The 285385-nt window shown below is 45.9% G+C and overlaps 13 protein-coding genes, 2 long non-coding RNA genes and 1 other non-coding gene across 27 annotated transcripts; 6 read left to right on the top strand and 10 right to left on the bottom strand.

Moving 5' to 3' along the window:
• Positions 1-14184: 14184 nt before the first annotated feature.
• On the bottom strand, positions 14185-23469 carry mey (morpheyus). The gene is made up of 7 exons (XM_002137045.4): positions 23011-23469; positions 18695-19320; positions 17738-17898; positions 17372-17573; positions 16014-17203; positions 15418-15660; positions 14185-15106 (listed from the first exon to the last, which is right to left on the bottom strand). Exons 2-7 carry the CDS (start codon positions 19240-19242, stop codon positions 15012-15014), a joined length of 2439 nt encoding a protein of 812 aa, XP_002137081.2. The 5' UTR covers positions 19243-19320; positions 23011-23469; the 3' UTR covers positions 14185-15011.
• Positions 23470-50552: 27083 nt separating this feature from the next.
• Positions 50553-51807, bottom strand: LOC6896891 (uncharacterized). 2 transcript variants are annotated; one of them, XM_002137044.3, is made up of 3 exons: positions 51760-51807; positions 51625-51690; positions 50553-51570 (listed from the first exon to the last, which is right to left on the bottom strand). In XM_002137044.3, exons 2-3 carry the CDS (start codon positions 51625-51627, stop codon positions 50617-50619), a joined length of 957 nt encoding a protein of 318 aa, XP_002137080.2. In that variant the 5' UTR covers positions 51628-51690; positions 51760-51807; the 3' UTR covers positions 50553-50616. The 2 variants fall into 2 exon arrangements, with proteins under 2 accessions (XP_002137080.2, XP_033239161.1); XM_033383270.1 differs by lacking the exon at positions 51760-51807 and having other exon boundaries at positions 51625-51708.
• A 17423-nt stretch (positions 51808-69230) lies between these two features.
• Positions 69231-70135, bottom strand: LOC4800730 (isochorismatase domain-containing protein 1). The gene is made up of 3 exons (XM_001357913.3): positions 69916-70135; positions 69640-69849; positions 69231-69566 (listed from the first exon to the last, which is right to left on the bottom strand). The coding sequence occupies exons 1-3, from the start codon at positions 70048-70050 to the stop codon at positions 69288-69290; spliced, it is 624 nt and encodes a 207-aa protein (XP_001357950.2). The 5' UTR covers positions 70051-70135; the 3' UTR covers positions 69231-69287.
• A 1046-nt stretch (positions 70136-71181) lies between these two features.
• Positions 71182-74304, top strand: LOC4800729 (methylthioribose-1-phosphate isomerase). Of its 3 annotated transcripts, none has more exons than XM_015183010.2 (6): positions 71182-71312; positions 72209-72381; positions 72922-73157; positions 73224-73450; positions 73518-73681; positions 73750-74079. In XM_015183010.2, the coding sequence occupies exons 2-6, from the start codon at positions 72250-72252 to the stop codon at positions 74077-74079; spliced, it is 1089 nt and encodes a 362-aa protein (XP_015038496.2). In that variant the 5' UTR covers positions 71182-71312; positions 72209-72249. The 3 variants fall into 3 exon arrangements, with proteins under 3 accessions (XP_015038496.2, XP_001357949.2, XP_033241805.1); XM_001357912.4 differs by lacking the exon at positions 71182-71312 and adding an exon at positions 71876-72129; XM_033385914.1 differs by lacking the exon at positions 71182-71312 and having other exon boundaries at positions 72250-72381; positions 73750-74304.
• LOC117185658 (uncharacterized) lies at positions 71235-72741 on the bottom strand. The gene is made up of 2 exons (XR_004471131.1): positions 72602-72741; positions 71235-72533 (listed from the first exon to the last, which is right to left on the bottom strand). It is a non-coding gene; the product is annotated as an uncharacterized lncRNA (long non-coding RNA).
• A 70-nt stretch (positions 74305-74374) lies between the features above and the next one.
• Positions 74375-75621, top strand: Loxl1 (Lysyl oxidase-like 1). The gene is made up of 2 exons (XM_001357911.4): positions 74375-75255; positions 75318-75621. Exons 1-2 carry the CDS (start codon positions 74397-74399, stop codon positions 75554-75556), a joined length of 1098 nt encoding a protein of 365 aa, XP_001357948.3. The 5' UTR covers positions 74375-74396; the 3' UTR covers positions 75557-75621.
• A 317-nt stretch (positions 75622-75938) lies between these two features.
• On the bottom strand, positions 75939-76010 carry TRNAE-CUC (transfer RNA glutamic acid (anticodon CUC)). Its single transcript has one exon. It is a non-coding gene; the product is annotated as a tRNA-Glu (tRNA).
• A 176-nt stretch (positions 76011-76186) lies between these two features.
• Positions 76187-115738, bottom strand: Gprk2 (G protein-coupled receptor kinase 2). The gene is made up of 11 exons (XM_033377301.1): positions 115248-115738; positions 80963-81058; positions 80764-80884; positions 80065-80700; positions 79889-79994; positions 79633-79822; positions 78888-79136; positions 78658-78815; positions 78392-78601; positions 78058-78321; positions 76187-78000 (listed from the first exon to the last, which is right to left on the bottom strand). Exons 1-11 carry the CDS (start codon positions 115297-115299, stop codon positions 77908-77910), a joined length of 2175 nt encoding a protein of 724 aa, XP_033233192.1. The 5' UTR covers positions 115300-115738; the 3' UTR covers positions 76187-77907.
• A 41897-nt stretch (positions 115739-157635) lies between these two features.
• Positions 157636-160350, top strand: PNPase (polyribonucleotide nucleotidyltransferase 1). The gene is made up of 4 exons (XM_001357909.5): positions 157636-157883; positions 157947-158366; positions 158417-159637; positions 159699-160350. The coding sequence occupies exons 1-4, from the start codon at positions 157744-157746 to the stop codon at positions 160225-160227; spliced, it is 2310 nt and encodes a 769-aa protein (XP_001357946.2). The 5' UTR covers positions 157636-157743; the 3' UTR covers positions 160228-160350.
• Positions 160254-166283, bottom strand: Gcn2 (eukaryotic translation initiation factor 2 alpha kinase Gcn2). The gene is made up of 10 exons (XM_001357908.4): positions 165936-166283; positions 165672-165844; positions 165095-165600; positions 164411-165038; positions 163776-164351; positions 163521-163709; positions 162962-163463; positions 161857-162909; positions 160828-161798; positions 160254-160756 (listed from the first exon to the last, which is right to left on the bottom strand). The coding sequence occupies exons 1-10, from the start codon at positions 165990-165992 to the stop codon at positions 160630-160632; spliced, it is 4782 nt and encodes a 1593-aa protein (XP_001357945.3). The 5' UTR covers positions 165993-166283; the 3' UTR covers positions 160254-160629.
• Positions 166284-167166: 883 nt separating this feature from the next.
• On the top strand, positions 167167-187388 carry LOC117184648 (uncharacterized). Its single transcript, XR_004470061.1, has 4 exons — positions 167167-167239; positions 176208-176425; positions 186597-187263; positions 187337-187388. It is a non-coding gene; the product is annotated as an uncharacterized lncRNA (long non-coding RNA).
• LOC4800724 (uncharacterized) lies at positions 167287-169006 on the top strand. The gene has a single exon (XM_001357907.4). It carries the CDS (start codon positions 167431-167433, stop codon positions 168916-168918), a length of 1488 nt encoding a protein of 495 aa, XP_001357944.2. The 5' UTR covers positions 167287-167430; the 3' UTR covers positions 168919-169006.
• Positions 169405-178312, bottom strand: LOC6896888 (Y+L amino acid transporter 2). 3 transcript variants are annotated; one of them, XM_002137042.3, is made up of 10 exons: positions 176267-176391; positions 173126-173454; positions 172430-172676; positions 171632-171705; positions 171433-171578; positions 171160-171374; positions 170863-171092; positions 170548-170800; positions 170390-170451; positions 169405-170186 (listed from the first exon to the last, which is right to left on the bottom strand). In XM_002137042.3, exons 2-10 carry the CDS (start codon positions 173420-173422, stop codon positions 170184-170186), a joined length of 1527 nt encoding a protein of 508 aa, XP_002137078.3. In that variant the 5' UTR covers positions 173423-173454; positions 176267-176391; the 3' UTR covers positions 169405-170183. The 3 variants fall into 3 exon arrangements, with proteins under 3 accessions (XP_002137078.3, XP_015038858.2, XP_015038859.2); XM_015183372.2 differs by lacking the exons at positions 170390-170451; positions 176267-176391 and adding an exon at positions 178168-178312; XM_015183373.2 differs by lacking the exon at positions 170390-170451.
• Positions 187389-187746: 358 nt separating the features above from the next.
• gskt (gasket) lies at positions 187747-189683 on the bottom strand. Its single transcript, XM_001357906.4, has one exon. The coding sequence runs from the start codon at positions 189375-189377 to the stop codon at positions 187857-187859; it is 1521 nt and encodes a 506-aa protein (XP_001357943.2). The 5' UTR covers positions 189378-189683; the 3' UTR covers positions 187747-187856.
• Positions 189684-191190: 1507 nt separating this feature from the next.
• LOC6896886 (band 4.1-like protein 4) lies at positions 191191-251988 on the bottom strand. Of its 6 annotated transcripts, none has more exons than XM_015183367.2 (18): positions 251698-251988; positions 226538-226695; positions 214448-214552; positions 213985-214109; positions 212422-212519; positions 212145-212353; positions 211199-211351; positions 209975-210147; positions 207985-208269; positions 205795-206247; positions 205335-205733; positions 204987-205271; positions 204784-204909; positions 204574-204720; positions 202991-204374; positions 196377-197089; positions 193148-193156; positions 192935-193093 (listed from the first exon to the last, which is right to left on the bottom strand). In XM_015183367.2, exons 2-18 carry the CDS (start codon positions 226619-226621, stop codon positions 193048-193050), a joined length of 4794 nt encoding a protein of 1597 aa, XP_015038853.2. In that variant the 5' UTR covers positions 226622-226695; positions 251698-251988; the 3' UTR covers positions 192935-193047. The 6 variants fall into 6 exon arrangements, with proteins under 6 accessions (XP_002137076.3, XP_015038855.2, XP_015038853.2 ...); XM_015183370.2 differs by having other exon boundaries at positions 192936-193093; positions 204784-204924; XM_002137040.3 differs by lacking the exon at positions 196377-197089 and having other exon boundaries at positions 191191-193093; positions 204784-204924.
• A 7101-nt stretch (positions 251989-259089) lies between these two features.
• pHCl-2 (pH-sensitive chloride channel 2) lies at positions 259090-261716 on the top strand. Of its 2 annotated transcripts, XM_015183011.2 has the most exons (3): positions 259090-259718; positions 260102-261072; positions 261135-261480. In XM_015183011.2, exons 1-3 carry the CDS (start codon positions 259613-259615, stop codon positions 261330-261332), a joined length of 1275 nt encoding a protein of 424 aa, XP_015038497.2. In that variant the 5' UTR covers positions 259090-259612; the 3' UTR covers positions 261333-261480. The 2 variants fall into 2 exon arrangements, with proteins under 2 accessions (XP_015038497.2, XP_001357942.3); XM_001357905.4 differs by having other exon boundaries at positions 259092-259718; positions 260102-261716.
• The last annotated feature ends 23669 nt before the right edge of the window (positions 261717-285385 follow it).

The raw sequence follows: 285385 nt of genomic DNA, 5'->3' as shown, positions 1-285385 counted from the left end.
TGAAGGCGGGGAGTGCTTGGCTCTCGACTAATTGCGGATGTTCTATTCGCATCGATCGCATGAGCGTGATGGGATCGCTGCTGGTAATCACTATCATCGCTGATCACTATCGATCACTCTGTTATACAGATGTAAACATCGGCATAACCACCAACAATATCCACAATCTCTTCTGGTTGATTGATAACCCACTGATCCATAAAACGGCAGTTTCCTCGCTCGTTGCATAACTCCGAATGAAAGACCCAATCAAGATCATTTTCATTTGCATCTCGCAATAGCCATCGCCATCGTCTGCTCTCAGGCTTAAGGCTCGTCCTTTCATAGTCGCCTCTTTTTGATCTCTGCGTAGGCAGGTCCCGCACCCGCTCCATCTCCATCTCCCTCTCCCTCTGCAGCTTCAATTGTAATGACAATCACGTTCCTCCGGCAGAAGCATCTCTCATCCCTCATCCCATCCCAGCGGCAATCATCATCTGCCGCTGAGATCTCAAATCCGGCGAGAGGTTTGTTTGCTAATGTGCGAAGACCGACTCGAGGACCGCGTGGGTCGACTCCGTCCACAGGGAGGAGATGAGGGATCTTCCGTCTTGCAACAAGCAACAAAGTTGCAACAGCAGCAGCAGCAAGTTGCTGATTATCTCATCTTTCGTGATTAGAGCAGCCTCTGCTCTGAAATCAACTTTATGGGGCAGAAGCAGAAGAATACGATCCAGTAGTATCCAGCCGCTCCGCTTTTCCAATTCCAATTGTCCCGCATGACGACGCCGAATTCGAGTCCGCATTGGAGGCGGAAAATGGAAAAGCAATTGAAAAGCCAGAATAGCGGCCAGTGATAAAGCCACAGTCCATTTTCCCGGTGCAAATTATCGAGCTGAATGCGAATGAAATATTCGAGGCATCCTGTTTCGATCAACGACCGATCGACGAAGGAATTCAGGGGATCCATCCCGCGGAGGGGCTTCCAGCGGAGATCCGATCCGTTTTACTGCCGCCTTGATTTATGCAACATTTTCCGCAATAAAAATGCCAACAACTTGAAGAATTATTACATCATCACGTAATAGGCCTTGGACCTGGACGAGGTTGAGGTCCCTGCCTCCCGCCTCCTGCCTCCGTCTTGGACTGGGCGCCACGCCCGCCGCCAAATTGCCCTCCGATGCAGGAGCCCCCTCGCCGCCCTGTACCCTGGCCTCTTGTCCTACCCCAGTACTCCCCGACTCCATTCACTTCGCTCTTTCGCGCTGTCATAAATCAGTCGCCTGCCTCGAGATGCCGCAAGAGGCAGAGGCATTAAATACTCGTACTCTCCTCTCAAATTGCTGGCCACGAACAGATGCCACAACAGCAACAACGCAGCAACGGCCATACGTACAGCAACAACAATGCCTCTGTTAAGTGTCGTGTCATCCTCAAAGATCCATCATAGCCACAGCCACAGCCAGAGCCACAGTCATAGCCATGGCACAGCAGATCTTCAGCAATGAGAAATCTGCCTGGCACGTGTCTATCATGGCAAGTGGCCACGAATTCCGAGAGTGGGAGTGCGGTGGGAGTGGAAGGTGTTAGAGTGTGCGGAGAATATCTCCAGATAGATGTTGTAATAACCCGGCCAAATTAGGGCTGTCTAGGAATCAAGGGGGAGTGCAGGGCGAACAGCGATTACATCATGCCTGTCCAGGCACTTGTATTCCCATCCACCATCCTGCTCCGATCACCTCCTATGGAATGGCCATGCGGAATGGCCCATTGTGCAAAAACACCAAACACGGAAGTCGGAGCGTGTGCACTCCCCAAATGCCCATTTAATATAATTTCTATTATTTTTGCCAACTCCGGCCACTGCCGACTGCCGACTGCCACAAGGTGACAGTTACAATGCAGAAACAATATACAACAACTCCTAATGTCCTCTCCCGGTCCTCTCCAGATCCCACTCCGGCCAGAGCCAGAGCCAGAGCTGGACAACGAAAGAGTTCTGCGCTCTGGTCCGGTCCCGAGTGGGGACATTGCCACCGCGACAGTCATCCCATCCCAACCTGACTCCATCTCCACATCCCACCACAGTCCCATCGTCCCACAGTCGTAATCGTCGCAATGATCATCATAATCGTGATCGTTTTCGGGTTCGGGTTGGGGCTCGCTTTGGCTCGTCCAAGGCTGTCCCGTCCTCGGGGATCCATTTTTGGCATGCGTTCGGCAGCGAACACTTCCTGTGGCTGTGGGAAACACTCGAGAACTTGTTCCTCCATGCGACATGTTCTCCACGATCCCAGTTTCTCCTCCTCCTCCTCCTCCTCCTCCTCCGACTTGTTCCCTGTCCATCCACCCACCCACACAGAGTCCGATTCCTGCACAGAGTCCATAGAAGTTTCGTTCCGTTTCGACCGCGTTTGTAAATATTTTGGGACCCATTCACATAAATCAATTAGCCAAGTGTAACAGTTTCGGTTCGGGATGCCTGGGATGGGTGTATGGGTGGAATATATGGGTTGGGTGGCAGCGATGGTGTGGAGTGGCCACCGTCTTTCGCTCCACTTTGGGCTGCAGTTGCATGCAACAGGCGAAGCGGTCATAAATTTCGAAGCCGATGCCCCTTTTGTGTAGCTGCAAATGGCAGCGAAACTTCAAGATCTACTCCTCCTTCCCCTTTGAGGATGTGGAAATTTGTGCAAATTGATGAGAATATAAGTGGAAATATTGGGAGTGGAGCAGGAGCCACGAGGCAGGAGGTAGACCCAAGATAATTTTCAGAGCCCAGACCCGAACTTGCAGGAGGAAAAGCGGTCAGGCCAACGATCTATTTGCTTTGTCAAGTGCCGCGTTGGGGGAAATTGATGAAAATTGCGCCTATTTACCGGTTCGCACACCCGCAAGATGAGAATCTCGTCCAGGCAGTTTATCAAGTCCGCAGCTCCAGCCCATCTCCAGGAAGAACCCAGAACCCAGAGCGGAGTCCGACTCAAGGTCGCACCCGCCGAGGCCGAGGCAGGTGGAAGATGGAAGATGGAGCAGAGCAGATGGAACCAGAAGGAGCAAGAGAAGCAGCGGCAGAACAGGTGTTGCCTCCATTGACAGTTGCCTTGATTGGTTTGTGTTGCATGTCGCACGCCTCGTGCTGCTGGTTCCCCAAGTACTGCTCCTCCTCCACATCCACATCCACATCCTATCGACGTGTAGATGCAGACCTGCCTGGCACACCCCTTCATTTGTAGAGACATAACCGAAGAAGACAACTGCATTTTGGGCTCCGGCGAAGACGAAGGCAGCCTCGAGTTGGCGACTTGGCAATCTGGTGTGCCAACGCCCAGAGCAAATATTGAGAGAATAGAAAATAGAGGATCTGCCATTTACCATCTCCATAACTTGCAGCGACGCCGTCGCTAATCGCAGACTCTGGGATTGTAAATTAAAAGTGGAAGCATCGGTGGCATGTGGATTGCATCACCGTTGCCCGCTTCGATGTGTCCGGCATTCAGCAGTCGGGAATTTGAGGAATTGACCTGAATATGGAGGCAACAATCGAATGGATGGCACCTATACCCATACGTGCCCATAATTCACATGGTGGATGCTCCTGATCCTCCTGCCGCTTCCAATCCTCCTCTAAGACCAAATCCAGCTCCGACAGAGGCAGAGCAGGAGCAAAAACGCCAGCAATTAGAAGCAGAAGCTGCCGATGGCTGTTGGATGGTGGCTGCCGGTCGGTGATTGAGTTGCAGCTCAGGTGGTTGCTCCACAGCTCCAGAGCTCCTCCGCTCCCCATCGCCCCATCAGTCCATCGCTCCTTTCGCGGCTGTAATTGATGGCGAGACGCGGGCCTTCAGGTGAAGAGTGAAACAGGGAGCGGCGGGTGGGGAGCTGCGACCAACGGCAACGGCTTCAAACAGGAAAATTCATATTACGAAAAAACTGCATCGCTTAAGTGTCATTATTGGGACCAGAATTTCAACAAGTCGCTGCCGTTGTCGTGTCTTCGGATGCAGATGGAGATGAGGATGGGGATGGGGCTCCAAAGGAGAGGCTGAAGATGGAGCTTGCAACTTTCACCGCGCTCAGAATTCCTGTGTGCACTCCGAGCCACCGATCAGCTCCAATCCAAGTCGGTGACGGAGTCAGAGTCAGAGTCGGTGGAAGAACAAGACCCTGAGTCGGAGTCGGAATCAAAGCCAGAGCCAGACATCGGTCAATCTGCCATCCCCTTTTCCATCCCAGTTCCCCTCCCGACCGCATCCCCATCCTCCGAGGTGCGCCAATATCCGCTGGCCACAATCAACACCTCCGCACCGCCCACCGCCCCTCGCAGCACAGCGAGGTGGAGCCATCACTCAACATCAACCTTCGCCGCTCTACTGCCACATCGTTCTGTGGCTTTTCTTATCTGCGGCAACCTCCCCCGCCACTGCCAATGCCCCCACCAACTCCCTGCCCTCCCCCTCCCCTTACCCATTCCCCTACCCATTCCACTTGTTGTTTTTACACCTTGCTCGTTTTTGTGTGCCGGGTCTCGTGTCGAATGGATCCAAACTTGGAGTCGAGTGTAGACCAAGTAAAACTCCGATGCCGATGCCGATTCCGACGGCGACTCTGCGTCCCCGTCCAAGTACGAGGCTACAGCGTTGTCGCCGGCTAAGGGCGTTAACTGGGTTAAACGCTCGTTGACAGTTTTATGCCACAGACCAGACCAAGCCACGCCACACCATGCCACGCCGGGGCAAGACCACATCTAAGACCAAGACGAACACCAAGACGGAGGCGTTGACAGTCAGTCAGTGGCACAGACCAAACGAGACACTTATTAAGAGTGAAAATTCTGATAGAATGGGTTTTTCTTTCTGCATAGAAAGCTGCAATTAGAAAGACCCAAAGGGCCTGGGGAGAAGAAGAGAAGGGCGAAAGGGGGAGAGAACAGAGGACAGAGGAGAGAACCATTGAAAAGTGAAACAAAACAGATCAAATGCGGTGAAATTAGAGGAATGGAAAGGAAAGGTCGTTACCATAACACACTCGAAGCAAGAATCGGATTCTGAATCAGAGTCATCAAGTTCGTCGCTTGAGTCTTTCGTTCCTCTTCTTCCGATTCGGATTCGGGTCATCGAGTGACGGACTGCAGCGCCATCTGGCGCCTTTGATGGCCACTTTCATTATGCGTGCGATGCGTATCGCCAATTAGGGGTCGATGGGTGTCGGAGATTCCTCTCGAATCTGCACTCTCCACTCTTAACTCCTTTGGAGATCGTCTGCAAATGGAGAAACTTCTCCCTGGCAGAGGATGAGAGTGCAGATTGATGACGCACATTTGTATCTTTGCGAGCCATCGCAATCCTTTCCCCGAAATTCTCGCACTGCATTCCGAGTGAAAGTAAACGAATCTGTGGCATGTCGGAGTCCACCAGAAGGAGCGACGGGGAGTGTCGCTCCACTTCTAATGAGCAAACTTGAAATGGAATCGTCGAGTCGGAGTTGCAGTTTTAGAGTGGAAACCGATCAATTTGCAAACAATTGAAGAAAGAGACGAATAAACGGGCTGCAAAAGTGAATTTCTGTCGATTGATTGCCGGAAACATAAACAGCGATCGTTGTTCACCCTCGCGCCCAGCAACAGCTCCTGCTCCTCCTGATCGACCTAGACCATGTCTCCGTCTTCCACTTGGGAATGGGAATGGCACTGGGAATGGAACTGGGACTGACACTGGCACTGGCCCACGCGGCAATCAGCAGAGCAGCAGCTGCTGTTGGGAGAATGTGCGAAAATCGAAAGGAAATCTGCATGTCACTCAATTGGGCGGAGCGTGGAGTGGAGCGACACCACCGGAGAGTGGTTTCCCTCTGTTTGCTCTGCAAACGAACCACCGACCCGCGACCCCCGAGGTTGTGGTCTTCGTCGCCATCACTTTCGTCACTGCTTGGCCCAGTTTTCTCGGCCTCGGATCTAGAATGCAAACAAATATTTGAATATCGAAGTGACAGAAACTAGAGCACAGAACACGGAACACGGCCCCAATCGAACGATTGAAGTGCTGGGCTTGGGGACTTCCTCCTAACGGTCTAGTGTTTGATGTATCTCTAAGCCATCCGGCGTGTGGCACTGGCCTTGATAAGAGGCCAACAAACTCCACACACACACAAACGCCTAACCCGAGAGAGAACTGTAAATTTAAACTCTGTCCAACAACTTTTGGGCAGAGATTATGCCGAATTAATTCCTGGGAATTCGGGAGCGGGTCGGACTTCATAATTTTGGCAGCGATCGCGAAAGCCGATAGCAATTAGAGCAAAACTCTGCCAGCTCCAATTACTCAATCAGAAGAGGAGGAGAAGAGTTCTTGGTACTGTCTTCCGACTGAAATGGAATGGGATGGGATGGCATTTCATGGCCCAATCGATGCCTGGCCATCAGCAGAACTGTGGAGGTTGGGGACTTTTCATTCACACGCCAATTCAAGTCTAGAGCAATGCCAAGGCAAAGCCCGAATCCGAATTGGAATCCGAGCGGATGGCGATTGCAGACTTCCTATTCCTATTTCTATTCCCAAAGCTTTTCCGAAAGACATAATTTATATAATTTCCTTATCAGATTGATTGCCGCTGCTCATTGTTGGAATAAATTGTACGAGTATACTCGTAATTCCCTCAGAGGCGTTAATCGAACGCGGAGGGGCGTCAATTATGGCCACAAAGCGACAAAAGTCCCTCTCCATCCCATGCATCCCATGCATCCATCCCATCGTAAATCGCCAGAGAATCGGAGTCGAATTCGAACCATCATCCACATCATCGCAACTGTCGTAATCGTAATCGAATGCAGTGGAAGTGCAGCTCCAACGGAACTGAACTGCGTGAAAATGGGGGAAAATGAGGGGAAAATGGGGAAAAGTGCGACGAGTGCAGTTCGCTGTGCTTTCGATGATGGCGCGGCAGTATTTAATTGCATTATGTGACGGACAAATTCGAGTCAGACGAGGCTTTCTTTATGTTTGTGGCGCAACTGCTGAAAGATGAAGCGGTTGCATAAATGCTCGTATCAAAGTGGGATACGAGGCTTTGGTGCATGTGTGAGTAAGGGCTATGCGAAGAGCACTCGTGGTACCCATCCCCGCAATCAGTGACCCCATTCCCCATAGCTTGGAGCCCGTCGAAGCTCCCTCTCTGATTCGATTGTTATCGCGCACTTAATTAGGCGTGCGCTGAGGTAATGCTCATCGTGTACAAGTGGAGATACCAGTACCCACCAGTACACGCAGTTCTTCTGGTGCGAGTAGTTACAACTTTGGTCATTAGAAAGCTGCAGGGTTCTAGCCAGCTCTCATCTCTCTCCTCTCCAGCACCGCTTGTGGTTCGTGGCTCCCCTCTTTTGATGGACTCTCTTCTTGAATGATCAATGCACCTGCGGCACCTGGAAATTCCTGTACCCGCTGAGAGACTTCAATTTGGCATTATGGCATTATGCAGTGCGATTTCGTGCCTGGCAGTGGCAGTGGCAATGGCATCAGAAAATCATTTGCCTCGACTGTTATAATTGCATTTTATTACTTCCGACAAGCGGACCGAAGAACCAGAACTGAGGCTCAGTCGTCGTGTCGTGGAGCGGAGCTTCAGGTGCCGGAAAAGCTTTGGCTGTGGAAAGTTCTTTAAGAGCACTGAAGAGTGTGATTTAAGAGCAGGTTTTCAAAGAGAAATAGCAAAACGCTGCTGCGGCTGGCGTTGACTGCGCTGCCTCATTTTTCTCTCCCATTGTCTGTTCTTCTCTATTTTTCTGAGAGAATGCTGACTTCGGTGCTAGTACATTTTTTGCACGGCCTTCGATGCCAAAGATAGATTCGGGGAGCGACTGCGGCGACGAGAAGAGTCGGGCTAAGAACGGTTATAAATTTTCATATCCGCGGAATGCGCGGCTAAACGGAATATTTGCATTAATAAATGCAACTATGTCACGCCCAAGTCGGCAGCGGCACATGTGTCAGCGACTTCCGCCCCAAGTCCGAGTCCCAGTCTGAGTCCGACCTGAAAATGGTTCAAAATGTTTGTATTCTGAAGTCAAACCCGGCAACATGGGCCCCGTCGACATCAATCCGCGCAGAATCAAACAAACAAAACAGCAGGAGGCCAACAGATCAGAACGGACTAAAGCAGAGCAGAGCAGAGCAGATCGCATCGCATCGCATCGGATCTGTCGAGGCCAGGAAGAGGGGAGCAGAGGAGAGGGTTGCGGCATGAGTTTGGAGGCACTCGCTCATCCTGCTCTGTCAACCCACCAAATTGGTCAGCCCCATCTCGTCGGCAGTCATAGTCATACATATGAGGCAATGCCATTCACTTGCCGACATCGGTCTCGTCTTTGGCTTTGGCTTTGCCTGTGGCTCTTGACCAGGGCCAGCAGCACCAGCAGCAGCAGCAGCCAACTGCAAAATCATAATCATGTCAGCAAATTAGACTGACATGCGGCGTACGTGCCCCAACTAAAAGATGAAGAGGATCTGAGGCATAGCTGCGTCCCCATCCCCCATACACATCCCCAGCTCCTGCTTCAGAGAAAGCAAAAATAGATTCGCAATTGCTTTTGCCTCTGCCATGGGATGGGATGGTATGACATGGTATGGCATGGCATGGCATGGCATGGGATGAGCCAACATGGGATGTATTGGTCTGAGGTTGGGATGGGATGGGTGAATGTCTCCAGTACGCCGTGTCATCTTCCAGTTCGACAACGGCCTATGGAACCGTTGAACCGTTGCTATTTCGTGCGACAAAACTCTGAAAATTTCTCACTGCCCGGAAAAGGTTCTGCTTTTTTTTTTGTTATTTGTATTCTTATTCGTTTTTCCAGATTTGTTTGTTTTCTGTTGCTCATCTTCTGGCAGACACATTTCCCAAATGCGCAGAATTCTAAGAGAATTAAGTTTTGCATAGACGGGAAGGGACTTGGGGCCGCACACGCGGAATGACAAAATCTCAGTCAGCGAAAGAAAAGAAAATTTAATTCTCATTCCACGGAGAAAAGTCGGGGAGTTGGGGATGGAGCCTCTTTCCATCCATCCATCTGTCCGTCCGGCTGTCCGTCTGTCCGACTGGAGCTCGCTGTTGACCATTTGGATGCGGCTGGATGGCCAGAAGATTTGGGTCACTTGGCTGGGGTCAGGCAACGGTTATGAAACAATTGCAGACAATTAGCCAACGACCAGAGCCAGAGCTGTGCAGATTATCAACGAGAGTCGTTGACTACGACTCGTCATCATCATCATCATCATCATCATCATCATCATCATCGTCGTCATCGTCATCGTCTCTCGAGCATTTTCACAACAATTTGTCTAACTGATTTTGTAATTTATGCCACCCAGCAGCAGCAGCAGCAGCAGCCGCAGCAACAGCAATCGCAGGAGGACAGGAAAAACTTTCGCTTGGTTGCCGTCGTCGTCGCCGTCGTCGTTGCTGGCTCATAAAACTGCCTTTGAATTGAAAAGCGGCCAATAAAGATTGAACAATTGATGTGCGGCTTGCGACTCTGCGTGGCATTCACCTTGGCAAACAAAGGCCATCTATTACCATTTTCTCGCCCTGCGGTTGCCATTGATATTTCCACCGATCGAATCCAAAACCTCCACTCCAGCAAAACTCTTAACATTCCCCCAGTCTTGGCATTTCAACAACAAACGACGTTATTTGCATCGTTTTTAGATATTTCACTTTCCTTTCTTTCGCCTAGGTCTAGGCCTAAACGAGCTGACAAATTTGTGCTATACGTGCCCGGACCAGCAAAAGGGTTCTCTGAACTCTTCTCCATCTTCGATGCGCGATTACGGCATCTGTAGAGCAGCATCCAGAAGAATTCTCCCCCCAGCTGCAACCTCATCAATATGCTGTGCTGTGCTGCCCGCCATCGGCACCAACCAGATCTTTTGCCTGTGAATGATCTATTGGGGCCGTGTTCATTTACGGCCCGGCCAGACACAGTTGAGTCATGGCTTGAGCTGCATTTTAATGAAGCCTAAAGATCCACAATAAATTATGGGGAAATTCATTTAATTTGTTGTGGCTTCGATGGGAATCGGGTGTGGGGCGAAAGACCTCCCAAAGTTCTTAAATGACCAATTTGTTGCTCTCAATTGTGTTTTGAGGTTTACTGTGGTCTCTTTTTAATGCAATGAAAACTTCATTTTTCATCGAGTTATTTTGATAACTGTTTGGGAATCTCAATGGATACTTTTTGGAGAGGGGAGGGGAGGGAGAAGAAACTAATACTAATTAAAGTGGGAAGGTTCAGTCTTTTGTTTCCTTTTTCACGGGTTTCCTTTGAAGTCTTGTATTGTCTTGTTAAATACTTATTTATTTCAGCACCTTTATAAATCTATCTGATACCTAATACCAGAGAAAAGAACCCTGAGAATCGAACAGTAACACTTATATTTCTTACGAATTTAATTTTAAAGTTTTGTATATAAAGTTTTTTGTATGTAAAACCGAAATTTAATTGATATGTGGGTAGTTTTCATTTTACAATGGCATTTATCAATATAAATGCCAAAATGTACGATCCAAACTCTGGGAATTTCTAAAGGACAGTTTGATGCTTGATTATATTGAAACTATTCCGATTCTTAGGTACGAATATGAACATCAGGAGTCACGATTGTTAGCCTGAGAAAGTTTGTCGCCTAAGTCTATTGTTTCCATTAGCCAAGCTTGCGGTTCAGGCTATCCATTATCTTAATGAAAACATATAGAACTGTCCATGTATCTTTGTACAGTGCAATGAATGCCTTAAGCCTCACTCCCACTCCCAGCGCCACTCCGGGCAAGTTTGTCGCCCAAGTCTTTCGTTTCGGTGCGCACATTCCTTGTGGCTTTTGGGAGAAATCAAGTTTGCTTTGCGAAATCTTTTCTGCACATCGAAGCTCCACGATCCGCGCGTCCTTTTCATTATTTGTAGGTGTCTATTGGGTCAGACAAAATGCATTGGCAATATCACAAAGTAATGAGATATGCTCCCCTGATATATGGCAGGCACTTTGGGCTGACAAAATGAGCAGCCGGGCCATAAATATGCCATCCGACAGCCACATCTGGGCATCTGGGCATCTGGGCACATCTGAGACGCTGAATGCGCCGTTGCCAAGTGATTTTCTCGCACTTATTTCCAAAGCTGTGCGCCGTCGACTTGATAAATTAACACTCTGCACATGCCATTTGTTTATTTGCCTAAATAAATCGCCATCGAACCTGAATTCGAATCTGAATCTAAGCTCCGTCTGAATTTGAATTTGGATCCAAATGCGCACCCGAAGCTCACCGCGCGCGCGGCAGCAATTGAAAATACAAAAAGAAAACTATTTCTTTTTGTTGTTGTTGTTGTTGTTGTTGCTAGAGAAAACTGTATGGAACCTCCCTCTGGCCTCGCGCGCAAACACACAATCAAATGAACATTTGGGTGCTGCTGAAGTTGGAGCCAATTTATGTGGCTAAAACCAGGATCCCGATCCGCCGGGAGTGGGTACTTGTTGTGGTACTGGGACTGGTACTGGGACCTCTGCTGCATCGACTGGAACTTTGTTTATTGCCCCACTAAGGCGACTGACCCACAACATTAAATTGTAATTTGAGTGGGGCAAACGAACATTTTACGGGCAAACTGCGAATTTCGCTTAACCGAAGAGCTCTGAGCTCAGAGCTCTGTTCGTTGCTTGTTTCTTGCTCATGTAAGTCAGTGGAGTCAACAAGAAATCGAGTAATTAGAATTTCCATCTGTGTCTACGACTTTGACTGTGACTGTGACTGAGACTCTTCACGCCCCACAAAGGTATGTCCGAGTGTGTTTTCCTCTCTCAAATGTGTGAGGAAAACGGTATTGCAAGAGGCACGCGACTCATTCTGGTGGTTTCGCTAATGACTCGACCATGTCATTGACCAGGGAGCCAGCAAAGACCCCGGGACCCCGGCAGCAACCCGGCCTCAGGCATGGAAATCGATTTGCCAGCAGCCAGCAGCCAACAGACAATTGCATAATCGTTGATTATAAGCAAGCTGCATAGACACGAGACACGAATTCCAAGTCGAGCTGAAAATCAATTCGATTAGTGCGGAAATCAATCCGAGAAATCCAAGAAATCCAAGAAATGCATTTTCCATGCCAAAGAACCGCAAGGCCACTAACGATCCAGCTACCAGCTCGAACCAGCCTCCATATCGATCTTATTGCGAATTGCGATGAACTGCTTCTCGTTTCGGGTATTGCCTCCGCGTGCGTGATCCCAACAAGTGGCGTTATTTTCTAATTCTTATCAATTATGCCTTCCCCATGCAAAACGAGGGATGGGAATGGGAAGGGGATTCTTGGCTATGGGATTGCAAATGTTTTTGCAGTTGCATTTCCGTCAGGCCATTGTCTGGCCATCTAGCAATTCATAAAAATTATGAAAAGAACCAACAAACGGTGGCAGTGGCAGTGGCAGCATTGGCAGGAAAAAACTGCTACCCACCCAGATTGGTCCCCAAGGGCCGACTGGTGGAGTGGCCTGTTGGCTGTTGGCTTAGACGCCGCCATCTAGCGATGGTCCACCTCATGGTCGTCGTTGTCGCTGTTGACATTGCCGCGGACATTGTCAAGCCGAGCACTTTATTTGCTGCGCGTTTGACATAAACATTTGCCCAGCGGACAACTGAATGGCCAGGGCCTCTGTACGGCTCCTTATAAGAGTGTACGACACGCCGCCACTGGCGGAGCAACCAGAGCCGCAGGCGACGCAGCCGCCGGAGGAGCCACCGCCACCGCCACCGTCTTTGTCATCGAATGTTGGCAATTTTTGAAATACGCATTGCAGAATTTATGTTATGCGTACCACGGTCCCCCGTCCTCCAAACCCGGCATCCAGCAGTGACAAAAATATAGGAAAGACAGACAAAAAAAAACGGCTGCCTCCTTCTGATCGAGGCTGAAGTCCAAGCACGGAAAGTGTCCAAAGACTTTCGCTATGCCAAAGACCAGGAGGAGGTGCGGTACGAGTATTAGAAAAACCAACAAAACAAAACAAAAACAAAAAAAAACAAAATAGCAAAGAAGAGCCTCCTCTGGAGGCCATCTCTGAGGCTTTGTCTAAATTTGGATGGCCATGTCAGTGACAGCATTTGACTTGGCAACTTTTCATGTTCATGTTTGCCCACTCGGCGCAAGGAGTTCAAAGCATCAGATTCCAGATAATGTTAAACATTTCCTTTCAAATTGTTTTTCTGGCTACCATCTGCTGCCATCCGTTGTGGTGGCTATTCTTTGCGACTGCCATCTTTGGGGTGGTTTGATAGAAAATCAGTAATAATTATGACAAAAAAAATTATGGCATGGTAGATGAAGATTGCTTCAAATCTCTCTGGAGAGAGCTGCTGCTGCGTTCCATTACAATGGAATTTCTTCAAAAATTATTCGAATCACTTGCCAGACAGATAGCTTTGATAAAGAGGTCCCATTTTCAGTGGCTGGAGTAGGAGATTCCACAAGGCAATTGCGGGAATTCTTGAAATCTTTCAAGAAATATTTATCACTTGCTAAAAGTACTATTCGACCATCTTAAATACACAATTCTTTTAAAGATAAAGAATACCCTCATACATTCCGAGAGAATTTTCTAAATACAACTTTCCAAGCAATTCCCTCGCCCAGAATCCGTGCCACAAACCTTCCATGCCACCTCCAAAATGTAGGTGAAATCAAGTTAATGAAGTTGTTTACCTGCAATTCGTAGCCTTCTTTTCCTCGCCCAATTAGTTTGTCACTTTTACTGCAGCTACACTTTGGTTTAAGCGGAGTTCAGTTAAGTTCAGTTTAGTTTGCTTTACTTTTGGCTTGGATCAGTTCGGTTTCACTTGGGCAATTTTCCACCTGGTAAGTGTGGCATGGCATTCCCATTCGATTGCGGGCGAGCAGAGGAAGGCTAAACGCTGCTCTTGATTGATTTGTATCAACGTTGATTAGGCCAAAACCAACAATCATGGCCACGGCTTGAGGTTGGCCTTGTTAGGCCAGCAAAACCAAGGCAAAGATGGCAGCCTAGTAGGCTGCAAGTCGGACCTACCGACAGACAGACAGACGGTCAATCAATTGGCATTGACATTGACATTGACGGGCAAATTTTGTTTTCCGTAGGAAAAAACCCAAAGGAAAACAAAAGAAAAGCGAAATGCAAACGAGGAGTACGAGTATCTTTCTAATACGTTTATTTACCTTTTATAGCATCTGAAGTTTTGTCTCTTGTTACATTTTTTTTTCTCTTTCTTATTCTTGTGTGTGTTTTGTGTTTTATGTATTATGTTGGGTTGTGTATCTGTCTGTGTGTGTGTGTTCGTTTAGACCTAGCATATATATGAGCATTAAGTTAAGTTAAGTATTTAAGTATTAGCAGACAGTCAAACCTCTTAAACGAGCAATTGGCCAGTAGGGGGAGTCGTCAGTACGGTGCTCGCTTGAGAGGTTTGAATGGTTCGTTCGCACTACGGACTAAGGAGCTTTTACGAGTCTTAAGCTGATAGTATGTCGACATATTCAGAGTAGTCTTAGCGGTAAGTCTTATAGAGGGGGCTACGGGGACGGGGACGCCTAAATGGTATATGGGCATATAAGTAAGGTATAAATATTAAGCTACAGCTGGAGCTCGGTCCCAGGCCCTTCCCTCGATCCCGTTGCCATTTGTCTAGGTTTCATCTTTCATCTTCACAGAGGAGTCCAGCAGCTCTGTGTTGCTGCCACATTTCGGATGCTGGGGGAAGGGCCTCGCCTGGCTCTTCGTTCGTTCTCGTTCTCTTCGTACATCTACTAACTAGATTATGAGCGGTGCTAAGTTTTGAGCTAAGTAGAATTTCATGCTAGTTCTTCCTTCATTTCATCTTCATCTTCACGTTTGTTGCTGTGGAAAGGCAAATGCTGCAGTCTTGCCTCTTGTCTCTTGTCTCTGCCTTCTATTTGCTGATGTCGGACGTTCTTTCTGGGATTCGATTCGATTGCACACTCACTCCTGGCTCTCCATTTACCGCTTGTGTAACGCGCGCTTCTGCATATTGTCCCAGACAGCGATGACCGTCAGCTGGAGGAGCAGGAACAGTGCCCCGGCAATTATGAAACCTGTACGAGTATACAGACGGGTGTTTGTGTTGGTAATAGAGTTGTAAAAAGAGTTGAAGAAAATTTACGAGCTTATTTAATTAGCTGGGCACTCAGTCGGCACATTGGAGCCGCTGTCTGAAGCTATGGGCTCTCGGGCTCTCGGGCTAGATGGCGCGACGGCACGCGATTAGCGCAAATCAATTCGCCACGCTCGGCGATACCCAGATATTGCCCCAGACCACAGACCCCAGAAACCAGCTCCAGATCGCCACCGTGCTACGCTTTGCCCTGCCCAGAGATCACAGCCCAGAGAGTGAACTGGAACTTACCATAACCATTTATGCAAGTGTCCGATTTGGTGCCCAGTTCCAGTTGCAATTTGGCCAGGCCATCGATGGGCCCTGCGCCGATGCCGTTGCTGTTGCCGCTGCCGCCTGAATCGGCGCCATTGAAGGCGAACTTATCGGTGATTTGTATCGATTGCACCAGCAAAATGTTCTCATCGGTTGCGGCCGGCTGATGACTCACATCACGTTTTTGGCGTTCCGACTTAATGGCCAACTCCAGCTCGACTGTAAAAAGGTAGCAGAGAGGAGAAACGGGGGAAATGGAATGGAAAAGAGCCACAAGAGAGGCAGAAACAAGAAATGAAATATGTTTTCTGGGAGCTGAGCTGTGTGCAACCTGACCAGGGATGGAGTACAACCGCAACTGCAACTGCAACTGCCACAGCAACAGCGGGTGCCATGCCCGCTCTTAGAGTGGTGCTGCATATCTCTGGTGTGCGATTATCCACTTCCCTTTTGAAGAGCCCCATCCCCATCTCCCATGGAAGCTGATGAAAGGTCACTCGGTGGCTGGCGTTGCATGTTGCTGTTGCTGTTGCTGTTGCAGCCATCCCTGGCACAGAGAACCGTTTACTTACCGCCATCGGTGCCATTCAGCACTGAACGCTTGCGCCGACCGTAGGATAGCAGACTCTTGAGTTCTCCGTTCTCATCGTTGTCGCAGATAACCGGTTCGCAGCGCGGTATGCAGGGCGTGACCAGGGCGCGGAACTGCACCAGCTCCGAGGAGGGGAACTTGAAGGCGTCGAACTGTGAGAGCAGCACCTTGCGATTGCTGGCCATCTTCTGCATGGCACTCATTATGTACTGGTCCGTGGGACAGCCGTTGGCATCGATCAGCGTGATTTCGGCACTGTCCGTCCCGTCCATGGCCACCAGTTCCCGCACAAATATCTCGTACGGACTGTTCGCGTCGACGATCTCGAATCGGAGGGCCAGCGGGTCTCCCACCTCGGCGATGCGTTTCATGTCGCTGCCATCACGTGCCGTGATCTTCATGATGACATTCGGGGAATCGACAATGATTTCCTCGCTCAGCGTCGACTCGATCTCGCCGGTTACGCCCAGATCCACATTGTTCACCACCGTCTTATTGGTCAGATCATACTGGCAGGAGACGGCCAGTCCCAGATCGGAGGAGGTGACAATCATGTCATGATGCTGGATGACAATGTCGTTCATATACCGGCCGTAGGCACTCTGGCGGACATTGCACTCTAGGTCGTTGTAACGCATCTTCAGATCGAACTCCAGAGAGTTGTTCACGTTGACGGCACAGGATTTGGGGGCTCCCTTGGCATAGACCTTGCCGTCGAACAGCTTCGAGGTGCGAATCTTGGTGATCATTTCGCCAGAGCGGCAATCGATGGATACATTATAGCAGGCAGACTGCTCGTAAGTGGCCGCCTCTTCAATGCTCAGATAGGGCTCCGAGAGATCCGTCAGGGTGGCGCGACTGTGGTGCGAGAGGCGGCAGACATGCTCCCCGGTCTCGTTGTAGTCGTAGGAGTGGCAGCGGAACGGGGCGGTGAGGCAGAGGTCGCGACAGTCGTCGATGCTCTGCACATTCTGATGCACCGAGTCGACGGTCTTCAGAATGCGACCCGAGATCCGCTTGAACTCACACAGCTTGCTGGGCTCCTCCGCGCAGTTGTTCTCCAGATAGTCGGCGCCATCGTAGGCCGCGATGTTCGCCTCGTCCGACAGCGTAATGCGATCCATGTCCGAGAGCTCGCACAGGCCAGAGTGCGCATAATAGTTGGCCGATCTTCACAAGAGTCACAACCAAGAGGTAAGAGGCAAGCGGCAAGCGGCAAGAGGCAGATGCCGAGTTGGATAGAGTTGGAGAGGGATACAAGAGAGTGGCACAAGAGGGTGGCAGATGAATGAGTTGGGTGGGTACACTGCTCGTTGTAACGGGATTCCCAGCACTTACCGACAGGTGAACTCCGTCTCGCCCAGGCACAGCTCGATGCAGTCGCGCCTCGTGGCCACGCTCTGGCTGGCCTTGGCTCGCTCCGGCAGCCGGTAGCCCTGGACGCGATCAATGCACCAGGCCTTCGAGCAGGGTCGCACTCCGAAGCAGGATTTCTGTGCGTATACGGTGAAAACGGGATACTGGGAGCGCGAAAGTGAACCTGCGGATGGAATGGGATGCCAGATGGGATGTGGGTGTGGAAGATGGTGGAGTTCACATTTATTATAGAACATTTAACATACAAGCTTTGGGCAATAGATCGTGGTGCAGATTATAACCCACTGCTCGGTGTGCTCGCTCGGCTTGGCTTGCTTTGGTACTCACCTGGCAACTGATCGGCGGTGCTGCGGAACATGACACACAGGCCCGTCTCATAATTAACCGAGCTGCAAGATTCATTGGCCTGGCAGGCCTCCAGGCAGTCGGTCAGCATGAGGGTGCCGGGCAGCGTTTCCAATTGCCTCGATGGCGCCGATAGCACGTACCTATAGCCCATTCGAGATCGAATGGATCGGAGTGGAATGGAATGGAATGGAATGGGATGGTATCGGGGATTAGGAGGAAAGTAACGCACATAAATTCATGGATACCCGTTCGGGAGCAACAGGTTTTCTCTTTGGGTCTCTATCTCTCTCTCAAGTGGGTGGGTTGAAGTGTTTTTTAAATAATATTATAAATTGAATCTTCCTCTTGGGTTTGGAGGGGGGATCTCTTTCGAAGAATCCAATTGCCCGATGGTTGAATTATGTATTTAGATCACGAGGCGAACCAAATGGAACCCAATTTTCGAATTGTGCCACATTCTTTAAGCAGTGTTGCCACAAAATATTTCTCTTACTTTAAGATTGGAAAAAGTTTAAATAAATTAAACAAACTACTGCTTTGTCGGATAATTGTTTTTTTCTGTGGGGTTCATTGACCCAAAATGGGTTGCCACATCGGTAAACAATTGAATCGCTGAACTAATTTATTGTTAGCTTCTTAGTTGGAGAACGTTTTAAAGGAAATTGAACTAAATCTTTTTTATTTTTGCTGCCAAGTGGTAACCATGAACTTTTCGATTACTCTGACAACCCTCGTCCGTTTTTTTTACGATGTGTTTACAGGGAACGACACTGCCATCCCATCCTATAAGTCTCGCCTAATTTATGCCCCCTCGTTGGCTGGATCCTACTTTTTTTTTACCTTGGTCTCCGTCTCTGTCTCTGTCTCTGTCTGTTCCCCCTTGGGCAACTAATTGCCCGGAATTAAGATTTATGGCCCTGGCCTGGTGACACTTACCCTGTTATAAGCTCGAAGCCAATCATATCCGGCTCGCAGTCCTCATCGATCAGGCCAGAGCCTGAAGGTGTTGCGGTTGGGGTCTGGTTGGCCAGATCATCGGCTTTGGTCTCCACATTGGCAGGTGATGCCGCTACTGATGCCAATGCCGATGCCGATTCTGATGCTGATGCCGCTGCCGATGCCGATGCGGCTCCAGGTGGCGATGCGACAATCGCTTCCGCTGGTTCGTCGGATTGCAGCGTCAACGGTTTTGGTAGCTCGCTTCCGTTCAATGTTCCAGCTCCCGCTGCAGCTGGGGCTGCGGCTGCGGCTCCCACTGCTGCCGCGGCTGCCAGTGCCCCTGCTGCTGGTATTGGTGTGGCATTGTTGCGCGGAAATGTCTTCAACGGTTTCACCGGCCGCTTGGGCAGCAGCTTGCGTGCTGCCACCGAGCTGTCCACCAGCAGCATTAAGGCAACCAACACCAGGCAACATGTCGTCTTGGTCGTTGTCTTCATCATCATGCTGACTCGTTTCTTTGTCATTGACCGTAGCTGTAGTTGCATTGCTGTTCTTGCCACTGCAGCAAGTTCTCTGCTTCTCTGCTTCTCCTCTTCGCGTTGCTGTTGCTGCTGTTGAAGTTTCTGCAAGTCGGAGGAAACAAAAAAGGTGTTTTGGTAGCTTGGTTTTTAATTAGCATTTCAGTCTGTGCCCCGGCTGCCTCCTAGCCTGGCTTCCCACTCTCATGCTTATCTCATGATTAATTGCGCCAGCAGTTACAGTTAAGCTTTAATAATGGGTTTAATGTTGGCCCAGCAGCAGCCCCACCAGCCACCACTCGTATCTTGCGGCAATTGCAACTGCAACTTGAGCTTATGGTGCTATTGCTACTGTAAGTGCTCGCCTGCAACGCCCACCATCACGAAATGCCGTTGATTAATTGCAATGAAATAGATGCAAAATCAATTTGGTTGATGATCCCCCGATGCCCAGGCAGACATCGGCTTCTGCGGGTCTCTCGCTTTGGACCCTGCCACTGCCACCGCCACTGGCAACTGGCGGCTGCCTGTTGGCTGTGGCACGCACAGGCCCAGGAATTAAAATAATGCCACTTAGCCGAACGCACGCACAGGAAGCCGAAAGATACTGCGAGTATAACCAGCAGCTGAAGATGAGGTGGCTTCATGCCAAGATGAGGCAAAAGTTAAACCCAAAGCTGTAAGCCGAAATGGTCAAGAAGAATTCTGATTGGGGGCCCCCTGATCACAATGCGATCGATACGAACAGAACAGAATGCAGCACTGTTGAAATGCTGGTAGTTGGATCGTTAGTGGCTTTTGCGGTTCTTTCTCTTCGGCGGCATAGAAAATGCATTACGAGTAATATGCGTTAAATCACAGAGCTCCACTCGCACTGGCTCTGCTCACAGTTCTGTTCTGAGTTCTGTTCTGATCTGAGTAGAGCATGGAGCTCTCCCCATGCTCGGATTGATTTCCGCACTAATCGAATTCCACTACAGATCGCGGACTCCCGATTCCCGACTTTCAGCCAGCTGCTGCTCTCGTGAGTGCTCCAGCCCGCTGCAATACCTCATAATCAGCGATTATGCAATTGTCTGGCTGCAAATCAATTTTCATGGTCTCTGGTCAATGACATGGCCAAGGCAATGGAGTGAGTCGCGTGCCTCAGAGTCTACAGAAATTCCTTGAATGGAAAAAACATTCTAATTACTCGGCTCTTCGAGCTCCCAGCTCCGAGCTTCGATCTTCGACTAGCAGCCACAAGTTGAGTCTGCAACTGAAACTGCAACTGTCTTGGCCTTGTTGTTGCGATGTTTTAGTTGTTTTTGTTGCTTGCCCCACTCAAATCACAATTTAATGTTGTGGGTCAGTTGCCTTAGTGGGGCAATAAACTAATCCTAATCCTTGCTGCAGTAGCTGCCCCAGCCAGTGGCCACTCTCAGCCATGGACATGGACATGGACATAAATTTCCATTTGGCAGTCGATGCTGCTCCTGCTGCGGCTCCTACTCTCGGACTCCAACATCGACCACAACTTCGACTTGCCTTGGCTGGCATTTCAATTCGAATTGAATGGAGATTTATATATGCATGCTAGTATCGGGATGTTGGTTCATTTATCAGCCAGAGTCTTGGCGAAGGGGAGGCGGGGGGGCAAGTGTTTAGTAACCCGTTTCCCTCTTCTTTAGCATATTTACAGCCAAATTTGACAGTTTGTTTGGCTTCTCTTTATGGAGTGTTTAGATGTGATGTGGGGGGGAGGGGGGAATGGGAATCGCCGCTTAATGAATGATTCGACTGCCAGAGAGAAATGACTGGTCTGTCTCTAAGAGACTTCACACAGGAGACTTTCAAACGCCGGATCTGGTTCAATATTCGGGCTAATCCCACTCAGCGGAGTAGTCCGTCTGTCAGGGTGCCAATAAAACACTTTTATGACACCAATTCGGCACAGAAACGTGTTATTCCTTAATTAAAATGGTGATCAACGGCTCGGTTCGGTTCGGTTCGGTTCGTTGTGTTTCAGAATGAACAGGCAGAACTCTTCCACTTTCCGCTGTTGGTTGCCGTATGTTGGATGTGGGCTCGCGGAAAAGTGTGCCAGGGAAATGCCAGTCGAATGACATAACTGCCAACCGCAAGCTTATCTCAATTGAAGCGCACCTCAATGTAACTGTAAGCCATGTGTGGAAGCCACAGATGGAGGCAGCAACACCACTCGGGCCACTACCAGCCAAGCAACCAGCCAGCCAAGATATACGTACAACCAGCCTGGCGACTACGACTACCCGACCAGGCTATCTTCATTTCATGGCTGGCAATTTGAAAACTGCACCCGCTGGCCATTGGCAGAAGGCAGAAGGAGTCGACTGGATGGCTGCTGGCTCGTTGATGCCTCGCTGGTTGCATGGAATAGCACACGGCCGCAATGTGGGTCACCTCGGAGTTATTTCTATAGAAATACTTTTTTGTTGGCGGCGAAAAATTTCTCAAAGTTAGCGACAAATCTTCAATTAATGGCCAGTGAAATTTCTCAAATATCAAAAGATCTGGCGTGCTCTGACCGTGGCCTGGCCCACAAACTTGTTTCCATTTGATGCGGTGAATCAAAAGACATCTCAACTGGAAGAATGAGGGAAAAACTCAACCGAAAACTTTTCATTTCATGGCCCCAGACGCAGACCCAGACCCAGACCTAACGGCAAGTTAACCGCACCAATTTGAAAGCCGTTCGAAAACCTAATCTATTCACCCAATCCATAAACAAACTCATGTATAAATACATGAAAAAAGAGAGTAAACACTGGGGGAGAACATGATCTTGTGGCTCACGCTTTGCCCGAACATGCCACCGAAATCAACGAAGAAGAGCAGCTCTAACTGTGAAAGCATTTCATCCAGATCATGAAAAGTCCACATGGATCAGTGCCGCCATACACATAGCCGGCATATTAATGAGCAGCTCTGTGCAGTCAGCTTAGGGTATCGTTTACCCTGGGCCCATGGCGTAACAGGCAAATCAGGCACGTTGAGGCACGTAGACCCGAGATTTGTCAGTCAGAAATGTGACTTCATGGCTCAAACCGCAGTGGTTCGGTTCTTCGATTCTAATGTCAATGGGGAAGTCTTTAAAGAAAAGGCAGCGAAAGTTTTACATGGTTTGACATTCAAGTCTTGAGGTCTGAGCCCCAGCTAATTGCCATTAAATTGTCGCATCGAACCGTTGCCGTTGCCTGACCCAAATCACACTGGCCACCACCAGGATCCCGATCCCAAGTGGGTAAATGAACAGAACAGCAGAAAAAAAAAAAACGCAGAGTTGGAAAAGGAGAAGTTGAAGCTGAAGCTGAAGTTGAGAAGAACCACTCAAAAGACTTGACCAGGCAAAAGTTAATTGCCTGCAGAATTCTGCACATTTGGGAGTTGACGAGTTCTCTCCGTCTTGCACGCTTCCGGCATGGCAAAAATGCCTTCTTCTTCTCGGGGTTTATCTTGGAAACTGGAAACTAATGTGACATCTTTTCAGGCTGTTTGCTGTTTTGCTGTTGAATGTTGGATGTTCGCTGTTGTCGATCCGACGATCCGGCGACCATCTCAGTCGAACAGAACTGACATTCACCCAGAGCTTTCTCTAATGATCCATTGACCATTTTCGTTTAATTGATGGACATCCTGTTTGGCTGACAATTGACACCTTGTCAGGCTTGGCCTCGGCCTCGGTCTCGGCCATTGAATGTCAATTCAATAGAATTTTTCGGCAAAACGCGTCTTTGCAAATATTTTCAACTGTTTTTCAAACACTTTTTGGTTTACCTTTGATTCAAAATATCGAATGCACTTTAATGTTAACCAAAACGTTTCAGTATTTCACTCGAGCTGGCAGGACACGCACGATTTGGTTGATTAATTGTTATTTAATTCCTTTCCTGTGGTACTTTGTTTGATTTAAACTCTTTTTGTTTGTTTGTTCGTTGAACCGAAACTGAAATTGCTCGAAACTTTTGAACCGTCGAACCGCTCGAGCGCTCGCCGTCTGCACTGTCGAAAGTGGAGCGCCTAACTGCCTAGCATATGTTTTGGGTAAACGTTCTTATGTGACTTCGACTTCGAATGCGACTCCGTCTCCAAGTCCGACTCGACTGCGACAGCGAAGCCAGAATTCCAGATGCTGCGGGGAAATGGAGAATCGATTCGAATGGCTCTCACAGTTCGTTAGCTTCTATGACTTCAGCGTTTGAGTTTGCGTTTGCCACTGCGACTGCCAGTTCGAGCACCTTGACACTGAATGCTGGCTGCGAAGGCCGCGGAAAACGTTTTCAAGCTGGGAAGCCACCGTCAGAGCCAAAGCCAGGTCCAAAGCGAGAGCCAATGTCGATGTCGAAGCCGGCGTTGGCGTTGGCGTCGTTCGAAGCAGAAGCAGAAGCGGCATCGGCAGTGGCAGTGGCAGTGGCAGCATCGACTAACTAATGTTGCCTCTGCCACGGCCACGGCCGTGCCTCTGTCTGTGCCTCCGCTGTGCTCTCTTTGGCCAAGTAAACCGGTAAAAGACAGACGGCTAATGCCGATCCTCTCTTAGCCAGCTCTCTTGTGTCGGCCATTCTCTTTGCTGACAACTTTCTTCAGCAGAAGCTTTTCTCGCAGCCAGCTCTTGAAGAGGCCCCAGCCTCAACAGAGGGCCTGGGACTTGGGACTGGCTCTGGGTCTGGGCCCTCTGCGATTCTTGTTCTTGTCGGAAGTAATAAAATGCAATTATAACAGTGGAGGCAAATGATTTTCTAATGCGATTGCCTGACACGCAGCTTCAGCATTGAATTGCACTGAATAATGCCAAATTGAAGTCTCCCAGCAGGTTATGCTCGTGGAAGAGTTAGATGTAAAGGTAGAGGCAAAGGTAGAGTTCATTTGCAGCTGCAGGTGCATTGATCATTCAAGAAGAGAGTCCATCAAAAGAGGGGAGCCACGAACCACAAGCGGTGCTGGAGAGGAGAGAGATGAGAGCTGGCTAGAACCCTGCAGCTTTCTAATGACCAAAGTTGTAACTACTCGCACCAGAAGAACTGCGTGTACTGGGTACTGGTATCTCCACTTGTACACGATGAGCATTACCTCAGCGCACGCCTAATTAAGTGCGCGATAACAATCGAATCAGAGAGGGAGCTTCGACGGGCTCCAAGCTATGGGGAATGGGGTCACTGATTGTGGGGATGGGTACCACGAGTGCTCTTCGTATAGCCCTTACTCACACATGCACCAAAGCGTCGCATCCCACTTTGATACGAGCATTTATGCAACCGCTTCATCTTTCAGCAGTTGCGCCACAAACATAAAGAAAGCCTCGTCTGACTCGAATTTGTCCGTCACATAATGCAATTAAATACTGCCGCGCCATCATCGAAAGCACAGCGAACTGCACTCGTCGCACTTTTCCCCATTTTCCCCTCATTTTCCCCCATTTTCCCCCATTTTCACGCAGTTCAGTTCCGTTGGAGCTGCACTTCCACTGCATTCGATTACGATTACGACAGTTGCGATGATGTGGATGATGGTTCGAATTCGACTCCGATTCTCTGGCGATTTACGATGGGATGGACGCATGGGATGCATGGGATGGAGAGGGACTTTTGTCGCTTTGTGGCCATAATTGACTCCCCTCCGCGTTCGATTAACGCCTCTGAGGGAATTACGAGTATACTCGTACAATTTATTCCAACAATGAGCAGCGGCAATCAATCTGATAAGGAAATTATATAAATTATGTCTTTCGGAAAAGCTTTGGGAATAGAAATAGGAATAGGAAGTCTGCAATCGCCATCCGCTCGGATTCCAATTCGGATTCGGGCTTTGCCTTGGCATTGCTCTAGACTTGAATTGGCGTGTGAATGAAAAGTCCCCAACCTCCACAGTTCTGCTGATGGCCAGGCATCGATTGGGCCATGAAATGCCATCCCATCCCATCCCATTCCATTTTAGTCAGAAGACAGAAAACAGAACCAAGAACTCTTCTCCTCCGCTTCTGATTGAGTAATTGGAGTTGGCAGAGTTTTGCTCTAATTGCTATCGGCTTTCGCGATCGCTGCCAAAATTATGAAGTCCGACCCGCTCCCGAATTCCCAGGAATTAATTCGGCATAATCTCTGACCAAAAGTTGTCGGACAGAGTTTAAATTTACAGTTCTCTCTCTACCGTGCTAGGTGTTTCTGTGTGTGTGGAGTTTGTTGGCCTCTTATCAAGGCCAGTGCCACACGCCGGATGGCTTAGAGATACATCAAACACTAGACCGTTAGGAGGAAGTCCCCAAGCCCAGCACTTCAATCGTTCGATTGGGGCCGTGTTCCGTGTTCTGTGCTCTAGTTTCTGTCACTTCGATATTCAAATATTTGTTTGCATTCTAGATCCGAGGCCGAGAAAACTGGGCCAAGCAGTGACGAAAGTGATGGCGACGAAGACCACAACCTCGGGGGTCGCGGGTCGGTGGTTCGTTTGCAGAGCAAACAGAGGGAAACCACTCTCCGGTGGTGTCGCTCCACTCCACGCTCCGCCCAATTGAGTGACATGCAGATTTCCTTTCGATTTTCGCACATTCTCCCAGCAGCAGCTGCTGCCCTGCTGCTCTGCTGATTGCCGCGTGGGCCAGTGCCAGTCCCAGTTCCAGTTCCATTCCCAGTGCCATTCCCATTCCCAAGTGGAAGACGGAGACATGGTCTAGGTCGATCAGGAGGAGCAGGAGCTGTTGCTGGGCGCGAGGGTGAACAACGATCGCTGTTTATGTTTCCGGCAATCAATCGACAGAAATTCACTTTTGCAGCCCGTTTATTCGTCTCTTTCTTCAATTGTTTGCAAATTGATCAGTTTCCACTCTAGAGCTGCAACTCCGACTCGACGATTCCATTTCAAGTTTGCTCATTAGAAGTGGAGCGACACTCCCCGTCGCTCCTTCTGGTGGACTCCGACATGCCAGAGATTCGTTTACTTTCACTCGGAATGCAGTGCGAGAATTTCGGGGAAAGGATTGCGATGGCTCGCAAAGATACAAATGTGCGTCATCAATCTGCACTCTCATCCTCTGCCAGGGAGAAGTTTCTCCATTTGCAGACGATCTCCAAAGGAGTTAAGAGTGGAGAGTGCAGATTCGAGCGGAATCTCCGACACCCATCGACCCCTAATTGGCGATACGCATCGCACGCATAATGAAAGTGGCCGTCAAAGGCGCCAGATGGCGCTGCAGTCCGTCACTCGATGACCCGAATCGGAAGAAGAAACGAAAGACTCAAGCGACGAACTTGATGACTCTGATTCAGAATCCGATTCTTGCTTCGAGTGTGTTATGGTAACGACCTTTCCTTTCCATTCCTCTAATTTCACCGCATTTGATCTGTTTTGTTTCACTTTTCAATGGTTCTCTCCTCTGTTCTCTCCCCTTTCGCCCTTCTCTTCTTCTCCTCGGGCCCTTTGGGTCTTTCTAATTGCAGCTTTCTATGCAGAAAGAAAAACCCATTCTATCAGAATTTTCACTCTTAATAAGTGTCTCGTTTGGTCTGTGCCACTGACTGACTGTCAACGCCTTCGTCTTGGTGTTCGTCTTGGTCTTAGATGTGGTCTTGCCCCAGCGTGGCATGGTGTGGCGTGGCTTGGTCTGGTCTGTGGCATAAAACTGTCAACGAGCGTTTAACCCAGTTAACGCCCTTAGCCGGCGACAACGTTGTAGCCTCGTACTTGGACGGGGACGCAGAGTCGCCGTCGGAATCGGAATCGGCATCGGAGTTTTACTTGATCTACACTCGACTCCAAGTTTGGATCCATTCGACACGAGACCCGGCACACAAAAACAAGCAAGGTGTAAAAACAACAAGTGGAATGGGTAGGGGAAGGGGAAGGGTAGGGGGAGGGGGAGGGGGTGGGCAGGGTGTTGGTGGGGGCATTGGCAGTGGCGGGGGAGGTTGCCACAGATAAGAAAAGCCACAGAACGATGTGGCAGTAGAGCGGCGAAGGTTGATGTTGAGTGATGGCTCCACCTCGCTGTGCTGCGAGGGGCGGTGGGCGGTGCGGAGGTGTTGATTGTGGCCAGCGGATATTGGCGCACCTCGGTGGATGGGGATGCGGTCGGGAGGGGAACTGGGATGGAAAAGGGGATGGAAGATTGACCGATGTCTGGCTCTGGCTTTGATTCCGACTCCGACTCAGGGTCTTGTTCTTCCACCGACTGTGACTCTGACTCCGTCACCGACTTGGAGTGGAGCTGATCGGTGGCTCGGAGTGCACACAGGAATTCTGAGCACGGTGAAAGTTGCAAGCTCCATCTTCAGTCTCTCCTCTGGAGCCCCAGCCCCATCCTCATCTCCATCTGCATCCGAAGACACGACAACGGCAGCGACTTGTTGAAATTCTGGTCCCAATAATGACACTTAAGCGATGCAGTTTTTTCGTAATATGAATTTTCCTGTTTGAAGCCGTTGCCGTTGGTCGCAGCTCCCCACCCGCCGCTCCCTGTTTCACTCTTCACCTGAAGGCCCGCGTCTCGCCATCAATTACAGCCGCGAAAGGAGCGATGGACTGATGGGGCGATGGGGAGCGGAGGAGCTCTGGAGCTGTGGAGCAACCACCTGAGCTGCAACTCAATCACCGACCGGCAGCCACCATCCAACAGCCATCGGCAGCTTCTGCTTCTAATTGCTGGCGTTTTTGCTCCTGCTCTGCCTCTGTCGGAGCTGGATTTGGTCTTAGAGGAGGATTGGAAGCGGCAGGAGGATCAGGAGCATCCACCATGTGAATTATGGGCACGTATGGGTATAGGTGCCATCCATTCGATTGTTGCCTCCATATTCAGAGGGATTGGAAAGCTCCTCTCCTTCTTCGGGAGCGTGTGCATGGGAGAGTTTTCCGAGTGTCCACCTTCCATGGACCACTGGACAGATCGCTACGCAAATTGATGGTTTCATATTCCCATCGTCAATTCCTGAAATTCCCGACTGCTGAATGCTAAATGCTGAATGCCGGACACATCGAAGCGGGCAACGGTGATGCAATTCACATGCCACCGATGCTTCCACTTTTAATTTACAATCCCAGAGTCTGCGATTAGCGACGACGTCGCAGCAAGGTATGGAGATGGTAAATTTGAGATCTTCTATTTTCTATTCTCTCAATATTTGCTCTGGGCGTTGGCACACCAGATTGCCAAGTCGCCAACTCGAGGCTGCCTTCGTCTTCGCCGGAGCCCAAAATGCAGTTGTCTTCTTCGGTTATGTCTCTACAAATGAAGGGGTGTGCCAGGCAGGTCTGCATCTACACGTCGATAGGATGTGGATGTGGATGTGGAGGAGGAGCAGTACTTGGGGAACCAGCAGCACGAGGCGTGCGACATGCAACACAAACCAATCAAGGCAACTGTCAATGGAGGCAACACCTGTTCTGCCGCTGCTTCTCTTGCTCCTTCTGGTTCCATCTGCTCTACTCCATCTTCCATCTTCCACCTGCCTCGGCCTCGGCGGGTGCGACCTTGAGTCGGACTCCGCTTTGGGTTCTGGGTTCTGGGTTCTTCCTGGAGATGGGCTGGAGCTGCGGACTTGATAAACTGCCTGGACGAGATTCTCATCTTGCGGGTGTGCGAACCGGTAAATAGGCGCAATTTTCATCAATTTCCCCCAACGCGGCACTTGACAAAGCAAATAGATCGTTGGCCTGACCGCTTTTCCTCCTCTAAGTTCGGGTCTGGGCTCTGAAAATTATCTTGGGTCTACCTCCTGCCTCGTGGCTCCTGCTCCACTCCCAATATCTCCACTTATATTCTCATCAATTTGCACAAATTTCCACATCCTCAAAGGGGAAGGAGGAGTAGATCTTGAAGTTTCGCTGCCATTTGCAGCTACACAAAAGGGGCATCGGCTTCGAAATTTATGACCGCTTCGCCTGTTGCATGCAACTGCAGCCCAAAGTGGAGCGAAAGACGGTGGCCACTCCACACCATCTCTGCCACCCAACCCATATATTCCACCCATACACCCATCCCAGGCATCCCGAACCGAAACTGTTACACTTGGCTAATTGATTTATGTGAATGGGTTCCAAAATATTTACAAACGCGGTCGAAACGGAACGAAACTTCTATGGACTCTGTGCAGGAATCGGACTCTGTGTGGGTGGGTGGATGGACAGGGAACAAGTCGGAGGAGGATGAGGAGGAGAAACTGGGATCGTGGAGAACATGTCGCATGGAGGAACAAGTTCCCGAGCGTTTCCCACAGCCACAGGAAGTGTTCGCTGCCGAACGCATGCCAAAAATGGATCCCCGAGGACGGGACAGCCTTGGACGAGCCAAAGCGGGCCCCAACCCGAACCCGAAAACGATCACGATTATGATGATCATTGCGACGATTACAACTCTGGGACGATGGGACTGTGGTGGGATGTGGAGATGGAGTCAGGTTGGGATGGGATGACTGTCGCGGAGGGCTGTCGCGGTGGCAATGTCCCCACTCGGGACCGGGACAGAGCGCAGAACTCTTTCGTTGTCCAGCTCTGGCTCTGGCTCTGGCCGGAGTGGGATCTGGAGAGGACCGGGAGAGGACATTAGGAGTTGTTGTATATTGTTTCTGCATTGTAACTGTCACCTTGTGGCAGTCGGCAGTCGGCAGTGGCCGGAGTTGGCAAAAATAATAGAAATTATATTAAATGGGCATTTGGGGAGTGCACACGCTCCGACTTCCGTGTTTGGTGTTTTTGCACAATGGGCCATTCCGCATGGCCATTCCATAGAGGGTGATCGGAGGAGGATGGTGGATGGGAATACAAGTGCCTGGACAGGCATGATGTAATCGCAGTTCGCCCTGCACTCCCCCTTGTTTCCTGGACAGCCCTAATTTGGCCGGGTTATTACAACATCTATCTGGAGATATTCTCCGCACACTCTAACACCTTCCACTCCCACCGCACTCCCACTCTCGGAATTCGTGGCCACTTGCCACTTGCCATGATGGACACGTGCCAGGCAGATTTCTCATTGCTGAAGATCTGCTGTGCCATGGCTATGACTGTGGCTGTGGCTGTGGCTATGATGGATCTTTGAGGATGACACGACACTTAACAGAGGCATTGTTGTTGCTGTACGTATGGCCGTTGCTGCGTTGTTGCTGTTGTGGCATCTGTTCGTGGCCAGCAATTTGAGAGGAGAGTACGAGTATTTAATGCCTCTGCCTCTTGCGGCATCTCGAGGCAGGCGACTGATTTATGACAGCGCGAAAGAGCGAAGTGAATGGAGTCGGGGAGTACTGGGGTAGGACAAGAGGCCAGGGTACAGGGCGGCGAGGGGGCTCCTGCATCGGAGGGCAATTTGGCGGCGGGCGTGGCGCCCAGTCCAAGACGGAGGCAGGAGGCGGAAGGCAGGGACCAAAGGCCTCAACCTCGTCCAGGTCCAAGGCCTATTACGTGATGATGTAATAATTCTTCAAGTTGTTGGCATTTTTATTGCGGAAAATGTTGCATAAATCAAGGCGGCAGTAAAACGGATCGGATCTCCGCTGGAAGCCCCTCCGCGGGATGGATCCCCTGAATTCCTTCGTCGATCGGTCGTTGATCGAAACAGGATGCCTCGAATATTTCATTCGCATTCAGCGCGATAATTTGCACCGGGAAAATGGACTGTGGCTTTATCACTGGCCGCTATTCTGGCTTTTCAATTGCTTTTCCATTTTCCGCCTCCAATGCGGACTCGAATTCGGCGTCGTCATGCGGAACAATTGGAGTTGGAAAAGCGGAGCGGCTGGATACTACTGGATCGTATTCTTCTGCTTCTGCCCCATAAAGTTGATTTCAGAGCAGAGGCTGCTCTAATCACGAAAGATGAGATAATCAGCAACTTGCTGCTGCTGCTGTTGCAACTTTGTTGCCTGTTGCAAGACGGAAGATCCCTCATCTCCTCCCTGTGGACGGAGTCGACCCACGCGGTCCTCGAGTCGGTCTTCGCACATTAGCAAACAAACCTCTCGCCGGATTTGAGATCTCAGCGGCAGATGATGATTGCCGCTGGGATGGGATGAGAGATGCTTCAGCCGGAGGAACGTGATTGTCATTACAATTGAAGCTGCAGAGGGAGAGGGAGAGGGAGATGGAGCTGAAGCTGGTGCGGGACCTGCCTACGCAGAGATCAAACAGAGGCGACTATGAAAGGACGAGCCTTAAGCCTGAGAGCAGACGATGGCGATGGCGATTGCGAGATGCAAATGAAAATGATCTTGATTGGGTCATTCATCCGGAGTTATGCAACGAGCGAAGAAACTGCCGTTTTATGGATCAGTGGGTTATCAATCAACCAGAAGAGATTGTGGATATTGTTGGTGGTTATGCCGATGTTTACATCTGTATAACAGATCGATGATGATCAGCGATGATAGTGATTACCAGCAGCGATCCCATCATGCGCATGCGATCGATGCGAATAAAACATCCGCAATTAGTCGAGAGCCAAGCACTCCCCGCATTCAGGTGGGAGAACTCTCAAGAACCGACTCAAGAATGGATCATTCTCTTGGTCCCAACTCGTCTCTGCGATCACGCTTCGGGAAGAACTCCTACTCTACTCCGACACCTCGTAAATGGGCCACCGAATGGGACTCCTTCCGACTCGTTCCGAGCGACGCGACGTGATTAAAATGTCAAATTGGCCCTCGGGGGCAGACCGTGTTGGATAACTCACTTTATTTATTATGCCCGATATAATTAAATTAATTTCGGCTCACAGTGAGCCGAGGGCCGACGGCCGAGGGCGTGAATGGGAACCAGTGGAGGCGTGTCACTTGGCCAAAACTGTATCAAAGCGTGAGCCACGATACATCTTCGAGAGCGGGTTTCCCATTTCTCATTTGCCATTTGCCATTTGCCAATCTCCATTTGCATTTCCATTTGTTCGGATTCGAGTCGGATTCGACTCCGCAGACATTGCGTGATCCGGCAACGGATTCCTGGCATTGCTTACACCTTTTTGGGTGTCCACTGTAAGTGGGGGAGTGGAAATTGATAGATAGCGAAGGGCCAGAGGAGGGGGAGGAGAGTCTGGAGAGGAGAAAGAGTCTATAAACAAAGCCACACACAAACCAGAGAGCAAATTATTGGGCAGACCGGGACAGAGACCACAGAGAGATACAAAGTCATGGACGGAGATGGGGATGGGGACAGAGATGGAGATGGAGATGGGGACCAGGCGGAGCAGCTGGGGGAAACTGCTTTTTGATGTTCGGTAATTGGCGGTTTGGCAGCACGCGAGCCGAAAAAATAGAAATAGAAGAGCAATAGGAGGAAGACGACCACTGGGACTGGGACTGGGACTGGGAGTGGAACTGCGAACTGGGAACTGGGAACAGACCCAAGAGGGTCTGTCTGGCACTCTTCCGACTGCTGGCGCTCCATTGAACCCGACTTAAAGCCAAAGCCAGAGCAGAGCCAAGGCCCAAACCCTCCAATGCCGAATGGTAACGAGCCGTCGAATTTCGGGATTTCGGCGTGACGCGCTTTCTGTTTCCAGAGGGGAGCCACCCCTCCCTCCCTTCCTCCCGGGAGATTGGCTAACTAAGTAGAATCTAGTTCTCCAGCTCGGATGTCGCTGTGGTCTTTGTTCCTCTGCCCCGTACCCAGTGCCCCGTGCCCCATTCCATGCCTCATGTGGCTGGCTGTTGTTGCTGTCTTCTCATTTCATAATAATTGGCAGTTTACAAATGTTCTTTCGGTTTTGATTTCGCTTCCATTTCTACTTCTGCCTCAACTTCTGCCTGAAGTTCTATTTGTATTTGTATTACTGTTTCTATTTCCATTCGGGTTTCCCCCCGAAACTGTCGCGGTTTTCCGGAGAGGGACAGAGAGAGGGAGCGTTTTGGGTGGAGGGAGTGGCAGAGTGGCATGCGTCTAGCGGTACTCTGTTCCGTTGAACCTTCGGAAAGAGATCCGACATTTTTGTGGCGAGTCTCAAAGGGAATCCAGAGCAGGCATCCGCCATCCGCAAATAAAGTCGGCTGTTTATAGGCGTGAAAACTAATTAGACAGCCAGAGTCAGTCAGGAGTCAACTTCTCAGAGAGATTACACCATAAATAAAGCCCCATGATCTGTGTGGAGTGGCGGAGTGGGATCCAGGGATGCAGACAGCTCCACAAATGTTCCTTTCTTTATTCACTATTTGGCGGGGTTCTGTGTGTTTCTGGTGGCTAATGAGCAAATGCAAATCACGGCTCTAACCGCTAAGTGTGACTACACCTCCTCCGAATCCCACTCCCACTCCCTCGCCACCCCTCCCCTCCCAGAAATAGGCGGCTGTTAGGGGCGGGGCTATTTGCCCATGCTCCGCCATGGCCATGGCCAGGGCCATTGTCCGCCAGCCGGCAACCGCCAACAGATGCCAGATTAGCATTTAAATTGTAGTTACATTTGGCCAAACGCAAACTGAAACGCAAACGAAAACCAAATGCAAACCAAACCAAACCAACCTCCAGCTCCACATCCAAACATTGGATTATTTTTCATTCTTGTTTTCCTTCTCCTTGGCGCTGCATTTTCCCGCTTTCCCACTCTCTGGAAAAGCGTTTACCAAATGGAATTGTTGTCTTTTGTTTCCTATAGTGGGAGCTGCTCCGCCCCCGAACCCCAAACCCCAAACCTCAAGCCCAACTGATGTTATCAAACCACGGCCCCGGGCAACAGTCTCCCCCTATCCTCTCTTCCCTGTCCCGTGTGTCGGGGATCGGGGAACGGGGAACGGGGATCGGTGCAGGGGTTCGGTCCGAGCCAAGGTAGCAATTTCAATATCAAAATTCTGGCCTGGCCTTTGGTCCGCTGCAGAAACCGCAGAAGTGGAAACGGACAACCGAACGGAGTTATCAACGGTGGCGAGGGCCGCTCAGGTGAGTCGGGCGTCCAGCCCCAACGGTAAACTGCCAACGCCAACGCCTTCTTCGGCATATCTGCTCCACTCCGACTCCGACTCCAACTCCCAGCCCGAGTCCGACTACGAGCCCAAGTCCAAGTCCATTTCCTTTGCTGGATTCTTCTGTCAGCGGACCGCGTTTCAGACATTTTAATTCAAATTAATTAAAATTTTTGGCAGTCAACGGCCGCTGGCTTCCCAATCATTTTGACCCACTTCTGGGCCAAGCCATTGACTTCTGCCCGTGTCCGCAGCTCTGTCCCCTCTCCATCCTCCTCCTCTCCCATTTGACGAGCAGAAAATTCGCTCGAATAACGCCAAGTGATAAATTGTCAAACATTTGGGAAATGACTGCAGAAGTGTGGCATGCCTCGGGAAAGAGGTTTGTCCGCTCTGCAGTCCCACCTCTCCGTTCACCGATCTCCGATCTTTGCTCCAGAGAGAATGAGTGGCTCTAGGAGAAACAGAGACAGAGAGAGAGAGAGAGGGAGATTAATTTGCAGCCGACCAAGTACCGTAAGCGTAGGTGGCTTGATGAGCTCCGCTGGGCAGTCTCTGGAGGTTGGGGACTATCCTCTCCTCGCTCCAGTAGCATTGTCTCAGATCTGACCCTTGTACCATTCGACCTCCCTTCCCCCTACTATATCCACTAATTAATTGCGTGCTTGGACCCACGCCCCAGTAGAAGACTCAGACGAGGGCGGGGCACTCGTCGCAGTCGCCGCACCGCACTGATTGACAGGAAATTATAATGGCGGCATCCAATCATCGCGTTCAAACTGTTTCTCATTTCTTCTGTATTTTTAGCCTTCTGGTTCCCATCGATTAAGAGATCTGCGAATCGCGAATTGCGTAGAAATCTCAGAAGAGGAGGAGGGTTCAATGGCATCCTGCGGTCGGTTTTCCGTTCAGGTGCTCTTGACCCTCCGGAAAACTTAGGGAGCAAAGCCTTGGAGCAATCGAAAGTTTCCTTGTCTCACGTTGATCTCCATCTTAATCCAATCCCATCTGCTCGGTCGGCTGAGTCACTCTCAGACCATCAGAGAGTGGAGGCTTTCCCCCGTCCACGCCAATGTTTGTTGTGCCCAATCATCCGACACTCGAGAGCCGAGAATCCGACTCGAGACATTCAAGAGTGCAAAAAATTCAGGAAAATGCAGGAAAATGGAATCAGGTCCAACTCTCACTGCGGAATGGGAGATGGGAGATGGCGGAGGAGTCTGGCGGACTCCAGATGCCTGCGATAGCACTCGAGACCATGTCGACTAATTGCGGCTATAATATCAAAGTCGACATAACGCCTCGACCCACCATCGCCCGCCACCCACCTCCTCCGCCATCTGCCACTTGCTCTCTTCTCAACGAAGTGGAGGCCGCTGCGGCTGGCAGCCCCAACACAACACGAAACCGAAATATGATGAAAAACACGCAAGTGTCGACCTGGACGATGGTCAAGTGGCTCTTGTGGTCTTGTGGTGCATCCAAACAGAGAGAGAACCGGACTGGAATGGTCTGCACTGTAGATAGAGATGGAGATGGAGCCGGGTGTCAGGATAATTTGCAGGCCGCAGACGCCGACGCCACGCAAATGAAAATGATCCCCGCCTGAAAATGATCGCCGGACATAATGGACTTTCTCGCTTTTGGGGCGAATTTACAGTGCTTGGTGCGATATGTTTGGGAACGAGGAATGAATCCACCGAGAGAGTGGACTAGAGAGGGGAAGGAGACCCCAGGAGAGCGCAGAAGGCAGAACGGAGAACGAGCCACAAACTGGAGAAACAATTATGCAGAATTTGGGTCATCTCCCGGGCATCGCGGGGGAAAATCGTCTCGGTCTCGCCTGGTATCGCTGATGAGTTTTCTCAGCAGAGGAGAAAAGTCATAATAATTGCGCATTCAATTCTGATTCTGAATCCGATTCCGAATTCGGTTTCTGTGTCGTTTGCTCTCGGATCTCGGCTGCTGGGAAATGCTGGAAATGCTGTGAAGTCATTTCATTTTAACGGCTCTTAAGCAAACAAACGAGGCAACACTGCTCCCGAGCTGAACCCATACCCATCCATCCGCCGATCCGCCGATCCGCTGATCCACTGATCCACCGAATTGAACCGCGGAACAAGTGACGAACGTGCCGCTCATCACGATCGCAGGAATCCGCTGCTGACGCTGATGCTGGTGGTGCCTGCAACTCCTCTGCCTCCAATATTACCAATATGGAGCCGTCGTGCCCAACTCCGTCTCCGTAACCGCCAGAGTCAGAGTCAGAGTCACCGTCAGTGGATCACGAAGACGCACCATCATACCATCATACCTTCCTCCTTCCAATCCTTGTCAACTAATTGCTCGATCTCTTATCGACTATGGCTACCTGCTGATTTCATGTTTGGAGAACGGTTTTTAGTTCTGGGTTTCTCCCTGGACATGGACTCTCTTTCTCTCCCTCCCATGGGTCCAACTTGATCGCTGAGCATTGATCATTGATCGCTGATGAGTCCACGTTTTTGTCTCCTGTCAAGGTTAAATCGTTCACTTCTCCTGCACGTGACCAAGCCCATGAATATGGTGTGGAGTGTGGCCTCTGGAGTGCGGAGTGGAGGGAGATCCTCTGCGCCCATCCTCTAATGACACAAATTCCCATAGTGCATATTTGTGGAACCGTTAGGCAGGGCCTGGGAGATGCATATGACAAATGAGCAGCAGAGGAACGATGATTGGGGAGGCTTCAGATGAGGAGCACCACTCAAGAGCACCACTTAATTGCACGCACATCTGCCTGGGATGCATGGGCTGCATGGGATGATCAGGAGGTGGCTGTTGGTGGAGTGGTTGGTGGTTGAGTGGGCAACCAGTTGATTGGCTTAAGCACCGCATTGAGGAGCAGGAAGTGCAGCTGCTCGTGTCGGAGCCATTTACTCCGATCTTGTGTCTAGTGTATGGTGCATGGTGCATGGGTGTTGGCCCACCTAGGCAGATCGGGAAAGAGATGTGGCCCATGGACATTCCTGAGTCGTCCTCTGTCCGCTGCTGCCGTAAATTTGCTTTAACCAAATCGCAAACAAATCGAACCCCGCATTGTTGTTCCTTATAAGCCCAGAGCTGTCTGTCCCCAACGTCCCCAACTTCCCCCTTCCCAACCCCAACCCTATAGATCCTCCCCCCGGTCCCCTCCAGGTCAGTGCGTGAGTCGTGTGCCTCCCACTCTGAAGTTGGACCTGGACATGGCTCTGTTTGTCTCTGTTTCTGTTTCTGTGTTGGCTGCCAATGCGTCGCGCATGTCCGATTTCCTTCCATTGATACTGCCTCCACTGCTCCCCTCCACTCCGATCCGCTCCCCCCCGATCCGCCACTTGGTCTTCGTTAGCGGCTGTTTCACCTACTTTCGGCTGCTGCCATGTCGCGCTCCACTATCCCCGCTCCATCCCTCATCCATCCCGCTCCCAGAGCAGCTCCAGTGCGTAGCTGTGGTCTCCAGTTTCCCGATGCTGTCATCGCCTACATTTTCGATGTCTTTGTGGTGCGGCTGACGTCGCGGTGCTTTCTGGCTTTCTGCTCCCGGAGCTCTGTGGTGCTCTCCGCGGCAACGCCCATTAGAGCCACCGAAACACAGATCGAGACCGAGACAGAGACCGAGGCAGAGACCAAATTCTGCGGCTGCCATTTGGCGGTAATGCGTTTCAATTACAATCCGCGATCCAGATCCCGATCCGCGAACGCGTTCCAAATTTCATTGGTCTGCTCTGATCTTTACGAGATTACGAGGAAATGCCTTTCCTTTGTCCCATTCCCATTCCCATACCCATGCCCCTCTTGCTCCACTCTCCCTCTCCCTCAGGGAAAGTGTTGGAAATTGATCCGCAAAGTAATTGCAGCTGCCTTTGCCTTCGCAGTTCCACAGCAATCCTTTTAAGTAGCTTATTGTCTGGGCCTGTTCCTGGACTGGGACTGGGACTGTGCCTCTGCAGGGGCATGGGCCTCCGGCTGGCCCACATTTGCATTGCAACATGAGAGATCCTCAATTAAAAGGCCAGAAACAAGCTCCAATGTTGCTGCTGCTGCTGCTGCTCCTGATCCCTGGCCATGTTCCACTTGACTTTAATTGGATTCTGTTACTTTTGGGCACATTTCCTAGCTGCAGCCTGGAGCTTGAGGATTGGGGATTGGCAGCGGGTGATGGTGATGGCCGAGGAAGAGAATGCGACACGACACACGATGACAAATGTTGATATTCAAATGGCACCGTTGGGGGCGTTAGGAGCGTTAGGAGCGGGCACTTGTTGGTGATAGAGATGGAGCTGGAACAGGGGCAGGGGCTGGAGCTGGATGTGGACTTGGATGTACGGCTTTTGTCACCCGAGTGGAGGTGGAGGAGAGCGAGGCTGGAGCTGGAGCTGGAGCTGTGTCCCCAGCCAAACGACACCCGCACCAGGCATTCCAATCGATTGTTGGCCATGTTGCGCGGATGCCTCTCTCGGATGGGTGAGAAAAGTAAGCCGTTGGCAAACTCTCCTCCCTCTGCCTCTCCGTCTTTCGCTTCCCCATTTTCTTGCTGCTCCTCTGATCCTCCTCTGATCCTCTCTATTCAACGCAAACAGGCAGCAGATGTTTGAAATGTTTGCGCGACTTTGTCAACGTTCTCCAGCAGCGTCTCCTGTTCTTCTGTTCTTCTGTTTGGTGTCTCCTCCAATTGAATGCATTGCGAAATGTCACCAGCCAGCACCTGTCAGCAGATGTCGGAGGAGGCCTCTGCCTCTGGCTCTTCCTATAGAGAAGCCAAACACTTCTGATACCGTTCGATTCGGTTAGGTGGGATGGAGTGGATTCCAGATTCCAGCGGGAGATCAGTGCCCCAAGAATCTCCTCCAGCAATTAAACCGCTAGAATGCAGATTCCTCTCGGTTTCTGCTCCTCCCCCAACAAATTGGGTTAAGACTGCAGTTTGCATAAAATGAACAGCGTTTAGCATGCAAAAAGGAAAATCAGGGGAAACCCAAACCATGGAAAGTGCATTTCCATATGCATCGCAGGCCTCCCTCCAAATACGATTTCGATTCGCTCCGCTCCAAAGCCAACTCACGATTCCGCTTATCTCGGGGCCAGAGCCTTGAATTCCTAACGAAATGTGTCAATAATTAATTGTATTCAATTAAAACACGTTCCCTCTGCTCTGTTGCCGATCTCCCCATCCTCCAATCCTTCGCTGCACAAGACGATCCTCGGATTAATTAAGATGCAATTGGATCAGAAGACAAGAACTGGGATCCCGATCGGTCCTGGTATTGGTACTGGTATTGGTCTTGGCTTACTCCAGAGTCATGTAATATGCATTTGACGATGTTGACTCTGGTTCGGGCATCGGATATGCATCGATATCCATGGAGTATAGAGTATATCCAAGGAGGAGACGGAGGAGGAGTCTCCCCGTCTGCCGTTGTCCACGTTTTCGGGTAAAAGTGCAGCTAAACATCAATTAGCCCAATTCCCAGGCCGTTGCCACTTTGACTGTTGCCTCTTCTCCTTCTGTGACTTCTGTGTCTGTGTCTGCTCTGCCTCTGTTTCTCTTTCTTCTGGGATTCGGATTCCACTTTGCTTTCATGTGCATGTTGCATGTGGCTCACGTTGCATTTCGGCAACCAGCGGCAGTTGCAGTTGCTGTTGCAGTAGGGAGTTGCTGTTGCAGTGGGGAGCTGCTGCCAGGGCTGCCCTTGCCTGTGATTAGATGCGGCTCCTCTTCACACAAGAGTGAAATTTATTGCAATTTTCATTTCATTTCATTTATTTGCGATGTCTTGGCTTCGTTCTCCATGATGTCCGACCCTCTGGCAGAGGAGAGCCTTTCCCATATCTTTTCATTGTTCCACATCAGCAGTGATTCTCTCTCTCTGGGCTTCAATGGTCAGTCCTCAGTCCCCACTCCTCACTTTCCAGTTCCCAGTTCCCAATGCACTCTGCTTGTCTCACGTGCCATCGAAAGTGCGTCGTGCGGTGGTTTCACTTCTCAGCGGCCTGGAAAGTGATTCTAATCATACGGATTTAATGAAATAATGCCAGCCGAGGAGAATGTAGAATATCCAGAAGAAACCCAGACCCCGACTCCAAGCGAACATTTCACTCATGTCGGGTGTCAAGCGGACGAGGCTTTCAACTAAATCAAAAGTCTTCCATCTGCGATCGACTCGACACACATTTGACTCTGTTGTCTCGTCTTCAAGGTCTCTCCTCCGGCATCGGCATCGGCACTAGCACTGGCATTGGCATCCTTCGATATTCGCATTCCCGTCACGATTTCGGCCACAAAGAAATGCAAGGCAGCGCGACAGGCAGATGAGCGATGGCCAGGCATCACTCGGGATCGGATTGGAATTGGAATCGGACTCGGACTCGGATTCAGATGATGTCGAATGTTTTGACACCCGATTTCGTATTCGTATTCGTATTCCTATTCCTGTTCCTGATGTATAATGCAAAATGTTAAGTTGCAGGCGAATTGCAAATGTTTGACACAGGAAATGAAAGTTCGTCAAATCGGAGGGGAGAGGCGCGGTGTGCAGAATTCACCGTTTGGAAGATGCCGCAGATCTGCTAAAAGTGAAACCTCTAATAGCCCGTAATTGCCTGGCATTCGGAGAAATAGATGTTCGGCCTAATAGGAAACCAAAGAGTCAGCAGCAGGCATCATTAACCCCTCGAGATTCTCATTTGTTATCCTCCAACTTTCAACCCGGGGCATTCAACAGGTTTCCTCGGCTCCAAGCTCTGCCCCAACCCCTGCTCCTCCTGAAACTCCAACTCCAACTCAAACTCCGATTCAATCCAACGCGACTCACGCACAAAGATGACATTCACCTTCCTCGTGATTCGAGATTCGAGAACCGCGATCTATGCAAATAACCATAAATCTGAGCAGCAGAAACGACAACTTGGGGAATTGCTTTGACCCACAATCGAATGGATGAGCAGACGGAGCAGAACTTTTGCTTTTCTTTTCGTGCGAATCAATTATGATTTATGGTATCCAGGGCACTCTGAACCGAGGGGAGCTCATCTGTACCCAAGGTGTATGGGGCACACGCCCCATCACCTAAATTAAGCGAACACCTTTCTATAATTAAATAAACGAAAGGCTTATCGAAAGATTAATGGATGTGTGGTGTGTAGTGGATAGTGTGTGGAGGAGGAATTCAGAATCAGCTGAGCAATCAGCAAACACAAATTTGCTAATCTTGCATCTCCCCAATGAGAACATCGCATCATACAAGCAGAATTAACAACAACATCGCTGGGATGTGGATGTGGGATGGAGACAGAGAGGGAGAATGTCATGAACTTTGAGCCGCAGTTCCTCCTTCGGCGGAGTCTCTGGCATGACCCGATCCCAGCCAGCGTCTCGTATCAGCGCTGACATCGACTAAACAGCCAAGAGAACAACATGGAAACAAACGATGCTGGGATTGGGATTAGTGGGATTGGTGGGATGAGCAGGGATGAACAGGGATGGGGATGCGGACTTGGATGGGGAACAAGAGTTGATCCTGCTGCTCCTGTTAGATGTGGCCATGTCTACACTACTGGCACAATTTCCAGGCCAGACAGAAGACGTCTTCCCGTTCCCGTTCCCGTTCCCGTTGCTTTTTATTGCTGTTTTCTGGCTAGTTCTGTGCCTCTTGCTGTTCCTCTGACTGTTGTCTTCATTGCTGGCTGAGCATTTTGTCAGCGGCATGTTAAGATTTAAATAGACATGCAAAGCCGTGCCACGAGGAATCGGAATCAGCCAGCACTCAGCCAGTACACAGCCGGGTAGAGCCACGGAGCGTGGGTGGATGGAGACTCCTCCTAACCATTTGCAGCGGGAGTAAGATGCACACTTTCGATAAAAATTTCGCCTGAAATTTATGCAACTCGAAGAACAGAACTGAGAACGGACCTAGGAACTGCCTTGGTGCCCAGAAATGGAACAACATCATTTACAGCACGAGCTGAAGCTGGAGCTGAAGCTGGAGCTGGGGCTGTCGTTCCTACCATTCCTGACTTATTTGTGGCTGCCAGACACGAAGCCACACGAAAGTTGTCATAAATGCGATTCTGTAACCCATTTAATGGTTATCTGGGTTAAGGGCAAGTGGGACATCCATTGGTCTTGGAGCGAATCAATTGATTTGTGCTCATATGTAAATCGACATAATCAATTTCTTTTTCAATTTTCCAGCACACAAATCCATAGCTTTTGCTCGCAGACAACATTTTCATTTCGGTTGAATGCGGTTTTGGCATTGGCATTGGCTCTGCCTCTGGCCGGATCATAACTCTGGCTGGCTGGCTCTTGGCCAACCTGCCCAGTGATTTATGCTTTCAGGCAGTATCTTGGCCATATCACATTAACCATTACCAACTCCCACTAAAGCGAGGGGGGACACGGAGCTGGAGCTGGAGCTGGAGCAGGAGCCGGGCAGATGGGCAACAGGAGGCAATGTATCTTCGCTTATGACTGACATCCTTTTCGCTTTTGCCAGCATTGTATTCTCTTATTTTTTGTGCATTTTTTGTATTCAGTTTTGCGGTCAATTGGTCAGGCTCTGGCTCTAGCTCTGGCTCTAGCCTTAGCTCTGGCCATGGCTTTGGCTTTAGCTATGGAACTAAGACACATGTGTGTGGAATCTATAGATTACCGCTAGTTCTTGGGCATTGTTCGATGGGCTCCTCGCCGGCTCCATGCGAACGGCAGATTTCGGTTTTTATTTGTTCATTACTGGGTCCGCAGTCCACGTCGCTTTTAAATGAGTTATTGAGCAAATGGCTCCGAGCTGGTTTACCTACATACGATCCCACATTTCGGGGCTCGTTTGTTTGCCGTCCTCTGTGCGGTGCTGTGCCAGTTACTCGTACTCGTACTCGTACTCGTACTCGTACTCGTAGTTATCCAAGTAAACCCAGTAGGCCCGCTTCCCAGCCCACTGCCCACAGCCCAGGAGTCATCTTGCCGAACGGAGATGATTAAACCGAACTTTTGCATTCGGCTTGTTCCATTCTTGGTAATCGGAAGACTCTCCGTTCTCCGTTCCCGTTCTCCGTTCTGCGTTCTCCGTGTACATATGTGGGTCAATGGCCAAACAATTTGCATTGTGCGCCGACCAAAAACCATTTGTAATTACAAAAGACCGATGATGACAAAAGGTCACACAGTAAATTCTCTCTCTTTATAAGAATCTATTTCTGGCTGCCATTCGATACGCCTTCCAAAGAAAGTTGACCCGAGGAGTGCGAAAGGGGATTATTTGAGGGTATGACAAATCTCCGCTTTTCTAATAGACTTTTGAAAACAAAAGCCCCTTTAATCGTATTAAAAAGAATTCGCAAAGCCTGTGCCACAAATCGTTGTGTGAATTTCTAATTTTCCCATTCACACTCATCAGAAAGCCATTTGCCATTAAATCCATCATTCGATTCGAATCTAGGGTTCAACCACTTTGCCAAAGATTCAGTGGACTGCTCGAGCGGTCTGCGCTTTTGCTTATTCGCTTCAACAAAACTGAAATGATATTGACAGGACAAGAGAGCAATGATATTGACAGGATTAAAAGTCGGACAGGAAAGCGGAGAAAGTTGCCTTACTTTTCATTTGAGTGGGTGGGAAAAGGCCAGGAATGTGTGTGCTCGTAGGAGAAAACCCCATTGAGACACCAGACAGTCACCAGACACATTCCATTAAAATCCATTTAGTTAATCGCATTTGAAGTATTTCGTAAGCCTTCTAATTGAAGTTCGATTGGGCAGAGGGGTCATTACCTGCCTGATGGTTTCTTTGGTAGTGATTTCGTTTGGTTCTGTTTAAGTTTCACTGTACCTGCCAACCGAAATGTTATATATTTGCATTTCGTACACCTAATGAGACTTAATGAGACCCTTAATTGTTGTGATAATTAAACAAAAACAAACAAACTCCGAAAACGATGAAAGGCTAATTTGATAATTTGCCTAATCAGTTCAGAAAATTTCGAGAAATTCAGCCACCACTCTTGGAGCACTCTTGGACCCCTTTGGGACTCTCCATTCATGAACTTAGATAAGAATATATGAATAAATTTAACACGCAGCCCATTCATGTCTACAACCGTTAGGTTTAATGGAAAAGCCACAACTTCTAGAGTGGATTTCTTTATCTCCATTCATCCATCTATCTATCTGGCCGTCTTGGTAGTATGCAAAGTGTGCTACTGTGTAGCTAACTGTCGGACCTGCTAAGGGGAACCCTTCGTCGGGTTGGACCCGATAGATCTTTGTGGATCCAACACACTTTTCTAATTGGAATGACCCTTTCTGGGCGGCCCTTGGCATCAACTTTCTTTCCCAAAACTTTCAATTAAAACTTTCGGTTTTTATTTGTCACTCGCCAGCAAACCAGACCTGGTCCCGTTCTAAGTGACATTAGCCGCTTCTCATGTGTCACACGAGAAATGTCTGGGAAGGGACTGGGTAGGGGACGGTACGCAACGGCGCTCGTTCTGACCTTCAGGCGTACGTCTAATAAAAAAACATGACAATAATAGCCCATAAGCCGATTTTGGTGCTCTTGGCACGCACATATGGCTGTATATTATTTTTGGAGCTCTGTCCCATGGGAACTTGTTACATTTGAGCCTATGAAAGTGAAACGAAATCATTTCTGGTTCCCAAAGAACTTTAGGATTGGTAAGCTTGAGCTCGGATAGGTTATTTATAAAAGAAGCATGATCAAATGATCTCTCTATGTTATAAAAAAAGTTGTGTATCGCCTTTATTAATAATCTTTTGTGAATTGCAAATAATAACGTATAGCCCGCGGTTCGATCTTTAATACTCGTATTTATATGGTTCTTAATGTTGAACAGACTGATGATAAGATGATAAGCTTACATATCTATACATTCATATTTTCAGCTGACAATCTTCTTACAATAATCATCTCCTGCTTTCTGTCAAATGGAAGCTTGTCAACATTTAATCCAATGAAAGAGACAGAAATTTGTAGTTCTAAGAAATCGTTGAAACTCTCAAGATCTACCAAGAATAAGCTCTGTAGAAAATTCTGTTTATAGCACAAGAATCATCTGTGTATTCTCTAAATGAAAGAGTGTCAACTCCTATTAAAGCCAATAAAGGGGATTTGCTTTGAAGTTGATTCACTGCCTCAAAGGTATAAATCAACAGATCAATCAGTCAAATTATCTGCCAGAATAATCTCATAAATAGAGTCACAAATGCTGTTTGCTCACTCAGACTACCTTCAACGCCCACACATCAGCATCGACACCCGGAGTCGCGGGCTTGTCTGCCACTTGTTGCCGCACTCGAACACACAGAACACAGAAAAATGAAGAAAAAAGACAAGGAAAACGTTTTTTACATAATTTTATTGCCACTGATATGGTCTGTTCCCATAATCCGCAGACAGGGAGCACCGACACCGACACCCACACCCATTAGGCGCAATTCAGAGTCGAGTACACGAATTTTGGTTTGGTTTTGCTTGGAAAATATGCAACCTACCAACTGCCGTTAAACGCCCACGGGATTTGTCGGGAGTTGGATAAGACTAGACCTGTGGATGGAGTTGGAGTTGGAGCTGGAGTTGGAGCTGCAGTTGGGTCTATGCTTGAGGAGGGAGTTTTGTCGGAGCTGGGCCGACACAATAAATAATATGTAACAAAGTCAGGACCGCCATGCCGCCACCGCGATGCAGTTGCCTCTGCCGTCTCAACGATGCAACGTTGCAACGTTGCAACGTTGAGTTATGAAGTGGACTTGTGGCGCGTGCGGGAGTGCGGCTCCTAATCCGCGCAGTTCTCGAGATTTACACAGATCTGTGCTCTGTTAATTTCCGCTTTGGCTCTGACTCCGACTCCGGCTCCGGCTCGGGGCACAACGTTTTGCGGATTAATGTGGGTCAGAGCGGTTGGGTCCTGAGATTTATGCCGAGCCGCGGTAATTGCACAGCGGTCTGACATTTATCATCGCCAGGCAACAGTTGATTGCGGCTCAAATCGAACACTTTCTCACACGAAAGTGAAGCGCTGGTGGTGCGGGGCTGGGTTGAGTGGCCCAAGCAGGTCCCACAATTTTCACATGATTCTTTCCAATGCACACAGTGCACATAAATCACTGGCTTTTGTTTGTCTATTTTCATGCATTGATTCGAATCGATTCATTGGGCCCCCGGGCGACTCTCACTTTCAACACAACCCGAACCGAGACGACTCCGAGTCGATTGGATTCGACATAGCTCTCATCGACCCGCAGCATTCCTTTCAACGACTTGGCGTGGTATGGATTATTAATGGTCAAAGGCAATCGATATCGACTACATCGCTTTTGGCTGGATGGATGACCAGTGGTACCGTTACCATCTCCTGGCTAGTGCACCACTCTCCATGGCCACTTCCGCCAACAAACGAAAATCAGCAATCCCGACGCTCCATCCTCTCCTCCGTCGTAGTCGTCGTCGTCGTCGTCGTGGTCGTCGTTGTGAGGCAATTAATTTTGCTAATCGCATGAAGAATTCTATGGCATATAAATGCCAACATTAAGAACACAACGGGGCCACCACCGCCAAAAAGCGCTGCTGGCCTTTAATTATGGAAACGGACAGCAGTTCCACATGACAGCCAGACCCAATGCTCGATACCTTCTTCCACGATCGGAGCCTGGAGAGCAGCATCCGCTGCGATCGGCCCTGTTCGGACCGTTCGAGCGATGACTCTCCGATGTTGTCATAAAAACAAAATGCTCTCTGGAACATGAAAATGTTCTATGGCCACGACCCGAGGCCAAGTGGAACAGGTGCAACCAGTTGGGGTCCTCACTGCCAGTGAAGTACCTCCTGTAGTAGAGTACATGAAGTACTGTTTGTTGTTCTCTCCTGGAACCAGAGTTGGTTATGGATTCAAAATTAATCAGTGGGAGGATTTGTAAGCTGGCTTTATGGGAGAAAAGTCGTAAATCATGTCAGTCCCTGAGATAGTACTCACAGATACGGTAGAAGCAAAGGCCCTGCTAAACCTTAAAATATCGGAATAGAAGAACTCTCGCCAAGCTTACAGATGTGAATAATCAAGAAGTTAATTGGAGAAAACGGCATGGTAGTAAACAGATAATAAAATATCCATCAAAAGTCTAATAAAAAGCATTGAAAGGTTTGGTTTAATGTATCAATTGGATTTCTATCCAGCTCTGAGCAACGATCATCATCATCATCATCATGACGATGATGATGATTTCCTGGATGATTTCTACCCAGGTGTCTAAAAGCACGTTCGCTTCCCAGGAGATGTCTTTGACAAGTCAAGTCTTTCATCTTTCAATTGATTCGAATCAATCGATCCAGTCAGATACGAGTAGATGCACTTCGAGATGGGAGCCTCAATTTTGAGGCTTGGGGAATCGACAATCGGCAAGAAATCAAACAATTTCGCTTTCATTGTACGCAGCTCAATTTGTACAATATAATTTGGGATTTGGGGTCTTTATTAATGCAATTACCGCACGTTAAATAAAAGCCGCGCTGCGGTTACGTGCAACGTGACCAGATCGAGCAAACATTACATCAGCGGGCGCAATTTGGGGAAGCGGTCCCGTCGCAGGCCCGACTGCGCCGGCGACTGCGGCCCCATCATCAAAGAAAGCGACCGCCGGAGGATTAGACATGGCTCAACTACGAGCAGTCTCCCGACCGGGCACACCATGGCACACATTTCGCTTTATTCCACCGCACTTAAGTGTAATAAAATTTGTAATAGAATAAGTGCAGCATTCGTCGGCGGTATCCGAGGTTCGTTCTCCATTTGCCATTTGCCTCCCGATGACTGGGGACTGGGGGACAGGGGACAGGGGTCTGCCGCCCATTCTGATGCCTTACATGGAAATGATTTTCGATTCAGCCAACGGGCACATAGCGAATAGATGATGCCCTCCCTGCCTCCTTCCTTAATCTATTGTAAATCTGGAGCGCCAAGCCGCAGTGAAGATCATTCAGGGGCGCACACAGCAGCCGGATCGGATTAGATCGGGTTTCTCCCCTGGGAAAGCTAATCCTCCATAAGGCCCCCTCCTCTCCCCTCCCCTGCCACAAGGTTTATGGCCACGCACCTGTATCCATTTCGATGAGGTTCAGAGCTCGAATGCAGCTGATAATCGACTTCCGTTAGCCAGATGCTGTTGACCCAGTTGTGGTCAGATATGTGGGTACTCCTCTCTGCCGTCGACTCTGAATTGGACTATGACCGGGATGGACATGGAATCTGTGGGCGGGCCTCGGGCTGTGCATCTTAGTGTTCAGCATTTACCCCGCTTCGATATGACAAAAGTCCGTGAAAATGGCAGAGATCTGGAGCCATATAAGAGCAATGGCAATACAAGTAATATGGAAATTTTCCCCGTTTTCTCCAAGGCAGCAGATTTCCCTAAGCAGCCGAGACACGAAATTCAAATTCAAATGCCAGAAGCCAGAAGCCTGAAATAGGAATACCCTCGTCCTCGTCCTCATCCCCAGTCCCAGTCCCATTCTCAGCCACAGCCTCAACCTCGATCTTTTAGAATCTATGGACATTTAGACACTGGGCGATCTCACCTCACCCAAATACGCGACAGCTCAATCAGTTGGCCATGACTGCGTGCTGTGGCCATGGATGGGGAAGGGGATGGGGATATTTGGATATGGATGTGGATATGGATATGGATGTTGCCATGGATGTGCCTGCTGCTGATTCTGTTGCTGTTGCTTTGGCTGTTCCTGCTGCTGCTGCTGGAGAGGATTTCGGCCAATTTGATTTATGTGCAGGCCGGGGAACTTGTCTCTTCCTCGTTGCATTGCAGTTTCATGTTGGAATTCATGAATAAACATTAAAGCTGCCGAAAATTTGTGCAAGCCATGGCCATAGAACAATAGAACTTGGACTGGCGATGCTCCATTGTGTTTTATGGAACCCTTTTCCACATCGAACGTGAGGTTCAGCTCGAGTACAAATTCTCACAGATACACAGATCCATCCATGGGTGTGCACTGTGCACCCTTCGAACCAAGGTTCAGATCTTGTCACTCTCAGATCGAATTCATTTGCCGCAGTTCGAACTCGATGCCCTGTGATTCCCTCAGGCCAAAAGATTTCGCAGTGCGTGCAACATTTGTGAATTATTTTGTGAAAGCTGTCATCTCCGAGAGAATTCATTGACAAGTGTGAGACTGCCAGAAGACTGCCAGAAGACTGCCAGAGAACTGCCACGCGTGCCCCACTCGCTGGGTCTCTGATTAGTTCAGGTGCTCGCATTGACCCAGAGAACTACATTTCCGTCAGACTGTGGGACTCATATAACACTTTCGGTGTGGGGCATCGAAGGGGCAATTAAGTGGAGGAGTGAAGACTAGGAGTGGGATACCAGCCACTCTGTCTCCCGTTAGTCTCTCACTCAGTCACCCAGTCAGGCAGTCACCCAGTCAGGCAGTCACCCAGCCAGTCAGTCAGTCGGGGAACGGTTAATTTGCCCAAAGAGACGAGACACGAGCAGTTCTCTCGCTGTGATAAATGGCCCTTCGTCATCGTCCAGCTCCAGGTCCAGGTCCAGGTCCAAGTCCCAGGCCCACTTCCTCGTCTTAGTCTGGGACTAATCGTTGCTGTTTAGCCTTAGTTAGACGGCTAAATAGTCTCACACCTCGACACAGGCACAGACATCGGCTCAGACATGGACATGGACGTGGACATGGAGTTCGACAAGGCGTCTGCTAATATTCTGGCCGGCTGCAACTCAATTAGGATGCTGGAAATGATTCATTCTAATCTCGAGTCGAGTATCTGCAGTCATGAAGTCTCCATGAAGTCTCCTCTAGAGATACATTTACCGTTGCCTGGTGCGGCGGCATTCCCCGAGGCGGCTCTTAAGCGCTAAGCTGTTGTGTCTAGAATTTTGCATGGCCATTTCATTATTGATTCGGATCTGACCGGGTCGTAAATGTCTTAATTTAGTGCCAGTTCCCTGTTCCCTTCTACTGACAGTCGCATTCTTCGTCAGACAGCTCTTCGGATACCCTGCGCTGTGTGTCTCTGTAGGGTATTCGAGACGATTCCCATTAATTAAGGAAAGTGAGAGTTGCAACCAGCACATATCTCAGATAACCCATCTCTTTAGGAGCATTTCTGTTTGCTTTGTTTGTTTTGATGGGCCTCTGCGAGTGAATGACTTTAATCGATGGCCAAACCCCAGAGCAACCTGCATGAGCCATCATTAGGCCTGGCCCAGACGCAGTTGGTTAACGCGTTTACAATGAAAGTGAAAAGTAGAGTTAAGTGTGTACAAATCGACGATGCACTTTCATTGCATCTACATACGAGATCAACAAGTCTTTTTACCCTTTTTTTTCCTCGATACAAATAAGGCCCTCCGGCTCCATGACATGAATCTGCAGTCACTAATTAGTGACTCAAAAAGTCTCTTTGTGGAACATTTTATTTGTTTATATAGAAAATATTTGTACTCCTTTCTGGTATTATTGCTAATCCGAGGAGTCGCCTGAGAGCTCATTGCTAGAGGAACAGAAAGAGAAGTCGCTAGAGTCAGAGTATGAGCTGGAGCTGCCGTAGATGAAGCTAGAGCTTGAGATATTGGATTTAGCACTCTTGGCTGGCGATCCTTTGTAAGAGTCCCAGCTGGAGCTAGAGTCTGGGCTGCAGCTGCCAACCGAAGAATTGACGTAATTGTCCTCTGGATCTTCAGAGCGTGGCGTCTCGGGAGAGTCCATGCACGCTAACCCCTGGGTCAGTATGTGTTGAATGGCTGAGTTGCAGAAACCGTTGAAGCTGCGCTGTAATTCTTCGGTGAACTGCTTTTGGTTCGCAAAGTGACCCTGAGACAGTTCCGTTTCCAGAACGTCACACTTCTTGAGGACCAAAAAGAAAGCAAATGGCATGTCCAGTTTCTTGGTGAGGTCGCGAAGCTTGCTCAACCGCGCCCAGCACTGGCTCTGCCATACTTCCGGTTCCGCGGCCCTCTTCTTGGCGACCTTGCGGCACTCCATTTCCAGAGTGGCGCTACGGGGATTCGTGGTGGATCGAATCTCCGGTCCCTTGGGCCGATTTTCCATGATCTCCAAGAAATGATTAGCCGTTTGCATGCCGTTTAGGTACACCGGGTCATCGGGTCCGAAGAATTGGAAACAATTTTCCAACATAATTCGAAAGTCTTTGACAGCCTCTGCATAACTCCGGTAGTACCGATTTTCGATTCTCTTTATAATACTGCCAATATCCATCGGATTCTTGATCATCTCATAGTATTTCGGATTCTGGATGGGCTGCAAAAAGACCGATGCGTACGTTTTGTCCACAATTTTCGCAATCACAAAATTCTTAAACCAATGAAGTTTATTGGTGTGGCGCCCCATTCTGTCTGGTTTCGGCATCACCTCCAGCTCCATCTTTTGGTGCTCTTTTGCAGACTTGTCGCAGTTCTGCGGTGAAATAAAGTGTCATGTGGAGTACATGGGGTTTGCGATTTGACTTACCATAGTTGGGTTCTGGTATCACCTTAGGGCCTATGGGGCGGTAATCTTGTTAAAGCTGTTAACGTCCTGCAGAGAAAGAGTGCACTTTCACCAATTAATTGTTAATCTTTCTTGACAAAAAACTATGCAACTTACCAAGTTGACTTGATTTTAAACAATGAAAAACCTAATTGACAGCAGGCTATATTTCGGATTGTTATTTGACAGGTAACCCAAGCGCCTACTTTGTGATTCTTTTACCCCCGATTTTCACAATCGATTAGACAACTTTTAAATTCATATAAATATATCATTTGCATTTACATTTGTAGATCGATTGTCCACTTCTCTAGACAGTTGTTTAATTGAGTCTTTATTGCGAATTAGTGTGGACCAAGTGGAGAATGTCCGACCAGATCATGGCCAGCAATTAATTTACTCATCAGACCATTTCTGTCGCATTATTGATCAACAAGCGGCTCAGAGCGACTTTGTCTTTTTCATCTCCAATGCTGGTACGAGTAGTTCTGAGAAACTGCAGCTCGAGCTTGCCCCAGAATCCACGGCGGGATTCTCTTGAGATAAAAACTGCCTCAGTGCCGCATAGCTGGGGTAGTCTTAGCATTTTAGGTAATTTGGCAAACAAGAAAGACTCATAACTCTATTACGAACTAATACCATCAACTGTCTGCTCTTTAGATGCATACATATATGTCGTATGTGGATTTTCCCATCATCATCATCATCTGATTCGTTGCTGCCTCTTTTTATAATGAATTTCTCATTTGGTGGGCCTTTCAGCTGTTGGCCGCTTTGATCTGTCATGCTTCGGTTGGGCTCCGGCTCCTTGACTCGCTTGCACCTTAAACTTTCCCTCTCTATGCCCCACTGCAAGTCCTTCTCTCCTACACGCTGCAAAGATCGTTTAGGCATCCATTTTGGCCAACTCACGACTCCAGCTAAAAGGCAATTAATGAAATTTGGGTCCATGGCAGGTGTCGGTGTCTGCCTGCTTCGCCTTTGTGTGAATTGCGTCGCTTTGTGACCCAATAAAAAGCCCATTAGGAGGCCATCCCATCCCAGTCCCAGCCCAAAACCACATCCCATATGTGAGCGGGCGTGCACTTGCAACTGGGACAAAAGGTCTCTTCTCTTTGATCTGCCCCCAAAGCCAAAGCGTCTCGTTTACGTGTTGATTAATTTGTACGACGTTGAGAGCCGAATTCCACGCCCACTTTGGACCTCCTCCAGTCGAATGATCTTCTATGCCACGCCACTCCATTCCACTCCACTCCACCTGGCGTCGACTCGCCGCTCAGGGAGCTCAGGTCTCGCTTAGTTAAGTGGCGGATCAGCTAAATCATTCTTGTGGGGCGGGGTGAAATTACCATGATAAACGAAATCGAATACACAAAGGCCAGAGAATACGTATACCTTTTATTTCTTCTCTACCGCTTTATTGTCTCTTGATTAATGTTTATGTATAGGGCTAAATTTATTCAGGTTTTTCACAGTTAGGCGATGAAAAGTGAAAGGACTATCCAGTAGCCAATGATTATATTGGTGGGTGTTCCCAACAAAAGCCAAGTCAAGAATAGGGAGCTGCTCGCAGCTGTATAGCTTTCCCTATTAACACCCGTATAATCAAAACAAATGGAAAGTGCCACAGACACCAAAGTGACGCACCAACAACCTTGAAACAGGTTGTTGGATTTTTATTTTAGTTTTATTTTAATTACATTTTAACACGCACATAAAAAGAAATACCATACCCCATGGAGAAGTGCGTAGAACATGTACGACTAGAATGCTATAAAAAGAGAAATTCTGAGGCATAAAGCAGAGTTCAATGGACCTTTCTCGACAGCAATTTGCATAAACAACTGACAAGCAGAAGGTCCCAACCCAAAACCCCATAAAAAGAGGGGGCCTTCCAAATTATGATATTTCATCTATCCAAAAGTCTTCTTTCGCCGGCTTTCGTTTTCGAATTAGCGAAATCTTTGGGGTCAGCGACAATCATTGCCAAAAATTGTCACAAATCGACCCGTGGCCGTGGCGTACCACGCGTCTCATCATTTCATTTGCGACGAAACCTTACGCAAATCTCCATCCACATCCATATCCACCACGAACTGACCTTAATGATGGCCGATGATTTTCGGCATGCCCGTGAAATTGCAGCCATAAAACGGCAAATGCTCAACCCCACAGCTCTCAGAGTACTTTGAAAGTAAAAACGAGAAATTAGCTGCTTCTGGCAGAACAACGAAGAGAAGATGCCCTTTCATTTTAGTTTAGAAGGAGAATTATTCTGGGTTGTTCTATGAAGCTCTAGGGAATGAAAAACCCTACCAAAACCCTAAAAGCCAGAGAAGAATTTAAGTTTAATGATGGTACTTGCAGATTTAATTTCTGCGGATATCTTGTGGGGTTTTGAACCTATCAAGTCATCAGTTGAATAATGCTTTCTAGAGTATCATTTAGGAGTGCCTAACTTTACCTATTTTTTCAGATTATCCTCATTTTGAAAGCGTATTCTCAAAACAATTCAAATTCGTGTACAAGGGGCAACTGTTGCTTTTCTATGGCTGTTGTTACTGCTGCTGCCGCTGCTGGCATATCAAACAACTGCGGCCCGTTGACCGATGACAGGACTTCTCCTCTTAACGTGCATTTATTTTCATTTTCGTTTCCAAAGAGCCCCAGCAGCATCGGGAAGAGTGGAAGAGTGCCTGCCCGCGAGAGTGCACCGGGAGTGCACAGCATGTGTGCGAATTGTAAATTACTCGACTGCCAGAGCAAGGCAAACAAACTCGCGAACACACCAACAAATAAACGAGCTGGGAAATTTATTTTATTTATTTCCACTCGTATTTCTATTTCTATTTGCGTTTTCCTTCCTTCATAACCAGATGCCCGCTGAATGCTATGGTATGGCCGATGTCCGATGTATGCATGATATTTATTTATGCATTGCCATGGCCGTGGCCATTGCCATTGCCATTGCCGACTCTGGTCAGGCGCCAGTTTTACAAGAAAATCGAACAGGCCAGAAACAGCCAGAAACAGAAACGGAGAGCGGGCTGTTTGTGACCCACTTGCACTTGGGCCATGGCCATGGCCAAAAACGAAAGACTTTTGCCACAAACTTGCATGTCGCTTTGGTATTTTCTTTTTTGTTTGACCAGCTTCCAGCTCAAGGATGCCACAGCCAAAAACAAAAAACAAAAAACCAACTGACACGGATGCTTAATTAAGAGCTTATTTCGCTAGGTCCGCCGCATGCCGACTGCCAGAGACTGTGGGCCAGAAGTGAACGTCCATTTGTGTATTCATGTGTCCATGTGTCATGTTTCGATGGACATGGCAAACGGTCCCAAAGAGGGCACAGGCCCTGAAAAAAGTGACAAGTGCCTGACAAACGAGGACCGCGACACGTGAGACCCGAAAAAAGGTTAAAAAATGTGCATGCATGAGGGGAAATTCTCAACTTAACTCTTAGACTCAATCTTTGCCAGATTGCGAAGGGGAATACATCATGGTTGACCCTGGAAATTCCGGTGGCATATATTTTAATTCATAGCCTGCCTTTAAAGGGAAGAGAAATCCATCATTCATGCACAATTGTGTCTTAGCAATTTAGAGGAACCAACTCTCTAGATCTGGTGTCATGTCTTCCTACTCATGGGCTTTCGTTAGAGTGTTATCTTCTTTAGATTTAGCTGAAACTTTCAGCCGAAGATTGAGAAGGGAAATACTTCAGCCATGTATGGTTCTTTCTCCCGACTCCTCGACTGTGGGGTAACCACTCACCAGATCTCGATGGTGTCATCTCTTGCCATTCATGGGCTTTCTTTCAAGTGCAATCTGCGGCTCGGACTCTCGGACTTTCTTGTTTCTTTGTACCCCAGGCTTATCAGCATTCCCTCTCACTTTTACTTTGTCCAGTTTTTTCCCCAGTAGCCCGTTTTCTCTGCCCATCATTCGATGACAACAGGTTGTCAAATTCTTTCACAGACAGACCACAGACCCGTTTGATTTGTGTGACAAAAGCTAAACATTCAAATAATTATGCACTTTTACAACCATCTTACCTTTACAGATGGACGCTCTAGCCGCTTTCTAGGGTCTCAGTCACAGGGCCGCCCACGTGCACACGAGTTGGAAATAGTTTCCCAGTTTTTCCGGGTCTATGGGTGTGTGTGTGGCACTTGAGGTTGTCATGTGCCTCTTCCACGGACTGTCGCTTGAGGACAGCTCAATCTAAGCAATTTTCAGAATCAGTTCAACTCTTCTCTTCAGAGGTCTGCGGATCTGTGGATCTGTGGCTGCTTCTTCGGTTTGACCTCGTCCCACCCACACGTCTTGCATTATGTTGCTTTAATTTACGTAAATTGCACTTGCATTGTGCCTCATGCCATTCCCATTCCCATATCCACTCTCGGATCGGATCGGATCCGATCGGATGCCATGCCATCCATTCGCTGCTGCTCGAGTTAAATAATCTGAAAACAAATTTCAGTTCTGTTGCCTAGCTGGGGATTACAAAATTGTTTGTAATGTGCATTTAACCCCGAGCCGAAAAGAAGGTTGTTCCGCCCCCTGGTTCCTGGTGCCTTCTTGCTTACATAAGATTAGTACGAGTACATTGTTTAATATTTCTATAATCTGGGCTGAGCAGCCTACTCCTGCTGCTGTTGGTGAAAGGTGGTAGGGCATAGGTCGGGCAAATATGAGAGAGCACGAGCAATGTTATTCCAATTACATTGCAAAATTAGTGCATCCCCAGTACCCTCCCCCGCCGCCCTCTTTTCTGCTAGGAGGCCATCCATTTTATGTTTTTTGTTGCACTCCCCCAACCAGCAGCAGCAGGGGGCAGCAGCGGGCAGCAGCAGCAGTCATAAACTTGATTCTCATCCAAGTCGTGTGTTACGTCCAAGTTATGTCATTAATTTATTTTTTGCCTTTTTGTCGTGCTCTTGTGGCTGGCCTGCCAGTCTTGTGGCAGTTGCGGTTTGCCCTGACTCTTGTGGCATGCTCTCTCTCTTTCAGTGCGACATATTTGCGGCAGTCCCTGGTGTATGGTGTGGTCCAGTGCATATGGCTAAAATTAATGCCTAATGGCTTGTTAGAGAGGCAACACAGCAACAGCAACAGCAACTACAGCCAGATGAGACCTAGACAAGGTAAAACGATGATTACTGCATGTTCGGTGCGCCAAGTTATTTAGACCAGTGTTCTACTGCTCCTCGGCCAAGATCGGAGGCCTCGGCCGCCACATAATAAGCGGCCGGGTACTTATTGATTTTTACTGTTAGAAGAACGACTTGCTAACATGAAAGTCGTGTGAAACAACAGGCCAGGCCAATAAACAGACATCATAACCACGACAGGCACTCGCTAAGAGCCAATAACTTAGGGTACATGCGAACACAACACATCCCCCCCCACCGCCCCCATTCCTGGGCAGAGGTCGACCCTGCACAGGGCCCTCTATGACGATGATGATGATGATCTCGTAAAAATATGATCAACAAATTTGCATTGCTCGAACACGGGGTCAGTCGACCCTATGCTCTGCTTTGCTCACGGAATGGCCATCTCAATGGGCAATTGAAAGATTGGGATACGAAATGGTTTGTTGTCTTCATTACATCCGGCCCAAGTACCACCAGTTGGTAGGCCTTGCGCCGATCCAAGGTTACTAACCAGAGAAGATCGGTGCTGCCGCAGCGGGCGGTGGCCGGTGGCTCCACTTGGCTCCGGTCTGCTCCTGCTGGGCCGAGGCCGGCCGCCTCCTGCAAGGAGTACTTATGGCTGGGCCATAAAATTGACGGAAGCTGTCTTCGGGGGAACATCGATGTAAGGCGGCCGGTCGGCCCACGGCGATTGGGGCCCATTTCAATTCGCTTTTATACGATGGTAATAAAATTTTACTCTGATAGACGTTCTTCGGCAATTGCAATTACCGAGGAGAAAGAATTGTAAATGAAATGGAAGCAATTGCCATAAATTAATATGCTAATTCCATTGGCCAGTGCCTCATCTCCTCTGCTGCTGCCGCTGCTGCTACTGAAGCTCCTCTTTGAAGTAGCATTCCATCATCGGCATTGGCATCGAACATTCGGAGGCAGCAACTACTGCAACTGTAGCAAGCGATCCAATTAATCGGTATCAAAATCAGGCTTTCCACGAACTGCCAATTATTACACAATGCCAGAGAACCAATGCCAGGCGTCAAGGCTGGTGGCGAAAGCCTCACAGATCGGCTCTATCCGATCTGGTTCTGCGGCGCATCATGGGGCATGCATCATCATCATCGCAGTGCAGTGCACTGCTCTGCTCTGCTATGCTGCTGTCTCTGTGGCCATGTGGTCATGCAAATTGGCGCGGCTGTCAAGTTGATTTGTCATCTTTCAACTTTGACAGGACGTGAGCTGCATGTAATTGCCAATGGCCGACAAGGACAGGCCACAGAAACTACAGGAGCCACTGATCCAAAGCAGCGGCCAGGAAGGGCCCCCAAGACGTTGACAGACGTTGGCAGGCCAAGCAAATTGGCGCAACACGCTCCACAGCTCCAGCTCCGGCTCCACATCTATCCAGCAATTTGCATTTGCTGTTCTTGCTGCAGAGGCATCTCCTGGTCTGCTAGATGTTGCCACGGTGTCCATGTCCGTGTCGGTGTCGGGGCATCCATATCCATATCGATATCCCCGGTCATGGCCATCACATCACATTGTCCTGTACTCGCAATTAACGTTTATTGGCAACTGGAATTCCGATTGTTTTATAATTTTTTGTTGATTTATGAATCGAGCGAGCGAGCGAGCAAGCGCTGCTTTCGCCACTGCGTGTGCTCTCGATCTCATTCTGCCCCAATCGGCTAATTGGTTGTACATGCGACTGGTGTTCGAGAGGAGTGTGTGCCACAAATGTTGTCCGTACAACGCAGCTGTTGAAGATAGTGTATCTTCCTGGCTGGACAAAATAAAGAGTAATCTCCTAACCCAAAAGAAGTCGACTATGGATTGACCTAAAAGTGTGTGCCATCGCACATATATTTCTTTGGTAGCACCTTTGAAGCTACATCCCACAAGTCCTCGATGTCCACTCTCTCTACAGGGTATAGCCATTTGAAACGTGATTAAAGCTGTGCTCTCAACACTCTGTTTTTGGTCTGTTTTTCCGCCACTTAATTGGTACGATATTCGTAACAAAGCAGGCCAACACACAGAACTAGAACTGGGAGAACGTGGTGGGCATTTAAAGCGTCCAACGATAGCACACTAATGACCAGGCCGATATAGGGATTGGGATTGGTATTCGAATAGAAATAGGGATAGGGATGGCGATCCCTGACGCTGCTGCCCACACCCACGCCCAGGCCCAGGCCCAGGCCCAAGCCCAGTTCCAGACCAAGCCTCTCTCCTCGGGCCTACGCAAGGGGCTCCTCCTTGTAGCGGCGGAGGCTGGAACCGAAACTGAAGCATCTAACGAATGTCGCAGACAAGAACAACCGGCAAACATCATCTTGATAATTGCCGAAAACCTCTGTTCTGCTCTGGGCTCTGCTTCTCGATGGTCGGTGGTCGGTGGTCTGGTTACCTCTGGCTGCTGCTTGGGTCTGGGCCTTTCGGTGCGGCTGCTGCTTGGCTACCATGCCACGCCCACTGTTTTCGGTGGAGCCCAAGCCCAACCCGAAGAAGTACATGCATTTTAAGGGCCTTACATGTCGATTTTGGACGATTGTCGAGATTAGTGGATGTTGCCTTTGGGGCAAGGCAAATGGCAAATGGAAAATAGAAATTGGCAACAGAAACAGAAACAGCAACAGCCAAACGGCAGCTGTAAATCTTCGGCTGAGGTCCAGGGTCTGAGTGAGTGTCAGCACATCTCCAGCCACGAATCTTGTTACCATTCACTGCTCCTTCTGCCACGGCAGGGCCTCGGCCATGAAGCTGTTCCAGCGCCCATAATCAGCATCCATGTAGCTGGCACCCAAGTCAATGATCTTCTCAGAAGGTTTTTCCGCCTTTTGAAGGTACGATTTTGTCTTACTTTATAGATTTATACACTAGCTCGAATATTGTTTCACCCATCGAAGCCACGATGTATGTTTTCAGTACCACTAGACTGTCAATTTTTTCGAGACAGTTTTTCAGCTTGTTTAGTGTAGAATTTGTTCCAAGACTCTCTTGACTGGTTCCCTTTTAGTTTTATTGTTCAGTAACCCTTTATGACCGCAGATAGAAGTAGGACTCGCCCATTAAGTACTCGTATATCTCCAAGAGAACATTTACAACCGTCCTACATCACTTAGGCAGCTGTCAAGGCGGACTGGGCTTCACTGTAAATCAGATGTAACAGGAGCTTCGCATCGAAATGGGGACTGGACTTACATTTAGAAATATAGCGAAAAATCTAGGTTTAAATAGAACTTAGAACTTAGAATAGGACAATCGTTTGGGTACTATCTCTATTCCAATCTAGGTATTACCTTCCAGGAAAAAACTCTTACTAATATCAATGTTTGAAGATTAATGAACTCTTTCCCAATCTTCTGTATCTTGGCTCTGCATATTTTACCCATCAAAATGTTTCTTTCTTTCTTGGCTTCTACCCAGACTCTATCCCAAATCGATCAAGGGAGTTTCGCTCTCATCATTGGTTACTTCCACTTCCATCTGGTGGCTTGGCCGATCGAATCGATTTCCATGCAACCGAATGATGAGCCTCTGCCCGTCAAATCCGGCCTAACCCGTTGCCAAATGTGTCAAAGGTGACAGAAGCATCGAGAGGAGCAGCAGCGCACCATCGGCAGCGGCAGCAGAAATCAGAAATCAATCTCAGATGAGCTAACAGTAAACGGAAAGATGGTAAACAGCCCCGGCCAAGCCGACCAGCTTTCATTCAAATCAATTTGTGCAGAGAATCGGCCAGCGTGCAATTTTCAGCCACCAGAGCCAGAGCCAGCGATGTGGCGGGCTGGCGGGTTGGCGGGGCGACGGGGTGGCTGGGTGGCTGGGAGCCTGGTAGGCGGTCAATGCACTTGGCCAAACAGCTGGCCTGGCCAAGACCGAGCCAAGACCAGCAACACCGATCGTCGTACGGTTCGCGCAAATTGTTTTCAGTCTTCGGTTTTCCCACTTGTTGCTGTTTGCCGAGAACAATCAGCAGCCTTGTGGTCAATGCCGCTCTGGGGTGGTGTTAATTTTTCCACAACTAATTCTTGGCATTATCCGCTGTTGCCGCAGAAGTCATAACCCAGGAAGCAATCGCCAATCGCCAATCGGCAGTAGGCAATAGGCAGTAGGCATTCGGCTGGAGAACTCATAATGCATATGCATATCAATATATTCTCATGGACGTGGACAGGGTCTCTCCATTGAGTGTGTGTTTGATTAGATTTGATTAGACGGAAGAGGCGGTTAGGCTCTGCCCCCCTGATCACCGATCGCTGATCACAGAGGTAACTGTACTCATGGGAAATATTACGCGAGTACAAACATGTCATTTAGAGACCGTTTATTGAATGAGAGAGGACCATGATTTGTGCAGTGACAACTGCTATTCAATGGCTGCGAATTGTGGCTGTGGCTGTGGCTGATCCGTGATCACTGATATCATTGACACAAATTGAAGCTTCGACTGCCAGAAAGGAAGCATTTTCCTCAACCAATTTGACAGATTAATGAGCCTCTCCACAAGACAGCACATTTTCCGCACATCAGTGGATCACATCAACTTTAAGCGATCTCAACATGGGGATCAATAGATTAATCAAACAACTAAAATACACCTGCTGCATACTGTATAATTGGCCAGATGCCGAGAGATCGGCACCTCTCGCAGCCGAAAGAAAAGAAAATTTATATAAAATATGAATCAGAGCAATTAAAAAACCAATTTGCCACACGGTCAAGTGCATGAATCCTCTCTGCCTCTGGCATGACTCTAATAAATGGTGCACATGCCAAATTGTAGTTAGATGTTGTTGGTTTTTGCCAGAGCTCTCAGCTGCCGCCATAACAACATTTATAAGCCTCATTATGAAGACCAGAATTTCTTGTCATTGAGAGCCGAGAGCCGAGAGCCCCAACGTTTCTAGACTTTCACCGCGTGCGCTTAGAATGTTCGACAGCCTAGAACTGTCCAAGGCGGGGGGCGGAGCAGACGGGGTACGTACGTACATCTGTATGGATGTACTCGTCCATTTGTCCATTTAAACAGACCCGACAACTGTTGACGGTGATTTTGTTGTAGCCATAATTCGATGTTGATTTTTCGTTGTTATAACTGGGCTAAGACGCGCACGCTCGGCGCAGGCCGGGCTCATTGTGCGGCGGCGGCGGCGGCTTTGAAGTGCTTTGCAGTCAAAGAAAATGGGCAAAAAGCTGAAATCGCAACAAGTGCGTTTTGGCCAAGTTTGTGTCTCGAGTCTTTTGACTCTGTTCGGACGGGGGGGACAACCCTGCTTGGAGTCTAGCTCTGTTCGAGTATTTTTGCATGTGTTTGTTTTGATATTCGACATCAGTTCCTTCACTCGACTTTGGCTTTGGTTTCGGCTGTGGCTGTGGCTTTGGCTTTGGCTTGACCCAGTGACACGGGGAGCCCTAAAGACCGCGACTCGAATGCCGTGGCCTCTCTTCCTCTTCGGGCCAACTGTGAGTGACAGCCATCACACTTGAATACCGAATGGCCCACACACTTGCCGGCCGCATTTTCTCTTTTGTTTTTGGAAACGTTTGGAACGTTTTCATTTTCACGGCCCTCGCCGGTTTCGTTTTCATTTCGCTTTTGGGTTGAAAAGTCAACACAAGTGGCATTGAAAAGTGTTTAGGCCGGCACACTTAACTGAGGAGGCCTGCCTCTTCAGCCGACTTACAGTCTTCCAGTCTTCGGTTCTCACAGTCCCTCAGCCGATAGAGACAGAGAGAATCTGCTCCCGGGGCGCGAGTATGCTTTATTTGTGAGTGACAAATTGCTACTGCAAAGTGAAACTTAATACGGGAGATCGAGAGTTGCATCCCGTCGACTGGAGGCTGCAGTGTGGATGACTCCCACTGGCAGTCGGACGCGGACCTGGACATCGACTGCGGACTGCGGGCTGAAACTAAAACGTCCCTCATTGTGGGTCCAATCTGAAGGTGCAATCTGACGCACGTTGCATGCATTAAGCTATAAATTGCAAATGTTTTATTCTATGCATCCCCCTGGCACCGATGTGGCTTTTTTGGGCGGCTTTCCTGCCCGGCGGCCAGGAAAATTGAATTGTTTGTTGTTGGCTCACGAAGGCCGGCGGGGACACGCCCACATTGCGTTACCCAGTCTCATTAGTGAATATCGTGTTCGGTTATTTGCCCAACGATGAATGCGGCAAGATCTAGCCAGAGATTGCCTTCCAGCAGCAGCAGCAGAGGCAGAGGCAGCATCCCATTCGAAGACGGAGACAGAGACAGAGACGGAGGCGCGCTCGCATCCTCCCCATCCTTGGCTTGGAAAATTAATGTTCGCACATTAAGTTAAATGATTGCGAATATTAGGAAATATTGGCAAAGGAAAATATGTAGAGGGCAGGTGACAGGGGCAGGAGCATGGTGCACGGTGCACGGTGCATGGTGCAGCTGCACCTTCCTACGATGAAGTGGCATAATAAATTAGTCCCTGGCCTTGGTGGCTGTTATGTCATTATGTCTCATTAGCACTTCGATGGGATATTTTTGCCCAGGAAATTAAAATAAAGAGCAACACCCGAGTGGCGTTCGAGAGAAAAGCCCCGCCCCCCAGCCTCCACTCCTGCTCTCCAGGAGTGCACTCCACTCGATTGCCGAAGGAAAACCCGTTTGCAAACACAAAAGAAAATTCAGTTTGAGTGGAAAGCAACGAGTCTGACTTCGAGTGCTTTGTGTTTGAGGTGCTCCATAAGTTATTCAGTTCTGCGGCCGATTGTTGGCAATTCGCTTAGAAATTTAATGAAAGCTTTTGGGCCCCACGAAGAAGAAGATCTCCTGGACCCTGGACCGCCTTCACTTTTGTTTTTTCTGTGTTTTTTTCTGCCACTAAATTGCCGGGGCAGCTGTTGCTGATGTTGCCAATGTTGCAGCTTGTGAAAATCAGCATAAAACCTCCTACATTTCACTTTGATCTGTTGCCCGTTTCGGCTCCGCTCACTGTCAACACATTTCATTTGGCGGCTCGCTGGCAGCCCCGGCAGGCCATTCATTTCTTCGTTCATTCGGTCACTCACTCAGTGAGTCATTCGTGCATTCGTTCATTCGTTCATTCGCTCATTCAGTCAAACCCTAAGCGTGGGCCGCCGTCGTCATTCAAATGGGGTCTGCTGCTGGGAAATTTCACTTTTCATATGCCAACCAATTTCTGTCCACGACCCGCTGAACTTTTTCCTGGCCCCTGGAAATATAAGCCAACCCCTTGCCACCCGCACGAGGAGCGAAGGGGCAAAGGCAGCACAAAGGAAAACTGATATGGGTCATGGCACAGGTACAACATCATTCCATTATTTGAATGTCCGACATGGGCTACCGTTGCCTGAACCCCGTGGAACTGGCGCTGCTGCTGCTCCGGCTGCTGGACGTGGACCTGGCCTCCGGTCCGTAACCTCTTGTTATCCATGCTGATGTCGTAGTCGTCGTCGCCGTCGTCGCTGGTTGTCAATGTTGGCTGTCAGTTTTGTGTTGCCGCCTGACAGGCCTACAAGCCGGGAAAAAACCCGGCTAACTGGACATCACTGAACGGCAGCCAACAGCAGAGCAGAGCACAGCACAGCACAGCACAGCCCCTGGCCCTGGCCCTGGCGAGCATGTGCCTGGCATTCAAAGATGATCTCGGGAACATCACCTACATCGCTCAACGCTCGCTTGTCCACTGGTTTCTGGGATTGTGCCAAATTCAAGCGGCTCCACACTCCATTAATCACGGCCAACCGAATTGGACAATGAATGGGCCGAGAGCTTTTCACAAATCATAACCGCAGAAGTTTTGCCAACCCAAACGCCACTGACACATTTTCGTGGCAACCACGACCGGGCCCGGGTGCCTGCCCCATCGGCACTCGGGTAATTACGAATGGGAAGTGGCTATAAATTAACCTTAATTGAATGCATTTGACAGAAGTTGTGGGAGCATAGACCAGAGGGCCATTGAACTGGAGCAGCAGTAACAGCAGCAGCAGTAGAAGCCTCTAATAAGCCTTATTAGTAGATCCAAACCCTAATCATTGCCATTAGCCCATTTCTGCCGCTTAGCACTTCTGCTGGGGCCGAGCCCTTGCTTTGTTCCGCTTCCCAGAAAGTGAATCTCTTGGACAACGCTTCACTTTCTATTACAAATGCAGCCGGAACACTGCAGCAGAAGAAGCCCCGACCCGGCGGCGTCTTTTGTGGGGCAATGGCAAATTACTTCGATTTAATAACCACAATCGTCCACTCCACAGAGCGGTGGGCAGACCATTTGATCATTTCTCAGTTTTTACTAGGTGTTTATGGGTAGTCGTGACACAACACAATGCTTTGACCGCTCTGACAAATGGTTGCGATGAGGAGGTTGGCCGGCAAAGAGCCTGATTGAACCCCTGACATTTGTGGCAAGTGGAATAATATTGGAATACTGGGCACTGGCACTGGCACTGGCTCTGGGGTTGGGTCAGGGAAAGCCAATCGACTGCAGAAAAGTCAGACAATCAATCAGGTGCATCCATTCCTCCTATTTTATTCACTTTCTTTCTCAATCGCAGGATAAAATTCTCTCTCCCTCTCTCTCTCTCTCCCTCTCTCCTCTGTCTGTTTTGTATGTGGAATTCCCAAATGAAATTCATATAAAATGTATGCTAATTTGGTTAGAAAGTAAATGCACATTGTGCATATCTAATTGCCAGACACCCCACCAATCTCCAGCCCGACTCTGCCTTTGCCTCTGCCTTTTCTGCCGTTTGTGCAGAATGAAAGAAGCTACGATCCGAACAAGTGAAATTGGCCAAATATGGGCAGAGCAACTGCAAAGACTGCATAGACTGCAAGTCAAATGGGAGTCAAGTCACTTTGATATGTCCAACCAGGAGACCCAAAGAAAGAGTAGCGGATTTGGGGGGAGAGCTGCAGCCAGATAAAGCACGCAAATGTGTTGGACTTGGCCGCCTTTGTTGGCCAATTGCCCATATACAAACACTTAACAGTCGAGCATTCGAGTATTCAAGCCGAATATCCAGCATAAATTTGTACAAAAAATCTTTTTTGGGGGGGGACCAAACAGCTTGCAACATTTACGGCAACTTGTCGCCGCCAAAAAAACCCCGAAAAACCAACAAAGCGAAATTGTTTTTATTGTGAGCGCATTTAAGCAAATTAGTTACATATAAGACACTATAAGAGTGGAGTGTTCTGGCGAGGCCCCCTCGGAGAGCGGAGCTCCAAGTGGAGCAGCGAACCTTTCACTGCTTTTGAAACCATTGGGGGTATTGTTCGGGGCTGCGGTATTGTTTGATAAAAGTGAAGATAGCATTCGGATTGAGAGAAAACATTCGAAGACATGGTGTAAACAGCATTCATATCTCCATTTGATCTAGTTTGAGCGATCGGACAAGCTGAAAATAAACAGCAGAGATCTCTATCGGAGACAGGAGACCAGACTTTGGACTCCAGACTCCCAAATCCCAGATCCCCCCCAAGCCCAATCCCATTGTCCCTGGCTGACCATTCAATTCGAGAAGCAGCAGGTGAAACCACTGAGAGAAAATTATAGGCAAATGAGATGAACATTTAACAAGGCAAAGCTCGGAATGGGATCGATTTATGGCATCAAGGATGGCTTTAATGGATTCAAGGGAATCCAGCAGCAGTCCGTGTTCGGAGTTTAATAGTTTTTTGGTTTGTCTAATGTTTGCCCATTAGATTGATTTCTGGCATTGTCCCTAATACGTATACCCCATGTACCATTGGGGTATCGATTCTCTCCATTCACTGCAGCCACTCCAGTCTCTTGTTAGCGAGCGATTATCGCCGGCTGCTAGGCCCACAATCATAAGTCAAGGTCTAATTATTACTTATCCCCCAAGAATCTCACACCCAGAAACACCCCAAAGCCAAAGGCCGCTCCGGAGAAATGCGAGAGCCACCCCGCCCATTCGTACGCGCAGATACAAATGTATCTCATATGCTAATTAGATGTACTCGTAGCCACTTAACAGAGGCAGATATCTACAGATCCCAGGCGGCTAATTGTTGGTCAATGGCCACATGCATTTTGTGGGTTAACAGGTGACGTGGAAACGTCTCACTTGGCCAGAATACAGACTGCCTCTCTACTACCGAATACTGACTACAGAAAGCGGAAAACGGGAAACGGCAAAACAGAATTTCCCTATGACCGCTAGCCCCGACAGCAGCTGGCTGCCACGCCCACCCACTGGAAGGAGAGCAGAGCGGTGGTTGGAAGAACAAACGAATAATTAGCATGAAATGATTGCACTAATTGTTGCATGAGAAAAGGCAACTCGCAGAGGAAGCGTTTCGGAGTCTGCTCGGTGCTCGGCCCCGTTTGCCTCGTGTGGCAGAGCAGCAGAGTAGCAGAGTAGCAGAGTGGCAGAGTGTGGGAACTGCAGGCGATCTTTCATTAGTTGTCTCATTAGATGGGAGCTTGGCCCTCGGGCAAGATTTTGGCTAATTTGGGCAGGCGGCTCCATAAATTATGCAATCTGAGTGTGCCGAATGCAGAGCCAAGAAGCCAGAGCCAAGAGCCATGAGGCAACCTCTTTGAAGCGCCGCCCGGCATTCTCACATTTGTCAACACAGTTGCAACAGAGTTGCAGGCATTTTCATCTATGGAAATGCTGGACAAACCATGTTCTATTAGTCGATCCAGCAAGGGTAGAGTAATGGTAGGAAGGCGGCTTAAACGAGTGCTTTAAAGGGTATAATTCTTTGGGGATTAGCTTCACATGGAATCTGCTTACAAAAGGTGGAACTAGTTCCATAATAGAGTGACAGATCCCTAGTTCTGGGGAATATTTCTTTGACTTCGAATGGGATCTTCCAGCGGTTCTTTTTTCTGCTCGTATTTCCAATCCCAGAGCATTGATTGTCCCCAGGGAACAAACACTTCGACTCGGTTTGTTCCGATTTCTTGGACGAGTATTTGTGTTGGCTGCTCCCTTGTTTGATCTATGAGCGTGTCCACAGTTGCCACTTGCCATGCCGCAAGCACATAAATTCCCTCAGCTGCGGCGGCAGCGCCAATCGTTCATCGATTCACCACAGCCGCAGAAGCAGAGGCAGTGGCTCCAACGGTAGGCACCACCAGATTGAAGATGGAAATGGAAATGGAGCCATAGAGCATCGATCCTCTCTCGTGTTCATTTGCACATCGAGCGGCAATTTCACAGATTTATCATTTTTTTATCGTGCGGTAAAAAAAAACGAAGAAAAACTAAATTTATTAATATGCCAAGTGCGAGGTTGGCTATAAAATAAAACCTGTTCCAAGGCCAGAAATTTATGGGTCTCCCCGAGCAGGATTGTGAGCTTTGGGGTTGAGGCTCACGCCACCTCCGTGGAGTCGATTGGAGTCGAATCGGATTGAGCAGAGCAAAGTGGAGTGGAGTGGAGTTGCCATGGGATAATATACTTTTACGCATGTTGCCGTTAGCCCAATTCACTTTTAGCGCAGATGCGTGGCACGCCCCCAGTCCTTGCCCCTGCCCCTGCCACTTGCCTGTGGCCTGTCCCTGTCTGCTTTTAAGGCTAACGTGGGACTTATGTGGGATTAGACTAAGCGAAGAGGCATGCCTAATTGGCTAGATCTGAGATCTAGCGGAGCCGGAGACCTGGATAAGTTGTTGACTTATCGCGTGCCAAGATGCCATCGCCATCAGTTTCACTAGCGAGTGGTTTAAGACCCAAGAGGAACACCGAACCGAGTCGAGGCTACTCGAACTGCAACTGTGGCTGGAGTGGAGCTCCAGCAACCTAGGAGAGTCTTCTTGGGCAAATAAATTGCCAACAGCCGGAGGCAGAGATCTCTTTGGCATGCAAATGGCGATCAAGATCGCGATGTTTGCCCGGCCTGTTATGAGTCAATCAGACGCCTGCCTACATTGTCACCATCACTTGGTCTTTGAGTGCTGCTGCTGCTGCTGGTGCTGGTGCTGCTCCTGCTCCTGCTACTCCTGCTCCTGCTGGCTGCCTGCAGCGCAGATATGGAGGATGCTGCTGAGATTGGAAGATGGGAAGATGGGCGCTGGCGATTGTCGCGATTGCATCATAAAATTTAACGGCCCCGGCAGCCAATTCCAGGTCCCAGTCCAAGACCAAGACCAAGTCCAAGCCAAGTCAAAGTCATTGCATAAATTGGCAGCAAGGAGTTGCTATCGATGTGGCAGTGTGGCGGCAGTGGCTGCTGATGGGGCTTATAAGGCGCCGCTTAGGCGAAAAAGGGGCAGGCACCAATCCCCAGCTCCAGCTCCAGCTACAGCTACAGCGCCTCCTCCATTCAGCTGTCCATTTGGCCGAGATGTTTATGAGTTGACGAGGACAGGGAGCCGGCCCTACCGGTGGGTCCTTCTCTCATAATTTCCCCCTCCTCCCTCCACAGACCCTCTGCATCAGAGGTACACGCAATATGCATCATTTAATAGGCAAAGAAAACATGAAAAGGAGCCGCTGGGGTCACTTCTTTGGCGGCTTTGTGCGTTGCCAGAGCTGGACATCCGCCGAAACTTTCCTGACCAGCGCCGAGACCTGCTTGAACGCCTGGTGATCCTTGCTGTTTAGCAGATTGAACATCACGCTCTCCGCGCTGGTTATCACGCATCCAATGTCCCTCAGGCGCTCCAGAGCAAGGTCCCGGTCCTGATTGAGACGCGAGGCACAGCAGTCGGCGACCAGCCACACATCCACCTTGTTGTTGATCAGGTCAAAGGCCGTTTGCTCCACACAGATGTGGGTCTAGAGGGGGGAGGGAGGAGCGGATACGTTCGTACGAGAATCTACAAGAAAGAACCTGCAGGAAAGAACCCACCTCCAGGCCAAAGAGAACCACCGTCTGCGGCTTGCCGCTGAAAATGTCAACCATATTCTTCTTGATCGGCTCCACGATCATGCTGAACTTGGTCTTTGGTATGTTGGCGCAGGCATGCTGAATGTCCAGCTCGGAGATGGTCTTGCCCAGCCTCTCGGGATATTGTTCGGTCACCAGGAGGGGCACCTTGAGGATCTTGCCAGCTGCCAACTGCAATGTAAATTCATTAGATTCCGCCCATTATCTTGTCACTTTTGCTGTCTCCTGCTGGCTTACCAATTTCTTGGTGTTTTCTATGAGCGCAATCATCAGCGGTATGGCCGGTTTGAACTTCTCTTGGATATCGCATTGCATAAACAGGGTTTTCTCTGGCTGCAGGCGGTAAAGAGTCGAACCGATCGCTCTCCTCATGCTTGCACAGACTAGTTTTTATTTTTGTGTAAATTTCAATCTCTTACATCATATTTTAACTAAAATAACATTTTCTCCAAAGCATCATATTTCAAATTTTGCGCGCAATCGACGCCACCTAGCGGCAGACCGAGTAGGCTACAACTTTCGCACTGGCGCGCTATGATATTAAATAATCTACCTGAAATGGTATATTTATGGGTATTTTCTTTTGATCGAAATGGACAACTAAAGTTCGGTCACACTGAGCCGCGAACAAGCACACCACATACCCTAGGGAAAAGGATATTATAGAATTGAGAAAATGTTTGTCATCCCAGGCTCCGTAGGTATCGGGATCGAGATAAATGTATACAAGATACTAATAAAACACATGAATATGTCTAAAATATATCAATTTGAGAAAAGGGGTTTATAAATTATGTTTTATCCTCATATAAAATTAACGAAATAGGGTATACATGCGCTCATCATGTCTTAAAATACCAGCAACATTGCGACCCTTTTTTTTATGTTTAAACCTTGTTTGTTTAAACCTTGTTTTAGTCAAAATGCAATAAAAGCAAGAACTAAAAACTAACGCATCTTGTAGAAAATGTATTCATTATTGGCGTAAAATTATGTGGTGAAAACTAAGGGCTTTAGTTAGCCAGAATTATTCAACGCAATCTCTAAATTGAGCAATATGAACGACTATACTCTTTCGTTTGTCTTGACTTTTTTTAGACTAAATCCAACAAAAGCAAGTGTTTAAAATACGCCAGTCAAATAGAAAATATGTTCATTAATTGGATAAAATTATGAGGGCATGGCTAAATGTTCTATCTAGGTAGTAATATTTGAGGGAACATCAAGGTTTCCAATCCTTGACGGAGAACGATTAACCCATAGTAAACTCGGAGTATTTTAATATTCCACCGAAAATAAAGAAAATTGTATCAATTTTAGCGCAGTTCAGGGGAAAGATGGGGGGTGTTTTTTTGCAAGTTAAAAGGGATGGCATGAATCTACCAGAAGAATTTACAATCGTTAATATTTTCCGCCATATATGTACCTCAAGTAGTTGAACTTTTGCCGACAAAAAAATACTAATACTACATACATATGTAATTCATGACGATAACAAACACGTGCAACGTTGTTTTGACCACCACCGGCTGAGGAGAGAGAGAGAGAGACGAGACCACACCGAAAAGCCATAGAATTTATTAATTATTTAAGCAAAAACACCGATGTACTGATACTCAATTGGTGGCCAACAGGTGAGTTTTGCTCCGCAAAAGAGCCAAAAGTGAAGACAATTGCTCTAATTGGATTGTTTCATAACCAAAATTTACCTGAGCGGGCACCTTTTCTTCTCTCTCTCAGTGCCTGCTGGCCTGTGGTGTGTGTGAGGTTACGATTAGCGGCAACCATCTGTTGCATGCGGCAGACAGCTACATGATAAACTGCCGACAGCGTATTGGCCAAATTAACAAGTTTTACACAAGTTCTTGGCACTGGACCAAGGCAAACATCCTGTCATGTCACAAACGCAGAGCAGAGCAGAGCAGCCCAACAAATTGCAGAAGCATTAATTACCGGCCCGAATCATTCGGTGTTGCTTAATAACATTTGCTCTGATGATCTACGCGATTTCGCGCATTTCATTATGAATTGTCATCAAGAAATTTCAGCGTCGACAGAGCCAGAGGCAGCTGCAGCGGAGCTAATTCGATCAAAGCAAAGCCTTTATCAATTGGCAACGCAGCGGCAGCAGCGACGGAAGCAGAGCGACAGCCAGAACAGCGCCAGCGCCAGTAGCAGCCAATATGCCAAGATGAATTAATCGTCGATGGCGCTGCCGCTGCTGTTGCCTCTTCCTCAGTCGTACACGCTCTCTCTTTTGACGCCCCCTGAATGGGGGGCCGTAGGTAGCGCCCGTCGCCTCGCATTCAGTTGCTCACTGATCCGTTTGCCTGGCAGACGTCGCAATTCACGGACGTAGGCGGTCCCGTTCGATTAATAACTGCTCGATTCCCATTAATTCTCGGGCCACTGCTCCATTAGAATATTGTGACGCGCGACGCATCGATAAATGTGGGTTGTCCACAGCCCATAGAACACCCCATCCCAGTCTGCTCGTAATCATCGGCTAATGATCCACTCCCCATTCCAGATACACAAATATATAACATATATAGTACAAAACGAAGCGAGATGAGTCTACAATCGATCAAATACACTCGGGGCAGCCTGGAGATACTGGACCAGCTGCTGCTGCCGGTGCAGTCCAAGTACCTGCCCGTCCGCGGTGTGGAGGACGGCTGGAAGGTCATCAACAAGATGCAGGTGAGTGTGGCATGCACCAAAGAGTGGCACACACATACATTAGGGGGCAACGGTGGCACATGCCATTAAAATTCTTATTGGTACATTTCTTAATCTGTGTCGTGATCGCGTCGTTTGTCGCTTGTCGCTTGTCGGTTGTCTATTGCGCTTGGCTATAAATAACGTAATTGAAATTAAAAATTTTTAAAAACGCTTGCTTGCTTGCCAAAAATAAACCTACTCCCTGCTCCCCACCCGGCCGTGTGGCCACCCGTGGGGCACGGCTGATGGGGGCTGTGGCGGAAGACCTCTTAGTACTGGGCTAATGGCCCGAGTGGCCCCCAAACCCCAAAGTGCTGCTCTTCCAATAACCAAGAGATAGATCACTTATGCAAAGAGCACGCGGACCTCTTATCACGTGAAGCACCCCACATAATACAATGTAAACTGTTTTCTTAATTTTTCGCAACGTCACCACCAGATAAGCAGAGATACGGCTATAACTAATCCCCCACTCGTGCTCTCTCTTCCTCATCTGTCTACCTTTTATTGCTCTTCTAGGTGCGAGGAGCCCCCGCCATTGCCATTGTGGGTTGCCTGTCGCTGGCCGTCGAGATCCATCCGGAGGAGTTCGACAGCAAGAAATCGCTGCGGCAGGAGCTCGAGGGGAAGCTGAACTATTTGGTTTCGGCCCGGCCGACGGCAGTCAACATGAAAATGGCCGCCGACGAACTACTTTCGCTGGCCAATGACCTGACCAAGGATGACAACGTCGACGTGGCGGCCATGAAGCAAAGGTAACAACGTCGCTATGCAAAGCAACCCAAAGCCAGGTGCAGCCAAATATTCCCATGTAATTAAAGATTCCTGAATGCCACCGAGGCGATGCTCAAGAAAGACATTGCCGATAATCGCGCGATCGGTGCCCACGGGGCCAAGGCCATTCTCCAGCTTGTGGCTGCTGCGGCCGGAGCCCCGATGTCCGGTCCAGTGCGTGTTCTTACCCACTGCAACACGGGATCACTGGCCACAGCGGGCTACGGCACGGCTCTGGGCGTTGTACGTCAGCTGAGTGAGCTAGGAAAGTTGGGTGAGTATCTTAGAGCATTCAAATCGCTAACGTGACAACAATTAATCACCGAATCATCCATCCGCAGAGCACGTATACTGCACAGAGACACGGCCGTACAACCAAGGTGCTCGGCTTACCGCCTATGAGCTGGTGCACGAGAAATTCCCCGCCACCCTGGTGCTGGACAGCATGGTGGCGGCCCTGCTGCGAGCCAAGAATGTGGCAGCCGTCGTTGTGGGAGCGGATCGCGTGAGTGCATCACGTACATCGATCAAAATAGATATTTCATCTAAGCGTTTGCACCACACTCTTTGCAGGTAGCGGCTAATGGCGACACGGCCAACAAGATCGGAACCTACCAGATTGCGGTGGTGGCCAAGCATCACGGTGTCCCCTTTTTTGTGGCCGCCCCCCTGACCTCCATCGATTTGCATATACCCAGCGGCGACCACATCATCATCGAGGAACGGCCCGATCGGGAAATGACCCATGTGGGCGAGCATCGGATCGCCGCACCGGGCATCAACTGCTGGAACCCCGCCTTCGATGTGACGCCCGCCTCCCTGATCACGGGCATCATCACGGAACGTGGCGTCTTCCAGCCGGCGCAACTGAAAGAGACGATAACCAAGCTGCTTGAAACATAACAGTCGCACGGAGCACAGAATTTGTTGTTAACGATTGCACTCCATACCCGAAACAGAAAAAACACACACAACACACCCATGCGCTCAGAATAGGCATTTTGCCAGCTGAGTTTTGTTTACAAACGTGTTCCCGCAAAAACGTAGCCCGTGCAATTAGCCGACCAGATGTGGGTCGGCCGCAGGGGCAATACTACGCACAATATACCTCCTACATATGTAGCCCCATTCCCCAGTTGTTGCCAGAGGGGCATTGTTTCGGTTAGCTTTAAAGCCGCTTGAGTGTCTAGCGCCCCTTGCCAGAAGCCACCTGATTAGCCATGGAATCGCAACGCCTGCTCCTATTACTGCCGCTGCTGCTGGTGCTCGGATTGAGCTGCTGTCGAGCCAACAGTCGCCTGAACGTCCAGAACAATCACAGGAACATGATGGTGCGGCTCGCCACCAATAAGGAAACTCGCGGCGGGGTCAGAGTTCTGAGGGAGGGTCGCGTCGAGGTGAGCTTCGACTTTGGCGCCACTTGGGGCACCATTTGCAGCACCAGTTGGAGCATGCGGGAGGCGAATGTCGTGTGCCGGCAGCTGGGACTAGGCTTTGCCTCAAAGGCCACTCAGAACACGGAGCATGGGGACAACAGAAGGTATCCTTGGGCCATGGTGGGCACCCTCTGTCGTGGCACAGAGCGTCGCCTGGCCGAATGCACGCGGGAGTCGCGTTATCCGAACATTTGTGATGCCCGGAATAGGAATATAACCGTCGTGGCATGCGTACGCCACTCGGCGGATCTGGAAATTGGCCTTGCCGACATTGAAAGAACCGCCCGCCTGGAGTCGGTGCCCATGTCGCGACTCACCTGCGCCATGGAGGAGCACTGCTTGTCGGCGGACGCGTACGTCATACGGCAAACGAAGCCGCATGCGGAGAGAATCCTGCTGCGTTTCTCCGTCAAGGCCACCAATGTGGGAAATGCGGACGTGAGTCCGTATGCCAACTACAAGGATTGGGTGTGGCATCAGTGCCACAGGCACTACCACAGCATGAATGTCTTTGCCACATTCGATGTGTACGATCTGAACTACAAGAAGGTGGCCCAGGGGCACAAGGCCTCCTTCTGCCTGATGGACACGGAGTGCAAGCCCGGTTTCTCCAGGAAGTACACTTGTGGCAACACCACTCAGGGTAAGTTCGAATCGTTTGTCGTCATGGAGCAACTTCTTAACCGAAACTTCATCTATTGGTAGGCATCTCTGTGGGCTGTTCAGACACCTACACCGATGTCCTCGACTGTCAGTGGGTGGACGTGACCCGGGTGCCGGTCAATCGGCGGTATATCCTGCGGGTTGCCCTCAATCCTGAGTACAAGCTGGGCGAAATATCCTTCGAGAACAACGGGGCCGAATGCGTTCTTGATTATACGGGCGTCCACGAAACGACGAGGATTTTCAACTGCCGACGTTCGCCATTGTGGTTTAAAATATAGTTTAAGTTGCGTTTAAGATAGTTTTAACAGGTGATGTGGTATGAAATAAAATACAAAATAACATACATCGTTTAGGTTGGGGAATCAATTAAAAACTTTCCTTATAACGAATACCTCATGAGATTCGCTATATTCCATATTCGACTGTACAAATCACATCCCAAAAGATACGGCCAGCCTGAAAGTATGCAATTGTCTGTAACTAAAGGACTAAGGAGGATTCAGCGCAAAAGTATGCTACACTTTTCATACATTTGGCATGAAATATTCTCCGATCAGTGTCTCAATTTTTTAACTAGGCTTTATATAAATCCAACACTAAAAGATATTAAATAAAATGGTTATTGGCAAAAAAAAAGGAAAAAATGAAACCTTTTACAGTTTCCCATACCGGGAATTGAACCCGGGCCTCCCGGGTGAGAGCCGGGTATCCTAACCACTAGACAATATGGGAGATGACAAACCAGACGTCCAGTTTAATTATAAGCTCAGTGGCAGATACAAGAAATGAATTTCTGCGAATATGTCGGCCAATGTACGCCCATGGTATTTTCTGATTTACTGTCAACTCAAGAGCACAAATAGAGTTATTCTTCGCTGAGCAAACTGAATGAAAGAGAAGACAAAAAGTTAGTTAAATACGTTTATTGTTTTTGAATGTTCATCTCTTGACTTGTGTGTTGGTTTGTATTTCCTTTCGCTTAGAGGGTAGATTTATTTATGTGTGTATGTATGCATGTAGTATGTATATCTGGTATTTACGATTTACGATTTACGATGCTCTATAAATATGCCTTTAATTACTATAGATAAATATTTCGGCGCTTGCTCGGTTTGGTTTTCCTTTATTGCTATAGTGCTAAATTGAGTGAGTGAGTTTGGGGGCGGGGCGGGGCGTGGCGTGGCTGGCCTGGCCTGGCTGCTTGCTGCCTGCTGATGGCATTTGTCTGTTCTGTTCTGTTCGGTTCTGTCTGCTTTGAATGCGTTTCATTTCGTTCTGTTGTGCTGGTTTTACTCGTACTCGTAGTTGTTCAATTCTATGTATGCCTTAAATTTGCTAGTTGTGCCTAAAATCAATTGAATTGGAACTAAACGTTGCACTTGGCCGCCATCCCATACGATGAGGCCAACAATTGCAATAATTATAATTAATTCTCAATATTAACATAATAAATTCTCCAATTGGTTATCCTCTTTTCTTTCGTTTCACCTCCTTTGTTTTTGCTAATTACAAAATGCCTACGCTACACGTTTACACAAAACTTAGACACTAGCCGACATCGATATCTCGCAGGAATTAGCATTAGTTAGCGTAATTTGTTGTTAATTTATTGCATGACGACGAAACAAATATCAGTAATAACGTCCTCCCAGGGCGGGGAGGCCTTCGGGCCAACTTAAACTTAGGCAACAGAAAAATAGAGTCCAAGAACAATACATACATATGTTATATGTTATATGTTATATGAAAAGCGTAGCAAAAGTGTGCGGCAATTAAAATTAGGAAAGTCGTATAAATAATTTTAAAATGTACACCTCTCACATACGAGTATGTACACGTGTATGCTTATGCTACGTACTGTATGTGTGTCTATGCATGTATTTGTGTGTGTGTTTGTTAAGTATTTGTTTAAAAATGCATTCAAGTATTTTCGAGTATTCATGTCATTTGCTTAACTGCCCTACAAAATGCTAACTAGAAGAACCTTCTTCTCCTTCTCCTTCTTCCAGTGCGTGTGTCCCCCGTTGAGCACAAACTACTTTACAAATATTACAATCCAAAGTGCTGCCTGCTGCTGCGTATAATAGGGTGATCAATTTTATATATATATATATCTAGGTATAGCATTTGCATTTAAGTAACATTATCTTTTTGGGGGTGCTATGGCAAACCAATCTGCGGCCTGCGGCTTGCGGCTGTCCTGTCCAGCGTGGCTTGTCGTCTGTCCAAGTTTAGTAAAGTGGTACAGGATTCTATGCATACCACATTTTCAATTAAGTAACGCTCTAGTGTGTGAAAGAGTCTTTTTGGAAACATTTATAAAGATACTATACTTATGCGTGTTTGTGTGTGAAATCAGCTTGCAATTTCATTAGAAAATTTGATGTAAAAATACAATTTCAAAAGTGCTTCTTGCGCGTCAACTGAGGAGAGAAACCCATTTTGGTTTTTTGTTTTATTTTTTTTTTAGTTTTTTTTTAGTTTTTTTTTAGGTTGTGCTACGATGTTGTGCTGCTGCTGCTGTTGAATACCTCTATTTCGGGGTAAATTTGCGCATTTTGTGCTATGTGTCGACATCTACTACGATTGGCGTACGCGTAGAGGCTTCCTCAGAGGCCAGTCTATGCTATCAGCTCTCCACCGTCGTGGAGGACACGCTGTGACTAGTGGTTAACAGATGCTCAGGAATGGGTATGGGCTGTGTGCGTGCCGGCTGCTTCTTCTGCAAACAGAAAAACAGCTTAGATTTAGAGGATTTAGTTCTTGGCATTACTCTTACCTTCCGCCGGAAGGGAAAGCACCCGGCCTTGTCCGGTTCGGGCGTGGCATTGATCTGCAAATCTGGCGTCGGGCACTCCTCGGGCCCGAACACGTTCAGCTCGCGAAAACACTCCGTTTCCATCATTTCAGTCTGCCATGAAATGGACACCGAGCCGGTGTTGAATTTCGTATAGAAATTCGTGTCGGACTCGTCGATATTGACGCCCTTCACCGTCGAGAACTGTTCAATATCGAGCACATCTTTGGCGTAAACGGCGTGCGGCTGCAATTTATGGGCAAAATGATTTAGTTTAAACAATGTCGTATGCAAATGACTCGCCCGGCCCACTCACGTCTGGCACGAATGGCGGCTCGAGCATGCCAGCCTCCAGGCGGCGCCAATTCAGCTGCGTGGAGTGGAAGAACGGATGGGCCATCACATCCTGGGAGCCCATCCTCCCGTTGCGGCACCCGAGGCGCTGCTTTATCGATTTAGCTAACAGCTGTTGGCACATGGATTTGGCTTCATCACTAAACTTGCTCGAATACTTTTCGGGATCCTCCTGCAAAGGAAAGGGCTTCGATTAGAGTCCTATGGTACGAGTAGGCCTACTCCTACCTTAACGCGCCTGTCCACCTCCTCACGCTTGACCTTCTCCTTGCGCATACGGAATGGTGCCTGGCCCTCGATCATCTCGTACAGCAGGCAGCCAAAGCTGAACCAATCCGGCGAGAAGGCGTACTTCTCATTGTCAATAACCTCCGGCGCCATGTAGCCTTTAAATCGAAAGAGAGATTTAACAATAAGGCTTTGTTCTGCCCATTTCCATTGCCATCCAAATGACTCACCCACTGTGCCCACGCGTCCCCGCACCATCTCGCCCTCGGGTATCTCGACGGCCAGGCCCAGGTCGGAGATGCGCACATGACCGTGATCGTCGAGCAGTATGTTCTCCGGCTTGCAGTCCCTGTAGACGATGCCCTGCTTGTGCAGATGCTGCAGCCCGCAGGCCACCTCCGCGGCATAGAACCGGGCGCGCTCCAGCTCAAAGCCCGGTTCCCCGCCCATGTTGTAAATGTGGAATTTCAAATCGCCGCCTGCAAAAGGAGAGTAATCATTTGATTGGCATTCCGATGGAAAACAATGAAAGGCCCCTTTCAGGGCTGACAGTCCGGTCCGGTCCGGGCCAAAGCCAAAGTATTATCTTTCGTTCTTTGTGGCAACAGGACACTGGCTTTTGTGTACAAATTCAATTAGGTCCATGGCTTGATGGACGGAATTGAATGACTTCTCTGAGCGGGCATGGCATTGAGCGAGCAGCCTGAATGCAGGAATTTAATTAAAATCGCAAACTCAATCATCGCATGGATGGGATGGGATTACACATGCATTTGTTATCATATTAATGAACGAATGAGCAGAGAAAACGGCAGGAGCCAAGTGGACACTCATTTAATTGGCACTAAAGGACACGGAATACATGGGGCTACACATGGGGACTGGAATGGTTAACAAGATTAACCGATTGAGTGTCCAGTCCAACACTTAATTAGACCCTAACTGCAGTCGACTGCCATTGCCATTTCTACCCACCATTCATGATGGTCAGGACCAGGCAGAGGGCGTCCTTTGTCTCGTACGCATAGGCCAGATTCACCACAAAGGGGGAGTTGATTTTCTGCAGTATCTGCTTCTCGATGAGCACCATCGACTCGCCCTTGCGTTTCTTGATGCGTTTTTTCTCCAGCTTTTTGCACGCATACATTTTCCCTGTGGCCCGCACCTGCAAAAAGGCCGAAGGAACAACGTTAGAGGGTTAGACAGCGGTCAGTCGTTGCTTGTGGCCTACCTGACAGGCGCAGACCTCGCCAAAGCCCCCCTTGCCGAGGACACGATACATGCGAAATGTTTTGTAGGTTATGGGCTGCGCCTCCAGCCACTTCCACTGCAGATATCTGGAAGGGAGAGCGAACGGGAAGGATTAACGTGGCTTACTCGCTAGATGGATGGCTAATCCGCTCTTACCGATGAAAGTACATGGAGTTCTCGAACTCCCGGAAGGGTTCGCCGGCCAGGAACGCCTTCACCGCCTTGACGCACTGGACAAAGATGTCCTTGCCGCCGGAGTTCAGTTTGTTACGCACTTGCGCAATGAGATCATCGTTGAGCACGTCCAGAACCAGTTCGTCCGCAGATCCTCCAATGCCAGAGGCACCACCGCCACCACCTCCGACTCCGACTCCGCCTCCACCAGCGCTGATCGCCTTCTCGGCGGCGGCATCGTCATTACTGTCGCCGCACTCGACGCCCTCGTCGCCGTCGTCGGTGTTGCCACCGGCAGTGGCATGGTCGTCCCCATTATGGTTGCGTGTGTCCAGCTTCTTGTGATTGATGTTGCTGTTGCTGTTGCTGGTGATGTTGTTGCAGTTGTTGGCGGTGGTATTGTTGCAGTGTTCAGTCTCAGCTGTTGTTGTTGTTGTTTCGGTTGGATTGGCATTGCTGCTGTTGAGCAGCAGCTCCTCCCGTGTCTCCGCATCGAGTGCATCGCCACCGCCCAGACCGCCGCCATTGCGCAGCTCCAGCTGCGGCTCAACATCCAGGAAGCGCCGTCCAATGTCATGGCCCATAAATATGCGATTCACAATGTACTCGATTTCGTATCTACAAAATATAGTCAATGGTTAATCCAATCCAAGTCTCTTTATCAATCCATCAATCACTTACTTGACCACCTGCTCGAGAAAAACGATATAGCGAAAGTAGATGGGCCGCTTGTTCTCGCAGAACTGTCGAAAGAGCTCACGACCAATGGGTTGCTGATCTATCACGTAGCCATAGCTTATATCTGTTGGATATACACGGTATTACTATATGCTATTCGGAACCAGGGGATTCCCCCCGGGGGGGATGGGCAAACACTCACCTAATTTGTCTTTCAGGTTGATGCATTGCGATATGTGTGGAAATTGTAATATTTTGCGCCATTTTTTACTCTTTCCCTTGTTGCTGTCGGAACCGCCTAAAAAGATAGATATACGTATCGATTAAGACCTTTGTCGACAATTGGTTTATACGCCCCCCCCCAGCCGCCCAGCCACCCATCCACCCACCAGCAATCAATGGGTACATGAACAATGATTTGAATGCCATTTTCTCTCGTTTCGGTTCGTCTCGTCTGACATGTGAGAGGGAGTGCCAAAGGTGGAACAAGAGCAGACAGAAGAGCAGGGGAATCTATGTACGTACGTGTGCTTTGATTGCTACATGGGATGCCCCACATCTGCTGGTAGTTTCAGCTTCGTTTGCTCTTGCTGGCAATTCTGTTTTATTTGCACTTGCAACGACCCATAAAAACAATATTTCCAATGTGAAATGCATAAAATGCAACAACCAGAGGAAGGGGCTGGCTACATCAAAGATTTCTTTAAAAAGAGTTTTCTCCTCCACTCATTACACTAAATAAATCACTATATCCTCAGTGGAGGGGAGAGGGGGGCTGCCTCGATAATAGTAAGGCCATAAAATCAAACAAGAAAATTAAGTGGATAGCCGGACAGCAGGCAGAGGGGCCATAAATGTCAGAAGCAGTCGAAAATCGCAAGTATAAAATGTTGCCAACAAAGTGGAAAGAAACAATGCCACAACAAAATAGTTGAGAGTCCTGCAGCAATTGTGCCCACATTCATGTGTGTGTTTTCTGCTCGGGAAAGTATGCTACAATCCATTGCTCAAGGAGGAAACACACACCCACACACACACACACACACATAGCAGACAGTCTGCGCCGGATCATGGGGCGTGGCAACACACATGGATATTCGCCTCAGTAATTCCAACAGACAAATATCCACATTCGTAAGGAGTTGAGTAATCCCCACAGAGGTATGTACTCCCCAAGGACCTGGACATGCAACACCCCCACACACCCACACACACACTTGAACTAACTTTTGTGGCATTTGCAGCATAGCAGCAGCATTAGACACACTTATTTATGCTTTGGCAACAGTCTGTTCTCTTGGCCAAAAACTTTTGCTCGCTCTCTGGGGGTAGGGGGTAGGGGGTGGGGGGTGGTTTGGGAGAGCATTTAATTTAGTCTCAGTGCAATTATGCAAAAATAAACTCAAAAACTTTTGAAGGGCCAGCAGCAGCGGCGGCAGCCACCGCCACAATTCAAGCTGTTGGATAAGCCGCCACCTGGAGGTTGAGGATGAGCCATAGAGGACGCTCCTCGACTGCCTCTTCCTTTTCGTTAAATGAAATTACTGGCGAAAAAGTTATAGGGGGGAGAGGGAGCGAGGGGGGGCTAAAAGTTAACTCAAAGCGTAGACTTTTCAGTGGAGGAGGAGAACGGAACGCCACTCAAAACGGGGGCTTAACAAAGTTTGCCCAAGTAACAATTAGCTGACAGACGAAGCACTAAAGTAAATATCATATGTGTGTGCGTGTGCGTGTATGTGCGTGTGTGGCGCCCACATGCCCCAGAATCGGATTATGCGATTATAGTGCAAAGTCTATGATGCATGTGCAGTTTATTAAATACACCAAAATGTCAAAAGGTTTATTTGCATGAAGCGGCAGAATGTTCAGTGGGGGGACCCGAAGAGGCTTTATTGGAATTATTATATGTGCCAAATGGCTCCTAAATAAACCCTTTTTCGTCGGCTCGGCTCGTATTTCGCCGATGTGCTGCTTCGTGCTTTTGCACTCGCCCTCCCTTCGCTCGTTGTTGCTTGCTGCTCGCAATTGCGTGCCCAGAGAAGAGCTTGAGAGAGGAATTCGTTCTCGATCGTAAAAGTCCACACAAGGTGGCGCCGGCAACGCGCTCTCTATTCATTTCTGGTACAACAGCAAACTTCGGTCTTCTCTCTCTCATCAAACCGCTCTCAGCTCTGCTAAGACCCGAGAGCGGACCACCTTGCATAATTTTATCATGGTTCTTGCATTCTGCTCTCAATTGCGCGCTTTCCTATGACGATTGGAAATTCGCCTGGTTACGAATTCGCTCTCAATCTTTTGCACAAAATAACTGTCTGTCGTATAAATTAATCATTGAAAGAGATCTTAAAACTAAAAATAACTTGCCGAAAAAGAACTTCTGGCCAACTTTGAACTTTTTGAGACGAACACATTTCAATTTCTTGAACTCCACAACCAACTCTAATGGCATTTTTGCTTCATAGTCAAGAAAGTTTAGTTTTTTCCAATAATGCTATTATCTGATTGGCCTCGTGCTTCCCCCTTTCGCTCCTAAATGGCCATGAGAAACGGCAAACATTTGGACATCTGGCCTAAATGCCGCTCCGCTCCCCCCTGCTCGGGCAAAAGGCACACAAGCGTCCGAAAAAGTTTTTTGTAAAGTTTTTGCAATTATTAGACGAGGCGTAAAAACAGAAACAACACCACATTTCCAATGAGGAAAACTTGTCCATCGATGGGGAACGAAAAACGCAGATGGAAAGAGCCAGCAGACAGCAGACGGCCAGCGGGCAAAAAGTCAAGAAAACATTTTCCAAAACAAATAAATCGTATTATGTGAGTGGTTTTTATTTTTATTTTTATTATTATTATTATTGGCATGTGTACGTGTGTGTGTGTGTGTGTGTGTGTGTGTGGAGCGGAACGCGTCCAAACAAAAGTAATGGAAAAAAGAAAGGCGGAAATGGCGCAAAGAAAAGTGCTATAAAAACTTATTAATGAAGCCATCGCAAGGCTAATTTGCGGTTGATGGTTTTTCTAATTAAAACCAATCAATAAGAAAAATTGCTTCCACTTCCGCAGTGTCCGACCAGGGGCAAGCCCTACCCCTTTTTGGCCAACAAATGCAATTTGTCAAAGACTGACAACTGCAATGGCGCCCAACGTTCCAACGTTCCAACGTTCCCTGTCTGGCTAATTGAGTGGCTGGGATACACCAGTGGATCCACACCAGGAGACAGATTGCCAGATGCATCCCCCACCCCAACGGCGAAGCAGTTTTATTTACGACTCAACAAGTTGTCACCAGATAATGGGCAACAAAGCAACTCAGCAACACAGCAACACAGCAACTCAGCAACTCAGCAACACAGCAACAGAGCAACAGAAAAAGAAATTACAATTTACATTAAACATTAAACAGTCCCCTGATTTATCGATTCGCATTAAAAGTTTGTTGGGGGCCAAAACTTTTACGGCACACAGTGCTCCTCTCCTCCGCTCCTTTCCATCGTTATGATCAATTTTCCCGCTTGGACGCCATGAAGTATGTGACATAATTTATAAGCGTCAACTTGCTTTCTCCAATCTGCTGTGCTCCACTACTTTCTACTCTCTACTCTCTCTCCCTCTCTCGCTATCTTTTATCATCTCATTCCCGCTTCCAGTGTAATTTGAGGTCATTTTTCAGCATGATGAACACTGGCCGAGGCCCGAGGAGTCGTAGAAGAGCAGCCAGGAGGCGGCCACCAACTGTTAGCCGCAATTATTTATTGTCTGCTCTCTCTCTCTCTTTATTCGAGAAAAAGACGAGAGTCCTGGCCGTGGTTGTGCTCCTGCTCCAAGGTTAAGTGCGTGCTAATAAGCTCACGACCAGGAATCCCCCCTACCCCTTGGCTATCCACCCGAAAGACTTTCAATTTATTGAGGAAATATAATATGCTGCGATTAGGCCTGGCCTGGCCTGGAATTGTACAGCATCACGGGAGGCTCCTCTCGCGGGAGATGATGTTGAAATGGCAGAGGACTCGAAGGTCAACATAATAACGTGAATTAAACTTAAGTTTGGAAATTTTAGTACATTATATTAAATTTCTCATAGTATTAATGTATCATCTCTGCCTCTAGGTTCAAGGATGGGGTTATCCGAGGTAAGAGGGGGACACCAACAAGAGGCCCACGCTTTTTCTGGGGAAAATTCCAGGGGTAAACGGCTAGGGAGTCTTTTCTTCAAAGTAATCGGCTGCAATGTTGCAAAGCTGCAGGTCCCAGAAACACTGACACGCACTTGAGGGTCACATGTGTGCACTTTTGTGGTATTTACACACATTTTTGGGTCAATCCGAGTCTGTAATCCCTGTAATCTGATATTGGTCGCGGGAACCCATTTAATATTTAATCTATCTTAAAGCATTGCACTATGGTCCGAACGACCACTTTTGTTGGCCAAAACCTAATTTTTCAAAGTCAAAACTGAAACCTGGTTTTGATCGCTCTGCATTAGAAAAAGATCGACCATTAAATCTGCGTACCAGAAATTTCCATAGATGGCGCCACATTCGCAAAATCAGCTGTGCAACCCAACTGTTTTTATAGTAAAGCACGTGAAGGGAAAAAGTGGCAAATTAATAACCACTTTAGATATCTCAAAAATTGAAAAACGCCAAGACTTGATTAAATTTTTTTGATGAATCTTAATCTGTCGGGTTCTTACTACATGTTTTGAGTTTTTAACTGTCTCTAGTAGTTCTGATGTCTTCGTAATTGAAGGTTAAAGTGAGGCCTTCAACATGTGCCAACTTGTAATGAAAACTAATTTTTGAAAAGGTGTACAAAGTGAGTCCTACCTAGTCCCACCCTGAAACCTTTTCTGTGTCGTAGATTAATAAATTCTTTTTGAAATGTATATAGTTAGAAATGCCACTTTTTACCACAATTCTTGGAATTTTCATTGATAGAGCATAACCTCAAATTCGAAAATGCAGATTTGTTTGCCGAATGGAATTCAGAGAAGGGTAAAATTATCAATTATTTGAAAACGGATCTTAAGGCGACATATCATATGAAATTAATAAAGCTTTTGAAGATACCAGCAAGAAAATTTGTTACCGTTTGGCAACATACCGGAACAAATGCCGGTAAAATTCAAAGATGTTTGAACGAAAATATGTGGATTGGCCACAAGCCTTTGTTATAATATCTTTATCTTTATGTCCAAATATGCTAACTAAGTTCGTAGGGCTGTACAGGACCCAGTCGGAAAGCCGGCACATAGCTCACTTAACGAGGCGTTAACCTTGCTTCTAGACAAGGATTTCGGCAATAATTTACGGAAACCTTTAAACGATTTTATTTTTATTTAAATCAAAATTTTTTTTAGTTGTGCAACGCCGTTTTCTGAAATAAAATATGCTTAATACTTTTTTTCACTATAACTAAAAATTTAAATATGCATTATTAAAAAAAGGGGCGGTGCCACACCCATTTTTTTTCTTAAATCCATTTCTTATTGATTATATGTATCCAATACAAAAAACTAAATGAAAAAATCTTGTTCCGTTCGGGAGTTATTAATTTTGGCCAACAAAAGTGGTCGTTCGGACCATAGTGCATTGGTTTATTGGCCTTTAAATAATCTGCAAGGCGGCACATCATGATCGTAATCCTGGAGAATGTTGCTCAACATATGTACAAACAAAGCGTTAGAGTTCCTAAGCGATGCTGCTCAACATCAGATCTTGCATTGCCAACATGCTGCGAAGAGTGCCTGCTTCAACTTGACATGACATTGTCCAAGGTCGATGTTCCTGTCGGATATTGTTGCTCAACCTCAGATCTCGCCTCATCAACAATGTGGCTCAGCAACGGACAGAGTGGGAGAGAGCGAGCGAGAGAGACTGTGAGCCGTCCACCCACAATGTTGCCATGGCAGCCCAGCCTCTCTCGCAATGAAAAATCATTCAAAGATTTTAATTTATTTTAAAGTCAGGTTTAATTCTGTCTTGAATCGTACATACATATGTATATAGTATATATACTGACCAGATTTGGTAGCATCAACTCTCATCTGGCTCTTGAACCCCGCACTTAGCATTAACCCCTCATTTGTCAGTGTTTTTTTTTCGCTGTCGGGCGGGCGTCGGTCGTCAATGCGAGTGCAACAATAATAAAACATTTATTAAAAATACAGCGGCAAAAACATTGTTCTCTCCCTCCCTCTCTCTCTCTCTCTGTCTGTCTCTCTCCCACGCTAATGCAAAACAAACAGCAGACACACAGAAATTCATCAGCAACAACAGCGTCAGCGAGGGAGGGGAGAGGGGGGGGGGGGAGTGCTTCGGGGGGCTTCCGAGGAACCCATTTACCTACAGCGAAGCGCACATTAAATTAATTATTACTGTTAAAAAACCGTAAAAATACAAAATAACAATAAAAAGCCGTAAAAGTTACGCCGTTCGGCATTCGAACAAAAAAAAACCCCAACAAAAATATATAACGTTGATTGGCAGTCGACTCATAATACGACAGACGGGAGGGAGACCTCCTCGGGGAATGGTTGAGTGGGTGGTTGGGTGGTCTGCCCAAAAAAAAAAAAGGAAAAGAATAAAGAAACAGGGGATACCCTTGAAGGGATTTTATATAAAAAAAATCAATGGATTTCGATGGAAACAGTAACCATTCGCTTTAAAAATTACCCATAATCGAATTGACACACAACTTTTGAATGGCCATTCACCACGAGCCGTACATGAATTTTAACGATGAAAATCCCAAAAGGATGTTGGAAAAACCCATGACCATAACTGGTTTAATGGATAATCCTGTTTAAAATGATGGAAAGATGCATACAGATCGGAAATAGTTCAATATTATAAAACAACAATTTTTGGTGGAATAAAAACATAAATGATTGATCTTTTCACACTTTGTGTGCCTTTGAAAAAATCAACTTAAACCCATAATCCCCTCATCAGTAAGGAAGGGTATTAAAGCGCAACCAAAAACGAGACGAAGAAGAGGAGGACGAGGACGAGGGGGGAGGAGGGGAAAATAAAAGCAGACCCTGCCACGTGAAGTGCATGTAAATGAATGTTTGATTGCGTGTGGCAACAGCAGCAACAGCACCCGCCACACGCCCACGCCTTCTACGTCTGTAAAGCCTCTTAAATGCGCATATCGTTTACCACCCACCCACTCCCCCTCCTCCCCCTCTTCCCGCAAGGTCACAAGCAAAGGGCAAGGGCAACGCACTGCCCGGGGAGAATGCATTTATCGGCAGTCAACGAGTCGGGCGATTAACCAGCTAATTAAATGGGATATACACACATAATGGGTATTCCAGAGGTAAGACGAAAACGAAATCCAATCCCAGCATCCCGGCATCCCAGAATTAGCAAGAACATTTTCCACTACTACTCGTAGTCGTATATGGAAGGGCAATTAATAAACGGCGGCGGAAAGCCCATTAAATGCAATTTATGATGGCAATATTCGCAGAACGGGATGGCATAGGGATGGATATGGGGAAATGCTCTCAAGACTGGCTGGAAGATGGAAAACCCCGAAAGTATGGCCGCCAGGCAGGCAGGCATAGTGCTTAATTAATTAACTTTTAGCCCCAATATTAGCATTGAGGAAGGCATGCAATAAAACACACACTCAACGAGAGACGAAAGTGAGAGGGAGTGAGGGAGAGAGAGGGAGAGAGAGGGAGAGAGAGAAGAAATGGATAGTAGTGTATAGAGATGCCAGCCATAGAGATGCCTCTTGGAAACTGAAACGTTGGGTTTGGATCATTATTATTAACAGAACGTGCCACACGTTCGCCCTCTATATCTATCTCTCTCTCTCGCTCTCTCCCAGTGTGGCTTAGCCGTTAGAGTGAGTCAAAGAGAGACCTCCAGCTAGCTCCCAACCAGTGGAGATTGGTACTCGATAAACCCTTAGGAAATAATTAATTTTCTTTGTAAAAACTTCCAAAAAATATTCATCAATTCTCTAAATATCTCTTCATTCTGAAAATGAAACACCAAGAATTCTCTGAATAAATAGATTCCCGCTCTTCATTGAAATCAAACTCTGAAATACGAGAATATTCATTGAAATTCAAAACACAAGCAGAACAGAACAGAAAAAAATCTATAAAAATCGCATCATCGCAAAAAACATCCGCATCCATGCCACTCCAGCGGAAAGATACAACGAATGTGTGGCCCTCCCTCTCCCTCCCTCTCTTTCCCCCTGGTTTTTTTTGGCCATCAAACCAATAGTTAAATTAGTCTGTTTTGGGCCATAAAACAGCCGACGGGCGCACTTGCAACCTGCCCCCGTTATAAAGTATTTTATTGCCAGAGAGCATTATTAATTTGTTTTATTTCCCCCAAATGGTGGACCCTTCTTTCGGCACAATTTTCCGCCTGGTTTCCTTTGTCTTTCAGGCTTCATTTGCTCGAAGGACACGCAGAGGAAAATGGCCAACTATAAAGCAAAGGTCGGGGCCCTGTTAATACCGAAATTTAAATGGGAAAAGTCTTGAGAGATTTATTTTTGGGTGGAAAATTAAGCACTGGTCCACTCAAAGGACACTAAAAGGACATCTTTTGTGACTCGTTTATAAGCTGCATTCAAAAATTTCCGACTGTCCGGAAAGTTCAAAGTTCCGTCTCCCGTTTTTTGCATTTTCCTTATTCCGTATTTGTTTTGCTACTTGGCCAATAAATGGGCATTAACCTGGCTAACAAAAACTAACAAAGAAAGAAGCGCGTACCTCCCCCGTTTATATGGGGCACATGTTGTCGTAAAACGCACAATAAACGAAGCGTAAACATCCACGGCAGAGCACGACCTTTCTCAAGTACCACACGGCGTATGCGTTATGGCCCCCCCGGCGACGTCACGACGTCACGGCGCTACCTGTGTGCCCCAGAGACTGGACCGAAGTCTGCCCCGGTGTCTACTCTCTCTCTACTGCCCACAACATGCCAACCCAATCAACGCCAGATCTGGGCTCCATCTCCTGCTCCTTCTGCTGCTCCTTCTGCTGCTCCTTCTGCTGCTCCTTCTGCTGCTCCCACTGCTCCTCCATCTTTAACGACCGCTCACGTTTCGACAGACGTTTGGTCCACGAGCTCTGAGGAATTTCCAGGCGCTTTCTGTGCCTAATGGCCCATACAAAAACTGATAAGCATTTGGCTCTGTTTTCGCTTCCAGCATTCTACGACACATTTCTTTTTCTTAATTAAAGAGGCGTGGCACTGGGCATGCAAAACTGTGCGGGGAGGCCCCTGGGGGGGGGACCGCCACCGGAAAAGCATTGTGCAAATATCAACAACACTGTTTGCCACGCCCACAATAACCACTGTGCTGCCTCTGCGGAGCAGCGGCAGTCGCAGCAGCCACCGAACGAAAAACATTGCGGTTTGGCTTTGTTTTTCAGTGAAGGAGAGAGGCCCATAGGCAGCGGCAGGCAAAGTCAAAGGCAGGGGCAGGGGCAGGGGCAGGAAGAGGGGCAGGGATGGGGGCAGGGGAAGGAACAGGGGTTGGGGCAGGGGCAGGGGCTGGGGCGGAAGCAGCCAAGCGGCAGCGTTTCCAGAATATTTTCAGTGTTCCCCTACTTTTGGCGCAATGCGCCTGCTTTTACATCAAAATATTTCTATACCCTCACAGAGAGAGGGTATCATGATTATCGGGAAGTGTTTGCAACAGAAAATAACCTAAAAGAGAGAGTATTTTTAAAGAGAATCGAGAGACTTGTCCTTCTGAAAGCCAAAGCCAACGATATGCGCGGATTCCAAGCAGAAACTCCTCAACGACCGAGGAGTGCTGCCGTATGACGCGTAACAAGTGTAAATTAATTGAAACTCATTAAAATAATTTAAAAAAATTATAAATTAAGAAAAAAAAAATGATTAAAAATAAATTGAATTTAATTAAAATTAAAAAATTCTAAGAACGCAGCAATTTTCCTCGAAATGATCTAATATTTTTGTTTTCCAGAAAAATTCAAATAAAACCCACCCAAAAATAGTTTAATATAAATTTACATAGCTCTTGGACATTATATTGATATGGGAATACTATAATCTATACCTTTCTTGGTAAATATTATAAGTAAGAAAAATTGTAGGACTTCCAAGGTAATGCTATAAAAAAACCTATGGGTTTCAGTGTTTCTTTACAATAAAAATCAAATCAAAAATATAATGATATTCATACAAATATCAATTTCGCTATATAGAAGTTCCACTGTATCTCCACAGTGTATCCACTGCAAAGATCACTGCCAAATATCTACATATATTCTCCAGCGTTATTCCTATATGAGCTTGTAGAATGGAGATTTTTTTTTGCATGAAGCGGGTGTGTTGCGCCCCTACGTGACGTTTGGTGTAAATAAATGATGACACAACGGGGTGGCAGGCAGGCACCACTCCCTCTGGGGGTCTCTGGAGGGGAGGCAGCATTGTGGAGGTGGGAGGTGGCCTGTGGGTTGCGGTGTTGGGGATTTGAAAATCAAATGAAATTGAAATGTTTTTAAATTCAGACGTAAATATTGCAAAAGCGAAAACACAATGCTGATTCCTTTGGCACTGCACAGGGAAATGCGGAAATGGAAATAGAGACGAAAAACGAAACAGAAATGTTGACTTTGACATGGGTCTCGCGAATATCAACTAAATGACAGCCTCAAAAATGTTCACCATTCCCTTGTATATATAGGAAAAATACCTTTAAACAGGGCTACCCCTCTTCAAATCCCTCCAGGCAGAATCCCGAAGAACATTCACATCTACTTGATGGCGGAATAACCTACCAATCGGCTGTATATTCAAGCCGGAAGGTATTAAATCCATGTATCGTTGGGCTCTTTGAACACCTGGCTTTCGGGGTAGCCTAGTTCTAGAGCAGCGAGCTTCTGAGCGAGTGCGCAAAGCTGAGATCTTGGCGGAACTCTTTAAGGTCTAAGCACACCTATTCTTGGGTTTTTCTCTTTCAATCTCTTGGGTTTTCTCCCGCTCTGAGTCCTCCTAAATGCGTTTAAAAAATATATCTTTTAGTTCATTCAATTGTCTCCCTGGCCTTTGTACGCTTTTTCCCCTTTTTCTCCTTTGTCTGCGTGTCCTTGTGTTTTCCACTCTGCTACTTATCCTTTTTCAAGTGACTTTTCGCCCCACTCCACTGCAAATTTTCCACTTTCAAGAGTGTATTTTACCTCCTTGAATTTTCCACTTTTCTCCTTTTTTTTTTTGTGTGTCATTTCAGTTTAATCAGCAGAACTTGCAATTTTCCGCCACTTTCCACTCCCTCTCTCCCTCTCTATCGCTTTTCTTTTTTAAATAACCAGAAAGTTTTATAATTTATTAAATTAGTATTATGAACGTGCGATGGTTCTTTTCACGCCAAAGCGTTTTTCCTCTTCATTTTCATTTTCATTCCTTTAACCGTTTTTCCTGCCACAGTTTTCACAGTTTTCACAGTTTGCCTCTTGCCCTTATCCTCCCTTTATATATATAATGCAACATTCAAGTGCATTTCTCGTTATAATAATTCGCCTTCATGAGACGAGGACAAGGAGAACTATAAAATAAAATAAAATAAAATAATATAAAAAGAAGGAAAACTCATATCCTACTCGAGAAAATTGTCGCCGCTGCATGTTTGAGTGGGTGCATGGATAGGGTTTCCTTCCTTCCTACGGAATATAGTATATACGAAATTCTCCAAGGAGGAGGAGGCGGTGCCTTGCCACAGCCACTTCTGGGTACTGCCGCTCCTGTCTGACATTGTATTTTGAGAAATATTTCACGCCAGCTCCCAAGGATTTCCACTTAAACCCAGTCGTTTCCACGAATCCCCTTTTGTTGTTGGGGCACTTATAGTTATTGTTTCTAATTATTTAACTGAAACTCCCTTTCGCTCAAAACTTGCCGCCAATTAAACTTATGAATCGAGTGCCGAGAGTGCAACTTTTTCAATTTCCTCCGCAAATAGTTTTCTTTTTTTTTCTTCTTCCTGGAAGGTAAAACCCTGCAGGGCTTCCAACGAGTGGTGCCACGTTTCAATTGACATTTCCCCCACCCAAAAAAAGCAAGCAGAAACCTGCTGAAGAAAAACTCTGCCAAAAGTTTGGGCTTCAATTAAATGGCTAAGGCGACAGGCAGCAAGTTTCATTTTTTTTTTTTTTGGGGCACGATAGGATTGATTGAAAGTTAAGCAAAAGTTAAAGCAGCTGGCAGCAGCGTAACGGGCAAATTGGATAAGCAAACTAAAAATTAAGTACTTTGATAGAAGTCCCAAGGCAGGAAGAGGGAAGGAACAGAGGAAGGACTAAAAGGGGCTGGGGGAAACGGCTAATGGAATTAGGAAGTAGAAAAGTTGTTTTACATTTAAATTAGGGTTAAATATCCTCTACAAATTGGACTGTGAGAAGCCTCTACGAAATGTGGGAATAAAGTTTTTTAAACAAATCTAAAAAATTCAGGAATAAAGTTCTGGAAATCAGAGTTTTTTAAGAGGCCTCTGGTATTTCTCTACGAGTCCCACATTGGTCATAATTTATAATGATTTCCAGCTTTGTAGACGACGGATTCGATTAAATATGTCACGCGTTATGCAGCAGCACCCCTCAGTCGGTTTTGGTGGAAGATTTCCTGGAATCCTTGGACTTTGTGTCGCTTAAGCCATGTATTGAGGGTGTAATCCTTCCATTTCAATAATAAAATATTTTAATAAAATATAGTTGGAATTTTAGACCCAAAATCTGGTTGGAAGCACAACAAATATAAGGAACTTAATCGTTTTGTCTGGAACGATGGAATTGGAATTGAATTGTGGCTTTAGAAAAGGTGTTTTACGTGGGTTTTATTGGGAGAAAACCTGGAAAAAGTAGAAAGATTGAATTTTTCCTTTGGCAGAGCGTTCTCCTGGGGTTTTCTTATAGAAAAAACCCAAAGATAGCTGCTAAAACACCTCGTTTCTCCAAATTGAAGTTTGAATGATTCCGAATTTCGCCTTAAAGCAGAAGATGCTTCCCATTAAGGACCTTAAACAGCTCAAAAGACCTCTCTAGATAGTATTGTACAGCCTGGACAGCCCCAAAAAGTACTCCCAATTTCTGGCAAATCTCTTGCCATCAATCGAAGCCCCGCACCAAAGTGTTTCCCGAATCAAAGCAATCCCCCAGACCCCCATCTCTTGTTGTTTTGCGTTTTGTGGGTCATCGAGAGAGCAACAGCTGCGGCATTTTCTTTGGGCTTTCCTTCCTGTGTTTTTGCTTACACGCTGCTCCTCCTTTTTTTCGATGGCGGAAACGGAAATTATGGCCAACACTCTCGGCTGTCTCTCTGTTTCCTTTTTTAAAGCACTTTCCAAAAGAGTAAAGGACGGGGGGGAGCTGGACGGGGGTGGGGGGCAAGGGTTAATATTGATTTTTGATTAAATTGGGGGGCTTATCTAAGGGAAATTGGCCACGCGGCCAGAACTAATTGCGGCCAAGTGCTGGGCCAAGTTAATAAATCGTAGTTAACCCTTGTTTGTGCCATCGGGCCAATTGGCCGGCAAATTTGATTAACCTTTCGATGGAGGTACACACGCGCGTACAACCACACACGGACATGCCACACACACGAGTGGCATAAAATAATAAAATCATGCAGCCATGGGCACCCCATTCTCCCATTCTCCCCCTCTCCATCTCTCCCTCTCTCGTTCCCAGCTCTAATTAAATGTACCCCCAAAGCGAGGCAGAAATTGGTCGAGCAGCAGAACCACCAGCTTTTCCACCGAAGCATTTTTCAAGCATTCTGAAAATTTTTGCCATTCACACGAAAATCGTTTAAATTTTGTCTGAATTTTTTCGCATTTGAAATCGCCTAAAATTGTTATGGAATACTATAAACGGCCATCCCTTTTTTCGTGTACATGCGAATGGCATTTTGTGCTGTTTGCCATTCACACTATTTTCATCGCTATTCAAATGTAATTCCTGTCAGTTTTTATTGCTTCAAATACGATTCCATCTTTTGTTTAGTATCTTGAAATGTTCCCCAAAAATACCAAAAATTGTTTATAAATATTAATACCTTTTTTTCTCCCACGAAAAAACTCAATTGAATGCATTTCAAGGGCTTTATTTCCTTGAATTACAAATGAAAGAAAATATTTGTTAAAAAATATCATATACCCTCGGTGATTAATGTACCTCATATATTTGTGCCCCCTTGCCATCTTTTGTGGCAAGTTACAAGCTCCAGGATGCTGTAATAATAATCATAAGACAAACAAAAGGAGAAACAAAACAAAAAACTCTGACAAAGGACAGAGCCGCAAGGATGGCAAAAAAAACACTGAGCAAAACAATAAAAATCAATAAAATGTATTTAATTCAACCTTTGACCTCCTCTTCGACTCTCATACGCCGCGTGTGCCGCACAGATGAAACCCATTAGCGCAAGGAGATGATAATTTTATAGAATCCTGCTCTTTTGTGGAGACAACTGTTGTCAAGGACTTTGACCTATTTATAAGCGACACTCAACGAAAGAAGGACTTCGTCAAGGACGAGTAAACACACATCAAAGGCCAAGAGCAGATGGCTTCACAAAACAACAAAAAGGACCCACAAAACCGGAGATCAGCTCTGGCAAAAATTTCAAGCTTTTGTTCCGTGTTGTTCCTTAATTAAATAAAATAAAAAAGCCCGTACCCCGTAGCCTGTAGCCTTTGGAGAGCCTGTGAACCGAGTGAAGGAATTTGTAATGCAAATGCCTCGACACTCTCGAGGGTGCGGCGCCACAAACATTTGAGGCATGCCACAGAGCCAGAGAACTTGGAATTGCAAATTAGATCAAAGACATTGCACGTTCCTCGCCAATGGCCAGGCATTTCTCTCAGTATTAAAATGCAATTTGCTTAGAGCCAAAACACCAGAACAACAAAACAATGCTGCAAAAATAATCAGGCGGCAGGAGGCACCAGGAGGCAGCGGCACCAGAAGGGAATGCCAAAAGTTCTTTGCAAAAAAACAAGCAAAACTTTTCAAAGGCGCGTGTCTCGCATTTCAACTTTTGGTTTTGGCCCAAAGTGTAGTTTGTACATAATTTAAATAATTCTGGCAGGCCCGGTCCGGCCCGGATAGGCCCGGTCCGCTGACAGCAGCACTGCTGGACGTGTTGCTCGTGTCGTGATTCGCAAGAATTGTGCGATTCAATTCGATACAATCACCCCTCCCCAGGCCCCCCAGGCCCCTCCTCCTCCTCCTCTGACGTATGTTGAATTGGTAAATGGTAATTGGTAAAACGGCAGCCAGAACTGTCGCTGACTGGCAGCTGGGAAGCGTTTGCACATTGCACAGCTGTCAAAGTATTTGTCAAAATGTTGCATATTTGAGCGTCGGCAATGAATTTCACAAATGTTTAGCGCCAAGGAGGGTGGCATGGGGGGGGGCCCCAAAGGGGGTTACAGAAGGTCACAGAATACGCATTCAGAGGGGTTGCTCTTGTTTTCTCCACAATCGGAAACATCTGTGGACTATTATTTTATGAACTTATCCATCCCATTCTATTCCAGCTTCTCTAAAAAGAATATTATTGAACGCGTCATGCGGTAGCGCCCCTCTGTTGTTTCGGGTGCTTAAAAGCTTCGGTTTGAAAGATATTCCCCTGAAAATGTGTAGCCATTTGAAAGGTTCATCCCTTCGGTCATTATTGAGTCGACTTATACCTTGTCTTTCCCCAAATGAGCTGCTCTCTACAGTTTCCAGCATATATCCATCTGTTCTGGCAGTAAAATCCCAAACAAGAGCTACTCGATTCGGTTTCTCCTTTCAGATACAGATACAGATATGCTTGTATCCATAAAAGCTCTTCTTCACCCCTCACCCTTTGATACCTCTTTTAATTTAGTATTCCAGAACATCAATGCCTTGGCTCTTTCGTTTTGTATCCCGATTACACTTGATTTTATTGTTCCGCTCTAAACTTTGGCACATTCCCAGATATAACACACACACATACCCACACACACAGCCGTCTGTTCGTGCCAGCATTCTGCTGGCTTCCAAAACTAAAACTAGTTTCCCCATCTAATTGCTATTGGCTTTTATTTTAGTATTTTCTCTCATACTACTATTTTTTTTTTTTTTTGGTTGCACGTGTGTGTGCTGTTGGAAAAGTATTTAGTTGCACAGAAAAATGTTGAACAACGAAATGTTGTGTGAGGCAAATGCACAAAAAGCAAGCACGAAAGCTAGAGACCAGGGTTTCGACCAGACGATACCCAGTAGATTCGAAGATTTCTCTACTTTAAAAACTTATTTCTATGTATAAAAGCGACAATTGATAACATTTTGAGAGAAAGCAACAAATATTTGGTCTAAATTACATGTAAATACTAGATTTTGTTTTAGTATTTTTCTGGTATTTTGTTTCAATTTTTGACTATTTTTAGTTTTGGTATATTCTTATATTTTTGATAGTTTTTTCCAGTATTTTCTGGTATTTTTTCAAAATAGTTTTTGTATTTTTTTCATTTTAGGGTATTATCCTGGTATTTTTCTAGTAAGTTTTTATATAATTCTAGTATATTCTGGTATTTTTAGATTTTGAATTTTTTATTTTTAATATGTTGTGGTACTTTCTGGTATTTTTAATGTTTTTGCAATTTTATGGTTTCTTAATTATTTTTTTTATTTGGTATTTTGTATATGTTTTGGTATTTTTGTACAATGGCAATCGCAGATCAATGTTCACCATGAAAATCGAGGCAGTGTGTATCCCCTAAATCCTACCACTTGCTGGGTAACGCAAAGAAAAAAACTACTTTTGTGGAAAATGATATTGTTGTGGCTGCTACTCCTTTGCTGCTGCAGTGTTGCACACACACACACACACACACTAATATATGGTTGCTGCATTCAGCGTTGTACAACATTTTGTGTGTGTAATATATCGTTTGAGCAAGTGAGTGATTGAGGCGAACGACAGCTGTTGCCAGGGGACCCGGAATACTCTCCAAGTGATTCATTTCTCAAGAGCAATGTGCCACAAAGGGAGTGATGCTCTTATCAAATTGCTTGCGAGGAGAGCCTGAGCCTGTCCCCAAAAAGATTCATTCATTGCAATTATCAAAGTTATTTTATCAGCGGCCAGAGATTTGCAAATTTATTTATATATACTCTTAGTATATAGTATATGCTTTTTTTCTGTAGTATTTATTCTATTTTTGTGACGTTCATTAGTCGGGCGCATGTCTGAAATAGAAGATTGTGTGATAAGGCAACCACTTGGCCGGCAAATTGCTGATAACATGAGAGCCCCGCATTCCTGGGGCTTTTTTTTTTTTTTGGGGCCAAACAATGAACCCGAACAGCCACAATTATTCTCAATCTAAGGCAATTTGGCAAAGAGGCTTTTCATTCATTCAAGAACAACAATTACAGATCCACAGATACATTTTTGTGTATAGAGAAAAGATATATATATATATGTGTGTGTGTATGGGTGTATTATTGGGTGCAAAACAAATCAATTAAGGCTGCACAATTTTCGTTGCGAAATTGTTATAAATTGACACACAGCCAGCCAGCTTGGTCGTATCTCTATCTTTTAGTGGCGTTTGAATTATTTATGAATGAATTTTATTAGTTGCCCTCATTGGCGGCTCATCAGTGTCCGCCGGCTTGACATTAATTGCAGTCGAGTGGAGTGGAGCCAGTCCGTGTCTCTGCCATGAGCAAACAGTCAATTAAATGCTCTATATTTTGCCAAACATTTGATTTCATTTGGGGCCCCAGATACGAGCACTGACACTCGTAGATAAATGTTTGCTTTTGATGGAAAAAACAAACACAGATGCCGCATTCCCACATTAGAGAGCCGCAGCCACAGCCACAGAGACAGAGACAGAGACCTGGTTTGGCAGCTCATTTGACAGCCTTACAACATGATCGATGTTTCGTTTTTTGGTTTTTTTGCGTTGCTTTTTGTCTGCTTTAAATTTGCATTTAGTTTCGAGAGTTACAAGTGCTGCTGTTTGCCTGATTGATGGTTAAAAGTCCTCTAAGCGGGTTTTCGAATGAAAGTTGCAAGTGCAACCCCACTCTCTCTCTCCCTCTCCCTCTCTCTATCTGTATCTGTATCTCCTGCCACACACACACACACACACACTTTCTCCCAGACAGAGACACAAATTAGCATAAGATACATATTTTTCGTCTAGATAAATATCCCATCATCTGAGGGAATAAACTTTTGAGTTGTTTTTTTTTCTCTGACAGAATGCAAATTTGTTTTTCTTGAAACTTCTTCAACGGCAAATATTTATGCTAGAGACCAGAAAAAGACCAGCAGTTCGAATAAACAATCAAATTCAACAGCAAGTCAAGTGGCAGTTAATTAAAAATATAACCAAAATTGAAGATAAATATTTAAGGCTTAAGCGGAGTCTTTCAAAAGTCATTTGTTGTTTATTTGGGAATTTTTTCATCTTTCTAAATTTATTTAATCCTTTTTTTAGCTGAAAATATAAAAGGAAAACCAGCAAAACCCACAGACAAGCCAAAAGTCGAGTGGAAAAATGCATTGAATGAGATTTTCTGGTCGTTTGTAGTATTTTTTAATATTTTTGTTGTTTTTTTTCAAATATTTTCTGTTGGTTTTTTTTTAGTATTTTGTTCTTGTATTTTTTAAATAATTTCTTCTACTAGTACTATGGTATTTCGTTCTGGTATTTTTTCAAATTTTCTTCTACTATCATTATAGTAATTTGTTGTAGTATTTTGTAGTATTTTCTTCTTGTATTATAGCTTTAATGTAATATTATGTTTTATTTTCTGATATTTTGTAGTATTTTTTAAGATTTTCTTCTACTTGTAATATAGTATGTTGTTCTAGTATCTTGTAATATTTTCTTCTAGTATTATAACTTTAATCTAATATTTTACTCTATTATTTTCTGGTGTTTTCTAGTATTTTTTAGATATTTTCTTCTACTAGTATTCAAGTATTTTTTCTAGTATCTTGTAATATTTTCTTCTAGTATTAAAGCTTCACTCTAATATTTTACTCTATTATTTTCTGGTATTTTCTAGAATTTTTAAACATTCTTTTCTATTAGTATTATAGGATTTTTGTAATATTATTTTGTTATAGCTTTAATCTAATATTTTGTTATATTATTTCCTGATATATTCGAGTACGTTCAGGTACACGTTCTAGTATTTTCCTGGCATTTAGAAATTTATTTAATTTCCTCTTATTTTTTTTTTCTAGTATTTATCACGAAAACACCACCAGGTACAGGTAAATAAAAATAAAACCAAAATCTTAAATTAAAATCCAAGGCTTAAGCAGGAGCGGTGCTGAGCCCTTTTTTTCTTTATTTATGGATTTTGTACCCTCTATATAGAATCTCGTATCTTGTTGGCAAGCAAACAGCAGAAGGAAAATGCATTGACAGCCGTAGGAAAATGCAATGACATCAGTGGGGAAAATGTGGGAAAAGCAAGCGGAATGCAAAAGCACAAGCCGACAGACGACAACGCATTCTAAAGCGGCTTATGCTCTTGTCTATAATATGACATAAGAGCCCTCCCCCTTCGAGTGGGTCGTCACTCGAGAGGATATTCCGCATACAATCGCATTGGCATAGCATTAGGCGGGTTGTAAGTAGTAATTATAATTAAATACGCATACTCAATGCAAAAGCTGTCAGGCTGGCAGGCTGTCAGGCTGGCTGTCGATCCCCGGCGTATACGCAATGCCTGCATTGCTCATACGCCGTGCGGCGCACGTGCAGATTCAATATGCATGAAGGGCTGGGCGCAGAGGGCCTGCAATTACCATGTGCCATGCACCACAATTAATCCTTCATTGGTAATTAGTGGCACATTCCGGCGACATTCCGACATTCGACTGCTAATTGGCGCCTTCCATTCATCGGCCATCCGGAAAAAGCATTCTGTGGGGCGTCAAGCGTTGGAAAAATCAAATAACAAGCAGATTTCCATCAAAGACGAGGGGAAAATGGCAAGGACAAGGAGATCTCTGGAGGGACTGCAGCCATATGGCGCCAGGCAGCAGGGATTTACTTGATTGAAGGAAGGGTGGAAGGTCTCAAGTTTGATTGAAGCAATGGCGGAAAGCAAGCAGCGAGTGAAGGACTGCGAATCCTGTTTACAGTAATCACAGCTTACAAGGGATATGCATCGCTCTCTCCTCTCTCTGTCTCTGTCTCGCCTCAAAATGCGCTAAATATCAGCAATCAAAGTGGTCGTGGCGCCTCTAAGCCATCACACACACACACACACACGACTTTATGTATATCTCGTACTCGTATTCTCACTCGTAATTGCTGTATTTATATCCTGATATCCAAAGCCATAAATCCTCCAACTGCACTTTGTTGATGGATGCCATAAAATCTATTATTTGCGACATTCTGCTGTTTGTCTGCTGTTTGCCAGTCATGTGTAATGCCTCGATAAACATGGATGCTGATTAAGGGTTGCTGCATGCCCCAAGATTAGTCCATGATTTAATATTTATTGTCGTGTGGTATTTGCCGCAATCGTCAGAGGCTTCATTCTGTGGTTTGCCGCTGCTCTGACTTCAATGAATAGATTTCACAGCCGTAAGATCCGTGGCCAGGGATTGACTGCTGGAAAAATCATAGATTGATGGCTGGATGACGTCTTTACGCTTTCGGTACCCAAAGATTCGATACTTTTCTGCTCTCCAGCAGTGGAACAATCCTCTCAAAGAGCGTTTTATAGCTATTCTCTTTCCCAGTGTGGCTTAGCAGTTGTTTTTTCTTATAATAATGGACTAAGTCCGATATATATGCATTTTGCTCTACAAATTCATGTTTTTCGCCCTTGGTTCCTTTCACTTATGGGAAATTTAAACACCAATTCAAAGGCTTTCACGTTCATTCGTTAAAAGTGAGTCTTCTGTTCGATTCTATGGATTATTTTGCAGACTTTTCTGCTCTTCCTGCCATCTTTCAGTGAAAAGTCTTCTCTATTCGTTATTCACTGTACTCTTTGCACTGTACTGTACCCAACAAAACGCATCCCACATCGTTTTGTATTTGAGTTTGCTATTTTCATGGGGAGCAGCAGCAGGCCGCATGCCACATGGGACGCCAAGTCAAACAAGCAACAAAATCGAACCAAATAAACAATGAAGCGACGCGTCGGAGCGTCGTTTCTGTTGCAACAGGAATTTAATTGAAATTGCATTTGCAATGCGCTCCGGAGTCTCTTGTCTCCTGTCTCTTATCCAATAAATACAATCAATTTTTAACAGCATTTTTTCAGATTATTTCGATGTCATTGCGGATGACGAATGCGGTGAAAGGACTTGCATTTCTATTGTGCGGCGACAAATGCAATTTAAATGTAGAAAATTGTGAAAATTGTGAAAAATGGTAAATGGTAAATCGAAATTGTGGAAAAAGCCCCATCGATAGACAATAAATTTAGCTGTCGTTGCATTTTATAATTGCTTTCAAGCCTCGAGCGGCGGCGTTTACCTTTGGTTTCGTTGACATTTATTTATTTGCTTTGGGGAATTGTTGCCGTTTGCCGTTGCGTTGCTGCTGTTGCATGTTGCTGTGGCTGCCACTGACAGCATTTCAAGTTTCTAGCACATTTGGCAACCAATGAAGTGTAAAGAGACCTCTGCTGCTGCTGCATTTTAGAAATTAAAGCTGCTGCAACATCAATACAATCCCAATCGGGTTGTTGTATGCTGCTCTCTGATGCCCGATGTCTGTTGCCCGATGTCTGATGTCTGCTTAATGGATAATGGATGTGTGCGCCGCGGAATGCGTTGCCGTTGTGTATGCTGTCAAAAATTGGAATTGAAATTGATATGCGAAACGCGCGCGTGAGAATCGCAGACCTGCCATAAACCTGAAATGCTGTCATTTATATTGCAAAATTGCGCATACGACACGTTTGTCAGCGAGAGAGCCACGCCAACGCCAACGCCAACAGCAACAGCAGCAGAACCGTCAGCACCAGGAGTAGAATTCATTTGAATCTAGTTCTATGCGAGGCACCACTGCCCCCGGCCACGGCCCCATGCCCCATGCCACCTGCCACAGCGCTACAGTGGTTTGAAAGGACTGTGAAACGGATTTTAGATACATCTTTGGCTTGGAAACTTTTTCCACTGACGCACATTCGAATGACGAACAGTCAAATCATTCGCTTTGAATGACACAAACAGGAACCATTCGCTACGAGTTTTTTAGGATATTTTAAGATGAAATCTCAAAGAGATGTCCATCTGCCGGAAAAATAAAAGGTTCATCAAAGACTTGGAAAAAGTACTGTTTGAAATTGGTTTATAGAAATATTTAAATTTAAAATGAATATTGATAGAAGAGAATTAGAAAACACCGCAAAAATACCAGAAAATACTACAAAAACTAGTGTAAAATTAATATAAAATAGCAGAAACTACTACTATATACTAGAATATACAACAAAATATCTGAAAATACTTTAAGAAATACCAAAAAATACTAAAATTACCAGAAAATACTACAGATTCAAGAAATTACTAAAAAAAATACCAGAAAATACCACAAAAATAATAAAAAAGCTGGTGTAAATATACCAAAAAATACTACACAAACTAGTGTTAACAAAAAAAAAACGGAAAATACTGCTACAATTAATATAAAATATAAAAAATACTACAAAATACCACAAAATATTACAAAAATATGAGAGATTCATATAATGCAATGTAAAAAATCTAATAATATATGGAGCGAAGACCGTTTTGCCATCCATCTTTCTCGCCCTTTTTCTCCCAGTGTGAGAAAATTTTCGGGGGAAAACTCATGAACATTGCGTGTAGCAAGAAACATCGCAGTGGAACCACTACAATAAATCTTCTGCCCAGAGAAAGAACCGTGGAAACCCACACCAAGAGTGGGGGCAAAAAGTTAATCAAATTCCAATATTTTACAAGGCAACCCCGCACTCATACAAGCATACATAAATCAGTGTACGTGTGTGTGTGTGTATGTGTGTGTGTGTTGGTGGAAAATCCCTGTAAATTATGTCCGCATTTCAACACTTTAAAACCAGAAGGAAGAAAAAAAAAAGGTAAAAGCTGAAAGAAATAATCGTTAAATAATCGTAAAATTTTTGCAAATAAATATTTATCGATTTCTGCATCACTTTCTCCATCGATGGCCCAGTGTACAGCAGCAGAACCAACCTCGCCCCCCACTCTATTTCTCTCTCCCTCTCTCTTTCTCTGTATAACTCACTTTCCTTTCATCAGCAGAAAATTTTCAGAGCGACACTTACATTTTCATGGCAGTGAGAAGCAGAAGCATAAAATATGCCAAAGTTCCGTTTCTGTCACTCGCCTGTGCTGCTTTTTTTTATGGCAGGGACATAAAAGAGGAGCAAAGGAGGGGATCTTGTACATATATAGGGTATCCTGCCTCGAGCTACTCCCAGGGGAATGTGCTTGCAAACTATGGGCATTCTTTAATGATGTTTCCCCAGATTTGTGGATCATTCACCGATCTGTTTGCCCCTCAACCCTAAGGATAACCAAGCCACTCTGGGAGAGAGCAACACAGATGTTTACGGACACATCTCTCTGACTCCTGAGGGCACTGGAATTTCTATTAAACGGCCAAGTGACAGTGCCTTAAAGCAGAGCCAAACACGCACGCATTGTGCTGCGGGGTCATCAATCATACGACAGAAGGGAGCCCCCCGCGGATTCCCTGCTTAACAAAGACAAATAGGCAAAAGGCTCTCTGGGATGTTTTGACCAGAAGAGCAGCTTATACAGCCAGGGGTCCTGTCTGTCCTGTCTCTCCCGACTGCCACGTTGTATTTGCGTATGCATTGCGCATACGTCGCGTTGCCTTGCCGACAAATTAATCACAATCTCTACCCCTGCCATGGAAATCCTTGGGCTGCTGGAAAACCTCCCATCACTTTGCGACTTTTGATGCTTTTGAATTTATGAGTCTGGCCGGAACGCAGCACTTTCCTTTCTCTCACGAAATTAAACATAATAAAAATTAATTAATGCTGCCAAAAAAAAAAGAAATATAAAACAATTTTGCATTGAATTTGGTGCTCCTTCCACGCGATAAACAATGCACAGAATATATAAAAAATTAATTGTCAAAACAATCAATAAATTTGGTTTATGGCCGACCGGGAGGCAGTCGGCTAATGGCGCTTAAGTCGTTATCCCTCTCTTTCTTCCTTTTTTTCCACTCCATATACCCCTCTCTTTCTTTCTGACCGTCTGTCGATCGACGGCGGCGGCTTTTTTTTGCTTCTTTATTTATACAAATATTTTTGGGCATCGCACAGAACAAATAACAAAAGAAAAGAATAGATTGAAATTTTGTTTATTTTTCTATATATTTTTTTATGTATTGTAATCCCCTCCCGCACTGTCTGGGGGGGAGGTGGGAAGTGGCGTGTGCCGAAATCGCAAAAATTTCTATAGGTACAAAATAATTGCCTGGGCCACGTACAACAGCAAAAAGAAATGTATGAAACGAGCTTTTCGGAACATTGTTTGATTAATGAAAATAACATTTTGTTTTCCAATCAAATATTCAATCGGATGAAGGGGAAAGTAATCCCCAAAAAACGGAAAACAGATTGAAAAATGAAGCACGCGAACGGAAAGATGGAGAAATTGAGAACCGAACAGGTCTAATTGAACTTTAAACCCTACAAAGTGTTGAAGGAGGGCGAGAAAGGGCGAGGATGGGACCTTTTTTGAGTAAATTCGAGAGGCAAGCCACACTGGCAGAGAGAGAAAGAGACTTTTAGCTTTGTTTTCTTTGCATTCTGGCTATAGCAACCTTTTCGTGGCTGTTTGAGACCTATGAAAGCGAACCTTAATCCCTTTTATAAGCTTTATTGAAACTAATAAAACTCCCAAAGTTAAAGAAAACTATCGCCTGGTCCCTTGAGTGCATCTACAGCTTATAATAAGGGCACCTTCAACGCATACGAATCCCATGAATTCAATAGAAATCGGATAGTCCTCAATCACTTTTCTTTGATTTCAACCTGAGCGAAGAATCAGTGATTGAAGAGAGACAGACATGGAGAAAGAGCTGGGCGACAGAGTAAGAGAATCACTTAAACCTATTAAAGCCAGAGTTCCATACAAATCTTCAAGCTGTGCGGCTCTTAAGATCAAGGATCCCAACTGCTTGCACTGCTTCGAAGAGTGCAAAAAGTGGCTCATTGTTATAAACAAGGCAATAAAGTCACGCTTATAAAAATTTGCCAATTTGATTGAAAATTGATTAATTTATTGCATACAATTATTTTTCTTTTAAAATCGCCTTTAAAAAGCTATTAAAACAGCAGTAAACGGAAAAGTTATTGCTCTACCAAAGACTTAAGTCCGCCACTGCACAGGTCGATTCGTAATATTGTTTTCAGTGTATTTTGGTGTGTTTGCTGGGCAGCGATTCACTACGAGATTGTTATCTTTCGTTGCTTCCTTTACGATTTACCGTTGGTTATTGTTCAGTGCCTGCGCTGCAGCCTGTGCATGCTTATTCTTGTCCACAGTCAGTGCCATTGCTTGTGAGAGAGTGCTTTGGAAGAGAGAGACGACCGGCTCAGAGAGGATCAAAAGGGAACAAGAAGAAGAGAGCGCGCGCTGAGCGCTCTGCCTCTTTGCCTTTGCGCCTATGCGTTTGGATTAGAAAGAGAAAGAGCGACATGTCGCAGCGGGCAGTGATTGTCTTTGAGGGATGGTTGGGCTTCGCTCTGAGCATTGGAGAGTAGTTGGACTTTGGCCCGCGGCTTGCTGTTTGGCGGACTGCAGTGGAAACAAAAACTCCCAAAGACGAAGTGCAAAGTCGATAAAACTCTGCTCTCTCTCTCTTCACTACCTCCTTTCCTCACACTTACCGAACTGCCACTGAAGAGGCCATCGATTTTTGGCTCTCTTTTGGTTTTCATTTACAGATATTTGTCGGTATGTATTTGTATTGTGTTTGCATGAAATTTTAAATTATTAATCATACAACTCAGCGGTGGCTAGTGGTCGCCCCCCGTTGCGACAGTGTCCCCGGTCCCCAATCCCCCCCCCCTGTCATCGTGGTCGTCCCTGCGGTCATTAGGGTATGCATTTTTAAGCATGTTTGCGACGACCGCAGAGCGGGGCGTATATCAGGTGGGACCACCCCCCCCCCCCCCCCTCTAGTGCTCTGTGTGTGGTTGGTTCCATCATAAATATTACATTACGCTCCTTGGGGGGGGGTGGAGCCCTAATGCTAGGGGTAGATGGCAGCAGATCGTAAATGAAAGACCCCCCACCTCCCCCACCGTTTGAGATTACCTGATGGGACATTGAGATATGGAAAGAGTGGATTCCCCACTCAATTGGATAACAATCAAAATATCAGCACAAAATATCCATTTCAATCAATTAATGAGCAACAGAGCGATGCAGAACGAACTCCGAGACAAAGACAAATGATACACCGAAAGCACACACACAGAGAGAGCGAGAAATACCCAAGGAATATATTTGTATCTATGTGATTCTTGGATAAAATGTTAATTTGAATATTCCACATATTTCAAACAGGGGGGGGGGGGGGGGACGTTTAGATATTCATTTGCTGACGCAGCAGCAGCGTCACTAAATACAGCATTTCCTTTCATTTTATTCGATTCTATTCCACTTCTCATTCTTCTAGCGAGACCCCAACGTATCGATGTTTATTTCGCTTATGATTATTGCCGCTATGCCTACGTCAGAGACGGGTCTGTGGGCTGTGCGCCTGCTACCGGGTTTTCTCACAATTCCGAAAAGCAATCTCTTTAAAGTTCTGTGGATTCCCCATCATCTTTGAGGCAGAAATGGGGTTTGGACTTTGTGTCCTTTGTAATTAACGACATAATAATAATGAGGGGAAACTCCTTTGTTCATTGCCTAGGGGTTGAAAGGTGAACTTCTATTAGCTTTCAATGGTTTCAATCAGCATCTATGGCCCTGCAAATTGGCCGGGATTATTGAAAGATTTGACAGGTGTCTGATGGGTTCTTTGGAGGAGGGCAAGGGATTAGAGCCACTTAGCAGTCGTCGTATGCTGCGAATGTTGTAGTTCCCCTAAGCGAACGGCTGCAGGGTTGTATTTCTGAAGAAGGTAGATCGGAATGAGTGCCATTTTAGGGGGAAAAGTTATAGAAAGTAAATCTAGAGGAAATGTACTGCAAAACGAATGCCAGTCACTGCATCCATCCTCAAATGGATCTCCCCCTCTATAGAAAGGCATTTGAAGCCCTACAAAATATAGAAACTATCTTTATAGAAAGCGTTTACCCTCTAATAACCCTAGTATCTGGCCCTCTCCCTGAAATATTCCCTCTCTGGAGATATATGTGGCATCTACAGGGTAAAACCTCTGCGTAACTTCTGTAGAGACCCCCGTCCATCTGCATCTCTGGCACAATATTTGTATATTGCTTATGCGCGTCAAAGTGTTAATGAATATTGTTTATGCCCGTCAGCGGAAAGCTGCCAGAGTATCAGAACAGAACAGAACAGAACAGAACAGATCTGAACGGAACTTATTGTCAACACTCGATGGAGAGGAGGAGGAGGTGGAGGAGGAGGTGGAGTAGGAGGTGGTGGAGTAGGAGGAGGTGGAGTAGGAGTGGAGTAGGAGGAGGTGGAGAGGAGTAGGAGGAGGTGGAGGAGTAGGAGTAGGAGGTGGAGCCTTGGAGTGGGAGTGGAAGCTAATGTATGGCTGTGTTTGTGCCCCCAGCTGCTGGCTGCATCGACAATTAAGTGGCAGCAATGGCTTCTACTCCGTGTGGCACTGCAATCTCTCTCTCTCTCTGCGTCTCTCTGCGGGTCTCTTTGCATTTCATGCCAATCAATGCGTCTTCAATTTGCAGAACAACAATCGTTTTGATTGCAATTACCACGCTGTGCCACAACAGAGAGATACTGCTGTACGTGCTCTGTTGCAGCAGTGCTGCAGGAAGCTGCATAGAGCACAAAGGACACACATCACAACCGCTTGGATAACCACAAATGTAATCCTCCTACTCCTCCTACTCCTGCTTCCATTTCTCTCCGAGGAACATTAGCATCCAGGACATCCCATCATCGTTGTGTGTCCAAACGGGGGGGGGGATGGGGCCGGGTGGGGGGCCTCCTAGTTTCACTCCCAATTAGAGCAAACACTCCTTTCGGTCTCTGGTCTCTGGTGTTTGGCCTCTGGCCTCCCCCCCCCCCACCCCCTCCCGTTCCGTTTGCGTGCGATAATTAACAACTAGATTTTTAACTGTTTAGCATACAACCGACAAAACATGGCCGGGGGCCCGATAAACAGAAACCAGAACACAGGAGCCGCAGCTGTGCCACTCGTTGCGTGTTGCACCGACTTGACCGCCGCCGGTGGGTGTCAATGAACCTCTGGGAATGCCACAACAGGCCAGGCCAGCCCAGGCCAGGCCGGGCCAGGCCAGGCCCCAACATGGAACGTCTTTCTACTTGGATTATTCATGGAAATAATGCATCTATTAAAAGAGAGTATCCCTGCCGTCCCCTCCCCACCCCCCGACTTCAAAAGTCACCGCCCAAAAACAAGTTTTATGGCTGCTGCTGGACTGCTGCTGGACGATAAGCTGCCCCCCCGACTGCCCACCGACTGCCGTCTTTAATTGTTCTGTTTTTTATCGGCAGAGTATTCCCGAGCTAAATGCTAAATGCTCTCTATAAATTCCGTCTCTTTATGGCTGATAACCAAAGTGCAAAAGCAACTTTCGACTTCTAGTGGCAGCAAAATTAAATTCTTCGCTTCAAATGTGGCGTCTGCCACTGCCACAGACAGTGCCACAGTCAGTGGCACAGTCAGTGCCACAGCCAGTGCCTGCCTTCTGTGTGATTTCCAGTCCGGATTCCACTTTTATTCTGCCTTCGACTCTGGAGTCTCAGTTCTCATGGCCATTTCCGAGTCGCAGTCACACGGAGTCCCCGCTTCTTGGCGCTGGAGTCAAATGGAGCCCCACTTCTGGTGTAATCAGCATTTGGGGCGGACATTAGCGTGGCATTTAAGCGGATGGAGCTCCTCCTTGGCCACTTTTTAATGCCACCACCGCAATGATGATTAAAGTATATAAAAACGAAGGCAGCAGAAAATAAATAGGAAAAAAGACAGCGGAAAAAAAGAGTAAAGAATAAAAAGTTGTACAAAAAAATAACAGAACAAAAACAGAACTAATAAAAAAATATTTTGAAAAAAAAAGAAAAAAGACAGCGGATAAAACAAAATAGAATAAAAAAAAGAAAGAGGAAAAAAAGTTTTAAAATATATAAAAAGTTATAAAAAATAATCAGAACAAAAATAAAAGCAATAAAAAAAAAATTTGAAGAAAAGGAAGAAAAAAGGCAGCGGAAAAAAGCATAGAATAAAAAAACAGCGGAACAAAGTTTTAAAAAATATTGATAAAAATTAGCAGAACAAAAATATAAATAAATATGAAAAAAATAAAATAAAAAAATATTAAATAAAGAAAATATAAAATAAAAATATTAAATAAAGAATATATAAAACAAAAAAATATAAATAAATTAAAAAAAAAAAAGTTTAATAAATGGAAAAAAGATCAAAACGGAGAGCTAAAAAACATATTTTTCTGCACTTGGGGAAAAAATCTATAAAAAACAGAAAGCAGCAGCAAAATGCATGCCATTAAGGAAAATCCCATAAGGAAAATCTCGTTGGAGAAAATGCATTCAATTAGCCAAAAGCAAAAAAACAAAAAACAACATCGTTAAGGAGCTGTTGTTAAAAGCCAAACATGCACTAGATTCCGGGGTGTGGCTCTGAGAGGAAAGGCCAGGGGCGTGGCTCTGAGAGGAGTCCATACGGGGGGCCAGCAGGGAGCAGGCAGGGGCCATGGCAGAAGCAATCTCAAACGGGCCGGTGGGGGGGCAGGGGCATGATGGCAATCTTCGAGTGCAGCTGCACATCGACATCATCGCATCGACAGACCACAAGTTGGGCCGATAAGCCGGCCCTGTGTGACGCACTGCCGCCTCCATCCTTCCTTCCAAGTGAGTGAGTGAGTGACGTCCGACGACGCTGCCCGACCCCATTTGATCCCCCCACACACATGGGAATGGGAAAGGGAATGGGAATCTATCTACATATACTCGTACTGGGCAGATAGGCCCCGCTGCCACATCGACAACAGGCCATACAATATGTGACAGGCGGAGACACACACACAGCCCTGACAATCAGCCTACTGATAGGAGAACACAAGAGAGAATTGCTTTCTGCAGTGCCATAGAAATCTGACAGACACAGTGACTTCTATAAGCATTCGACCGCATATGAGCATTCCCTTTTTTTGTGGGGGGGCGGATGTGTGGGGCGGGGGCATAAACATATTATTATTAAATGAATGACACATAGATACCCACACACACTCACACATAGGCAGGTAAAACAATGGACAATCTATGAAAGTTGGATATTAAAATGTCTGCTTGTCAGACTCGTATCAGAGGAGCCATCAAATGTCTGGATTTTGAGTGGAAATTAATGTGATATGTCAGTGGGATTTGGGGATTTGAATATTGTGTGCCATATTCCCCTAATATGATGGATGGAGTGGATGATTAACCAGCAAATGGTTCTAGAGAAGATATCGTTCATCGTTGAAACTATTAAATATTTCTTTGCCGATAGGAATTCCTGGAAATATATTCTTTGCTTCATTTGTGATGAACTTCAATGAAAACCTGGACAGAAAACGACAGAATGAAATAATATCCTCATCAAAATTCTTCTACCTTGATAAATTTTTTTTTTTTTATTTTTTAAATCATCGTAATTTGTCTGTGCTATAGAACAGGCACAGTTGCTCTAACAGTAACAGCAAACAACGTAATGTGTATAAGTGATATAATTTTATGATCAAAATTACAAAATAATAACAAAAATTACAAAATAAAACAGTTACAAAAAAACCATTAAAAAATAAAAAAAAACACAATTACAAAATAACAAATACAAAAAAACCATTAAAAAATAATAAGATTAAAAAACAAAAACAATTACAAAATAAGAAAAAGGTTACAAAATTATTATGATAAAAAGCTGATTTTTATGTTAAAAGTCGAGCCTAGAAATGTTTTTGAAAGTTTCTGAAGAGGTTTGTGGTAGAAAATCCACAGAAACAGCCTTAAGAAAATGGTCTTTCTTTATCAATGGACATTTCATGAACTACAAATCCCCAAACTCGCAAATAAATCGAAAAAAACATATTTAAAACTTTCCCGAACCAAATAATTATTTTAATTTTTTTTCAAACTATTTTTTTTTATATTATTTTATTTTTTTTGTTTATTATTTGTAACATTTTTAAATTATTTTTTTATGTATTATATTTTTATATATTATTTTTTTATATATTATTTTTTTATATATTATTTTTATATATATTATTTTTTTATATTTTTTATTTTTTTATCAAAGACAAAACCTTTAACCATTCCCGACCTTGGATTTCTTCTACTTTTCTCTGCTTGGAGCACACATTTTTCTGTTGATTGATTTCTGGTGTACCATTTGTATTGTATACAAAAATATTTAAAACTTTCCCGAACAAAAAAAAAATATTTTAATTTTTTTTAACTATTTTTTTTTATATTATTTTATTTTTTTTGTTTATTATTTGAAACATTTTTAAATTATTTTTTTATATATTATTTTTTTTATGTATTATTTTTTTTATATATTATTTTTATATATATTATTTTTTTATATTTTTTATTTTTTTATCAAAAACAAAACCATTCCCGACCTTCGATTTCTTCTACTTTTCTCTGCTTTGAGCACACATTTTTCTGTTGATTGATTTCTGAAGTACCATAATTTTCCCCAACTAAAGTTCTATTCCTCTTCCAAGGATTGATGTTTCGTCAGCGGCAAATAAGACCCAAATAAATGAGTAACCAAAGAGAATGTAAATATTTCCCCAAAACGATAACAATCATCTCTCTTCTGCTCTCCTCTCTCCTCTCTCCCCTCCCCTGCTCTCCCCTCTTCCGCTCTGTTTGAAATTTGCATTTGCATCCGTCTCATCATCTGGCACTGGGGCGCACAATGGCCATGGAATAAAATTCTGCAATAACTTTTGCCAGTCAAGAAATAAAGGAGAACTTTTCGAGAAGAAAAGCTGGCTAAAAAGGGGGCAAGAAAACAAGAGAAAACCCCCCCCTCGAAAGAGGAAGCAAAAAAGAAGCAGAGAATAGAGAATGGAGGGGGTGTGGGGGGGAAAACTTTATGGCAATGGATTTTCCTTCTTGCTGCCGGCGGCATTTGGTGGCGCGACTTTATTTTATGCGATCTGCCAGCCTCTTTGGCTTCGGCTTCTGCAAAGACAAATTCACTTTTTGACTCGTAAAATGTATGGCAAAATGTTGTATGCCACCCCCCCTTCCCCCCCCTAGACCGGGCGGAGTCGCCTCTAAAATATTACATTACTACAAATTGAAATTTTGAGCACGTTTCTGTCATTTAAATCTGTTGAGGCGGCCAGAGAGACAGAGCTAGAGTATCTGGCAGATACATTTTGGAGGCAGACAGACGGGGCAATAAAATAAATAACATTTAAAATGAAACATTTGATTGGGCGGCAAATGAAGAAAGGGCTACACACAGAGGGACAAAAACAGTTGCGAGGGGGCATGCAACATTGCAGCGGCAGTCCTGTTGAAGGTGACCTTTTAAGCTTGCAGCAAAAAAACTACTTTTTTTTTCGCGCTCTAATGCATAATTTTGCATAAATTTTCCACCACCCCCTACCCCCCTCCTGCCCCCACTCTGAACAAAAACCTAATGGCAAAAGTTGACTTTGCTGTAAATAAACAGAACAATGGCGCCAACAACAACAACAACAACACAGAATGTGGCAGCGACACTGAACTTGAGGGAGGAATGTAGAGGGGCACGGGGCAGGGGGGGGTGGGGCGTTGTGACTTGCAATTGAAGTGTGACCTCGATAACGAAGTGGAAAGGCGAGGAGCCTCCAATAGAGAGCACTTGGGACTTGGGGCCCACCAGCACGAGGCATGAAAATGAATAACTTGCTGGAGCGCAAACATTTAACGCTTCATTAACTTTAGATAAAGCCCAGGACCGGGCACTAGAGAGAGAGGGGGGGAGAGGCAAGAGGCAAGCCCGTAACGTCCCCGAAAACCAAACAAAAAATCCAACTTCAAATCCTTGCAATTAAACAGGACACCCATCGAAGCAAAAATCGATGACAAGGTGAGAACAATGCAGGCCACTTGGGCACGTGTCCTCCCCCGCCCCCCCCGCCCTCCCCCACCCTCTTCCAGGGTTACAAGGACCCACTGGTTGGCCTTCAAGCCTACTCCAAGCGCTACAATGTATGTTTTTTGTGTATCGAAACTTGGGAGGCATCCACAGCCTAGGACATTGTGCCCCAAAAAGATGCAAAGACGACAATAATGCTTACATTTTATGTAGATTTTTAAAGACTTTACACCCAAAGATACTCCACTTTGGATCCATGAATATGCAAATACAGCATTTCGAAAGGAATTTGCTTGGTATCCCAGGGCAAGATTTGGCATAGAACCAAGAAACACTCCCAAAGAATGGTACTAGAATTCCACTAGGGAACGACCATTTCGCTGTGCAAACTTCCCCTAAGCGAAAGGACACACTTAGAACAACTGCCACGAAACAAAAAGATGTATTATACGGCACGAAAGGGGGGCTTAGGGATGGTTTTCCCATGAAATCTCACGGATATATCCATGTTCTATGATAATATTTAACAATTATACAAAATTCATTCCAAAACTATTTAAAATTTGTTAAAAATTACACAATATTTCGTTGTTAGATGATAAAAGATGGAAAATGGGTTTGTATCTTTTGTGGAATATCAATCCAACAAAGTCCCAAGACAAGTCCCAAGTCTTCTCCATTTTAAAGATTGTAATTCCTTGAGCTTGGTAGATCTTCCGATGAAACAATATAGATATCCTGTGCTGTATTATAATTGTGGCCTTTCTGCCAAAGAACTAATCATGGGAATTTCTTGGGAATTATCAATGAAAATATTCCTTAAATTTAATAAGCCTTCAACGAAACCAAATATTGGGCTTCCTACCTTAGATCCGCATCATTTACTCATAATAATCGTATATTTAAGTCATTTAAGAGCTCTCAAAGAGACCTCCCGCGAGTGTTTCCGTTTCCCACAGCCCTTCCTGAGCTCTAGAACCTCCACATCTTTCAGATGTAGTAAGTCTACCTCCCTTCCTCCAGTAAACCATCATTTACACAGCTCTCTAGCGTGATGGCCTCTCCAGAGCGGACTTGCCATCAATATTTAATTTTCTCCCAAAAGTAAACAAATTTAAATACAAAGAGCGTTGCTCTGTGCTGTGGGCTGTGTGCTGTGTGGGAGTGGCACTTACCTTCTCTTGCTTTCAAGTAGACCGTATTGGCCACAATATTCTCTAATTCCATTAGTTCCAGGTTGGCGGTTTTTTAATGAATCCTTTGGCGCTCTCGAAATAAAACACTCAACGGCTGGGCTGTGGAGGGCTGCGGCTGCTGGTCTCTCCTTTTGATGTATCTACGGCTTTCGAGGGCTTTCTCTCTCTCTCTCTGTCGCTGTGCGTCTGCTGGGAGGAGTATCTTTGTATCTCTAGACTTGCAAATCTATGGCTTGATGGCTAATTTGGGGCCGTCGTCTATGGTCCGAGGTATGTGGCATCAGTGCTGCAGACACAGGCGTCATTTAGTTTTCAAGGAATCGGAATATCGAGCACCGAGCGAATAATATTCCTCCCCTTTCAAGTGTTTTTGCTTGATTGAATGTCGTGTGTGTGTTCTGTGTTCTCCCCGGACTGCGGACTGCGGGCTGCGGGCTGGCTTGTAGCTGTGTAGCTTTGTATCTTTGTATCTGTAAAGAAAATTGCAAACGATAAAGGCGTATAAATATCTTAGTTAATTGGATTTGACAAGGGATACCACACACACGCACACACACGGCCAGGGATAAGGATGTAGTGATGTAGTGGGATGTCCATACAAATTACATGCGGGTTTTGTGATTTCATTTAAGGTTTTCCGAGACGTGGAGGGTGGAGGGGGGGTGGCGTTAGGTTGGCCTCAAGGCAAAAACTACGGCTTTCTGATGGTGCAACAAAGATACTGCCTTTCGAGTGGAAGATGGTTTTAGTTGAAATTCAAATTTAAAGATTTTTTGGTGTTTTATTGAGAAAATGTATCTTTGTATCTGGAATATGTATCATTCTGCATTTATCAATGCACAATCTATATCTTTCCGTGTCTGAATCTATCTGCAATATGTATCTACCTGTTAAATGTATATCTCTCAGATTGAATCTACTTCCAAGATGTATCCTTTTGAATGTATCTTTTTGTTATGTATCTTTATGTACAAATGTATGTGCTCAAATGTATCTTTCTACAATATCTATCCATCTAAAGTATCTATCATATGTATCTTTTCGAATGTATCTTTAGCACTTATCTCTCTAAATGTATCTATCTGAAAGTATCTATCATATGTATCTTTTCGAATGTATCTTTAGCACTTATCTCTCTAAATGTATCTCTAATATGTATCTTTCCGAATATATCTATAGCATGTATCTCTCTAAATGTATCTACAACATGTATATATCTGAATGTCTCTATCTGAATGTATCCATCTGAATCTATCTATCTAAAAGTATCTATTATAATGTATCTTTTTGAATGAATCTATCTGAATGTATCTATCTGAATGGATCCATCTGAATGTATCCATCTGATTGTATCCATCAGAATGTATCTCTAATATGTATCTTTCCGAATATACATATCTATAGCATGTATCTCTCTAAATGTATCTACAACATGTATCTATCTGAAGGTATCTATTTGAATGTACACACTTGATCATAATAATAGGTACACACATCTACGTAAACTTTAACATAACAAAAAGCAGTTGTGTTCAATATTTGAAACTTAAAATTAGTTCTCAATTATACCAATAGTATTTGTTTTCAATAAAATAAACTTTATTATATTATAGGATAATGTTATAAAAGAAAAGAGAGCAATTTGTACTTCAGAGTCAATGTCAGGCTGCTCAAAATAATAGGTACACTTCAAGTTTTGTTATGAAAAAAGGTTTTTTAACTGATTATTATTATTTTTTTGTTGCCTAAATGGGATTTATAGTTAATATCCGATGTATCCACCTTTATTTTTTGTCACCTTTGTAATTATTTTTGGCGTACTTGTAATAAGTGTCTGGCAGGTGTCTCATTACACAATTTTTGGACGCCCTGGCATAATTTTTGATTATTTGAAAATGAAAACTTAGCTAATTTTGTTTCGTAAATCTCCCCACAAGTTTTCGATTGGATTTAAGTCGGAAAATTTAGGAAGCCACTTTAAAACGTCTATTGTTTGGTCCTCAAAAAAGTTGGTCAAAAGCTTAGATGTGTGCCTTGGGTCGTTATATTACTTAAATACCCAATGGAAACTCATGTTTTCTTCAGCATAAGGTAGCAAAACTGTCTGCAATCTGGGTTTGTATTGCTCAGCGTCCATTCTGTTCGTTGTCAGGAAAAATGGACCTACGCCGTACCAGGATGAGCAGCCGCATGTCTTTAGCCTGCACCTCCATGTTTGAGAAATTTTTTGTTTGAAACATGGATCAAAATTCTTTCGTTTAGAGCTTCCTACATTGCTTTCACATTCATTCCCTAATAAATTTATTTTAGTTTCGTCGCTCCATAAAAGGCTTCTCCACTTTTTCTCTCCGGCGCATCCTGCGCAGTCTTTATGATCTTTAGCAAAAGTTTGCCCCATGGCTAAATTTTTTTGACGCGTAAGTGGGACCTTTCTTTCTATTCTCCTTGGAAGGCTGGCTTGTTGTAGCCGTCTACGGATCGTTGGAGCACTAACTTCTAGTGCAATTTCTGATGCAATAGCCTTTGACGACTTAAATGGGTCCTTATTCCTCAAAGAAAAGTATGTAGTGGTCAAGTGTTATGGTTGTTTTCTGTGGCTTTCCGCGAGTTTCCTGACTAGATTTTAAATTTTAAAGCATTGTAACAAAATTATGAGACCTTTTCATTAATCTGGCAATGGCCCGAAGAGATTGGCCTTCTTTTTCCAGACTAAGAGCCAATTGGGCTGTACAATAAGACTTTCGGCCTATTCTTGTAAGACAAAAATAATTATTTGTTTATATTTAGACTGTTGTTAAATGAAATGGATGTTTAATTGCCAAAAAGTCAAGAATTTCCGAATTATTCACTTGATATTCAAAATTTACTGACACTGTACCTATTATTTTGATCAGCCATAATGTGATGTCAACTCGCAATTTCGCTTAAAGCTCTGTTATTCGGCGGTTTCCCTGTTTAATTTTTTTTGTCACAGAACTGCAATACATTGACAAATAAAACATACCAAACAAAATTTTGTTTTCAACACTTAAAGTACGATAAAACTAATTATTAATGAAACGCTTCAAGGTGTACCTATTATTATGATCAAGTGTGTATGTATCTATCTAAAATAATCTGTTATAATGTACCTTTTTGAATGAATCTATCTAAATGTATATATTTGAATGTATCTATCTGATTGTATCTATCTAAATGTATCTCCCTAAATGTAACTATCAGAATGTACCTATCTCAATGTATCTAATTGTATCTATCTGAATGTATGTATCTCTAATATGTATCTACAACATGTATCTATTATAATGTATCTATCTAAATGCTTCTCTAATATGTATCTATCTTTACGTATCTTTGTTCAATATGTATCTTCCCGAATGTATCTTTTTAGTCACGAGTATCCCTAACTATTTCAAAAGAATTCAGTTCTATGCTTACCGAAAATTCTCTAGCCTTGCTTCAAGTGAAAAGTATCTTAAGTATAAGCCAAAAATAGTTCAAATTCAATTCAATCAACTCGAACTTTTTCGATACTCGACAACATCGAGTATCGTGTACTTAAAGTATCAAATTCTCAATTCACAGGCAATAAAGGAGCTTCTAGCTTGAAGCCAACAGATGTGCTACTGTTTGTCTGCCAGGAGCCGAATTGCTACTCAATTTCCATTTGATTCCTGGAAATCCTTTAAAAACAACAACAGTGCAGGTTTTCCATCTTTCGCTTCAATGAAATTGTGAATATTTTACGCCAAAGACAGAGGACGCACATATGATGCTGATATTCCCCCAAAATATACATTTTATGTTTTATTTACATAAATGTAAACCATAGTTTGTGGGCTTAAAATGTTTTCCTCGCCATAATTTGGGCATTTAAGTGAAATCCGAGACTAAAAGCAAAATTATAGTATCTTTTGTTGTAATTAAATGTTGCTTTATTCGAGAAAAGTATAAAAATTGAGGTAAAATCTAAACAATTTCCCATGAAATGTGATACTCTATGAGAAAAGCATCTCCCCAGCCATCTGGCGGCTGGTCCTGGGGCTATCCTTTGCCGACATGCAAAGTTAATTATATTTTCCATAACTTTCGAGCCACAGAGCCCTGTGGCGGCTTTTAAGTTTGAAATGTAGAATATCTCTAACCACTCCACACTCCATTCCATGTATCTGTATCTCTCTGGCTCCTCTCTCTGGAGGAAAACCTGTACTGTTCTTGACGCGTACGTGTACGTGAGTACTGGTTGTTGTCACCTGTTTCGGCTCTCGTCTTGTGGCACAAAGCCACAGCATAAAGGACTGGCAGGGGGCCGCTCTACGCCCCTCTCCGCCTCTCTCTCTCTGCCTTCTGGGGGTGTCAGCAATGTGTTGTGGTCCAGCGACAGACAGACAGTGTGTCGCATTTATTAATCATGGCCGAGAGAGAAGTGGGCTCCCCGAAAGGGCGTAGGTGCAGACAGAGACATGGGGCAGAGGCCTGGGAGGCTGTGGCAAGGTGGGGGGGGGGGGTGCTGCTACGTGTGGGAATGTCGTCTCTTGTGAAGTGGAGTGTCACGCGAGCAACTAATAGCAAAATAATTGAATGACACCACATCTCTCTCTGCCTCTCCCTCTCTCCCACTCTCCCTCTCTCACAGATACCCAAGGGCGTGATGGCATTTCTTGCATGTTTCCCCCCGCAACACTTTTATTGGAAATATATTGTATTTTTTTTGTTGTTGTTTTTTATGAGTTTTTCACTTAACAACTTTTATGTGCGTCACTCGATTTTTTTTTTTGGGTGCTTCTTTTTTTTAGGCAAATTTTTAATTAAAAATGAACTCATGATGGGCTCCGCCATACGCATACGGGGGATACACATGTGCTATAGAGATCTATTTTGTTATGGCCATGTGCTACAGGGGTGGCGGGGAGGGTGGGGGGGGAGTCGTCATGGATCATTGGCCGCCGCTGCCGCTGCCGTTCGGCGCACATCAATCAGAAACCAAAAGCACAGCGAAAAAAAAAAGTGTGGCCAGGCCGGAGAGCGAGTGTTTATTTTCAAAACAAAAAAATTCAAGCATAAAGCAAGACTGGGATGGAGAGGGAAGGGGAGGGGGGAAGGGGGGGGGGGGGTAGGGGGGGGGGGGGTGAGTGCCTAGAGGACAACATACGATTTTTTCCAAGTCAAAATTAATTGTTTCTCAAATGCGTAACAAAATAAATAAACAAATCCCAGGCCCCAAAAAATATAGCATGGAGAGGTGAGGCCTTGGGGAGGAGGAATGAGAGGGAGGAGGGGGTCTTTGGAGGACGTTCCAGAGAGAGAGGGGGGATCGTTAAAGGGAGGGGGAATCCATAAAGAGAGAGAGAATCCATAAGGAGAGAGAGGGACAAAGATTTGAGGACTATTGTGACCCCCAATCGACTCCATCAGCAGTTGAAAGATGTATCTATGTATCTCTGTATGTATCTATGTATCTCCGTATGTATCTATGTATCTCTGTATGTATCTATGTATCTACGTATGTATCTATGTATCTCTGCATCCAAATCCACCATCAAGTATCAGATTCTTTCCTTTAAAGTCCCCCTGAAGACCCCCAAACCCCTCAAAGTGAGAGAAAACCCATGCCTTGTAGAGAGACTTATAAGATTCCCCTAAAAATTCGCTAAATATTCTACATTTTTTATCGGAAAATATCTACTCTTTTATGCAGGCCGCGGGACTCTCTTACGCTCGATCCCGCCGCCAATAAACACAACTTTTAGTGCCGTCCCATCTATAATTCAGACTTCAAATGGGAATGAATATATGCCCATTTCATTTACACAAACATTCATCCATCTATGCTTTTAGGCACGGAGCAGGAGGCACGAGGCAGGAGGCATGAGGCACGAGGCATGAGGCACGAGGCAGGTAAGTGCCTCTAAAACTGGGAGCAACATCATCATCGTCATCAGGAATGGGCGAGCAGATTGTAAACCAAAGAGAAGGAGGAAGGAGAGGGAGACTCGCGTTAAAAGCCTCTTTATTGAACATTTACGCCATTAGGCAGGCGACTGGCAATATACGATAGAATGAGGGAAGGGGGGAGGGAGGAGGGGGACAAGGACATGGCATGCCCCGCCCTTCAAGGGAGGGAGCGGGGCCGTCAAACGATGTTGTCAGTCATTCTCTCCCCGACTCCACTCGGTGGCCGTGTGTGTGGCTCCTGCATCACATCACGGCGAAGAGGAAGTGATGCCATTATGAAAATGTTACCAACTGGCGTCAATGAAATTAAGCAGCTTCTCTCTCGCGAAGAACAACAGCAGCGATAAGGGGGGGTATTACCTTCCACCACCTCAACGGCATTCTGCAGCACTGCTTCCAGTGGAATCTGCCACCTTCTGTGAGGCCAGCCCTGCGCTATCGGCTTTGGCTCTCTGTCGGCTTTGATGCGGAATAAATTTCCCCTAACCTAGAGCATCTAACCCTAGAGCATCTAGCCTTATAGCATTTAACCCTGGAGCATCTAGCCCTAAAGCATCTAGCCTTAGAGCATCTATCCTACAGCATCTAGCCCTAGAGTATCTAGAGATAGAGCATCTAGCCCTAGAGCATCTTAGACCATCTAGCCCAAGAGCATCTTAGAGCATCTAACCCTAGAGCATCTAGCCCTAAAGCATCTAGCCCTAGAGCATCTAGCCCTAAAGCATCTAGCCTTAGAGCATCAGCTGTTGTGTGCCTCTTGGAAGAGATCTCTCGCCCACCTCCAAGTATTCCAATAACTTTCCCTTTCAGGGCATCTGCCATTCCGCCTTTGGGTTTCTTATGGCCTCCATTATGTGGCTCCTTGCGGGCTTGCACCTTTGTCACCTTGTCGCTGTGGCAAATTGCTTCTATCTGAGGCACTTTGTTAGGGGCTCAGCCACTGGAGTGGGAGCGGCAGCATTAACTAGATTGTGGCTGGAAGCAGCTGCCGCTGAAGCCCTGGCCGGAGTCGAGGTTGGGGCTAAAGCCCTAGCCCTAGCCCTAGAGCATCTAGCCCTAGAGCATCTTAGAGCATCTAACCCTAGAGCATCTTAGACCATCTAGCCCTAAAGCATCCAGCCCTATAGCATCTTAGAGCATCTAGCCTTAGATCATCTAGCCCTAAAGCATCCAGCCCTAGAGCATCAGCTGTTGTGTGCCTCTTGGAAGAGATCTCTCGCCCACCTCCAAGTATTCCAATAACTTTCCCTTTCAGGGCATCTGCCATTCCGCCTTTGGCTTTCTTATGGCCTCCATTATGTGCCTCCTTGCGGGCTTGCACCTTTGTCACCTTGTCGCTGTGGCAAATCGCTTCTATCTGAGGCACTTTGTTAGGGGCTCAGCCACAGGAGTGGAAGCGGCAGCATTAACTAGATTGCGGCTGGAAGCAGCTGCCGCTAAAGCCCTGGCCGGAGTCGAGGTTGGGGCTAAAGCTATTGACTTATTAATTAAGACAAAGGCACTGTCCCTCCCCACCGATGGTGGATGAGATCCGGGCCACAGCAGCATCCCTTATCCCTTATCATATTTATGACAGTCATCGCTGCCACAGAGACAGGCACAGGGACAGGGACAGGGGACACACGAGAGAGAGAGAGAGTGGTGCCTTGAAGCACGTCAATTTGAATGCCAAAAACGATATCTTCTGGGTACATGGCGGTGGGTGGTGGGTGGCCATTACCACGCCCCATGCATAGACAAGTAGGCAGATATCCACATGGAATGCCACAGACACGAGGCAGGAGGCAGGAGGCACGAGAGCCGGGGGAGCCCCACTGTCGGTCTCTGTGGAGTCGCCCCTGCATCCTGTGGCATTCAGTCCATTGTCCACAGTCCGCAGTCCCTTCTGCATTTCCTTTCCTTTTCCTTTTTTGCTGATGTACAGGAAAAACGTTTCAGCAAAACCAGCGACCACTTGGCTTTCATTTTGGCTTTTTTTTACGTGCTTTTTTCCATTTTGCTCTTCATTTTTCCACCATTTTTTGGTCTCCAACTCGTTCTTCGTTTTCCTCATTTTCAGTCCATTCTTTTTTTTCTCCATCTCTTCTTTCCTTTTTTTCTGGGCTTCTTCACATTTTTTTACAATTTTTGCCTGATTTTCTTCTCATTTTCTTTCCTCTTTCTTTTCTTTTTTCTGGTTTCTTCTCATTTTACTGCCGTTTCTCTGGATTTCTACTCCTTTTCTTCTCCATTTCTCCTTTTTCTCAGCACTTTTCTTGCATTTTATGTCTGCTCTCCATTTTATATCCATTTTTCGAGGATTTTCTCTTGTTTTTTTTAATTTTTTCTAGTGTTCTACTCATTTTTTGCTCCATTTCTTCGTTTTCTCCGCACTTTTCTTGCATTTTTAGCTCTGCTCCACATTTTCCTTTCATTTTAAGAGGGTTCTCTCATGTTTTTTCTTCTTTTTTCTGGTTTTCTTCTCATTTTCTGCACTTTTTCAGGTTTTCTACTCATTTTCCTGCCGTTACTCTGGTTCTATGCTCTTTTTCTGCACCATTTTTAGGCCTTTTTTCTACTCGTTTCCTTCTCAATTTTTAAGTTTTCTCCTCACTTTTCTTCTATTTAGAAGTCTTTTCCTCAAATTCCTTTCATTTTTTGAGTGTTTTCCTTAAGGGTTTTTCATTTTAGCCGATTTGTTCCTGCTTTTCTTCTCCGATTTCTTACCTTTTTCTGACCTTTTTTTCTTTCAACTTTTTCTTCTATTTTTTCACATTTTTTAAATATTTTGTTTTGCCTTGTTTTCTCCTTTTTCTTCTTTTTTATCCTTTTTTATATTTCTTCTTTCTTTTTTTTCATTTTTTCCCTTTTTTTTATTTTTTCCTTTTTTCTCCAGATTTATCACATATTTTGGTTCCATTTCATTTTTCTTTAATTTGTTTTCTTTCTCTCCCTTTTCCTTCCATTTCTTGTGCCATTTTCCAGCCATTTCTTAGTTTTCTGCTCATTTTCCTGTCATTTTTTTGGCCTTCCCTTTAAGCCCTGCCATCGTATAGCCCCCAATTCCTCCATCCCCCATCCCCCAGCCCCCATCCCCCATCCTGCATCCGAGTCGTGTGTTAATTTTACTCTGAATGCGCAATTTATTTGCGTTAAACTTGGACGTGCATGTGGGCGGATGTGCCTCTGTGTGTGCCTCTGTGTGTGCCTCTGTGTGTGTGTGTGTGCGTGGGTCTCCTGTGGCACCACCAACTATGGGTCTGCCACCGACGACTGCGACTGCGGGGTCGGGTGTCGGGCTGCGGGCTGCGGGCTGCGGCTGGGGGTGCGGCGGCTTTTCCGGGCAAAGGATCAACTTTTAGCCAAAAACGCCCTGTGGCATTGCATGTTTTTTTGCATTGCATTTGGCTTTTCCCCTCCACCTTGCCCCTCCCCCTTACCCTTCTCCTTTTCTCCCTTTTTCTCTGTTTTTTTCTGTTTTTCACTTTAATTTGCGGTCGTTGCAAAAATTTTAATCAGCTTCCCCGCACACCACCCTCCCCCCTCCCTATCGCCCTCTCACTCACTCTCTCTTTCATGTAGTTTTTTATGCTTTGTCTGGGTTTCCTTTATGAAGAGAGTGAGAGAGAGAGGGAGAGAGGGAGAGGGAGAGACCAGAAATAGAAATGTGCAACGCATTTCTGTGGGGGAATAAAAAAGTTGCGCTCGATTCGGTGCTCCATGGACTCGAGACTCCGGATTCTGGACAATGGACTTTGGACTTCGGACTCTGGACTTTGGACTTTGGACTCTTGATATTTACTCGGTTAAACATTTTTCACCAGCGAGAAACGGAAACGCTTTAGGAAACGCTTGAGAAAGGCGCCTCTGTAGTTTATTCTCTGATAATTAACTGGAAATATTATTTTCTAGGGGTTTTTAACCACAAAGCAATCCCCCTCCCCCGCCAGCCCCCTTCCCCTTCCCCACTTGGCAAATCCGCAATCCGTTTTGTATTTGTTTTAGACAACCGCAAAGACGTCGTCCGTAGGTGTTGGCACAAACATTCGAATAGAATTAGCAAACAGGCGAGTGAGGGCCCTGCCAGAGACAGAGACAGAGACAGAGACAGTGGCGTCTACAGTGACAGCCACAAGTATGCGGCCGACAGTCGTCGTTTGCGGTTAGCCAAAAGCAACAACAACAACACCGTCGATAATCGTTGGGAGTGAACGGGAAAGAACAAGGTTAAGGCTGGTTCAGACCAGCATCGCCTCGTATCGCCAGGCAGCCATTCGTATCACATTTTCTGGAGTCGTCAGCGGAAATTCGAGAAGGCTGCGGATGATGCGGAGAGCGGATGATGATCCCCGAACCACACAAGTCTGCGTGGGTCTGTGCTGGCTTCAGGCTTGAGGGAGGGGGGTGGAGGGGTACCTACAGGGGGCGTAATGATGCACGGAATTGATAGGTATCGATTTGCATCAATATTTGAACATTTATTTATTAGAAGATTTATGAATGATACTCAAACTTTATTTGTACCCAAATTTATCAATCGCTTCATTACTTATCGATTATATCATTATCAATATCGATTCCATCAAAATAAACATCTATATTTATCGATTACGTCAATATTTATTGATTCCGGAAATATTTATCGATTCCAATATGTATCGATTATATCAATATTAATCAATTACATCAATATTTATCGATTACAAGACAAATTGATCGATTATATCAATATTTATCGATTATATAAATATTTATCGATTAGATCAATATTTATCAATACTGATGTATTTATCCATTAAATTAATATTTATCGATTACAACAATATTGATCGACTACAGCATTATTTCGATTACAGAAATATTTATCGATTCCAGAAAAATTGATCGATTGCATCAATATCTATCGATTAAATCTATATTTATTGATTACGTAAATATTTATCCATTAAATCCATATATTTATCGATTGCATCTATATTTACCGATTACATCGATATTGATATTCGATATTCACGATACCAATTCCATATATGTATGTATATTCCCGTTATTCATCCAGAGCCAAAAGAGAACCCTTCTCTTTGATGTCTTTCACATGAAAGGTCACCTTCCTTATCGATTTGTATGCGACATAAGCGATAATTACATCGATAACGAATCCAAAACCCACATTGAGCATAGATTTTGCTACCTTTTACCCAAATTGAGCTCTATATAACAAAAGGATTCATTGCCTTTTCACAAGGTTTCGATGTAACAACAAACTCTTGATAAATTGTAGTCAAATTTATCGATTATTTATCAACGATAACCTCGAAGCAGCATCCGCAGTTCGTTACTCGCTTAAAGACTTTGAAAAGTGACAGAGAAAAATCACACTTCAGACAGGAATCCGAAAACAAGACACTGCCAATATGGCATGCCACCGGACGGACCTGCTGTCCTTGCCACTTTGCCTCAGCTTCGCTGCCTCCCTGGGAGGCAATCAATAAAGCGGCGACTGACCAACAGCTATGCCAAAAATGACCCACTTTTTGGCTCGGTGGACTATCGATGCAGCTGCCACAAGGGGAGCATTTTTTTCTATTCCCACTGCCTCCACCACCGCCCGCCCTGCGGCATGAGAAGAGCGAGAGTTTTGCTTGTTTCAGAGCAGAGATTGGTCGCTGGAATGGAATGATGGTGCAACTACTGGGCACTGATTGCATCGCTCCTTCATCATCGTTGAACATTGATCAGTTTTTTTGGACTATCCATCGAAGGCAGGCACACACACACACATCGCAGACGGACGGGACGGATGCCTCGAATTCCTGTGTCTCCGCCGGAGACAGAGAGCCAGATATACTTGGAAGCTCGTTGCATACTTTGTGGCGCTTTGTGGCGCATCGGAGCGTTAGATTGCCAGTGTCCTGTGTGCGTCCTGGCGGCTCACAATCCCATGCCTGCATGCATAATTTGTTGCCCGCCCACTTTCTGCCCCTCCCCCCTGACATATGCATATGCAAAAAGGGTCCTGGGTGTGGGTGGGTGGAAAGCTCTTTCCCTCTCGTTGCTTATTCATGTATTTTCCTTTTCTTTTGTTGATTTCCCCAAACGCTTTCAGCACTTGACTCCAGCTTTTGGCTTCTGCTTTTGACGCGTTTTCTCCGCTAATTTATGCTTTAATAAATTGCATTTGAATTAGTTTTCCCCCCTTCCCAACAGGCCGCCAAAGTGGGGCGTGGCAAAGCGTTTCCGCTTAATTTGGTCCCCCCCCCCCTGGGAGCATCAAAGAGGCAAATATTTTGGTAGCCATTTTAGAACAAAATCAAAATCCTTGAGGCTTATGCCAAACGAAGCGTTTTTCACCGTTGAGAAAACGACCAAAAATACTAGGAAAAACAACTTTTTTGAACACCAAATCTTAGTCCAGTCGGAATTTTCCATCCGAAAAGTACAGCCATTCTCATGTGAACCAAAAAATATATTTTCTTTCTTATTTATTATCATTATTTTTTATTTGTATTATTATTGTTTTAATTAGTATTATTTGTATTATTATTTGTATTATTATTATTTCGAGTATTTGTTCTTGAATAGTTTCAAATCCTTAAAATAATCCACTGTCTATCGATAGACCTGATGAAAAATTACAATTTTAATCGTTTCAAGATATCGGTAAAACATGGACATTCTCACGTAAACGAAACAAGGGTTTCGGTATTTTATTGGGAATTTTTTTAGAGTTATTCCAAATTACACCAATTGAAGGTGCGACTGTATGCTATGACCGACAGAATTTTCGTAGCATGTCCCCGAATAGTGTGAATGTCATTATGTGACCTAAGGAAATTTGAACCATCCCTCCAAATAGTGTGAATGGCACAATCTACCGATAAGAAACGCTCACCGATGGTGAATGTGCCGATTAATGTCTCCGAATAGTGTGAATGGCTTTATTTGACATAAGAAAATGTGAACCGGTGGGTAATGTAACGTTTAATGCGTGTCAACATCCCTCCGAAAAGGGGGAATGGCATAATCTAGCGACAAGAAACGCTCACTGATGGTAAGTGTACCGTTTAATGTCTCCGATTGCTGTGAATGGCACAATTTACTTAGAAGAAAGGCTCCTTGCTGGTTACTGCACGGCTTAATGTCTTCGAATAGTGTGAATGGCAAAATGTGCCTCTAAGAAAAGCTCACCGATGGTAAATGTACCATTTAATGTCTCCGAGTACTGTGAATGGCACAATCTACCGACAAGAAACGCTCACCGATGGTCTCCGAATACTGTGAAGGTAGGGTAAATGGCATAATCTACCTATAAGAGAGGCTCTTTGATGCTGACTGTACCTCTTAATGTCTCCGAATACTGTGAATGGCAAAACGTATTACTGATGGCAAACTTTACTTTCCATCCAAAGGCAAACATTTCCATTAGAAGAAATGTATGTTTGAATATTTTCTTGCCAGCGAGTGTGCGTGTGTGTATCTGTGTGTGGGTTAGAGGCTTTGAGGCTGTATCTGTGTCCGTGTGTGTGTGTGTGTGTGTGTTTGTAAAGCGAACAAGTTATGATTTATGCATGTGGGTCATTGCTGTCAACACAAAAGTGAAATAAAGCAAACATATTGCCCCCGAAACACGCTGCAACAATAACCAACGGCACACAAAGGCCACAGGGAGAGAGCGAGAGAGAGAGAGAGAGGGTGCTGCAGCGCTTGCAGAGGAGGCACAAAAGGTGGGGCAGAGCGGCTGTGCCACAAAAGGTATCACACGGAGGCTGCGGCATGGCAGAGAGGCTGCGGCATAGCCTTTGGGTTTCATGCCTCAATGGCCGCCACCAGACAGATGTGTGTGTGTGTGTGTGTGCCCTAAAATGTATTTAAACTTCTGCCACAAGAAACCATCGAATATTTATGCCACAAAAATGATTTATGAATATACCATAAGACATAAGGAAACGGCCTCCCCAGCGTTGTGGAAATTAAGAGTAAAATTCCAGAGGAAACTGCATTCCGAAGCCTACCTTCGAGCGTCCGAAGAGCCAAGACAGTGCTTCAATCGGACCTCGTTTGAGGCAAGGCCGATCGATACGCCCAAAGCCCTAAACGATTTTTGGCCACAAATAAAAGTCATCTAGGGCCTAGAAAATCATTTGAAGAGGCGACAATCCAAGTTTGCAGTTTCATAAATTATGATATTGTCTTCCCAGAGGGCTGAAATCATCAGGATTGGATAATCCTGAGAGATCCTAGGAGGTGCACTGCACAGCTTTAAAGATATTCCATTCTGTAATGATATTCCCCACACAAATGCCAAAAATCATCACGATTGCATAAACATTTCCCAATAATTAACCATCTTTCAAATCTGTGCACTGCACAATTTGAAAGATACAAAATCCAATTTTAATAATCCATTCTGTAATGATATTCTCCCTTTAAATTCCAAAATTCATTAAGATTAACCAATTTTTACAAGAAAACTTGAAATATTAAATTCCGCAAAAAGTTTTTGGCCGGAAAACCTTTTTATCTTTGGCTTTGAGTTTCATGAAGCTCTAATTGCCGAAACTTTTCAAGAATCTTGCCACCCCTCGGCCCCGCCCTTGACATCAAAGTTCGGAGCGAGGGACGAGGGAGCGGGGGACGGTTGTTGTGTATCTTTTTCGCCCCTTTTTCCGCATCTCGTGACAGTCATTTGAGGGCACGTTTGCACACTTTTCTGCCACTTTGATGACTGCCTATCGATTAGCATATTTTTTCGTAAAAATCGATTTATGCGCTGCCACAAAAAGCCATGAACGAGGGCCTGCAATTAAAGTCTCGTACGTTGGTGGAAAGCTAATGAAAATTCCTCACGGAACACGCAGCATCAACATTTTATTCCCTCCCTTTTTTGGTTGTATTTTATTTTAAATTTTAATAAACTTTTCGGGGTGTCTGCTGCCGCCTCCTGCCACCTCCTGCCACCTCCTGCCGCTGCTCCTTTGATCAGACGGCGGCACAAAGAAATAGATTAAAAGTCCATTAAATTACATTTGTGCCTTCGATATTGATGGCAATGGCAGCCTTCAAGTGGAAGGAGCTGCGGAAGGAGGGGGGAGCGTGGCAGGGGAAGGACGAAGTAGTCAAGGAGCCGTCGATTCAATGGCATCGTGAAATTTATGCTGGCCCAAGGAGGAAAACAGCAGAAAATGCAAGAGAAAAATTATAAAAGAACATACAAATAATGGCAAACATTAAGTTGGGTAGGAAATCGGGCATGCCTGGCTATCGGATACCCTGTAAACTAGGGAGGAATGGATTTTTCTTTCAAGAAGGAAGAAAGTATCGATACATTATTAGATATAAAACCATTGTTCTTGCATCAATATGTAGATTTGTGTTTTCGAGGCCTCAAAATGGAATGAATTCCTTTTTGCACATTTTCATAGTTTCATAGCTATCGATATTTATCGAAGAAATCGTTCCTTGTTCGTCGCTCGTTCTTAAAACAGTTGTTTTTAGTTTCATACCTTTCGATACTTATCGATATTCGATAAATCGATATATTAGCCATCAATTTCATTCAATAAACCATCTTTAAATCGATAACCTCTTCTAATTTCAATGTGTATCGATATTCGATAAATCGAAAAATGAATAATTAATCAAAATCATTCACAATTTTCAAATCCATGACTTGTTTCCTATCGATAAATCGATAAATGAATAATTAATCAAATTCAATCAAAATATTTAAAACGATAACCTATTTTCACTTAAATGTTGATCGATACTTGTCGATTTTCGATAAATCGATAGATTAACATTCAATTTTATTAAAAATACAAATCTTTAAATCTAGAACCTCTTTTCATGTTAATGATTATCGATACTTATCGATAATTCGATACATACATAACATTTCAATCAAATTTCTTTGAAGTTTCATACTTATCGATAGGTACCTTCGATATTTTCGATAATTATCGCTCATCTTGTAGCAGTTTATGCCAAAAAATACCCCCAAAACGCTACCCTAACTCCCATTTCGAGAGGTAATGGAATGCTTTTCACGGGGACTTAATTTTTAAATGTCCATGGGCTCAAACACCTTGTGCGTCCTGCCAAATGAGCAGCATAAACAATCTCATAGATAAAACACGAAGAAAGTGAAAGGAAAGAGACAGGGAGAGAAAGAGAGTAAGCGAAAGAGGGGGAGAAAAGTGCTGGGGAAGAGCTACACGAAATCCCCCTCGAAAAAGGAAAGATATATGCGAGAGTGCGGGAGTCTTTGCCAATAGACGATGTTAAATATTTACAAGAAGAGACAGGGAGAGAGGGAGGGAGAGATAAATACCATGTGCGTGTCGCTTCGTGTTATCGGGAGGTTCGGCTCCAAGTTATAAATTTGGGCCTTAACGCCCCCTTACCGCCCCTTACCGCCCCTTACCGACCCCACAGCACCACAGCACCACCTCACTTGCTCTCGTTCTGGTGGAATTTCGTGGGTTTTCCCCCACTTTAGGGGTGAACATAAAATATGATGGCTGCCCGATAGAGCAGGTGCCCTCAGCGCACTCCATCCATCCATCCTTCCAGCAGCTCTGGCTGCTGCTCCTTTCTGTATCGCAGTTGAACGTCAGCTCATTCACTCACCTACGTAATTGAATAGAGAGCACTCCCATAATGAAGTCGACTGTCGAATGGGATGCTACCACAGGGCCACCACTTGGGCCGGCAATCGCCTGCAGGCACTCCTAATGGGAGGGAGGAAGGACCAACAGCAGTACGGCAAAAATGCGTCTGCGGCTAGCAGCCAGCTACCAAAAATGTGGCCTGCCTGCCATTTTCGATGTTTGCATCAAATAAATGGCCAAAATAAGAGGGGCAGGGCAGGACGCCCGAGGGCCTACAAGTGGCTGTGTGCCCCATCATCCGTTTGATTTGCGCTCAAAATGTTGGCTTTAATTGCAAGCGAGGAAGGATTCGGGCGAGGAAGGATTCCATTCGAATCTGTGCTCCAGCTTTGATTAGCTTTTAGATAAATTGCCTGACGGCACTTCATCATCTGCGGCTGACGAGATTGCGAGATACAGATACAGATACAAGGCTCTTGGGCTATTCAATTAACATGCCACACTTTGTGGCGCTGCCTTATTAATGGCTCGGGGATTATGAATGCGAGTGGCAATCAAGTGACAGACAGAGAAGGAAGTGTCCCACCATCAATAAAACGGAAATGGGAACCCGTTTTGGCCAGCATCTCTTAGCCGCACTTGAACTTGGCTTTGGGGGGGGAGGGGCTTTAGGGCGAATGTTTACGCTTCATTGGGCCATGAGATTTCATTAATAAAAAATGGCTAAAATGGAAAATAGCAGCAGAAGCAGCAGCAGAAGCCATCAGGGGGCCTCGAGGATGGGGCAGCATCAGGGGACGGCTGAGGGGTTGGGGGGGGCATGTGTCGGAGTGTGTCATGGAATCGGGTAGGCATTTAACTATTCATGAGTGAAAGTCGGAAAAGTGCCACTGGAGGAGGCAGAAGGAGGCAGACGTCGGTCTAAATGCCAAGAAAAATAAGTGGAGGAAACTTTAAGCGGCAAGAGGGAGAGGGGAGAGGGGAGAGAGGGGAGAGAGAGGAGGGTATACACTTTGCAGATGCTAGAAGGAACAAATAAAAGATGTGTGTACACTGTACACATAGCCGATGAGTAGTGATTGGGATTGGGATAATGCCCCAGAGAGGGAGAGGGAGAAAGAAAGTGAGACAGAAAGAGAGAGACAGAGAGAGGGGGAGAGGGAGGGAGAGAGAGAGAGAGGGATACAATGTGCAAGAAAATTACGAATCGAATAATCGAAAAAGTCGATCAATATAAACAGAATATAGATGTTCGATAATTTATCGATATGCATAATGATAGAAATTGATACAACGAATATCGATGACGTACTGCCTGGTCATATATCGATAAATTGTGAATATACTGATACCTTGACAAATATCGATCAACTATGCCTATCGATAGATAAGGGTCACTATCGAAATACATCGATTATTATAGATATCTCAATTATTATGCATAATTCGATTATTTTCGATTAATATATTATTTTCTATGAATCTATTATGTTCGATAAATCTATTAATATCGATATGTTTATTATTATCCATTATTCGAATATTTTTGATTAATGTATTAGTTTCGATAAATCTATTATTTTCCATTTCTATTATTATCCATTATTCGATTATTACAAATAGATCTATTTATCAACTATGCCTATCGATAGATACGGGTTACTATCGAAATAAATCGATTATTATCGATATCTCGAGTATTATCCATAATTCGATTATTACAAATAGATCTATTGTTTTCGATATATGTATTTTTTCGATAAATCTATTATTTGCCATATGGGTATTATTACCCATTATTCGATTATTTTTGGTAAATCAATTATCGATAAATCGATAAATCGATAAATCTATTATGTTCGATAAATCTATTAATATCGATACACTTTAATCTTTCCAATAATATCTTAGAATGAAATAAATATTGAACTATTGCCCAAACTTTAAAATTCAATCCACTCCACTTTACATTCATTTCATATTCCCCACTGTTTTCCCCCCTCAAAAACAGTTCCCCCCTCTCTCTATCTCTCTTTTTTCTTTCAGTTTGTTTTGGGGGAACTTTATGAAAAGAAGTAACTTTCGAAAAGCCTTCATCCCACATCAAAATGAGATTCGGAAAAAGCGATCGGACAGACGGCCGTACACGGCACACGTAATATCCGACTGTCAAGTCCCTGGTAGCACTAACGGACAGAGTGAAAGCATTTAAGAGCCCACTGTACCCCCCCGCCCACCCTGCCCATCCACCATTAGAAAAAGGAGAAGTGGGAAACAGCATCAGAAATTGGAAAAGCGTGTTCCTATGGAAAATGCCAGATACAGGAGACGGGAGACGGGAGACGAGACTCGAGAGCGGCAGAACAGATAGAAGATTGGACGATGGACAGGCAGGCAGGCAGGCAGGCAGGAAGCATGCCTCAATGTCGAAAACTCTGGGGGCTCTCGAGCTCTGGGGCCGTTCAATTGTAAACAGCGGCCAGCAAAAAAGAAGAGACCTTCATTTTGGCTGTGAAAATCAGGAAGTTTGTTTGAAATCTGGCTATGATTTTTTTGTTTTGCGGGGATCTAATATCTGGCGCCTGGAGGCGACATTTTAATTGAAATGTACGCCGGGCGACCGAGACCCCTAATCAACGGCACTACAAAAGAAACAAAGCCTCTACGACATGTTAACAACAATCAGGGACAGGGCCCACAGTCAGGGCCCATCTCTGGGGCAGCCTATTACAAAACGCTTTTGGCCAAGACAAGAAGCGGCCAACAGCCAACAGCCAGCAATCACAATAACAATACTTGTTGGCAATTTTTATGCAGATTGCCAGCCAAAGGTTTCGTTTGGTTTCGTTTCGTTTCGGAGTACATAAAATGTCATGACCATAAACCCTTTTTTAGCAGACAATTTAAGCCAACGGAGAGCCAGAGCCGGCTCAAGGTTTACGATGATTTCAGTGGATTTTCGTATTGCGGCCACCACCGAAATGGCCAAACAACTTGACTCGGGATTCGCCTTGACTTGGACTTGGACTTGGACTCGTGTCTGTCTTTTGGCTTTTCATTGACCGGGCCCTTTGGCTTATTTATTCGGACATTTTCCATCCTCCTCCCGCCCTCCTGCACACCCAATAGATAGCCCAATTACGCCACATTTTTGTTTGTGTGTTTTTTGTTGGAGGCAACTTTCTCGGCGGCACATCGCAAGGGTTCCTTCCATGGTGCATGAAAATTTAATTGACAAAAAACCAGCACACATAAACTATAGTTCGAGGGGGAGTTTTATGCGTGGTTTGGCACAAAACTAAACTAAACTAAACAACTAACTAACAAAGTTAGTCAATTGAAGGGCTTTTATGCAAACTAATGGCAAAAAACAAACCAAAAAGCGGCGAAACAGTGGGATAAAAGAGGATCTGTGGAGGAGTCCCACGACCAATTATTCCAATGAAATGCTGGTTCGTTGATTTTTGTTTAAGGGTCACATACAGAACAAAGACTAGTCAACACGTGTGATTCGGTATGTTTTACGATGACATGTTTCATAAAAAATACTCGCCAATTTGGGCGAAATTTTGAAAAATGTTTAACATATGTTAAAAGCTAAGAAATTACTATAGAGTAGAAAAATACCAGAAAATACCAGAAAAATACTACAAAAATACAAGAAAAATATTTAAAATACTAAAAATACTAAAAATACCAGAAAAATACGTTTAGAATTTACTAGAAAAATACGTTTAAAGTATAGTAGAAAAATACTACTCAAACTATAAAAAAATACAAAAATATTACAAAAATACCAGAAAAAATAAACAAATAAATACTACGGTATCAAAAAACTCAAAAAACACTAGATAGTACTACAAACTACCAGAAAATACCACAAATATACCAGAAACTAATCTAAAATGGTACAAAAATGGTACAAAAATACTACAAAAACACTAGAAAAATAAAATACAAATATGAAAAATACTACGGTACCAAATAACTCAAAAAGAGACTAGATAATACTACAAACTAACAGAGAATACCACAATTATACCAGAAACTAATCTGAAATGTCAGATACGAAGAGGAGCACTACTGAAGGAGCTTTCCAACGAGCATACAACCGGAAAGTTTCGGGTTTTTGGCGCCGTCACCAACAACGAGGACTTTGCCAAGATCTACAACTGTCCCCTTGGTAGTCCCATGAATCCAGCGCAGCTGATTGTGAATCGATTCAGTAGACCGCTAAAGAATAATTAGTTCAATAAAAGCACCCAGTCAATGCAAATGGACTTCTTCGAAGGAGATTTTCAGTGGCCACCATTTTGTAGAGGAACTCGTGATCCTCTAATCGAACGAATGCCTTCGCTAATCTCACTCCTACTGCACTCAGAGATAATTATGGATATCCCCGTTTCCCAGAATGTTATTCATTTGTATTTTAAGCGTATATTATTGGAAATCATGTCTGGCTATAATTGGCACGCTGAATATTCCTAGCAAAATCTCCACAAAATCGAATGTTGAAGCCCACACCAAAAATCTTAAGCCCCCCCCCAGAATTCTGCGTATAATTGGGCGCCACTCTGGCGATATTGGCTGCATTTATTATCCACAGGACGAGGGACATGGCATGCAGCAGCAGCATTCGAGGGGAAAAACCATAATTGGGCCATGGCTAAAATAGACGCATAAATCTAGTTAATGGCGAGGGCCAGAGAGCCCCTCAAAAAACGCAATATTTCGTGGCAAATTTCTATGGTGGCTGATGGTTTCATTAGCCTCCTTATGGCCATGACTGCCACTGTATCGCACTGCCACAGAGAAGACTCTGTTGACAAAACAATAAGCCACTAAATACTGTACACAATTCACATTTATTTTGGCTTATTTTATGGTTATTTATGCAAAAGCACTTTAAGCCAAAATGGAAAGAATTCTGCAATTAATAAAATGCAAAACTTTATTACACATTTTCCATAGAAAATAAAAGGAGAAAATGTTGGAAAATCATTGTAAAATTCACGAAGAAATCCTGCTCCTTATATGACATTTCCCCAGTGGTTTTTCCTTGAAGAACGAATCCCAATTTGGACACATTTTCAGATGTTTTCTGGTTTTGTTTTTAGGCCAAACAAACATTAGTATTCATTGGAAGTCCAACACAACAATTAGCTGCAATTAAAGTTGGGACAACAGCAAAGTTCTGGCCACTGGCATCAGAAGTTGGCCAAAATCCAAAAGGGCCAGAGAGAGAGAGAGAGAGAGAGAGAGAGATTCCGATTCTGAGGAGATAACACAAATTGAGGGGCAAAAGTGCACAAAATACAAGACAAGAGCAGGCAGGACTTTTCCCAGCTGCTAATCAGGGGGGGAGGAGGAGGAGCAGCTCTTCAGGGCATGTCTCGTTTACCAAATAACCATCAGAGATCCTGCGAGATGGAATGGCAGTCTGCCAGCAGGAGGAGGCACATCTGTAACTCTGTTGAAGAAAAGGAGTTGCCCTGCACTTGATTACCCATTGAAACGGGGGCGGGGAGGGGGAAGAGGGAGGAGGGATATTCTGAAATTAGATGCACTTGAAAATCAATAGGGGATTCGGCTTTTGGTTTTATTCGGGCAAGTAAAGGAGAAGGATTGAGGGATTATTGAGAGCGAATCAGCATTGACTATTCAATGGTATTTGATACTATGATGATAGATGTGGTATATACTGATGGTATTTCGGTAGAGAATATTACCATTTCTGACTCTAAAAACGAAAATGAGACCGCAGAAATTCATAATTCTCGAATATAGGGAGCCAACAGGTTCAAAAAAAGCTTCGATCTGGCAATACTGTTGCATATTTATGAATGTGAAGGAATCGGAGTCACGTACCCTTCAAATATAGAGTCATGCAATACTTTTCTTGTACTTTAGGACTTTTTTTAATAAATTCTATTTCTATTTCTATTCTATAAAATAAATCCCGAAAGTAAGAGTTTCCAAATCTTCGACAGAACAAATTTCTGGATTTTCGGCATAATTATACCCGATACTCAAAATGAGTCTGCCGGAGGAGAGCCATACTGACTTAGTATCGGGTATAACTGTAGAGTTGCGGTGTCCGCAGCAACTCACAACGTTCCCCCTCGTTTTTAGACGCTTTTAGGTGTCGAATACCCTCTCCCTATACCAACTACAGGGTACACAAATCTCTCAAGGAATTTAATTTGAACGCTGAAAAGCGCTGAAACTGAAACTGGAACCTAAAAATGAAAATGAAACCCAATTTGAAGTAGAACCCAGAACCCGGGCACTTGTGGCGAAGGAGCTGTTGCTGTTGCTGGAGCTGTATCCCGATGCTGCAGTTGAAGCCGAAGCCGAAGCCGAAGCTGAAATAAATTGCACCAGAATCGCTGAATGCACACACAAGTAGCGTAATATTTCTGCAACGGAAGCTGCAACGGGACTGCCGACTGCCGGGGATGCTTGGCTGCGTTTCAATGGCCAGCGAAGGAGCAAGTGTGTGTGTGTGTGTACACCCTCCCAAAATGATATGCACCCATGCGAGTACATACTCGAAAACATGTATTTCCCTCCGGTCTGATGGGGGGGAACACCCTATATCCCTATGGCTGGCAAATAAGGGAAGAAATTCCTCGCAAATGAACACAAAAATGAGGGGTAAAAATGTTGGTAAAAATTCAAGAAACTTCGGTCATACGAATGGTTGATGCCTCGTTATCGGAGATTAAACACGGCTTGAGGTTGTATTTCTCCAGGTGCCATCAGACTTTGCCTGGAGATACCCTGTAAACTGTAAAAATTCGCATTGCATGAAAATAAGGAAAACAACAAACGAGTGAGCAAAAATCTTTTGTATGCAGCACAAAAGAGGCAAAAACCAAGGCACCGAACAGCAAACAGAAAAAACAGAGAGGAAAAAAATGAAGCTAAGGGAGCAAAATGGTTCAAGGGGGAGCCGCATAGGAGTACGAATAAAGGGTGTATCAGGGGGAGAGACAACATGGCAAACAACTCGGTAGAAGTTGCCAGAAAGCACAGGGAACAGGAGCTGTAGGAGGAGCAGAACCACAATCCCGAGCTCGAATCCAGAAAACAACTGCATTGTGTATACCCTTGACGAGCATCTACGATCCCATCAAGCAAAAATAAAGTGTATAAAAAAAGCCAATAATGCGATAAGGAATCTTTGCAGCGCAGCAAACTAGAGTCCCGTTTGCTCGCACAAGAGTTTTGTCATTGCTGAGAGCGGGAGGGAAGCCACACTCGGAGAGCGGCATCGCAAAGCTTACGAGGAGATGCAAAGCTCGTGAAATGAAGTGACGAAAAGTGCCGATTGCCCATGCGCTGTTGTTGTTGCTGAGAGTCGAAGCCATGACGCATTTGCGAGCGAGCGAGAGACGACTTTGTGCAGATCAAAGCCCAAGAAGATCAAGCGATAAGACAATTGTAACTCCACGACGATGCGATGCTCGCTCGAAGTTCAAGAACAGCAATCGGCGTCTCATTGATTCTCCGACTATTCTTGATCGGCATACAGAAGCTCTCCCTCTCTCTCTCACACGTCGAAGGGGGAGAAGGGTATACAATTTACAGCTTCCGTGCTGGTTTTTTTTTCTGTTTTCGGCGGCAGGGGGTTGGGGTAAAACGCCAGTGCAAGAAGTCATTGCCCTCTTTTTGTGATTCCATCTCGAGAACTCTGAACCGCAAAACCCCGGCGACGATTACTCATTAGAGAAGTGATTGCTTGACATGCAAACCAATTACCGATTGGCTTATACAATGGCAAAAACAAGGAGTGACAGTGACAGTGACAGACAGAGAGAGAGAGAGAGAGAGAGAGAGAGGGGGAGATTATATGATAATCATGTGATAATTTCTATTGTCCGACCCACTGTAAAGCGCGTTCGCTGAGTCAGTCCGTGGTTCGGCTTGGCCTATTGGAAAATACAATTAGAAGACAGTTCGCAGACAAATAAAAGTATAAAAACACACACATACAATTTGAAATCGCAATTAAGTTGCTCTCTAATTTGCATGGTGCGAAAATTATCATCGCACGACCCAGAGACGCAATTGGGGCACAGATATCGGTCTGAGGCAGAGATAGGGTCTGGCAGTGTGTGGGTGTGGCTTAACGGCGTATTGTGGCACATTTGTGAAACACTTTCCTTTGGTTTTGAAAGTGCGGGCTTATCGAAAGCTCGAATTGGTTCAAGGACTGCCGCCGAATGGAGGCAAGCGATATCGGACTTTGTTCAATGATCAAACAGTTCCAAAAATGGAAGAAGAAGGTGCCAACAAGTCACACTGGGAGAGAGAGAGAGAGAGAGAGCTAGAAAACAAGCCACAAAATTCACGTTTTCTTCAGTTCCAATGATTCGAAATGGAGCTCTGTATCCGCTCGCTTATGGGAAATTTCGACCACAAATCAACTTTATTCGAATCGCGTGTTTGAACTTTGATTGAATCAGTCAATCATTTGTTTCTAGTATTCCTCCTTCTCAAAAATATCTTTAAAAAACCCACAAAACTAGTTTCAAGCTCTGGAAATTAATTCAAATTCAAATATTAAATATTATATGTATTTAAATTATACACAATTTCTTATCAAAGGAATCCCCTAGATTCCCGTAGAGGCTGAATACTCTACTCAGAGATTCGACTGTCGTATTATGTGTTATATGGCACCTTTAATGGAATTTTGTATATATGTATATCTATTGCTATTGTTGGGTGCGATCTCTCGCGCGATCTCCACAGTTTTCATTCATTCGTGAAACAGACGATTCCGCGTCAAGCCAGATTCCTCCCCATTCATGGGGCCAGAGGTTCCGCCCGATGGGGCAAAGAAAGAGACAGAAACAGTATTCTAATGGGATGGAGGAGACCTTGAGTGCGAGTTGAGAAACAACAGACTGGCCGCAGCGACAGATCTGTCGATGATATGCGGTCCCATCCCATCCCCACCCCCCCCCCCCATCCCCTCCCCTACGCGGCTTTCTGTTTGCGAAATCGCTTTTTGTGTGAATTATTATTGTATTTGTTGTTGGTTTTTCGTTTGTTTTCCATTACATAATAATGAGCGTAATTATATTTTTGTGTTGAAAAACCACAAGCGGAAAAAAAACCCCCCCCTCCCCCGTATAGAGGAAAAACAAAGCCATGAATAATGCGTTTCGTGTTTAAATTATTAACTTTTGATAATTGTAATTGAAAATGCGGCTCAAAAACAGTCGAAAGCCGCGTAATAATATGAATAATTAACAGAACATAGGCATAAGTCCAGCAAATAAATTGGAATGCGTAAATTTAATGGAAAATGTTAATCCATGGGTTTACGGGTGGGAAGGGTAGGGGAGGGGCGGGGTAGGGGGGCCCCATCAAATAATAGTTTTTGCTAATGATTTGTGCATATTTTAAAGCAGAAATGGTGTGGGATATGAAGAGCGGGTAATAGGGAGGGAATTAGAAACATTATGGGGGAAAACATGGGAGAGAGAGATGGAGATCTAAGCGGGAAGAGAGATAGGAAGAGATCTAAACTGTGACAGAGAGAGAGAGAGAGAGAGAGGCATTTATAGCCCCTGAAAAGGCATCAGCGGCCACTCTTTGCAGCTTAGCCACACTGGAAGAGAGAGAGAGAGAGAGATATTTACCCTGAAAGAGAGATAGAGAGAGATCTAAACTTTGATAGAGCGAAGCAAAGTCATTAAGAGCCTCTGAAAAGGTCTAAACAGCTGGCAAACTGCCACTCTTTAATGCTAAGCCACACTGGATGAGAGAGAAAGAGATCTAAGCTGTTTTAGAGAGAGAGAAACACATTTAAAGCCCCTGAAGAGGCATCAGCGACTGACAATCTCCCACTCTCTGCTGCTCAGCCACACTGGAAGAGAGAGGAGGAAATCTACACTGGAATAGAGAAAGAAAAACATTTAAAGCCCCTGAAGAGGCATCAGCGGCTGGCAATTTCCCACTCTCTACTGCTAAGCCACACTGGAAGAGAGGGAGAGCGAGTCATAACCTCAAAAAGCCACGTACAAAGCCACGCTCAGCCGCACTGTAAGAGAGAAATCTGCGTGGGACCGAGTAGCAGGTCACCTTTTGACCCACGCCCTAACTCCCGTCTCTTATAACACACATGTATCCCCCCCCCCCCCCCCTGGTTGTGGGGGCCCACAGCCCACCTGTATCCACAATGTATCTATTGCCAGCGGTGTATCCGTGTGTGTCTGGCTGTCTGTCAAACTTCATTTGAATACTATGACGATGTATTATTGACATTGTGGATATGTTTTAATTTGGCATTCGGCGAACCACCGCCGAGCTTCCTCCGCCCGACACCTGCGGCTATAAATACAAGGAACAGCCCAGAAACAGAAACACAGAAACAGAGAAACAGAAATAAATAAATAAAAGCGGTTTCGTTGCTTTGACGTCACTGTGACGTCATTTGGCATACAAACAATGCATAAACATTCGTTTAATCATTGTATTTAAAAGTGTGTCTAAGGCACAGTCCGAAGCGCCGCCTTGTCAGAACCGAACCGAACCGAACCGAACCGAACAGGTTTTCCATCCAAAATGCCCCGTCTCAGGCCAGCACCCTCCATGTTCTCTAATGAATGCAACAGATTCAGGGGTCTGTGCCACAACTCGAAATACTATCATTATCTGTGTGGTCCCAAGCCTTATTTGATTTAAAACTGAATGGAAACGGAACCAGGAAGAACTCCGAGGGGAATGAGAGCTTCAAAAGGGAGATTTGAAATTATTTTCCATCGGAAACCAAAGCTGTTCTTCGACGAAAATACAATAGAAAAGTATTTGGGAATATTTTCTAGGAATAATTAGCAAAGCCTTCAGCTAAGCCACACTGGAAGAGAGAGAGAGAGAGAGAGAGAGCACAGGAATATTTTCTAGGAATAATTAGCAAAGCCTTCAGCTAAGCCACACTGGAAAAGAGAGAGAAAGGGAGCACAGGAATTTTTTCTGGGAATAATTAGCAAAGCCTTCAGCTAAGCCACACTGTGAGAGAGAGAGAAAGGGAGCACAGGAATATTTTCTAGAAATAATTAGCAAAGCCTTCAACTAAGCCACACTGGAAGAGAGAGAGAAAGGGAGCACAGGAATATTTTCTAGGAATAATTAGCAAAGCCTTAAGCTAAGCCACACTGGAAGAGAGAGAGAAAGGGAGCACAGGAATATTTTCTAGGAATAATTACCAAAGCCTTCAGCTAAGCCACACTGGAAGAGAGAGAAGGAGAGCACAATTCAGTCTGGTAAATTCTTTTCTTCATAAAAATCCCCTCCAAAGATCTTTTTTCTCCCTTAAAATAAAATAAATTATTTATCAAGAATTTTCTTCCATTTTCCCAAGTATTTCCCAAGGCATATGTATTTTTTTTCTATAGATTTCCCAATCAATTTCCATTAAAATTGTGCAATTTATTCATTGCATTTTATAAGCCCAATAAAATATTTGCATTTATTACAGCACACAAATATTTGCCTGCCACTTGTTCCCATTTCCATTTCCATTCCCAATTTATTTTTATTTGTATTTTTTTTCATACATTTCGTATAATTTTAAATGTTATTTTTGTGCTTTTCGTGCATTAAAAACTATTTTTATTATGGATTTGAATTTTAGTTGGAATTTTTGATGTGAATTCTATGTTTTTGTTTCCCAGGCAATCCGCTCCGCTCTGTCGCCTCTCAGCCAGCCGATTCGTCGGCTCTTAAATTCGTAGATATATTTTTTTTTTTTCTTTTTTTTTTTTGGCCATTTGCATTAATTACTAGCGACGCCTGGCGCTTTTAATTGATTTTTCAACGTAAAGTGCAGGCTATTTTCATGTAGATAAATTCGAGGCATTTTCTATACACTTTAAGAAAACAAGAAAAAGAAGAAGGCCTTTCGGATCTCGAAGAAAACGTTTAAGCAGTGATGGCACTTTTAGGAAACTTCGATAGATTTTTGGAGATTTTTCTCTTAAAAAAAAAACATGTGGAGTCCTCTTGGGCGAATGGTTTCTGTGTGTAGCCCTTCGCTTAGGTGGAATTTTTACAAGAATTAAAACTTCTTAAAGGTTCTTTTTAATTAGGAGAATATTTGTTCCTCAAATTTCTATCGAGATAGTTCTCATTAGAATAATAATAATTTTTCAGAGATTAAACAGGAGAAGCTTTGGTTTTGGAGATGTTTCTGGTAAGAAAACATGTGGAATCTTCCTGGGCGAATGGTTTTTGCTTGTATCCATTCGTTTAGGGGAAACTCGTACAATAGCCAACACTGCTTAAAGGTTACTTTCGCTTATGGGAACATTTTTACAGCAAATTTCTATCGATTCATGAGGACTTTCAAACCTCTAAAGCAGTAACCCGCGAAGGTTCATAGAAAGAAGGACCATACTGGACATTTCGAGGCCTCAAAACTATAGGACTTATAGGACTAATCGTACGATCTTTCAGCGATCAAACAACAGAAGCCCAAGCCTCAGTTTTAGGACTAAAACCCGAAGACCCTCGGATATCCTCCAATCCCCAAGAGTATCTGAATCTTCAACCTCTTGGGGTAGATCTCTTCTTCGGGGTAGCCTTCTTTTCGTATTATTTCTGATTCGCTGGCTCTCTCTCACCATCTCCATCTCTCTCTTCTCAATGATCGTGTTATTTCTCGATCGCTGGCTGTGGTTTATACCGGTACCCCTACCCGTACCCCTACCCGTACCCCTACCCCTACCCGTACTCGTATTTATTATTATTATTATTATTTTTTCGCATTATTACTATTATTATTTTTTGGCACAAGGCTGTCTCTGTCTCTGTGTCTGTGGCGACTGGTTGTTGCTGCAACTTTATGAATGGCCGGTACGAAATGGTCGTCTGGTCTTTCGTGCCTCTGTGTAGTGCATAAATAAACAGAAGGCCGCCACCTCCTAACTTTATTATGTCGTAATTACACCGAAAACACGTCCGAACCGAACCGAATCGAATCGAATCGAGTATATGTAAAATATATATATATTTCTGGGGCCCCAAGACGACTAATCGAACATGCAAACAGAAACAGAAACAGAAACAGAAATGCCTTCACAAATACAATTTTTACATATTCTCGCTAACGAATTTATCAATCAATCGGCAATCGGCTATCGACGGCTCTGGATGGTTGTATTTTTGGACCCGCCAGGAATTTCCACATTTTCCCTAATGACAGAAAAAGTGAACGATACGATGTGCCCCACCTGGGGGCCCTGTAAAATCGATGAATGGCTCGTCCTCTGGTGATTGAATGGCTTTTTGCAGAGGATTTTCCCAGACCCAGAGTTATGCTTTATTTTCATTCCATTTGGCTCTGCCTGAAAGTCAATGGATTGCCGTTGATTGAATTAGGAGGCTTGAATGAGGGGAGAGAGAGACGGAAAGAGTGTCTCTCTCTCCTTCTCCCTCTCCCAGTGTGGCTTGGCAGCAAGCTATGAGGTCTGTGCCTCTCAAACCAAAAGATTTAATGGAATATGATAGGTTTTTGATGAGAGAAATACTTCCTTTGGTGGATTATTTCTACAGATATTTGGCCTTCTTCAGATACATTCAAGCCTCGTCCTTTTGAGCCCTTTATGATGGCATTGGCAATCCGTAATTACAATCATCATTTTGATGTTTTCATCAACATTTAACCTCGAACACCTTTTGGCTGTCTGCTGGATCGTTTTTCGAGCCGCAGAGCAGAGCCAATAAAAGTGCTTTTAATTATAAATTAAATATTATGAGGCAGTGGAAGGCTCATGAAATCTGACCTGTCGACTGCAGCAAGCCCGAGGACAGGACAGACGAGGACCGGACAGAGCCGGAGGCCGTTAAGTAAATGTCAGTGGCAGCCGGCAGCAGGCGGCATGCAGCAGGCGGCAGGCAGCAGGCGAATGTCACTCAGGTCAAGTCGAATGGCCAGGGCCAGCAGCTAAAAGCCAACAGCAGACGACAGCAGAAATGGGACTCCACCTCTGGTTCTGGCTCTGGCTCTGTTTCTGTCTCTGTCGCTGTCTCTGACTGTGGCAGGCACTCACAAACGAGGCACGCGGCGAGGTACAGTTGAGTCCGGCGTGTAGAGCTGACATGCATATGCATAAATTTGAAAACGTTTTATTTACTCCGACGCTACGCTGGACGTTGAAATAACTGAGTCAATGTTTGCCCTCCCCGCACACCCCCCTCCCCACGCCCCACCATCCTTCTCCCGAAATAGCTGCAAATCGACCAAAAGAACGACAACTCTGGCCAGGAATACAACGGGAATGAGACCTTGACAACAATGGACACGTCATCGTTTGGTTCTTATGTACATTAGGGATAATCCAGGGTCTGCTTTTGTAACACTTATTTGTAGGAAAATGTATTGGGAAATACAGGGAAATTATATTCTGGTGTCAATTATCTCTAAATCCACAAATTTGAACGATTTGTATGATCTATTAATGAAAATTGCGTAAAAAAAAGACAGATCCAGTGATTAAATAATCCAATAAAAATATTTTCCTATTCCTGCAAATTTCCTATGATCGCTTGTTATCGAATTTTGTATCGATAATTTTCCATTATTTGCTAAATATACATTTTAGATTCAAAGGATCCGATTTTTTAGGTGTATACCCAAACGGCATAATACAATTTTTAATTTATCGAATTTTTATCGATTAGTTATTGATTTTTTATCGATTAAAATTGTATGATATATTAATTGTTCTCGTTTTTGATATTCCAATGTAATTTTATGCAAAACGATTGATTTTTCAACGATTATTTATTGCATTATTATCGAATGGGTATCGAGTGGTAATTAATCGACTGACAACACAGTATACCATCTCGATCGTTAGATAATCAAATGCATTTATATTCCAAATTATTGATTTTCCAACGATTATGTATTGATAAATTATCGATTTTCGATTGTTAATTAATCGATTGACAACACATGATGTTATCGAAATTCCAGTTGGCGGTTTTTTGTGTGGGTATAACCCAAATACATTTTCTGAACATGTTGAAATCCTTTTTGTGGTGAAAAATGTTTACCCAGGCGTCTACTCCCCCCCCAGCGACTGCCACGACATTCCGCACGTACATAAATTTTATTTGTGGATTTTGCTTAATGCAAATGCTCAATCATTTCGCGCCGTTGGGTGTCTGGAATTGGGGGGGGGGGAGGGGGAGGGGCTCCCTAAATTGATGTACGACAAATGTGCCAAAAAGAATGTCAGAAAGAACGTCAAGGAATAGCAGGTAAGACGCAGAGACAAAAAGGGAGACAGTCAGGGGGAAGGGGGAGGGGAGAAAGGCAAGAAGGGGAGACTAAAAAGGGAGACAGCCAGAGAGAAAGTCCTGTGGCAAATGTGTCAAAATTTATGAGCTCATAAAAATTGCAAGCTTCGAAAATTCGTTACGTTCGAGGCTGATGACATTCGACAATTCGACAGGACCTCCCCCTGCAGGACGAGGGGGGGAGCCTGTCTGTGGGGGGGAGAAAGAAACTTTCTTTTTAGCCACTTCGAGTGGTTCTCCCCCCATAAACTTGTCAAATGCAACTGCTGCAAAAAATAACCCCGAAAAAATATATAGAAAATCCCCCGCACAAAAAATTGAAAGTGCAACCGAAAGTTTTTCCTCTCTGAAAGAAAATATGTTGCTAACAAGTTTACTGTTGTTGTTGCTAATCGCCTTTCGCCCCGCCCGCCTTTCAAAGAGTGTTGCCAACTGCCACGCCCAGGGACAGGGAGAGGCGCCCCCCCCGCCTCTCCTTTTTTTTATAGGCGTCGCCTGGCAAATTACCTAAAGGAAAAAGTTCAGTGTGTGTGTGTGTGTGTGTGTGTGTGTGTGTGTGTGTGTGTGTGTGTGTGTGTGTGTGTGTGTGTGTGTGAAGAGTCAACAAAAGTCCGTTTCGTTGATTGTTGCTGCTGGTATTTCTGCTGTAAAATAAAACAAATGTTGTGTCTGTCTCTGTGTACATGTGTGTGTGTGTCTCTGTGTGTGTGTGTGTGTGTGTGTGTGTGTGTTCAAGGGGGAAGGATAAACATAATGTCAACGTTTTAACAAAAGAGCGAAAACTTTATAGAGAGAGACCCACAGAGAGAGGGACCCACAGGGAGAGAGGGACCCACAGAGAGAGAGGGACCCACAGGGAGAGGCTGCAGGACGCAGAAAAAACAAATGTTTAAAAATTTATAACAATAAATATCAACAAAAGTTGAAACTGCAGCACAAATGAGGCGCCGCCCCACTGCAGAGACTGGAATGAAATGCTTTCAAGGACTGCCATTATCGTCCTCCGAATCCTCCAAATCCCACACAAACTGTTTTTTTTTTTTTGTTGAAAATCCGTGAATTTTCAGTTTAAAGAATGCTTATACGGGAACGTGTTTGGGTTTATATCGTTTACATACTCCAAATTTATTTAGATATATTCCACTCTTTGAAAGCACGGAGAAGTGTGTCAAGGTGGAATTTGAGGCTGAATCGAATTTTAGCAGGCCATCGTATGGGTTCTCTGCGCGAATGGGAACGATATTTACATATATCGAATAGTTTTGTCATCGAATAAGCTATGAAATGGAGCTTCTATTTTCGATTAGTGCTCTCAGAATCGTTTTAATGATTTTGATCAACCATTATTGATTTATATCGTTAATTTATGATAATTTAAATCTATTTTCCATCGCTTACTGGAATTTCATTTATCGTTTATCGTTTATCTCAATTTCGTTTTATTGACTGTACATTTTTATTGATATATTTTAAAATTGTGTTTCAATTATCGATTAGTGCTCTGAGATTAGTTTTAATTTTTATCGATAATTTAATGCGCAGAAAAATCATTTAAATCGATTTTTATCACTTTCTTGAGTTTCAATTATCATTTACCTTAATTTCGTTTTATCGATTGTTATCGATCATTTATTATTGCCGATTATTTTATTAATTTTGTTCTTTTACCAAAAAAAAAATAATTAGATACAGAAAATATCATTTATATCGCCTTTCTATAGTTTATTGACAGAAAACAAAATGATAGATAATTTGACATCATCATCATCGATTAGTGCTCTAAATTTCATTGTATTCATTGGTATCAACCATTATCGATTTCTCGATAATTTACGATAAAAAAAATATCATTTAAATCGACTTTCCATCGCTTGCTGGAGCTTATCTGTAGAAAATGGAATGCTATTCACGCCCATTGCTTTTTCATCGATTATTTATCGATTTAACATGAATACATTGATTTATCGAATACATCGTTGGGTTGTGTTTATAATTATCTAGAGTAGCTTTTATCGAATGATTTACGATTATGATAAATTTACTAACGATCTCTGAATGAAAATGAATCAATTTATGGATTTCCTTTCGATTTCTGATGAAAAGTTCATCGATTGTTCATTTGTAGATCCAAGTAACACGAAATCGATACATTTCGGGTGTTCTATAATAGTAATCCCTCGAATACCAACACCAGACACACCCGCTGTCCCTCTGTGAAGGAGGACTGAATGCATGACACCGATGAATGCACCACAGAATCGGAAAACATATTCCAGCTCTGAAAACTGTTGCCCTTCCTCCTGCCATGATTCATGTATAGAAATAAATGACAAATGGAATTCTGTTTGGCAGCACAACAGCAGAAAAAAAGGCAAAAATATTTATGGAGAGAAGGTTTTTTTTTGTTTTTTGTTTTTTTGTTATGAAGTGCATGCGCGGCGGCAACCAGCAGCAAAAGCCAATTAATGGAAGCCCGAACCGAGATAAGAGTTTTCGCCAGAAGTAGATAGCCCCTGAACCCGCCCCCTCGACCCCTTCACCCCCACCAAAAAATTGCAATTGACAATTCCACACATGAATGAGCGACCCCCCTTTCTCCCTCTCTCTCCCTTTCTCATCAATCAAAGAGTCTGGCAGTCCAACGAGCTATCAAAAACACGATTATCGAATAAATGTGAATGAATAGGTATGTAGGAGGTCGTATATGGTCGTGTCTTATCGGGGCAGACCCCGTGGAAGAACAGATAGATTCTGGAATTCTTACCTTTTTCTGGGGTTTTCACTCCGAATGTATCTATCGATTGGTTGGATACAATATATCTGCAAAAAGAAGCATTAAAAAAAGATTGAAATTTGCTTTGATTTGATTACAATTCTCTCTGTCTCTCTCTCTCTCTCTCTCTCTCTCTGTAGCAGCTTGGAAAGAGACCACCCAGGGATTAAGGCTTAAACAGCGAAATTCTTGGTAACCAAGGTGACTCCCCTCCCCTCCCCTGCCCCCCCTCCACCTTGCTTTTTATCCCTTTGCCTTGGCGCGGCCGCATTATTGTTAATGAATTCTACACGTCTGTGTGGATGGGCCGGCCGGGTCTGGCTCCTCTGGGTCCTCCGAGCCTGTTCTCCGACCGACAAGTTTTTTGCATACAAAATGTTGCCTCGCGTTCGGCGTACCCTTTTCGTGCCCCCGAGTCGAGTCATAATCAATTTGTAATGATGCTGCAGGGGCACGAGAAGTGGAAGTGGAAATGGAAATGGGAGGAGCAGCGAATGAATCGATGGACAGCATCATGGGGCAAGTAGTTTATTAATTGCTAAATGAATTTAGTGCGGAAAAACGTTTTTAAACAAAAAACTAAAGCAGTGGAGGGTTCAAGAGGAGAGCGGAGAGAGGGCGGGGTGCAGTAGAGGGTTCAAGAGTAGAACGGGGAGAGGGCGGGGTGCACTGGAAGGAATGATTTGAGCTTCAAGAGAGATCGAGAAGGGGGAGCGTGAGTGAGGAAGGAATGAGCTTTTGGAAGCGTCGGAGGGGGGGAGTAATCGTGACAGAGAGATCCCGTATGATGCAGAAAAGCCCGCGATCCCATGAGAGCGAGACTTCGTATTAGTATCGCTGTCCCTTTCTGCCCAAAGGGCAAAGCATGGAAGAGAGGAATGGCTCAAAAGCAACGGCGCCTGGCATGTAGTGTGTGCTCTGTCGCACTCACAACGGAGATGGAGAGACGGGAAAAGGCAAAGCGGTGCGGGAAAGAGCCAAGGACTGCAGGAAAGCCAAAAGTTCATTAAAACTAAAATAATTTCCAAATATTTTTAACTGATCTTTAAATTCCTATACAAATGTGATCATTTATTTTTTAATTCATTAAAATTAAATTAAACTTAAAAATTACAATTATTTAACAAATTTTATTTTCTTTTAATTTCCTTCTAAAAAATATGCATTCTTTAATTACAAAATTGTATTAATTTATTTTAATTTTCTGTTCTTTTAATTTCCTTTTAAAAAAGGCTATGCATTCCCTTGACTCTAAAAATTAAAATGAAAAAATGTAATTTATTTATTTTAATTTTCTTGTCTTTTAATTTCCCTTAAAAAAGTGTTTTCATTCCTTCGACATTAAAAATTAAAATTAATTAAAAAATTTAGTTTTTTTAATTTCCCCTCAAAAAACGGCAAAAAAAATTAAAATTAATAAAAATATTTATTTTAATTTAATTTTCTTTTAATTTCCCTTAAAAAAGTTTATTTATTACTTCGACATTAAATCTAAAAATTAATTGAACAATTTTATTTTTTTATTTAATTTTCTTTTCTTTTAATTTTCCTTAAAAAAAAGGTATTCATTGCTTCGACTACTTTCGCTCCACCTCTTTCCTTTCGTTCTCCTTTTTACCCTCTTTATTCTCGCTCTTCCTCTCTGTTCTTCCTCTATCTTTTCCTCCACTTCTTCTGCTTCTCCTGCTTCTCTCCTTTTCTCATTTGTTGCTGTTGCCAAGTCGCCAAACTTGGTCGAAACCGAGTGTCAAGGTGTTGGCCACATTGCAATGTGCTGCTGCTGCCACTTTCTGCTGCCACTTTCTGCGTTCCAGCGCGGGGTTCAATGCACAACTGATGGGTCCTCCCCCCCTCCCCCCACTCCCCGCTCCCCGCCCCCCGCCCAACGGACAAACGAGATTCACCTTTTTCTCTGGCTCCGTTTTGGCCGTGTTTTCGTTGCTAAAAGTTTCAATGACACTTTGCATAATTCTTCTGCTGATGGATCATGATGGGTGTGGACAATGGGGAAAATCCAATTTCTGGACCGCCCTCAAAGGCACCATTGAAAAATCATTCCCAAAAAACAGGGCAAAAAAAAAACGAGAAAAAAGGGCAAGCACTTCCGTCAAAAGCAAAAGGTGCACCGCACCGCCTTCTGGGGGGGGGAGGGGCTGCCTCGGCCTTTAATCAAAACTGAAAAACAAAGCGAGAGACAACGGTAAAAAGCGTTCGAGCGGCATAAGCCACCGAAACGGATGGGGTCAGGGGTCAGGGGGGAGGTAGGGGGTAGGGAATCCTAGAAAAATGTCAAAACAACTTTTATTTTTTACGATTTTTCAACGAGGGACTAGGACTGGGCCCAGCAGGGATTTGGGTTGGTCTTTTGGGGGGATTCCAGGGCCCGGGGCCTTGGGTCTATCAAAAGAAATCACAGCCCGCCCGCCTTGAAGGGCCAAGACGCCCCCCGCTTTGAGCCAAAAACTTTATCAAGGTCATTTACAGCAGGTTGGCTTCTGTCTGAGCCCCACACCCACAGCCTCCCCTGTCCGACTGTCAGGTCGGCTGTCTTGTTGATTAGCCTGAGACATTTCTTATCAAAACGAACGCCACCCCTCTCTAAGAGGATTGGGAATCAATTCTGGTGCTCTACCTGGGGGGAAACTGCTCCATCATCCCGCATTCCCCATTTGGGATTCCCTAATGAGGTGGAAAAGTTTTTGCCACACTACTCTTAAACGGATGCCAGGTCATGCCCGTCTGTTCGGACGTGTCTGGGGAATGTATCTCCAATTAGGTGGACCTTCGTCAAGTGATGCAACATCCGACGTTCACACGTGACTGGCAATTAACAGCTGGTATTCTGAGTGTCCACTCGCTTAGGGGGAATTTTTTCGAGGGCTAATCAGCGGCACTTTTGTAAGGGGAGTATTAAAGAATTGATTCTGTGCTATTTATGGAATATTCAGTCGAAATTTATTTGAAGAAACACTTCTGGGCATTTTGATGACCTCTTCACCTCCACGAAATCGTCTTCTAGGAATGTTTCTGCCTCTTCTCGCATTTCCCTTCCAAATTTTCCCACACACACGACTTTTTCCAAGTCTGTCTTGAAGAAAAACGCTCCTAAAAGGCACCCAAAAACCATAAAAAAGGAAAATCACATTTCCCAAGGGTGGGGCGGGGATTAATTAGATTTTGAAACAGAAAACACAAAAGGATGACCAGGACAATGGCTTTGACAGGAGGTACAACAGAAGGTTTTGAACTCCTTCTTTTTTTGGTAATCCAAGACCCACGAAAGAGAAAGAAATAAAAATTGATTTAAGCTGATTTTCAGGGGCACATTGAAGGGGCTGTGTGCCACGCCCACTGTCGCTGTTGCTGCTGGTGTGGCAATTAATATCAATTCCCGTTTGGGCCATTAACACGGGCCAGCTGAACATATTGGCTAACAAGTGTCAAAGTCGCGCCAAATTAGAGACCGAAAGGCGACGACGACGACGACGACAAGGATGATGATGACACGGCACGCGGATGGTTGGAGCGATGGAGGGTGGGGTAGGGCGTGGCTTTGGACTGCGATTGGAATTAAGGATTGGTACCCCACTCTCTCTCTCTCTCTCTCTCGTTCGATATCCTGCCAAGAGAGCAGCATGTGGCCTCCCCCCACCCCATTTCTACTTTCGTTTTTGGGTTCTCGGGGTCTTGGCCCCAATTGATAATAATATTCGATTGCGTTTTGTTATTTGCTTTTGGGGTTGGGCCCTCCCCCCCTGCCCCTCCCTTTTCGATAGTTTATTATTGTCTCTGGGAGAACGAAAGGGGAAGCGGAGGGGTTCGCCAATGGCCTACGTCACCCCATGGCCCCAACACTTGTATCCTTCTCTCTCTCTCTCACCCCCGCTCTTCCATTCCCTTGTGACGCAAGCCCGTTTGAGTGGCAATAGTTTTGACAGTTGAAAAGGGCGCCGCATGGGGCACGTCATGTAGACACTTGTAGACACCACGTCATGGACGTTTTATCCGTCCTGCCGACGACGACGACGACGATGATGCTGCTGGCAAAGCCAAAAAGCGGAAACGTTTATCAGCCAAAGGCCCAGGCCCTTTAAAGACCTCGGGGTCTCTCCCTCTCGCTCTCGCTCGCACAGCGGCGCTCCTCCTTCCAATGACGTCCACAGACGACATCCACAGACGACATCCACCATCCACCATCCACCATCCAAAGAAGAATGCAAAGGAGATAAGGAATAACGAGAAGAACAACAACTACAGCGCTAGGCAAATAAATATCGAAACACAATGAACTACACGGCACGAGGGTCGGTCGAAAACTATTTTTAAACGAAACAAAAATAAAAACCATTTGTCAGAGAGGGCGGGAGTGGAAAGTGCTTCTGATTTTGATTTATTGTTCAATTAATATTAGTTCTTTCGATGGATTTTATGTTTATTTATAATTGGGAAAACTAATGGGGAAGTGGGGGAAATACGGGGTCTTTTATTTGTTTAAAAATTCCTCAACTGCGGGAATTCTTTTATTAGAGTTTTAAGGTATTGAAAACAAAGGGGAAAAAAGAATGCTTTGAATGGTATTTTGATTATTAATAATTTTAACGAATATTTTTCAATATTTCAAAGAGAATTCAACAACATCCTCGGGCTAAAATATCAAACAATCAGGGAAATTTTTGGGAGAAAGGCAAAAAAGAGGTTTATAGAAAATATCAACCCAATAGATTTGAAATTTTGGACACCACAAACATTTCCGTTCGGAAAAAATATTCCAAGAAACTATACGAATACGTTATAGCCCCTTAAGTTCTTTATGTTTCGTTTTCATATGCCAAGAAATTACAATCCGCCCCTCGTCAAAGGTCAATCGTAGTATGCGCATTGATGACAACAACAGAACGCGACGACAACCGGAAGACCGTCTAGCATAATGAGTTATAAATATACGTAAGCATATGCACGTATGTGTGAGTGTGTGTTGGTATTGTATACTCCAATGTGTATGTGTGTGAGTGTAAGAACCGCAAACGTAGCTGATAAGCGGCTGAAACGCCAACGCATTGCCTGATGGGCTTTCACTTTCGATCGGCAGAAAAGAGTAGTGCAAAAAGAGAGCGTAGTGTGGGAGTGTGGGAGACGGCAACAGTGTAATTGCAGCAGTGGGAGAGTGAGCGAAAGGGGGGGGTCTTGCTAGACACCACATCAAAGGCATTGCGAATCGATTGGGATGGGGGCACTTAATGGAATTAACATGCAACAAGAGTAACAGCAACAGCAACGGCAGCAGCAGCAAACGTGTGTAAATTACGGTAAAACACTTAAGCATTAAGTAATGCAGCTGAGTGAGAGCGAGCAGGCGAGCTAATGAGGTGTGACAATTATAACGGAACAGCTGAACAGAGAGAGAGAGAGAGGGAGAGAGAGATCCTCTGCACGCGGTAGAGGAATGCAGAACGCTGTCTGGGTCTGGGTCTAGGGCAGGTGCGGGGAGTGGTTGCTTACCTTATACGACGTTTCTTGAACCGTTTTATGCGCTGTTCGTTAATTGGGAATTTTCGCAACAATCAGCTGATAAGGGAGTGTGCGTGTGTGTACGTTTGATAAGAGCAGCGGTACCGTTTGCACCTTTCCCTCTCTATTGCTTTCTTAGTGCGAGCACACAGCCAGCATAAACAATTTTTGTGGCAGAAGAAGAATCTCTCTCGTGGTTCGCCGTCGTCGTCGCGCGACAACGCCTAGAAGGCAATTTTCCGGCTTTTCAGGAACGCGGTGGCGGCTGCAGCGTCAGCTAGGCAGCGGCACGCTTTCTCGCTTTTGGCTTTGGCTTTGCCTTTTTGATTTTTGCCTTTGGATTCTGGCTTCTGGCTTCTGCTTTTGCTTTTGCCTGGTTTTGAGCGGGCTGCTTTTGTTGTTGGATATACTAAATTTTTTGTGTTTTTCTTTTCAATTTGACCGCATTTGTCGAATTTGGTTTTCTTTTTTCTTTTTGTTGTTTTGCGGCTCTCTTTGGCCGACACACACACAAACACTGGCACAGCACAGCACAGCACTCACACACACACGGAACTCACGGGCGCGCGGCTCACACACAAACACACCGATACACACGGCGGGCAGCGAGAAGAAATTTTTACGGGGCCGAAAAAGCAGTTGACGAAATCGGCTTGATTGCGGGGGGACTGGAACACACGGCACACGAGTCGTTGACGAGCGGGGGGTGGTTCGGGCGCAATTGAACTTATTTTTGCATACGATTGCAATACACGCGTCTCACTCGATTTCTAGTAAATCATCCGCGATGGAGAAGTGTACGGGACCCCGCGAAGTTGTTTTGCCACAAGCTATCGGATTTATCGAAACGAGCTTAGCCCACTGAACCCCCCTCTATTTAAACAGGTGAACAAGTTGAGTTGAACTGCCGGAAATAATGCTGTATGTGAATTCTTCTTGCATATTCTTCTTTCCTCTTTCCCTATAAACAAAATTACCTCCATATCTTTCAGCGGAACTGCGCTAAAATTCTTCACGCTTCTATATTTTCGTGGCAATATTTAAATACCCGCCCGGTCGACAATGGGTTAATCAGTGTCAGTCCATATGCTTCGATTTTGGACTTCCGTCGAATATAACTAGCTAGGCAGGACCCTCAGCTCTGCCCACATACTTTTATCCGATTAATGAATCAATTTTCTACTGACTGGCTTATTTTATATGCTCGCTTTTATTGGATTTTGTGTTAAAAAGGTTTTAGCGAAAAAAGTCGACAAAAAAAACGCAAAAAACTTAAGTGTGTATGGAATGTTGCTGGTCAACAGGTATGTGATATGAGTATGGGTCATTTGTATACCCTATTTCCTTTAATAAGGTTAAAATTATGTGTACCATGACTTCTTGGATGGAAATGTTTTTGACTCATGTGTATCCCGATCCCGATACCTGTACCTGGTCGCTGTAAGAAGACCTACACTGACTAGTTTCTGCATATATGATGACAAACATATTCTCATTTCTATAATATCCATTTCCCCAGGGTATGCAGAATGTTGCCCATGTTGCTGCTCGATTTTTCGGCACATGAGTCTGGCTCAAACAACATACAATGGTCAGCAATAAAAAGCAGTCTGGAATGAAACTCATTGTTGCTACCGATTCAAAAGGAGCAAAAAAGAGAGCCTTAACCTATATGAAGAGAGCCAAAAGAGCTAATGACCGTTTTGAAGAAAGCAGTTCGGCCATAGATACCGATTAAAAATATAGAAAATTTGTTATACTTTTTTTAAATTCAGCTTTTTTTCTCAATCTAGCTTTATTTTACACAAATATGTTCAGCACTGGTTGAAAGATTCGAAACATTTTGGTCGCATGGTAAAGCAATGGATCAGGTGGGTAAAGGTGAATATTTTATATATCAGCCAAAGTCCATTTTAGTTTTGCCTACCTCCATTTCATCTAAATCTAGTTCTTAACTTTGAACTCACTCAGATAATAAATAAATAAATTAATATATTGCAACACCTCTTGTTTTAAATATGTGTATGTGATCGCAAGGCAAACGTATATTAGGTGGGGCAGAACAACCAGCTGTTCAGCCACACACATGTTGCACACTCTACCTTATGATTAGGTGAGCATTTCGGTTTGAAGAGAAAATTCAATAAAATATCCGAAAAAACAGCCATGATTGGACAAAGTTACAACAAATAAATCTAAGCTGTTTTCATATTACACTGGATTCCATGTATTTTATAACTGCTCCACAAAAGGTCATCAAAAAGTCGTTGCAGCTGCCACTGCCGGCAGATTTTAGGTAACGCTGTCGCCTGGTTCCCGCTGCCGAACCATGATTTTCACGAGGAAAACACTGAAATTGCTAAATTACCGCCTGAAAAGCATTGCCGTCGCCCGCCTAAGTGCCCATCGATGCCTCCAAAGCAGCGCCAGCGGAGAAGTGCCCTCCGTGGAGGTGAAGTTCAGCAATGGGTGAGTGTCCATCCTCCCAGACGGTGTCCCCACGTTCAAGATAACATCTTTCTCCTTCAACAGACGTAACATGAGCATCAGCTCGGGGAAACTGGCGCGCTTTGCCAATGGCACTGCCGTCTGCCAGATGGGAGACACCGCCGTGATGGTTACAGCGGTGGCCAAGCCGAAGCCCACCCCCGGCCAGAACTTTATGCCGCTGGTGGTGGACTATCGCCTGAAGAACGCCGCCTCGGGGCGCATTCCAATGAACTTTATGCGCCGCGAGCTGGGTCCCTCCGAGAAGGAGATCCTGTCGGCCCGCCTGATCGATCGCTCGCTGCGTCCGCTGTTCAACAAAGACTACCGCACGGAGACGCAGCTGGTGTGCAACATGCTGGCCATGGACGCGGTGCACTCGCCCGACATTCTAGCCATCAATGCCGCCTCTATGGCCCTGTCCCTTAGTGATATACCCTGGAATGGACCGATTGGAGCTGTGCGGTGAGTGGATCAGCATCCGGAGTAGAACCATTATTGAGTTTCTGTTTCAGGGTTGGCCTTTCCGACGGCGAGGTGCTGATCAATCCCACCCGCCGGGAGCTGCAGTCCTCGCAGCTGGACCTCGTGGTGTCGGCCACCAAACAGAACCTCGTCGTGATGCTCGAAGGCAAGGGCAATGTTGTGTTGATGCAGGACCTCCTGAAGGCCATAAAGCAGGGCACGCGGGAGGCACAGTTCATCATCCAAGAGATCGAGCGCCTGCAGAAGGCCTACGGCAGGAAGAAACGCGAAGTGGAGTCCCCGAACCGAGTGGATCCCGAGCTGCAGGAGGCGGTCCGCAGCATGTGTGAGATGCGGCTGCGAGAGATCTTCCAAGATGCTAATCACGACAAGATCTCGCGCGACAACGCAGTAAACGAGGTGCGCTCGAATGTGATCGACAAGGTGTGGTCCTCCTATCCGGACACCGAGCCAGGGGTGATCGGCGAGGAGTTCAACCAGACGTGCCGCTCGATCTTCCGGGAGCTGATCTTCGAGCGGAATTACCGCTGCGATGGCAGGGACTATGATACGCTGCGGAACATCTCCTGCCAGGTGGACATGTACAAGCCGCTGCACGGATCGGCCTTGTTCCAGCGCGGACAGACGCAGGTCTTCTGCACCGTGAGCCTGGACTCCCCGGAGAGTGCCATGAAGCTGGACTCGCTGGCCGCCCTGGACAGTGGCGGTCTCAAGGCCAAGAACTTCATGCTCCACTACGAGTTCCCGCCGTACGCCACGGGGGAGGTGGGCAGGATTGGCCCGCTGGGTCGGAGGGAGCTGGGACACGGCGCCCTGGCGGAGAGATCTCTGCTGCCCACATTGCCACACGACTACCCCTTCACGGTGCGCCTCACCTCCGAGGTGCTCGAGTCGAACGGTTCCAGCAGCATGGCCAGCGTTTGCGGGGGATCCCTGGCCCTGATGGATGCCGGGGTGCCGGTGAGTGCCCCAGCGGCGGGGGTGGCCATAGGTTTGGTCACCAAGTACGAGAACGACGACACCAAGCACCTGCAGGACTATCGCATTCTCACCGACATCCTGGGCATCGAGGACTACATGGGGGACATGGACATGAAGGTGGCGGGCACACGCAAGGGATTCACAGCCATCCAGGCGGACCTCAAGGTGCCTGGCATTCCATTGAAAGTGGTGATGGAATCGCTGCAAAAAGCCACCGATGCCAAGTCCAAAATACTGGACATCATGGCCGAGGCCATTCGAGAGCCACGGTGAGTGCCCAACGATGCCCTAAGGATCCTCCTGAATGCTCACAGACTTCCCTTCTTTCAGCAAATACCCAAAGGACAGCTGGCCCGTGAGCGAAACCATCAGCGTGGAGCCGCACCAGCGCGCCCAGTTGATTGGCCCCAGTGGCCTGCACATGAAACGCATCTACCTGGAGACGGGCGCCACCCTCACAGCCGCCGATGAGAGCCACTTCGCGGTGTTTGCGCCCTCCCAGGCGGCCATGGACGAGGCGAAGGAACTCATCGAGGGATACATGGTCAAGGAGCGGATACCCGACCTCGAGTTCGGGGGAATATACACTGCCAAAGTAACCGAGCTGCGGGACACGGGCGTCATGGTCATCCTGTATCCCAGCATGCCGCCGGCCCTGCTGCACAATTCGCAGTTGGACCAGCGAAAGATAGGGCATCCCTCGGCCCTGGGCCTGGAGGTGGGCCAGGACATACAGGTCAAGTACTTTGGCCGCGATCCCGTCTCCGGCTTCATGCGGCTCTCCCGAAAAGTGCTCCAAGGCCCGGCCCTGGGCATTCCGCGATCCCTCAACAAGGCGGCCGGCGAGAATGGCACGTGATCCGAAAATTGTTCAGCTCTTTGGAGTCCTCAGGCATACGCAACTTTATTTTGTAGGCTATATAAATTTGTGTTTTTAAAACTTGTACGTATATCAAATATATCGTATATGTAGATGACAAAAGAACAACCCATCAGGGAATCCGGGCATACACTTTGCTACTTAAACGTATAAATGTTGGACAATCAGTTCAAGTAAATGATAATCTTAGAATGTAAATCTTTGCGGGATAGGAATTCTCTTTTGGTGCGAAACGAAATGAAACGAAATTTAGATGGCATCGGGAACGCACAGCCTCTTAAACAAATTTAAGTAGAATTTTGGCCCATCAGAACATGTTTTTTCTAAACCTAATTTAAGCAGGAATTACTTGGTAATCCCTTCCTTTCTCTCCTTTGGGTTTCAGATAATCACACGATAGTAGGAATCGGATATGCTGTACAAGGCCACAATGGGTGTCTTGGCATCGCTCAGATAGTCCACAACTTCGTCGTGTATCTCCACTATATAGCGTTTGTATTTGGAAAATCTAAAACAAAAACAAATCAACCATTAGAACGCATTCTTTTGTGTGGTTTTGTGGCACAGAATGTGGCGCACCTTTCGATAACAAAATTAAATTCCTGTTCAGTCTCTTTCTTGCGTATCTCGCGCGGATTTATGGCACCCACAAAGGCATTGACCACCGCCGGTGGCAGCTCCACCACCAGCACCACGAACGACTCCTTCTTCATGAACTGGGCGAGGGTGGAGCCCATCTGTTGGGCCACCTGGTTCTCCAGCCGGCGCTTGTAGTTCGCCGTGGGTTTGTCGTGGGTGAGGAACGTGACCTGGACATTGGGCAGCTGGCTGTAGCTGTTCTTGATCGACACATTCGATGCGGAGGTGCTCAGGCCGTTGCCATCGCCTCCACGATCTCGGTTGCTGCTGCTGCCGCCGCCAGTGCTCATGTTGGACAGCTGGCTGGCCGAGTAGTCCACCGACGCCCCGTTCGCACTCTCGGCGCGAAGCAGCTTCTGTATAAAGTCCACCAGTTCTGCCCTGTTTACGTGGCGCTCCTGGAAGCGCTCTCTTTCGAAGGAGCGCACGCGCAGCGAGCCATTCTCTGCCACCAGGATGACGTGCAGGGCACCCAGTCGCGCCAGATCCTGAGCCTCATCGCCGGCACCACTGGCCGTCTCCACAATGCCGCACCTGATGCCCACCGACCAGAGCAGGCGCATGATGTACGTGACATCCTTGAGCGGTGGCCGCGTGCCGCACACACAGATGCCCACATCGATGGCCCGGCAGTCCTTGGCATACTCCACGCCCACGGCAGCCACCAGCTTGTCCAGCGAGAAGGACAGACCCGCTCCACTGAGCACACCACGCGGCGGCAGGGTCTGATTGTAGCTCTGCGCCTGCCGCTGGAACTCGTGGAGCATGGCATCGTAGCGCTCTCCCACCGCCAACACGGAGGGATTGCCCGAACGGTTCGGTTTCAGGTCGGCCGTCATTTGCCAAACGATTCCGCCGCTGCTGGCGCGCTCAAAGCTGATGGGCAGACCGGCCCAAATCTGAATAGGACACTGGGAAGCAGAATGGAGATTAATGAAGTCCTCGCTCGTGTGCATGCCCTGAACTCACGGTTACGCCCAGACTGTAGGCCAGCTCCACCACATTCTCCAGTTCGCGCAGTGCCCCGCGGGCCAGGGATGCCGCCTCGCCCTTGCCGCGCATCAGGGACTTCAAGGCGGACTCCTCCACGCTGCTGCGCGAGCCCGTCAGCAGGAAGTTGGCCAACAGCATGTCCATCAGAGTCTGTGCCGAGGTGCGTGACTTCTCCATGATCACCGTGATGCTGGAGTGGAACTGAAAGCGGGAGATGCGCGACTCAATAAAGTCCATGGTGCCCTCGAACAGGGCCGAATATTGAGATTTGGGAACGTTGCAGAAAATGAGAATGGCCCGGAGAAGATTCGTGTGGTTCATGCGGATGGCGAGGTTCCGTTCGCGCAGGCGCGGCAGTTCGCTGGTGATCTCGAAGGCCAGAGAGAGCAGTTCCGCGTCCACCAGATGGCTGCCGGCGGAGGGGGTGATGATGTCGAAGGAGCACTCGTAGTTCTGCTTCGGATGGAAGTTGAAGACCCGCTCCTCGCGGTACACACGATCCACGCAGTAGCGACGGATGAGATTCACCCCGTTCATGGTGACATGGCGGGCAAACTGGGTCCTCAGGTCGCACGGGAGGACCACCACGCAGCCGGAGTGGGTCATCAAGTGCACGGCATTGGCATTGGCGCTGGCGCTGCAGTTCCGCGACGAAAGCGGCGACAGCAGCGGCGAATCCACTTCGATGGCGCCGTGTTTGCGGAAGAGATTCACGACCTTGGCCTTGACAAACTCAAAGACTGGATTGAGGGACACAATGTCGTCGATGACGATGGCCGAGTTCCAGGACTTCATCGCCCGACTGCTGCCCAAATGGTAGGTGTGCTCGAGGACCTCATCGCTCTCCTGCTGCAGACAGCGGGCCACCAGATTCTTGTAGGCCTTGCTCTGGGGATTGGCCAGGGCATGGCGCAGCATTTCCTGCAGCTCGTTGGCCTCCAGTTCCGCCGGCGGCACCAGATCCGAGATGAGCAGCTCCTCAGCAGTGGGCCGTTGTGCGGGATCGTGGCTCAGCAGCCAGCGAAGCATCTGCAAGGGAGGTTTTCAGACGGGATCCAATCGGAAGGGTGGACTCACTCACCTTGACGGTCTTCTCGTATTTGGAATCCTTAAGCATGCCCTCGGGTATCGTTATGCAGGCATTCCTGAGGGCCATTATGGTCTGGGCCCGCTCCATGCTCGTGTCGAACGGCGGCTGGCACATCTCAAACAGAATGATGCCCAGCGTGTACATGTCCACCTTCTGGTTGTACACAGACTTGGAGGCATTGCCCGTCAGCTCGGGCGCCACGTACAGAGTGGTGCCCACTTTGCCCGTGCCCGTGCCGTCCTCGGTGCTGGTTATATGCTGCGCCGGCAATTGCGATGGATACTCGTGGGCCTGCAGGGCCAGAAAGCTGGTGGTCGCGAGCCCAAAGTCTCCAATCTTGATCTGATCGTGGGAATCCAAGAAAATATTCACCGGCTTGAGGTCCCGATGGATGATACCCTGCTGGTGGATGTGCGAAAGGCCCTCGGCGATCTCCCGAAACAAGCGCCACAAGCGATCCGTGTTCTCAAACAAATTGTCATCGATGGCGGTGCTGAAAGAGAAGGAATTTAGAAGGGGATTCATTGGGGGATCCTCTGCTGCCGCTCACCGCAGGGTGCACTTTTCACAGAACTCCATTTGGATGTACATCACTTGCATGAGGGGACGCGGCGAGTTGGTTCTGCCTCTGGTGGAATCCTCATCGTCGTTGTCCTCGTCATTGTCGTAGACAGCCACCTGACCATCCGAGTCCACAAACTCGATGCCATCGTCCGAATCGGAGTCCTCCACGGTGGGTCTGCCAACGAAAAAACCACATGCTTTAAAGGGGAACGGACTGGAGAGGTCTGCGATCGATTTTTACATGTAGGCATTCCACATGCTCGATGAACTGTCCTCCTCCTCATCCTCTGTCACGGCGATGCCCAGTTGCGGCGACTTTGCAGGCTTCACGCTCAATTCCTGCTGGCTCTGCGACCACTCGCCGCCCAGCAGTTTGTCCATTTCCGCTGCATCGGCATCGTTCACGCTCTCGATCCAACTGTTGAAGTACCGCACCACATTCTCGTGGTTCAGGCGCGACAGCAACTCCACTTCGCGGGTCATCTTCTTGTACAGCTGGCGACTGCGGGCGGGCAGGGGTATGCGCTTGATGGCATACTCCCTGTTGTCCAGGATGTTGCGCACCTTCAGGACGTCCCCGAAGGCGCCCTTGCCCAGATACATGAGCACCTCGAACTCGGTTCGCAGGCGGGACTGGCTCAGAGCCAGTGTGGGTATTTGGTAGGGCATGGGCGGCCCTGTGCGCTGTGCAGGAATGGGGTTCCTTTGCTGTGGCAGGAGCTGCTGGTGCGGATGCTGCTGGCCATTGTCCACATAGAAACGCAGGAAAGGATGCTCCAGCAGCTCCGAGGCGGAGAGCGTGCGATCGGAATTGCATCTGTAAGTACAGGCAGATTAGGAGGGGAGTGCATCTCAGGGCATTCCCTGGACACTCACTTGTCCACAAAGTCGCGCATCTCGTAGCTATTCGTTGGCATCAGTGCCTCCACCAGGGCGCCCAGTGCTGGCAGATCCCCTTGACTGCTGCTCTGTCCGGCGCCACCAATCAGCTCCAGCAGATTGGGCACCAACGAGAAGTCCGTGCAGCGCACCGTTCCCGTGTTGTCCATGAAGACGGTGCTGTCCAACAGGTGGCTGTGACAGACGCCCTTGTTGTGGAGGAAGACGAGGGCGTCCAGCACGCCGCGGGCCACCATGCGCGCCCCGTCCATGCACCAGCCCAGCGAGGAGGAGATGCTGAAGACACTCGTGCCCAGCAGGAAATCCTGCACCAAATAGACGAGCAGTCCCTCCTTCCGCTTGATGCACAGCACGCACTCGTATTGGATGAGATTCTTGTGCTGCAGCTGGGACAGGGTGGCGACCTGCTTCTCGATGGAGGCGATTACATCGTCGACGCGATGATTGCCCAGGCACTTGGGCTCGTTGCCCCAGTGGCACTTGCCGTTGCCGCTGCAGGGCTGCTCGATCTGGGAGTACTTGATGTTCCACTCCGTGATGTACAGCAGCTGGCCGCAGTGCATATCGATGCCCACGTAGGCGATAAAGCCGCGCTGCGAGTGGCCTTAAAAACAAACAAATAATTAATACTTTGGCTGCGGCAACGAAACCATGACCTACCCAAACAGCAGCCGCGTTGTATCTGACGCCCCACCTTGTGGAAATACAGTGTCTCTGTGCTGCGATGGTCCAGGCACTTGTTGGGGTACATGTGGCCGCGGTAGTAGGGCGAGGAGTTCTCCGAGCTCTCCGATGAGCTGGCATGCCGGTTGTTCGACTCGCTCATGCTGCGGCGGGGCTCACCGCGCCGCTTGGCCTCCGTTTTGAACATTTCCTTGCGGCGCTCCACCTCATCGATGAGGGTCTGTCGCTGAAGTGTTTCCTTTTGTATCTTTTTGTCCAGCAGCTCCTGTTCCCGCTTCTGTTTGTCCTGCAGCATTTGGTCGTAGAACGAGCCCTTGGGCGGCTTGTTGTGCTGCAGGAGGAAGGCCTGGACGGTCTGGGCCAGCTCGTAGATCATTACTTCGCCCCGCAACTCCTCCGATTGGGCCTTCAGCTGGCTCCGCAGTGCGTCCAGCAGCTGATCCGACATTCCCTTGGACTCCTCCAAGGCGATTTTTGGTGTTCTGCAAAGAACACACAAAAGACTCAGAATTAGCCACATCTTGGGGCACCTCTAGATTCGCTTTAATCGCACATTTTTGGGTACTTGGAGGGACATGTTACATGGAGTTTGGTGCACACATAGGCCTGCGTGTGCCCGTTGGACGAGTCCCGCAGCGGTGTCAACAGGATCTTAATGTCCGTGGGCTTCCATTGGTTGGGATCGCTCTGTGGCCGCAGATCCTCTACGTCGGCTCCAAAGATGGCCTGCAAATGAAAAACTCCGCAGTTATTTCGTCATTTGCAAAATGCGCAACAGCTTTCCCAACCCGACCGCCCCCACCATCACGCCACCCACCTTTATGACCTCCAGCTCCTGTGTCTGCCTGTCGCGAAAAGATTCCTTCGCTGCCATTTGTTCATCAAATCTCAATTGAAACTCAAAACCCCCCCTTGAAAGGGCTGGGAGTGAAAATACTGCAGAGTCGGCTTTCCGCCTTGTTATAATTTTTGCGGCCGGTGAAACGTTTGTTCTGCTCTAGCAGCTGTTTCTCCGTCAGCTGCGCTATGCATCACTTTGTCTCTGCTTTCGATTTGTAGCAGTTGCTAAATGTATTCCAATTGGATTTTTAAACAATTTTTTTGCATATTTATTCCAACTTGTTGCTTTTTTGTGATTTTTTATGGAAATTTATAGAATTTTTGTAGTGTAGAAGTGTGACCGCGGATATTCTGATAAAATATACCGTCTGACCCTCAGAAATATACCCAAATATACCGTCTTATTGTCAAAATATACCGAACAAATACCGATTAAAAAACAAAGTTAGACCACTTAACCCCCTCTATTTGAACAATTTGAGCCTAGCTGCGGCATCAATACTGTGTTTATAACCAAGATATCTGTCATCTAACCAAGCTAAAACTGAAACGTTCTTCATTTTCGGGTGTGTATATAAGTACCCAGCTGACGACACTGCCACGCCATTGTAAGCTGCGCCACCTTTTTTGTATCGCACACCATGTGGTGAAGAAAGCTCGAAGCTCTCTCAAGTAACGGTGCTTTGTTTGTGCGTGCTTTGTGGTGTTTTAGAATTGTGATTTTCCACGTTTGCTGCAATATTTGTGTTAATTTCCTTTGAAAAGGAACCGTAATGATAAAGTGAACTCGGGTGCTAGTGGTCATAAATAACAACACGCCGGGGAAACTAGCGACGGAGCCAACTGGCGACACATTCACACAGCCACAGTTCGACACATTCCAAAATGGCGGGAAGTCAGCATTTCGGCTATTGCGAGATCGCAACCAGGCCCCGAAAGTTGCGCTTTGATGTTCTTGCGGCCAAGGAGCACGGAGAATGGAGCCGGCGGTGCTCCATGCCATGTTCGTGGATTGGCGGGATGGTTTTATGATGCACAAAAGATGCTGCAGCGTGAATCACTGCGTCTGGTGCGTGGCTTTGTGCGGTTCAGGAAGCTGCTGGAAAAGGAAGAGGAAGAGAACTCGATGCGGCGAGTTTAGAAACGCAGATCTCCCTCAACAACACCCACAGACGGCGATGATAGGATGACTTCCGCTTTGGTGACCACGGAACAGGCATCGAAGCAGACGCGCAGCAGGCCTGATCATCTGCTGATCTTGAGCTGTCCGCTGATGTATCCGTAAGTTTTCCTTTTTCTATAAATTATCAGATACATATGTATTCCTTTCGTTATGTCTCAGAATTAATTTGAAAACAAGCAACAGTATATTTAGAAAGCAGTCGAAATTTTCAGTAAGCGAAATTACGCGTATTTGTTAATCAGCCAGAGGAAGGGGGACGGACGAACCCTCTTTGAGTTCGAAAGCGACAATGAATTCGCCGATAAGCAAGCGATGCCACCACGTGATGGTGGCCCTAACAGACACCAATCGACGATACCACCCCGAATTGCTGGAGGGCACCAGCCTGGACGACGAATTCAAGATACTGGATCGAAAATCCGTGCTCCTGCGCATGCCGATGGCCTCCAAGTCGAAGCAGGAAGAAGTACCGCGCTATTATCGCCACCTGGAGTTCGATGCGATTGGCTACGAGTGCGAGCCGCATGTGCGGGAGCAGCTGAGCGATCTGGTGGGCGACATGTTCCGGCAGCGTCGTCATGGCTGTCTCCTGCGCCTGACGCCGCACCGCACCAACAACATGAACCTGTTGACGCGCCTGCTGGTCACGGAGGTGGACAGCATAATGCTGCTGTATCGCTACCGCCTCAAATGCGTCAATGTGGAATACTTTGACCTGCGGAAGTTCGACATGGCCAACATGCTGCTGCAGCCAGGTTCAGCGATCCGTCCGTCGAGTCGTCGTCAAGTGCAGAGCGGCCGCACCGTGCAGAGCACTCGGGAGCTGTTGCAGTGGCTACTCAACGATTTCCCCGCCATCCGGAGCCGGTCCGTGGGCGACGACTACATCGACATTCAGTTTGTATTTCGCGATGGCCTGCATGCGGTTCGCCAGCTGCATTTCACCCTGTTCCAGATCTTTGGCTGCGAGGACCGGCAGGACATGGCGGACTTCTTCAGGGACCTGCCGCTGGGGAAGCAGAGCAACAGCACCCTGCTCACCGACTGCATCAAGGAGTCCTTCGACTTTCAGCGTCCCATCGGCACATTGGTGATGATCGAGCTGCCGACGGGACGAGAATCGCAGACGGCGATGACCCGTAAGCTGCTGAAATTGGCCGATGTGGCCTACGTGTCCATCGTCAAGGCCCACCAAGCAGCCACCAATCCGAAGGCGCGAGCGAAGGCAGTACCAGCCTCACAGAGCTCCACGAATCTACAGAAAATCACACCGAGCTGCAGCTTCAAAAACTCCTTCCCGTCAGTGTCCAATATTTCCAACTCCCTGGTCCGTCGCGGGGGGAAACTCTCAAGCGAGGACTACAACAGCCTCGCCTACTGGTACAATCGCATCGACTCGAAGCTGCTGGAGCTGCAGCTCAGCATGGAGGAGCACTACATGGCCCTGTATCGCCAGAAGGGCTTGACGATCTGCAGCGAACTCCGCTCCATGGAGACCGACGAAAGCGCCGGCGATGGCCAGCCCCCGCCAATGGCCAGCAGTCGAGAGCAGGAGACGGCCTGCGCGTACACGGAGCTGATGAAACAGTTCCGAAAGCTGGAGATCGATGTGAAGAAGACCAGCTTTGCCTCCACCCTGAACGTCTACATTGGCACCAAGAACCACGAGCTGGCGGAGATGGAGAAGGCGTGCAAGCTGAAGGCCATTGCAAACATGAGACTCACTTTGATAGAGTTCATGAAGCCAGAGTCGGAAGCGGAACCTCATTCGAATTAGGAAAGACTCGGGGCTTTTCTAGGGGGTATACATATATAATTTAATATACATTTATATATAAATACATACAATATTATTGTCAACAATATGTTTCATAGTAGTTTAAACAGATTCCCCAGCTGCGGCTCCTATCGTAGTAAATGTGTAGCTTGAATGCTAAATAGGCAATAATACGAGTTATACGATTAACACTCTCCCAGGGGGGGGCGGGGGCTGTCCCCCGTCATAAATGTAAAGACACCCAAAGCAATCAACAACAACTAATCAATGCTGAAATCAATTCTACAATTCGATAGACAACAATTTTCCAATATTTTCAATATCGTATTACAATAATATGTATATGTGGGAATACCTATGTAGTTCTGCTTCTCTATTGGATATGTGAGGGTTGTAGGCAATGTCGGAGGCCAAAAAGGTAGCTGGATTCAATCGGGATTTGTACAGTTGTCACAGTAAATGTTTTCTCTAAGAAAACGCTATATGATAGTCTGCTATTGGGAATGACGTTGATTCGCTGTATATGTAAATTACCCATAAGCAAAAGGACTCATTCGTTGAACACGAACTGTTTTCCTTGGCAGAATCTCATTAAAAACGTTTTTGTCGAGGCACATCATAGTCTGAATGTGCTGCTTATGGATTTAAACACAAATTGTGGAAATCAAATTGCCGGGCCACTTAAGACTACACTAAAAAACGAAACGTATCTTTAAAATTATATCGTATAAGCTTTAAAATTAATAGATCCTTTTCTAAGAACTAATCTCGGAGCTCTGTAAACCTGTCAAATGAGTGAGTTTCGAAGTATTTCTTATGGTATTTCTTGAACAAGCAAAAAAACATTTAAACTATTCGAAAGATCTATCGATAATCTTCAAATTGGCAAACGACTCTGGAGCATGTGTTTTCCTTGTAATTTCCCATTCGTTTCACAGTCTTTCGCATAGTCCCTGGAGCCCCAGAGCCCCAGAGCCCCAGAGCCCCAGAGCTGTCTGCCCACTGGACACTGTGTGTATATAAAAATATGACCTTCCAGGAGATCTTGGAATTCCAGGGAAATAGATCTCCTTTCCAGGCAAGTTCTATGTGTTTTATGTGTATCTTTTGGCTGGCTATAATGTCGTATAATGTCGTATTGGAGGAGTGTCTGTTTAAATGCTTTCATTTGCTGTTGGCCCGAAGAACATACATCCTTTACACCTGAGCTGGTTTCGTTTGCCTTCCGAGTACCATGAGCAGCTTTTGTAGGAAGTGTGTGATGCTTACTGGAATACAAAACAAGAAAAACATCAATATATTAGTGGGATCTCTTGATAATGGATATCTCTTTCGTATCTACAGAGTATCTTGGGTTTTTTTTGTTGGGTGCAAAGTAGAGTTTTTGAGGAGTGCAAAATCTTCATCAACCATCTAGTGCTGAATGTTTGAAATCAAAATTAAAACTAGGATAAATAGCAAACTTAAAAACCTTGGACGACGCCTTGGGGCGCACAACCATCATCAGTTTCTGTAGGGTTTGTGTCAGTCCGCCTGTAAGAGTTTCAGAGTTGGGAGTACAGCGTGAATCGAAATGAAGCCAGAGGAGGGAGAGCCAGAGAGAGGGGGACAGCGAGGTCACCGACTTACCCATGAACTTCTGGAACCAGATGGGCTTGTTCTTCCAGGCAATGAACACCAGATAGACGGGTATGCTCGAGAGGATCATCAGAATGCCGTAGCCCGTCTCCACGGGACTGGCGTACATGGGCACCACGGTCACGAACACGGTGGCCAGCAGGTAGACAATCGGGAAGACCAACGGCACCCGGATGGGACGCGGCAGATTGGGCTGGGCCCAGCGGAGCCACGGCAGGCACAGGACAGAGACGCCGATGCTCAACTGGAAGGAAGGGCGATATTAGCGAGGGGATTCCCAGACTCTTGGCGGTTCCCCGGACTCACCCAGGTGGCGAATCCCACGTAGTTGATCAGCGCAAAGATGTCGGAGACGGTGAGGTACAGCATGGAGAGCAGGGCCATGGCCAGCACAGCTGGTGTCGGCGTGAATCTCTGGATCTGGATCATCGTTAGGATCTCGGGCATCTGTCCCTCGTTGGCACCGGCATAGAACAGACGCGACGAGGTCAAAAGGATGCCATTCACAGCTCCAAAGGTGGACAAGGCCACAAAGACTGCAAAGCGAGTAGAAGAAGGCATAAGTATGAGGAATGGAGGTCCTTTAGGAGGCTATCCACCCACCGGGAATGGTCCAGGCCAACGCCCCGAAGGCTCGCTCCGCGTAGGTCACCGCCACCGCCGAGGAACCCATGACCTCATCGGGCGACAGGATGGTGTAGAAGGACACATTCGCCATCACATAGACGATGGTCACCAGGGTGCAGCTGATGGCAATGGCGCGGGGCAGATTCTTGACGGGATCCTTCAGCTCCTCGATGATAAAGTTCAAGTAATTCCTGTCAACAAATCCAATTAGCAACTGGCTCGGAGTCCGGAGACAAGTAAGCCGCTTACCAGCCGTTGTACGCAAACAGGCCCGAGTAGAAGGACAGGGCCAGCGACGTGACTCTGGTGTCAGTGTTGTCGAACGTAAAGTACTGGACATTGCCCAGCGACAATTGGTACATGCCCGTCGCAATGATGATGAACAAAGCCAGCAGCTGTGCAAATAAAGGCATTAGCGTAAGCCAGATTGGAAGCTTCCTTGACTTACTTTGGCATATGTGAAGATATCCTGCACAGCGGTGGCCCATTTAACGTCCCAGCAGTTGATTAGGGTCAGCACCACTGTAAAAACGAAAGGAAAAACCCCATTAGACTAGTCGCTTGGACACGCTCGGCCAAAGATATCGCCAGGCCTCATGGGGTGATGTAATAGCGAGAGGACTTGCAACATCCGACAGTACCCGCACGTTATTTATGGCTCTGGCCATTGTGTCATGTGAACGCACTTGATTCCGCTCACTTAAATCAATATTAAATATAAGTAACACTAATAAGTCACTATCTGCGCTAACAAGTTCGGTTTGGGTAGTAAAAACTAATGTTTAATTAAAAAACGTTCAGCTTTAATGGTTCCACGGTACTGTACAGCAATTAAGTGGGGATTTTCCAGCTGTTGGAACCTTTTCAAAGACTAATCTAAGACATTAAGCACTTCATAGACCTCTCTGAGTCGACTTTAATCGGTTAAAAGTACTCTCCTGCCCTTAATCCTTCTATCCCAAACATCACTCCACTTCAAGGGCCTTAAAAACATATTCTTGCCACTATTTATGAACCCAAACTATAGTTTCCTCTAATCTCCCTTGGAAAACAAATCCAAAAACCCAATGAAAACCCCTCACATTCCCCATAGACCCCTCTCCCAGACCCCCTGATAAGCCGCATATGGCAAACTCTTTCTGTTTGCTTATTTGCTTTGTTCTCAGGGGAGTATTTAAATGGTTTTCTAATCTATGGGTCAAGTACGCGCCTGGCGAATATATTCACGAGTGCATTGAATACTCACAGATGCAGCAAACGGCCAGGAGACGAGCCGAATCTTCTGGCGGGGAGCACTCGGGAAAGAAGGGCTTCAGCACATAGGTACTGAAGGTGAGGGCCACGATGGCCTGCGAGCAGGGACGCACGATCATGCACTCGATCCAGAGCCGGATGAAGGCCATGAACGGTCCAAAGGTCTCCATGATGTATGCATAATCGGCGCCAGACTTGGTGATCATCGTTCCCAGTTCGGCATAGCAATAGGCGCCCACCTAACAAGCGATAGGAAGAGAGAGAGAAGCATAAATTAAAGAGTTCCACAAAAGTGTTAAAGAGAAGCCAAAGAACCCAAAGGCAATGCTGCGTATACGTAATTTTTATTGAAGCCGAGGCGCGTGCGTTTGACATGGGCTTGTCATCATGGGGGAGGGATGGGTGTGGAGACACGAGTGTGAGTGTGAATGAGTGAGTGATTGGGTGGAGGAAGTGAAGGAATTTCAATAATTTCATTAAGCGACGCACTGGCACGCCGCCAGCATTCGTAATTGAAAAGGTCCTTCCCTTAGTTTCTATCGACATTCATCCACTGTTCATTTCCACAGCTGTTCCTACAAAACTTGTTCCACAGCCCCAACAGGTGTGCCCAGCAAACACCTATTCCCCATTAGCATATCAAATGATTTACTTAATATTTATGAACCTCTGGCGATGCACCACTCACCATCGAGAAAAGTCCGGAAGCCACCCACACGATGAGGGCCAGGTTCACGCTGCCCGTGTACATCAGCACGCCCGTGGGTGAGACAAAGATGCCCGAGCCAATGATGGAGCCCACGATGACCGTGCAGCCGTTGAGGAGACTCATCTTGGCCTTCAGCGTCACCTCGCCACCGCCGCCGTCGCCGCCATCGCCGCCATCTGCATCTCCGTTGGTCAATTTGGTCGAGGCATCTCCATTCCCATTCACAATGGAGCTCTTCCGCGAGGAATTCTTGCGATTCAACGACTCCGTTTCCATGGTGTCGTCACTGGTACTTCAACGGTGGCTGCCTGAAACGGAAAGAACCATTAAGTCGAGGGCTTTGGCAATACGATTCTTAAGTTTGCCAAAGGAAAAGGTCAGAGAAGGTTCTTAACTGAAGAGGAAATGGAAATGGAACAAGAACTATGGGGGTTCTTAAGTTTTTTACGTGAAAAGTTATAGAGATGTTTACAAAAATAATAATATAAGACTTTCCTCTACTAAATCTAGTCTTATAAAATATTTTATGGAATTCTTTATGGTCCGCATCTTAAAGTATAGACCTGTAATATGCTTCTCGTCTTGTGAGAATTTTCTATGAAATCTCTACTATTCTTTACTCCCAACAAAATCGTTTAACTATGAAATTATTTTGACCTTTTCTTCCATCTGTTTTATTACACACGATTGTTTAGAACATGGTTTTATGGCTCTATAAATTGAACGTGTTTAGATAGATGTTTGCATATCTAATTTTAGCGAAATTTGAAAAACGATAAACTTTCCCGGAATTCCCAGAACATTCCATCTTTAATTTTGTTAATGAACTTGTCTTCATAATGTTTCTAATTAGTTATTTGTCTCCAGTGACTACTTTTCCGTCTTGTCATTGACTTTGAGAAATGGCCGTGCTAATTGTGCGATAAAAAAGGCGATACAGAGACGTTCAGAGGCGAGTGCTAAATTCTGATTGTGTTAATTGTTTGAGCAATGTTTGGTTGAGATTTATCTGGTGACTCAATTGTATGTTTGAGTTGGGTCTACGAATGTTTGCCTGCCATTTTCATAATCTTTGTTTGGGGATCGGTCTGCCACTCACGATTCTCTGTCGCTGCAGTGAAAGGTACTACGAGCGAGTCTGTGCCCAGAGGTCAGTAAAAAACATTGCTCTACTTTTACTTTAATGTTTTTTTCTGTGCTCTTTTCGATTTCTGTGTCCCTTTGCTTATGGGAAATTTGTACAGCGCAGCGAAACGTCATGTGGCATGTGCCAGACAAATGGCACAGGGGTTTTATTTGAGGGCGTCTCTGGCTGTGACTTTTGCTACTTAATTATCTGCAGCTCACGATGATGATGAGGAAGCAATGCTTTTGCGATTAAAATTTCGGATCGCAGTTCGTTAAACCCAAAAGTCCGACGACGCCTGAAGATTGATTGATAAATGGGCTGAAAGGAAAGGCACGTGTAGGCCCATAAAGTCCACAAATGGGGAAAGACCTCATAAAGACCCCGCCCATCGATATCATTAGGTCACGCTGTTTGTTTTTGCGTATTACAGGGGTAGAGCCCAGACAGGGAGGAGCAGAGTGTGTGGGCGGGCACTTCCTCGAGGCGAAAGCAAAGGCCGGCTTTGGACACACGCTCTGCATAAATTAGCATGTCATCAGAGAGCCGAACACAAAGAGAGTGTGACTCAGTTATGGGAATAACAGGTAGTACTAGTACTGCCACTAGTAGAATTCCAAAACAAAACAAACAGTTGAATAAACTAATGAGCAGCCCTAGATTTATGACACGGAGAACCGGAGCTAATTGCCCATCCGATGTGTTCTTCTTGGCCAGCCAAGCCGAACGGAGTGGCCAAAAGCCGAAAAAACTCGGCATTCTCCAGTTGCAATATCACTTGCTTCACTTTCCCGACCACTAATTACCGATTGGCACTCGGTATTTGGCTTATTCCGGGTATTTCGAACGGAATTTATAGGAAATACCGGGCCTTGCATCATCTTAGTCACTGTCTTCGGGGGATCTCTCCCGATTCGAACGTGTGAAAGGCAATTGCTGCCGCATGTCATTAGTTCATTGTTCATTAGCCGACTTTTTCTTTCCCTGTCGAACATTCACTACGGTGTTGGCCCCATTTATCCGCATTTCATGGTAGATACAATACATTATTGATTCCACATATCATATGGCTATCTTTCTCTGGCAAAATCTGTGGCCGCGTGCGTAAACACAAAAAACACCAAAAAAAACCATTAATTTTGGTATAGTAAACAGAAATTGCTTGTTTTTGTTCTCTGAATTATTCAGATACATCAGTGTAGCCGAACAAATAGATGTGCTATCAATATCCCATGTCTATTACACGGAAAAAATGCGATGGCTATCAACAAATTGAAGCTAATTATGGTTGGCTTTTTAGGAAATTATACACTGAATTGTGGGATTGCTGGCGGTGTAATTACAAGTGAAATAGAGCTACTAATGAGGGACTTTCAGATAGAGAGCTGGAAGATACAGAAAGAGGGAGGCATTTCTGTTTGGGAATTCTTTCGGTTCCATAACAACGTGTTAATGTCTGTTCTTCTGTATTCCGAAGTCTATTCGGAATAAATAGGCCTTGAAACTCGTACAATAACATTCGAATTTCCTATTATTTCGGGCATAACCTTCGATTTCTTTGACTTGAAATCTTCAAAGAACACAAAACTTTGTATTCTATCTGTTCAGCAAACAAATCTCAAGCAAAGCCATCATAAATTCTTATCAGCAGAGCACTATGTATACCGGTGGAATTTGGAATTTCTTTTGATTCACAAAAAAATAATAAAACACGAGGGAACCGGCTCGAGTCGCATGCCCGGCATCAACAGGTCCGACTTAATCGTTAAATTAAAACTAAATTTAGAAAAAATATACAAGCTCCGAAATGATTATAAACAAGTATATCAAAACTTTTGTGGCACAAATACATTTTTGCGAGCAATTAATGAGCATTTTTTATTTTTTAACACAAACACTTGTAATAAACACATCTTTTAACCGCTTATTTTGTAGGAAATTCGTATCTAATGCTCGTGGAGAATGCTTGGGAAGATTAGAGGGCTTTCTGCTACCTGCTCAAGAGGGTCTTGACACGCCGCTAAGAGAAACGCTACGAAAATCCAGCTACGAGGGAGCACCAGAACCGCACGCCGTCGACCGATAGAGCAGAATGAGCGGGGCATCTTCGTGGAGGAAATCTCAGCCAGAGGTTAATCGTACGGGGTGTATAGGTATAGTATATGTATTATATTCGTATACCCTACGCTCTGCTCTGCTCTGCTCTGCTCCGAAGCTCCGGCCGTGGTGGAAGCTCTCTCGGTGGGAGCTTTGGAGGCTCGCTTTGAAGCTTGTTCCTAACCGGCATTTATTTTTTTGAATTTTGTTATTTGGCTCGAAACAAGTTTCTCGTGTCGTTGCGTTGCCGAAAAAAAAGGTTGTTCTTGTTTTATGCTCTCACCGACAGAATATTTACCTTTAAGTGTGTTCGACGGCAAAGGGGGAAATGGTACACGCCGCTGTCTTTTATCTAAAAGATACCCCGAAACCCAAGAGCAACTCTCATTAAGTTGAAGGTTTTTCCATTTGTTTGCACATGTGCCGGAACGTTAGGGAACTTTGTGAAGTACTGTACTTGCAGTGAGGTACCCTCCCAAGACCTAAATCTTTGTTTACTAGCGATCGTAGGCAGACATCGCTTCAAACATGCAAATTATAAAGAAACTACGTTGATTTTCGCGCGCATATTCAAATCCATTCCCAACCCACTTGTCCCGATCTATAATTGAATATATCCGCACTTGGGGCCGGCCTCAGACAAAAAGAAAAAAAAGAAAAATAATTCAATTCAGAAACCGTCACACAATGGTGTCTCCGCAATTCCACGCAATTCCTTTGTAGAATTTATTTAAATAACTTTTATTATTGTTAAATGTTTGCCTTCTTTCAGATCTATAGCACATTACCCCAAATCTGTTGCTTCGGGCCATTCGAGTTTATTGACCACAGCGAAACAACGAAACAAAGGTTGATTGAGGTTTTCGATACGATACCGATGCTCTGATTCAGATTCGTATTCTGATGTCGATATTCATTTTTGATCTGTTCCGCAGCCGGTTTGGCTCTGAAACCACACAAAAAGTACCCATCATCGGGTTGCTTAATCTTTCGTTTATTAGTAATTTGTGTTTATAAGCTTGAATTAACGACAATTGACGGTGCGCCGGCAGACGTCATAGAATGTGTTTGGGATTCGGTGTGAAAGTTAATGGAGAATCTTGAAGTGTTGTGGCACTTGGCACCATTGATTTACTATACATTTGTTTGGGTAAATCTGGTTCCATTTACTTGCTAAAGTCATTGCTAATACCCCTCGTTAATATCCCTCTACTCGTTTTTGAGGAAATTTAATACACAATCTGTGACATCTGTTTGCATTGACAAATGGCTCGGATAAGGAACAGCAAACATTCAAATGCTTATTCAAGGCCAAAAGGCTCACCAGCAGCTGGGCCCTTGACCCTCAACAACACACCTTGCCCCAAAATGTGGGTGTCACACCCACAGGGTATTATGTTGCCGTACGTCGCATTGCGTTGGCTCATTAATTTCGAGATCGAGCTGCACTTATCGTTGGGCTCTGCGGCTCGGCTAGAATTTCAAGCGAGTGGAGTGTCACACGTTTCGTGACGTTTGTCACCGACTGATCCAACCGCTGGGGTCTATTGCATCAGACTGAATCGGAAACTGTTGGAGGTATTTACTATCTTTATCTGTGCATCAATATTATCCCAGATTAAACACGAACGAAGGCGCCAAAGTGTCTGGTTAGAGCTTTCGGAAGCTGTGTGGGTGTGTGTGGGAGGTCCTCCCCCTCTGTGACGTCACGACTTAAACAGACCTGTGACGCAGATACTATAATCCTTGCAGAACATAGCCCAAAAATAGCCTTGCAGACAGAATGTCATGGACTTACGCGCAAATCGAAATTGATTTTTTGTTGAATTAAAAAGGAACTGGCTCTCAGCACAATCGAGTTCTCAACATTTTCCAGCACTTTTCACAAGATTATTAATACAGTATTATATTTTTTTGTATGATTTTAACTTATCGAATGAGGTTTTTACGTTGTACTGTGCGCTGTTGTAGAAAAGTGTAAGGCCTCAAGACCCGTTCCGTTGTCGTGGCCACAGTTCCCGTTAAACTGAAGGCATGCTCTCGTGGGTTACAGCATCAGCAGCGGAGAGAACGAGCGCCAGAGCCAGAGCCAAAGAGATGGGTTGGGTTGGGTTGGGTTGGGGTCTCTGTAGCTGTCTCTGATAAGAGGGCATCACGAGCTTGGGCAAGGCACGACGAGCAGAGCAGGCCGAAGAGCTGGAGAGCAGCAGGCAGTTTGCAGACTCGTCCGTCCATCGTCCATCGTCGGACCACGTTTTTTGAGAACAGAACCTTTTTGCGTACTTCAAATTATACATTTCCTCAGGCAAAGGCAGACGCAAACACAACCCCCAGCGCCATCAAGGGTTCTTAGAGGTTGGTCATGGGCTTTGGCTCTGGCCTTTCAAATTATGCCTTGAATTTTTCAGGCCCCTTTTTTTTGTGCCATCAAATGCAGTGCCTTTTGTTTTTTCGGGCAGAGAGCTTCGCATAAATCTCTGGCTCTGCCTTGCTCTGCTCTCTGGGAATCGCGCTCCCAAAGCGGGTTTTCATTGTTGGGCTCAAGGTCAGGCGAGTCCTTGTGCGCATGTCCCGGGCACAGCTTCTTGTTCTGCCTTCAACCTTCATTATGAATGCTTACACTAGAGCTGGAGTTCAGGATATTAAGAAATTTATTTCCTTTAAAGAACTGCTTAATTCCTATTTATTTCAATACTTTCTTGAGGGAATCCATCTTCTCCAAAAGTCCAGAGCCTAAATAATAATATAAATTAATATATTAAAAATTAAATTAAATTGAATTGATTTCAGGAAATCTTAATTAAAGAATTTATAATTTTTTGTCCGAAAACACACTTTTAAGCAGTGGCGCCATATTTTAGCAATGGGCACTGCTGGAACCACGCCTAGCAGAGCTGTCTACTTTTAGCAAAGACATAAACCCAACAACGTAAGATGGCAGCTTTGCAAACGCAACGTAAGGTGTCGCCACTGTGACATGTAGTATAGATGTAGATATGGTGTAGGGCCAGAAAAACTTGGTCGTTATGATTTGAAAAAGCAGAAGAGAAATGTGCCGCCACATCTATCTGTCAGAGTGGTGTGCCATAGGGGAACTTAGACGGGACGGTGACCTTTGAGCAGGGCAGAATGACAGGATCTATATACTATACATACTGGATATAATTTGGGGATAACCAAGTAAGTCCCATTGCACTTTATGCACTCTAAACACTCATTGCACTCGTGAACGGCCTAAGGAAACTGGGTTTTTGCTCTAGATTCTGGTTTTCATCTGTCCATATATCCATATATCCTTTATTGGCTCATCGAGGCTGCCCCTGTGGCATTTACCAGCATTTATTATACCCCTGGGATTTTCCAAAGTTCATGTTTTAGTTTCAGTTGCTGAAAAACACCCGATTGGGCCAAAATATGAGGCAGTCTAGCCTCTGGCAGCTTAGGATTATGAAACCGCAGTAGAACATTCGTATGATGCTTTCCGATGGAATCCAGTGATGCGCGAATAATAACCGATTCAAGCTCTCAAATCATGAAAAATCATTCGTCCCTGCACTCCATGGAAATATGTTCGACATCACACTGAATAAATGCACAAAAAGTATCACCGATGATAGTGGAAGGACTTGCCGCAGCCGTGTGTGAACCAGTGCCATGTGGCATGCCCCTTGTGCGCCAGCAGCTTTGGCTCCCGTGCGACCTGTTCATGCGTAGAAGCTGTATTGTTGGGCGCTTAAAAGAGATTGCTGCTGCAGTTGTAAATGCATTTTCCATCGCACAAGTAATGGGGTGGGGGGGGGTACGAGTGTCTGTGTAACATGTAACACGCATACGCACTGTTGCACTGCCATAAAAGGCTCCCGTTTTGGGGGTGGTAGGGGCCGGGGTACTATTGCGTTCACTTATTAGTTTGTTTTGGCAGGAGGGTAAAATCAATCAATGAACAACTGACAAACACCTCTGCCACTGCCACCCCATCGAACATGCCCCAAAACACACACACAATTTGATGGCATCAAAGCTTCATTTGTGTGCGCCCCTCTGCCCCGTACCGCCACGGACCGGATGCAGGGCCGGCAGGATATGAACGAACTATGTCCAGCCTCTACGGACAGCAACGCATATTTTTCCATACACTCGTATGACAGTTTGTTTTTCCCTCCCCACCCCACCATGCCATGGCTCATCTCTGTTCTGTTGATGTTTTGCCTCGTTTTTTGCGTTGTCCAACGCTTTTGATCCTTACGTGACTGTGACAATTGTCGCTGGCACCTGTAGTCGTATCTGTCCGGCGATGGGGGAGTTGACGGCAGAAGATATATATGCGCTCGGACGGCGACTGCTTTTTGTCATCTCGATGGCGGCAAAGTTTTCCTCCCCTCCGCCCCCTCGTAGAGTTCCATTACAGATGCTGGAGGGGGAAAAAAGAGAAGTTCCTATGCATTTTTGCTTATCGCTTCGTGCCTGAGCAAATTTTCGAATATTTTCCCTATGCTGATCAATGAAGTGCGCACTTTTTGCCGCCCCTGTGAGTAAAACAAGCTCTAAGCTACTTACGGCAGACAGACAGGAGACAGGAGACACAGTGGTCGAGCAGTGGTCCAAACTTATTCAGAAATCGTTGCTTAAGAGTCCTCCTCTTCCGTTCACTGTGTGCAGGAAGGATAACAGCTCGCTCTGTCTCTTTCGTCCCCTGAAAATTTATGCACTTCCTGACCCAAGCCGGAGCTTGAGAGCCACATGAGAAACGCACAGGCACTGGCACTGGCACTGGCACAGGCGAGCAGGAGAGCAGGAGATTGGAAGCATAAGAGGGACTTTCCACTGACAATGAAGTGCAAAGCAGCTTTTGATAGCCTTTCTCCCATTCGGAGTCAGGGTCTGGACTCGAATTGCAGTCGTCTGGTCGGTATTTATGCAAAGTGCCGCCTGCCGGGTTGCCGGGTTGCCTGCTGTCGGCTTATGTTGATTTTCATGGACTGAAATCAATTTTCCCCGGTGCGAGTCTGGGAAAATATGAGGAAATTGTACTCAAAGTACAATCAAAACTTTACTAATTACGAAAACTTGACGAAAAATCTTCTTAATACAATAAGTGCGACAATGCCAGGGCCTCCCACCTCCCCACCACCCCACCTCGTGCTATGTCCTGCTCTTATTACCCTTTTGTTTTTGGGGAGTTTGTTGCCACGCCCACAAGCAAACAAACAAACAAACAAAGAAACAGGCAAGTGAGAAATTAACTTGCGTTTTCAATTACCAAAGCGGCCAAGGAGGAAGGAGTAGAGAGTCCAGAGGCCAGAGACGGGGAGGGGGTGGGGGCATGCTGCCGAAGCATCAAAGGATGTGGAGCAGACGCCTTCTGCTGACAATGCGAAAATGCAAAGAGCAAAAGCACTCGAAGCACACAATATTGAAAGCAGTTTTCCAAGCTAGGAGCAAAAAAAAGTGTGAGGAAGAGAGAAAGAGAATCTTTGGGGAAAAGAAAGAACTGGCGACAGCAGCCGTTAGAGCAATTTTGATTTTAGTTTCATTTCTTATGGCAAAGGGGAAAGGGGAAACACAGAAATCAAAATGGTTGGCTATTATTTAGGCATGTTCTTGCCCCCAAAGGAAGTATCGTATCGGGTGCTGTAAAACACGCTTTCGTTACCTCTTTTTCTCTTCGAAATACTCCTGAACTTCCAGACATTTTTTGTACCTTTCCTCTCGAGTTGTTCTCCATTTGATTGTACGTTCTTTTTTTGTGGTTTTATTTGTTGAGTTTTCTTTTGTTTTTCCACAGCAATTTGCATTTCCATTTACCCCATTTCCATTCCTTTACGCAATTTGCATATGCCATTTCACTCCGCTGAACAATTCGAGATGTTTCCATCATAATTATCAGCAAGTTTCTATACTTTCGCATTTGGATTAGTTTTTCTGGCGGATGCTCCATTTCTGGACGCTCCTCTGGGGTGATGGGGGCATCGGGGGAGCGTTTTCCATTTGGCACAATCATTCGCGTTTTTTAATTTATTTAAAGTCGTGTGACATCAAAAAGCCAGTCGCCATGTGACACTCGCGACTCCAAAGGATAAAGTTTATAATTTCATAGACTTACTCGCTCCTTGGCGTCCCGGCCCCAGTCTATCCTCGAGACAGAGGCAGCAGCGTCTTCAATTTATGCGCTGAATTAATTATGCACGTACGCTGCTGGATCCACAATTCGTGGGGAGCAGCAGACTGCTCCTCAGATCCTGCCGGCTCTCCGCCTGTTTGTCTGGTTAGTTTGTGTTTGGCGGCGGCGTTGACGGCGCATTTAAAATAATTGCTCGGCGTTGTCTGAGGTTGGGGCTGGGGCTGAGGCTGGGGCTGGGGCTGGGGCTGGGGCGAGAGTGAGACCCGCAATTCGTGTGAAAAGTTTACATTACGCTTTTGGCATAAGCTTATAATGGATTTGTTCCCGGGGTTTGTTGCGTTTTTTGCTCCACCGACGCCACAGAGTTCTGGTTTAAAAAGTTACGGATTGTGGCAAGAAATTAAGGAGTGGCAGCCACCATAATTGGGTATGCCTGCGCAGAGCTAATGTAAGTTATGGCTAGTTATAAGTGGATGGGAGGGCGAAGATAGATCTGAGATCTCATCTTAACGGGGAGTACTTTTAGTTGGAATTCTAATTAGTTAATTGGTTGGGGCTTGGAGTAGTATATCCCTCCATCATTATTTTCTCTGGTGAGCTGATTCCTTTCATTGGCTGCCATTGAACCAGTGGCTTTTATTCGACGCCGAAGCTCGCCTCCAGCTGCTGTCTGTCAAGCGCTAGGAGTCGCTTTAGACGGCTTTCCCGAGACAGAAACACATTCCAGCTCCAGGGTCCTGCGTGCGCCCCCCCCCTGAATGGCGGGGCGTCTGTTTCGGTTATTTACGCCAACGGCGTAACGTTGAAAGCAAATTGATATCATGTGGATTTGGCTTTCACTTTGTGGAATCAATAGGCGAAATCCTTTTGCCAGAGCCTGGCACAGACCCACTCTGCCGGCTCCTGCCGCCACTCGAGTTAAGCCAAGGATAATGATTATGTTGCGCAACGATGAGAACAACGAATGCGGGCTGGCTAAGGGGGGGAAATGGGGAATATGGGGGACTACCCGGTGGCATGGGGAATGCTTTTGCATAGCCCACTTAAGGGAGGTGGAGCCAGAGAATTTGTAATCGACAGACAATCGACGTGAACAACATAATGGATATCGAACTCGAACTCGAACTCAGACCACGCAGCCCCAAAAGCATACTTCAAGGCATTGCAACTAATTGGCTTTCCTTAAATGCTAGACAATGCGGCTCGGGGGCCTCCCCTGACCGCAACGAACTGGTTTTGGGGCATGCCACATCCCACAACTCCTTAGCTCTCTCTCTCTCTCTCTACCAGCGGCCTCTCCTGTTTGTCTTCTATGCCACTTGATTGGAAAATCAAACTAATTAAAAGATTTCAATTAAACGCCGAGCTGGGAATGCTTTCCACTGCCACTCCCATGGCTCGATAGCTCGATAGCTGCTTCTCCTACCTTTCCCTATTGGCCACTGGCCACTGGCCGCTGGCCGCCTTGCCACAGTAATTCCATTAAAATGGCAAATCAATTTCAATAAATTTCATTCCACAAAGTGAGCAAAAGGTGGGAAACGCAATTGCAAAAGGAGCAGCACACCAAATCTGTTCTGGACACGGTTTCTCCACGATTCTCTGTCGCTGTTGGGTCATCATAAAACTGTTTACATGCTGACAAATCTGTTAATTGAATCGCAAATCCAATTAAAACTTCAATTTTGTGCCACAACTTGTGCAGCTAGTGGCAAAAAGTTCAAGTCCATAAATGGCCAGCATGTGGCAAGGGGACAAGGGGGCAAGGGACAAGGCGGCACGGGGGAGAGCGACGCCCTTTATGTTGTCACATTTTCGGCTTAGTCTTCTACTTTTTAAACATAAAATTTATTCAGTTGAAACTGCATTAAAGCGTACAATTTCCTAATTAGTGTGTCTGGAATTTGCCGGCCTGCCTGCCTGCCCCTCGGGGTGGGCATTTCTGCACGCAAAAATAGTCAAAGCGAAACCGCAAGCAGCGCATAACTAACTCAACTGCTATATTCGGCCCAAACCGCAGGGCCAGTGGCCCCACTCGCACAGCTCTACCCACCCAAGTCCTTCCTGCACTTCCCTCCGCCAATGGTCTAAAAAATAGCAACATATACAATTTCAAATACAGCGTGGAGATGTGCACGTACCAGGCACTCCCCATTAGAGATGCGAAAATGTTTACAGAAATTTATATAGCTTGAAAATGGAAAATGGACACACATATGTTTATGTTTTTATAGAAAGGGAAACATTAAACATTATTCTAGAGCCTCCTCATTTCCATCTAAGGAAGACAGAAATTCAACAACATTTCAATTAATTCCAAACGAATCCTCTTGCAATATCAATATGAAATAATCATGGGCTGCACTTAATGTAGCCTTAAAATTAGATAACAATTGGCAAAACATGATTGCAGGCAATGGAAAATGCATAAGCCTATAAATTATTATGTAGAACAGCAATCCGATATCCAATTATAGTGCCACAAACAAATTTCTAGGCGAATATTGTGCATCTCTGGCCCCACACATTCCGATGGGATTTGGTTTCCATTTCGGGTTAGTTTTCGGAGAGTGTCGGTGTCGGTGTGGTGGCTTGGTGCCTGGTGCCGTTGCCAGTGCCTGGTGCCGAGCCGAAGCCCATTAAAAGTGCATTTAGTGAGAATTTATCAGGGTGCTGAAAGGTAGCAACCGCAGGGGCATTTTCAACAGCGTTACAACTTCAGGTAGCTACAAGTGTGCGTGCCCGGAAACGGAAATAAAATAATTCCGGTGCCACTCCACGACAAACGGCAGTTGCAATATCAACAGGAAGCGCCCCTGCCTCCGCCCTGACACTTTTATCTGTATTTGTATCTCTATCTGTATCTCTGGGCCTGTCTCTCTGTCTGTCTGTTTGTGTGAGTGTTTGTTTGTTGGCTTCTGTGCTTGGCGTTTTGGTGCGAAGGTTTCTACTGTTTATGCAAATGCTTTGGCCCACGACTGCTTTAACCGAAAACACTTTAACCACATTCACCTTGGGCTTGAGCTTGGGCCAGGGCTAGGGCCTGGGCTTGGGCTTGGGCTTGGGCTTGGGCCTGGGCGGTTGCTTGTTAGTAGCCATTGAAAGCAGAACGAACAGACAGCATGCCCCCTTATCCCTGATCCTGTCTCTGTTCTTTGGGCCCACTCCCCACCGTACTCTGCTGCCCAAAAGGCCGTAAAATGCCTGCAAGTTACGACGCCATGTGCCCCCTGGCTGCTGTTGCCGAAAAATGTTTCATTGCTGCGAATGGGAGTCCTCTGCTCCAGACACCTCTGCCACACCTCCTCGACTCGCACTGTTCATGGCTGCATGGGTTTCTATTATGTAGCATATCGTAATCTCACTCGAGTCAAAGGTTTGCTGCTGGCTGCAGACACCCGAAAGAACACCCGCACACAGCAAAACACAGGAGAGCACACAACCCGCAGTCCCGCAGTCCCGCAGCTAACACTTTGTAAATAGTCATCGGCGTGTTTATTACTGAGCCGTGCCGCCGGAGCGGAGTGTTCTGCCGGAGTGTCTGCCCCATCCTGTCCGTCCGCCCGTACTCCTGTGGTTGCCTGTTAGTGTTGCCAAGTAATCGTTGTTGCAAAAGATTTTCCACTCGTGCGGGTGCACGAGAGAGCAGCGGCACAGGGTTCGTGCGTCTGTGTGCCTGACTTTTCCCCTTAATGAAAGTACAGTTTAAACTTTGCATATTCCGGCAGCAGAAGGAAATCAGCATCCTTTAGATAAGAATTAAGTAAACCATTCAGGTATCAAACACAACAACTATAAGGTGCTTTCTTTTCAAGAGTTTGCTTTCGAACTCCAGACTTTAGACCAAAAACCAAGAGCACTTGGGACACTAAATAGTAGAATTTGGATTGCTATTTTATTCCATTAAATAGCAATTTAAATCCAATTTCCCACCGTCTATTGCAAACATATTTCATTTATATTTCGACTGCTATAAATTAGCTACCAAATTTAATTTCAAACATTTTAATTTCAAAGCTAATATGAAAATTATCATTAAAAAAGTCATTTCACAAAATATTTAATCCGACAATATTTCATATGTACATTTCCATTACGATTTCCAGCGCATACTGGCTTATCTAAGAGTCAAGAGCATTTGAATGGGTTCTTCATCATTTCGGCACTCCAGCACTCGGCCAGCGAGCGGGCAGGCAGCAATTGGTAACAGCTACTTATGGCCACTAACTGCACTAGTTCCGGGGCTTGTTTCGGGGTCTGCTATGCCAACAGTACAGAAGCAGGAGAAGCAGAAACAACAATGGACACGGAGGCCACCAACTGGCGGGAAACAAACATTTGCCCTCTCACGAAATTTATCGTTTGCATAAATTTGCTTTATTGCCTGGCTCCTACTCCATGTTCTGTGTGGCCTGTATGCCTGTGTGTGTGTGTGTGGTTGTAGGGCCAAACGGAAGTGTAACTTTCGCTGCCGGGCCAGACAAGGCCAACCGAAACAGCCAGAAACAACAACAACAACAATGAGTCAAATGTGGCGAACAAAGTTTTCCATTATTCAATTTAACTAATGAAACTGAAAATTCATTTTACCACATTAACAAACACACACACACACATACATAGAAGGAGCAAAAGAGAAAGAGCGGTCTGGAGCAGGACACCAAAGGACGTGGCAGGAAATGTGACTCGCCTCCAGTCAGGACATGTGTGCGTGCCGGTCTCCGGTTATGGCCTTTCCAGAGGGTGTTTTGATTTTGGAATAGACGTAGAGAAGTATACGATGACGGATCAGCCCTGTTTATATATTTTTCTTGGATTATGACTAATACTGTGCTAAATATTACAGATAAACCCCACGTGAGCTAAAAGGAATGACTGCTGGACTACTAGCCTTCGGAGCAAAACCATTTCTTCCTAAAGATATCCCCAAATAAAACTCAAGAACTTGTACGAGTATATTGATTATGGAATTGAATAGAGTATGCCACGCTTCGGTTACTCAAGACAGCCTTTATTGTTGTATTTGTATTTGCTTGGCCATAAAACGCGAAAATTTATATTTATAGAGCCCGACATGGACGGGCCAGAACGACCGAAAGGCGCCGCGCCACCCTAACATTGTGTTGGCCTCTAAATAATTAAGTCTATTTTTAGGCCCTACGCTCGGATTCGGTAAATGGCATGCCAGGAGAACTGTAGAGATTCCTTAATGGACGGAAAGACGATCATGCAAAGACCAGGCCCATATTTGAGCGATTTATTACCCCAGAAGATACATATAAATTTTATTGTTGCGATTAATTATAATTTTAGTTCAAGCCTTAGCTTTAGTATAGTATAGATTATCATTCTTTTTTTTTCCCGTCCTAATCATCATCGCTCTCGGCAGATTGCTCCTCGAGGGTGTCTTCATCCGATTCATCCGACTCATCCGAATCATTCTCCTTGGTTTCCTTAAAAGTGTTGCTTGCGGCGGTATTGGACTGGCCCCCATCATCTTCGTAGTCCACCCCGTCCTCGTTTGGATCGCTGTCATTGCCCTCATAGGCAATGGTACCATCAAATGCGACGAGTGTTTCGGTATCCACCGAGTCGTCCTGCTGTTCTGCTGCATCAGCGTGATCGCCGTTTCCCATGTCCTGCCGGATCAATGGTGGAGCTGTACCGACCACCTTCAAAGTCGGCTGAGGCAGCTTGGAAGACAATCGCTTGGGCGGCTTGCATATTGGCCCGGTCTTCGGCCCAGCCTCTTGCCCAGCCGTGTGACGATGGCGATAATGCGTGTTGTCGCGGACGGGCGGCGGGCTACTCCCCGATCGGGGGATCAACAGAGGATTGAGACTCGGCTCGATGGAGCGCTCGTAGTCAGTGAAATTGAATAGCGGCGGCAGGCTGCGGCCATTTGGCAGCAGCTGGTACGGATCCTGGCGCAGTTCGTCGAAGAAAGGATGGGCACAGCCCATCAACGGGCTGGCACGGGCATTGGGCGTGTAGATCAGCAGCTTCGACACCAAATCGATGGCCTCGGCGGGGGTGCGAATGCGGAAGACCTTCGACCAGGGGTGGGGCTTTAGCTGCGGCAGCTTGAACTGCTTGTAGTGGGGATTCATGTCGTGCAGCTGCTCCGTGGTCGGGGTGCCCATCACCTTGACGATCTCCACGATCTGGTCGACGCCCGAGTCGCCCGGAAAGATCAGCTGTCCGAGCAGCAGCTCAGCCAGGACACAGCCAGCACTCCAGACGTCGATCTTGGTCGTGTAGTCGGTGGCCCCGAAGATCAGCTCCGGTGCGCGGTAGTAGCGCGAGCAGATATACGAAACGTTCGGCTCTCCAGACACCAGTTGCTTGGCGCTGCCGAAGTCGCAGAGCTTCAGGATGCCCGTCTCCGTGTCAAGCAGCATGTTCTGCGGCTTGATGTCCCGGTGACAGAAGCCGATGCTGTGCAGGTAGGCCATGCCCCGGAGCAGCTGGTACATGTAGAGCCGCACGTAGTTCACGGGCAGCGTCTGCTTGGCCCTGGCGTACTGGCGCTCCACCTTGTAGAGGGTGTCCGGTATGAACTCCATCACCAGATTGAGGTACACCTCGTCGCGCTTCTCGCCGCTCGAGTAGAAGAAGTACTTGAGGTTCACGATATTGTCGTGGCGCAGCTTTCGCATGATCTGGAGCTCTCGATTCTTGAAGCGGCGATCCTGCAGCACTTTCTTGATGGCCACCTGCTCGTTGCTGGGCACTATCTTGGCCTGGAAGACCACACCGAAACTGCCGTTCCCAACCACTTTTGTGTCCGTATAGCTGATCTCGCTCATTGTGTCTGCTCCATAACCATTAGTGGCTACCACTGTGATCACCTTATTGCTGAAGCCGCTGCTCTTGGGAATCGACATGCCTGGATAATTTATCGCTCTTTGTGTGCTCAATATAATCGAATTTAATATTTCTTACAAAAATATACTCAACGTCTGGCTGAGTACTGAAAGTTCTGTGGAAGCTCACAGATGTTTCCATCAAAGCCTGCTCAGATTTCACAAAATTTCCTCGGAATAATAGGAAATGTAAACAAAACTGTAGTCCGACTCTGGTACAGTGGGATTAGACGCGATAAGCTACAATAAATTTTGCAAGATGTACGCTTTTACTTCTCTACTTGAAGTTGCACTTATAATGATGATCCGATCGTTCAGGAACTGGAATTTTCGTACTCTCTCAGACTCGAGGCAATGACATCCCAATGAAGTAAATAACATAAATATAGACATCGATTGATTTTCCAGTAATAATCGATATATATCTTTGAGATAAGCCAATAGCAGCAGGTCGACCAAAAGACAGGTTTCTACTTATCATTTCCATACGCTGATTTAGCTGCTGAAAATTTTCGTTGATCTGAGTTTTACTAGTAATATTAATATTCATCACGAGCTTTTCGAAATCATATTTAAATGCTGTATTCATGGAACGAGCTATCGCTCATCATTCAAACAGGTATCGATAGTTGATTGAACAAATTTTTACACATTACTTGCATTCAAGAGCCAGAATATTTATTTAAGGAATCCAAAAGCAATATTGCATCTGTCGTTGAAATTCTTGAAATCAACATATGCTAAAATGCCTTATCGATGGGCATCTTCTGAACGAGTTATCGATTATTATTTAGACAGTAAACGATAGTTAATAGAAATTTTTTTTTTTTAAATTTATTGCATTTAAGAAACAGATTATTTATTTAAGGAATCTAATATTGCCGCTAACGTTGAAATTCTTGAAATCAACATATTTAAAAAAATGCCTTGAAGTCCAAGTAATCGATAGTAATCGATCGTTATTGACCGCTTTGTCCAGGGAATCTGCGAAAGCACTCATGTGAAAGCTTAACCAAGTCTAAGGAAAATGCGTAATATATCAGAAAGCTAACGGAGCTGGCTTTGTGTGGCTTGAAATGTTCTTCTTCTTTTAGCAGAAGCTCTGCATAAATGGGGTTTGCCAGTGCTGCCCAATGCTGCGAAAAGTGTCGCCTTATGAATTTAAGAATTCCTCACACTTTACGCCCATGGCGTACTTATTTGAAACGAGCTAGATGAACTCCCTTTCCCCGGGCACTTAGCACACGTTTCGTAGGAACCAACTTGAGCTCTAACTTATAGTTAGAGATGAAATTGCTTTTAGCCCTCTTGCGATTGTGATTGTGCGCTGGCATTATCGTGTCAGTTCCTTTGACTATCTTGGGGCCTCTTGAGCAGAGCCATTCATAATTCGTGAGGAGGATTCCTTTGTGCTGCGTAAGTTTGCTAATTTCTCCTGGCCCGTGCATTGTTGTCCACGGAACACGGGATTGGGGACCCGGGACTTTCGACTTGAAAGTTGTGCTGTCGCCTTTGTCTTCTCGCATCTTGGCTTCTTATCGCTGGGCTTTGGCGGGCTTTTTCGACTTGTCTTATTCTCTGGCCGGCCACTTGCTTATCAGAGTTGGCTTTTGTTACGCTTTTTTACTGTTTCGTTACAGTTGAAGTGGCCCTGAGGGTGGCATAACCTCTGGCCGCCTTCCACTTGCCGCTTGCCCCCTATTGAAATGAAATGTGCTTTGCTTTGTGAATTTTTTTGTATAAAATGTCGCTTGCAGTTTATTTCTTTATTTGTATTGTATATATTAGATATATATATGTATATATATAAAAAAGTGACACACTCATGGTAAAATCTTGTTAGAGACATTTAATCGTATTTATTTGTTTACGTTTACACCAATATGAAATAGATTTTTGTGTATAAGGTTTTTTTAATCGATAATATTTTTCATATGCATTCCATATTCGTAACTCTAATCCGATCATAATCTGTAGTTTTATTATATTTCATTTGATTTGTGTGTTCTGTTTGAGGGACACGACAGGACAGGACAGCAGAGTTCAAGTGGGGACAGTAAAGGGTCATTCAGTTTGTTTGATATTTACACGGAGAGTGCATGACGGACGGACAGATAGACAGAGCAGACATTTCCATTCACATTCACATTCACAGAAAGGTTGAGCACTTAAATTAGCTGCCAAATGATTAAACTAAACTAAATTGGGCTTAAAGTGTATATAAATACATATATGGTCAAAAGTTCTCCCTTCCACCCTTCCATCCTTCCGGCGTTACGCTTACACAAATATTATTGAAATTATTGGACGTTGTTGGCATAAGTAAGTAAGTAGTTTTCGGGGGCAATAGCCACATAACCATACAATACACATACGAGTAGGTAGATCTACAACTAAAGTATCTTTTTCGTGTTGCATACATAGTATTCGAATATTTTATTATTATTTAAATTACATACATAGGCTATTACATTTATTTGGCTTTTGCTTCTGCTGCTACTCCTCCTACTCTCCTCTTCAAATGCAGTAAAATTAAATTTTACATAATTTTTTCTGTGTGTCGGTGTGTGGGTGTGTGTGTGTGTGGGCTCTTGTGTAAGAGGCATTATTTAAATGCGTATCAAATTGGTTCTTAGTAGTTAATAAAAACGTATATTTAATTTACTTGCAGGAGCACACACCCACACACGCATACACCCTACAAACTCCCACGCACACACAGATACAGATACAAGGAGAACAATAAAATTTTATATTTATCGCTAACGATTTCCGGGCAAAGTCGCTTTCCATGTATCTCCCTCTCTATCTCTCTCCTTGCTTATCTTTGTGTGTGTGTTGTGTGTGTGTGTGCGCCTGGCAAGCATAAATACATGTTGGGGGGGGGGGCTGGCCCCAAAGATTCCTTAGGCCGTCGTTCCATCGCCTGTTGTCTGGCTCGTGCGCATATTTTAATAAATTTTATGCCGCTGAAATGTGCCCCGCTTATCATTAACGCACAATTTATTTTTGCTTTTATGCCAGACCAGCCCCTCCCCTCCCCTGCCCGCCCCCCTTTTGCTGTTGTTTATCTGTGAGATACATTTGCTTTTTTGGCTTTTTGATTATTCGCATCTTAAGCTAACTTTGTTTTTCGTTTCTCTTTATTTTCCATTGCATATTTCCTGTTCCTTTTGGGTTTTTAGAGTGTTTCCTGGCTTAGCTGATTAACTTTTTTTATTCTTTCTTTTTTTTTGTAAATTTTCAAAACTTATGTACACATACACACATAGAGTTGCATATATATATATAGAACTACATTATCTATTTACATGTTGGCATAATGTGCACTTAATTTGCAAACGACAAGAGTCTCTGCCCAACTTTTGGCCCCAACTTTGGCCCCGGCGGCTTTTAAATGTTGTTTATTGTTGCCTGCTGGTTGTTGGCTGCTGCTGCCTCCTGGTGGTGCTGCTCCTGCTTCTCCGTAGCACACTTTTGTGCAAGAGCCCGCATGTAGTTTCCATTTAACTTTCCACTTACATGTTGTGCGTGTTGTGGATGTAGTTTATTCTTTCCTAGAGCCATGCCTGCTGCTCCTGCTCATAGAGTTGTTGCTGCTGCTGCTGTTGCTGTTGCTGCTTTTCCTGTTGCTGCAACCAAAGTTTGCAGAAGGCCGTGGGCGGCGGATTCGAGGAGCTGCCGCCGGGTCCTACTGCCAGGGCAGGAACGTTGTTGTGGGCGGTGGCGGGCTTTGGCTATTGCAAATTAAATTTAGCTAATTCTCACAATTCTGTGCTCATTTCGCTTACAATTGCGCTCTGTTTTTTGAGGTGGTTGCAGTTTCAGTTGCAGTTGCACGTTTGCGGTTGCATGAAACAAAATGTTGAAAAAGAGAAACGGAAACGGAAGAGAAGGAAGAGAAAATATTTGCACATGTTAGGAAAAGTTTTCTTGTTGATTCGATTTTCACATATATGTATGTAAGTTTTGCACGAGTGCACGAGTGACTGTGTGAGTGTATTTGGTTATGCAAGTGAGTGTGAGTCAGGATGGTTAGTGGGCTCTACAGTGCGTATACGTTATGTGTGTCACAATTGTGGTGCTATAAATGAAAAGCAGGCCGCCTTTACGGCCATACTGAATCCAGTTTTTACGTCTTGGCTGTCCTCCAAATTGAATTCTTTTTTTTTTATCATTTTAGTCGGCGCCACAACACAAATAATTACTTAATTTAATCATAAACCAAAAGAAAAACCGAATAAACAGCGAACAAAAAGTCACTCCACACATAATGCTCGACGGAGTGTGCCCCACCGATGTTGAGTTTTTATATAGCCATTCATAAGCTTATCTCCTCCGCCCACGGAGCTGAAATGTGCGTCAAATTTACGATTGCCACTGGCACTTTCCACATTTTCAGCACTTTTCTTTCCTTTCTCTCGTTTTTCTCTATTTTGTACTGTTGTTGTTGTTGCTGTTGCTGTGACAAAAATGCGTAAAGTTTTGTGCTGCGTCCTTTTGTTGGTTGCCCCTTTTCTCCGGTTGCGTGTGGCCTAGCTACAAGTCGCGATGGGGCACAAAATGGTCGAATCGCTGTGGATCTAGGGGGTCGAATTACTAGGACAGGCTAGGGGGGGGGCCACAGGGAAATAAGAATTGTCGTTGTTGTAGCAAGGTCGAATGCGCCGACCTTTTGTGGGGGTCTCATACTCTTCTCAAGAGCGAGTTGGAGTGATTTCTGGTGAAGGTGAGACTCTACTCAAAAAGAGTTAGGAAAGAAAGGTTTGAGAGCTCACAATGATCATATGGTAGGCAGAAGAACGCTTCATTTGAGTGCCTTATTTAGGGATCGTAGTGCTGGGACCTTCATTCCTTTCTGCCTATCCTTAGCATTTTCTGGAAAGTGTATCTAAGTTTTCACATATGATTCCTAACCGAAACAACATTCCCTTTCAACTGTTGGAATATTTTCCCTCCAGTCGCCGCCACAACTTTTGTTTATTTGGCTCCAAAGTATTTCTATGATATGAAATGTTTGCCTTTTCTGGCGCTGGCTTGTTGTTGCGACACCATTGCGCCTTTTTTTTTTGCTTTCATCGCTTATATTTGTTGTTGTATTTTTCTTTTTGGCTGGGTTATTTTTGTTTTGTGGCCTGTTGTTTTGTTGAAATTTGTATTTATGGAGGGATGGAGGCACAGAGACATGGTCCTGGCCATCGAGCCGGCAGAAATATCATTTTCCCGGCTCGCTCTAGCCCGGGATCGTATATTTTAATGTCTGTGGCAGAGCGTGTGTGTGTTTGTTTTGTGTCCTATCATATTTTCATATATACACATTTATGGGGATGTGTCTATGGGGGGAGGGGGGAGGTCTTTGTCTTGGTGGTGCCCTGAAAATTATGTATATTTTCAGCACTTTCGCTTGTTTTGTTTCTCGCTTATCGAGTTTGAAGGTCATTTACTTGCAATACCCATTTCAAAGGAATATCCGGGTGTACTCCCCGAACATATGAATGTTGGTTTGTCTGCTCGCCTGGCTGGGCATTTAATTTGTTGTGAAATTGTCATTTTGTTGCTTCACTGGCTGCGTGCAATGCGGCGTATGGGTAATATTTCTGACTGAACGACAATGTATAGCCTACTTTTTGGGGGAGTGCCTTAATGAGGCGCACAGACACACGCACACAGCGGAATGCTTCTTCTGGGGGATGAAATTGTATCCAAGGGTCGAGGCCACATTTAAATTGACATGTTTAAAGTCAATTTGCCCCAAGTTTGGCTCGTAAACAACGTGGCAGAATCTGCCTACCGCCCACCACCCAACACCCACCGCCCACCATCCACTCCAATGACATTAACCTATTCATTTGTAAATAGGCTGTCGATTTTCCTAGTACCATTCGCATTCGCCCTGTCTCCTCCAGCTTACATAAATATTTGTGCGTTCCCACTGTCATTCGAAGCGTGAAAACGTCGAGGCAGTCTATGCAAAAACGGAGGCAGACTCCGCCAAGATGGAGGCAAACAACGGCGTACGCATCGCAGTCAAATCAAATGTAAATCCAAAATGAAAGCAAGAACCGAGTGAAATTGAAATGAAAATGAATGTTTGCCTGCGAGAGGCTTTCCCATTGTTGTTCGCCTTCCCTCGATTGTTATCGTTGTCGCCTGCCACCCCACAGCCCCACAGGCCCACTCGGGGGAGGGGCTTTGCCTGGAAGCAATTGAAAATTGGCAGCTGACAATGCGAGAGGGGAGGCGGCGAGGGAGGGCAAAAGGCCAAAAACTGTTTGGGGAGATCCCACAGAGACCGGGACTCCTCTAGACTCCGATTCCAGAGCTCCGCAGGCCTAACGGGCACATTAATACATAATTTATAATGTTTTCGTTCCGTTTTTGTTTTTGCACACTTAAAGGAGATGTCTTCTGTGTCTTTGCTGGGGATTTTTGTTTTAAATTTGAACGGATATTCAATAAAGGTTATGCGTAAGAAGGGATGTTAAAGTTAAATGGAATTAAATAATAAGCCATCTCACTGGGAGTTCACATTTCACGAATCATCGAGGGATTCTTTCAAAACGAACAGAATAAGGGTTATGCATACGAAAGGATCATCTCATAGATTTCAGTGTGAGCAAAAGGCGATGCACAGGAGGGGATGAATGCATGAAAAGGAAACTGAAATAATAGGCAATCTCTTCTTCAACATTCCCTAGGTTCAGTTCTAGCAAAACACTTTAACACAATGTCCTTTATACATAGGTTCGATTTAAGCCAACTGCAACTTGGGTAAGGGTCTAAATGGAATGCAATTTCCAGCTAAAAGGGGCTAAGGGATAGTCACTCTCATTGTTTGTCGTTGTGGCATGCAGGTCAAATAAGTATCTGAGTAACTTGTCATGTTAGCTACAAAAAGAAACGGAAACAAAACACAGAACAGAAACAGGTAGAACGGGTAGCATTGTTGCCCCACATACGAGTATCAAGCGGCGAGGAGTACAATCGAAACCGAAAAACAAACTGAAAATAAAAACTTACCGTCGACTACTTTGGATAATTGGCGATAGGATTATCTCTAAGCTGGAGGAAATGTTTTGATTTTGTTGTAAATTCGAGTGCAAGTTCGTTAGAGTTGTTGTTGTCGATGATGATGCTGCTGCTGCTGGTGTTGCTGCCGCTGCTGTTGTTGTTGTTGTCGAGGTGCTTGGGGCAGCTACGTTGGACGGGGGACCGCTAGTTGGAGCATTCGCAATGGTACTAGTATTGGTAGTGGGATTGGTATTGCTACTGGACTTGACATTCGTATTTATATTGGTGTTTGTATTTGCGTTCTGTGTGGGACAATTTAACGTTTGGTTTGCTGTGGTAATTGGGCCTAGCTGCTGCTGCTGCTGCTGTTGACCACTGTAGACATTCGCATTGCAATTATCGAAATTAATATTGCCCGCCTGTGTTCCTGCCACTGCCGGCACTGTGTGGCACTGCCTTCCGTTGTTGTTGTTGTTGTTGTTGTTGGTGGCGTTGTTGTTGCACGTATTGTTATTGGTGCTGTTGTGGCTGCCGGTTGGCGACATCAAAGGTGCGTCTGCATCAAACATATCCTCAGCCTCGGCTGCCTCATCATCATAAATGTCATCAGTGTCTTCTGTCTCGTCATTGGTGGTCTGTGCCGCATCCTGTTGCATGGCCTCCAGCACCATCATGGCCTCGTCTTCCTCGCTGCAGGAATGCGACGACGAGTGCGTTCGTATCTATTTCGATTTCGGGTGTGTTGTCGATTGGGGAGGGGCATTCGTGATGGTTTCGAATTCGGGGTTGGTTCGGTGTGAGGGGGGTTTTGAAAATACAAACAAGGTTTAGCTTTCTTGCAGGACTGGGACTCGCTCTAATCAGGCTCCATTCTTGAATAGTTTTTAGCACAACTTTGCATGCACTTACGCGACTATAGTTAAGCACAGTCCTACTCATACAATATAATGATATCAGGCCAAAACTTACGACTATCATAACAGCTATGGATATAGACACAGACCCTGGTGATTAGAGACTTGGAGACATGCATGTCATGCTTAATTATACGACTATGTAAATCATAAATAACACGAATATCCATTGACAAAATCAACAAAAATGTTATGCTATTTCGAATTTTAATTAAATTACAGGCACCCACATTTTCCCCCATTTCCCGCCATTTCTATCTCATTTTCAGCTTATAAATTTATCATTAGCGCCGCGGGCGCAACCTGTCCCGATACACAATTTTAATTACACACAATGAAAAGCAGCGGAAAATATTCGTATAGCAACGGGAGCAACAATGCCAAATGCCAATGCTAATGGTAATGGGAACAAAAGTCCGCCTGATTGCACTCTCTGCGGAGAGGCCAGTGGCGGCAGGTCGGTGGTCGGTGGCCAGCAGCCAAACAGCTGACCAACCGCACCGAACCACGCACACAGGTGTACGAGTACGAGTACGTGGGGCTGGGGCCCAACCCAATCGACATTCGCCGTATGCCACACGCCCTGCGGTTTGCTCTTGATTGCACGGCTGATGGCATAGAGCGATTGCTTTGTTGTACCACCAGCTGTAGATGTAGCTGTATCTGCAGCAGGGGTTAGTTACCGCACATCTAGTGGGGACTGGACTTTAAATTTCCTAAAAAAAACAACAGTTTGTTCAACACGAGAGGACTTCTATGGTGTGCCTTGAATTTCGGAATTGAAGGCTCCAGTCTTTGACAGCACTTTTCATATAAGTTTCAAGAAATTGCAGACAGGTATTCAAAGTGTCCGAAAATGTAAACATTTTGGGCTGAATGATGTACCAAATATCAATTATTGTCCTTTATCTATGAGATATATCCCTTTTTCTGTGTATGGTAAGGCCTCATGTTAGTAACAAACATTGATGTATTTCAAATCTCTACTTCAGCACCCAGATACCTGTCATATTTGCAGTCATGATTGTGTAGATTGAACCCCAACTTAATTTGGACAGCAATCTCTTATAAAAGCATGTTATTGGCACTTTGTTTCACTTCTATAATTCTATAATATCTCTCCACGCTCCTGGATTATTTCCATATTTAATACCTGCCTTCGATAATCTTTTACTGCTTATATAACTGCTATTGATTAGCCTTTTTCAGGCTTAATTTAGCCGTAATTATCTTTGAGCGCTTTGAAAATATTTAGTTAGTCAGTCTGAGGGAAAGAACGTACCAAAATTAAGCACCTTGTAATTTGCATTTATGAAATGTATGAAGCCATTCATCCGGCAGACATGTGTGGTAGCTAATCGCATTGAATCTCACTTCCTCCAGCGTTTTAGCCTCAGACTCAATACACTTAAAAGCTCATTCACTTCCGCTCAAGACACGTTCTGCCTTGGCCCATTGGATGCCTTTATGATTCGAAGTTCTTTGGCAAAAGTCACACAGATACACACAGAGGCAGAGATAGAGACAGAGAAAGACACAGACAAAAAGGGAAGATAAACAGGCGGGGAAACAGGGGAAAATGGCTGCCAGGTAGTGAGAGATCGACATATTCATTTGTAAATGAAATCAGACAGGTGCACAAACATACTCGAAGACCCTAAAAGGGAACCTATGGGTATCTATGGGTATCTATGGGTTCGGGCTTGTGTCTACCCTGCACTCACTGGAGCTTAAAGCCTTTGTGTTGCTTCTGGCTTATGCTTTTTGTAGCCAACTACAAGTTTGTGCACACACAACTTATGTGTACAATATATATATATATACATATAGATATATTTTGTGTGTGTGCGGATGAGCATAAGGAAGGCTCAGAACTTTGTTTGATTTTCTATTAATTAAAATTGCATTCAACTTGAAAATCGTATTTGTTGCCTAACAGGAAACACACCACACAGACAGACAGACAGAAAGCAGGGAAACAGGGAAACTTATCTATTATGCCCCATGCCCCATGCCAGGGTGGGCTGTGGCACGCCCATTTCCATTCAATAATGAACTTTGAATTGTAGCCTAATGGAAACACGTACAAGATTGCTTAAACAAACTTGACGAGAAGGCAGCATTGGCCAAGGCCCAAACCAAAGGAATTTAATTAATTTTCTTCGCCCCCGTTTATGGGTGTGTATGTGGATGGGGCACCAGCACGATGGGGCATGTGTGTGTGTTAATTGGGCAGGGTCCCATGTTAAACACGCCCTTGGCGTGCCACCCACCCAGACAGACGCACGAGTATAGACACGCTAATGCATCAAATTGTGTGGCATAAATGTTGGCGAGTGTCAAACGCCCCCTTCATTAACACGCGGCAGCCAACGGGAAGGACAAGGCTACTCCGTTTATGGCATCCAATGTCAGGGCTCGTCCGACCTCGTCTAGCAACTGTCACCGTCAAAGATAATTATTACCTAGCAACCTTTTGTCGCATCTGCTTAGTTCTCCTGTTTTTTTTTGTTTCCAGCGCTCCGGGAGCTTCAATCCTTTTTCCCGGCCATGCATAAAACATTTGAAATATTTGTTTTTGGGAAAAAATGTGGAAAATGCATAAAAATATAGCAGGAATGCGATGACATATGCCGCCCGTAGGCGAACGCATACAAAAGAGCGCTTAGAGCCGCCATAGAAAAAATACGGTCGAGTGTTTTCCATTCAATCCGTCCGTCTACATTCTGCATCCTGCATAATTAAATCATCGCCGGATTCCGTGAAAATAAAAATATTATTTGTTCAAAGTTTTCGCCTTTGTTTGAAGTTTTTCTACATTTTCCGCACTATTTGTCAGGGAACAAAATGTTTTCTGCCAATAAATCAATTGGCAATCACAAATATTTTTTTATAATTATTTGTTGTAAGCCCGGTTTTTGCCCGAAGCTGTGTGAAAAGCCGGCTCCGTTATTGTTTCAACGTTACATTGTTGTCTAATGGTTTAATATTTAATGGATTTCTGCAAAGGTTGTAATAACGTTTATTGAATCGGAATTGGAATCGAAATCGGAATATATTGAATACGTTTTTCCGAATTTAAGCTTTAAATTATAGGGGATTAAAGTTGTCTGTGTCCTTTTTCTTTTGTGAATAAATCTTTGATGGAGTAGTTTTGCACATGAATAATTTTCTCCTCTACTAATTTGAATTTGTTTAATCGAAGAAATACGAATTGCATCTCAGACGTTCCACTTCCATTTCCGCTTCCCATCTTTAAGATCTACTCCTGGCAAGCAATTTCCTGGCCAAATCGCTTTAAGCCAAAGCTTTCTCCTACTTTGCTGCTTTTATTGTTTGGCAATTGTGTTAATCTAACATTTGTTAGGTATTTGGCTCGCTCCGCATGGATGTGCGTGTGGTGTGGCCCGAAGGCGGCAGGACCAAGAACATGGGTCAGAACAATGGGTATAATAACAACTGCAGGCGTTTTACACAGGACGAAACCCTCATTGGAGGGTGACATCCTTTTCCTGTAACCCTTGAAACAACACCAGAGAAAATGGCAGAGACAACAACAATCGAAACTTTTGCCACATTAAATCAGTAAATTTATTGACTTAACTGCTTTTCGGGGGGCGAGCCGAGGACATGCCACGCCCTCAACCCGAGGGCACCCACAATCCACCCACAACATTCTCCACCCATCGTCGCAGGGACATCGTTTGAGGGTTGTCAGCATTGGCGTTTGTCTCTTGGCCGCTGGCTGCGCACTTTGCCACTTTGTTGGCCTGGCCAAGATGCTGTCCATGTGTCCTGCCTCCTCTAATCTCCCATCCTCCCTTGCTCCCGTATCCCCGTGTACTTGTGCTCATGTTTGGCTTGTGCCTTGCCCCTTGCTGTGCTGTCATAATTTTTGATTTGCTTGTTTTATTTGATGTCCTTGCTGATGTCGTTGCCTTTGCCAGGCGTTGCCAGGCGCTGCTTGCTTCTCTGAGTTTCAGTTTCAGTTCCAGTTCTGGGTCTCCGTCTCTGTCTCGGTCTGGGTCTCCTCTTCACTAAGCTGCTTCCCAGCTTAGGAAAAACAATTTTGCAAAATTTATTTTATAGCAAAATTATGCCAAACATTTCGAAAATGTTTCTATGTACTCGGTGGCTGTTGGTTGTTGGCTGTTGTTGTTGGCCATTTGTGACACACACACAGACACATATGGCTATATCCCCCCCTTACGCACACACACACACTTATTTCTATATATGAGAGTGGGTCGTGAGATCCAAGGAGCTGCTGCCTCTGCTGGAAGCTGGGCCAGAATTTATTTTAGAATTGTAAGTATTTTTGCTCTGGCAGCTACAAAATTTGTGCCATCAGCTTTAGTTGAAATTATTTGCCCAAAAGTTACCGCCCCACCGCCCAGCACCGCCCCGCCCCACGCAGATGAAAATCTTGTCTGTTATATAAACTCGGATAATGTAGCGCAAATAGTTGCTTATTATTTATTCCCTTTTATTGCCATTCCTTCCTCCCGCACTGCCAAGGCTTCAGCCTTTTGTCTTGACTCTCTGGACTCTGGATCCTGTGGGGGGTCTTTATGGGTCTTTTACTTTTGGGTAATTTATTTGTGCGCTAAACAAAAATTAGTTGGAATATTTCAGTTGTTAATTAGGCATGCGTGAAATTGGGCAAAGTTTTGGCCATAGCATACTTTTGAGTTGAGGCAAAGTTTTTCGGCTCAAAGATCTGATTGGGGCATGTTTATGGCTGCTGCTGGTTTCCTTAAAGTTTGTACAAAACTATTCCATTGGCATTCGTGGGCCGTCTAGTCAAAGGTTCCGTCAGGACTCCCTGGAGTACGGAGTATCTTTCTCACGCCTTAAATTTCAGTTAATTAAATTTCAGTCTATCCCGCAATTCAGATACCAAAATGAGTGCGGGGAGTGTGAGTGTGAGTTTATATCCAGACATAGACTCGCTTTTTGATAACACAAACTCACACAGAGAGCGCGTGGGGTTAGAGGGCACTCATGAGGGAGTGTATAAGAGATAAGTGCGCTTGTAGAATGGGGACACAGACACAGACCCACAAGGGGCTGGGGCTGCCTGCCGGATCTCTCTCTCTCTCTCTCCCCAAATGTTTACAATGAGTCTTACAAAATAATCAACATAAAAGCTTCAGTTACTTATTACACTTGCACAAAGGCGCATATACTCGTACGAGCTGAGCTTCGTTATAGAAATACAGACCCGAAAAAAAATCACAGAAAATACAATTTTGTGCTAGAAAATTAAGTATACGTCATGCAGTCAAGAGACGACTCTTAAAACTAACTTTATATACGAATATACGAGTATGGGAGGGAGTACTTATGTGTAGAGATACTTATGGTAGCTACTATGTACGCTTCAAGTGAACTAAGTGCTCTTCTCGAATGCGATAATGCCAATAAAATACGGGATTCAATTAAAGGGAGACGCGGCGAAACACAAACTTCAACTCGAAAGAAAGGAAATACTTAAAAAGTTGGAACAACAGAACATGCAACAAAGGGAAAAAAACAACACAAGTTCTAGGGACACAACACAACACAAAACAAGACAACAATATGAGGAAGAAGAGACAACGAAAAAGACAACGACAAAGACAACAACTTCGCGAACGAGAACGAGAACAGCATGCGACAGGTTTACGGCTTACACGCAACATGCGACGGACCTCAAATCTTACTCACAGTTTGCTGCGTGGAGGTGACATTCGATGGGGCAACATTCTGTCCATGTTGCAGATAGACTAATGGACCGGCAGCCACCGACGACGACGAAGACGATGGCTGCCTCGATGCCATCGATTGCATCGACTGCATCGACTGCGGCTGCTGTACAATGGGCGGCGTTGACGTTGACGGAGCGGCTCCTTTGTCAAACTGATAGTACATGACATCGTTGGCGGGCGCCGAACCGCCGTACAGAGGCGGTGGCGGTGGCGGCGGATCGGCTGTCTGGGAGCCAGAGATGTGATATGCGGTGGGCTGCTGCTTGGGCGATCCCCCAGGAACACCACCAGCACCAGCCGCAGCTCCAGAACCAGAACCAGCGCCCGGCCCCGACCCGGCTGGCATTTGCGGCATCTTATAGTTGTAGATGTAGGGCCGCTCGTACTCCGCCCCATGGATGTAGGACAAGAAGAGATCCGACTTGGCCGGCTGCATCCCATAGCGGCCCGATGCTGTGGCCTGACCAGAGCGCTGACCCGGGGGACGGCTATGCCCAGAGCTGGTCACGCTGCTGCTGGCGTAGTGCAGCGGATAGCAGCTGGCATTGGCCAACTGGCCGCCGCCGCCCCCGCCCGTCAGGAGCTGGGTCTTGGTTATGCTCTGGCCGGAGAGACGTCGCGTGGGGACCCCAATGTCCGACTTTGCGTCGCGCCTCTTCACCTGCGCCGCACTCGTCGAGGGTCCCTGATAGTAGTACGGGGCCGCCGGATTGCTGGGCCACTCCACGAAGCTGCGTTGCCTGCTGAAAGCACCACCACCCCCACCAGCACCTCCGCCACCAGTTGATACCATGAGATTGCTGCTGCTGCCGCCGCCGGTGGCCACGCCGGCACCTGCCATCGATCCCGATCCCATTCCCGAGCCCCTGGCCAGGGCATTGTTCAGGCTGAACTTGTACTGGTTGTTCTCAAAGGTCGTGTAGTGGAGCAGGCGATTGGCGTGGCCAGCCGCCGGCGACTGCATCGGGTTAGTTGCGTTTGTTTGTGGATTGGGGTTGGAATTGGAATTGGGATTGGTATTGGGAGTCGTGTGACCATGGCCCGAGGAAGAGGATGCACTGTGGACCGGCGCCAGGCCGCCCGCACCGCCGCTTGTGGGATTAGTGGTCGATGAGGAGGAGGCGTATTTGTAATTGGTCTTCTGCTGTTGCTGCTGCTGCTGTTGCCGCTGCTGTTGGGCGAACAGCGAGCGCTGCTGCTGCTGTTGATTACTCACAGTCTGTTGCATGAGGCTGTTGTAGCCGCCATTCGTGCCGCCTCCGGCGCTGCCGCCCGACTTTCGATGGGATCCGCTCGAGGCCCCCGATGATTTGTTGGTGCCATAGCGTGTGCTGTCACTGGACCTAAGAATGGTGGGATGGATACAGAGGGAAAAGAGAAGGATGTATCGAACTGAAATGTCTGATATCGATAAAAAATCGATACACGAAATGTGGAATACGCTATCAATTAACTATCGAAATCAATTATAAGTGAATTTATACATTTATCGCATAAAATATCGATAAATATCGATTCTTTCCATTCAACAATTCCACTTACCTTTCTGAAGAGTAGGCATAATCCTGATCGGCACCTAGACCCGAATCCGTGTGCTCATGTGAGACACGCAGAGCGGAGTTCTCCAATGGACTCAGATTCGAACCAGTGGGCGAGATGAAGTCACCCATGCTCATGCTAGACATCATTCTATAAAGAAAGTGATACTCTTACTTCGAATCCTGTGAAGGACTCCCCCTGGTAAGCACTTACCTAACCAGTCCATTATTGCGTTCACATTCTCGGGATGATATCGTGCTGGCCGATCGTATGGATCCGTTCTTGGGAGCATTTCCTCCCGCGCCGGCGCCACCGCCGTTACCCTCATGCGGATGCGAACTTTGGTAATAGAGCCTGAAAGGCGGCTCAACTATAAGATCCAGCCGATATAGCTAATGGATCCTTTTTCTACTCACCCTCTGATGCGATCTACGCGAATCCTCGCCTGACCGGCACTGGCGGAGCCACTGCCATTGGTTATGGTGTTGCCTGAGCCCGTGCTCTTGGCCCCCACGCTGCTCTTGCTGTTGCTCTTGTGGATCTTCAGATTGGAGTTGGATCGCTTTGAGGTGGTCTCCACCACTGTGTAGGGGATCTCCCGTAGCTGCTGCTCCGACATGCCCTCGGTGTCCACTAGATCGAACTGCAGATGCTTGGCCAGCTCGCTGTTCCACATGCGACTGCGCGACTCCGAAGGAGATCTATGGAAAGAAAGAAGTTAGGATTGAGGATCGTCTAGGTGAGGGGGGAATCTTTTCACTTACTTGTTCTTGCGATGCCTCCTTGATTTGTGGTGCGAGTGCGTGTCCGAGTGGCTGTCGTTGCTGTGCAGACTGCGGGCCACCATGCTGCTCTTGGAGACTGCCGCCTGCTGGACGGAGCTCTGGCCAAGGCTGGCCTCCGCCTGTCGTCTTTGCACCTCTCGCCACTGCGTCGTGGAGTCGATAAGCTCGGCACTTCCACTCCTCATCGAGGAGCTGCGATGTCCGGAGTAACTGCGTCCCCGGGTGCTGTCATGATCAGAGCCGCCGGCCGAGTCCCGTCGATGCCTGTGCGAGCGGCGGTGCTTGCGATGATGCGAGCGACCCGATCGCCCCGAACGACCTGAGCCTCGCGAGAGTTCACTCTCATTGTCGGAGGTGCGACGATGGCGATGCTTGTGTCTGGAAAGGGAATCGTAGTTCCTCAGAGACTTTACCCCGAGGATCTCCTCTGGAGACTTACCTTCTTGTGGATCTGGAATCATTCGAGGAGTGACTCTCCACAGAGCTGGACCTGTAGCGCTGCTGCTGATGCGAGGCGGATGAGGAGCTGGCCCGCTGCTGTCGCTGGTGGTGCGACGACGAGGACGACTGCTGGTGGGGATGGTGGCTGGTGCCATGGCCATGGCTGTGGTGCCCATGATGGTGGTGATGATGCGCCGTGCTGGCCGATCTCACGGACCGCGGACTCGATGGATTGTGGCCGAAGAGCGATCTTTGCTGCGACCTGGGCCATGGGGCACTGCGCGTGCTTCGCGGCGAGTCAGGTGTCTGGAGGTTGCCACCGCTGTTGTTGTTGTAGCTGCTGGAATTGTTGTTCTGTTGCTGCTGCTGCTGGGGGGACTGCTGGTGGCAGGGTCGGATGCCCAGGCTGGTGGGAATGCTATACGTGGATCGGTAGGGGCTGTCATAGTTGCTAGATGGGGAGGGGGAGGGGGAGGATAGTCGGATAGAAGAGATGGGGGATCAGTCTCGCATTATTTTGCCATAAATTTAAATTGTTTAACATAAACGTTGATTAAAGTCTGCTCTGCGGCATTGGGGGCTATTTAGGCTGTCGGAGGAGCCAACGCTATGCAGAGGATCGCCTTAAACCCAAAGCCTGAACATCGAACTCGCATCTCCAAGTGGAACTCCAACTCCGACTCCATCTCCACATCCAAGATCGACACAGACAAATAATGCGCGTGTGTAAAATTGAGTAATTGCCGCACTGGCAATCAGCGGGCAATCATTTCGTACTCTCAGGAGTCGTCGCCATTTGACTTGGACTCGGATCCAGAACGTGCCTCTGAGACGGAGATGGAGATGGAGACTGCGGCCCCGACCGAGACCGAGACCGAGGCGTGCCTAGTGATTTATGCTCCCGCTTCGTTTTGGTCGTTTCGATCTCTCAGACCTCTCTGGGCAGGAGGCAACTTGATTGGCCTGTCCCGGCTGCCTGATGTTTGGGCTTCTCTTTGTTTGCAAATGATAAATGACGTGAGCTATTTGCTCATCCCAATCCCCAATCCCAGCTCTTCCTAGGAATTGCCAGTGCTGCTGCCTGTCCACCGATTACACAGCCAGAAACACTTTGTACGGATCGGGATCGGGATTGGGATTGGGATTGGGATTGGCTTCTATTACCTTATTTAGACCCTCACCTGAGCGTGTAATTTATGCACCAGCAGAACACTTACACTGACAGCAAACAGCAAACTGACGGCAGACAGCAGACGGCCGACAGAGTGGGAAGAAACTGCTGTCTAATTCGAAATGTGTTCTAGGATCTGTTCCGTGTGTAGTGTCCTTGCTCTTCCACCACACATAAATCTCCTGCCATGACTCAATCTATCTCTCTCTCCTTCCGCTTCACTTAATCGCTGGTTCGCAACATCCTGGCAGCCATTTCCGTTGCCCAGAAACTCAACTAATGGCTGGGATTTTTATTTGTCTATATAATTTGATGTGCACAACCATAAAACATTTAATAAATGTTGCGTCTAGACAATGTAACTGCCTTCAAAATGCCAACTAAATGGATTTTGAACACGAAATTCGAAACAAAAAATCGAGTGCCCCGCCACATGCAATGGGTGGCACTTGAACGAGGACAATGCCAAGGAGTCAGCCACCCATACCCATACCCACACCCACACCCATCCTGTGGTTCTGTCAAACACAAACATGAAATGTATTGTAATGGGGGCAATGGGAATGATGAAGTGTTCTGGCTGCATTCCTTTCAGATTGAACCCGGCGAGACAATCGAGTGAGCCGCGCAATTGGATGCTGCCAGACACTGCTCTGCGGAGAGTTGTGTTGGCCCCCCAAAAATATGTTTGAAAATTAAAAACAGATCAAAGGGAAAGGCCCTCTCGAACAGGACCCATGAGAGCTCTTCCGGCGGCGGGAGCAGCCTCTAAAAATTATTACCACAAAAAATACACACACAAAAAGCGTATCCAAAAAAAGGACAACTACGTCAAAGGAAGTAGCAGCAAGAGTAGCAGCTGCTGCATAAATGGGTAAAAAATACACTAAAAAGGCAAGTACTGGAGAGAGTACTCTCTCTGTGCATAGAGGAGGGGGAGGGGGAGCGGGCAATGGGTAAATCAAAACTTTTGTGCATGGAATGAAAACAAATGATGGACATTCGGGGGGTACTCACTTGGAGATGTTGCCCAGACCTGGCTGTGGCAGCGGCCTGTTGCCCATGTTGATGCCTCCTCCTGCACCGCTGACGACTCCTCCGTTGCCAACGACTCCGCCTAGAAGAGCTCCGCCACCTCCACCTCCGGCTCCTTCTCCTGCTCCGTTGGTGCCTCCTCCTTTGTGGCTGTTAAAAAAGTCATCAATCACGCGTCTGGGCTGGCGCTTGGAGGGCACGCGAGTGAAGGCTGGCGGGGATCGTCCGGCGGCCAGTGCATCCTTCTCCGTTTGCTTGTCCGGGCGACTTTCGGGTTGTTTTCGGGGTGTTGTTCGGGGGTTTGGCGGGGGGTTGGTTGTGGCAGACATGCGAGTGGCGAGTGTTGAGTGTTGGGCACAACATAAAAGTAGGCATAAAGGCGTCCGAAAATATTAACAACACAAATGGGAAAAAACGGCCAAAAAACGTAAGCCAAAGGCAGGCGCAAGGGAAGACTTGCTCTTGATGGTCCCGGCTAATAATGAACAGTGAACCATAAAAAGGTTGTAAACCAGAAGCAACCAAAAGAATAAAAACGAAGAAAAACTTTCATTTGTTTCACAAATTAAAAACGCCAAGGCCCTTCCTTGGTTCTCCCTCCGTCGTAAAATGGGAGTCCGAGCCAGAACCAGAAATTTTCGTCTATTTTTTTTTGGCTAGAACTTTCCCTACGATACACTTATACTACACCACACCACATACTCTGTCTGCTGTTGGCCAAGTTAATAGTTTCGTGGCCACGTGAACTCGATTTGGGGGCAAGAAAGTTTAGCGCAGCAACTAAATGGTCAGCCGCAGTCACCGCAAATGTCTGTCATAAACATGAAGCCAGGACTTACTTGCCTCCAGCTCCAGTTCCAGTTCCAGTACCAGGCCCAGACCCCCATTCGAAGCCCAATCCCCTGCCACATTCGTCATGCACAATTTGCCTTGCATTTGGCCAGCCCCCCGTGTGCCCCCCTGTGCCCTCCTGTGCTGTCCTTTCCTGCCGTGGTTTAGAGCCGCATTTCACAGAAAGTCATTAGTGGGCTTTGCACTCGAGTTGCTTTTCGGCCGAATGCCTGCTGGCCCTTGCCCCGTACCTTGTGCCTTGCAAGGCCTCCTAGATCCGACATTTTTATTGGACTTCCAATTAGTTGACCATCCAGCGATGGCGTAAAGTTGATCTATGTATGCTGGCCTCCACTCCTGCCTACCCTGCTTCTGTTTGGGGCAGAGATGATTTCTAATTGGAGCTGCATGAAATTCGAGGAGCCCAACACATGCGAACTTGCTTCATTTTCTCTCTTTCAAAGGAAAACTGAAAGTAACCTGGGAGTAACAATCGACCAAGTGGTTATACCCTGGAGCTAGTCGTTGGAAAGGGAATGTCCAATTAAGGCAAAAGATTCCAGCAAACGGAATATCAGACGGCATTTCATAGGCATATTATTCCCCTACATCAATCGGAAAAGTCACTCAGACCACATTTCTATACCCTTTAAGCTAAGCCTAAGCCTGCTTTCATTACACTAATAAGTATCAGCAGTACCCCCTTTCGATAGCCCCATCTTTTGATCCTCTTGAGAACCAGTGCCCCGTCCATGCGGCAGGTCATCTGTACGAGTATGCAGCTGCCACGAAATCCACTTGAGCTCTGCCTCTTAATGAGCTAATCACATGGGATGCACTCGAGGCTAGTCGAGTGTTTGGTCCATTGGAATTTGTTACGTCTTAATTGGCTGCGCTTTCGGGTTTCGGCCAATAAATTAGGCAGCATACTCGTACCACCGCCAGAGTCCAGCTCGGAGCTGACATGGTTATGGTTTCTTTGGATTTAACAACTTTATCTAATGGCCATGCCATGACGAGGGCGGAGCACATGACTGCACCCACTTGTCGGGCCGCAATACTTCCGGCATATATATCATCAGAAGGAACTCTGTGCGCTGTACGCTGTGCCTGTGAAGGTACGGTGCGGTACGGTACTCACCTGTGCCTGAAGCGCGATCCCAGTTGGAACAAATCGGTTGCATGCGACTGGGAGCTGGGCAGCGGGGCGACGCGCACCTGCCTGAAGAACGCATGGTGCTCCACGCAGCATCTCCACAAGTGTTTGCACGCCGATTTGCGAGGCGTCTCGAAGCCGTAAGTGCTGAGCTCATTCTGTGGAGGAGGAGCAGAGGGAGGAGGAGGATACGGGAAATGCAGTGTGTGATAAGCGGAAAAGTCAAGTCACGACGATGGGCCATGGGTGCGATGGGAGCGACGATGCCGACAAAAGAGTCCAAAGAGTCGAGTCGAGTCGGTTGCCAAGTGAAGGCAAAAGGCAAATTGAGTGAATGAATGCCTCAGCAAAAGTTGCTTCCACTCGTTCCTACCACTCAATGGTCCTTCCCCCTTGCAGAATGTAATGTGTGAATTCTCCCCAAAAAAAAGAAAAAAACCCGTCCAACAAAAATCAAGTCGAAAAGGAAAAACGTTAAAGTTTCGCCTTTTGTGCGCGTCAACTGGCTGCAAAAAGTTTTTTGATTATCAAAGCGTTAACACCCGAAAGTGTACAAGTTTCAGAAGCTGCCCCATTCGGTGTCTTCTATCTTCTATGGCCGCTGCCAGAGCACCAAGCAGCTACTTGTTGGCTAACGAGTCTTCTAGCACTTTACTCCGCTCCTGGCGCCACTTGATGCCGCTGACAGCCAAAAAGTTGTCGCCCAAAAGGCAGGAACGGGGACACAAAGAAATTGGCGACACTGCAAAATGGGAAATAAGAAATTGAAAACAGCTGCGAGATGTGATGGAGAAGCAGGGATACCCTATAGCGATCGCTTGAATGCTGATTAATGGGGACTTCTACTAGGAAATGATTGATCAATCACTTGACAGCTATTAATGATAATTCTATAACATATCCATACGGTTTGGTAAACGTTGTTAATGCATCTTTGAAGCTTTAGTGTTCCCAGATAAATCCTATCCCATCTAATCCCTCTTGGAACCCAAGGATAACTGCCATTCGAGCACTACCCTTTTTCCTTTCCACTCTTTATACGAACTGCAAATTGTATGAAGCACTTGTCGGCCAACAAATTTATGACCAAGATGGGGGGATCTGCATCGTCAATTGTGGCCATTGTCGCCCTACACCCCAGTCCGGCTTTCCCATTCGCGCCCATGGCCTTCGTCTCCATTGTCGCGTTCGGGTGCGTGAAAAATTTACATTTTTATCGCTTATCCTGAGCATAAAATAGCGTCCTTTATAATAAACTTTGGCAATGCGCGGCCAATAGTAATGAGCCACCGTCGTCTTGTTGCGCAGCACGACAATCCCGCTCGGCGTGAGCCCCAGGAAGTACTCCACGCTGTCCTCGCCCTGTGGGAGCAAAGAGAAAGAGAATCGAGAACTTTAGTGAGAGCGAAACTTTGGCAAACAAAAGGCAGGCGCAAAAGTTTCTTTCTGGCCATTGCCAAAAAATGTGTTAACAAGAGGAAAGTTTTGCGCCCATTAGTAGCAGGCGGCATTTTTATGGATACGTCGAGCACCGAACGCCGAACCTCCCCGTAAGAATAACCGAAATAAATGTAATTTTAGCTGTTAATTAAATTAAAAAAGAAGGAAAGGAAAAGAAGGAAGGGGCATGGGAAGGGGTTGGGAGGAATGGTAAGGAAAATCCAAATGAAAGACGGCTGCCTGGCGCCGCGATAGTCAATGATTTGTGTCTATAAACAAACACAAGGGCAACGATAGCGATGAGGTGGAAGGTGGGGCGGGAGGTAGGGCACATACCACAACCATGTGGAGTACAAGGGTTCATGCCACATGCCCCCCCAGACAAACACAGCTGGTGATTTATTGAGGTTTGATACCAAAGTAAAGGGCAATAAAAAATGCAAATGAAGTGCCAACTTACGCAGCACAAAACCAGGGGATCGGGCAGGGGTTAGAGTCTCGTCTGAGACACACACACACACACCCCAAAATCTGGGGGTTTTTTGGGGTAATCATTGCCCTCTCCCCACGTTTTGGGGTCCAGAAATGTGAGCAAATGATTTATAATATTTGCCATGAAATGAAATTAAACTTTGCATTTCCCTGCTGACCCCTTTTCCACCCGAAACCAGCTGTGGTTTTGGGGTCTTGTGGGGCAGCAGTGTCTATAACTTACCAAAACGGGATGCAAATCCACGCCGTACATATCATGCCATTTGACTTTGTCCAGATAGTTCAGCTCGGCACTGGATGGGGACATGCCCTTGAGCTGCTGGTGCAGCTCGGAGACGCGCGTCTCCAGCTCGTTGCTTTGGTTGGGCAGCAGCCGGAACTCGGAGACGTAGCCCTTGGAGTGGCGTCGCTGATCGTAGTCCCCCAGCTCGGCTGTGAATGATTTATAATATATCAAAGATGCTCCTCTTCTGACAAACGAGTGTGTCTTTCCAACTTACATTGGATCACAAAGGCACCCAGCTCGGCGGCCAGTTCAAAGGCCACTGGCAGTCGTCCCTGAAGTACATCCTGTTTGACTTGCAGAAAAAGTTGGTATCTGAAAATTGACAAATTTCATTAGTCAAAGGATGAAGGAACAAGTTAACAAGCTGACAAACAAATCCTTGGGCATAAAATTTGTTGATAATCCCCACCGCTGCCACCCTATTCCATCGATGTTTGTCCAAGGCAAACACAACCGGAAAACTTGTTGACTTTTTGGGCGTAACATCAAAATCATGAAGCAAATAAACAACAGACGGAACTAGTCACAAAAACAAGAACCACAACAGGACACAGAAATGTTGCAAAGGGATGGACAGGGCAGGGCACGGCAGGGCAGGGTGTGCTGTGTATCATATTTCACAATTATTTGCCAAGGCCTCAGTTTCAAGTTGATGTTTGCCTTAATCCTTTTCGGTCTAGCCGGCTGCTGTCCTTGTTTGACTCTCTGATAGGGGAGGATCCCTCTAATATCCCTCTATTTATCCATTGGAATTTTCAACTTTGTCGCTGTCGAAAGTCAATTGCCGTTTATTGTATTGCCGCAGACTTTGTATAGCTAACATAACAAAATTCTTTGGGCCGTAGTCGCAGTCCGTAGTGCACTTCTGCCATAATGCATTCAGTGGCAATTGCATTTGCCACATGAACCCATAAACCCATGGAGCCGTGAACCCTACTTTCCCATACAGCTTTCCACTTGGCTACAAGTGCATTTCGATGCATTTATATGCGCTAATATTAGCGCAGCAGCAGCATCAGCATCAGCATCAGGGCATAGATTTTGATGATGTTTGGCCAAATGGTGGGCTCCGCTCCATCCTTCCATTCTCGACAATTCACTCGCCACTCTGCCGCCACTGCCGCCACCGCCGCTGCTGCTGTCTCTGATGATGATTATGGGGAACGTGTCGTCGTATAAAGTGCAAATATTTGCACACACCAAATGCTTGATAAATGCAGCAATCGCCCCCAGACACCATCATCGCATCGCGCCATCGAACGATGATGAAAGCCATGACTATGTCCCTGTCCCTGTCCCTGCATACTGTGTATCCTGTCCGCCCTTTCCTAAGTCCACATATCCCTTGACAGGGCTGACCAGCATAAACGTTTGCGTTTGCGACATTTGGCATTTTGCACACCAATCCACTGCCAGGGTCCATCCATGCAACATCTGCATCCCAGTGGCTGCCTCTCCTTTTCAATTGACTATTGCGTTATTTTAATTTATTTCGCTCAATGTGTGTGTGTATGTGTGTGTGTTTGTGCATAAATGCATTAATTTCATCATGCATTATCCATTAGTTAGTCGTTGCCCTGGCTCTCTCCTTAACTGCATCTCACTCGTCCATTTGCTTCATTTATTGTTAATTGCATTATAATTATGCGTCTGTTAACAAATTAAATTTCCTCAAATTCAATTTGTTGAATATCCCAGGCCGCGCCAGGCCACGCCAGACCAAAAGTTGCGCCACATTAAATGGTTTAAATAATTAATTTAATTGAGGCTCACTCACCTGGTGATTTCCTCCAGGAGCTTGCACGGATCGGCAGCATAGAACTTCACACCGAAATACAAGTCGTATGGATCCGATTTGGGTTTCAGTTGACGGGAGATGCGTGAGGCAGGGTCCAGCCAGTGCTGCGGGAAAATTAAGCACAGGAATAACAGAGGTTAGGGAGGTCGAACCACACAAAACCACGCACAAAACTGTGTGTGTCTGAAGGACAACCGACAGGTGCTTGAAAGCGAAATTATATAATTCGCCACCCCCCTAACCCCAGCGATGCAGAGAGAGACTCAAAGAGTTGCGCCTCCCGCCTGGGGCACGGCTTTTTGGTTCTCATTTCTTTAGCGCTCGTTGCGCCTGAATGAATTTCAATGAAAATGAAAATGAATTTCAAAAACCAATATGTTTGCACAGCGGAAGTAGAAGCCGGAGTCCTGGACAACACTGCCTGCCTGTCTGCCTGCCTTACCGTTTGATTCTCCTCGTCGATATAACGTATGCCGAAGTATGAGGTCTCGATTAAATTGAGCCTGGCAAAGACGACATCCAGCAGAGCCTGGCCCGGCAAATCATCCTGAAAATAGACAAGAAAATTGCTGTTAAAACACAGGAGTATGGCTAAGGGAGAAACCAAAGGGAGGGAAGTGGATGCTGACTGCGATGAGTTGGGTCTGAGAGCAAGGAAAGCACAGACTGGGCAAAGACTGGGCAAAAGGCAAACACTGTGAGACACTGGCAAACTGTTGAGCCATTGAATGGCCACAGCCATGGTCCTCGGTCCTTGGTTCTCGTCCTGTGCCCTCGTTCTCCGGTTGGCTAACTCTCTGCCTCTGCCGTCTGCCGACAAAAGTGAAAACTTCCCGAGTGACAATTATTCAATTGGAAAATTGCTGCCTTTTTTTTCGGTGCTGCCCTGCCGCTTGTTTCTCTTTCTGTTGCCTTTGCACTTTTCTTTTGCCGTCGCTGTTTGCTGATAAAATAAAATGGAAAAATATAATAAAAAAGGAAAACAGCAAAGCACAAAATAAAACGAGGACCAAAAGCGGCCGTCGCCAAAAGCAAATAAGAAAATGTTCCCTCCAAAAAGCAAAAGCCAAACAATTTATGGCAAATCGAAGTGTGGACAAAGTCGGGCAATCAACAATTTTCTGTTGGTTTAATTTAATTTGTTAAAGCTTTAAAATGCCAATTCCCTGTTTTTCCCCTCTCCCTCTCCCTCTCTCTCTTTGTCTAGTGGCAATAATAAATTGAGTTGATTCTCTGGGGAGACGACTGCCCAACTCCTTCTGCTCAGCTCGGCTCTGGCTGCCAAAAAAAAAGGTTGCCGCAGCTGCAGGACCGCAAAAAAGCGCCCAAACTATGGTCTATGGCCAGGGGCGTACTATTGTTAACCGCAAAGGCTCCTGACACACCCCTGCCCGAGTGGGTCGAGTCCGCCGGTGGGGGATGCTCCTTCATTGTCTGCCACGTGTCTCATGTGGAGCAGATGGCGCTTCAACATGTTGGATTCTCTCTCTTTTGGTGGCTGTTTTTACACCCATTACTCAGAAAGTATCCTCAAAGAGTATAATCAATTCGTGTAGGTGTATGACACACCCTGGGGGAGTCTCTCACAGAGTAGCTTAGCAGTAAAGAGCGAGTTTTTGTGCGGTTTTTCTGGGATGTACTCAAAGGGAAAGCAATATATGTATGTGGATCTGTCTCCCGGTTCACCATAAGTTCTCTCCTGAGTTCTAATAAGATCAGAGTACTATAACATATAGCTGACATAGAAAAAATCTACCGAAACACAGCTTAATTTTTTTCCATATCCATTCACCCAGGGTATCAAGTAATTCGACAACCATATCCATCATTCCTTCATTGTTTTTTGTTGTGGTTTCCCTCTCTTTTTTTGGCACTGACCAACAGACACTGACTTTTGCCTTTTGTTGCTGGCGTTGCTGTTGCCATTGCCATTGCCATTGGCATTGCTGTTGCTTTTCCGTTCGACCCGTTGCCATGTTTTATTTATGGTATTTTTGCCTGGTCAAAAGATCCCTTTGGGGGCCACATCCTGCACACACGACGACGACGACGATGGGCAGGGCATCGCATCCCTTTGCATGCATTCCAGTCCCAGTCCCAGTCCCAGTCCCTCTACCGTTTTACTGCTGTTGCGTCATAAACTTAATGGCTGGCAAGTGTGAAAAAACTGGGATTCGGCCAGAACCGAGCCGAGCTCCGTTTTGAATTTATGTTAAGCATTTTCTGCTGACCCAACACGAAACACAAAAGGACTGGCATCGAGATGTTTAAGCTGCCTTTTGGGAATTAAAACTGCCAGAGAATTGAGTTCAAGACGATGGCGACGGCGACGGCGAGGGCGATAATCTCTATATGACAACACGTTCTCACAAAAGTTCGCTCACACTTTCGAAAGGTCAAAACGAGTTGATTTTTGCATATGCTGATGGGGCTCTCTTGGCTCTCTCCAGGGACATTTTTGTATGCGGGTGTGTGTGGAAAAACTAATTGCATTTGAGTTTGAGTTGACTGCATTAGATGACAGTCGAGACGAGAGTGGAGTGCAAGGGGCAAATGGGGCAGAGGGGGGGAGGTGAGGGGAGTGACACAGTGACAGTGACAGTGACAGCAGAGACTAAGTGAACGTGCTTTTGCAGTTCCTGAGCAGTCTGCTGCACTGCTATTCAATGCAGTCCCTGTGCCTGTCCCTGTTCCTGTCCCTCTCCCTCCCATGCAGTCTATGGGTGTACACCAGGACCATTCTATGTCCTGCACTCCATAGCCATTCTGCTGCTGTCCTGCCATCCTGCTGCCTTAAATTGCATTACAAATACGTGAACGTGGGCCAAGGACATTAATACAATGGTCCGTAAAATTTCCTACACAAGAGCATGTCCATGCCCCTGTCCATGTCCTTATTGTTGTCACCAGTTCTGTGCCCTGTGTTCTGTTATATCTTTTGTTTGTTTTTGGTGTTGTTTTATATGTTGCTGTTGTTGCAGTTGTTGTGAATGCTTTTACCATAAGACACAAGCAGAAAAGTGCATTTTAAAAATGCATAAGAACCGTGAGCGTTCATCATATTGTCGGTCTGCCGTTTACTTAGTCAAAGCTCTGACAGGACGAAGAGAGCGGAGGAGGAGCGAAGGAGGCGGCGGCGGAGTTTGAGGCTAATAATGTATGTGCCCCGTAAATGGAATACTTGATGAAGGTGAGTGGCAGAGTAATATAATATCCCTTAAACATGTGCGGAAGAGAGTTTTTCCCTCCGAAAGGAGCTTCCACCATCGATCTTCATAGATTGGAATAGACACGTCGCTCCCCTTCATCGAAACTCAAACTAATAGAGAGGGACCGACGGACAGACCACCCCTACATAACAAGTTTCCATCCTAATGAACTACGCCTCATGCATGTCGAAGGCCCGAAAGCCTTTCTCCAACGTTATGGCTGAAAATCAACGTTAAAACATGTAAGGGACCGCAATGGCCGGCAATTAATCACAGAGCGAAAACGAGACAGAGCTGGCGGGCGGGGCAGGGAAAAACCCGGAAAAACTTGTGCAAACAAAAGTGTTTAAGTCCCAAAAGGTTTTTTTCCTGCAACCACTCCCTGACTCTATCTCCCTCACTCCCCGACAGAGTTCAATAAATTAGATTTCGCTTGAGCCAGAGTGAAGCGAACGAACCAATGACGTAGTAGATGATGTCTGGGGCATCAAAGGATGATGTGGATGCGGATGCGGATAGCTGGAAGCTCGAAGCTCGAAGCTGATGCTGACAGCAGCGAAAATTGAGGAGCGGGCAACCCTGGGGTCGGATGTGGCCCAACGATGATTATGTTGATGCTAATGATGATTAGGTCTTTGGCTAAAATGTCTTAATCAAATTATGCTTACTTTGATGTTCGAAGGAGTGCTTGCTGGCTGGCTGGCTGTGTGGCTGCCTAAAGGACATCGAATCCTGGCCAAGTACACTTAATGAGCTTACATTTTTCCCTAACCAGAAGCGCCTCCACACCAACACACCATTCCTGTCAGCTGTTGGCAGGCGGCGGCAGGGATAGAAGAAGTTTTTCGCCATGCAACTTAATTAGAGGAACGCCAAGTGGTAAACCGGAAAATATAGCACACATGTCTGGCCACCAGCATTCCATTCCTTTCCGTTCCATCCCCCAAGTAGCACTGCCATCCTTTTGGGGCGACGACACTTTTTCTGTGCGGGGAAAATCCCTGCTAAAACGTAATCAACGTCTTGCCAAAACTTCAACTACGTGACTAACCCAATTCTTGCCTCTTGCGTGTGTGTGTGTCTGTGTGCTGAAATCTGCTGCATGTTGCCCCCAGACTTTAATATAATTAACACTTAGTTTATGTTCTCAAAGGGTTACACTTTTGCCCTTCTTCTTTTGGCATTATGTCAGCTTATTTGTTGCAATTTACAGCGGGGAAAAGCTCAGCGAAAAGGGAAAAGCCGCTGCTGCCATGAGGGTCAGGTCAGATGGTGATGCTACTCAGCATCTGGCTCTGCCCCAAAGATGGTTCCATCTACCATACATATATACATATATATATATGTACGAGTGTGTGTGTCCTGGCTGCAACTCCTCTCGTCTGAGGCTCTCTTCTCCCAATTGCATTGTGCGTATAATTGCAATGCTTGGCTTAAACGTGCGCTGACCTCTGACAAACACACAGATACACCCAACACATACACAGATACAAAAAAAAAAAGAAAAACAGAGCTGCATTCGTTTGTGTTTATAACGGCATTATGAGTCTTAAGCTCAGAGCAAAAAAAGCATTAAAAACAGCAGCACAAACAAATCTAAAACAAGAGAGAAACATACACGGAGAAGGATAGAGATAAACATAGAAAAAGAGAGAAATATACAGAGAGAAGAAGAGAAAGAAAGTCCCAGAGAGAGAGAGAGAGAGACAGTCAATGTCACAGACAAAACGGCGACAAAATGAAAGAAAAGCAATGGCAGAGCAGAGCCAACATCGTGTTGTCGTCGTCGTCGTCGTCGTCGTTATGCACAAAACCCAGTCAGAGAATCCAAATGCTAAAGCAGATTTATGTCCATGCCGTCGCTCCTTTAGCCTCCTTCGTTTTCATCTCTTTGGGAACGTACCGGCCCCCCGCACGCGCCTCTGGGGCTCATCCCCATATTGGCGCATCTTCCACCTAACTGAAAAACACATTCAACAAACGAGATTTGCGTAATTCCTGCAGCTCAGCCTCCAAAGGTTCGTCTCCCGTCTACGTCTCTTGTTTGCTGTTTGCTGGCTGTTCTCGCCGATGTTGTTTCTGCTGTTGTTTCGGGGAGATGCCTTTGCTGAAGGATACCCTACGAAAACAGGTGGGTATAATCGGAAATTGCTAAGGGAATAGCCAGCAATCGAAGGGGGAGCAAGAAAGGAGCTATGATGAAAGAAGTGCATATTGCCAATAACATATTCTTGGTACAAAGATATGAGGGGCAATCCAGAAGATGCCAGCGTCTCGTCTCTGCGAACTCTCTTGATCAAAACTACAGCCAACTCCTTGCTCCTCTCCCGTAAGAGTATCCATCTGTCTGGTGCCTTCGCAAAGTGTATTGGTGCTGCTCCTTGTTCTGCAGATGCCTGCAGTTTAGAAGCGACGTCGGCTGTCTGTTTACGAGAGTTTTATTTCGCATGCCACGCCAAACGGGCACAAAGCCTGACAATGCTGCATGTGGATGTGGACGACGACGACGACGAGCTGGGTCTCTTCCTCAGCCTCTTTGACTCCGACTCTGACTCAAAATCAGCATCAGCATCAGCTTTGGAGGCATCTCCAACTTCAACTAGAGCTGCCTCCTGCCCCGTGATGCAATATGAGTTGTGTGTCGCCCGTCATCGTCACATAGCGGCACTTCTTGTACAGCCTTTCCGATCCCTTGTGTGGCATGTTTTGGCTGTTTTTTTTCCAGACTTTGGCAGTTCTTTGGCTCGTTCGTTGCCCCGTTGACATTTGTCGCAGCTTTTCCGCACTCTGCTCACTTTTTTGCAGCCTTTTCCTGCGGGATGCGCTCTCTGAGCAAAGGATAGTTTCCTTTGCTAGTGCTAATCCCAGCCCTGGGCATGGCAATCAATATGTGGCACAATGGCGGTGAAATATTGCACGTGCAACTGTTCAACATGTCTCGAGCTTTTCCGGCTGGCTGGCAGAGAGAGCTACGACTTCCGCCGCGGTGGCAACACTTGCATTTTCCGCACGCTGCACGTTGCACGCTGCACAGACCCTGAGCGACGTCTGTGTGGCAAATGCTGGATATATCATTGTGTTTGGCTGGCAAATATTTCTGCGCTGCTCCGCGCTTATCCTCTCGCACACAAAAAACTAAGACATGGCTCTAGACCCGGTCTCACCTTGAAATTTCTTTGGCGCTTTTGTTAGCTCTCCCATTCAAACGCTTGGGCAAACAAACAGCACAAACAGACAGACAAACAGTGCAAACAGACAGCCAGAGGGACAGACGGAGAGGGGGGCTAACTGACAGCGACACAGGGCGCAAAAGAAGTCGAAGAAGTGAGGCTGAGGCCGAGGCTGAGGTCCCGTGGACCACCAAGTGAGTGAGTTATCTGATGGCCGTCAAGTTAGAGCTCTTTCTTGGTCTGATCTCCCACCCGTTCGTTCTGGCCACCCGCTGAACCGTCTGTCTGTCTGTCCAACCGTACGACGTTCTGTATTTGCGTTTAAAGTTTTTTTGATTGAATTGTTGCAAATTGTTTGCAAATCTATTTCGTTTGGGGCCCCGCAGCAGCAGCAGCCTCGACGGCACAGCACCAATCGTACTCCTCCATTGAACAATTGGTTTTTGTCTTTGTCCGTCTGTGGCGCGGGGGCTTTTGTGGCCACGCAGATATCCAGATATCCAGAGCCAGTCTCGACTCGACTTGACACTGAGTTATGGTTCTGACAGCTGCTGCAAAAGGCAACACACACACACAGAGGAAGAGAGAGAGAGAGGGAGGGGGGGAGACTCTTTTGGCCAGCTTTGGATTTCCATTCTATAGCCAGTTTTTGAGCCACAAAATTTCGCTTGCCTTTTGTTAATCCTATTACCGAACCGAAGCGCAACTTCAGCAACAGATAAAGTAATTACCCCACACAGCTGCCCCCCAAAAAAGTTCCTCAAAAAGGGAACACGGGGATGAGGAGTCTGCTTCGCTGACTTTGGCAGAAAAAAAGGTAAAGGTTCAGACCTTTTTCTTCTTTATTAATACACTTTGGACTGTGAGAGAGAGAGAGGTGAGGTTCACCTCACTCTCTCTCCCAGTGTGTCTTAGCAATCAAGGGTGAAAGACAATTTCCACTCCATCTCTGAACATTTCCGTTTCGATTTTCATTCCGATTCGATGGTCAATGTCCCGGCAGTTTCCTTTTTATATCCTAGCCTTGGCTAACATTAACTTTAAGCATCAGCCAAATCCAAGTCGAGTGGGACACAGGTGTGGGTGCAACACTGAAATCTAGACGCCAGCCAGCATTTATTTAGCCATTAAACACGCTTCATGGCTTTTGCTTATTTTCATTTTCATTATCAATTGGAACGCGCGCGGACCGCGGACCGTGGGGGGCTAGCGGGAGGCGGATGGGGAGCTCGGTGGGGTGACTGTAAAAAAGCTTTTAACTTAATTATGTTGGCCATAAACTGCAGGTTTATTTTGGCCGTAGAAATGACGCGAGCTTCGAGCTGCGCGCCGCTTGGCGTGTGAACACTGGACACCAGCGTTTGACTCTAATTAAATGTCGCCTGGGGGCATGGGGGCATATGACCAACATTTTGTCTATTCCACAGACCTATACTTATATTCGGATACAATTTAGAGATACATTCATGTGTGTATTTGGTATATGGCAATTTGTTTCAGTTGTGCCGCTGGGCTTGGGGGCTGTGAAGTGTTTGCTCGTGAAACACTCGAATCCAAACCATTTTCCATTACCATTACCATTTCGGCCATGTCATTGTGTGGCCAGTATGTGAAGTGAATTGTGTATTTGGGTGAATGATTTACATAAATTCTCGAACGTTCAAACGTCCGAGCGGCCATGTGTTTGCACCGAGAGATCTGATCCGATTTCAATCCGAAATCACAGTCCCACAGTCCCTCCAGAGTAGCGCACCCTGTATTGACAGAATCAAGCGCTGGTCAAACAAAACCCACACACTATTTGGCACTCTGGCAAGTGGTGGTCAGAGCTCTGGGGCACCGTTAAGAAATAATTATATAACCACTTCAAGTGCTGCCACAGTCGCTGTCGGTCTGCTCTGCTCTGCTTGGCCGCACTTGAAGTCTTGTGAAGTCTGGGCCGTGAATTTTCGTGCCCGACCGCTGCTGCGCCCTGGCCAAATGTCATTAGCTTTGTAAGCATGATAAATGACGCCACAAGACGCTAAGATTTTCTGGTCTACATATGTATGTATGTATGTGTGTGTATTTTTTTGAGCATGAAGTCGTCAAAAACCATTTGTCACAGTTTTGCCAGAGCTTAAGGCCGCGACAGAGGCTTTGTCAACTCCATTTTTCAAACTTTTGTCTCGAAAAACTTAAAGTTCTTGGAATATGTATGTCAAAAATTACTCGAAAGCTGGAAGTTCTTTGAGTTCTGGTATGTCATCGGCATTTCTGATTATGGCAGCGATCAACGATGGGGTTTCTGTGTGTTTTTTTGTACCCAATAATTCCAAAGATCCGGGAATATCATATCTACGCGGATCCCGTATCTGATGAGATCATTATTATTGCCAAAATGAAGCATATAAGTCTCTGTCTTGCGCTCTATCCCAGTGAGGCTTAGCAATTAAAGTTAAGTTATTTATTTGTATAAAAGATTGATATATCTCTCAGCTTTTCCTTTTGTTGCTTTATCTTGTTAATCCGTCCCTGAATTTCTGTGAAATAAACTCGCAAAATGTAATCCCCTCTCGGATAATGCATACCAAAAAATCACTCATACGCAACGTTTGTCACAGCTCTCATTATGGCCATGAAATATCGATTACGACACTTTTGCCCAGACAGCAGACGCGCGCGTTGCACGGTTATTGCAGCGTGGATGGGGTGCGATGTGTCGCGGATATACGAGTCGTACCTCTCAATGCATTGGCTAACTGAGCTCCGCTTAACCCGGCTGAAATGCAAAACGAGTCGACCGCAGGCACCAGTCAGTCAGTCAGTCCCCCACTCTTCCACTCCAATCACTTGGGTCGTCATTAATGGTAGGACTGCAGCCGTGCGGCGGCTTTAAGTGCGTGCGCGCTTAGTGCCATCGGCAGCCGTCAAAATCAACACAGACAACGACAATGACAATGCCAGCAAACGGCACTGGCCAACGAAGCTGTGAATACCCTTTCCAGAGGGTTTTCCTTTAATCTCCCAGCTCTGTGTTTGGTACTCCACCATAGACGAATCTGCAATGGGTATCACAGTCTTCGATTCGCGCAGGTAGACTGCTTGTCGTTTTGTGGTATCGTTGCTGCCAATTTGACAGACAGTTGGGGCAAAAGCAAGAGCACTGGCTCACTAGCTCCGCGCGGCTCCATGCGCTGGCTGGCGTGTAAATAAAATTACGTTTTTGAGGCTGGCGGCCACACGCATTTTCTCCCCTTCCTCCCCCCTCCTGCTGCTGCTCTGACAGTTTTGCATATCTCTGGCTCTGGCTCTGGCTCACTGCGGCACTTTGAGTTTTCATTCATGGCAAATGTCGTGTTGTTTTTTTTTCTGTCGGCGGCGAGTCTTTTATCAATCATGTGCCTGAGCAGCACACGGGCTGCGTCTACGTGAGTCGCCAGGGCAATAATTACAAGCGATAAGTTGTTCGGGCCAGTGGAAACTCATTAATAATGACCCCGAGGGCCTGTGACAACGACAACGATGGTTGGAGTCTGTGGTGGTGTCTGTCCGCCCCACAGCTAAGAGGGGCACCTATGTCTAATGCACAATTTATGCCCAAAGTTCAGCTCGGACTTGCAGCCGTTGAGCTCTTGTAAAATTATTATAAATCTCTTGTTGATGAGCTGTGATTATTAGCGTTTTACGTGCTCCAATTTTTGTAAGCACACTGCCACATGCAACACAGCAGGCAGCTGGCAACTGGCAGCAGGCAGCATGCAAGTGTCATTAGTCAGTTCCAGGAATGGCTAAACTAGTCTGTCGTCGTCGTCATGGCCCCCCTCTTTCTGGTCGATCAATCAGGTACGGAACCACTCCACTGATCTGCCGTGGGCGATTCACGCTCAACTGGTCCAATTACCTCATGCATCCACAAAACATACAGGCCTGGGTATATGCCCCTCCACTCCCCTGCCCCTTTGTGTGTCCGTGTTTTCGTTTTCTTGGGCCGGCATCTCTGCATAATTAACTGACGGCCCTTTAAGTCACTCGGTAATTATGTCGCAGACCTCACAGGGTTTTCGAGTTGACAAGAACTTGCCAGAAACATCTCTGAGATTGCTCGACAATTTGCATGAAACTTCAACCTTCAACTCGATTATCTTTTCGATCTACACACAAAAGTTCATCTCAACAGAAATTCCTTTTCAATTTCATGGCAATTTTGATGTTCGTTTAATGTAATAACTGATTTATGTCTTTCGATTTATGTTCTTTACAAATATTTTTCAATTAAAAGCCAGAGATACAGATACAGAAATATGCTTTTATGGTTTAAGTTTTCGCATAAGTTTGCTGAAATCAGAGACACCAGACATCAGGCCACCCAAACATGCCACAGCCGCCCCGGCGGATGTGGATGTGGAGAAAAATCACAACAATTTATTTGATTTGCCCGCACAATGATGCCAACTATGAGTGTGGGGCATGCCGCATCAGCAGAATTCTTCAAACAGCGAGACAGACAAAGGGCGACAACGAGCCACGAGACTCTTCTTTCAGATGACGACCCATTTAATTTGGCAAACGTGAGCAGTTTTAAGCCAGAGAGGAAAAGCAGGCCAAAGGCAGACCGGCACACTATGGTCCGAACGACCACTTTTGTTGGCCAAAACCTAATTTTTCAAAGTCAAAACTGAAACCTGGTTTTGATCGCTCTGCATTAGAAAAAGATCGACCATTAAATCTGCGTACCAGAAATTTCCATAGATGGCGCCACATTCGCAAAATCAGCTGTGCAACCCAACTGTTTTTATAGTAAAGCACGTGAAGGGAAAAAGTGGCAAATTAATAACCACTTTAGATATCTCAAAAATTGAAAAACGCCAAGACGTGATTAAATTTTTTTTGATGAATCTTAATCTGTCGGGTTCTTACTACGTGTTTTGAGTTTTTAACTGTCTCTAGTAGTTCTGATGTCTTCGTAATTGAAGGTTAAAGTGAGGCCTTCAACATGTGCCAACTTGTAATGAAAACTAATTTTTGAAAAGGTGTACAAAGTGAGTCCTACCTAGTCCCACCCTGAAACCTTTTCTGTGTCGTAGATTAATAAATTCTTTTTGAAATGTATATAGTTAGAAATGCCACTTTTTACCACAATTCTTGGAATTTGCATTAATAGAGCATAACCTCAAATTCGAAAATGCAGATTTGTTTGCCGAATGGAATTCAGAGAAGGGTAAAATTATCAATTATTTGAAAACGGATCTTAAGGCGACATATCATATGAAATTAATAAAGCTTTTGAAGATACCAGCAAGAAAATTTGTTACCGTTTGGCAACATACCGGAACAAATGCCGGTAAAATTCAAAGATGTTTGAACGAAAATATGTGGATTGGCCACAAGCCTTTGTTATAATACATTTATCTTTATGTCCAAATATGCTAACTAAGTTCGTAAGGCTGTACAGGACCCAGTCGGAAAGCCGGCACATATCTCACTTAACGAGGCGTTAACCTTGCTTCTAGACAAGGATTTCGGCAATAATTTACGGAAACCTTTAAACGATTTTATTTTTATTTAAATCAAAATTTTTTTTAGTCGTGCAATGCCGTTTTCTTAAATAAAATATGCTTAATACTTTTTTTCACTATAACTAAAAATTTAAATATGCATTATTAAAAAAAGGGGCGGTGCCACACCCATTTTTTTTCTTAAATCCATTTCTTATTGATTATATGTATCCAATACAAAAAACTAAATGAAAAAATCTTGTTCCGTTCGGGAGTTATTAATTTTGGCCAACAAAAGTGGTCGTTCGGACCATAGTGCGGCAGGCTGGGAAAAGCGAAGGGAAAACACCGTCACAGACATCTGTGCTCTCGCTTTGGCTCTGGCTCTGGCTCTGGATCCATGGACGTGTGAATGATGACACTTTGCATGTGTTTGCCCAAGTCACAAGGCCCTGGCACTAAATATTGATGAGGGTGGTGTGGGTGCTGTGCCGTCTCCTAACTCTGTGTGGCACGTTCAAAGTATGCAACACTTTTTGTCATGTCACAAAATGTTGCTGTTGATGATGATGATGACGGCGTTTATGGAGTTGAAAGGGAAAGAGTTTCCCCCAATGTTTACCCTGAAAAATGGAGAGTGCCCGGAGGGTGGCAGGGAAGGGAGGGAGGCACTTACCTTGATCTCGTGTATAAACTCGGTTTCATCCAGCAAATTAATGCGTACGGACATAATCCGCGATGGCCGACACAGGCAATTCATGGTTTTTCCTTCACTCTCCACACGATGAAAGATTAAGTATACGTCGCGTCGCCTTGAAGATTGTCTGACATTGTCTAAAGAAACAAGAAACAAGAAAGAAGATAGAAAGTGGCAATTAATATGTGCACATTAATTAACAGATATGCTTTTGCTGTGGCAATTAGCAGGAATGCAACTTGCATTTGCAACTGGTTTACAGATGCAGATGCAGATGTAGATACTGGTTGGAAATGCCTCTAACAACGAGGGGAAGACGAAGACTCTAACCAACTCTGGCAGTTATGTGTCTGCGTCTGTGTCTGTCTCTTGGCCTAGGCCTAGGCCTTGTTTTAATAACTCTTTTGGCTTGGCATTTATCTAAGCCGCAGATCAGCAGTCAACAGCCAACAGCCAACATCAGCTGCGGCAATGACAGTCATCGCAACTGTCAGCGGTTGCCGCTCCCCAATTCCCCCATCCCCATCCCCCCGGTGAGGGCATTATCATTATAATTTTATAATTGCGGTTGTTTTCCAGCGATAAGTTTAATATGCATGAAGTAGGGAGAAGAACCGCAGAGAAAGAATCACCTACGAAGGCAACTAAAGCCCCCTACTCCTCCCTTCCCCTCCCCACCCTTCTCCTACTGCAAAGACAACAAGAACAACACCAACAAAAGTCACTTAAGCGGATTAGTTAAAGGGCGCTTCTGTCCCTCTCTATATTCGTGGCTGTCTGTGTGTGTGTGTTTTCGGTTTGTGTGTGTTGCCTAAAAGCAGATTATGTCATTAGGAGTTATAGTACATGGAGGGAGGGGGAGGAGGCATCAGCGACCAGCTTAAAGTTTGCCAAGGGGCTTTAATGGAGAAGTTTTGGAGCAGCGCCACAGCGTAGAAATTAGTGTGGAAACAGTGAAAACTATTGTAAGTGGAAAAAAGTGTAACACTACTGAATGTTTTCCTACACATGCATTCCATATACCTAATGACTGAAAATCTCAGTCAAATTTGGTTGTAAAGGAAAACAGTTGTCCTCAAAATTCAATTGTCGGAGTCCTCCGCTCAAAGGAAATCCCAGGCAATGCCTACTGTATCTACCTCTTTGATATCTTATGAAAACATCAGACAACAATTCACCGACAAAAACCAAGAGAGAGACGAAGGGCCACAACAAGTAGATCTCTGGCCGTGCCACTGCAACTCCGACTCTGAGACGCATGTGGCTGCCTGTCTTTTTGTTGGTTGCTGCAACTACAAAATAATTAATGTGCATTCGCATAATGAAAAGCAGCGAAGGGAATGGGTGAAAAAAAGACCAACAGGAAAGGGGGCGGGGGCGGGGGGCATGGTTAACTTTTCACACATTTCACATGGCCAGACCTCAAGTTTGTGTTGTTTTTGCATAGTCTGTGACTTGTAGTTATCGCCGGAGTCATACAGAGTCATAGTTGAGGTTGCAGCCTCTTTTCCATTTGCATTTTGTGTGGGGCTTTCATTAGAGGCTGGCGGGCTGGCACATTTCACTGGAGCCGCGGCGCTCATTAGACTAATGAAATATTATGCCTAATTAATGGAAAGTCGACTGGGGCTGCCAGCTCGGTTGACTGACATATGTCATACATCTGTCTTTAAGTTGGTCACTCTGTCAACGCGGCTGCGGCTGCTGCAAGGGGGCTGCTGCAAGTTGCATCAATTAAAATGCATATTTATGTGAATGACAGCCACTATGAATGTGGAAAAAGATGGAAATGTATGAGCCCCCCACCGCCCACCGCCCACTGCATGTAATTTTAATTGCAGCAACAACAAGTTCATTCAACTTGCCACCGGAGAGTGGGACTCGGATGGGTACCGGGGGGGACTTTCCACGCACCCACCCCCGGACCAGACTAGCCGGTTCCACGCACAGGCGGAAATTACAATTTAATCGTAAATTTCCCTTAAATTTAATGTCCCTCCTGATCGTTAAGCTTTAACGCTGGGAATCATATGTTTTTCTTAAATGGGAAACAATTTTCACGGCTATAAACATATTAATTGGTTTTCCAAAAAACTCTTTCAACTTTCGGAATACCCCGCCATTCGACAAACCTCTTCGAGAGTTGAAAAAGTTTACGCCTTGAGAAATGTTCAACAAATGCCATAACTTTATGCCCCATCCAAAAAACTTAACCGCAAAGGGAGGAAGGGGAAGGCAAATCCTGCAGAAACCACACATATGATAAATATGCCATTGATCGATTTTTGAGCAGCATTTCCCGTCCCCTGACACTGGGAGAAATTTATCGCCTGGGCATATTTATAGCGTCATATCTTTACGCCCGAGCCCTGTGTGTTTACAGGACATCATCAGCATCAGCATCAACATCGGTTACAGATTCATGCTTCAAGCTCCAAGCTCCATGCTTCAGCTTCAACTTCATGTTTCAGCATCCAGCGACACCCTCATAATTTCTTTTCCCATCAAATTTATCACAGCTACAGCAGCAGCAGGAGGCGGCGGAGGAGGAGAAGCATCAGCGGGTGGTAGGCGTGACTTTTCCCCATGCTTTTTCGGGCGAGGGATGGGATGGGATGGGCGATGGCTAAAAGAAAAACTTGCCTTGATTTGTGATAAAGTGCGTGTGGCATTTGGCCGACCCGACCTTCATCCCCTCCCCCCCTCCGCATTGCCTATTTATCAGACGCAAACTTTGCTTTCAATTTTCCGGGGGATTTTTACTACTTTCTTTCCCTCCCTCTTTCCTCTACGCTTCCTGCAAAGCTTTTCTCCTCATTTCTCCTCCTTTTTTTTGGGTGCTTTATTAATAATATTTGTGCAGACTCCAGACTCCTCATACATCCTTATATCCCTATATCCATAGACTGTCGCACATTACTCTCCGCTCCCCCCACATCATCATAAAGCGCTCCCTACTTGCATTCATTTCTGCTTTTCTGACGGGCGTATCAATAACTGAAAATGTCTCAAACAGCATTTTGTCATATTTCAATGAATCCGCACTCCACTCCTTCGCACTCCTCCCTGGCCGCATCCCTCTCCGGCCTCCTTCTGTGTATCCCTTGGTTCCATTTTATGTATTTGCGGAAGTAACACCCAGGCCAAGGCAAAAGGCAAACAAACTTTTAGCACATACATCTGGCAGCAGCAGCAGAGTAATGTCTGGCCCAGGTCTCTCTCTTCCTCCCCTCTTGGTTTTCGGTCTGGTTTTCTGGCTAAAACGAAATTATTTATTACCAGTGTTGCTGTTGTTGTTGCTGGCTGGGGGAGGGACTGGCTGACTGCTGGCTGCTGTGTGCGTAGATTCTGCTGCTGGTAATGATGATGAAAAACGTGAAAGCATCGAAAAGTGCAAATGCCAAAAAAAAAAAACACCCAGAAAAGGTGAGACGGGGGCGCCGCAAATCGGAAGGATTGCCCCAGACATAGTCGCAGACCCCATGGCTCATGGCTCATGGCTCATGGCCCAGAAACCTGAAACCAGCCCAGACCCACACTTTAATGATGATTAAATGCGCGTTTGGGTTTTCCCGCATTAGAGGGGTATCACTCTCTCGGCTGCTCTCTCAGGCAGTGATTTTCCCTTTGGGTATTCCGTTTTTTAGCTGCTTGATTTGACTATGAAATGGAGCTTATTGGTTCGAATGGGGGGCGTTGAGAGGGTGGTGAATAACTCTTCAAATGAGCTGGAAAATTGAAGCCAAGGGCAAAGCGTTGGGCAGGAATTTCCATGCTAAATAAACTCCTGAAGAAAACTAGCTCTAGGAGTAGTCCAGCGCTGAGTGGAAGAGTTCTTTGCATCCCAGAAATTTCTTGTATAAATATTTGCTTTAACCATTCTAAGACTCCTTCTCTCTGCGGAGATCTGCGTGCATGAAATTACTTAATATTTTTTTTTGTAGTGGAGACGACTGACTGTTCGCGGCCTCGTTTCTCCATCTCTAGCGCTAATTTCTGAGAATTGCTTGAGCCATGGCTCATTCCTGCAGATGGAGAGGAGTGAGCAATATGCATAGCCATAGTCAGGGCACGAAACGGCATGGACATGGCCACAATCCGCAGGCGGGCATAAATTTTACAGCCACATATGAGGGGGGATGAATGGATGGTTGGATGGTTGGATGGGGAGAGGCAGTTCGGTTGGGGCGTGGGCACGGCTCATACCTTGAGGCATTTGCAGCAATTAACACGGTCGACGGCGTGTCTTGGCGCCCACTTTGGCCCGCCACAGCCAGAGCCACAATCAGAGACGCTGTGGCAGTGGCAGCGGCAGTGGCAAGGGGCCCCAGTCAGAGTTTCTTATTTTCTCACTTATTTTTGGCACGTAATGAGCTTGGAAACCCATTGGATTGTGTCCAAGACGCAGGCAGACACAGGGACAGGCTCTAATTGCATTGACGCTTTAGCCAAAGGAATGACATTGAGAGGTGCATGCCACCTGGAGGCCGGAGGCACCGCACCGAGGTGCACGCCGCCTGGACCTGATTGAGTTGCAGTTAATTATGCCTCGGTGCCTGGCATTTCGATGATTTTAATGATTTGTAGCGGTTTTTGCCGGGCAAATATTTCCCGCACATGTGCCACAGGGCTCCCTCCTCTGCCTGTTGGGGGAATACTGTTCACTCCTCTCTGGCAGTTGGCTGCTGGCTGCTACGACAACGCGTCGAGAGCAATGACACACAAGATTTTTGTGCCGTGGTGCTGTATGAGTATTTATTTACAGTTGCCGACACAACGATGACGTTGCCTGACGACAGGCCCAGTGAGTGTGTGCGTTAATATTTAAGCGGTTGCATGGGAACTTGTTAACACCAACGAGGTAGCAAGCAGCACACACACACGCACGCGACCGTGCCACGAGACCAGACCAGCCACAGTCACAGCCACAGCCACAGCCCCAGACAAGCGCCAAGGGAGAGACAGAACGATTGGGGCAGCATGTTATACGGGGGAGTGGCAGCTTCCATGGCCAGGAAGCTGCCTCGTCGCTGCTGCACAGCTACGTGAGTGATTGTCAAGTGCTTGACGCTGCAGACAAATGAAATTCGCTTAAAGTGCGCGCCCCACAGTCGGCTGGCACGGGCACTGGCACGGTCACAGTTGCAGTTGCAAGTTCGCTGCTGTTGCGGGGATATGCCATGCCATGCGCCGATGTCTGGTCTCTAGGACAACTTGAATTGCTGTCTGTGCAATGGGGGGGCGTGACTGTGACTAAAGGCTAAGGTTGCCAGCGTGGAATACCCTTTTGGAAGATCGATGAAGGTTGCATGACTTTGAAGGACAGATCGGAAAGGCATTGCTTTTTCTAGAGGAAGTTATCTTTGTCCACAAGGTATGTAATCGATGGATAAGTAAAGAAAAACTGAATGATAAGACTCTCTTTCCCTTTTACAGGGTATCCCAATCTCCCGGTTGCCTGAAGTTAAGGCAGAGGTAACATCATCATTCTTGCACCACAACATCCCTCCCCCGTCACTGTGGTGTATTCTATAAAAAAGCGAAAGAAATCTTCTGTTTCTGGGCTCCTTTTGTGGCAGCCACAGGGGGAGCAGCCTGTGAAACTGTAAAATAGAATCAACTCATTCGTCATGTTGCGGAAAATGCATTTTATTTTCTATTTTTCTATTTGGCCCAGGCACATGCGTGAAAATTACTTTATTTTTAATGACTTCCAGAGACCGAGAGAACGCCTGCAAGCCTGCAACCAACTAAATGGGACAGTCGCTGCGGCAACTGAGGATGCAGCTGGGATGTTGCTGGATTTGCATAGCAGGCGAGTGAAAGATACAATGAGAAATCTCGGAGATGAGAGTTGCTGCTGTGAATTGTGGACTGCGGCTTGTGGGTGGGTGCTGGTGCATGCTCCTGTGTTCTGTGCATGTCATTAACTTTATGAGTGCTTAAATGTGGCAGCAGCAGCACCGCCCCCACCCATCTCAAGGTAACGGAAACTGCAATTGCAGTTATGAGGCCAACCCAGCAGGTAAATTACCTGTGCCACAGCACACTCTCTTCGTTCGTATTTCCCCCAGGGGAAGCATGACCTTTTCTCCACCTTCTCCACCCTTCGATTTACCTTGTGGAGCTGGAACTGGTGGGAGCAATTCGCCCAAGTGTTTCCACTTACTGGCCCGAAACAATAAACCAGGCCGAAAACATAAATTTTTGTCCTACGCAACGCAAATAGAGAATGCACGAAAAAAATGATATAGAACCTGTGGAAGTGCCTCCTGCCTCAGGTCCCGGTCCTGGTCCATGCCACACACGTGTTACAAATTTGATATGAGCAAACAAGAAAGAGAAAGGTGCCACGTGAAGGGAAGAGAAACAGATAAAGAAAAATACCCCTCGGTGGGGTATCAGCTGCTACATTCACTGCTTCCGCCTGCCGCCTTTTGGGGCAGCAACGACTGAAAGGCATTTTTATATATGCGCGCTGCTGTGCCACAGGAAAAATGTCGTAAAAAAGTTTTACGATCAAACATTGCACTTTATGTGCTTTTATGTAAAATTACCGTACAACATTGGCAACATTGTCAGCAGAGCTGTAAAAGTAGCAGCAGCAGAATATCAGCAATAGAAAAGTCTCAAAGCTGAAGGCTACCGCATGGATGGAGGTGCCACCAGGGAGTGTCCCCCTAAGCCACGGAGGCAATCAGGCAAAGTTCTCCACATCCATCCATCCATCCATTTATCCCTGGCTCCCTTCTGTGGTCGGGGGGTAAATCCAATTTACTTATTTGAGTGACTGTTCCTTTGAGCCTCTCTCTATCTTTTATCTGCTGCCAGCACCTGCTCTGCCCCTGCTCCCTCCATCAGCTGCCCCACTTAGACGCCTTTCTCTTTCTGCAGTTGCAGAGATCTTTCAAAGGAGAACCTACTAGGCGGCTGCTTGATACGTTATGGCTTCAATTAGCCGCTTAGCTTTAATTGATGTCTTGGCCGCCTGCCAAAGGCCCTCTTTAATGTCATCGTTTTATGGCCAAAGAGCTCACACATCATTTTGCATTAAAAACGCCCTGCATTTATGGCCAAGAACACAATTATTTATGGCTCAAGCAGAGACAGAGCGAAGAAGAAAGAGAAAGGGCTTGTGTCAATAAAATTAATGTCAAGCGAAAGAGACACCCGTCCGGGAGAGGAAAGGTCTCTGGAGAGGGGGGAGATGCCACCATTAGCACACATTTATGCTGTCAGTAGCCATAAATGTAGTCTTGGCCAAATCAAAAGTGTCAAATGGCAGAACCAGAACTCATTTGCACATTAATAAGAAAATTATTTAAATTTTTCATTCAGATGGAAACAACACCAGCAAATTGGCTCAAAAAACGTTTATTTGTGGTGCTAACAGGTTTCATTCTTTGTCTCTCGATTTGACCCATTTCATTACATTTCTCTACAATTCCTCTCCATTTCTCTTGAGAGAGAACTCTGTGTAGAGGTGGAGGTGCAGAAGAGAAGTTCAGTGAACCGAAGAGAGAGACAAATGTTAAATGCGGGTCGGGTCACAAAATTCAGAATCAATTTGCATAATTAATAAAGTGGAAAAGGGGCATGGGACACCAAATGAATGCTTTTCTATATAAAAATAAATGTTCGTAGTGATAATTGCCGCAATTAGGAAATCTGATTAGATGGCTTTCCAAGAATTTTGATAAGACTTTCGATGCTTTAGATGTTTCTCCCGGTTTTAAAAGCCTATCAATCGCCTTTATAGACTGTTTCGTAAAACTCTTTTTCACATTCGTTAGCCAGGCCACAGAGCCACAGATCCGCTGAGCGGCTTTTGGGCAGACAGCTTTTTTGGCAACTGTTTTTTTTGTGTCCATCTCTTCTATGCACTTTTTTCCACTGGCTCTTCTTTTGAGTGAATCCATGCCACGTGAGTCACACAGGAAACCCCAAAAGGTAATCAGGCTTGAGGGCTTAGCGCAGTTTTTTAATTGGGGAAACATGTCAACTGTCAGAAATGGCAGGCAGATCCGATGGATGCCAGATCCGATAGATGCCGGACTGCAGCAACTTTTTGTGGCATTATGTGATATAAACTTAATCGTGCAACATCCCCGCTGCAGTGGCAAGCTGAAGTACAAACTGATGAACGGCAAAACGATTGGGAACAAAAACTGTTGGCCAAACACTTCCGACACTCTGACTCGCCGTCTCGCTGTCTGCCACAGCGGTTGATGCCCCACAGCCTGGGCCTCTGGGAGTCTCTTTGGGGAATCGGGTCAGCAGACAATGTCAGCGGCAGCATTTAGGGCCTAAAAAATGTCCATCGTTAACGTATTTAATTGCATTAAACGGCCGGGGGAAACTAGAGCAAGTGCTAAAGGATTTCGATGGCAGAGGCGGGGCATGGGGCAGTGGCAGGGGCAGGGGCGTGGGGCGTAGGGCGACCAAATATTTACAGACGGCTGGATCCCATTTCGTTTTGGTTTCGGGGCTTTGCTCCTGTTGCGGTTCAACGATTTCCAGCGCTCTCTTCTGCCATAATGAGCCCCGGTTTGCAGATGTATCTGTATCTGTATCTGTATCTGTATCTGTGGGGATTTCGGTTCCTGGTTTTGTAGCAGTAGCTGCAGCCTTCTGGCTGTGGCTCTCAATTACAATTTGTATGCTGTATGCTGCGGCTGTTTGCGGCACTCAAGTTGTTTGGGCCCTTCCGTGTTGCCAGAGCCCGCAAACATCCCGCCTTCCACTCTCACTTCCCTCCTCAGCTGGCTGTTTCATGAGGCCATGTGTTTGAGTTAAGCGTTCGTTTTGCGGTTTTTTTTAATACACTTTGCCCCTTGTGCAGCACGGAAATGCAAAGTGAAGCCAAATGAAGGCAAATTGATTGACACACTGAAATCTGAATACCTGGCAATCGCAGGGCCCAGTCCCAGCCCCAGCGACAGCCCCTGAAGTGTAAATAATCGACAGAGTCGGGCGACTCCTCTTCGTGTTGTGTGGTTTATGCGTTTTACTTAATTACCTATTTGAAATTTTAATGTTCCTTTGATGTGGCAGTCATCAGAACAAGGGCAGAGAAAGAGAGTCCTCTCCATGCCCACTCCTCCGCATCCGCAACCGCAATCTCCAATCCCCCTGCCATTTGGCAGTGTATCTTTTGATGTGGGCGCTGCTCGTTTCCTGTCTGTCTGTGTCTCTCTGTCGCGTGTAGATAAACCTCATTCGGGCCGCGTATAAATCAAAATGCAATTTGTTCTGGGCCAAAAAGGGCAAAAGCTAATAACTAAACAAACTACGGCGTCGTCCACTAAATCAACCAAGAGACTCACGATAAAAACACAGACCACAGACTACAGACTGGGAGACAGCATTCTTTCTGTTCCTTAGACGATGATGATTATGATGTAGTTGTTGTACTGCGGATGCTGCTCTAGGGATCTGTTGCTTGTGGCTTGTGGATGTAGGTAGAGCGTGTTGCCCATAATTTATTGGCTGACAAAACAAATTCATTATGAAATGATAAGCCCATGAAAATTGTCATGTTTAAGGGAGGAAATGATGACGATGATGATGATGATGCGGCTTTTCCAAAGAAAGAAGTTTGCATAGAACATGAAGCGCTTTCAACGTGACATGAAAAACGAGTTGCCGCTCAATACCCAAACAAATGGCCAGAGAGGGAGGTACAAGACACACCTTCTCGGTTTTTGGCCAGAACTTGTGTCTAGAACTGTGGCACGTGAGGAATGCATTTGGGATAGCTATGCCCCTTTGACAGATACTCGTAATCCTGTCACGCAAATCAAACTTTTATGTTTTCCTGGGACCTGCACAAACCTTTTCAAGGGTTCTTTTCTGATGAAATAAAACAGAGATTGCAGAAGGAATATGCACAAGGTTATATTTCCCTTGTAATTATGATTAATTTTGAATAGAACTGAAAACCCAACACTTTAGAAAGAGAACACTTTCCCAGCACATTTCCAAATGTTTTATTTCCAAGAAAGGTATATATAGAAATTCTGTGAACACACTGACATCTCCAGTCAGAGCTCCACTCAGGTGAAAGCCATCCCGTAGCTGCTGACGGCAGCAGTTGGCCTCTAAACAGTTACACAAGAGAGTAACCATACACCTTGGCCCTCCATCTCCATCGGCTTTCCATCTGCCGCCAATGTCAATGCCATTTCCATTTAAAGGCGAGAGAGCGGAGGCCCATCGCACAACTCCCGACTTCGGGCAACAGCTCATAAAATGCCGGAATGACATGAAGCTGACAGGTAGTAGATTTTCAGCCTCAGCCTCGCTGATTGCGGTTGCCACAGCTGCTCATCATCAGAGCAGAAGCTCCAAGCGGCAGCAGCGGCAGCAACAGCAGCCCCAACAGCAGCCTCGGCAGCGGCAGCCGCAGCATAAAAAGGAGACATGGACGTTGCAGCATTACAAGGCTTTAATAGACAACCGCGCAGCGCAGCGCAGCACAGCGCAGAGCTGAATAAGATTAATGAAGCCGTTTAAAACGCTTCGGTTGTTTATCATGCGGCATCCCTGAGAGCTTCTCTCAGAGATTCTCTCTCTCTTTCTCCAGCTGCGGCTATGGCTAATGTGCCAGGCTATGTTCTCTGCCCCATTCCGCCAGCCATTAGCCAGAGAGATGCCGACAGGGCCTGCAATCGTGGCTTTGAGGCTGAGGCCGTGGCAACAGGCTGATAGCTGGTCATAGCCTTATTAAGTCGCCATAAACCATAAGCTCACGTTTGGCCCCAGCAGCGCAGCGAAACACACAAATTTATCTAGGGAAAAAAGAAAAGTAACTTTTAATAAAGGTCCGTCCAACATCTGAGACTAAGACACCGACTCCTCGGCCTCCACCAGACTGTGCCTGATGCTGATAAATGGCTGTGGGCGTGACCCAGCGAGTCTTTGATTAGCCAAAGACATGACCCAAAAAAATAAGACAGGAGACAGGAGAGAGGAGAGCGGAGAGCTGTGGAGAAGGATGCCAGAAGGCCACGACTCCCGGGGTTCAAATGGAAATGACATTACAGTCACTGCAATTAAACTCCTGCCATCCGATGCCGCTGCCTCTGTCGCCTGCCGCCTGCCGCTCCTGATGTTGTGCTGTATGCCTGATGAGGCGTGCAGCATTTTGATGGGGCGAACACGTTAAAGCTTGACAATATCTTGGCTTATTCTCTGGATTTTTTTTTGTCCCCGCTCCAAGGTGGAGGTAGGCGGCTCTGGCCTGCCACTCGAGTGCTCGTATATTTTATTGGGTCCTAGAGATCTTTTGTGGAACGATAACAAGTTTTTGATTTGTTCGCCACAACCGAAACGGGTTATGATTGACTGACTGTCGGACAAGCGACATTGGCAGGCGGATAAGCCACCAACGAACGGACTTCTCAAGAGTGTGCCACAGCCACAGCCAGAGCCAGAGCCAGAGCCACAGCCAAGACCAAGACCCAGGCCATAGCCGGCCATAGCAGGGGCCACAGCATAGTTTGTTATAAAATTAATGACCCTCATTTTGTATTCAAGTGTTATCGAAATGATTGCCAGTACACACGTACACGGAGCACATGGCTTGGAGCGGAGGCCTATGGATAAAAAATGGGCTTGGCTTATGGGTTGCCATTGCCCCCAACAATAAATATACAAAATATTTTTGTAGGCAAATCGAAATCTACATTGAAATTGATTTCTTGGCAGCCAATTAAAATGTTATTATGAGAACGAGGCTCATTAAAAGATGAGTGCAAAGGCTTGGAGTATTTAAGGGATCCCAAAGGGATTTTTGTATCCCATTTAATGAGAATTTTACAGATCTAAAGTTAGTTAAAGGTAGAATTCCAGGAGACCCTTCTACCACTCCAATTTCAAGGTCACTGAGGGCCGCGCTTCATTCTAGACCACGTACCACAGGGCGGATGAGCGCTGGAGTGGGTGAGCGTTGGACTAACAACCGTTTCGACACCTCATTTCACCGGCTGCAACATGTTGCTTGCCCCACTCGCAGCCAGCTCTTTTCACTCGCGCAGCGGCACTTGCCCAGGCGTTGCCTCATGTAATTTGCCAGCCAGATAAATATCTCTCCAGAGCCTTATCACGATGTCTTAAACTGCTCGGGCTACATGGATCGTGTGGCAGAGTGGCAGAGTGGCAGGGGCTGAAACTGTTGCTGCAGCTGTTGATGGGAATAATTTATGTGAAGGTTAGTTGCAAGCTCACACGAAATTGCCAGCCAGCGCCTGAATGGGGGAGTTGCAAGTGGAGGTGGTATCCAGGCTGTGCAGCATTTACTTTCACAAGTCAGCACGTGAGGCGGCAGTGGTGGCGGCAACGGCACATTGCGGCAGCGTTGCCTGACCCCATTTTTGGTCGTAATTTGCTCGGAAAAATCTGAAACTGTGGCAAGCCAAGCATTGCAGGCTTACACTTGCATTCATTAACCAACAAATTGTGTGCCCCAAAAATCGCTTTAAATAACATTTTACTGGCCCGCGTTTTCATTATTTTATCAGAGTTTTTCATCTACATCGTACTCCGGTCTACGAGTATTGCCGGTCAAGTTGGCAATTTGGCAAAAGCGTGAAATGGACAGACCACAATACCCAGAGATCTACAGAGCTATAGAGCCATAGCCACAACCACAATGGACTGGGTTTGGGATTGCGGAGTAGGTGCAATGGAAGCGGCACGCTCGTTGCCTGATCATAAATCTACAGGTAGACAATAAATGCAATGATCTGCCGCACCAACGCCACCCCCCAGCACTGCCTCTGCCTCGACTGCTCTGTACTGCTGCTGTTAACTTTATTTGTGTCGAGATTTGCACTAGAAATGTCAGCCAGGCACGCCATTTGCTACCGTGTAAGTGGGCTGGCTTAGGCCAGGGAGAAACTGTAGATAAGAAATTTCTATGGATAGAAAAACGATAATCGTTAAGGCATTTGTCATATATCTGGGAGAGAGGGAAGTCCACACTGCATCTGGCGGATTGAGGCTTTCTATTCACCATCCAAGAAGCATTTAAAGTCTCGTTTTAGGGGTGGCCTTCGTTTGTGATATCCCCTCTAAGACACTCAACTTGAAGATATTTCTGTGTTTTTGTACCCCAACATATAATTGGCTTGGCATCGGCCTCATAGACTGCAGCTAATGGGCAGTCTGAACGGTAGACAGAGAATAGAGGTCATAAAATTATATGCCACTTTTATGAGCTCCAATGGAATGTTGCTCCTTCAGTTTAAGAGGTTTGCTCCGCCTAGAGGATATCAAATCTACCATTCGTTCTGTGCTCTCAGACATTTGTGTTTTGTTTTCTTTTGGCTGGGGTGATTCATGTGCATTGGCCGCTGGACATAAATCAAACTTCAAAATGAAATGCAGCAGAATGAATCGAAATGAATTGTGCAAATGTCTGAACGAGTCAGAGTCAGAGTCGGATCGGATCGGAGTCGGAGTCCGAGTCGGAGTCCATGCCCCTTGGGCAATGTCCAGACGTGGACTGGGAATGGGAGCCCGCTTTGGGGGGCGTGACATGTACGCACCTGTGAGTGATACGAGTATGGTGGTAGGCCATACAACAGGTAGCTGCAGCCACAGCCACAGCCACAGCTCGAGGCAGGAATACCAATGAGGCAGGCAGGCAGGCGGCCAAAGGCGGGCAATGGCGGGTACCCTGATGTTTTAAGTCGCACGTGCTTTATGCTAATTATTTTGCTGGAATCGGGCGTGGGCTTAAAACCGATTCGCACCCTGGGAATCCATGGCCACAGCACCAGCCAGCCAGACAGACAGAAAGACATCCATTTGGAATATATCTTAAAACTTGTTTCGTTGGCTAATTAATCCGTTCACGATTAAAATATATACATTACGATATCTCGCACTCTCTGGTGTGTGTGTTTTATTGCTTGTAAATTTTCCAGGTTACAAGTTCGTGTTACATGTAATTAGCCAAGAGACAGGCAGACAGACAGCCAGACAGACAGCCGTACACCACCGCGTATGCTCAATGTCTTTCTTGGTGCAAATTAACATCAGATGTCAGCTCTCCGACTCTGATTAAAGTCAAACTGTGCAACGAACTGTGGCAACGAGAGGCAGTGTCAGCTTATGGTTAATCATGTGCCACAGTCTCTTTGCAGCACCATCTTCCAGCGCATCCAGTGGCATGTCTGTGTCTGTGCCTTGGTCTTCCACAGAGTTCAAGTTCAATTTTTGTGTGGACTGCTCGCTCGCTAGCTCGCGTTGCTTTTAATTAAAAGTAATGCCTCGCCATTTAGGTAAAATGTTTTTCCTCTAGTTTTCCCTCTTTTTCGCATTCTCTGCAGCAATCGAGCTGCCGTTGTTGCTGCTGCTACGACTAGCGGCAGAGGAGGTGGAGCTCAGGACACACCCATCATGGCATTAGGGGCATACCATTCTTTCACTGCGGGTCTCTCGCTCTCTCGAGGTTATTTATTTGATGGCTTTGGCAGCTAGACCCGGGATCGGGCCAGAACCAACCACCAGATTGGAGTCCGTCAGTCAGTTTTTGGTCAAATCACAGCGGGCGTCGGTTGTGGGCATTGATTGTTGTTTCTGGAAATACTGAGGGAAACTGAAGGGAATGGAAGGGAAGCGAAGGAAGCTGCGGTAACCATGCCTGAATTATGCTCGGGGGCAAGTTTAATGCTTCAAATATGCAAAATCATGAGTCTGCGTTGATTTTAAATTGTATCATTAAAATGTAAACCCAGCAGCAGAGGCAGAGGCTGAGGCAGCAACAGCGACAGCGGCAGCGGCAGCATAATGAAAACCAAAGCAGACTCCTATCCTCCCCACTGTGCGGTGTGGTCCATCGAGAGAATATTTGTGTGCTGTGTGTATTTTTTCCGGCTTGTTCATTACAAATTTTTGATTGAACCCAGACGAAAGTCCCGTGTCAGTCAGCCGACCGCCCGAACGCCCGTCGAGTGGTAGATCAATCAATTTTTTCTTTGTTTTGCGTTGCCGTAGCCGAAAAATAAACAAATTAAACATTTTCTGCTATTTCTGGCCATGGTAGCAATTATGTGGCCCGCAAGAGTACGAGATATTTCGCTTCTTTTTCTCTATTTTGTGGTCATGCTGTTAATTCAATTTATTTTTGGGGATAATTAAAGACAGAACGTATCGGATGGTATCGCTAGTTTTGTGTTTGATTTGTGTTAGAGATCCAGACAGGCGGGATATGTTTAATGAATAATTAATTGCCCTTAGAGCCGTAGGGCAACAAGCTTTTGGCATTTATGAAGGTAGACTTCTTTCCTTTGTCAAGCGTTTGTTCCCTCTTTATTTTTCTTTGTTACAGCCACTATTCAGTTCATCAATTTCTCATGTCAGAGCACTCAATAAACGCAATGAAAATTGGCATTGCAACATTTGTGGTTCCCATTTCCATATGCAAACGACAGTTGTTACAATTTATGGCCCGACTGCAGCACATAACAATTTCCAAATAATTGTTATGTTTGTGTGTGTGTGTGTGTTGCCATTTTTGCGCAATGCAAATGGAAATGCAAAGAGCTTTGCAAGCGATTCAAATTACTGATATTTTTCATCGATGCATTTGACACATTCGAGGCAGCGTGCAGCGTGCAGCGTGCAACGTGGAAATCCATACACTCTCCATGACGGCTCTCGAGTTGGCCGGAACTGAAATGCAACACGTCTGAGAGCAGCATTCATGCAATCCCCATCGCAATCTCAATTCAAAAACTTGCACAGCTATTAGCAGGCTCTCCCATTGTGGCACTGCTGTTGCATCTACTGGCTACCGGCTACTGGCAAACGTTTTTCTGTTCATGCCGTTAAGTCATTCTTGAGATACTCGATGGCTGATTTTCCACTCAAGTATGGATTGCATTGTTGTTGCTGCCGTGGCTGCTGCTGCCAATTGATTGCTTGAGTCATAGACCGCAACGGGTTTGCGATTTCAGACCGAAACGGAAAGACTCTTGCCTCAGGCCAAAGCTCTTGCGGGCCTAGAAAACAGAGGGACTTTTTTGGGGCTGCGGCACAAGTGGCGTGGCGTGGCATGCATTCGGCATTCGCCCCAGTATGCCTGTCGCCAAAACCGGAGCAACAACAGCAGCGGCGGCGGCAGCAGTGGCAGTGGCGGCGGCGGCGGCAACGCCAACAAATTGCCACTCTAAAGGTGTTGGAGTCGCTGTCGGCGCTGTTGCCGTCGCCGTCGCCGTTGCCGTCATCATGTTTGTTTGTTTGCCTTTTTTTGGTTATCGCTGACACAACAATGGGGGCCACAAGTAAACCCGGGACCAGGCCAGGGCGAAACATTTGCCAGAGAGGCGCGGAAGGAGATCGACAGGGGGGGTGGCGTATACGTAATATTTGATTTTCTATTGCAAATGCATTGGCAATTTGCGCTCTCGGAGTTGATTGAACTGTCAATCGGCCGGCGGACATTGCGATATAGTTTCGCTAATTTCGTGCATGTCTGCATTTATGACGGCAAATCGGGCCATTTGCCTAATTAAAATGCCCCCCAGTACCGCAATTTACGCCCCCCAGAAACGAAGAGGGGGAGCCGAAGACTGGAACAGCGACTGGGATTTGCATTATAAATATTTGAAAAGGCTTTGGGCTCTAGCAAATGGCTAATGGAATAATGATAATAGCAATGGAGGGAACACACACACACACACACGCACACACACATGCATACGCATAAGGTAAATGACATTTAATTGGCCTACACTCCGGTATAGTCGTAGGGGCGGAAATTGACCAATTGACATACATTTTTAAAGAGCCATTCGCCCCGTGCAAAAGTAATTGCCACATTGCCGGGGCAACAATTTTAATGCCACAGCAAATGCGCGGAATCGATCTTCAATAGGAGTACTCTCCTGCTGCCGCATTTCCCATAGAGTTTATTAAATATTCAGACTCTTTGCTTTGGCAAATTTATGATTTCTTTTAGGTTCCCACCTCCCCCTCCCCCCCTCCCACCTTGCAATAAAAAGAGGAATATCCGAGGGAATGGGAATAGCATCACGTTCTCCCGGCGAATGAAACTATAAAATTACACCAACACCAACAGCACAGCACAGACCAGACCCCAAAGATATCTGAGACGACGGGCAAACAAACAAAATCATAAAAAAATGCCGCACTTTTCTTTGGTTTGGCTGTTGTTGGCTCTGCGAAAAAGATTTTGCAATTTATTTCGTTTGGCTAGCTTTATTTCTGTATATATATATTTTTTGAGGCATGCCGGGCAATTGTCTGAGTGAATCACAAAATACAAAAAAAAGGCAAATAAAGGAAAAAAATTGAAGATTGAAAGTTTCACTTCAAGGGTCGACCGTTTCGATACCCCTTAAATACTAAATACTAATGGAAACCAATAGCTGTTATGATATTTTTAAAAATTAAGGCACTCTTTTTCCTACAAACAAGGAAAGACAGAAGTCAGAACCAAGATTCTGTGGATTTTATGGGCTTACAAAGCTCTGATCAAGTCCATTATACCCTCTCCTAAGGCACAAAAAGAGGCAAAAGTTGCGCAAAAAAAAGCACAGCACAGTGTGAGAGAAGAAGACCGCGAGAGAGATACGGAGATGGAGAGCAAGAAACTTTTTATTACTCAAAATCTAACGGCAAGCCGAAACGAATGGCCGCACTTTGACTCGTAACGGAGTAGAGGGGAGAGAAAGAGTAAGGGAGAGCGGGAGCCACAGCCACAGCCACAGCGAGAGTGAGAGATGGCGGCTGCGAGGTGGAGGGGGAGGGGGAGGAGAGGAGTACGGTCCGTGTCAAGGTTAAGCGTCTGTCGGCACGAGCGTAACCAGAAATGCGGGTCAATCGGAGATTGTAGAACGCTGCCTGCGAGAGACGGAGGCCCCAATCTGGAGCCCATCTCTCCTTTACACTCGCTGGCAAAAGTATTCGTACAAATGCGTCATCGTAAATCTTGCACAAATGAAATTTTCGTGGCCAGCCGCCGAAATGATGGTGCAATTTATATTCATTAGCAAACGGGCATCAGATCAGTGGGAATATCTTTTCCCGTAGATTCCATGGATGTCGGACCATGGACCATGGACCTGCCAGCCGTGACTAGACTTTAGTGTCTAACTGTTCTGCGATGAGGTAATGATCAGCAGGAGGCAACTCCCATAAAAAGAGCAACATTTATGGCACTTATTATGGCATAAACTTGTTGTCATAATTTCAATTTTCTTGGAAAGATCTAAGGCGGATACAAGTCTAAGATCAAGCTAATTTTGTTGAAATTTCTTGGGCTTACAAACACTAAAGAGTGCTTGGAATCAAAGAAAAATCGATGCTCATTTTTTATAAAGATATGCTTCTAACGGGACCCCACTTCCTGTATTTATTTGCATCTCAACTATTAATATACCCCTTAGTCGCAATCTACGAAGACTATTTTTCTCTAAAACATAGAGTATTCCCTGTTCCACTCTCCCTCAATCGCTTGTTTTTTTTGTTTTTTGCTGCTTGGCTAATTTAAATTTATACTGCTCGTAAAATATTTATAAACTTTGAAGTTCGAACTGCTGCCGAATGTTCGTGGGTGGCGGCGGGCAGCAGGAATAAATCAAATCTGTCTATGCGATAACTGGAAACTTCCAGCGAAACAGAACAGACTCCATTCTGATGTGTATGGTGTTGGTGGTGGTCCCCCAACCCCCCTGCATGGGCATTGGCGGAACATCATTAATCATAGAATCTGGAACCCGTTCGTTCTCTGGCCCTGCTAATTGATTTTTCAACTGCATTCGAGACACGTTTTGCCTGCCTTTTCCTGCCCAAATTAGAGACGAGTTTACACTTTTAATTTCGCATCTCTCCGCAGTCGAGCTGCCCCAAAGCGAAAGTGGCAGCCACGCGGAGATTTGTTCAAGTGTTCTGGGAATTTCGTTGCCTCTTTGATGCTGCTGGACACAGACGCAGACCATTAGAGAGTCCGAATCCAGCAACTAATGAGCATTTGAGTAGCTGAGAAATTATTGATTGGTCTTTATCTTTCGCTTCGTGCTGGGCTTTTTGTGTCTTTCGAGAGAGATATTTGTGGGTCATCTCCGAAAGATGGATCACTCGTTGGGCTCTGAAACACCATTCATTAGTACGACTAATAGTGGCTGCGTGTCTTGGGGCTATTCCAGATCTCAAATTCGGGGGATTTCCTTTGTGCGGCCCTACAAGAAAAGTTTTCCATTTTCCATTTGGTTTAAAGTCAATGCCGCATATTTTAACAGGAAATCGTTAAGCGAACAGCGAACAGCGAGCAAGCGGCATGCCCCTCCCACATAGGCATGTATGCAGCACAGCAATTGCTGCCACAGACATGATGGCATTTGAAATGGAAAAACGCTTCTAGAATTAGAACTGTAAACAACATGTGTTGAAATGCCTAATTGATTGACTTGACTCGTCGCGGACTCGTCTCTAGGCACAGATACTGATCCACCTGAAAGATACATACATCTGGAAAACAGGCTTTGGGTTGGAAAATTATGGCATTGGCATTCAAGGCGGCATTTGATGGATTCCTCAGGTCTCTCTCGCGCGCAACGTTTGATGAATGGATGGATCATGAGAGTCCATCGTGTGAATCGAACTAAAGACTTCGATTAGTTTAGTAGTTGATTATCTGTGGCACTGCCACTGCACGCGGAAGAATGCAATTAAGATATTTTTAATGAGGCAAACTTATTAAATCAATTTTGTTCAACCTGCCGTTCAGCAATTTATTACTTAACTGCGTTTTTCTATGGCCATATTTATGACTTTGCATAGAATAGAATTCTGGCTTGGCTTGGCTCTGGGTGACTCTCTGGCCGGCTGGCCGGCTGGCTGGCTGGCTCTCAGCCTTTTGCCAATTACAGCTAACAACAGCAGTTCCAGACAATGGCCCGTAAAACATTCTAACACCAATCTTCTATCGGCTTCAATGGCTTTCTGGGACTTGACTCTTGGGGCTTTACTGGCGAGCGAGCGAGCGATCTATTCCGCAGCCTTTTGCTTAGTTGGCTGCCAACTTTCCAATTGGCAATAAAGCATGCGAAACCAATAGCATTACTTCTCTCTCTATCTCCCCCTCTCTCTCTTTCTCTGTGTTCTTTTTAGCCTTCTTTTGCTGACCACAAAACGTTGATTACCAGACGAAGATACTGGCCGAAAGAGCAGGGAAAAACAGAGAACATTGGCATTTTCACGCGCCCTCCGAAACCGCAGACACAATGCAGCAGAGGCGCAGCAGCAGCAGCAGAGGCGTTGTAAAATGACCAAAAAAGGTATCGGCATTTTGGGCAAAAAAAAAACCAGGCTAACAGAACCAGGCCCAGGCCCAGTCCTAGAGAGGCTAACGGTTGTTGTACAGCTAACGAGATCGCTTGTTTCTGGGCCTGTTTCTGGGTTCTCCACGGATCTAGTGCTGCTGCTGCTGCTGCTGCTGCCACATCTTTCGTGGAACAAAAACCAAGAAAATAAACAAAAGAATCAGCCAGAAACAACATCTACCGGCAGCATCCCAGAGCATGTTTTTTTTCTTGTAGTTTTATTTTTGGATTGTAGGAAAAAGCCTGAAAAGGCAAAGACTTCACTCAACGGCCAACGCCAACGCACCCAACGCACCTCATTCCACCAAAAGTTCCCAGACCAGACCCAATTTTGTAGCTGTATCCCGCAGATACGATACACACAAACAACAGACTGGAACAGACTGGAACGGGTGCATCTAGCAGATACACGGATTCATTTGCATGTGGGCAGTGGGTCAGTGACTGTCAAAAGAGAGACAAAGAGAGAGGCAGATCCACTGAGAGATCTATCAGTGGACGAATTCGGAACAGTTCTCGCAGATAATCTCTCCGACTGACTAGTCATTGCCTTTCCCTCTCTTTGACGATCAATCAGTGGATCCCCCCGTCCATCATTGCCCCCCTTTGGGGCTTTTCTTTTCTACAAAAAGAGCAATAAAGAACTACATACCGTATACAAATCGATTTCACCCAGTTCTTTCAGCTCTGTAGTTCTTTTTTTTCCTCTCCATTCTCCTACATGCTGCAGCATATTTTCTTTTATGGGCAGGCAGGCAGGCGGCCGTCCGTCCCGTGCTCATTCGTATTCCACCATACCCATACCCATACCCATTCCCATTCTCTGATGTTGTTTCTCCCCCCATAAAAACTCTATTTCTATGCATCTACCTGCACTGAAAGAACCCCCAATATTCGGCTGTCCAAAGGCGAAGCCTTCTTCCTGGAGGATTGCGTGCCACATGCGCCTGTCCGCGGCCGCGTCCTCGTCCGCTGGCCAGTTTGCTGTTGTCATAAAAGTTGCCACTTTATGACTTACTTATGGAACAAAAAGAAGTGAGGAAAGAGAGGTGAACACACGTTGAAAACTTTACGTTTAAGCCATCTCACCGCGGAAATAGACTTAATGATCAATTAGCTTTTCGAACCGCGTTGCCTGCCGTTAGCTTCCGACTGGAATGAATGCCTTGCCCCCATGCCCATGCCACATGAAGAACTGGGAGCGGTCCCATCGAGGAGGCGACTCAGGAAATCTAATGAGCAACTATGCGTCATTGCAATTAACCCAGAGCTCTAATTGGGGGATGGTTAGAGAGCATAAGGCATAAAGTGTGTATTTTAAGGCCCATTACAGATGGGCTTCCTGTCTGTGCGGGGAAAACAGTAGAAAATTGGAGGAGCAGCACTAGCACCAGCAATAGAAAATCAAACAGTGAGGGACTGAAGTCAAAGTCGAAGTCAAAGATGCAGAAGTTGTCAGAAGTTGCCGTATGATGATTGCGCAAGCGACACATAAGCGGCGTCGATGCCAACTCCCAGAGCTTCTCCAGAGAGACTCCCCAGAGGAAGAGGCAGAGTCTGGAGTCACTGGTAACTGCTTTAATTGGAAATAGTTGCAACTGCAGCAGCGGCCGAGGTAGCCGTGGCAGCTGAGGCATCCACATCAACATCGTCAAGTGTTCTAGTTACGTGGCTGTCGTTTGCTTTCAATCTTTTGGCTCCCCGACTCTACGGGAATTGCATCACGCAAAGGCAGAAGTGAGGCTGCTGCCAACGGGTTTTCGCTTCAATCTTCTATCTGTTGCAACTCCTTTTGGCTACTTTCTAAAGCCAGCAGCAGCAGCAGCAGCAGCATCCACATCTCTTGAGTCACACATTTCCCCCCCACCCCACTTCCCTCTTAGTTTTTCTTTTCTATCTTTTTCTTTTTTTTTTTTGTTTAGCGCCCAGGTAACTGTTCCAATCTCTGCCTCTGCCGCTGTCGCTGCTGCTGCTGCTCTGTTCTGTGTTGCAGTTGGGAAACTGGTGCAACCTCCTTTCCCTCTCCCCTTGCTGGCTGCAGCAAATTTGCAGTTAGTTTTACTGTTGTCCGTCGTCGTTGTCTTTGGGCTTTGATTTTGTTGTGTTTCCTATGTATGACATTACTTGTTCGCCTGTTCGTTCTTTTTTTTTACCTTATTTTCCCCTCATTTTCTTTTGCCTCAAATTGGAAATTAACGTGCAACAACTAGGCTATAGCCTAGCCATGGACGTTGCATGGCCCTTTGTTCTGTAAAGTTTTTACAGAAATTAATTAAGTGCCTCCGACTCTGGTGCGGCAGGGGATTTATAGAGCTAGTTAGGAAAGTTTTCTTGTTGCTAGTTTTGTGTCACATGAGTCCAAATGTCTATAAATTCGCCAAAGCCATCAAATTAGCTCGTAAACTTTATTGTTTTTAGTACATAATATACCCACTATATATAGTATATTCTCTATAGTGTCGCTAATTAAAAAAGCGGATACATTTGGTTGGAACATCCATTTGACGGCAGAGATGACAATCTTTTGGATGGCTTTGGTTGGGCGCACAAATGGGAATCTTTTTGATTTACGATGATGGGAACTGATGATTAGCGATGAAGTATTGAAGTATTCCCCCAAAACATGGTAAGTGCTGCCCCTTTTCCCAGCTACCTCAATCAATGCCCCACTTAAAGCACCGTTTATGACCATCAAAGAGTCATTTACAAACCGAAAACCGAAAACCGAAAGAGTTCTTGTCAAATGTTTAGCCAATTTCCAATGACAATCCACGGGAACAACCCGGTTGACAGCTGCTGTTGCGCCTCGCTGATGGATTGGAGCCCCCGAAGGCGACCGCGACTTGTGGCTGTTGCTGCGATTAGAGGCGGCTGAAAGGCTGATAGGGTTAACTGGATGAGGCCTCTGGCTGCCGGGCTGCCGGTCTGGCTGCCTGCCTTATCAGCAATCTGTCAGTGGTGCCACGAAAGCAGCGACTGTGTGGCACTGCGGAACATCATCATCAGACAGCCCCCATGCCATGCCACGGGGTGGCGGCTGCTTCAAAGACTTGTGCGCGCGACATCTTCCGACTCTGGCTGCGTGGTCGTGGCCGTTTGACGTTGAATCCACAATTTACAAATTACAACTAATTAAAAGTTGATGGAGGCAAATGCGTGAGTGAAATCAAGCGCAGACGATAGCTCCATCATCTCCACCCCTCTCTCTCTCTCTGAGTCTCCGCCATCCGGAGGAGCAAGCGATTCCCTTTTGCACCGATAAGCAAATGAGGAAGTCGCAGACGCAGACGAACGGAGCGACGCGGCGTGGCGCGGCGCGGTGTGGCGCGGCTCCCGTCAGTAAATTCTTTGAAAAATGTTATTTATTTTCAAGTCATTCCGCGCGGCCCTTGTGGCTGTCACTCGTGGGGTACTCGTTGGGATCTGTTCTGGTTATGGTATGGTCTGTCTGCGTCTGGCTCCGTCTATCTGATGGCTATCTATGTGGCATGGGGTCTCTCGGTTGTCCGGCAACATCCGTTGCACAAAATAGTTGTACAGGAAATGTTTTTCTCATCCGAGAGGTGCAAATAAAAAGTTGGCAACCCGATAAAATGTATGACAATGTTGCAGCCCCAGCCACAGCCACAGCCACGGACAGACCCATTTGATACTCATTCGCGAAACATTAGGCCCCGAAAAGAAATGGCAGCCATATCCGAATCTAATAAAAGTATATTGCCGACAAATCTCATTCGAAGATGAAAAGCAAGTAACTTTCCTGAAATCCAAATCAAAGTTCCATGGAAACATTCAAGTTTTTAAACGGAATTCAAATTGTACTTTTCCCCGAACTGATGGACTTTTCGAATGGCAAAAGAAAAATAAATAAATGCGAATAAGGCAAATATTTTCATGGCGATTTGTGTGGGAAAGAACCAAACGACATTACTATGACAACGTCATCATGATGTTGCAACAGCAGCACAAACTTTAAAAGCAACAAGAGAGCATGGTAAATGTATAAGCCGACGCCTGAGATACCCTTGCTCTCCTTTTTCCAGCGTGGCTTAGCAGCAAAGAGTGTGCTTTTACCTGGACTCTGCGTTAGCGATAGATATAGTAATGTTGGGAGATCTGCATACAACAGCCAGAATGAAGCAATTGACTTCTACAGCCAACCCACAGAACTTATCCAGAGGACGCATCTAACCACATCTGAGAGTGGGGTTCCAGTTTCATAATTAAATATTGTCAACATGTACGATGGTGCAACGTTGGGGCTCCTGTTCCTCTTGTTATGATTCAATTCTTGAGCAAACAGTAGACCAGATACGAGCAGGAGCCAGGCCAGAGACCGGACAGAGACAGAGACAGGGACTGCGACAGGGACAGCTGAGAGACTGAGTGCAATTTGATGAGCATCTCTTGTGGCCTGACAACAGGAAGTGCGAAAACTATTAGTGGCACTTATTTATTCATTAGAGGCAGTTAGAGACACCCCAACAGACGGACAGACAGACACACACATACATATACACGGGGACACCACACAGAAATACAGATACCGAGAATGTTAGAGGAGTGGTGGAGCCCTAACTCTAATTATGCAGATCGTTGCAGGTGGATGATGATGGTGGCAGCATCATCAGGATGCAGGCACACGCTCTCCGCACAGAAATTTGCATAATGTTGGGCTCTATTAATACGTACGTACGAACGATATAGGGTTAAATGTCATTGCACTTTGGGTTTCCGTTTCATATTTCATCAACCCAAGAGATACTTGTATCTTTGGCTGCTTACCTGTTTGATATCTTTATGCGGGTATTTCTGTGTTGTTTTTCGTTGGATATATTTGTATTTTATTTGTTGCGGCGGACAGTGCCTCATCCGTTTATCAGCACACACAAATCAAAGCAGATCCCGCACGCACACACAGACACTTCTATCTTGTAGATACTTCGTATGTTGATTGTATGCAAAAAATGATATTTTAAGTGGCGGAGAGCTCTCCTTTGGTTTTATTTAGCGTTGCGCCACATGGGAGCCATTTCCAAGGAATACACACACACACACGCACACAGAACGAGAGCGAGAGCGAGAGCGGGGGGGCTGGGGTTTGGTTTGGGTAGCAATAATAAAAGCGTAAATGCTTATTTATTTGCAAGTCGTTCTCGAAAATGCGCTCTGTTTGGATAATTTATGAAGCCCAAGCACACGACGACAGGCGGCAGCAAAAACAGCCCCCAAATAAAACCCGCGCGGCGAAATTGAACTTCGTTTGCCCCGTATTTCTGTTTGATATATCTTTCCGTTGAATGGTTTTTGTTATGTTTTTTTTTTGAAATAGGAAATAATGAAAGCCTCGTAGCTCGACCGCTATAAAAATCCCCGGTGATTTGTTCGCAAAAGGTTCGTTCTGTTCTCAAAAACACTCTAAATATTTGATTGCACTTTCGATTGTTTTGATTGCTTGTCGATTGTCAAATGGTCAGACGGAGGGTCAGAGTTCAATGGAGCTGTGTGCCTCTGACTGTTGCGACTGCACTGACCGAGACCGATGCGGCAACTGTCGTGTCCGTTGTGTTCAGACCATCAATCACGGCTTCGCCCGAATGCAATAGACCCGATAAAAACCGCTGAGGTTGCAACCGATCAAGCGGCGCGACAAAAACCGACTCCGAAAACCGACACCGACGCCGATACCGAAACCGAAAACCGAAAACCGACTCCACTGTAAGCCGAAACTGTAAACGAAACGAGAAGCCGCGTCGCCGAGTCCAAGTCCCGTTTCTGAATGCCGCTCTAAGCGTGCGTTGGCTCCAACGTTTCAACAGCAACTGCGATGCGGCGCGCTTGGAGCTGCCGCTTCCGTGTAGCAGCCCCATGTGGAGAGTTTTCAAATGCCGGCTGTCTGTGTGGTGGTGTCTCTGATGCTTGAGAATATGTGTGTGGAGAGTTGGAGCGCAACACGGAGCACATGGCACGTGTGGGATGAGGCAAGAGTCGGAGATGTTGATCTCAATGGAAGTTGAAGTTTGAAAAAAAAGAAACAGAGATTGCACTTAGGAATTTGTGGAAGTTGTAGGTAATTTTTAAGGTAAGATGTTTCGAATTATCTGGGAAATATATGCATATTTGACAGCCATAGAACTTTATAGAGAGTTCTAGGACTATCTCGAAAATTCAGGGAAAACATTAAATATTTGAGTCTCTTAAGATTTCTGCCCATATGTTCTATAATTACTAGTATAAGAATTTCCTACGACTATGTTTTCAGGCCAACATTAGAAAGGCAATAAAAATATGAATATATTTTGGGGTAGATTCTTCTTTTAATATATTAAATCCTTACGGCTTTATTTTAGGGCAGTAGAATTCCAGCGCGAAATCGTGGAATGAATGACGCAAATAGAGATTTGGAACAGGAACCTGAATATATCACCATGAATTACATTTGTTTTCTTGAGATCTCTTAGAAAAATCCTAGAAAATATATAGGAATTTCGCTATTATTTAGGGATATTTGCTGCAAATCCAATATAGAAAAATAATAATAAATAAATATTAAAATATACAGATACTCGATTGCAATGGGCTTTGGATGATTTTTAGCTCAATATTTCCCTTCTCTTTCGTCTTATTACGTATTCCATACCTTCATTCCTTTCCCTCCCTTCCTTCACTGTTTCAGCATTCACTTCCTTCTTTATCTACCGCTTCCTTCCCACATGTTACGAAAACGTCGAGCAAAACAAACTGTAAATTGTGGAGACTTGGAGAACATGCGCGCTGAGAGCGTCCCAAGAGAGAGCGCCAGAGAGCAGAAAGCGCGGGAGAGCGAGTGAGAGAGAGAGAGAGCAGCCGGCAAAAGGGGGCTGCTATATTGAATTATAGAAGGGGAGTGGGGTACTACGACTGCGACTACGACTGGGGTTAATTCTTGAGCATCTGTTTTATATCAGGAACGCCGCTGAGGCATTACGGAGCCATAGATACAGATACGGATACAACTACAGAGTAAGCATCTATGGAATGCATTAAGTGCGCTTGTAGCTGTCAATCATCCTAATGCCATGAAACCGACGCGAAATTCCAGACGCCAAGCCATAGAACGATATGATCCTCAATGATCCCCCGCACAAAAACCGATTCAATCGTAACCCACGGACGGAGGAATGTTCATCTGTAATTTTCAAACCGCAAATGTGGTTCTCCCACAAGACACAGAGAGAAAGAAAAAAAACCAACTCCAAAAGTACACAATGGACTATCGATCAGTGGTCATCGACTGTGGACTGCGGACTGTGGAATTTCCACAGAAATATTTATCTACGCTAATTCCCGAGCCTAAACTTGTGTATAAGTGTAATAAAACCGCATCATCTGGCTGAAATTTTCGCTGCTCGCGTGCCAGCATCAGAGTCCCAACAACAACAACACAAAGAATCCCCATCGCCCATCGCCCAGTGCCCATCTTTCGCTGCATTCGCATGAACGCCTTCGAATTTCTCATAGAAAGAAAACTTTGGTCTCTTGAGGTCCAGAGGAGATGGTCTGTGGTCTGTGGCGTTTGGTTTATGGTTTATGCGCCGCCGTTTTTGGTCTATTAAAATGATTGCAGTATTTACGTAGCGCTTTTCTACCATAATTTGTATTTGCTATGATCATCATCATCATCATCATCATCATCATTGGGCATTGGCAGCCTCAGCGCTATCCTCATCCTCCTCTCATCTTTGGGGGATTCGTTTGCATTGAATGCCCCATCCACATCCATGGCTGTGGCAGCTTTGGTTACCACAGACCGGAGTAGAAGTCGGAGCAGAGCCCCCAAGCGTTTGACCCTTCTGTCTATGCTTTTCTATTGTTTATCTGCAACAAGCCAGGCCCATAGCCCAGGCCCATGTCCATGCCCATGCCCAGGCCCATGTCCAAATCCAGGCTTAAGTTACCTCCCTCCGTCGCTCCCCTCTGATGCGTTAATATTTCTAGCCTTTATCGCCCGGCGGCGTATTTACAAATGATTATTGATCGCTTAATACGAATTTTGGTATTGCTTGTGTTTATTTGTGTAGCTTAGAGATACTCGTACTCGTACTTTCCGTTTGGTTGCACATTTATGTTTGTTTTTTTGCATAAATATTTGTCGCTCTGTGATCAATTACAGCTGAAGCTCTTCCCCACTGAAAGCCCCACTCCCAGACGCCAGATAATGTCGTTGGACTCAATTGTGAAAGTTGATTGTTGGAAAACTTTCCGTTTCATATGATGCATGGGAATACGAGTACGAAGACGAAGACGAATACAAATGTGAGTGCATTCAAACAGCAATCCATTCTCATGGCAAATTGCAGAAGAAGATGGATTTCAAGCTTGGGGGACATTGAACCAAGAAAAGGTTGCGTGGCCTTAAACCAGTTTAGCGTGGCACTCTTTTTTGTTGCAACTTCCGTTTAGGTAGAACGCTGGCAATTTTGACAGATTACACGGCAGCGCCACAGCCTTGGGGCAGCCGCAAGCCCCAGGAGGAGAGGGACAGAACCTTAATCAATAGCCCCAATGCAGGCGATGGCCATTGAACCATCATAAATTGGTGGCCCAAAAGCAGATACAGATACCGGCCTTCGCACTGGGCCTGGACCTGGCCCAGAGCCGCACGCCCTGCTGCTTTCAATTACGTGCGCGAGTTGCCAAAAAAAAAAAAAAAAGAACAGAACCAAGCAAATTTATGGCCCGAACCGAACCGAATGCTGGCATTCAAGAATCTGCATTTAAAACACACAAAATCCGCAGACGTTGCCAACGATTAAGCACCGCAAATCAAAAGCAAAAGCCGAAGCCGAGCCCGAGCAAAAGTGCAAAAGGAAACCCCGAAAAAAAACACTGAAATGGAAACCCGCAAATGACAAATGTTGGCACTAAGAGTTTTGCTGGGTGGAAATGCAGCCAGAAAACACACAAAACACAAAAAAAAAAGCCACAAATGGGGAAAAAACAAGCGCAACAACCCGAAGAGCAAACATAAAGTGTTGAATGCTGGCGGAAATCACTTGAAACCGAAAATAAATCAAAGGAAACAATAATGGAGAAGGAGAACCGCAACGGCAGCGGCAGCGGCAACGGCAGCCAGAAACAAAGCAACCAAAATCGAACTCAGAGCGAGAAAAGCGAAAAGAAAAGCGGAAAATAACGCTGGCGGCTTCCGCAGCACACAAGCTTTTCCGCCCACACACACACACAAAAGAACTGATAAAAAGAGAAACGGAAAACTGCAGGAATAATAAAATGAAATGAAATCAGAAATGTTTTCCGAGGAGAAAACAGAACTGAAAGCTGAAACAGTTGTAAATGCTGAAGAGTAATAAACGAGCGAACGGCATCAAATGCCTGACAAACACTCAGACGACGCGACACGGAGGAGATGCCAGGGATGCCGCCAGGACACAGGCCAGGATGTCCTTGCCAGGCCAAGCATGTGATTTATGAGCCATTGTTCAATGTCAACCTGGACGGCGGCCAGCGCCAGCGCCAGCGTCTGGTCCAAGTCTGGCCAGGTTTAATTGGTGTGGCGACCAGAACAGACCAGAACAGAACAGAACGGGACACAAATTACGATTACTCACTCTTTACTTAAAGCTGATAAAGCAATGCTCGACACGGGGATACCCAGCTGCAGATTTTGGGCAATAAAACAGAGCGTTCTGATAGGCACATACCTGGAAGTCTGCGGAAAAGCCATGCCCATAAAATACTTTACAATAGCGATTAAAAAAGTCAGGAGAACTGATTCGTATGGTTATGATTGTTAAACAAAAGATAGGAATGCCATAAAGTTAATACAATACCAAGAACAACAGTTGGAGATCAATTGAATAAATATTAGTTCACTGCTAAGCCACACTGGGAAAGAGCACTCGAGGGGGCAGAATAAATCAAGGCAAATGGCTTTCATATTGCTGATTTTTGATCCTCAGGCAGGATTCTTAAGGACTCCAAAGACTCAACAATAAACGAAGAAAATCGAACCCTTTCAGCAGCTATCACAATGCTATCCCCTTCAAACCCATCAGATTACAGGTCATAATTAGAAAACACTCCTCAGGGCTTAATCTTCGGTCCCCCGGGGGCTGAACGCTCGATTGCCATTTAAAGGATTATAATTTCAGCATTTGCCCAAAAACTAAAAACTTTAGAACCCCCAAACTTTGCAGACAGTTTTTGTGCCATTTAAACTCCGTTTCCAGCGGACGGAGACGGAGCAGCAGGAGGCCTGCGGCTGGAGGGAGCGGGAACTCCGTTTAGTTTTTATTTCACCGTGCCGCATTTGAATTCAAATGTGCTCTTAAATCGGCTTAGTTTTGCGAGCAGCTTTTATGTTCCAGGCGGCTTAAATTAATGCGCCAGCACGGACTCCCAGGCGGGCGAAACAAAAGCGCACAGAAAGCCCATCACAAAAAAAAACAAAAAAACTTATATATGAAAGAAAAGAAAGGAAAGCAAAACATCGCGCAGGTCGGGCGCCATGGACTGAGGTCTGAGATTACAGACAGAGAAAGGTGATTAAATAGTGGAACGGATTTCAGCGGTTTTATGGCTTAGTTTATGCATGGCAGTGATTGAATTTAATTGATTTGAAGTTTCCCAGCCACTGCGCTACTGTTACGGCTACCCAATGCTACTGTTACTCTCCTCTACTGACGTTGACAGTCATTCACGTTTGGATTCATAATCTAATCAACGCCACTTTCACGCCCACTTTGGGTGAAATCGCCGCAGAGTGCTGTGGAATGAGCTTGTAAACATTTCAATTTGCAATGTTGAGGCGTGTGGACGAATACCCTTACTCGATGGGAGGGAATATCAAGAATATGATGAGTACAATCATTCGATTTATATGGCACATTTATTGGATTGGCCTGGCGCTAGATACCTCGTAGCTGTAGCGTAGAAGAGCCGTTGATGCCCTCTCTTTGAGTACTGCTAAACTACTCTGTAAGAGAGAGAGAGAGAGAGTGCACAGAGAGACCACAGACATATTTCTCTTCATTCTAGCTATAATAATGCTGGGATTCCAATAAGACTCTGAACGAAAGATGTTGGAATACTGAAATCAAGGGTATCTTCTTCTATAGATGGTAAATCGAGTCTCTAGATTATATAAACAGATCTATATAAACATCAAAAGATGCACGTACCCCATACGTATTTCTTATCAGAGTCACTTTGCGTTGGAAAAATTAATAATTGGCACTCTAATTTCTGATTCGTTTCGATAAACAGGTAAACACTTGATATAGTCATCTATTTAGGACCTATGTACATACATCCTCTATTTTTATACTCGCATAAAACTCCACCCCATTTCTGGTTAAAATTGTTTGATTTTTAGTTATCTACGACGCACTGGTACGTGCCACGTGCCACATGAGGGATGGATGTGCCAGGGGCAGCTGAGGCCTGACGAAAGAGAGAATCTAAAAGTGCATTAGAGGAGTGGCGGAGGGGGGGTGGAGCCCTAATGGTGCTGCGGAGAGTGGAGTGATGTAAGAGTGGATGCAACAGCAGCAATAGCAGCGATGCGTAATGTACTTCGTCGTAGTTTTTCCCTGTGTCTGTGTGTTGTAGCCATAAATTTTTATGGGTATCATGAACCAAACAGCGGGTGGCGGTTGTTGTTCTTGGTAAAAGTGGGCGGGGAAACGGTTGATTAAAGTGCTGATGAGGGGGCGGGCCAACACAGACAATGTGGAGGTGGAGCAGGGCTGGGCAGGGCAGGGAGTGAAGCACCACGACGCCCCTGATGTAGACTTCAATTCCTAAAGATGCTGCACAGATGAGACATAAGATTCCTCAGTTGGTAACAAATCAAAGAAAGATTAAGCCGTTTGTCGGGTGGGGGTTTTGTCAAGTGGTCCCGTCATCAACTCATTTACTTCCTCTAGTCCCATGATCAAATACCCATCGACCCATCGAAATTGCAGAAATGCGAGTATTTATGGCCAAAAATAAACCATCATCGAGCCACCACCTCTGACAACAGGTCATCATCAATTATGCGATTGCAAAAAAAGTTAAGAGTCCGAAATGAACTGAAGTGCGACAGCTTATATCTTTTGGTATATAAATAAAACAAAAGGTGCCTCTGCACTCATCCTCTGTCGGCGTGAATGAGGCGTCGGACAGGTCGCTAGTCGCTAGTCGGCAGTCGGCGGTCGGCGGTCGGTGGCGTTGGCCACTTAATCAAAAAGTCAGAGACATGAGCAAACATTTCGCTCTTTCTCTCTCTCTAGTGATAACAGCAATTAGCGGCATTACATAGCAGGTGAGGGAAAAGCCCTCGTCTCTATGAGGCACTCTCCACTCGGCTGAGAGCCGTACTTAGAAGCGATTTACTCATGTGTTCGCTTTTGGCCAGAAACAGATAACAGAAGAGACGCCAACACCGCGCTCCCCGGAACAATAATTGCCTGAACAAGCTGTCATGAGTGGCAAATGAATTAAAAGCCCCCACCAATTAAAATAAATAAGTTAGTAATAGATATTACGCAGAACGAACAGGGGACCCGAACCGCACGGCACCGCGAATCCATCCGAAAGAATAGTCCAACGAGAAAAGGCCAAGCGGCTGGCCGCGAATACGCAGCGGGCAAAAAAAAAGAAAAAGAAAATCTAATTAATTTCTCGTGATAAAAGAAAAAAGAGTTCTGTGCTAAATATGACTCAGAGAGAAGTGGATATTCTCGTGTCACTGGGTCTGATCTGTTGGCTGAGATTAGCGACAGCAAGCGCATTGGATCTAAGCCATCTGCAGATGAATTTGGGTAGGTCGGATGGTCCTTTATGAGTCCTTTGGACTCAAAGGATATTATGCAATTGGTGGACAGGGATTTCCATTAATCGAATACAATTATTGATGGAGCTTTTCATAAAATTGAAAGATTTTATCCTTATTTATGCTTATTGATTAAATTCGAAAATAGTATTTCCGTTCTCCAATTTTTTTCAGAACACTCAAGATAATTTGTTATCCATTTGTTATGGTTCTATAAAATAATTTCACAAGAGCTTTTATCTACTAGTTCTACGAGGTTGACCTTAGAACCTATACAATTTCATAATTTTGCTTGTTGATTGCTTCGCTAACTGATGTGAAATTTCTATATTTTCCTTATATAATGTTCTTTTTCCCTGTTTATCCCTACAGCTGGCAATGGTTCCATTATGCTGGCTTCGTCTTCTAACCCAGACGCTTACAACATCACAGTCAACCTCACGGAGTCCCCATCTTTAAGCACTTGTCCCTCGTTGTCCAATGCCGATTCGCTGACCCAAACGGAGCTAATCGCTCGCCTGACCGACAGTTGTCGCTACGATCGCCTGGAACCACCCACCACCCTTTCGGATAGCGGGGATTCAGATCCCGTGGATGTGTACGCGCGATTCTACATATATGTGCTGAAGAACCTGGACTCGAGCGACCTGCAGTTCATGGTGCAGGGACTGCTGCAGTTCCGCTACGTGGATCCTCGATTGGCATTCACCACCTATGCGCCCAGTCGGAAACAGCCCGTGATGGGGCAGGCGATTCTCAGGCAGTCGCTGTGGGTGCCGCACATCTTTCTGGCGAACGAGCAGAGCTCCACTGTGCTGGGTACCAACGAGAAGGATATGCTGACGACCATTTATCCCGATGGGACTGTGCTCATTTCGACGCGGATCCAGGCGACGCTCTACTGTTGGATGAACTTCCAGAAGTTCCCATTCGATGAGCAGAAGTGCACCACCATCCTGGAGAGCTGGATGTACAACACCTCGGTGCTGCAGCTCCACTGGGAGGTTACGAATCCCGTCAGCTTCGACAGTCAGCTGCAGCTGACGGAATACAATCTTATCGGATCGCTGTATAATGAGTCCATCGTAGTCTCAGACGAGATTTCCATGTCCCACGGTGCATTGGAGGGAAACTACAGCACCCTGAGCTTCACGGTGCTGCTGACCCGAGAGGTGGGCTACTACGTGATTGACTACTTCCTGCCCTCGATCATGATTGTGACCATCTCGTGGGTGACCTTCTGGCTGCAGGCCGATCAGACACCGGCACGCACCACCCTCGGTTGCACCACCCTGCTGTCGTTCATCACACTCTCGCTGTCGCAGGAGAACAACCTGTCGAAGGTTAGCTATGTCACAATGTCGGAGGTGTGGTTCTTGGTCTGCACCATCTTCATCTTTGGCAGCCTCGTCGAGTTCGCCTTCGTCAACACCATCTGGCGGCGCAACAACAACCTGGAGCTGAAGAAACGCACCACCAAATACATTGTCAAGTCGACATTTGTCCCAAATCTGAAGCGCAACCGCCGGGGCTACAATCGCAGCCAAAGCACCACCAGCATGGACAAGGGCTGTGGTGCGAACAACACCGTCATCACCATTGAAACCCCCATCATCATCGGCAATGGCGGTCTCAGTCGCGAGAACTCCTCCGTAAGTCTTGCGGAATCGGAAATGGGCTCTGCCTCGACGGCAAATCTGACCGATTCGGAAAAGGAGAAGCCTGCCCAGACATTCGCCACCATGACACCCAAGGAGGTATCCCTGTGGATAGATCGCAAGATGCGTTTCGTCTTTCCACTGGCATTCATATTGTTCAATGCCCTGTTCTGGACTTTGGTCTACTGCCTGTAGGTTTTACATAGGAAGAGGAGCAAAACTGTGATCCATCCATCCATCCTCATTATGAAATAGAATTCTTGTTTAAGTCCAGTGTAAGGTAGTCTGTATTTTCTTCTAATAAATTATATATATTTTGATAGTCCAAATAGCATTTCCTTCCTGGGCGACTCAACACCTCCACCAAACTTAAGCCTCACGCACGCACAAAACTGATAAATTTGTGTCTATTAAGGGGCAGCACATAAAAATAGGAGTTGGGCCATCAGACAGAAGGAGTCTCTGAAGGAGGACTGCCCCACGATATTTGTATCAATGAAAAAATCATAATGCCAGCACGCCCCAGCCGCAGCTCCCAGTTGCTGGAGCGTTTTCCCTGCTCAATTTTTAATTAATTGCCCATGATGATGGGACTGTTGAAAACTCTTGACTCCGTTGCTTCTGGTGTCTGTCTACGTCTACTGGGAGATGGGGAAGGACGGAGCTGGTTCTGCTTCTCGGGGATTGTTCTGTTCTGTGGACTCCGGTCTTGTCTTGATAAATTAACAGCACATGCAACACTTAAATTGATTTTAAATTGCCTTATAAATGAACTTCAATTCGCTGGGCCATAAACAATGTGGAAAAAGTTGGGCATTTTATTGCGATCGATCGCTAGCTAGATGCCAAATAATTTCGCTTTGGCCAGTGAGAAGAGGAATTAATTTCAAGTGTCCATAACTCAGATCGATTCGATGCTGGGGCAGACAGCCCTGCCAGCCCAGTTTCTTCCAGATCACCGCATTATTATGCAAAGCCAATATCTGGCCATCAATCTCAGTCGCCAGAGCCACAGCCACAGTAACTCTCAAACTGTTGCCCGAACTCGTTTTGCCTCCTGTCTGGGTCTGTTCGCCTGCCTTCCACTTTCGGCCGCGAGGTGTACATAATGAGATGTAATCTGTCAAAATTAAGTGTATCGCTGGACCACAGTCTGTCCAGGACAGAGACAGACCAGACCACTCACCGCCTGGCCACAGCCACCGCGTGCTCCGCCTTTATCCCTTTCTGAGGAGGCCAGTTTCATGAATTCGTTTCGTTTCGCTGGTGGATGCAACTTTTTGAGGCTCAACAAGTTTATTGAACCCCTACAGACCCTGGGGCGAGGGCTGCTCGTGGTGTTCCAGGTACCGGATATTCCCATGTCAAACGATAAGCCTCAACATATGATAGATGCCCCCAACAGCTGTTTGCTGTGTTCTTATCAAATGGCACCCGTTTATGGGCCTAAAAAACCCAAATACTTACTCGTACGAATGAACTCCCAGAAAAGAAACAGAACTCAAACTCCCCCAAGAATACTTTTCTTTATCGATTGCTAGGCTGGCAGTCAATAATAGGTCAGACTGGTAGCAAAACCCTTCACCAGAGTTCATTTACACGCCGCTTATTTGTTTAGCTTAACTTCCGATTCCCCAGACCTGAGACTGAGACTGAGCCTGAGACTAAAACCCGGAGGAGGTCTGAAACCCAGAGACTGGAACTGCGCCTGAGAGACCCAGAAGGGAATTGTGAGAATCGCCTGGGCCTCCTCATCGTAAATGAGCTGCATAATAAGCAAGTGCTTCAATTCGTTTGTTTCCCCAGTTTTTTCTCTTGTTGTTTTTGTTTTTTTTGCACATGAGAATTACAGACATTTTCATTTATTATTATGTGGTCCGGCCAGCCCCGTCGGACTGTGTGCTCTGTGTAATTTGCAGTCACTTGCGACCGCTGGGGGGCTTAGGCTGGTGCTGGGGCTGGGTCTCCCATCTCTAAACCAAGGAAATAATGCCACCGACTACTCCAACTTCAACCGCAGGCGAGCAGAAATTATATATAAATGGGTAAATTAATAAACAACTGAACGGAATGGAATGGAACAAAAGAACCAACACGAAAGTCGGACTCGGACTCGAAAGTAATGCTAGACTTTGGGCTTAGGTTTGTAACTTGCCTTGGCTAAATGTGGTGGAGGAGTGGGTGTTGACTAAAAACATAAGAGATGTATGCTCTATTGATAGTATAGTGATATTCTTCTCAATGCCAATGAAAATATAGTGTAATCTTAAGCTACTCTGTACATCCGTTCATCCCAAACTATCTCCAACAAGTACAACTAGATACTTTCCCCAAAAGACAAATGTATCCCAATCTTGCTTACAAATAAACAACAAATATCCCATTTATCTTGTGCGCCCAAGAGATCTTCTTGGCAGCAGCTCTGATCGGAGGAGGGCATTGTATAGTCGGGGGTGCCCAGCTATCCCCGGAGTTAAATACTCATTGCATTAGTGGGTTTATTTTTAGATGGTGGGAAAAATTCTATTTCAAGCCGAGCGCTCAACTTACTCGCAGATTGCCTATCTAAACAGAACAACAGGCGAAGCCAGCGCCCGGCCGGAGGGACAAGGGGAGCAATGTTTATTGCTGTTAGTTTTGGTTTTGGTTAGCCAATTTTTGTGGTGTGTTTGAAGCCTGTCTCTGGGTCTGATTCTGGGCCTGGGTCTGGGTTTGGTTCGCTTGGCTTTGCTTTGCTTTGCTTTGGTGTGGTTGAGTTCCATTTCCAGTCCAGTCACGCTCTGTGGGCGCTGGTTCAGAAGTCAAGTACGAGCCATTGCCGTCCGCGCTTGGACAAGGCGTGCGAATGAGCTCAAGACATGGACTTGGAGGTGGACAGCGGGACCAGCGGTGGTTCGGGGCAGCAATCGATTTTATGACTAATAGATGCCTTAAATAACTGGCCAATACTGGCTAATTTGGCCGTAGCCGTGTGCAAATTTAATGCACATCATGGCGGAGGCATTAGCATAAGCGCTCGCCCAGCAGATTAAGTTGCCAGCCGGCTGGCTGCGCACCAAACCGCATGGCTAATGAGAATGCTACGACGTCGTGCCCACGTCCACATCCAGCGCCACAGCTCCAGCTCCAGCTCCAGCTCCTGCTCCAACTCCAACTACAACTCCAAGCCCGGCTGCAGCCGGAGAGCCAGAGAGAGATCCAGCTTCAGGCCCACATCCATGATGGGGTAGGTCCCGGTTTAAGGTATTTATGTACATGCTGCATGCCACAGCCTATTAACAAATTGCAAACAAAACTTGCGACCGCACAGTAGCCGCCCAGTTTGGGTGGACCACTCGGTGGACCAGCAGTCGGGGAGTGGGCGTGCATACTAAATTATGGTGCTAATAAGGAGATGCCCTTACAGCTAATTTAATGGAATGCAAACGCAATGCGTTGATGCACTTGCAGTGCTGGTGTCGGTGCCGTGCCCCGCTCTTCCGATTCCATCGCCTGGAAACTGCCTTGACCCATCCATGATCTTTCGCGGGCCTGCTATGACGATGGCGCCGAGCGATTAGGTGCATGCAACCGCCACTAGCAACAACAACAACAGCAACAACTGGTGGACCGGTGGCGCCTTATACACCGCAGAGATTTGAATCATTCACTTTACTTAAGCCTTGGAATCGCCTGAAGCCAGAAACGTTTTGCACGTTTTTCCAATGAAGCTGCAAAACTTGGGCGCCCCCCTTGCGGTCATAATTAATGAAAATTGCCACAACACACTTGAAGAAAAATGTGAGTAAGTATCCACATAAGCCCAAGCCACTTTCGTTCCGTCCCGTCTTTCATAATATTTGCATATCCTCCTTCTGGTAAGCCACTCTTCACATTTGCATATCCTCCTTCTTGTAACCCATACCCATTCGCTGTGGATTATTTCTCGCAGTACAATGTGCAACTGGTTTATGGCCAATACCACGCCCTAGGGCTGCAACGATCGATGGCTTGGCTGGCCATTTAATTTGGCAAATACTTTTTGCAGGTAGCCATGTGACGACCCTCTCCCTGCGAGTACTCGTATATGGCTGTAGACATGGCTCTAGGGCAGCGGTTATTAATTAGTATCTGCTTATCGCTGGCGCACTCGACTTGTACATTTGTCATAGATATGTGGTGCCCCGAACAAAGGTGCTCTGTCCACAGTGCGCGGAAGGTATCTCTGTGTCTCTCTGTGTGTTCATATATATGGCGGGGGTGTGGCCGGGTTTCACTGCGGCGACTACGACGTCAACGTGGCCCGATCTTATCGAAATGTGTTCGGTCGCTGTGTGACATTATCTGGGACTGGAACTGAGTCGCCAGTTTGTGGCTGGAGCTGGATGATATGCTGGCGCTCATCCGTAATTTATGGCCAACTGCCGGTCCAGGTCTTTGAGCATCTCCAAAATGTTTTCGACCGGCTCTTTAGCCATTCTAATTTGAGGCCGTGTCATGGCTGCCACAATGGCAATGCCACAAATTGATTCAATTTAGTTTGGTTTTAATTAAACACGATATCGATACTGTAGAAGCACAACACGAGGTGGCCCCTGAAGTTGGCGCCACCAAAGTTGCTCCACAAGCCAACAGCCAACAGCCACCACCGGCATCGGTATCGGCATCGGTGCAATGTCAGATGATAATCAAGTACAGCATCAACCTGCTGCGGTTATCGCGCCAAGTGTGCACCAAGCAGCATCCGCGACACACAAGTAGACACAGACCTAGATCCAGACTCTGAATTGGAGGCAGGCGAGGAAATCATTTACAGGTCTTTTGGGGTGATGAGAAGGATCTCACTATGGATTGCTAAGACCATTGAATGCTTTAAAATTTAAAAAATTAAATCCCTTCCTCCTGTGGAAAGTGCAATAACTTTTGACTGCTTAAAACATGATTAGATTTTTCTACCATTGAGTGTATCTTTCAGATACTTTCTTATTCTACTGTCAGCCCATTGGTGAATGATTCAGAGTCTTTGGCAAGTCCCGTCTCTCGTCTGATAATGCATCTGCTTCAGCTGCTCTGAAGCGAAATTTTTGGGCTTCTATCGAGGCATGATGCAAGAAAAAACTTTTGCAGCATGCAACTTGGCGACTTGGCCATTACTTCCAGCAAAGAAAACACATACACGTGCACTCGCAAAAGTTAAGTACGCGGGCCAAAAAAGCAACATGGAAAAAAATTAGTTAAAAGATAAACGTGGCACGCCAGAAGCGCGCAGCGCAGACAAAGCCAAAGAGCAGGGCCCTGGCCAAGTGCAAGGACGGGATTGGGAATGGCTCCTCGAGTGCTAGTGGGAGTGGAGTCTGTCGTGCTGGCTTTAGCTTTGTCTTGATTATGGGGGTACCATAGCAGCAGCAGCAGCAGCAGCGGCAGAAGCGGCAGCAGCAGCCAAATAAGATACTTGCGGCATAGCGCTGACTGTATATACATTCTAGGCAGCTTTGTTGTAGCATCTTGTTAGCTGATGCCGTAGCTGGAACTGGAGATGAGAGTCTCAGCTAGTCTCTGTGTCGCCCCAATGGCATCGCCACATCTCATGTTGCACAATGGCTGGAGCAGCCAAGGGGGCAAAATAATTGCTTAAAAGGCGCATTTTAAATATGGCCAAATAGCAAAGCGAACACACACACATTTCTGTAGAAGCTAATTAAATACAAACACGTGCCCACATAACTCAAACCGAAGCATGGATTCCATTCCCCTCATAGCCGTAGTCGTACTCCTCCTGGTACTATTTTCCATCATAAATACATTTGGTGGCATCTTTTTCTTTTTTGGGGCAGGGCCGACACAAAGGCGGCGCTTTGTCCGGAGCAAGGCGAAAATGTTTTGTGTCGTCTTGCCGTTTTTAATTAAATTCATAAATCAGCACAGCACCAACATGAAGCAATGTCGAGGCGCAAACGAAAACGAGGACAAGCCTCAGAAGAACAACTATAGACCGAGTGCACGAGTGTATCTGCGAGCTGAGCTAACCTTGCAAATAAGTAATTTCTGTGGAAAAAAGAATCCCAAGCACCACTCTGGAAATTGTCAGCCAGCCATCAGCATCATCGTCATCGTCATCATCTGCAGCCTCATCCATTGGCTTTGACCAGATGCTGCTGCTGCTGCTGCTGCCTCTACCGTCGTCAGCGGAAGCTCTTGAAATGCGAGAGGACGCGCTCATAATTTGTCTTAATTGAATGCCCCGCGGTGGCAGGGTATGGGTGCCCCCGACTGACAAGACTTTGTCTGCCGCTTCTCCAGATGAATGTCAATAGCAGCAAAATATTTGCCTTTCATTGTTCATGCAAATGCAAATGCAAACGTAGACAAGAGCTCAGAGTCGCCGTAGACGTCGACGTCGGCTTTGGCGTCTTCAACTTTTCACTTCATAATGGAAAGTTGCGAAAATATTTTGATTAGTTTGTGTCTTCATCCTGGCAAACTCCCGTCATTCAGTCAGTCTCTCAGTTAGAGTCCTGGGCGCTTGCTGCTAAAATAATTAGTCTGCTGAGAGCATTGTTTGTTTGCACTTGGGCCGAATCGAAACTTTTTTGTCTACGAGCGCGCACTTTTTGGTTTTTGTTTGAATTTCATGGAGTCGGCGGCGGCAGCCATATTCCCATATTCCCCTGTTTGCCCTTGGGCTTTCCAGTAATATTTAAGACCCCCTGCCCCTGCCTGCCATTTAAATGTATCTCAGCCAAATCTCATTTGAATTGAGACCAACCGCAGAGCCAGTTTCATATCCGTCCTCATCTCTGAATCTCTGAATACGAGTGTATATATATGTATATGTAGAATAAATGGCCAAAAGCCGTAGAAAAACAGCAAACCGGAGAGCCGGAATACACATCCACAATGAGACCATGGAGACGCATTAGAACGCGTGAAGCACGTGGCATGTGGCACGTGTTAGGTGGTAAATTCCCCAATTCCTGTTCAAGTTGTTAATGGCAACAGTTGTCAAGAATTTTTGGGCAGATACGGGAGTATACGGGAGCATAAATAAATCCAGACAAAAGCACAATAAATTTCTCTCAAATGAAGAGAGGCATGAAACGGGGGCAAGTGGGGGTATCTTGTATCTTTGCACCTTATCTGCTGACAGCCCCTGGAAGTACTACTCGCACGAGTAGTATTCCCAGCAAATCAAGCAAACTAAGTGGTGCTTATACGAGTGTCTATGAAGTGCATGTGCATGTGTGTGTGTGTGTACACATACATATGTGGGAGACTGTACGGTAGAGCTCTGGCATTTCTTTGGTTGCATTCACAAGCTGCATTTCAATTCAAGCGGAAGTCAAGTGCTGCCCAAGTGGGTGGTTGTGGCGGTGGTGTGTGAGCTCTTCCGAAAGAGTTTCCATTGAGCCCCGAGAATGAGCGTGTAATGAGGCACAGAGCCAGAGACAGAGCTGTGAAACTGTGCTAAATAATTTCATTAGAACGAGCGCACAAAAGTCAGTGCGAAACTAGAGCAAGCGCCGCGCCGTGTCATTAATGATGCTGCCTCCGCTCCAAAACGAATTAAGTGGAACGATGCGACGGCGACGCCTTCTAATCACGGCACAAAGCTTTAAAATTAATCATGCGACTGGTTGCACCGTTGCAACATTTGTTTAATGGAGCCCAGAGTCGAGAAGACATTTATTTCGGCTAACTGAAATTGAAATGCCACTCGCGCTGCGAGGCGTGCCACTTGTGTCTCCAAAGTTCGCCTCAAGTGATGAACTTCAAAGAGTCGGAAAGGCAGGACCTACATCTATGACATATTCGACTTCCATATGCTCTGTTAGAAATTCGATTTTGAATGAATAAAATCAATGAATAATAAATGACACGAGTATATCCAAAGTCTGTATACATATAAATTTAGAAATTTAGATTACCGATAGTTCAAATTGTGACTGGGGCATTTAATGATCGATGGCAAACCATATAGTACGAGTATTCTAGGAATTTCTATAATGTTCCCCTTCTCAAAGATAAGATAAGAAAGATAGCTGACTTATTCCAGCAGATTCACGATCGCATTTTCCTACCCCCTATGCCCGCCCCCCCACAAAAGTCCAAGAGTTCTCCGCACATGTCTGACGGCAAAGGCAAAGGCGAAACTGTCTCTCTTTTGAGGCAGAGTTTGTCTTACACTTGTCCTGTCTGCCACTGCCTCTGCCACTGCCACAGTGCAAGTTGTCGCCAAAGTTTTTCAATAAGCCTGCACTTCTTCTTTTATTTGTTTGCGGCTGAAAAGTTTCTGCAGGTCTGGTCTCTGGGTGGAGAACCTTTTAAGTTAATAAGGGAAACAGGAAAATGCGATGCGTTTGGGCGGGGCTTGGGCTAGGCCATGTCCCCTGTCATTAGCGTAAACATGGGGCAGAATTAAATGCACAAATAAATATGACCGGTGTCCAGGCAGTCAGCCAACGAGCCATCTATCAGACAGTCCATCAATCACGGGTGAAATACAACAGCTGCTTAGCCGGGTGACAAGAATTTGATGGCCAATTGTTTATGGCGAATGTGTCAATGGCCCCCTCGCCGACGGCGTGGCGTTGTCGATGGCGAGTTTATCAATCAGGCGGCTCGGTGCGATGCAATGCCCTGCCAATCGAATTCAATTTCAATTCTGCTGCAGATTGCAATCGAAGCCATAAAAGCTGCATCAACAGGAGAGGCATCAGCAGCAGCAACGACAGGCGGAGGAGGAGGAGATGTGGATACATCCACACGTAACTGCAATTTGGTAGCTCGCCCCAGGGGCTCAATATTAATGAGTGGCAGCATGCAAACCAAAACCAAGAGCAAGACCCGGCCGTATCCAAGAGCAAGACCAAGCAAGACTTAAGGCAAGACATGGGGACTGTTTCTGTTTTGGCCCTGGTCGGACTCCTCGACTCGACTCGGCTCGTTTGCCCGTTGGTACGTAGCACGGAAGCCGTTTCAGTTTCAGTTGCAGCGAGCGACTCCACGCTCCCTCTGCAACTCCTAATGACTGCTATTACATTTATCGTCTCGGCCATTACAATAAAATAAGCAAGAATTTAGCAATTATCCAATTTGAAAGTAACAACAAATCAGCGTGCAAACGTGCCACAAATGACAACAGAGCCACTCTTGCCACTCTGCCACTCTTTTTTGCCCTGCTCTCGTTTTGTCGTCGTCGTTGATATTGTTTTGTTGGCACTCTTTGGGGCGATATGGTTATTGGCAACAGTAACAGCAGCATCGGCAGCGGCAGCGGCAGGATTGTTAACTGGGTCAGTTACACTCCCCGCCAGAGAACAGAGCACAGAGCACACAAAAGGCATATCAAATGCTGTTACGTGTCCAACGACAGCATGCAGATACAAAGCTCTTCCCAACAGTGATGCAGATACAGATGCAGATACAGCTAGAGAGGCAGAGACAGAGGCAGCGCCAGACAGCCCGGCTATTGCATCCTTTAGAGCATTTCAATTTCCACACTCCTGACACTTATCACGAATTGCGTACATAGGTTTTTTGCTCTCACTGTTCCCGCTGTTGTTGTAGCTGTAGTTGTTGTTGTCGTCGTTGGTGTGTGGCAGCTGCATCGAGTTGATGAAACGAATTCTTGCCGCTGTTTGCTTTGAGCCTTTGAGTGGAGCTCTTGCCATATCCTGGCCATATTCCAGATGTATCCAGATGTATCCACGTGTGTCCTCCGGTGTCCGGCACGGGTGTCCCTTTGTGTTTGTACAATGCCAGCATGACCGGTCTGTGGCCCTCTCACTGAGAGGCAGTCTGCACTGCCAATATTTCATTATGATTGCTGACACTTAAAGCCACATCAATGCTCCTGACTGGCTTTGCTCTGCAGCCATTGAGATCCTTTGTCTCTCACTCAACGACTGGCTCAAAACTCAATTTATTTGCTTTAGCTGATGGCAACAGAGCTCCACCCTCCACCAGACCATCTCTACCACTCACATAGGAATACTTTGTTGTGGGCTTACGGCCTGGCCTAAAACAATTAATTTACCTTTTGTGTTGGAAAAAAGACCAGCTTCCTGAAAAGTGCTGATTGATGGCGAGGGCTGTGAGGAAGGTGGGCTGCATAAATCAAAATTGAGTTAGGAAAAACTTGTACGTACAGAGAAAACTCATCAGAATATACCATAACTCCTTTGAAATGACTATAGATACTAGAAGTATTTCAAATAAATATTTGAGAATTCTATAGCTTCCTTCGTTGATCGAAAAGTATAAATTTCTTCGCCTCTTCGCTAAGCCCGGCAATAGCTGAAGCCCTATACTTCCGCTTTACAGTAAATAATCGTAATAGGAAGCCCAACAGCTTTAAAAGCGAACTCTACATGACTGGGAATAAGCCAACTCAGACACGTTTACACACCAAATGAAATATGACAATGATAAACGAATAACAAGGTCTAACTGAAGCTCCCCAGAGCTAAAATGCAGCTCATGATGCACCCAAGTATGATATGTATGATGATTCCCCATCATCATGATGATGATGATGATGATATTATAGCTGCTGGAGCTTGTCACATACTCACTCGTACTCTCCTCCATTGACCCTTAAAATGTTGTGGCGCTTGCAAGCGTCAACAAAGCCATAAAAACTCGCTTTTAGCCAAAGAGCTCATAAAACACGAAAATATTTTTGCTGCTTACTTGGACACTTGCCAATATATAGAAGGAGGAGATAGGGTGATATATAATATGGTATATGGTATATTGTCGGTGCCAAAATATTGTCATAAACATTGAGGGTGGCAGTCCTCTTTAAATTGCGATAAAACGTTTAAGCGCATCAAATAATTTATGGCTGCCTGATAAAAGAAGACACTGGAGGCCAGTTGGCCTCATATATAAATCAAGATTTATGCACAAATTTATGAATGGAATCGCCACGCCCCGCACCTCGGGTTGGTTCGTTCTGCAGCGTACAGGTGTACAGGTTGGTTGGTTAATTGGTGTTCCCTCCAGACCTGGAGGCGGAGAGGGTGGAGATCGTTGAATGCGATTTCCAATTAACCAGTTGACAGTGGCAATCGTCTATCGTGAATCGTCAGGCATCGTCCGGCGTCCATCGTCCATCGTCCAGCAATGTCCATCGTCCAATCGTCCATTGCCAATTGCCCATCATGGCTAGTCAAAAACAACTCAATCAAACTCTGTCCGAGCAGCAAATGTCATTCATTAAACTCAAACAGAACAAGCTCCACCGAAAAGTGGCCCCAAGGCACAGTCGAGAAGCAGAGGAGGAGGAGGAGGAGGAGGAGCCGCAACAGCAACACCAAGAAGAACAACTGTGGCAGGCACGACAAAACTGTAACAAGGAACTGTTCTGGCCCAACAATGTGCAACAGGCAGCTGCCTCCGATGCTTGTTGAGCAACTTTCTAAATGAGTGCTCTATAAATCACGACCAGAGTACAAGTTCTCCTGTTGCCTGCTGCCTTCTGCCTGCTGCCTGCCGCCTGGTGGTGTTCTGTGGCGACCAGAACAAAAATTAATTTAGTCATACTGCTGGACACTTGCTAGATTAATGGCGTTCCTGGTTTAGAAAGTCTTGGAGCTGAGAAACCTCAGCGAATCCCACTTGACCCCTGGGAGATGGAGAACGACGCGCCGCGGCGCTGCAGCGGAGCGAAAGAGGAGCCCAAAAAATCAATGGAGCGCAAGTTCTTTCTCGTGGGCGTGGGATGGCAAACATGGGCAGATTGTGTTTATTCGGGTTTCCGCGGCCCACGTGCCTGCCCTGCCTGCTCCTGCCCCTGCCCCTGCCTGCTGTGGTGTGTCCCCAACAATAAGAACTTAAATTTTTATTCATGGTCAACAATGCGGAAGTTGCGGTGCAGCGAAAACAAAAGAAAAATTCACTGCCGTTCAAAATTTGCATTTTGTTTTGCTGGCAGTTGGACCTGGAGTTGGGGTCGAGAATTCTGGTCATGATGCGGGTTTACCGCTTTAAGCGAGGGCGCTGTAGATGCCTCAGGCAGACTTCAGGCAAAGGCAAGAATAACCGTTCTCTGGTTTGTAAATATTTTCATAGTTCCCATTCCCATTCCCATTGCCATTCCCGTACCTTCCAAACCAACATTCGCTCGCATCATCTCTGACTCCGTGTATAAACGAGAGACTTAAAGAATGTTTTCGATTAAATTCATCGTAAATATAAAAAAAAGTGACAGTCTGCGGACTCATTGAAACGCAATGCAATTGATATGCAATTACATTTAATTGCATTCGGCTTCATTAAATTCATCCATTTTTCAATTTACGAAAGGAAAGAACACTTTTAAATAAAAGTACGAGTACGGATATGTGTGTGGACCGAACGGTAGGCGATTTCTGTCATATCTTTTCATCTGTTTATCTTTTGCATTCAAAGGAAATTCAGTGATGGCCCAGCGGCACTTGAAAGCGTTTTAACATTGCCCTTGATCGAATCGAATCGGATTGGATCGATTCTGTTTTCCTGGAAGCCGTAGAGCTCTGCTCTCTTATGCCATTGATTACTGGTTGTTGTAATTCCTTTATCAATCTCTCTGCCGAAACATTTATCTTAAAAATTGAAACTGCTGACCGCACTGATGCCACTGACATTGAAGCAAGGGCATTTCCACTTATAGATACATTTCAATCTGCAGTCTGTACACAGAGCTTATGGACTCAGTCCCTGTTGCCGAACCGAGCCAGATTCGCACTCGTTTATTGCATCTGTTTGTTTATTTAGCTGGATGGCTGGCATTGTGTTTCAGTTTCAGGGATCGGCAATGGCTATATGCCCCCCCTCCTACCGTCTCCGTCTCCCACTGTCTGTCTCTTTGACGCAGAACTGTTTGCTTTGGTTGGATGTAGCTGTTGCCGCCACGGTTACTGCCATGGCTGCGATGTCGTCTGCGAAGAACAACAAACAAGCCGTGGCAGATTGTAATTTAATACATAAAAAATTTGCAACACAAAGCGCTTAAATGAGGTGTTGCAAGCTTATAGTTGCCTCTGTCCCAGCCCATCCCCTGCTGGTCGGGACTGGCCGCACCCGGGCAATGGGAACGTTCTCGGGTTACGAGCGGAAACAATTTGCAATTTGATAGAATTTCGCTTGCAGTCCGTTTTTAATTAAGCCAACGTCGGCTCAAGTGTTGCCGAAGAGACAGAAATGAAATGCCTGCATCCCTTCCAGAAGGAAGAAGTTGACACAGTTATGTGCCCGAGCAGCAAAATATTTGCATAACTTTCCAACTAACACGAAGCGATAGGGATAGGAATGAGATAGGGTCCCGTAGGATATAATTTGTCAGCTTAATTATTAACATGGCAGCGGCATTTATGTTTATGCCACTTTGCCTGCAACCCGGACAGGACATGGACAGGGGCAAGGCAGCACATTTCCCTACTAATTTAATCAAACACGCTGCGTATGAGTAATGTTACTGACGGGGCCCAGAGTGCCTGCAACTGCCACAGCAACTGTACAAATATTTGCAGCATATTCTGCAGAACTACTCGTGCTGCTGCTGCTGCTGCTGCCTCCAAGTGGCAAAAGTGACATTTGACTGCGGACGTAGTACATTGGAAACCTCAATTCAGAGACGCAGGACAGAGGGACAGAGGGGCGACAACGACAACGACAACCCATTGAGACGGGGCGTCGGTCGGCGCCCCGGCAACAAAGTTTCAAGTGTATTAGATACAGTCTCGTGGAGAGGTCTTCCCACACTCCCACACTCTCAACCTCCTCTTCAGTTGGCAGAAAGCGACATGTTCATAACTGTAAAGTATTTGCACTGCAGGCATAAATGTAATTTCATGGTGTGTCATTTTCAACCCAGTTGCTCCCAAAGGAGCACCACGGAGCCATGGCATGTGCTCCTCCAGATGGATATCTATGTACAACACATACATACTCATTCGTATGTATGGCAGATATAGATGTATCCATACGTTCAACGGATATTTGTTGGATGGCAAGCGAAACATTTAGATTTTGCTTTCCTTTTTCCTTTCCAGCATGCAGATCTACAAAGGCGGGGGCCTTGTGGAATGTTGCACGGTTTCTCTCCTTTGCCCTCCCATTGCTCTACCAAAAGATTCCATTTCTTTTCATTTTCCCATTTAGATGTGCGTACTTTTTGGAGCATAAATTTCATACGGAATTTTCAATATAAATTGCTACGCTCTAAAATGTATTTGATGCTCGTCTTATATGCAACTGCAATATGCGAATATGATACCAATTAGTGAGCATTGTTAGAGCAGAGATGGAAGTTGCCTTTTACATATTACCCTTTTCTGTGTCATATCTAGGTCTTGGCAAATCTTGATTGGTTTTCTCATGTTGAAAGTGCCTTTAAAATGAAATTGCCTTGAGCCTGAAATGCTGATATTAACATTTTTCCTTCCTCGAAAAATACAAGAATTTGTGCCTGACTTGAATGTTCTTGATCCAGTATTATATTTGGTGTAAAGCAGCGATGTAAAATGTTACTTGCTTTCCTTCATAAAGAGTTTTATCTGTTTTTCCAACAAAATAATCATTGATTGACATTTAACCACATAGATAATTATAATAAAACATCGTTTAGCCCATTCACATTCACATTTATCACAATGCCTGTCACTTTAGGTATTTAAATAATTCGAATTATTCAAATATATAATTGATAATAATTTTGATTTGCACTAGACGTCGGAATATAATTAAAATATCGATAAGCAAATGCCATTTAAGTTGCATATCATTTCAATGCTGATTAATTGACGGCAATGAAAGGGGGTGGCGAGTGGGTGGTATAAACTGGGATTTTAATCAACTTTTGGCTTCTGGAAGTGAAGTGAAAGACGAAGACGAAGAAGACGCCACAACCATTGGCAGAACTTCAATTTGAGTTATGTTAAGTGTGTAATAAAGTTGATGCCACGCTCGGATGGAACAATAAAAATTTCCCTCAGTTAGAAAATTAATGGCACACTGGAGGGCGTTGCCCGCTGCCAAGCCATCAAGCAGCCAGCGAACAAACCATCGAGTTTTCCCAACCCACTGGGAGGAGTACCACCCGGAATACCACCCGGATTTTACAGTACAATTGCAAAAACTGTCGCACTGTCGGGTGGGTCTCTGTCTCTGTCTCTGGATATTTATTACATTTTAGCAATTGTAATTGTAATTGTCATTGTTTGTCTTGGCGTCTGGCAAATGTCGTTTAATTGCCAACCAGTTGGATGGGTGGGCTAAGGGTGTGGTGGAGGGGGAGGGGGAGGGGGAGCTTTGTCGGGGGTGGCACGAAGACTTCTGGTTAGCTGCTATGACGGGGTGCGAAAGTCGGTTAGTCAGACCATTTAAAAATAGACACGCTCGAATGCCTAAATAAATAAACAAAGTGTCGGGGTAGTAAAAATTTATGAGCCCCAATTGAAATATTGCCATTTCAATGGCAAACGATAAAAACCGAAACCCGAGCAAAAGATAAAAAACAAGACAAAAAATACCTAAAGGGGAAAAAGTAAAATTTGCAATTTACACAAGAGTCGAGGATAGGAGGCCCTTACTCCCCCGAGGAATGCGAGTAGTTTTTGCTTTCATTACTTGAATGAAACTGGGTCGCAGCGGCTACAAATGTATCTCGATTTCATTTAGATTGAGCCTCACAGGCACCACGCTTATCGCCAAATGACAATCTCCAGAGAGACACACACACACCGACACACAGAGAGTGAGAGATACAGATACAGACAGATGAGAGCGAAACCATGAGATACTTTTACCAGCCTGAGCAAATATGGAACTGCAACTGCAACTGCAACTGGAACCAGATGTCTATCGGATTGCGTTTGAAGGTAAGTTTTTTCACTTTTGATTGGACCTGGAAAATGGGTCAGTCGGATGGCTGTGGATGCGAAAAATTCTGTGCTTAAAGTTCATAAAGTCGCTTCGGCGAAAGCAATTAACTTTTGCACAAATAGAAAAGAAAAACTCCAGCTGCGAAAAATCCATTTCCCGCTGAGATCAATTCCCGAGACGTTTATGTTCCATTTGATTTGCTCAATGTCCTTTCTTTGACATGAGCCAACCTTTGACATGAGTCAAATGAGACCCGACCCTAAGGTTGGGGCTTTCATCTTATTCATTGTCGGGCAATAAATAGTCATAAATCTTATTATGGTTGCGTTGCAGTCAGAGCCAAAGATAAATCTTAAAATAAATTAAATCAATTCCACAAGAGTCACGACTCCGCTTTGGCCTCAAAGTGTTTTCAATTATAATCCGAAAATGAAAATGAGTTGCCAAATCGTTAATTAATATGCTCGGCTATCGATGATTTGGCCATGCCGAAATATTCAGCCATGCCAAGCCCAGGTCTCAATCTATCAATCGCTCAAATTTGCTTTGATTCAACTTCCACATCGGCAAAGTATCTTTTGCATTCAAGTAGCAAATTATCTCGTCTCAAGTTGTCAGCAGCAGCAGCGGCTGCAGAACCAGCGGAGCAGCATCTTTTGTCAAGGCGGAACTATGTATATGTATCCCAGTGTAGCTTTATCTATCCATCTTTGAATATACTACGAGTGCGAGTGCGAGTACGAGTACGAGTATCTTATCGAGGCTGAAGGCTGCTGCGGCTGTGGCTGCGGCTGCTGTTGCCTTCAATTGCCATGGCATTTCATCGGCATCATTACGGGGGCAAGTAGGAAAAAATCAAGACAAGATACATTCGACTGTTCGCTGTTCTCAATTGCACAAGTACGAGTATCTGGCGGAATGTTCCCGCTTGCTTGTTCTCTTATCGCAGGGAGAATTACTGAAATTGCGTTGAATGAATTGAATTGATGGTGCTGCAGACATGTCGTAGTCGTATACCAGAGCTTTGCTCTGCTTCCTTTCATTTCAATTTTCGCTGAATTTAACTGAGAAACTGCAGAGCAGAACTTGCCTTCCCGTAATGGATACTTTCTCTTTGATACGTATTGATAGTATGTCCCCCTCTGTCAATCCCTGACAATTTGCCAGTTATATATTTATTTTGCATTAAAGTGCAGCGTTGCGTGGGCAGCTCATTAAAACTGCCTTTGTGCTCAACCGTCGCAGACGCTGAAGGACCCGGGGACCTGGCCGGGACAAGGGCAAGCAAACACAGACATAGATTTGTAAGGGGTATCCCCTGGCGCCATTGTATGAGAAATTCTTATTAAGTGATCAATAATCATTTTGTTAGAATGCCAAAAGCACTTACCAGTTTGGTTCGGGCCAGAATAGGGCAGTCCGGGCCGACTGAGGGCTGGGACAATGCGGCTAAAGAAAGCTCAGGGCCCAGGGCCGGGCTAAAATAGAAACCAGAACCAAATTACAAACAATTTACATTGCCTGGCCTCGAGCTTATTTGGTCTCTCCTCTTGCCTCTTGGTGGTCGGATTCGTTTCTGTTCTGGTCTGGTCTGCTCTGGTCTGTTCTGTGCAGTTCCTTACCTGGGACACGCCCGCATTGTTTTGCTGCACTTTGCTTTGGCAGCCCAAAAGCGTTGCTCCAAATGCAATTTTCAAGCGTTGGAATTTGGGTTAAATTGCAGCAGATAAAATACAATCCAGCCTGGGGGCGCCTCGGCTTGGTTTTGCATCCAAAGGAGTTTCGCCAGTTGGAAAGTTAGAAGCAAATCATTATTATTTCTACGTGCCTGAACGGGCACTGGGTCTGGGTCCAGATCCAGTCTAGCTGTGGCACTGGAACTGAATGCTGACCAGAACGGGTACGGGTACGGGTACGGAGCATCAACATCACACCCGACCACTGAAATAATCAATTCAATTAAAATGCCATGCAACTGCAACTGACCAAAGGCAAAGGGTTCCAACGAGGACGTATCGACGACGACCGCAGACCAAAAACTGATGATGATAATGATGATGGCGGCGGCGCTCCGTAGGGCCTGGTCCCGACTCTGGACGGGGCAGAGTCCAAGTCAAGTGCCCCTCCTGTCCGCGGGCTCATGAAAAATTCATTCATAGTGTGGAATTTCGCGCTTAAATGTAAAATAGTTTTTCAAACAAGTCGAACACAAAGCGCATTGTGAGAGCTGCCGACAAGAAAGCTCCCTATGTGTCTGTCTGTCTTTCCGTCTGTCTGTCTGTCTGTCTGTCTGTCTGTCTGCCTGTCCGTCTGTTTGTTATGAAAGGATGCTGAGAAAATGTACCATGAAATCCCCCATAGCAGACATAGGTGGGCTCCAAGCTCTGTCTCCGCTGCTCCAGCTGGAATCCCAAATGTAACACAAACCGGGGACTGCAACTGGGATTGGGAATGGGAATGGGATTGGCAGCTGCGCTGCTGTTTGCCGTTTGCTGGTTGCCGGTTGCCGTTGCCTTTAAAAGCCAAAAGAGTTAAAGTAGCGGCATTACGACGCACCAACGCGATTAGCATAAATGTATAAATGCATACAGAACACGGGGAAGGCAGCTCGTCTGAGCTACAGAATTGGGAATACTCTAGTTATTCGTACTAGCAGTTACTACAATTTCTCTACAATGTCGAGCCCGAAAACGTTAAAAACAAAGTCTACCGACTCGTTTGGGCTTTGGGTATAAAGCTAAACATTAAAAGCATCCAAGGAACGTTACGCATCGCCGAGGCGCGCCTTAAGCTGAAGATACTTGGGCGCACAGATACTTATGGCTTAGCCAAAGATGCTGCGGGGATACGTGTATGGGTCGGGCTGTAAGCCGGCTCATAGGCAACTCCATAAAGATTTCGTCGCATTTAAAGACACCTCAAGTGGAACAGCAAACACACACACACACCGACATATGTAGATGTGTATCCGCAAACACTAGAACACACACAGGGACAACTTAATGCCGATGCCGATGCCGATGCCGGTGAAGTCATCTCCGTGTACGTGTTTAACTACAGACAAGCGGCGACGACTCCGACCTCCCTCTAAGATGGGGACCGAAACGGAGACGGTTACAGAGCTGAAGCCAGTGCCAGAGCCAGAGCCAGAGCTAAGCAAAACCCATTTAGACAAAAGCCTCCCACGCTTCCTGCAGGAGTTGCCTCTTAATTTCCCCATGGCATCTGTCTGATGATAATAGAAATGGAGAAAGTGCTTGACAACGCTTGGAAAGTCGCGACGCATTTGTTGGATTTCCACATCAAACAACAGAAAAAACATATACATATATATGTTTGTGGGAAAATGTCAATTAATGTGAACAGAACATTTCAATGGCCATCACAAGGCATACGAGGCAAATTTTAATTGCCCTTTTTGCCTAACTGGCCATAATCCAATGGACAAATCAATGACTGCGCTGCGGGGCCAGTGCCATCGCGATGGCAGGCAGTCACTTTGAGTGGCTTTTTAATTAATTTCCAAATGTATTAAATTTTAATGAATTTAAACGCAATTCAAACAATTATTGGCAGTTGGTTGTTTGGGTTAGTGTTGGCATTTAATTTATGCAATCCCACCGGCACACAAACGCACTGAAACGAGCATCGAGCATACGCAACGTTGCACAAATATTTATTAGCTATTCCAACTCCAAATGCAAATGGAAATGGAAATGCAAACGAATGCATCGCTTCTGCGAACATCATCAATAAACGTACCTTTAGCCGCCATAAATACTACTCAACACTAAATCAATCATACGCAATGTGGTGCTAATTGATTGTACACACAATCGTCGAACGCATGCCCTGGAGTTCGAATTGAAAGTTTCTCTAGTGCAAACAAACAGAAGATTACCTCATATTTAAAGCGGGGTTTTCCGATCCGGCACATTGAATATGATCTTCATTGAATGGATTGAGTTAAGCTGTAGATAAGCATCCATAAGTACAATCATTGCTAGTATCTTTTCTGCCAGTAAGCACTCACACCGCGAGTTATCGCTTCAATGGTACTCTCATGGACCCACTCAGGCATAATCCCAGTGCCCCATTAAATACTTACGGCAAAACCCTCCAACATTATGCACTCGAGCGGTTCAACGAACTAGCCAGCACTCAAAAGGAAAGCAAAGCCCTTACTACCATGATTCAATATCAAGTTGGCAACTCGAAACCCACTTGGAATTAAGAATGACTGACCTGCAGGCGGCGCACCTCAACCTCAACCTCAACATCAACCTCAGTGCCCGCCCGAATGAACATCAGCATTCAGCGTTTAGCATTCAGCTGTGTCCAATGCTAAGATCAATGCCACTCCACGTTGCCTCTGCTAACTTCCTGTTGCAACAACCACTACTACCCTATATGGGCACATACATATATATGTGCGTATACTACTTGCAAGTATTTGGGAGAGTGAGAGGTATGCCCAGGACAGTTCTACTTCTACTGCTTCTCCTTTCTTTATTTCAGTTTTTTAAACACTTCCTCATTTCATTTTGTGCCCTGGCATTCGGCATTCGGCATTTGGCAGCTATTCTGTGTCAATTCCGGGCACTGTGTCTGAGTGTCATTCGAGAGCGAGCCAGCGCCTGTGAAATGTGAAAAAGCAGGTGAATGGGATTGGCTTCGAGCGGGCTGTCTCTGCCGCTGCCACTGCCACTGCCACTGCCTCGCTCGTCTGGCTGTGTGCCAAGTGTAGTGCAATAAACTTGCCATCCTGAATGGCTGGCAATCAAAGATTTGAATGCAAGATACGATGACATTTACTCGCACATTCAATTGCGCTTTTGATTTGAATATTTACATGCTCCTATCCACAGTCCTGGTCGTAGTCCTAGCCCTATTCCTGGTCCGAGTCTCTCTCCCTTAGGCTGGGATTCTTTCATGTCTTTGGCTTTATCCTTTCATGCTATTGACATAACCAAATTGGCTTTGCCTTTGGTTTTGCCAGAGGGGAGAGTGGAGCGGAGCCGGAGCCGGGCCCTAATTGATTTTCAAATGTTTCCTAAACATCTTTCAGTCTCGGCTTTGTCGTCTTTATTTAAATAACTTGGCAAGTACTACGAGTATCTCGGAGCCTTGGCATACTTAGCTGCAGTTATGCATTTCAAGCATAAGCAACTAATTTGCCTAATTGATTAGCCATGCCAGGGCACCTCAAGAAGTCTTGACTTGACTTGACTTGACTTTACTTGGCTCCCATTCGCCTTAACCCAGGTCTGGGCTTGCCGCTTGGTCTCTCTGCCTTGAGTTTCTGTTTCTGTTTGCTTTGTCCGTCAACATCTTTTGAGTTGAGGCACTCAGGCGCAAACTGTTGCACTTCAGCCCCAGCCTTATAGTCGGCCAAGAGAAGTTGCATACACAGCATGCGAGTACGAACATGCCTTTGCCTTCTCCTACTCCTACTCCTACTCGATCTCCTACTCGTACCCCCTCCCCGGTACGTATACGTACCCCCATTAATTGCAATCAATTTCGCTGTCAACACACACTCCAAATAACTGCAGGATATTTATTCATGTTGCGCTTCCCTTCAGCAACCTTTTGCAACTGAATAATTGCCTTATGACACATTATCATTATTATTAAGGCTGCCAGAAGCCACGGCAAAAGTTATCATTATCATTCTCCTATCGACCCCGGGGGCCGTGGGCCCAGGAATTAGAGAGTCAAAAATGAAGTCCCCCATCCCAGAGAACTCATAAATTTATTTGCAGCTGGCAACATTATATAATTATTTTGCCATGGATTGGATTGGACTGCTTCTTGAGGGCTTGGAGTGCGTGGAGTGCGTTGCTTCTTGTTGTTTTTAGCGGATGTTGCCGCAGGTTGTAACTCTTCATCTTGCTTCATCTGCTGCTGCTGCTGCTGCTGCTGCTGCTGCTGCTTTTACAGAGCCAACATTTTTAGGCCAAGAGCAGTAGGAGAGGAGTGAGTCTTTTGCGTGTATTTCATTTTAAAGAGCAAATATTTTTGGCCTGGCAACTGCTTAAATGGTAAGAACTGGGCAAAAAAAAAGCACACACTCGCACAAGCACTGAAACCAGTAATGAAATTGTGCGGCACTCGTCATTGCGGCACTCATTTTTACATACACACAATCCACATACATACATATAGGCATATATACTCGTAATATATAAATACACATGCATTTGTATAATTGCATTGGCAGCCTATAAAGCAATGCCCCTGAGGACGTCAGGGATGGGAGACTATAAATCGTCAAAGTTCTCGCCAAAAGGGAACTTATCCAAGTTAAGTTTAAGGGCGGGAAACCACAAAAGAAACCAATGATATTTCTTGTAAAATTTGTATAGAAAAAAGAAGGGAAGGCACTTAGGTTATCAGAGCTGTCAAGACATTTTTATCTGATGAAAGTTTTAAGCAGCGGAGAAAGGCTTTTGTTTTCCATATATAAGAGGGAGGTATAGGTAAAGCATAATACGATACACACTCTCAAACAAAGACACAAATAAGACAGTGATCGAAATAGAGAAGGCATTTATGAATAAGAGAAAATCTGGCCAATTCTAAGAATATTTTCCAAAAGTAAAACCCAAATCAATACTTTAATTCCATTTGAGTACAATTTTGATTTAAATTTAACAATCAAAGGCCTTCCCAGGCTAGAGTTCTTCACGACAGGCCAGTGTTCCCTGGGATTCCAATTTATATCGCATCAGAGCCCCAGAACCTTGCAGTTTGTGCATCTCTAGCCAATACAATATTATTATATACTTGCAAAAGTTGTGCACTGTAAATATTTGAACCGACCACCCGCACTTTTTCCATGGCCATGCGAATGGGTGGACGGGGCTGAAACCGCAGAGCATGCTTGACTTTGGTTGTGGAAAAAAAAGCTACGCAGTCCATTGGTCTCCCTCTACCTCTTGTCGTCACTTTTCCGTTGCTTTCCATCGCTTTCCCTCGCTGGGACTTTTATTGATGGTCGCGGCAAGTGCTTTAATGGAAATTTAAGTATCATCGTTTAAAATGAAGCAGAAAAGCGCAAACGAATGGACGACTCCCTGCCAGAACAGAACTGGACCAGGAAAAGGCCATCTCCGAGCAGCCATAGGGCCCGCGACCCTTGAAGCTTTGGCCATTGCGTTGCCAGGGAAAATTATTATTATTTTTTTTATTTTTAGTATTATAGCCTGGTTTTTGGTGCACATTTATTTTATGCAACATTTCCATCCACTGCACATAGAAGTTATGTACAGGCCCGCTCGCTGTCCAGCAGTGGACATTGTTGAGAAAGGCGCCATGTAAAAGGGGAGCGACAGGAATCACATGGCATTAACCAGAGCAAACAGTAAACTAAAATATGCAATGCCAGCGGTGGCGAAATTTGATGGCAGCCAGAGGAGAATCGTGTCGTGAAAATGCCATAAAACTGAGCCAGGTAATGGTAATGAGCTACAGAGAGCCCATTAAATATGCAACAATTAAAAGTGACAGGCACTCAAACAGGAAAAAAAAAGAGTCTTTCAAAATTTGTTGCCCAAAATGAAATGGAATGCAAGGCAAGGCAAATATTTCAAAGCCCAGTACAAATTTATGCCAAGCTGCTTAGCTAACCCGATGATGGCCGGAGGAGTGGGAGTGGATGTGGGAGTGGGGGCACCATAAGCACTTTTAACACCCTTTCTCGGAGTAACTTTTGCATTAACAAACCAAGCTCGTAAAAAAGACAAACAACTCATGAAAAGTGAAGCCAAAACCACAACCAAAAACCTCCGTCTAAACCGATTTGAGAATTTATTTAGGCAACCACTTTCGGGCTCCACTTTTGGCAGCTTCGATTTCCCAGGATAACCTATAAATCCTTCTCAAAAAAAGGACAGCCTTTTAAGGCTCGGGACTGACTGTTCATGCTTAAAGCCAGATATGGAAAAAACTTTTCAAATTTAACAAAAATTTTAAAATAGAAAATCAAGCATGAAAGGATGAAAGGGAAAATATTTAGTAAATAATCTCAAAGTACAGAGCAAACCACTGTATGAATATTCCATTCCAAAAGCCTTTAATGAGTAATTCTCGCAGACATTTGATAACAAAAATGTATCCTGCATGTAAATTAAATATATATTTTTGTCAA

This window comes from Drosophila pseudoobscura, chromosome 2, assembly GCF_009870125.1.
Source record: "Drosophila pseudoobscura strain MV-25-SWS-2005 chromosome 2, UCI_Dpse_MV25, whole genome shotgun sequence".
In the NCBI taxonomy this organism is placed as follows: domain Eukaryota; kingdom Metazoa; phylum Arthropoda; class Insecta; order Diptera; family Drosophilidae; genus Drosophila; species Drosophila pseudoobscura.
Note: the sequence above shows the minus strand (reverse complement) of the source record. Positions and strands in the feature narration are given on the sequence as shown.

What these genes read in the sequence shown, in the direction of transcription:
- LOC4800730 (XM_001357913.3), bottom strand. Translation starts at nt 70,050, where the DNA reads ATGAGGAGAGCGATCGGTTCGACTCTTTACCGCCTGCAGCCAGAGAAA. An exon ending in TAGAAAACACCAAGAAATTG is followed by an intron (nt 69,850 to 69,915) that starts GTAAGCCAGCAG and finishes TTTACATTGCAG; the next exon opens with TTGGCAGCTGGCAAGATCCT. An exon ending in TGGTTCTCTTTGGCCTGGAG is followed by an intron (nt 69,567 to 69,639) that starts GTGGGTTCTTTC and finishes TCCCCCCTCTAG; the next exon opens with ACCCACATCTGTGTGGAGCA.
- gskt (XM_001357906.4), bottom strand. Translation starts at nt 189,377, where the DNA reads ATGTCGATTCCCAAGAGCAGCGGCTTCAGCAATAAGGTGATCACAGTG.
- LOC4800724 (XM_001357907.4), top strand. Translation starts at nt 167,431, where the DNA reads ATGAATTCGCCGATAAGCAAGCGATGCCACCACGTGATGGTGGCCCTA.
- LOC6896886 (XM_015183370.2), bottom strand. Translation starts at nt 226,621, where the DNA reads ATGAATTGCCTGTGTCGGCCATCGCGGATTATGTCCGTACGCATTAAT. An exon ending in TCGACGAGGAGAATCAAACG is followed by an intron (nt 214,110 to 214,447) that starts GTAAGGCAGGCA and finishes ATTTTCCCGCAG; the next exon opens with CACTGGCTGGACCCTGCCTC. An exon ending in CGCAATAATGGACTGGTTAG is followed by an intron (nt 204,721 to 204,783) that starts GTAAGTGCTTAC and finishes CTTTCTTTATAG; the next exon opens with AATGATGTCTAGCATGAGCA.
- mey (XM_002137045.4), bottom strand. Translation starts at nt 19,242, where the DNA reads ATGCAACTACAGCTACGGTCAATGACAAAGAAACGAGTCAGCATGATG. An exon ending in CACCGCCGATCAGTTGCCAG is followed by an intron (nt 17,574 to 17,737) that starts GTGAGTACCAAA and finishes TTCCATCCGCAG; the next exon opens with GTTCACTTTCGCGCTCCCAG. An exon ending in CACTTGCATAAATGGTTATG is followed by an intron (nt 15,107 to 15,417) that starts GTAAGTTCCAGT and finishes ATACTCGTACAG; the next exon opens with GTTTCATAATTGCCGGGGCA.
- PNPase (XM_001357909.5), top strand. Translation starts at nt 157,744, where the DNA reads ATGATTTTCACGAGGAAAACACTGAAATTGCTAAATTACCGCCTGAAA. An exon ending in GAGGTGAAGTTCAGCAATGG is followed by an intron (nt 157,884 to 157,946) that starts GTGAGTGTCCAT and finishes CTCCTTCAACAG; the next exon opens with ACGTAACATGAGCATCAGCT. An exon ending in GAGGCCATTCGAGAGCCACG is followed by an intron (nt 159,638 to 159,698) that starts GTGAGTGCCCAA and finishes CCCTTCTTTCAG; the next exon opens with CAAATACCCAAAGGACAGCT.
- LOC4800729 (XM_033385914.1), top strand. Translation starts at nt 72,250, where the DNA reads ATGAGTCTACAATCGATCAAATACACTCGGGGCAGCCTGGAGATACTG. An exon ending in AGGTCATCAACAAGATGCAG is followed by an intron (nt 72,382 to 72,921) that starts GTGAGTGTGGCA and finishes TTGCTCTTCTAG; the next exon opens with GTGCGAGGAGCCCCCGCCAT. An exon ending in GTGGCGGCCATGAAGCAAAG is followed by an intron (nt 73,158 to 73,223) that starts GTAACAACGTCG and finishes ATGTAATTAAAG; the next exon opens with ATTCCTGAATGCCACCGAGG.
- Loxl1 (XM_001357911.4), top strand. Translation starts at nt 74,397, where the DNA reads ATGGAATCGCAACGCCTGCTCCTATTACTGCCGCTGCTGCTGGTGCTC. An exon ending in TTGTGGCAACACCACTCAGG is followed by an intron (nt 75,256 to 75,317) that starts GTAAGTTCGAAT and finishes ATCTATTGGTAG; the next exon opens with GCATCTCTGTGGGCTGTTCA.
- Gprk2 (XM_033377301.1), bottom strand. Translation starts at nt 115,299, where the DNA reads ATGGAATTAGAGAATATTGTGGCCAATACGGTCTACTTGAAAGCAAGA. An exon ending in CAACCTGAAAGACAAATTAG is followed by an intron (nt 80,885 to 80,962) that starts GTGAGTGTTTGC and finishes TATATCCAACAG; the next exon opens with ATATAAGCTATGGCTACGTG. An exon ending in GCGAGGTCTGCGCCTGTCAG is followed by an intron (nt 79,823 to 79,888) that starts GTAGGCCACAAG and finishes GCCTTTTTGCAG; the next exon opens with GTGCGGGCCACAGGGAAAAT.
- Gcn2 (XM_001357908.4), bottom strand. Translation starts at nt 165,992, where the DNA reads ATGGCAGCGAAGGAATCTTTTCGCGACAGGCAGACACAGGAGCTGGAG. An exon ending in ACAACGCGGCTGCTGTTTGG is followed by an intron (nt 165,039 to 165,094) that starts GTAGGTCATGGT and finishes TTTGTTTTTAAG; the next exon opens with GCCACTCGCAGCGCGGCTTT. An exon ending in TTTAATTTTGTTATCGAAAG is followed by an intron (nt 160,757 to 160,827) that starts GTGCGCCACATT and finishes TTTTTGTTTTAG; the next exon opens with ATTTTCCAAATACAAACGCT.
- LOC6896888 (XM_015183372.2), bottom strand. Translation starts at nt 173,422, where the DNA reads ATGGAAACGGAGTCGTTGAATCGCAAGAATTCCTCGCGGAAGAGCTCC. An exon ending in CTTCCGGACTTTTCTCGATG is followed by an intron (nt 172,677 to 173,125) that starts GTGAGTGGTGCA and finishes ATCGCTTGTTAG; the next exon opens with GTGGGCGCCTATTGCTATGC. An exon ending in CTGTTTGCGTACAACGGCTG is followed by an intron (nt 171,375 to 171,432) that starts GTAAGCGGCTTA and finishes ATTTGTTGACAG; the next exon opens with GAATTACTTGAACTTTATCA.
- pHCl-2 (XM_001357905.4), top strand. Translation starts at nt 259,613, where the DNA reads ATGACTCAGAGAGAAGTGGATATTCTCGTGTCACTGGGTCTGATCTGT. An exon ending in CCATCTGCAGATGAATTTGG is followed by an intron (nt 259,719 to 260,101) that starts GTAGGTCGGATG and finishes TTATCCCTACAG; the next exon opens with CTGGCAATGGTTCCATTATG.